At 43.5% G+C, this 284,337-nt stretch overlaps 7 protein-coding genes and 1 long non-coding RNA gene across 10 annotated transcripts; 3 read left to right on the top strand and 5 right to left on the bottom strand.

The window, feature by feature from the left end:
- Positions 1-47,669: 47,669 nt before the first annotated feature.
- LOC119776730 lies at positions 47,670-49,402 on the bottom strand. Its single transcript, XM_038275318.1, has 2 exons — positions 48,737-49,402; positions 47,670-48,655 (listed from the first exon to the last, which is right to left on the bottom strand). Exons 1-2 carry the CDS (start codon positions 49,113-49,115, stop codon positions 47,670-47,672), a joined length of 1,365 nt encoding a protein of 454 aa, XP_038131246.1. The 5' UTR covers positions 49,116-49,402.
- A 10,684-nt stretch (positions 49,403-60,086) lies between these two features.
- glcci1a (glucocorticoid induced 1a) lies at positions 60,087-76,897 on the bottom strand. Its single transcript, XM_038275315.1, has 7 exons — positions 76,749-76,897; positions 67,953-68,088; positions 65,695-65,802; positions 65,092-65,244; positions 64,808-65,018; positions 61,062-61,182; positions 60,087-60,983 (listed from the first exon to the last, which is right to left on the bottom strand). The coding sequence occupies exons 4-7, from the start codon at positions 65,233-65,235 to the stop codon at positions 60,707-60,709; spliced, it is 753 nt and encodes a 250-aa protein (XP_038131243.1). The 5' UTR covers positions 65,236-65,244; positions 65,695-65,802; positions 67,953-68,088; positions 76,749-76,897; the 3' UTR covers positions 60,087-60,706.
- Positions 76,898-86,519: 9,622 nt separating this feature from the next.
- umad1 (UBAP1-MVB12-associated (UMA) domain containing 1) lies at positions 86,520-95,334 on the bottom strand. 2 transcript variants are annotated; one of them, XM_038275316.1, is made up of 4 exons: positions 95,177-95,334; positions 95,002-95,089; positions 89,680-89,765; positions 86,520-87,156 (listed from the first exon to the last, which is right to left on the bottom strand). In XM_038275316.1, exons 2-4 carry the CDS (start codon positions 95,081-95,083, stop codon positions 86,890-86,892), a joined length of 435 nt encoding a protein of 144 aa, XP_038131244.1. In that variant the 5' UTR covers positions 95,084-95,089; positions 95,177-95,334; the 3' UTR covers positions 86,520-86,889. The 2 variants fall into 2 exon arrangements, with proteins under 2 accessions (XP_038131244.1, XP_038131245.1); XM_038275317.1 differs by having other exon boundaries at positions 95,226-95,306.
- Positions 95,335-95,698: 364 nt separating this feature from the next.
- LOC119776726 lies at positions 95,699-97,866 on the top strand. Its single transcript, XM_038275313.1, has 2 exons — positions 95,699-96,030; positions 96,225-97,866. Exons 1-2 carry the CDS (start codon positions 95,802-95,804, stop codon positions 97,592-97,594), a joined length of 1,599 nt encoding a protein of 532 aa, XP_038131241.1. The 5' UTR covers positions 95,699-95,801; the 3' UTR covers positions 97,595-97,866.
- Positions 97,867-102,970: 5,104 nt separating this feature from the next.
- On the top strand, positions 102,971-111,038 carry rpa3 (replication protein A3). Its single transcript, XM_038275321.1, has 4 exons — positions 102,971-103,135; positions 103,214-103,288; positions 110,693-110,804; positions 110,876-111,038. Exons 1-4 carry the CDS (start codon positions 103,037-103,039, stop codon positions 110,956-110,958), a joined length of 369 nt encoding a protein of 122 aa, XP_038131249.1. The 5' UTR covers positions 102,971-103,036; the 3' UTR covers positions 110,959-111,038.
- A 17,451-nt stretch (positions 111,039-128,489) lies between these two features.
- On the top strand, positions 128,490-217,822 carry col28a1a (collagen, type XXVIII, alpha 1a). 2 transcript variants are annotated; one of them, XM_038275319.1, is made up of 35 exons: positions 128,544-128,614; positions 134,668-134,805; positions 141,659-142,224; positions 142,315-142,335; positions 142,483-142,542; positions 156,924-156,977; positions 157,062-157,106; positions 158,030-158,056; positions 158,439-158,483; positions 158,582-158,626; positions 163,906-163,959; positions 164,041-164,109; positions 164,191-164,259; positions 164,402-164,470; positions 164,621-164,689; positions 164,773-164,841; positions 164,961-165,029; positions 168,282-168,350; positions 168,432-168,503; positions 173,416-173,484; positions 173,927-173,998; positions 177,414-177,482; positions 180,856-180,924; positions 184,437-184,505; positions 184,582-184,650; positions 189,320-189,388; positions 189,472-189,540; positions 189,701-189,769; positions 189,870-189,950; positions 196,589-196,624; positions 196,699-196,735; positions 198,298-198,849; positions 204,672-204,820; positions 211,946-212,123; positions 217,230-217,822. In XM_038275319.1, exons 2-35 carry the CDS (start codon positions 134,679-134,681, stop codon positions 217,400-217,402), a joined length of 3,429 nt encoding a protein of 1,142 aa, XP_038131247.1. In that variant the 5' UTR covers positions 128,544-128,614; positions 134,668-134,678; the 3' UTR covers positions 217,403-217,822. The 2 variants fall into 2 exon arrangements, with proteins under 2 accessions (XP_038131248.1, XP_038131247.1); XM_038275320.1 differs by lacking the exons at positions 158,439-158,483; positions 158,582-158,626; positions 163,906-163,959; ... (3 more) ...; positions 164,621-164,689; positions 164,773-164,841 and having other exon boundaries at positions 128,490-128,613; positions 134,666-134,805.
- On the bottom strand, positions 213,749-214,062 carry LOC119776733. The gene is made up of 2 exons (XR_005279812.1): positions 213,963-214,062; positions 213,749-213,876 (listed from the first exon to the last, which is right to left on the bottom strand). It is a non-coding gene; the product is annotated as an uncharacterized LOC119776733 (long non-coding RNA).
- Positions 217,823-259,412: 41,590 nt separating the features above from the next.
- On the bottom strand, positions 259,413-283,488 carry si:dkey-202e17.1 (uncharacterized protein LOC555344 homolog). The gene is made up of 3 exons (XM_038275314.1): positions 283,224-283,488; positions 272,140-272,810; positions 259,413-261,420 (listed from the first exon to the last, which is right to left on the bottom strand). The coding sequence occupies exons 1-3, from the start codon at positions 283,360-283,362 to the stop codon at positions 261,253-261,255; spliced, it is 978 nt and encodes a 325-aa protein (XP_038131242.1). The 5' UTR covers positions 283,363-283,488; the 3' UTR covers positions 259,413-261,252.
- Between the last annotated feature and the right edge of the window lie 849 nt (positions 283,489-284,337).

Raw genomic sequence — 284,337 nt, forward strand, 5'->3', positions numbered from 1 at the left:
AAAGCTGTAATAGGAAGGACAATCAGCAGCTTGTATCTGTGCAGCCTTGCAGAGTATTTACCTTTTTATGTGGGTGTAAATCTGACATGATGTGCCAAGGACGAGCCTCTTCGCAGATATCCTGCCTTTTTATTCTGGCTCAAAGGGCAATTTACTGCGAAAACCTCCATCTGAAACACAAAGAGCGGGGTCAGTCAGGGTCAGTCTGTAAGCTTTCAAGGCTTTGGAAAAGCGTTTTAGTCATCACAGCTCTAATTACAGGATATCATGTTTATTTTTAAATGATTTATGAACTGAACAGGATCTGTTGGCTAAACCAAGGCTGCGTTCACAGTGCAGGTCTGGATGCTCGGTTCCATCAGGCTTCAGTCTGATTCCGTCCCGATGACTCTACATCTGCAGGACAGTGTAGACGTCACAGTAAACACTGTCCAGTGACATCATGTCGGCATCTCTGTGGTAATTAGAGTTGAACAATGGAAGCCAAAATATTCAATTTAATTCGATTGATTGACTTTATTGATCTCACAGTGGAGAAATGTTTTCATTAGATCAGCTCAAATAGTCAAAAAGTTTCTCCACCAGAGGGCGTACGAGGTCTCCTGGAGCCGGAGCTGATTGTACCACCTGTCGCTCGTTTGCTCCTCAGGAGACCAGTATATAAGGAGGCAGAGGATGTCTCTCCAGTGCCAGAGTGTTTGCCAGTTATGGTTAGCAAGCCTGAGCCAACCAACATGTCTGAACCTCTGACTACCTGAAAACCTGAACCTGAACCTGATCCTGAGCTGATCCTCTCTGCTTCCTAGATTGAACCTGCCTGAAACCAGAAACCCAGAAGAGTTTCTCTGTCGGTAATCAGCCTGTCTGTTCTCTGAAGAACCCTGGAGAATAATCCCTGTCAAAGACCTGCCTGTCCGCTCTCTGAAGAAACTGGAAGGGAAACTCAAATCAGAACCTGCCAACACTCAAACCAAGCTCTGCCTCCACCAAGCCCTCTGCCTGCCAACAGCCTCTGGACCCTCCTGGTTCCCCCTCCTGCCGCTCAGCTCAAACTCCTGAACAGGTACAGACCTGCAGACTTTCACCCTGCAAATTACCAGTTCTGGATCTGATAACCCCTGGATCTGTTTATTGATTGTGCTCTAACTTCAATAAATCTTTGAACTTTTTCCCAGTCTCTGAGTGTTTCTGCATGTGGGTTAGGCACCTGAAGCCCAACATGACAATATGAAGGAAAAAGGTGCATGGGATATATACAGTATAGACAGTGCATCCACATATGACAGTTTTATTTGTGCAGGGTGCTTATATGGGTATTTACATAGATGGATATTTATATATAGTTATTGCACAGGATATTAAATACTAATAGCTTATTCTCCATTGCAGCAGTTATTGTGGTTGTAGTGTCTCATTTTAGAGTCTGGTTTCAGCAGGAATGAATGACCTGGAGTAGCGCTCCTTTTTCCAAACAGGGTGTAAAAGTCTTTGACTAAAGGAGCTGCTCAGCTCCTCTCCAGTCTGCTGCAGAGGGTGGAAGGTGTTCTCCATGATGGATGGAAGCTTGGACAGCTCCCTCCTCTCAGCCACTGACTCCAGAGTGCAGCCTAGGACAGAAACGGCCTTCCTCACCAGTTTGTTCAGTCTCTTTCTGTCCCGCTCTGCGCTGCCAGGGGCCCAGCAGATAACAGCGTAGAGGAGGGCTGAGGCCACCACAGAGTCAGAGCAGGTTTGAAGCAGGGACCTGCTCACTGCAAAGGATCTCATCCTCCTCAGGAGGTGGAGGGAGGCTCTGGCTCTGCTTATACGAGGCGTTGCAGTTTATCATTGACGTGAACAACCAGGGATTAGAAACTCTCCACAGTTTCTATGTCCTGCCCTGGTTGTTCATGGTAGAGTTAGGTGGGGGTCTTCTGAAGTCCATTACCATCTCCTTGGTCTTACTGGTGTTCAGACACAGGTGGTTCTTCTTACACCCGTCCACAAAGTTCATGATGATCGATCGATACTCCAGCTCCTTCCCCCCAGAAACAGCCTACAATGGCCGAGTCATCGGAGAACTTCTGGAGATGGCAGCTGTCCATGTTGGAGGTGAAGTCCGATGTGTAGAGGGGGAAGAGGAACAGAGACAGAACGGCGCTGGGGGGCCGTACTGCAGACCTCTGACTGACAGCCCTGCAGATGCATGTGCTTGTGCTGGTGGAGTATTTAAAAGACACAATAACTTGTCCTGTTGCCATGACACCGATCATAATAAAAGGAAGCTTTGAGATGGTGGTCCTGCATTTTAACCTGTTCGATGACCTAGACAAGGATCTGTGTGCTAATGAATTGAACACATCTTGAACAGGACTTCACAAGGACCCGACTGACATGGAACCACCTGACCCCTATGTGAGGATGCCATGTGGTACTTCACATCAGGGTTTGACCCAATTCCTACATATCAGGAACCGAGCTTGGTGACCTACTACCAGACACATCCCTCTGCTCAACAACAAACCTAAAAAATCAGGGTAGAAAAGCGGACATCATGGATACTGACTGTGCCACAAAGCTGAGTGCTTAGCTCGCTCCACTAATCCCTCCATCACAACAGTAAAGTTTGCCACAGGAGTGTATTTGTTAACCATTGGATCTACTACATGGGACAGGTTTAGGTCAGGTGATGGACATAGAGTGACTTAAAGCTAAATACGAACAAGAACAAGGAGATTTTGTGGACTTCAGGGGAGTCAACCCCTTCAACATAAATGCAGAGAAAATTGGGAGGGTGTAGCATGGCAATTATAGACCTAGAGGTCTCAGAACTTGCTAGAGCGCTTTGCTGGCATATTGGATGGGTCTCTCCTCATGCTAGACCAGTGGTTCCCAACCATGTGCCTCAAGGACTCCTGCTCTGCATGTTTTAGGCCCAATCCCAATTCGCCACATTAAGTGTCATATCAAACCCTGTAGTGGGTAGGGCGAGTGGACCGTTCAGCACTGCATAGGCCGTGCATCAGTACCCATAGTGGGTAGGGCGAGTGGACCGTTCAGCGCTGCATAGGCCGTGCATCAGTACCCATAGTGGGTAGGGCGAGTGGACCGTTCAGCACTGCATGGGCCGTGCATCAGTACCCATAGTGGGTAGGGCGAGTGGACCGTTCAGCACTGCATAGGCCGTGCATCAGTACCCATAGTGGGTAGGGCGAGTGGACCGTTCAGCACTGCATGGGCCGTGCATCAGTACCCATAGTGGGTAGGGCGAGTGGACCGTTCAGCACTGCATAGGCCGTGCATCAGTACCCATAGTGGGTAGGGCGAGTGGACCGTTCACCACTGCATGGGCCGTGCATCAGTACCCATAGTGGGTAGGGCGAGTGGACCGTTCAGCACTGCATAGGCCGTGCATCAGTACCCATAGTGGGTAGGGCGAGTGGACCGTTCAGCACTGCATAGGCCGTGCATCAGTACCCATAGTGGGTAGGGCGAGTGGACCGTTCAGCGCTGCATAGGCCGTGCATCAGTACCCATAGTGGGTAGGGCGAGTGGACCGTTCAGCACTGCATAGGCCGTGCATCAGTACCCATAGTGGGTAGGGCGAGTGGACCGTTCAGCACTGCATAGGCCGTGCATCAGTACCCATAGTGGGTAGGGCGAGTGGACCGTTCAGCACTGCATAGGCCGTGCATCAGTACCCATAGTGGGTAGGGCGAGTGGACCGTTCAGCACTGCATAGGCCGTGCATCAGTACCCATAGTGGGTAGGGCGAGTGGACCGTTCAGCGCTGCATAGGCCGTGCATCAGTACCCATAGTGGGTAGGGCGAGTGGACCGTTCAGCACTGCATAGGCCGTGCATCAGTACCCATAGTGGGTAGGGCGAGTGGACCGTTCAGCGCTGCATAGGCCGTGCATCAGTACCCATAGTGGGTAGGGCGAGTGGACCGTTCAGCACTGCATAGGCCGTGCATCAGTACCCATAGTGGGTAGGGCGAGTGGACCGTTCAGCGCTGCATAGGCCGTGCATCAGTACCCATAGTGGGTAGGGAGAGTGGACCGTTCACCACTGCATAGGCCGTGCATCAGTACCCATAGTGGGTAGGGCGAGTGGACCGTTCAGCGCTGCATAGGCCGTGCATCAGTACCCATAGTGGGTAGGGAGAGTGGACCGTTCAGCACTGCATAGGCCGAGTATCAGTACCCATAGTGGGTAGGGCGAGTGGACCGTTCAGCGCTGCATAGGCCGTGCATCAGTACCCATAGTGGGTAGGGCGAGTGGACCGTTCAGCGCTGCATGGGCCGTGCATCAGTACCCATAGTGGGTAGGGCGAGTGGACCGTTCAGCGCTGCATGGGCCGTGCATCAGTACCCATAGTGGGTAGGGCGAGTGGACCGTTCAGCGCTGCATAGGCCGTGCATCAGTACCCATAGTGGGTAGGGCGAGTGGACCGTTCAGCACTGCATAGGCCGTGCATCAGTACCCATAGTGGGTAGGGCGAGTGGACCGTTCAGCGCTGCATAGGCCGTGCATCAGTACCCATAGTGGGTAGGGCGAGTGGACCGTTCAGCACTGCATAGGCCGTGCATCAGTACCCATAGTGGGTAGGGCGAGTGGACCGTTCAGCGCTGCATAGGCCGTGCATCAGTACCCATAGTGGGTAGGGCGAGTGGACCGTTCAGCGCTGCATAGGCCGTGCATCAGTACCCATAGTGGGTAGGGCGAGTGGACCGTTCAGCACTGCATGGGCCGTGCATCAGTACCCATAGTGGGTAGGGCGAGTGGACCGTTCAGCGCTGCATAGGCCGTGCATCAGTACCCATAGTGGGTAGGGCGAGTGGACCGTTCAGCGCTGCATAGGCCGTGCATCAGTACCCATAGTGGGTAGGGCGAGTGGACCGTTCAGCGCTGCATAGGCCGTGCATCAGTACCCATAGTGGGTAGGGCGAGTGGACCGTTCAGCACTGCATAGGCCGTGCATCAGTACCCATAGTGGGTAGGGAGAGTGGACCGTTCAGCACTGCATAGGCCGTGCATCAGTACCCATAGTGGGTAGGGCGAGTGGACCGTTCAGCACTGCATAGGCCGTGCATCAGTACCCATAGTGGGTAGGGCGAGTGGACCGTTCAGCGCTGCATAGGCCGTGCATCAGTACCCATAGTGGGTAGGGCGAGTGGACCGTTCAGCACTGCATAGGCCGTGCATCAGTACCCATAGTGGGTAGGGCGAGTGGACCGTTCAGCGCTGCATAGGCCGTGCATCAGTACCCATAGTGGGTAGGGCGAGTGGACCGTTCAGCACTGCATAGGCCGTGCATCAGTACCCATAGTGGGTAGGGCGAGTGGACCGTTCAGCACTGCATAGGCCGTGCATCAGTACCCATAGTGGGTAGGGCGAGTGGACCGTTCAGCACTGCATAGGCCGTGCATCAGTACCCATAGTGGGTAGGGCGAGTGGACCGTTCAGCGCTGCATAGGCCGTGCATCAGTACCCATAGTGGGTAGGGCGAGTGGACCGTTCAGCACTGCATAGGCCGTGCATCAGTACCCATAGTGGGTAGGGCGAGTGGACCGTTCAGCGCTGCATAGGCCGTGCATCAGTACCCATAGTGGGTAGGGAGAGTGGACCGTTCAGCACTGCATAGGCCGTGCATCAGTACCCATAGTGGGTAGGGCGAGTGGACCGTTCAGCGCTGCATAGGCCGTGCATCAGTACCCATAGTGGGTAGGGCGAGTGGACCGTTCAGCACTGCATAGGCCGTGCATCAGTACCCATAGTGGGTAGGGCGAGTGGACCGTTCAGCGCTGCTTTGGGCCTTGGGTTTTAGTAAACCCTAAATGGGTTGGGCGGAAATTGGGGGCCCTTTTGCGCTGCCCCTGGGCCTGCGTCAATAAACCCATGGGGGGGTTTTGGGCGTGTGGAACCCTTAGCGCTGCATGGGGCCGGGGGGCGTCGTACCCATATTTGGGTAGGGGAAATGGACCGGGCAGCGCTGCATGGGCCGTGATTTAGTTTTCCCATAGTGGGTAGGGCGAGTGGCCCCTTCGCCTGCATGGGCCGTTGCATCAGGGACCCCTAGTGGGGTAGGCCTAGTGGCCGTTAGGCGCTCATGGGCCGTGCCCTCAGTACCCATATGGGGAAGCGGGGTGGGGCCGTTCGCGCTGCAAAGGGCCGTTTTCGTCAGTACCCATTGTGGGTAGGGGCGTGGGGGACCCTTCGGCTGCATGGGCCGTGCGTCAGTAAACCCCTAGTGGGGTTTGGGGGGAGTGGACCGTTTTAGCGCTGCATGGGCCCTTTGGGCAAAAATAACCCCTAGTGGGTAGGGGGGAGTGGACCGTTTCAGCCTGCATAGGCCAGGCCCTCAGTACCCCATAGGGGGGTTTTGGGCCCAGTGGACCGTTTAGCGCTGCATGGGCCCCTTTCATCAGTAAAAACCCCTAGTGGGTAGGGCAGTTTAACCCCTTCAGCGCGGGGTTTGGGGGTGCCATCCAAAAAAACCCCTAGTGGGTTTGGGCGAGTGGAACCCTTCAGCACTGCATAGGGGCCCCCTTTCTTCAGTACCCCTTGTGGGTAGGGCCCAGTGGACCCCCCTTTAGCGCTGCATGGGGGGCCCCCGGTCAGTCACCCTAGGGGGGTAGGGCGAGTGGACCTTCAAGGTGGGTAAAGGGCCGTGGTCCGTACCCATAGTGGGTAGGGCGAAATGGAACCCCTTCAGCGCTTTCATAGGGCCCGGGATCGTACCCATATGGGTAGGGGGGAGTGGACCGTTTAGCGCCCGGGATGGGCCGTAAACAGTTTCCCCTAGTGGGGGGAGGGCCCCCTGGGGGCCGTTCCGCGCTGCATGGGGTCATCCTACCCCTAGTGGGTAGGGGCGAAATGGAAGTTTTACGCTGCCCTGGGCCCTGCATCAGTACCCATAGTGGTTTGGGCAGTGGGCGTTCAGCGCTGCATGGGCCGTGCAAACATTTCCCCCTAGTGGGTAGGGCGAGTGGGACCGGTTTTAGCGCTGCCTGGGCCTTTCATCAGTACCCATAGTGGGTAGGGCGGGGTGGACCCCTTCGGCTGCGGGCCTTTTCATCAGTACCCCTAGTGGGGTTTTGGGGGATTTGGGCCCCTTTTAGCACTGCATAAGGCCCAGTATCAGTAAACCCCTTGGGGGGAAAAGGGGGATGGATCGTTCAGCCCCTGCCCTAGGCGAGTTTCCCGTACCCCTATGGGGAGGGCGGGGGTGGCCCGTTCCCGGCTGAAAGGGCCGGGGAAACATTCCCAAGTGGGTTTGGGCGAGTGGACCGTTTTAGGGGCTGCATGGGCCGTGCATCATACCCCTAGTGGGTGGGCGGGGTGGAAACCCCTTCAGCGCTGCTGGGCCGTTTACGTAAACCCCTAGTGGTTTGGGAGGGGTGGACCGTTCGCACTGCTTTGGCCGAGTAACAGTACCCCTATGGGTTTGGGCGAGTGGGTCGTTTCAGCGCTGGAATTTTGGCCCAGTTTTCAGTACCCCATAGTGGGTAGGGCGGGGTGGGGCCGTTCACGCTGCATAGGCTTTTGCATCGTACCCCATAGTGGGTTTGGGGAGTGGGGCCCCTTTAGCGCTGCATAGGCTGTGCATTTAGTACCCATAGTGGGTTGGGCGAAAGGGAAACCCTTCAAAACGCTGCTAGGCCCTGCATCAGTACCCATAGTGGGTTTGGGGAGTGGACTGTTTTTGAAATGAAAGGGCCGTGCATCAGTACCCATAGGGGGGGGTAGGGCGGGTGACCCCTTCACGCTCCCTTTGGGCCCTGCATCCGTAACCCCTAGTGGGTTAAAAGGGCGAGTGGGCCTTTTAGCGCTGCATAGGGGTGAACAGTAAACCCCTAGTGGGGGAGGGCGAGTGGGCCGGGTTTAGCGGCCCCGCATAGGCGTGCATCGTACCCATATTTTGGGTTTGGGCGAGTGGACCGTTTTAAACGCTGCATAGGCCGTGCATCAGTACCCTTTTGGGTTTGGAGAGTGGGAAACCCTTTTACCCCCTGCATAGGCCGGTCCCTCATTTCCCCCTAGGGGTGGGGGAGTGGACCCTTCACCAAAAACAAAAGGGCCCCAGTAACGGGACCCTTTGTGGGGGAGGGGGGTGGACCGTTCAGCCTGCATAGGCCCTCATCTTTTCCCATAGTGGGCCCCGGGCGGGGGTGGACCGTTCACGCTGCATTGGGTGCATCAGTACCCTAGTGGTTAGGGCGAGTTGGGAACCGTTCAGCCTGCATAGGCCCTGCAAACAAATACCCAATTTTTGGGGTAGGGGAGGTGGACCCTTTTAAACCCCTGCATAAGGGGGGGGGCATCAGTACCCATTTGTGGGTAAGGGGGGAAATGGGGCCGTTCACCACTGCATTTGGGCCCAGTATCAGAACCCCCAAAATGGGGGAGGGAGAAGTGGACCGTTCAGCCCCTGCATAGGCCCGGGGTTTTTTACCCATTGTGGGTAGGGGGGAGTGGACCGTTCAGCGCGCATAGGCCCCTGCATCAGTACCCTTTGTGGGTAGGGGCGAGTGGGCCGTTCAGCACCCCTAGGCCGTGGGGGATCCCGTACCCTTTTAAATGGGTTTTGGGCGAGTGGGGCCGTTAGCAAATGCATAGGGGGCCCAGTTTCAGTACCCATAGTGGGTAGGGGGAGGGACCGTTCAGGAAATGCAAAAGGGCCTGGGAACAGGGACCCATAGTGGGTAGGGCGGTGGGCCGGGTTTAGCGCTGCAAAAGGGCCCTGCATCAGTACCCATAGGGGTAGGGGGTGGAACCTTTTTCCACCGCATAGGCCGTGCATCATACCCATAGTTTTGGAAAGGGGGAGTGGGAAACCCTTCACCACTGCATAGGCCCCCATTAAACAGTCCCATAGTGGGGAGGGCGAGGGGGACCGTTCAAACACTGCATAGGCCTTTCATCTTTCCCATAGTGGGGAGGGGGGAAAAGGGAATTTTTTCACCACTGCATGGCCGAGTATCAGTACCCATAGTTGGGGGGGGGAGAGTTGGGCCGTTAGCGCTGCAAAGGCCCTTCATCAAATACCCCTAGGGGTAGGGCGAAATGGGGCCGTTCAGCGCTGCCTGGGCCGTGCGTCCGTTTCCCATAGTGGGGAGGGGGGTGGGCCCTTTACGCTTTCAATTTGGGCCGTGCGTCCCGTACCCCCTAGTGGGGTAGGGCGAGTGGACCGTTCAGCGTGCATTTGGCCATGCATCAGACCCTAGTTTGGGGAGGGGGGAGTGGAAACCCTTTAGCGCTGCATGGGCCCTTTTCTCAGTACCCCATAGTGGGTAGGGCGGGGTGGGCCGTTTTAGCGCTGCTTTGGGGGTGCATCATACCCATTGTGGGTTTGGGCGGGGTGGACCCTTTACACGCATAGGCCCCTGCATCCGTACCCATAGTGGGTTGGGCAATTGGCCGTTCCCGCGCTGCCCTGGGGCCCCTGCGTCAGTACCCATGTGGGTAGGGCCCTGTGGACCGTTTAGCGCTGCATGGGGCCCTGCGTCCCGTACCCATAGTGGGTTTTGGGCGAGGGGAACCGTTCAGCGCTGCATGGGCCGTGCGTTTATACCCCTATTGGGTAGGGCGAAATGGGGGCCGTTTACGTGCATGGGGCCCTGCGTCTTTTCCCAAGTGGGTTTTTGGGGGGAGTGGAAAACCCTTTTGCCTGCATGGGCCGTGCATCAGTAACCCATAGTGAGGGGTTTAGGGGGAGGGGGACCCGTTCAGCGCTGGGATGGGCCGTGCTCCCGTACCCATAGTGGGTAAAGGGGGATGGACCGTTTTAAAGCGGGATGGGCCTGCTTTAGTAAACCCCTAGTGGGGAGGGGCCCAAATGGGGGCCCTTTTAAACGCGCAGGGGGGGGGCAAAACAGTACCCATAGTGGGTTTTGGGCCCACGGGGGAAACCCTTTTTTCAGCCTGCTTGGGCCCCCTGCATCATTCCCATAGTGGGTTTTGGGGAGTGGAAACCTTCAGCGCTGCCCCTGGGCCGGGGCATCAGTCCCAAAGTGGGTAGGGAGGTGGAAAACCCTTCAGCACTGCATAGGCCGGGGGTATCAGTACCCATAGTGGGTAGGGCGGAAAAAGGGGTCGTTCAGCGCTGCATAAAAAAGTACAAAAGTAAACCCCTAAAGGGGGGGGGGTAGGGCGAGTGGGGGCCGTTCAGCACTGCATAGGCTGTGAAACAGTACCCCCAAATTTTGGGGAGGGAATTTGGGCCGTTCAGCGCTTTCATAGCCTGGGATCATACCCCCTTTGTGGGGTTGGGGGGTTGACCATTCAACGCTGAATAGGGTGTGCATAGGGAAAACCCCTAGTGGGTTGGGCGAATGGACCGTTCAGGCTGCATTTGGGTGCACAGTACCCATAGTGGGTTTGGGCGGGACTGTTCAGCACTCATGGGCCGGCATCCCGTACCCCTTGTGGGTAGGGCAGTGGGAAAAAACCCTTCAGCGCGCTAGGCCGTGCAACAGTACCCCTGTGGGGAGGGGGAGTGGACCCTTCAGCGCTGCATAGGCTTTGCATCATACCCATAGGGTTAGGGCGAGTGGACCTTTTAAACGCTCATAGGCCGTGCATCAGTACCCAAGTGGGTAGGGAGAGTGGACCCTTCACCACTTTATAGGCCCGGTTTATCAGTTTCCCATAGTGGGTTTGGGAGAGTGGAACCCCTTCACCCCAAATGCATAGGGGGAGTATCAGTACCCAAGTGGGTTGGGGGAGTGGACCGTTCCCCCACTGCATGGCCCAGTATCATAACCCCTAGGGTGGGAGGGCAGTGGAAACCCTTTAGCGCTGCATTTGGCCCCTGGGATCAGTACCCATTTGTGGGTAGGGCGAGTGGACCCTTCAGCACTGCATAGGCCGTGCATCGTACCCTAGTGGGTAGGGAAGGGACCCCTTCCCCCACTGCATAGGGGGGAGTATCAGTAAACCCCTAGTGGGTTTTGGGGGGAAATGGACCCTTCAGGCCCCTGCATAGGCCCAGTATCAGTACCCTTTGTGGGTACGGGGGTTTGGGCCGTTCAGCACTGCATAGGGCCGGGGCATCAGTACCATAGTGGGTTTGGGAGAAATTTGGAACCCTTTTCCCCCGGGATAGGGGGCCCGGGCATCATTTCCCATAGTGGGTAGGGAGGTGGCCGTTCACCCCCTGCCCTAGGCCGAAATAAAAGTACCCATTTTGTGGGTAGGGGGGTGGAACGTTCAGCACTGCCTAGGCCGGGGATCATACCCATAGTGGGGGTAGGGCGGAAGGGGAACCCCTTCAGCGCTGAAATTTGGCCGTGCATCCGTACCCATAGTGGGTAGGGGAGAGTGGACGTTTACCACTGCATAGGCCGTGCATCAGTAACCCCCCTATTGGTAGGGGAGTTGGGCTGTTCACCCCCCTGTTTGGCCCAGTATCAGTACCCATAGTGGGTAGGGCAGTTGGGAAAAAGGGGTTTAGCAATGCATAGGCCGTGCCAGTACCCATATTGGGGAGGGAGATGACTGTTCACCCCCTGCATAGGCCCATTTTCATACCCAAAAGTGGGTAGGGAGAGTGGAAACCTTCAGCCCCTGAAAAGGGGCCAGTATTCAAATACCCCCTATGGGGAGGGGAGTGGGGACCGGTTTAGGGGCTGCATAGGCCCCCGGATCATACCCATAGTGGGTTGGGCAATTTGGGCCGGGTTTAGCGCTGCATAAACCCGTGCATCAGTAAACCCCTAGTGGGTTTGGGGGATGGACTTTTTACCGGCATGGGCCCCTTTTCATTTAATTTCCCATATGGGGGGGGGGGCGGGGTGGCCCCTTCAGGGGCTGCAAGGCCGTGCATCCAGTACCCAAAATTTGGGGAGGGGGAGTGGGGCCGTTTTACCACTGCATAAGGGGTGGGATCAGTACCCCTAGTGGGTAGGGGGAGATTGGGGCTGTTCACCACTGCTTTGGCCGTGCATCATACCCAAAGTGGGTAGGGAGAGTGGAAATGTTTTCCCCACTGCATAGGCCGGTTATCCATATTACCCATAGTGGGTAGGGGGAAGTTACCGTTTTAACGCTGCATAGGCCCTTTCATCAGTAAAACCCTAGTGGGTAGGGGGGAGTGGACTTTTTTAGCCCGGCATTGGGGCCCTGCTTTAGTACCCAACTGGGTTTTGGGCGAGGTGGAAGTTCACCTGATTTTGGGCCCGGGATCCCGTACCATTTGTGGGTTGGGAAAGTGGAAACCCTTCACCCTGCAAAGGGCCCGGGATAGTAACCCCTAGTGGGGAGGGAGAGTGGATGTTCACCAATGCATAGGCCTTTCCCCCCCGTTTCCCAAAGTGGGGAGGGGGAGTGGACTGTTTACCCCTGCATAGGCCGATTTTCATACCCAAAATGGGTAGGGAGAGTGGGCCGTTCAGCACTGCATAGGCCCAGTATCAGTTTCCCAAAAGGGGTAGGGGGTGGACCCGTTCGCCCCTGCATTTGGCCGGCATCCCGTTAACCCCTAGGGGGGTAGGGCGGTGGACCCTTTAGCGCTGCAATGGCCATGCATCAGTACCCATAGGGGGGTAGGGGGGTGGATGTTTTTTTTCCTCCCCATAGGGCCCTGCATCAGTACCCTAGTGGGTAGGGGCGAGTGGACCGTTCAGGGCTCATAGGCCGTTCATCATACCCATAGTGGGTTTGGGGCGAGTGGCCGTTTTATTTTGGCTGCAAAAGGGCCCTGCAACTACCCATAGTGGGTTTGGCAAGTGGACCGTTCACCCTGCATAGGCCGGGGCATCAGTACCTATAGTTGGGGGAGGGAGGGGTGGACCGTTTTAACTCCCATAGGCCGTGCATCAGTACCCATAGTGGGTAGGGAGAGTGGACCGTTCACCACTGCATAGGCCGTGCATCAGTACCCATAGTGGGTAGGGCGAGTGGACCGTTCAGCGCTGCATAGGCCGTGCATCAGTACCCATAGTGGGTAGGGCGAGTGGACCGTTCAGCGCTGCATAGGCCGTGCATCAGTACCTATAGTGGGTAGGGCGAGTGGACCGTTCAGCACTGCATAGGCCGTGCATCAGTACCTATAGTGGGTAGGGCGAGTGGACCGTTCAGCGCTGCATAGGCCGTGCATCAGTACCCATAGTGGGTAGGGCGAGTGGACCGTTCAGCGCTGCATAGGCCGTGCATCAGTACCCATAGTGGGTAGGGCAAGTGGACCGTTCACCACTGCATAGGCCGTGCATCAGTACCTATAGTGGGTAGGGAGAGTGGACCGTTCACCACTGCATAGGCCGTGCATCAGTACCCATAGTGGGTAGGGAGAGTGGACCGTTCAGCGCTGCATAGGCCGTGGCCCTTGTACCCATAGTGGGGAGGGCAAGGGGGAAAACCCTTCCCACTGCATAGGCCGTGCACAAACCCCATAGTGGGGAGGGAGAGGTTTGGGCCGTTCCCCCAAGCATAGGCCCTGCATCAGTACCCATATTTGGGGAGGGAAGGGGGACCGTTCACCACTGCATAGGCCGTTTTTTCATACCCTAGTTTGGGTAGGGCGAGTTTGGGCCGTTCAGCGCTTGCATAGGGCCCCTGCCCTCAGTAAACCCTTAAATGGGTAGGGCGGTTTTGGGGGCCGTTCAAACACTGCATAGGCCCCCGCATCAGTACCCATAGTGGGTAGGGCGAGTGGGGCCCCTTCAGCGCTGCATAGGCCCCTGCATCCCGTTTCCCTTTTGGGTTTGGGGGAGTGGACCCCTTTACCCCCGCATAGGGCCCTGCATCAGTACCCCCAAAATGGGTTTGGGGGGGGGTGGGCCGTTCAGCACTGCATAGGCCCTGCAAGTACCTATAGGGGGTAGGGGGCGGAATGGACCGTTTAGCGCTTGCATAGGGGCCCTGCATCGTACCCATTTGGGGTAGGGGGGAGTGGACCGTTTTTTGCACTGCATAGGCCCCTTCATTTAGTAAATTTAGTGGGGAGGGAGAGTGGGGCCTTTTTACCACGCATAGGCCCGGATTAGTACCCATTGGGGTAGGGAGAAAGGGGCCGTTCACCACTTAAAAGGGGGACATCAGTAACCCCTTTGTGGGTAGGGGGGTCGGAAAAGGGGCCCTTTTAGCGCTGCATAGGCCGGGATCAGTACCCTAGTGGGTAGGCGAAATGGGCCGTTTTAGCGCTGCATAGGGCCCTTGCATCTTTCCCAAAGTGGGGGAGGGGAGTGGGGGCCGTTTAGCACTGCAAAAGGGCCTGCCCCAAAAAACAAAATTTTCCCCATTTGGGGTTTGGGCGATTTGGAAAGTTTAAGCGCTTTTCATAGGCCCTGCATCAGTAAACCCTAGTGGGTTGGGGGGGGTGGACCCCTTCAAACGCTGCATTGGCCGTTGATCAGTACCCCTAGGGGTTTTTCAAGTGGGCCGTTCCCACTGCATGGGCCGTGCAAACAGTACCCATAGGGGGTAGGGGGGTGGACCGTTTACCACTGCATAGGCCTTTCATCAGTACCCTTTGTGGGTTTGGGGAAAAAAATGGGGCCCTTCAGGCTTGGGATTTGGCCCCGGGATTTATTTCCCATAGTGGGTAGGGCAATTGGGCCCCTTTTACCACTGCATAGGCCCTGGGTCAGTACCCCCTAGTGGGTAGGGAGTTTGGGCCCTTCACCCCTGCCCTAGGGCCCGGCACAGTTTCCCATAATTTGGGGAGGGAGAGTGGACCGGGTTTACCACTGCAAGGCCCGGGATAAATACCCATAGTGGGTAAAGGGGGAGTGGACCCTTCGCGCTGCATAGGCCCGTGGGATCATTACCCATAGTGGGTAGGGCGAGGGGGGACCCTTCGCACTGCATAGGCGTCATCAGTACCTATAGTGGGTAGGGGGGGAGGGGGAAACCCTTCAGCGCTGCATAGGCCGTTTCATCATTTCCCATAGTGGGTGGCGGAGTTTGGGCCGTTTCCCCCTCCGATTGGGCCGGCATCGTACCCATGTGGGTAGGGCGAGTGGGGCCCTTTAGCACTGCAAAGGCCGTGCACAGTACCTATAAATGGGTGGTTGGGGGGAAATGGAAACCCTTCAGCGCTGCAAGGCCGTCATCATTTTCCCAAGTGGGTAGGGCGAAGTGGAAACCCTTTTAGCGCTGCATAGGCCCTGCCTTACCCATAGTGGGTAGGGCAAAACGGACCCGTTTTACCACTGCATACCCCCGGATCAGTAACCCCTAGTGGGAAAGGGGGGAGTGGAAACCCTTCAGCGCTGCCTAGGCCGGCATTTAGTAACCCCTAGTGGGTAAAGGGGGAGTGGGACCTTTTACGCTGCATTGGCCGTTTCATCGTACTTATGGGGGAGGGGGGAAATTGGGGCCGTTCAGCCCCTGCAAGGCCCGGGATCAAATTCCTATAGTGGGTGGGCGAGTGGGGGGCCCCTTCAGGGGCTGCATAAAGGGCCCGGCATCATTTTCCTTTAGGGGGGGTAGGGCGATTTGGGCCGTTCAGCGCCTTTCATAGGGGCCCTGCATCCGTACCCATATTTGGGGAGGGGAGTGGACCGTTTCACACTGCATTTGGGCCCCGGGATTTAGTACCTATAGTGGTTTGGGGGAGTGGAACCCCTTCAGCGCTTTCATAGGCCGTGCATCAGTACCCATAGGGGGTAGGGAAAATGTGGACCGGTTTAGCGCTGCATAGGGGCCCTGCTTTTGAAACCCCTAGTGGGTTTTGGGAGAGTGGGGCCGTTCACCACTGCATAGGGCCCTGCAACAGTACCCATTAAAGGGGGGAGGGAGAGTGGGGCCGTTTTACCACTGGGTTTGGGGCCCTGCATCCAAAAAACCCCCTAGTGGGTGGGGCGTGGGGGGGACCGTTTTACGCTGCATAGGCCGTTTCATCGTTTCCTATAAATGGGTAGGGCGAATGGGGCCCTTCACACTGCATAGGCCTGGGATCAGTACCTAAGTGGGGGGAGGGCGAGTGGACCGTTCAGCGCTGCATTTGGCCGTGCAACAGTACCATAGTGGGGGAGGGCGAGTTGGGCCGTTTAGGGAAAATGCATAGGCCTGCATCCAAACCCATATTGGGTAGGGCGAGTGGAAACCCTTCACGCGCAAAAGGGGTGTCAGTAACCCCTATGGGGTTTTGGGCCGGGGTGGACCGTTTTAGCAATGCAAAGGGCCCTGCATCATTACCTATAGTGGGTTTGGGGAGTGGCCGTTCAGGCCCCGCATAAAGGCCCCTGCATCATTTCCCATTTTGTGGGGGGGGGGTCAGTTTGGGGGCCCTTCAGCGCTGCATAAAGGCCCCCGGGTTTATACCCATAGTGGGTAGGGCAAGTGGACCGTTCACCACTGCATAGGCCGTGCATCAGTACCTATAGTGGGTAGGGAGAGTGGACCGTTCACCACTGCATAGGCCGTGCATCAGTACCCATAGTGGGTAGGGAGAGTGGACCGTTCACCACTGCATAGGCCGTGCATCAGTACCCATAGTGGGTAGGGCGAGTGGACCGTTCAGCGCTGCATAGGCCGTGCATCAGTACCCATAGTGGGTAGGGCGAGTGGACCGTTCACCACTGCATAGGCCGTGCATCAGTACCCATAGTGGGTAGGGAGAGTGGACCGTTCACCACTGCATAGGCCGTGCATCAGTACCCATAGTGGGTAGGGCGAGTGGACCGTTCAGCGCTGCATAGGCCGTGCATCAGTACCCATAGTGGGTAGGGCGAGTGGACCGTTCACCACTGCATAGGCCGTGCATCAGTACCCATAGTGGGTAGGGAGAGTGGACCGTTCACCACTGCATAGGCCGTGCATCAGTACCCATAGTGGGTAGGGCGAGTGGACCGTTCAGCGCTGCATAGGCCGTGCATCAGTACCTATAGTGGGTAGGGCGAGTGGACCGTTCACCACTGCATAGGCCGTGCATCAGTACCTATAGTGGGTAGGGCGAGTGGACCGTTCAGCACTGCATAGGCCGTGCATCAGTACCTATAGTGGGTAGGGCGAGTGGACCGTTCAGCGCTGCATAGGCCGTGCATCAGTACCCATAGTGGGTAGGGCGAGTGGACCGTTCAGCGCTGCATAGGCCGTGCATCAGTACCCATAGTGGGTAGGGCGAGTGGACCGTTCAGCACTGCATAGGCCGTGCATCAGTACCCATAGTGGGTAGGGAGAGTGGACCGTTCAGCACTGCATAGGCCGTGCATCAGTACCTATAGTGGGTAGGGCGAGTGGACCGTTCAGCACTGCATGGGCCGTGCATCAGTACAGGATCGCTGGAATTTAGCAGCGGGTGTAACAGCGGCCTAACGGTGGAGGAAACGTGCATTTAAATGTAAGTTCCACCGGTTTGCTGCATCTTCGTCTCACTGACAGTTAATCACAAGTTTGGCATAAGAAAAACAATGTATTAATTCCAAAATGGAAGGTCCTCTTTGAAATAGTTTTATTTAACCGTATATATTTGTTTTAAGAAAGGGCCAAATGTTTAATGTTATGTGAACCTGCGCCACAGAGCTACAGCCATCACTGTATTGTCTTAGCAACGACTGCTTTCTTTTATTGTTTGGCGGAAGAGGCCGTCCCATTGTCATTTATACCCCCCCCTTTTATAAAGGCTCCTCCCACAGCTGTGAATGAGACTTGATGGTTAAAGGAATAGTACACCCAAAACATGATTAGCCTTCATTTTCTACTCGCCCCCATGCTGAACAACACCCTGGAGTACTTTTTTGATATCTCAAATGCATCTGGAGATCTGGGAGGCTTCTTGCTGTCTGCTGACATTCAAATAATGGAGGTCTATGGCGCCCGAGACAGAAAGGTCCATAAAAGTCCACAAAAAACGTGTCAATATTCCTCCATACTGCTCGTCCAATGTATTCCAAGTGTCCTGAGTGGGTAGCATCCAGAATTTACTCGAAACGAAGTCATTTAGAATGTTTTTAGAGCATAAACAGTAGTGTATAGGATTTCCTGAAAGCGAGTTCACGAGCCTACGGAAGCCGGCAGACCAAACCAGCGCATTCAGCTCGGCAAAGAACTCATGCTCTTCCTCAACACTGAAGTCCTCAGACATTTTTCTTTCGTTGTTTCTTTCTTTGCACAGGTAAACAGCATATTTCTTCTTCTACGCTTGCATTATTGGGAGAGCAGACGCTGAATGCGCACTTTCATCTGGTTTGGTCTGCCGGCTTCCGTAGCGTCGTGATCGCGCATGTGCGCGCTTTCAGGAAATCCTATACACTACTGTTTATGCTCTAAAAACATTCTAAATGACTTCGTTTCGAGTAAATTCTGGATGCTACCCACTCAGGACACTTGGAATACATTGGACGAGCAGTATGGAGGAATATTGACACGTTTTTTGTGGACTTTTATGGACCTTTCTGTCTCGGACACCATAGACCTCCATTATTTGAATGTCAGCAGACAGCAAGAAGCCTCCCAGATCTCCAGATGCATTTGAGATATCAAAAAAGTACTCCAGGGTGTTGTTCAGCATGGGGGTGAGTAGAAAATGAAGGCTAATCATGTTTTGGGTGTACTATTCCTATAAGAGTTCGTTTTAGGGAGCAGTTTTGGATTTAGCCTTATGTCTCCGTTCAATCACACCTGATTCAAACGAGCAATCAGTGCTGCAGAAGCCTGTTAACCATCCGTTCTCTTCTGCTGAGATGCAACAAGGAAACACCTGAAACATGCAGGACTGGCTCCCCGAGGAACATGGCAGGGAAACACTGTTCTAGGCTAACATAAGAAAACTCCAAATAGACATATACCTAAAATCATATGTATACTAAGTTATCACACCAGTATTTTTATATGAATGCCAACAACAAAAAAACATTATAAAAGCAAAACATAATTTCCTGCACAGGTTTACATTTTGTACAGGCGTTGTGAAGGTAAATCTGTGTTTTGCATGGTTCAATATTGGGTCACAAACCTAAAAAAAAACTATTTATTTTCTGATTATCTGTTTATTTAACAACAACTATGCAAATTAACCAACATCTAGAAAAAGTAGACTATATTCTATTATTTTCCATTTGAATCCCAGTGCTTTAAATCAGTCCTAGCTGTCTGTATCCATGTTCACTCAGATCCTGAGTGAACATGGAGGCAGGGAAAGTAGGATAAAGCGTTAGCCTCGTTGCATGCAGTTAGCCGAGCCAATGTTAGGCCGATCAGGTCCAAACGATTTCAGCTCCAGCTTTTGCTTCCCTTCAGCGACCCCACCTGCCAATCAGCAGAACTAAAACTGTGAGTCTATGGCCAAAGATTCCTGCGCCCCGGGGCGGAAATACGTCCCCAATCCCACAAAAAAAAAAAACGAAACCTCTTTACTCGTCATTAGAGATAAAATATTTATCTTTCACATCTAAAAAATATATACTAATACATTTCAAAATGTTTTGATTTTATAATTTAATCAAGGATATTGGGTGGTTGGTGTTGGGCCCTAGCTTCCTCTATTGGCCAGCCGCCACTGTTTTGTTATTTGGTTTTAACTGTACATGCTAACAAAGTGTTGTGAATCATGGATTAAACAAAGATTTATGTCACACTCTGTTAAACTAGTTTTTTTCTTTCTGTTCGTTTTAGAATTAGTGATGCAATAAAACAAACTGTGAGGTGCTAAAACCTTATCAAGTTGTTTTTCATTCTTATGTGCCTTGCATCTAATTAAAAAGCTTATAAGAAAGCTAAAGAGAGAGCCTGACAGTGGAGCTTTCCCTGCAGTGAAATTAGTATTTGCTCTACATGCATACTCTGGACATAATAAAGTTCTTGTCTTTCTGTAACTTTTCAGACATGAACATAGTTTTTAGATATAGATAAATAAATGTAGCTGTACCATGAAAACATGATGGATCAGGGAGAGTTTCCTCACACCCCCAGGGTCCTAAAGCCCACAGTTAGCTGAGGGATTCTCTGCATTTCTCCTCCTACATCCACACACAATGCAAAGATGTGAGCTGTTATTTTTTAAGGGTTTTAGCTCCTTAGCCTCACTTGCAAGCAGGGAAGTGGAAGACATGAGGATGACCTTGAATTTTTAAAGATTACTTTCCCAGGCCTCTATAAAGCTGTGTGTTTGTGCACAAAAACACAGAAATATATAGAAATATTGTTTTTTGTGTGAACAGCAGGATTGCTTGTATGTGACTGAAATAAATTCATATGAATAATCAAACTGGTTTATTTATTTCTAAACAGACGGCATGAGGCTCCTACCGACCGGCTGAGGATCTGGGTCTGACTCTGGCTAAGAAACAACTTGGGTTCAATGTTTTAAAGACGATGAAGTGATGCAGAGACGGAGCAACGACGTCTCAGCTTTCCCAACCCGCCATGCAGGGAGAGCAGGTTGGGCTGGCTGGTTCATCCATAAAATCATTAATCAAATGTTCTGTTTAGAAACATTTACTTTTTTAGAATATCAGGATTTTTATACCACTGCAACAACGATTTAGAAATAAGTAAAAAAAAAAAAAAAAAAAAAAAAAACTCAAATGAAGTGTATTTACCCTTAATTTGAGTTTATACATGTTTCCAATGGAATGAGTATTTTTGCTCTTAAAATAAGATAATTAGATAATATGCACTTAAAATAAGACAATGCAGTTGTTTTACTTATTTTATTGTAAATTGTCTTATTCCATTGGCAAAGTGTCCTACTTACTAATTACAAGAAAAAAAACCTTATGGTAGCAAAATCAACGCTAACTAGTTTGAGCTGTTGTCTAAAAAATTAAGAAAAATTTTATTTCAATAAAGGTATAAACAGTAATTTGCATTAACCATTATATGTTATCCTGATATACTTATTATATTGGAATAAAATGGGACCAAATAGCCTTTTAACTGAGTCTCATCATGTCTGCCAGCTCCACTGTCTTTACAAACTATAAATAATCTATAAATAAATGTATAAATTTCTATCCTTAACTCGCTAAAGAATGCTAATTCACATCTTTAAAATATGTTTTATGACTTTTGTGAGACAATTTTGATGCTTTTTATATTTTTTCCGTTAAACTGCTTCCCTGACATCATCAGGGGACATGATCAAAGCATTCCCGCTAAATCTGATTAAACCATGTTTAGCTGCATTTTAGATGTTTCTTTCTTTGGATTATGCACTATATAGAATAATGTGAACAGGAAAGGAAAACATAAAACTCAAAAAGTTCCATCAGACGCTCCTCTGGCTGTGATTGGTTGTTTTGACTCGTCCCGAATTATTCTTTCCAGATTGAAATACAGGCAGTAGGCGGGACCAATTGAAGCAGTTTTTTTCAGGTTACATATCACATGTACTGCTGCTGGGCATAGGGACAGTTTTAGCCAATATGACAAAAAAGTGATTTTTAAAAACTTACAGACTTCAGCTTTAAATCCAAAACTAAAAGTAGCGTAGCATCCCATTTCCTGTGCAGATCGGGCACAGAGTGATAAAACAGAAAAGATTTTAATGCATTTATTTTCTCAGGAAAAATACATTATTAACCTTTAGTATGTTCACTATTTTTCAGGAGGGAAAAATGTCATTTAGGTCTTTTGATCAAAATAAAATTGAGGCGACCTGGATGAGGAAATGAGGTGACGGCGCAGGACGGATCGTGATCCGGGACGGATTGTTCTTCCAGGACTGATCGGGTAGTGACACAAACCAAACCTACCTAAAGAAGCTAAAAATGGTCTTAACCCTTAATTATTCTCCCAGGAAAAATATCAAGATGTGAAAAATCAATTTTCTAAACAGCTCAAATTTTTTTGATTCACAAAACATTCAATTTTAATCTTATTTTACCATATAATGTTTTATTAAAATTGATTAGAACCTAATTAAATTGTGCTTTATAACTTGATAAACCAATTTGACATCCTTCCAAACTCTTTAGGAAAAACTTTGTTTCTCAAACATAAATCAATCTTAAACTATGTTAACAGTTTTTAACCCTCTGGCTGAAGGGAGGAAACTAACAGAACAGATTTTATATCAATAATAAATGATTGAGCATTAAAAGAACCTAAGCGGCAACGCTAATAAATAAACAAGAAATGAAGGAAATGGAGACATAACATGAGACTCAAACCCACAAAGCTCAGAGATTATGACAATTCTATTCAGTTTATTTCTATAGCTCCAATTCACATCATGTCATCTCAGGTCACTTTCCAGTTCAACCAGATCATCCAGTCAGATTGATTCAAAGTTTTCTATCTAAGGAAAACCAGTTGATTGCATCGACTCATTGACTCTTCAGCAATCCCTCACACTAAGCATGCTTGTAGCGACAGTGGAGAGGAAAAACTCCCTTTGAACAGGAAGAAACCTCCAGCAACACGGACACAGCCTCAGTTTTAGGGAAGGTTAAGTAAACAAGGTGATGCTTTCATCCTTATCCATCAGCTGCTTAACGCCCCTGTTTATATTCAGTGTGCTGCAGCTGGTTGGTTCATCAATGTGCCAAACAAAGCACACCACATGGCATCAACAGGTTCAGTGAATACAGTCGCCATAAGCCAGAAAAACCAGGAAGCAAACTGAAGGAAAATCCCAGCTTTGGTTTGTGGTCACTGTGAAAACCGAGCTTTTCCCAAACAGACTCCTCCATCAGCTCTCAGGGAGGTTAACGGATGATTCCATGATCCCTCAGCCTCTTCCTCCTGGCTGCTCTTTTCTCGCACTGCGGCGGTTCCTGGCACTTTCAGCTCATCTTTTTCCTTGTAAAATCAAGGGCAGCTAAATCTGCGCTGCTGCATAAAAAGGCTCTCTAGAAAATGGTTACCAGGGAGACTGTAAACAGGTCGTGCGCTCATGGAGGACCTCGTTGGGCCTGGCTGATCAGTAACCACTGAAGAAGATCCTGCAGGTCTTAAAGCGGGTTTTTAGGTCGACATGAAGCAAACAGCTTTGCACAGCGCTAAAAGCTGCACTTTGTTTTGGTTGAGCGTGTTCTGTGAGCTGCAGCTGATGAGCCTCGGAGTATCTTCACAGCAAGTGTTTTAATAGCAGCAGCTGTCAGGCTGTTGATGTTTGGGAGCAGATATCATTTCAGCGGCTAACAGACGTTCGTTTTCTCCAAGCTTCCTTTGTTTCTGTCCTCTTTGGCGTAATAACATCAACATGCCAGTTTATATATCCTAATGAGGTCTGTAGGTTGGGGTGCTGACACAGAGCCGCCGTGTTCAAAGCTGGGCTGCAGTGCTGCCACCGACGGCTTACTGGAAATGCTTCTGAGGGGGGGGGGCATTTCCAGCTCTGCAGATAAAGCTGCTCATATAAAGCATGAGAGGAATCTATAATAATCTTGCAGAGCCAGAGCCCGTATCTCCGGCTCGGCACATATTTAAAGGTCACTGGTGGTTTTACAAGTGGAGGTAATGGTGTTCCTACATTTCCATGAATTGGCTGATCTGTCACTGAGGGCTTGTTTATGAGTGGTTTGTTCCTTTCTGCGCTTCTTTCCTGCCACGGCGCTCATTTCAGCTGCCATAAAATACACAATTGCCCCGATTCATCATTGAATTAGTGGGATGCTGACAGTGCCCTCCAAGCTGCTGCCTGAACACTGATCCAGGTGCAGCCATGAGTGATTATGGCGCCATCTGATGAGCAGAGACGCCTCCTTAACAGACTGTTCGCTTTAACCAGTTTAAACTTCACGGTGGGATCATCAACTGCTACTGCAGGCTCAGCTTTATGACTGAATAACCAGCAGAACTTCACTACAATTTACTCTGCTTCTAATTACATTTAAATTATTTCATTAAAGATTGGAATATAATTTAAAATGAGATATTTTCTGGAATATTTATTATTACAATATCAAGGAAAACATGAAATACCAGTGGAAAAACAATAGGCTTAATGTGCAGCTGGATCTCAGCTTGTAAATTAATTTGGGTAAATTTTCTAATCTTTAAGTCAACAAAAAGGGCAGAAACTGAATCAATTCTATTCAGTTTATTTCTATAGCTCCAATTCACATCATGTCATCTCAAGGCACTTTCCAGTTCACCAGATCATCCAGTCAGATTGATTCAAAGTTTTCTATCTAAGGAAAACCGGCTGATTGCATCGACTCATTGACTCTTCAGCAATCCCTTACACTAAGCATGCTGGTAGCGACAGTGGAGAGGAAAAACTCCCTTTGAACAGGAAGAAACCTCCAGCAGAACCAGGCTCAGTGTGAGCGGCCATCTGCTGAGGCCGACTGGGTTCAAGGAGACAGAAGCAGACATAGAAAAAGAAGCATAGATACAAAATGCAACTGTCAACCAGCTCCACAGGCGGCCCCGTCCAGGAAACACACAGCCAGGCAGACGAGCTCCGAGCCAGCTCCCATGTCAGAGGATGAAGAGAGCACATCCAGTTAGTCACAGTCAGAGAAACAGGACTACACTGGAAAACAGGCCAAGCTCCAACATCTAGAAACAAAGGTGTTGATGGCAGCAGCACAGCTGATATTTCTCTCCAGGATGGAGTCACAGCCAAACAGGAACAGACCAGATGAAGCTACTATGAGAAAAAGCAGAGAGAGCAGAACGTTAGAGATTGAACTAATAGATTCTGCAGAGTGGGAGAATAGAGATAGAATGAAGCAGAATGATGAAAAAGGGGTCCCTATGTCCTCCAAAAGTCTAAGCCTATAGCAGCAGAACTATAGATTGCAGTGAATAACCTAATTAAGAAAAACTAATTTGTTCTTTCATCTGATTCCCTTTAGACATGAGAGGTCAAACCTACACCAGGTTCATAGAACAGGAGAAAATTCAAACACCACATATTCTCCCATCTGAATAATGTTTAAATAACTGATGATTTTTTTTTTTCATAGTTCCTGGTTTTAAAGTGTTTTATTTGTTTGTTTGTTTTTTACATGCTTCCTTCACTGATGTTATTGTTTTGTGATAATTCTGCTTCCCTCAGGTTAAAAGTTTTTCTTTTAGATTAAGCTTTAGTTGTTAGTTCTTAATTTTTAGTGTTCAGTGTGTTTTTTGGTTCAATAATTCAAGTAGTAGTAGTATAGAAATGATGAACAACCAAACAATAAAACTGTTAAATAAAACCCTTTCATTTTCAGCAATAGATAGCTTATTGTCAAGGTTGGGTGGAGGTTTTTTGGGACCCTAATGCAGAGAGGTGAGACAGAGGTGAGTGTTGAAGATGTAATAAGGCAAAAAATACAAAGTACAAAAATACAAAGTACAAAAATACAAAGTACAAAAATACAAAGTACAAAAATACAAAGAACCAAAAAAAAAAAAAAACAGAAAACATCAGGGGGAAACCGGAGCCAGAGATGAGGAAGCAGGAAAACAACAACAAACCAGCACTGAGTGACTGCAGAGGTGGAGTATATAAGGGGAACAGAACAAAGGATGGACTAATGAGCTGAATAAGGAGCAGGTGTGAGTGGAACTGACTAGAAGGAAGCGACGAGGAAAGGAGACAAGCACCAGGGGGCAGCAGAGAGTAACTAAAGACTGCTGGAATATAATGGAAAATAAACCAAAGATCAACAAAATAGAATAACTGATAACTTAAAACACTCAAAAGGGGAGAACCATGACACTTATAAGTTGGTTTGATTTTATATTCATCCCTCTCTACTCTGACGCCAACAAAACACCCCAAAAATGTTGATAAATTAGTATAAAGTGCAAAACAACATACATCACATAAAGAAACAATAAAATATCAAACACATATTTCAAAAAAATGAAAAAAGAAACAAATTAAAATTCAATAATTAAGTTTTAAACTATCTGTAACTAGATGCCAAACCTCTGTAGGAAAAACAAAAGTACCTCTAAGCCTATTTCCTCTGTTCTTCCTCTGCTTCCTATTAATATTTCTGTAAAACTTGCCTTTGATCGACCATGAGGCTAAAGCCCCCCTACCTTCCAGCCCAGCTTTGATTTAATCTGAATCCATCATCTGAGCATGAAGAGAGGACGGAGCGACTGCAGACCTACCAGGACGCCCAGCTGGGGGGGTGGGGGTGGGGGGGTGGGGGGGGGGGGGGGGGGGGTTAGGTGGGGGTGGGGGGGGGTATCATAATTATAATCCTATGGGAGTAAGAGCCTATCTGCCTTAAATAAATCCCCATTATAACTACATTTTATTAAAATGAGATTTACTCCATAAAACTGGTATTCCTGAACACTAAGATGATATCTTCCTCTATATGAGGGTTTGTTTTTTTCTAACAACAAACTGCAGCTTATTTTGTTTCCTCTCTGAGCTGTCAGCGGGGAGAAACAGCCACTTAAGCAGAACGCGGTGCTGAGGACAGATAGCGGCGCTCAGCCTGCTGTCGGTGTATAATATTGTGAAAGGTCGTTCTTCTTCGCCCAGCCTTTCTAGTACAGTTCTATCTCTCACCCCCAGCTCTGCAGAGGGCCGATAGCACCAAGGTGCGCTGTAATTTTCCAGCATTTTTCTCATCTTTATCTCCTGGGCTGCCTCAGTTCTGTATGAGGGAGCATGTCCGACACACCTCACAGTGTAATCTGGCATTGTGTAGCGGCCTCATTTAAATAGGGCCTTTCTTATGAGGTCGTCACCCCGCTCTTTTGCTGGAGTATGCCTCTCAAAGAGGAACTCTGGGCTGTAACCTAGCAGACCCCTCACAGCTCCACTGGGGATAAGGCTGTCAATCTGTTCCCACACACACCGGAGAGAAAGACAATTAGATGGTTAAAAAACATCAACACGTTACAGGATGATCAGGTTAGTTTCCCTTTTTCTGTCGCCGCGCTTCATCTGAAATCACTTCTAAATGTTTATTAAAGGAAAACTCCGGTCAGAAAGGAATAATCGATGGATCATTATTTATAACTAAAACTAATACGTTTGCAGTGATTTCATAAATTTAGCATTAATCAGTAAAAGAATAAAAACAATCATTTTCGTTGCGATCACTGAGTCTGGGAGCGGCCATTTTTGCCCAAATATAGTAACCCCTCCCTCCTGCCATCTTCCAGCAGTGACGTCACGGTGCGGTAAGCCTAGCGCCATTCTCCCCGCTTTACAAGCTAAATCAATGGGAACTACTAGACACATCTGCAATCAACAACAATTATTGAAGATTTCCAGAGGACTTCACCATTGAAATTCACCAGAGCTATAGTGAAACTGACAATGCCCACGTGCATTTGTAAAAAAAATCATAATTGCAATTGTTTTCCTTTGCACTAAGTAACGTTTAGGTGTTTCGTCCCGGGGTTTCCTTTCTTTTTTTTGCTTTCCAGAGTTTATTCTTGCAGGACTTCTGTAACCTGTGTTTGGAAAGCTCTTACTTCTGCTTGCATACATAGACCTGCGTGCTAGCTGGAAGTTTACCTTTCTTTTTTTTTTTTTTGGCAGCTAACCCTGTTTAATCACATTACTACTACCTTAAGAGCGGGAAGGAGAAAACAAAATTTCCTTCCTGTGGCGTACACTGTACGAGTTGTATAGCTGTACAAGGCAGCTGCAGCTGGGAATCCCCAGCTGCAGCTGCCTCAGGCCCGCTCGCCTCTTCACGGTTTGCCACGGCGGCTGGAAGGCGGTTTTCATGTACGTAATCCACACTACAATCACTAGGATAATAAAAGCCAACATTCTGTCAGCAGGTTTCTACATTTGAAGTTAATTTAGGCGTTAATAAACTGTTTCAGAGGAGTGATCATAGCGCTCTGCATCAGCAGTGCTGTGTCTGACTCCCTGCCAGCTCCCAGATCAGCTTCTCTGATTGGTTGATGCGGCGCGTCCAGCAGCTATAATTTTTCCAACTCCAGCAGCTGTTGCTTCTGGAGCGCGACGCACTGCTTCAGCTGCTCAGACGCGCTGCGGGACCTTTTGCTGCACCTTGATGCGCGTTAACCGTTAGCTTTGCATGTAAACCAGCTGCTTCTGCTGCCTCTGCTTCCTGCGTTCTGAACGTAGCATAACAGCAAAGCACTGTATCGGTGCGTGTATTTTGTCAAGAAAGTCACGTGACCGATACAGGAGTTATTTCGAACTGACTGAAGCACTAAACGCATCTTCAAAAAGAATTATGATCTTTTGTGTCTTATCATCAAATTAATCAAGAAAATAAGATCAGCCTCAAGTAAAAGAAGAGGTTTAGCCGAGCGAGACAATTCTCATCTCATATTTGATTTCATTTCCTTCTAGTGCCATCCTGTTCCTCTCAGTTATAGCTCAATTTATCTGAATTCAAATTGACTCTTAGTTTGTTGTTGTTCTTGTATTTATTATCTTAAATAAATAAATGAACCCTAGTCCCACATGCTCACTTAAACATTCCCATTATCTGTTCAAATTTATGGATTGTCTAAAAATCTATCTGGAAATATTTTGAAATATTAAAAAATTTAAACGAAAATACAAATGCAATGAAATATTACATTAAAGCAAACAATTGTTTTAAATAATATTTATTTTTCTAGGTCATAAAATCTGTCAGAGTCTGCCTGTAGTGTCTTTAAATGTCCAGCGTATTCAGTGACGCAGTATAAGTACAGTCTGTCAATGGCTCCATGATGCCTCATGAACCCACCACCTGCACATGGAGTCTGTTGTTGTGTATGGGTTTTGTGTTTGCTCATTTAATGTTTCCCCTCCTCTGTTTAGTGATCACTTCTTTTTTCACAAAGAACCCCCCCCCCCTCACCCTTCAAACAATCTTTTCTCTCTGTCCAAAATCAGAACATTTTGGTCATCAAAGGTGTGTCCTTTGTTCTTGCGGTGGAAGTTGTATCTTGCTCAGACTTACAGGTGCTGGTCATAAAATTAGAATATCATGAAAAAGTAGATTGATTTCAGTAATTCCATTTAAAAAGTGAAACTTGTATATTATATTCATACATTACATACAAACTCATATATTTCAGATGTTTATTTTGTTTAATTTTGATGATTACAAATGACAACAAATGAAAATCTCAAATTCATCATATCAGAAAATTAGAATATTACTGAAGACCAATAAAAACAAAGGATTTATAGAAATGTTGGCCAACTGAAAAGTATGAACATGAAAAGTATGAGCATGTACAGCACTCAGTATTTAGTTGGGCCTCCTTTGGCCTGTATTACTGCAGCAATGCGGCGTGGCATGGAGTCGATCAGTCTGTGGCACTGCTCAGGTGTTATGATAGCCCAGGTTGCTCTAATAGTGGCTTTTAGCTCTTCTGAATTGTTGGGTCTGGTGTATTGCATCTTCTTCTTCACAATACCCCATAGATTTTCTATGGGGTTAAGGTCAGGAGAGTTTGCTGGCCAATTAAGAACAGGGATACCATGGTCCTTCAACCAGGTACTGGTAGCTTTGGCACTGTGTGCAGGTGCCAAGTCCTGTTGGAAAATGAAATCTGCATCTCCAAAAAGTTGGTCAGCTGCAGGAAGCATGAAGTTTAAAACTTCCTGGTATGTGGCTGCGTTGACCCTGGACCTCAGAAAACACAATGGACCAACACCAGCAGATGACATGGCACCCCAAACCATCACTGACTGTGGAAACTTTACACTGGACTTCAAGCAACGTGGATGAAGTGCCTCTCTTCTTTTCCTCCAGACTCTGGGACCTTGATTTCCAAAGGAAATGCAAAATTTACTTTCATCAGAGAACATGACTTTGGACCACTCACCAGCAGTCCAGTCCTGTTTCTCTTTAGCCCAGGCAAGACGCTTCTGACGCTGTCTGTGGTTCAAGAGTGGCTTGACACAAGGAATGCGACAGCAGAAACCCATGTCTTTCATACGTCTGTGTGTGGTGGTTCTTGAAGCACTCACTCCAGCTGCAGTCCACTCTTTGTGAATCTCCCCCACATTTTTGAATGGGTTTTGTTTCACAATCCTCTCCAGGGTGCGGTTATCTCTCTTGCTTGTACACTTTTTTCGACCACATCTTTTCCTTCCCTTCGCCTCTCTATTAATGTGCTTGGACACTGAGCTCTGTGAACAGCCAGCCTCTTTAGCGATGACCTTTTGTGTCTTGCCCTCCTTGTGCAAGGTGTCGATGGTCGTCTTTTGGACAACTGTCAAGTCAGCAGTCTTCCCCATGATTGTGTAGCCTATAGAACTAGACTGAAAGACAATTTAAAGGCTTTTGCAGGTGGTTTGAGTTAATTAGCTGATTAGAGTGTGGCACCAGGGGCCATCAATTTTGAACCTTTTCACAATATTCTAATTTTCTGATATGATGAATTTGAGATTTTCATTTGTTGTCATTTGTAATCATCAAAATTAAACAAAATAAACATCTGAAATATATGAGTTTGTATGTAATGTATGAATATAATATACAAGTTTCACTTTTTAAATGGAATTACTGAAATCAATCTACTTTTTCATGATATTCTAATTTTATGACCAGCACCTGTACTGGCTCTCCTGTGCAGCTGTTTAATTAGAGGAGTCCCAACCATGCTGCTCAGCTTTGGGTTGTTCCATCTTTGTAATGAGCCAGTCTGTCTGAGGGAGCTGTTTTTTATCTAGTCAACACTACACGTCTTTGTGTTTTTTCTTTATTCTGAAATTTTACAATAACTTTGACTAGAATCAAAGTACTTATGAATACAAGAATAAAAGCTGGTTTAAATGCTGACTTTCAATTCAGTTTATTTCTATAGCGCCATCTAGTTCTCAATGAACTTTACAGTTCAACCAGATCATCCAGTAAAAACTGCGACCAAACTGAGCTGTAAAACAAGTCAGCATGATGGAGGATGGATGGGTTCATGTGAACAACAGTCTAGCATCCATCCATTCATCATCCATCCACCATCCATTCATCATCCATTCATCCATTCATCCATCCATCCATTCATCATCCATCCATCCATCCATCCATCCATTCATCATCCATTCATCCATTCATCCATCCATCCATTCATCATCCATTCATCCATCCATCCATTCATCATCCATTCATCCATTCATCCATCCATCCATCCATCCATCCATCCATCCATTCATCATCCATTCATCCATCCATTCATCATCCATTCATCCATCCATCCATTCATCATCCATCCATCCATCCATTCATCATCCATTCATCCATTCATCCATCCATCCATCCATCATCCATTCATCCATCCATCCATCCATTCATCATCCATTCATCATCCATTCATCATCCATTCATCCATCCATCCATTAATCATCCATTCATCCATTCATCCATCCATCCATTCATCATCCATTCATCCATCCATCCATCCATTCATCATCCATTCATCCATCCATCCATCATCCATCCATCATCCATCCATCCATTCATCATCCATCCATCCATCCATCATCCATCCATCATCCATCCATCCATCCATCCATCATCCATCCATCCATTCATCCACCCATCATCCATCCATCCATCCATTCCATCATCCATCCATCCATCCATCCATCCATCCATCCATCCATTCCATCATCCATCCATCCATCCATTCCATCATCCATCCATCCATCCATCCATCCATCCATCCATCCATTCCATCATCCATCCATCCATCCATTCCATCATCCATCCATCCATCCATCCATCCATCCATCCATCCATCCATTCCATCATCCATCCATCCATCCATTCCATCATCCATCCATCCATCCATCCATCCATCATCCATCCATCCATCCATCCATCCATTCCATCATCCATCCATCATCCATCCATCCATCCATCCATCATCCATCCATCATCCATCTATCATCCATCCATCCATTCCATCATCCATCCACCATCCATCCATCCATCCATCCATCCATTCCATCATCCATCCATCATCCATCCATCCATCCATCCATTCCATCACCCATCCATCCATCCATCCATTCCACCATCCATCCATCATCCATCCATCCATCCATTCCATCACCCATCCATCCATCCATCCATCCATTCCATCATCCATCCATCCATCCATCCATCATCCATCCATCCATCCATCCATTCCATCACCCATCCATCCATCCATCCAACATCCATCCATCCATCCATCCTTCCATCATCCATCCATCCATCCATCCATCATCCATCCATCCATCCATCCATCCATCATCCATCCATCATCCATCCATCCATCCATCCATCCATTCCATCATCCATCCATCCATCCATCATCCATCATCCATCCATCATCCATCCATCCATCCATCCATCCATCATCCATCCATCCATCCATCCATTCCATCATCCATCCATCATCCATCCATCCATTCATTCCATCATCCATCCATCCATTCATTCCATCATCCATCCATCCATCCATCCATCATCCATCATCCATCCATCCTTCCATCCATCCATCCATCCATCATCCATCCATCCATCATCCATCCATCCATCCTTCCATCCATCCATTCCATCATCCATCCATCATCCATCCATCCATCCATCCATCCATCATCCATCCATCCATCATCCATCCATCCATCCTTCCATCCATCATCCATCCATCCATCCATCCATCCATCCATCCATCATCCATCCATCCATCCATCCATCCATCCATTCCATCATCCATCCATCCATCCATCCATCATCCATCCATCCATCCATCCATCCATCCATCCATCCATCATCCATCCATCCGTCTGCATTGAGCATTAAAAGGTGCTGGAGCTTTGTCAGCTGCCTTTGGCCCCTCGTTTGCTGCAGGGGCCCCCTGCTGGATGGCTGCACACTACTGCCATGAAAATTGCTCTCACCCTGCATCTGAAACACAAATGATAAGGATTCATTACCATAAGTTTATTTTCTCCTGTTGATCTGGTTGCTTAAACAAAAGGGCAGTTGATTATTTTTCCTTGATCAGTGTAGCATTCAGGAGGTCTGGTCTGTGAAGGGGGAGGGGGCAAGACAAAGAAATCCCTCCCAGGGAGAAGGGGGAAGTTGACATGCACACCAGGCAGGGAGGACGGCTGGATTCCCGAGGTGGGATCAGGCTGTCCAGCCTTCACAATGGACACACAAGACGAGATGGACACACAAAGGCGCGGAGTGTGACAGTCCGTCCAGCCGGCTTGCCATCGTCTCCAGAGATGGACGAGCTGGCTGCTGCCTCCTCCACTTTCACAAAGGCCTCCTTCAGCATTGCACTGAATGTTTGACAGATCTGACATATTAGATTAGTTCACAGAACCAAACCCTCCCTGGAAATCAACTCATTTAAATAAAAACCAGAAACCTTCCTGCTGCAAATCTTCTTGGTTGTTACAGTCGATTAACTCCTATATTTATGATTTTATATGAAGAATCATATTGTTTTGGTCTTTCTGTTTCTAGTCTGATAGGATAATTTATTCCCTTTTTTACAAGGTCTTCCATGATGATCAGGAAGCTTCATCTGTAAGAGCCAAAGCCACTAAAGGCAGCTCATTATAAAAAAGCTAATTATTGACCAAAATCAGTTTGAGATGTTGGAAAAAACTGAAACAAAGAAGGAACTAAAGTGATTTGTGGGAATCTGTCCTCATCGTATCTCCTCCTCACGGAGCAATGTTCTCTTTAGGAACATGTTCCCATCATCATCATCATCCTCCTCTAAAGATCAAGTTTTTTCTCTCCCCAGTGGCCCTGTGTTAATGATGAGATGTTTGGCCAAACACAATGGTTAAAAACATGCGAGTCATTTAGACTTATGTTTATCTGTCCATGTTTCTTGAGGACACCACATGTTTGTCTCTTGTCCATGCAAGCGTGTTTCCAGGCTAACCAAGATCTAAAATCTAAAATCACTCTATCAATGCTGTTCTATACTGCTTTCCCTCCGATCGGAATTACAATAAAAACAGTCATTATTTCACCTCTTCAATGTCTGATTTTTATGCTGGGGAAGATTCTCAGTCATCCAGGTCACAGTGGTTCACAGGCACAACTACAAGTTCACCAGAGAGGATGCCAAAAACAACATGCTTCTGAACAGTTTGGTGAGCATGGAATTTTACAAACTGGCCGTTTGTAAAATCAGCATGAAATCCAGTAAAACATAACGGTGAGAAGATTAAACACAAAAACATCTCCATCCCATATCTTGCTGGAGTATCTGAAAAACTCAAGAGGGTTTTCTCCAAACACAAAATCCCAGAACATTTTAAACCAAACAGACCCTTAAACAGAGACTAGTTCATCCTAAAGACCAAACCCCCCAGACCTAATCTGAGCAGAGTGGTGTCTGCATTTAAATGCAGTGAGGAATGCTCAGATCTTTATATTGGAGAAACCAAACAACCTCTCTACAGACGCATTGGCCCAACACAGAAGAGCACCCTCCTCTGGACAAGACTCTGCGGATGTTGTGGGATCAAATGAACACTATTTTAATGCAGCCCGTCCCATCCAGAGTTGGGTTTTTCAACCTGCCCTCTGGTCTCTCTGTAAAGGAGACACCCCAACATTCCAGCTGACCATAGAAGCTGTGGCGGAAACTCAGTCCACCTTGGCTGGAGAAGAGGCTGCATCCTCCACATTCATGCATTTGAGTTCACAGGCGGGACTCGAACCTTTTGAGGACCAAAGCCTCTGTACACCACCGCAGCGTTTGGACGGTATTTATGTATTACTAAAGTCAAAATGGCGGCAGAGACTGCAGGAGTGAATCTGAATTAAAGTATTGATCCAAAACTGACTTGGTTTATATGCTGTCGGTATTTACAAAGCAAACTCCTCAGAAAAAGATGTCCAGTTGGGATTCAAACCGATAACCTCGCTGACAGCTAACATCTGCCCTGAAGCCTCCTACTTTATGGCTATAATTCAGTGATGAACACTAAATATCCTCTGCTTATGGTCTCCTGTAATGTGCTCATTACAGCGTAGATAACCGCTGCCGACAGGTAACCTGCCAAATTTCATAAAACTAATCTGAAAGTGGGATTAGAACCATGATTCACGTAAATGCAATAAACTCATTTATTCACATTTAGATCGATATGTAATGGTTCAGGAACAGTAGGAAAGAAACTATTTATTATTGTCAAAAAACAAAAAGCGATCTAACGTTCAGCCCTAAATTTAATTCCAATGATCAAACTCTTCATGGTTCATCTGCTGGTTGGATTCCTGTTTTTATTTGGGTCTTCACATCTTGCCATCCTGTTACTTTTGCCATTTAGGGTTTGCCATACTAGTTCTGTTTGCTTGTTAAAATTTATATTTTAGTTTCATTACCTTTTAGTTGGTTTCACCGTTCTTCTGTCAGTCATTCTTTCTGCATATCTGGTTTCGTTTCTCCAGTTTTCCCTGCTTAGCTCGTTTTTCCTCTGGCCAGACTCACCAGTGAACAGACACCCCTAACCGATGCCTCACCAGTGAACAGACACCACTAACCGATGCCTCACCAGTGAACAGACACCACTAACCGATGCCTCACCAGTTGACAGACACCACTAACCGATGCCTCACCAGTGAACAGACACCACTAACCGATGCCCCACCAGTGAACAGACACCACTAACCGATGCCTCACCAGTGAACAGACACCACTTACCGATGCCCCACCAGTGAACAGACACCACTAACCAATGCCTCACCTGTGAACAGACACCACTAACCGATGCCTCACCAGTTGACAGACACCACTAACCGATGCCTCACCTGTGAACAGACACCACTAACCGATGCCTCACCATTAAATAGATACCACTAACCGATGCCTCACCATTAAACAAACACCACTAATCAATGCCTCACCTGTGAACAGACACCACTAACCGATGCCTCACCAGTGAACTGACACCACTAACCGATGCCTCACCTGTGAACAGACACCACTAACCGATGCCTCACCAGTTGACAGAGACCACTAACCGATGCCTCACCAGTGAACAGATACCACTAACCGATGCCTCACCAGTGGACAGACACCACTAACCGATGCCTCACCAGTGAACAGACACCACTAACCGATGCCTCACCAGTTGACAGACACCACTAACCGATGCCTCACCAGTTGACAGACATCACTAACCGATGCCTCACCAGTGAACTGACACCACTAACCGATGCCTCACCTGTGAACAGACACCACTAACCGATGCCTCACCATTAAACAGACACCACTATCCGATGCCTCACCAGTGGACACATACCACTAACCGATGCCTCACCAGTTGACAGACACCACTAACCGATGCCTCACCAGTTGACAGACACCACTAACCGATGCCTCACCAGTGAACTGACACCACTAACTGATGCCTCACCTGTGAACAGACACCACTAACCGATGCCTCACCAGTTGACAGACATCACTAACCGATGCCTCACGGGTGAACAGACACCACTAACCGATGCCTCACCAGTTGACAGACATCACTAACCGATGCCTCACCAGTGAACTGACACCACTAACCGATGCCTCACCTGTGAACAGACACCACTAACCGATGCCTCACCAGTTGACAGACACCACTAACCGATACCTCACCAGTGAACAGACACCACTAACCGATGCCTCACCAGTTGACAGACATCACTAACCGGTGCCTCACCAGTGAACTGACACCACTAGCCAATGCCTCACCTGTGAACAGACACCACTAACCGATGCCTCACCAGTTGACAGACACCACTAACCGATGCCTCACCAGTGAACTGACACCACTAACCGATGCCTCACCTGTGAACAGACACCACTAACCGATGCCTCACCAGTTGACAGACACCACTAACCGATGCCTCACCAGTGAACAGACAACACTAACCGATGCCTCACCAGTTGACAGACACCACTAACCGATGCCTCACCAGTGAACAGACACCACTAACCGATGCCTCACCAGTTGACAGACATCACTAACCGATGCCTCACCAGTGAACTGACACCACTAACCGATGCCTCACCTGTGAACAGACACCACTAACCGATGCCTCACCATTAAACAGATACCACTAACCGATGCCTCACCATTAAACAAACACCACTAATCAATGCCTCACCTGTGAACAGACACCACTAACCGGTGCCTCACTAGTGAACAGACACCACTAACCGATGCTCCACCAGTGAACAGACACCACTAACCGATGCCCCACCAGTGAACAGACACCACTAACCGATGCCCCACCAGTGAACAGACACCACTAACCGATGCCTCACCAGTGAACAGACACCACTAACTGATGCCCCACCAGTGAACAGACACCACTAACCGATGCCTCACCTGTGAACAGACACCACTAACCGATGCCTCACCAGTGAACTGACACCACTAACCGATGCCTCACCTGTGAACAGACACCACTAACCGATGCCTCACCAGTTGACAGACACCACTAACCGATGCCTCACCAGTGAACAGACACCACTAACCGATGCCTCACCAGTGGACAGACACCACTAACCGATGCCTCACCAGTAAACAGACACCACTAACCGATGCCTCACCAGTTGACAGACACCACTAACCGATGCCTCACCAGTTGACAGACATCACTAACCGATGCCTCACCAGTGAACTGACACCACTAACCGATGCCTCACCTGTGAACAGACACCACTAACCGATACCTCACCATTAAACAGACACCACTATCCGATGCCTCACCAGTGGACAGATACCACTAACCGATGCCTCACCAGTGAACAGACACCACTAACCGATGCCTCACCAGTTGACAGACACCACTAACCGATGCCTCACCAGTTGACAGACATCACTAACCGATGCCTCACCAGTGAACTGACACCACTAACCGATGCCTCACCTGTGAACAGACACCACTAACCGATACCTCACCATTAAACAGACACCACTATCCGATGCCTCACCAGTGGACAGATACCACTAACCGATGCCTCACCAGTGAACAGACACCACTAACCGATGCCTCACCAGTTGACAGACACCACTAACCGATGCCTCACCAGTTGACAGACACCACTAACCGATGCCTCACCAGTGAACTGACACCACTAACTGATGCCTCACCTGTGAACAGACACCACTAACCGATGCCTCACCAGTTGACAGACATCACTAACCGATGCCTCACCAGTGAACAGACACCACTAACCGATGCCTCACCAGTTGACAGACATCACTAACCGATGCCTCACCAGTGAACTGACACCACTAACCGATGCCTCACCTGTGAACAGACACCACTAACCGATGCCTCACCAGTTGACAGACACCACTAACCGATGCCTCACCAGTGAACAGACACCACTAACCGATGCCTCACCAGTTGACAGACATCACTGACCGATGCCTCACCAGTGAACTGACACCACTAACCGATGCCTCACCTGCGAACAGACACCACTAACCGATGCCTCACCAGTTGACAGACACCACTAACCGATGCCTCACCAGTGAACTGACACCACTAACCGATGCCTCACCTGTGAACAGACACCACTAACCGATGCCTCACCAGTTGACAGACACCACTAACCGATGCCTCACCAGTGAACAGACAACACTAACCGATGCCTCACCAGTTGACAGACACCACTAACCGATGCCTCACCAGTGAACAGACACCACTAACCGATGCCTCACCAGTTGACAGACATCACTAACCGATGCCTCACCAGTGAACTGACACCACTAACCGATGCCTCACCTGTGAACAGACACCACTAACCGATGCCTCACCATTAAACAGATACCACAAACCGATGCCTCACCATTAAACAAACACCACTAATCAATGCCTCACCTGTGAACAGACACCACTAACCGGTGCCTCACTAGTGAACAGACACCACTAACCGATGCTCCACCAGTGAACAGACACCACTAACCGATGCCCCACCAGTGAACAGACACCACTAACCGATGCCCCACCAGTGAACAGACACCACTAACCGATGCCTCACCAGTGAACAGACACCACTAACCGATGCCCCACCAGTGAACAGACACCACTAACCGATGCCTCACCTGTGAACAGACACCACTAACCGATGCCTCACCAGTGAACTGACACCACTAACCGATGCCTCACCTGTGAACAGACACCACTAACCGATGCCTCACCAGTTGACAGACACCACTAACCGATGCCTCACCAGTGAACAGACACCACTAACCGATGCCTCACCAGTGGACAGACACCACTAACCGATGCCTCACCAGTAAACAGACACCACTAACCGATGCCTCACCAGTTGACAGACACCACTAACCGATGCCTCACCAGTTGACAGACATCACTAACCGATGCCTCACCAGTGAACTGACACCACTAACCGATGCCTCACCTGTGAACAGACACCACTAACCGATACCTCACCATTAAACAGACACCACTATCCGATGCCTCACCAGTGGACAGATACCACTAACCGATGCCTCACCAGTGAACAGACACCACTAACCGATGCCTCACCAGTTGACAGACACCACTAACCGATGCCTCACCAGTTGACAGACATCACTAACCGATGCCTCACCAGTGAACTGACACCACTAACCGATGCCTCACCTGTGAACAGACACCACTAACCGATACCTCACCATTAAACAGACACCACTATCCGATGCCTCACCAGTGGACAGATACCACTAACCGATGCCTCACCAGTGAACAGACACCACTAACCGATGCCTCACCAGTTGACAGACACCACTAACCGATGCCTCACCAGTTGACAGACACCACTAACCGATGCCTCACCAGTGAACTGACACCACTAACTGATGCCTCACCTGTGAACAGACACCACTAACCGATGCCTCACCAGTTGACAGACATCACTAACCGATGCCTCACCAGTGAACAGACACCACTAACCGATGCCTCACCAGTTGACAGACATCACTAACCGATGCCTCACCAGTGAACTGACACCACTAACCGATGCCTCACCTGTGAACAGACACCACTAACCGATGCCTCACCAGTTGACAGACACCACTAACCGATGCCTCACCAGTGAACAGACACCACTAACCGATGCCTCACCAGTTGACAGACATCACTGACCGATGCCTCACCAGTGAACTGACACCACTAACCGATGCCTCACCTGTGAACAGACACCACTAACCGATGCCTCACCAGTTGACAGACACCACTAACCGATGCCTCACCAGTTGACAGACACCACTTGCGTTACCCTCTATTTAAAGCCATCAGTTTGTTGTCAGTTTCGTTAATTTCTTCTTCGCTGATGAAAGACAAAGGACTTTTTGATTGCTGTATTTATTATTAAGGATTATATAAAGTGATGTGTTATCTTTTTACACATTGTTTAGTGGTTCTTTAGGACAGGGGGAATATTTCATTCACTGCTGTGTTGCGCAAGTATTGCCTCTTTGGGGAAACTAATGATGTTTATTGGTTAACTGGTCTGGTTCTATGGTCAGCTCAGTGGAAAAGTCCACATTTCCTCATCTTAATGAAGAGGATTTGGCCAAAGATGTTTTGTTTAAATTTTGCCCAGATCGAATCAAACCAACCAACCGGCAGAGAGCAGCAAGTAGATGTTTGATGGAAACAGGAAAATCAGGACAAGAAAATGTAAACTGAATAGTTTATTGAAAAAAAAAATCTATTTTCCCATGAATCTTTTTTTGTTTTACTGTTTTGTTTTTATTTGCTTTCTCCAACAGCACTATGTCAGTGTTCAGCAACAGGTTGAGGAGGGGCAACTTTGCTTTATCCCTTCTAATTCTTCCAGAAACCCAGGAGGATTTGATGCTGTGTAAAGCAGAACCTTTTGAAACTTCTGCCTGGATGCAGGTAACTGGAGGCCAGGCCAGTCTCCATGTTTCCAGTAAAATCAGAGGAAATGATGGGGAAGGGAAGGAGGGCGTGACCTCTGAGCTGCGCCTGGATGTCAGCGGGACCTGGAGGGCTCTGATTGGGGACGACGCTCACTAACAAGCTGCTAATTCCACAGCTGATTGATCAGAGGGTGGATTCAGAGTGAAGGGCAAAGCAACCTGTGTGACTCTGTGTCCTTGTCACTCCCATGCATTTTAGTAATCAGCGCTCATCTGAGGTGTTCCATTATCTTCTTCTGTGATAAATTAGGATTAGCACTTAGCTCTGAACCGGCTCTGAATGGAGGAGCAGCAGCATTGCTAACAAGGCAGAGGATTACACAGGCTTTTTGTGCAGTAATTTCATTTAAAATAAAAGTCTTACCTTTGTTCTGCGTGCCCAGTTAGGGTGTGCTGGGAGGCTGAGATTAGCACAGAGAATAGAGTTCGTCACAAAGCCGATTAGCTGTTGAAACAGGGCCAATAATGCTTTTCTTGTTAGAAAATCTGCGTTTTTTTCCTGGCAAGCAGGAAACTGTTTTCATTTCTCACTCTAGTTTATGAGAGAATATGAAGAGCAGAGCAAAGTGACATCCTGCACTGCAAAGAAGGATCCAAAAGTCCCTGAAATAAGCATATTCAAATATTCTTATAATCTGAGCAGGAGATAAGAAAATCTCCCAATGGAACGAGGGTTTAATTAAAATTAAAAAAATTATTTTGAATTATTAGAGTTGTTTTTCTTATTTAAGGAATAAATTATCTTTTTGCATTTGCTAATTACCTTCAAACAGTGGAAATATTCTTACTTCCAGATAACCAGGTCTGATTTTTTGCAGCATGTTGGTCTGTGGAGCAGCTTCATCATCAGGAGGAAGGATTCATCTGACGGCTGTCTACTGCCACCTGCTGGACACTAATGACACTGCACTTCACAGCTCAGGTTTAATCATTTAATAACTCAAACTGCAGGGTTCCAGGTGGCCGCTTCTGGGACCAAACCTCATAGACGCCTCATTGGGCGCTGGCCGATGTGCCCAAATGAGCGGCCATCTTGGGTCAGACCACAGTCAGACAGCTGCTGTCAGAATGAACAGGAGGCGCCTTAGATCTCATTTTAATCCCATGAAAGAGTCAGAGATAATATTACAATTATCTCTGACATGTAACAATCCCTTCAAAGAACAAAAATAATTCTAAAATGACCTTAATGTTAGATTACACACATTTATTCAGATTAAAAACTATTTAAACTGAACTCTTGTTTTTTTTTTTTTTTTTTTTTTTATTGAAGAAACAGCAGAACAGGTTCTAATTAAAGCACTAAGCCGTTTAATCATTTGTGCTGTGGTTTCTTTTTATTTCTGTGTCCTTGTGGTAAAGCCAGTTGAATATAAAGAAAAATCAGTTTTTTACATTTAGACCATAATGTATGTACTCTCTAAGGCCGTTAATCTGACCTCTGAGCTTAACCCTTTAGTCTGTCTAAAAAACGCAGCGTCAGAATTCAACGTGCTAAACCTTTAGGATTTAACAAAGAAAGGCATTAAATCATTTAACAAGATGTATTAGTAAACTCTGGTTAAAAGGACTTTATTTCGTTCATTCATGTTGGTAAATTACAGGAGTCCCCCCCATGCTGTTGTTCACACTTTGCTTCATCTTCTGTCATATTCAGAATTCAAACTTCTGAAAGTTCTTTAAATCTGAAATGATTCCATCCTGTTCAATAAATTGTCAGTGTTTTTAATTCAGAGTAATTTTCATGTGAATGTGCTTTACTGGAGGCATCCATGTTTGTCAAAGAACACTACTGCCACCTACTGGTTAGTGACGTCACGGTGCGGTATCGGCTGTTGATCAAGTCCCAGTGCTGTATCTGGTGTTTGTCACAACGCGCTATTATCCAAGTCATCTTGAAAACATTCTTCTTCCAAATGTAACATTTGGAATTAGCCTACACAATATATTAGTGGTTAGAGCAGTGCGCTTGTGCTGTGAGAAGGTTGCAAGTACCCGGTTTGATCCCCACAGCCTGCATTCTGTGCTGTGCTACAAGTTTGGTGGCACTGCAATGATCTAAAGTGTAATAATTGGCTTTTTTTATGCTTATAATAACAATGAATAATCTAAAAAAAAAAAGTGCAGCTTTGAAAACAATAATACAAAAAAAAAATAGTAATATAAACATATGACTGTATATTTACAGTTCTAACATTCTTTTTTTTCTTACTTTGGAAAGAGAGGCCAAACTGTATTTATGGAGATTTATTCATTGTTATTATGAGCATATAATAACCAATAATTACACTATGGATCATTTTAGTTCCACTAAACTTGTAGCACACATAGATAACCTCATCTAGTTCACACTACAACTTTTACTTTTGGAAAATGTGCTAAACTCCATTTTTTGAGATTTCTTAATTGTTTTTATAAGTAAGTCAGGTGCACAATAATCTCTGCAACTGGAAGGACTCACCTTGGGTTTGTGAAAACTGCTAAATTGTAGCTTCATAAGTAGAGCTTTTCCTTGGGTGAAATAAATGTTACTCCAATACTGAAATCAGACTGTTTGTCATTCTCTAAGCTGAAATGTTGAATGTTGTGAAAAGGAGAGAAAAGACAAAATACAATTATTCTCTAAGTCGTTCTTTCTTTCACATAGTGAGCTTTGCAATATAAATGAGTCTGTTGGTGAATGGACAATATAAATAGGCTCTGCCTTGCCTTGTTGGAAAAGCTGGTTATGACCTGTTCTCAGCTCAGGAACTAGGACCCGTATGATATCTGGTTGTTCAATAGGTTTGCCTAAATAAAAGATTTAGATCTGACTTATCAAGATATTCCTGCAAAAAGGTCTGATGTTGCAGGAGCAGGTAATGAAAAGTGTTTGGAGCATGCTCTGGTTCTGATGCCAGTTTGTTTCAGCCTTTATCCAGTCTCCTGTAGAAGGGCTGGTTATATCACAGGTTATTAGCATTACAAGGACATTTAGGAAGGTAGAGTGAATACACAAACTTGTAGAGGGGAGGGGGGCTTGCAGGAAAACTGGAATTCTCCAGGATTTCTAGTGCTGATGCACTTTGCTCATGGCAGGAGAAACAGACAGTAAAAACCTGACGTTATTCTTCCCCATAACACGCTTTGCATGTGTAGTCAACCTGCTAGCGGCAGGGATGCGACAGCTGTAATATAAATGATTTTACTGCGATTGGATCTGCGCTCCATCCAGTTCAGCCAGGCCGGCGTATTATAGTGCAGACCCACTTTTGCGCCGCTGACAAGCTGCTCTAACTTGAGTGAGGCGGTGTGTGCAAGTTTGGAAAGCACAGAGGATGCTGATTGCTCTCTTAACTTGGTCAGTCTACTCTACTCATCTTGCAACAATACACCGTGCACAAACTAACACCGCCGCAGAATGTAGATACTGGACCAGATGTTTACTTTTTCTGGAAGTCAGTGTTTTTCTGAAGCAGCGCTTGGTTATTTGCAGAAGGGCACATCAGTGCAGTGAAGGCAGAGTGAGGGAGAGCACGTTAAGTTGATCATGTGACCAGCCACGGTTACCGTGGCACGGTAGATCTAAATCAGCGGTCACCAACCTTTTTACAGTTGAGGGCTAATTCAGGGGCACTGAGTCACAGGAAGGGCTACCAATACTGACCTATGAATGGCAAGGGTCAACGTTCACCTAAACTTCATACATCCTAAACATATCTTTATCGTTTCTTTAAATTCATCATTTTCTTTTAGACATTTTCATTTTGAAATCTCTATAAATGCTTAAAGCTACAGTGTGTAATTTTCAGCGACATCTAGCGGTCAGACTGCAGCAAAATGAACATCTCCCCCCCACCGCTTCTCCCCCCCAACAGTACGGCGAGCGTTACGGGACAAAATGTCTTCCACGACGTCCACATCACCTACCTTCTCAAGTGATGAGGTTTGTTTACATAGATAATTTTACAGATAGTATTTCATTAGTCTGTGTAGGGTATAGATTTCATGTAGACTTAAGATAATAAATATACCCGTTATTTTTTCTACATCGTTGTGACGTTTTGGTGAGCTGCTTTGCATGGTGATATAAACAGACGAAGTAATTGTAGTCATTAGTTTAACAGCGAGATTGTGTTCGCTGGAAGAATATATATTCCCCGTTTACAGAGTCCAAGTCTTGTTTGTGGCACGGGGGTTACAAGGCGAGGAAGAGGGAGAGGACGAGGAAGAGGGAGAGGAAGAGGGAGAGGAAGAGGGCGAGGAAGAGGGAGAGGGCGAGGGCAGAGAGGCCGGGGTGGGCGTGCAGCTAGGGCCAGGCGAGGGAGGGGAGCCAGCGGGGTGAGAGCAGAGGAGGAAAGGCTTGAAGATCTCCAAAGGAGCCGGAGAGAAGTAACCGAGGTATATATCCTGAAAATTATTTTACAGAAAATGACTGAATCATTACCTGTGAAACGTCAGGGACGTTGCTGAATAAGTATACTGGAGAGTAACAGCATCATCACGCAGCATGTTATTGTTTTAGACAGGTCTGAGCATCCTGTACTCCAAAAACTGCAGTGATATTAGACAATTGTGTGTGTAGGATTAATTACCTGTCCAAGAGAAAACTGGCAACTTGAGCGTCACTTTGAAAACCTTTTTCCTCCATCAGTGACTTCCATCGTGTAAATGCCGTGCCAATGTTGATCCGTGTTTTTTGCCGTTTCTTGTCACGCTTGCGTTTATTCTCGTCGTGTTTCCGCTTCTTAGATGACGGGGGTTCGTTGTCCGCCGCTTTTCGTTGTGATACAGAGTAGGCATGATCCTCCATTCGTCTGATGTTTGGCCAAACAGTGCCAAACAGTTTGCAAAGTCACTCACGCCTGCCGCCTTGTTCACCTTTCTTGTTACTGATGCGCAGTATACCTGCTTCTTCTTCTTCTTTGGTTTCAGGCAGACTAAACGCTTCTCAGGCATAATACTGCCATCTACTGTTCAGTACCGTCTCAGTTCATCTCTCTCAACTTGCCGTAGTTACTTTCGAGCGTAATGGGCGATCTCGCAATCGCTAGTTTGTTGGCTCTGCGCTTGCCGTAGCGCAAAGATGTCAGCCTCCATGGCTGCGAGACCCGCTCCTATGTAATTATAAATAACGAATTCTAAGGCAACGCAAATATTAAGGTTAAGAGGCTGAGCTCATAGGTGATGATAAATAACATAGTTAAGTATATAATATATTACATTTCTGACTTTATATCCCTGTAATTATTACACACTGTAGCTTTAAATGCCATATATGATTAAATGATGAAATGTTCTATAACCCAATTAAAAAAAGAAGAGCAACAGAATACATTGAAAGTTCAAACGTAGCTCACTGTTGAGTTGTTCTATTTTCAGAAGACTCTAAGGGCCCCCCTTGTGGTCCTTGAGGGCCCCTTGGTGCCCGCGGGCACCATGTTGGTGACCCCTGATCTAAATTATTATTATTTTGGACATGCACACTAGGGATGGAACGGTTTATGAAAACCGTCCAAATCGTTCGGTTCGACTGTCTCGGTTCGGTTCGCGTGTGTTGCGTTCGGTTCATGCGCTGCTCCTTTTTCTCATAGGCGAAGCGTTTACACTCCAGAGCAGAAGGTGGCGGTACTGCGACCAAAGCCAACCACCAGTAGTAAACAAGAAGAAGAAGAAGCGAAGCAGCGTATCCGGGTGTAGCAGAAAAAAATCAGTTGTGGAGAATTGTGTGGGTATGGCGAGTGGGAAAGAACAGGAGTTGGAAGACGCGCCAGCAGCACTTTATAGGTCTGCTGTATGGGACCACTTTGCATTTAGAGTGACCTACGATGACGGCGGGAAGAAAGTTGTGGATAAAAGTGCAACAGTGTGCAAGCATTGTGCAACACGTTTTGTTTATGCTAACAGCAACATGACCAACATGTCATGCTAACCCCGAAATCCCTCATACTCTGTCAGCGCTCCGCCCCGCTGCGCTCCAGACCGGCTGCTCAAAGCAAAGCCTGCAGCCTCCACTGTGGCTCCCGTCCGCTCCGCTCTGAGTTCCTTGGAGATGGTAGAGAGCATGCGCCAGATGATTAAATTCAAAGCAGCAAAACATGCGGAAATGATCCAGGGTTTCCGCGGATCATTAAAAATAATTACAATCGATTATTTTTTGGGGGATTTTTTTATTAATTTAATAAATTTTTATGGGATTTCGGTGTAACAATAAACATGTACCGAATCGAACCGAAAACCGTGACCAGGAAACCGTGAATCGAACCGAACCGTGGATTTTGTGAACCGTTCCACCTCTAATGCACACACACACAAACACACACATGCACATAGATACAAGCACACAATAAATAAAATAAAAAAAAGGCCAAAGGACACTTTGGGTATAAAGGAGCTTAGCGGCAGGTGCTCAAGCACCCTCAGCCCCCCCCTCTGCACGTCCCAGCCCCTGATCACACCGCTCCAGGTATTACTGTTATTTTCCACATGGGAATTAAGATTCCTGAGCGGAATGATAAAATCCCTAAAGGGGTGCTTTCCAAAACCTCCTCGCAGGGATACAAAGTAGGTCTGGTACTTCTTCCACCTCTTTGCCTCTGAAAACAGAAACCCCCACCCTATCTGAAGGTGCAGGGGGGCAATGTCTTCATTTATTGCTCCATGGTAAAAATCACTAGAAAAAACAGTTTGTCACACATTCACTATAAGCAAAGGGGAGCAGGAAGAAAATCAGACCATGTTTCTGCCCCAGTTGAAAAACTGAATAACCTTTGCAAAGCTGATTACAGTAGAAACAAAGCAATGAAATAACAAACATCTGTGTTCAATTAAAGTAATAAACATGTTTTTCTGAAACTATCAATTCTTAATAGAATTTGTTTACATATATATGAATTGACACAAGGAGGGGATCATTTTTTTTCTTTTTTTTTCTTTTTTAATGTTCATATTAAAAGCTGTTGCCTTTATTTAGGCCAGAAAACACTTTCAAGCTGGAGGCCTGTGTTTGTTTAATAGCCTCTGTAGGGAGGAAATCTTCTGTTTGCCTGCAGGCCTCTGGTTGGATGGTGGTTTCCATGTGTGGGGGGGCCTTGGTTCATGTACAGCCCTGCGTCTCGATGGCGGCTTGTATGCAGATGATGGCCAGCATTTATGTAGACGCTTGGGTTTGGGTTGAAGCCTCCGTTTGGATTCTGTCTCCTGTTTTCATGGTGGGGGCCTCTAACTGTGGAACCACATCTGTTTCTTTGGGGCCTGTTTTGCATGGGGGCCTCTTTTTGACTGGAAGCTTCAGTTTTCATGGACTCCTCTGTTTGTGAGGAAGCTTCATGATGTTCTTTTTTCAAAGGAAGTTTCAACTCTGCTGTCAATTGTGAGACTTGACTCTTCAGAGATTTGATCAGTTCCTCCTGTTCCTTGAGTCTGGAGTCATTTTCAGTTTTATTCTTCAGCTGTTCCTCATATTTGAGCCTCAGCTCTCGTTCTTCTACAAAAGCCTCTGCCAGCCTCCCTTCTCTACTGGCGTTTTTCTCAGCCTGCCTCTTCAGGAAGGCGAGCTCATGCACGACACTGACGCACACTGTAACTGTGGGAATGCGTGGTAACTTTGACGCACGTGTAGGCTGGGTTACAGTGAATGTTTCCTGCTTCTTCTCTTTCTCTTCACTTTTGAGTCTCATGCGACGTTCACTTTCTAAACTTTTCTCCAGTTCTGCGATTTGTTTCATCTGAGTTTTGCAGTCAACCTGAAACTGGATTCTTTGTTCTCTCTCCTCATGCAGATCACATGTTCTCTCGTGCAGCTCTTGTTTTAGAGCAGTAACCTGCTGAGTGAGATCGTTGATATGTTTGATAGCCTCTTCGATGCACATCGAGCGAGGGATCATGGTAACCGCTGACGCATGGCGTGGCATCCTGTTGCTTTGATAGAACTTGGGGCGGTCAACATCAGTTTTTCTGTTGGTCCCGGTGTGCCATGGCTTTCTCCTGTTTTTATCTGGTTTGGAAGACACATAAAGAACTGGGTTATCAAAATGTGGCCAATCTGCATGTTTGTATTGACCAACAAAACACTTACCATGATGGTGTGAGTACGGCGTCTCAGAAGAAAGACCTGCACTGGGGCGAGTCTTTGGTTCTTCTAACCTCAGAGATGGCTGACATGCTTGCTGGACCTCGTCTGAGTTTAGAGACGTAGAGTCAGCAGCGATGGATGATTTCAGCTGAACCTCCGCTAAGGGGGGAGCCTCAATGGAAGCAGAAGAAACCGCTTCCCCTCGGATCTCTGGACCATCTTCTGCTTTGCTGAGATGCAGCTCGCTGGTGACAGAGCTGTCATCTTCAGTTGGGAAAATAATGGCCTCATAGTCGACCTGGATGGGGAGGTCAATCATGTCTTCCCATGAAAGTTTAGCTGGAGAGGTTTCATTTCCACAAACAAACTGTTTTTGCTCCATGGCTAACTTTCTATCAATCAGAATATCGACCTAAAAGACGTGTGATATCTGAGAACGATGTCTGGCTGGTTTCGCTAAGGTTCGAACGTGCTTCTCCAAAGGGATCTGTCTCGATGAAGGTCGGGAACAGATAAGAACACTGGGTGGGTTTATGCTCAGATCCCTTCCAAAGTCTGTGATGTCATCAGCAGTCTCTTTGTGACATCACATGCCAGGTGTTATCCAACATTCTAATCCCAACTGCTGAACACGGAATGCATTTTTTAAAATAGATTAGCTGTTTTTTAAACAATAACTTTCTTCTTTGTTCAGTTTGGGTTATTTTTGGTTTTCTTTTACTGATCAGATAAAAAGTTATTCAAAGAAAAATATATGCTTTGAAATGTATTTGTCCTTGAATACTTTTTAAGATTTCTCATAGTTTTGTATTTCAGTTTTACAATCAAATGCAGACATTTATAAACAGTATTTAACTAAAGTATTACTGTCTTCAAAGACCTCATTACCTACCTTATACCACCCAACAAGATTCAACACTTGCTGGTAGCGATGTTGCTAGGCAACATAAGGTGGATCAGGTATAGTTTCCGTATTACATTTACTACAACAGTAGCTTGCTAAGCCCAAAAGCTGTGAGCTTTTTGAATTTGGGTGAGACTGAGGCCAGTTTGTAATGATTCCTGAAGCAACCTGCACCAGAGTCCAATAGGAAGCGGATCAGACCATTTCAGCAAGTTAGACTCCATCCAGTTATTTGGTCTGGACCAGATTTAGCTGGGCTTAAATCAGACCTGCACAAAAGAAACAAACAAACTCTGGTCGATTTAGCTTAATAGGGCTTATTAGTGCGTTTTATAAAGCTATGCGCCACAGAAAGTGCTTTAGAAGAAATCAGCTGATTATAACAGACTATTTCCCTTCCTACCCACCAATAAAGAACATAGTCAACAACAACAACAAAAAACAGAGCATACATAGATTTATGGAGGAAGAAGACAGAAGAGATCTTAAAACGGATTCAGAGGATAGCTATCATTTTTTCTATCTTGTTTGAGAAAATACTCAAGCATAATATCAAACATAGAGGATTTTTTTAAATGACAATGCCCATAACAGAACATTCTAGAATAAGTACGGAAACATCTTTTTAATATGTCGTCCCTCAGGTTATCCTAAAAGATTCAACAAATATAATAAAAATACATAGAATTGCAGGTTCTTTTCTTTTTAGAATTATAATTGAAAGTTTATTTATTTCAATAACTCAATTCAATAATGCTCACTTTAGTCCAGCTCAGTCCATAGATCTCTGATGGGAAACTTTTTCTTTCTATAGTTTCTTCTTGGTCAAATGCTGCAAAGCTGCCTCTCTGACAGTCAATCTCACACATCTGTGACTCAGCACCTGTGTCTTACCTTAATATCTTACCCTTGATAATGCCCCTCTAGAAGTAGTATAATCATTCTTCTATCTCCTATTAGGTGAGATCTCATTGTACGATGTATTTCTAAGATGAACTGCTTCACATGAAACACTTACTGTACATACTATTCTCACCAAACTGTGATAACTGTGATTAAATTCAGTGTAAACAAATGCCATATGCTGCCAACCCTCAAAAATTCCTGCCCCCCTCTCGCCACCCCATAAATATTTTTCTAGATCCGCCCCTCTTCAAGTTGGCGATCCAACGACCAACCCGTCCGTGGAGGATCAGGAATCAGAAAGGTGGAATAACTCTTTTTTTTCACTTTTACCCGATGTATTCCAGCATCCAGCTGCCATGCACGTGGGCATTGTCAGTTTCACTATAGCTCTGGTGAATTTCAATGGTGAAGTCCTCTGGAAATCTTCAATGATTGTTGTTGATTGCAGATGTGTCTAGTAGTTCCCATTGATTTAGCTTGTAAAGCGGGGAGAATGGCGCTAGGCTTACCGCACCGTGACGTCACTGCTGGAAGATGGCAGGAGGGAGGGGTCACTATATTTGGGCAAAGATGGCCGCTCCCAGACTCAGTGATCACAATGAAAATTAGTGGGGGTTTTTTCATTTTTTTTACTGATTAACGCTAAATTCATTAAAGTTTTCGGTATAAATAATGATCCATTGATTATTCCTTGATTTCCTTTAAAACTTTAAACTTCAGAGACACTGTTGATTAAAATAGAAGCAAACCCGAATGAGCAGATATTTGGTAACATCGTGGAGAGGTCCCAATGGGCCACGGCAGCGAGCCCATGGGCACTGACAGCAACCGGTCACGCCCAAGTTGGATCTGGATCAGAGCCCATGTGTCTGACGGTGCACCAACCCCTAGTGGTGACCCAACAGGGCCACGAGGGTCAGCTGGCAGCCACCAGGAATGGGACAGCGCCCACTGAAGCACCTAACCCAGAGAACCATCAGCGTGGCAGCAAACACAGGCACCTGCTACCGGTGGGGAGCATAAGAAGGGGAAGGAGGCAGGCCCTGCTTATATGGGGCCTCGGGGGGGCAAACACCCAAACTGACAGGTAGACAAATTCACATTCCTTAACATTCACACAATCCCACGCTTAAGGACATAAACACACACTCAACGGAGACGCACACAGGGACAGACACTAAACTACATACATTATCCTCTCAGGTCTAGGGACCAAACTTCTACGGGGGGAACAGGCCCACAGACCCAGGACGAGATCCTCAGACCCCCCAGTGTGAGAAGGGGGCAGGCACCTTGAGCTCTAGAAAAAAAAGGGGGGGGTCACCAAAGGAAGGAGAGCAGAGTGTACCAAGGTCCAGTCCCACATAACAACCAAGACCCACCCTCGGGAGGATCAACCTTGGACAAAGGAGGGTTGCTGCCCTCCTCCATGTCTCCTGGTAGCGCCTCCTTCCTCTGGACATTCCACTGACAGACACAGCACACCTTCCTGCCAAAGCTTGCAGTGATGAGCCATCCTGGATGAGCTGCACCACCTGAGGCACCTGTGGGGGAGCAGAGGGACCCAGGGCTGCTCTGTGGTTCCCACCTGCAGAACCACTGCTTGGTAATTGCCAATAATTTCCACCTGTTGTCTCGTCTTTTGCACAACAGCTCGTGCAAATTGATGGTCAATCAGTGTCGCTTCCTGAGAGGACAGTTTGATTTCACAGAAGTTTGATTTGATTGTAATTATATTGTGTTATTTATGTGTTCCCTTTATTTTTAAGCAGCCTAATAAAATGGAGAATTACTTCTAATTAACAACAAATGTGGTCATTAAGTGAAAAACTGAGTTTGGATAACAGCTGATTGATTGAACAAGACTCCTACGCCAGTCTGGAGCCCTGAGAGAAGATTAGAAATAGGAGAAAAATGATGAATGTGACATTTTCTCCCTAATTAGTCAGACAAACCATTTAATTAGGAACGGATGTGTGTTTGAATGGTTCTTGCATGAGGCCCATTTCATGGATTCAAACATATTAAAGCATCTCTTTCACAAAACCCTCTGGTTCCACTGAGCTATAATAGGAACAGGGTTAGCTTCCTACTAATGTGGACGTTTTCACTGCTGCGTTCAGACCGGGAGATTTCCAGCGGAGTATCCGAAAATGTAACCTTTACTGCTGGACGCCGGGGCGTCGGCCAATCAGAGAAGCTGATCCATTAGATTTTGGCGAGACAGACATTACCTGCAATCTGCCATCGCTTCTGCAGACATTCTGCTTATGAAAAATAAACAAATGTCAAGGATTTAAACTGTAGAGGTTCAAATAAAGCTGGTAGAATGAACTGTTATGTAGAAAGGAACAGAGAGCAGATCTGATCATTATTGCTTCACTAAAACATTTTTATGAACTATGGAGAAACAGTTTATAAATAACCAAATTAACCAGAAATGTTAAAACCTGCTGAAGAAAAATACTGTATTGTATTTTCTGGTTCTTGCAGTTTTTACCAAACCTTAAAAACTCTTTATATTCACTTCCAGCCGCTACGAGCGGCAGCAGGAAATCCCCCACAGGCTGGCCGCAGCAGAGAGCTTCCAGCTGGGATTCCCAGCACTGCCTCCCAGCGGTATGCTGGAGGTCTGGAGCTCCCAGTAAGAACTGCAGATTATAGTGGGATTATAACCCTGATGAACAGAGGATGTTTGGAGGTGGACTTTCTCACTTAAAAACATGTTAAAACTATTTTTCCAGCTCATAAAGTAAATAAAGCCGAGCTGATTGCGCTACCCGATCCGTCCTGATCATGCACAAACAGATATACATCCAGGTGTCCATAAATAATGTAATTATTGAACTAAAATTACTTATTTCCATCCTTAACTCACTAAATAATGCTAATGCACATCTTTAAAAAGTGTTTTATGACTTTTGTGAGACAAGTTTGAAGCTTTTTCCATTTTCTTTGTTAAACTGCTTCTCTGACATCATCATGGGACACGCTCAGAGCAGTAAATCTGATTAAACCACGTTTATCTGCATTTTAGATGGTTCTTTCTTGCACTATATAATATAATGTTAACATGAAAGGATAAACAAAACTCAAAAAGACTAGATTTATGTTTAAATCCAAAGCTGATAGAGTTAGCTCCAGGAAGTAGCGTAGCATCCCATTTCCTGTACAGATCAGGAACAGAGTGATAAAACAGGAAGGATTTTAAGGCATTTATTTTCTCATGCAAAAATACATTATTAACCTTAAACACATATTTTAGTGCGCTATGCTATTTTTAGGGAGGGAAAAACGTCATTTAGGTCTTTTTAACAAAATAAAATTGAGGGAGACCCGGGTGTATATCTGGATGCAGATGGCGCAGGACTGATCGGGTAGTGACAGCGCCCTCTAGCTGCCCTAAGATGGACAGGCGACCTGTCCAGGTTGGACCCCGACTCTCACCCATCGACAGCTGGAGATATGCACCAACACCCCTCATGACCCCTGCTGGGATAAGCGGGACAGAAAATGGATGGATGGATGATGCTTTCAAGTTTGAAGCTTCAGAACAGAGCAGAAAAACAACCAGGGCGTCTAAAGCATCAAAGCACTGACCACAGTCTGATCCAGCGTCCAGATTTCTGAGTTTTTGACGCCCCTAATGCCTTCAGTGTGAACGCAGCTTAATGCTTAATCACAAAAAACACATTTAAGCGTTTTGTCCAAAATACCTCTGCAGTTCTTTGGTCTAGTTATTGATCAAGGAACAGACCCTTTGAATTTCTCCTACTCTCCAAAATGTTTGTCTTAAACATGCGTTAAAGTTTCATGCTAACATTAGCGAAACTATGGTTGCTTCTACTACAGGCGAATTCGAGGCAATTTCAAAAGTTCATTTCAAACTTTGTCTTGTGAGAAAAAAGACAAGAATAGTTTAGAATTTGGTACATTTAATTAATGAAACAATCTTTTTTTATCTCATAATAACTCAAAGCATATTCATTACTTTTTCTACCATAAACTGTATATCAATGGTCTTTAAATGTTTCACTAGTTGGAGGAGTCTTTGCTGCACTTCCTTTTACATTTTGGCTAAAATGCTTTAATGCAGAAGTCTTCAACTAGCCTCGTGAGACCATCCTGATCTCGCGAGCTTTCAAGGTTTCACTCGCAGATCAGTCTGGAGACTCTCCGTTAAAGAAAATTTGGAGCCGTTCACCAAACGAACGTCCAATCAGCGTTGGCTTTGAGGCGGGTTGAGGTGTGACGCAACGAGAAGCGCGACAGTTTAGTCTAAAGAACATGGCGGCTTCAGCCGATGAAACTAGCGTTAGCGTGGCTATCGAGCAAGTTTTATCGGAATTACAGAGTATTTCTTCTCTAAAAGAAGAGCAAAACACTGCTCTGGAGGCTTTTCTCAGAGGAAAAGATGTTTTTGCTCTTCTCCCCACTGGTTTCAGCAAGAGTTTGATCTATCAATTGGCTCCTCTTCGTCGTCGTTCTGTTAGTGCGTCATATGCTTCGTTGATCTGATTGGTTTATTTGGCCCATCTATCACCAACATAGGCCAATCAGCTAACCAGTATTTTCGCCCCTTCCCAAAATTACTTCAACGGAAGGTTTCCAGATGGATATGTGGAGCAAATCCATCTGGCGGAGTCAGGTTAGTCTTCAACATGGGGGGGGTCTGCGCCCCCAAGGGGGGCCATAGAGGTACTACATTGGGGTCGTGAAAGTTTTGGTTGATTAGACTTTATTTTCTTGCTGCAGTTTATTCCATGAATTGAAATGTCTTTAAATCCACATTAACATGAATTCAACAGACTGTAGTAAACAGATAAATGGAGGCAGAAGATGTCGTTCAGTCATCCATGCACACATTCAGCGACACACAGGAGCTCTTTCAAGCTGGGCACCGTTTCATTCACAACACCTGTCCCATCAACCAGGAATCAGAATCAGAAATACTTTAATAATCCCAGGGAGGGATTACTTTAGTTACATTACTCCATCTGTAATAGAGTGACTAAACTGTGTTTATTCTTTATTCTTTCCAGTTCAGTTAACATAACCAATGGGGAACTAATGAGTCATTATTGGACTACTGACACTAAAGAATCAGTGAAATCGAATCCTGTGTATGAATGTTTGCTAATAGGCTAAGTATAAAGGCTAAATCTTAAGTTATCTTATTAGTTTTTTGCTTTTTTACTTTTTACAACAAATGCTAAACAATTCAGACCTTCTAGGAGGCTGTAGATTCTATAAAAACTCACCATGACACGAGACAGGCTTCTGTGGATGTTTGATTTTGGTAGATGTGATGGAAATTACATTTTTGAAACATATTCAATGGACCAAAGTAAGAATAAATGAATAAGATAAGTAATAATAAAATGAGAACATCCCTCTGGTTCCTCCTCTATCAATCCTGGATAACACATCCTCTCTGAATGCAGTTGGTCTTTTCTTTGGAGCTGATCTTTAGAAAAATAAAATGTAAAGATTCTTTTTCTTTTTGTGGACCTCTTTTGGTTTGTGAGGAATACCTGAAAGCTTTAAGAATTTAGTTTATTGTTGCTTTAATTAGTCCTAAAATCATTAAACTAAATTGAGAAATAATGATTTAACTTGTGAGCAAAACATGGACTAAAACTTGGGCCAAAATTAGGCGACTAAACTCATTATGACAGTTCAGCATGGAAACCAGCTGGACTAAAACCTGGAGGACAGCGCCCCCTAGGGCCAGCCTGGTTTAGAACTAGTTCCAGTTCTCAGCCCGTCCTTTGTTAGGATGTTTTAGGATCCAACTCTGCTTCAACTTTCTTAGGTTTCCTGGTTTCCTGGTATAAGTCAGCCTTCAGGCTACGTTCACACAGCAGGCCTTGATGCTCAATTCCGATTTTTGTTGTCAAATACGATTTTCTTTGTGTTGCAGTTTACATTTCCAAATATATGCGACCTGTATGTGATCTGCTGTGTGAACTGCATTCACACAGCTTCCTGTTCCTGCAGCTTCAGTGTCCCGCCTGCGCAGTAGAGGACGAGATGACGTCACTCGCCAGCGTGCTCTGTGTTTACGAAAGTAAACATGGATGGTAGCGCTGGAGCGCATCTAGCGATCTAAACCAACCTTACAAGCTCAAACTGTTCAAGCATCATTGTCCGCCATGGTTGTTTTTCTTGCCGCTTCTGCGTAGCGGGACACAGAATATTGACCTATGCCGACTACTAAAGGCGTTTAGGTCGGATGAATGCGACCTGGCCGTTCAGACGCAGATCGCATTGGAAAGATCGGATTTGTATCTGATTCAGGACCACAGAGCCAAGTGATCTGGGTCGCATTTGAAAAAAAATGGATCCGTGTCGTTCAGACTGTCATGAAGATCCGGGTCGCATATGGGCAAAAAAAAAAATCGGACTTAGGTCCCTTCAGAATGCTGTGGGAACGAAGCCTTAGAGCAATAATCTTCAAACCAAACTTCAAATGTCCAGTGTTTTTTTCTAACCCTCCTGTCCTCCATGTTTCAGGTATTTTTTTCAGCACTCCACATGACGCAGTGGGTGATCTGATGCTCCAGGTGCGAACAGCGGCTGCAGTCATTTAAGGCAGAGACATCTAAAACATGCAGGACTGAATTTGGAAACCACTATTATTGTCAGCTGCTAACTTTTCAGTCGATCCAAGACGACAATAAACGCCACAACTTTATCAGTGTTGTTTTATTATCAGGCTTGTTCACATTGATAAATATTTCAGTTCAAATATGGGAGCGTTTGTTTTCTGACCCTGGAGAAAGGAACCCTGTGATCTGGTCTCTTTAGCCGTCGACGTTCTCCACCCATGGAAACACTCCACAAAGCTGGGCGAAACAACCAAGATTTTATTGCCATTGTGCATGAACTTTGACACTGCAGGTTACACAGGGAAGTAACGTGTCGTGGGTGGAGGACCGCACCCCCGTGACCTGCTCTGGTTCTACTCGGTGCTGGTTCTGGAGATGCTCGCTGATCCAGCCTCTCGACTCAAAACCAAAGCAAAGCAACATGTCAAAGAACGGGCAACATCCTGGATGACAAAGCCGTCACTTTTCTGCTCCATCTTTTCTCCCCAAATTATTGCACGCACCTGTTTTCCCCATGTCAAGCATATGTGGGATACTGGGAAAGCTTAAGCTCTTGGTAAGGTGCTGAAATGTCCTCAGAAACCACAACATTGCATTGAGCCTCTTCGAAAGCCACATATTTACAAAATAGGAATGGAAGGTGGATGCAGGGATTCAACAAGCACACCAGATAGTAAAATAAACGTAGATTATGCGTCACTCTTGCACAGAATAAATAAGATGCTGAGAGGGTTGGGATGTTCGGTCGCCGCTGTGACGGATGGACGGTGAGAGGGAGGAGGCAGCCGGTCTTCTCTCATGTCTCTACGTTCCGGCGGAGAGTGGTCTGGTCAAACCTGGAGGAATGTCGTCAGTGGATCAGGTTAGTTTCTATCAGAGCAGGAGTGGCCGGTCCTGATCCACGGCTGCAGGAAACTCCACTGCAAACCTTTATTCAACAGGCCAAGATGGCTGCAGACAGGAAGGAGCACAACGGGTCCAACAACTGGAACTCTGAGCCACGCTGAGGAGCGAGCAATCTCTAACCATCCCCTCTCATTTCTAGGTCCGTCATCGGCTGCACATCCGGTTCTGTCCTGAACTGGTTTGGGTCTGAGGGTTTGGGACTGGGAGCCAATGGCTGATTAGGACATGAAACGGTTCAGATCCAGAGCAGGACAGGCTTTATGAAGGTGCTTTGAACCGGATCATCGGAATTTAGCGAACATTGTGTCGCATGCGGGACACAAGAGTGATCCAATCTGGAACCCTGGAAAGTAGTGTTGCACCGATGCCATTTTTTGGCCCAGATACCTGCCTGTGCAGTATCGGCCGATACCATCTGTCTGACATTGATGTGTGTGTATATATGAAGAACTGCAGACTACTTGGATGTAAAATAATCACCATCATGGCTTCATGTCAAGCTGCTTCCTTCCTTAGTGAAGCAGGAAAAAGACTAAAACAAAGTGAATCCAGTAGAACTTTTATTGCCTACCTGGAATGGGTGACAATAGTTGAAGAAACTTTTGGTTCTCAAGATGGTATCGGTGCCCTATTGGTTGGTACTCGCTGATACCAATACCACCATTTTAGTGCTGGATCGGGGCCCCGCCCAATACTGGTATCGGTGCAACACTACTGGAAAGCAGAAAAATCCTGTCCTAAGCACTGCTGCAGTCTGAAGCGTTCTCCTTTTGTCTGATTTAAAGCAACAGCGTGAAACTTTTAGCCAATAGGGGGCAGCAAACCTCTAACGTTCTCGTTACTGACCCATTCTTCCTCGGCGGTCCAGTTTGGACCAGCAGATTGAGAAGTCAGGGGTTCCTGGTTCAGACGTTAACCGGCTGGACTGAATCCTCCATCGGAGAACCAGAAACACCTCTGATCAAGTGAAGGGTCCGAGCTAACGGTGCGCTTTACTCTCCTTACATTTCGTCAGGAATCCGTGACGGCATTTCCCACTGTGGGCCGAAGCCTACGCCATGTCATCAAATCTGCTTGTTGGTTTCACCTCAACACGGCAGACCTGGTTTTGGTTCTTTAGCCATCCCTGGATCCAACAGATCCTACAGAGAGGCTCGCAGTGGAGGGTCTCCAGTTGCGGCTAAATCAAGGTTATTTTACGCGAAGTGAGGCGACGTTCTGAGAAGCCCGGAGCGGGATGAAGCTCTGAAGCTAACAGCGACAGAATGGACGAGCACAGCAGTAAGTGGTAGCTGGCGGCCGGGGAGAGCGAGGAAAGGTGGCAGCAGCTGTCGTTCGTCTGCGCTGGAGCCAGACAAAACCGACCCTACCTCACAATTATATCTAGGTCCTGTTTAATTACGCAGAAAAACACTAAATAAAGGATTTTTGCGTTTTCTGTGTTTTCCCTGTGGTTTCACTTTGCTGAACGAGGAATTACGTGTTCTCTATATTAGCTGTGATCAGTGGGTCACTGGGAATCCCCAGCAGCAGCTGCCTCAGGCCCGCTCGCCTCTCCAGGGTTTTCCCCTCCTGTTGGTGGCGGCTGGAAGTAGATGTTAGCGTTTTTCAGGTCTGTGCTACAAACTGCAGGCAGCAGGATAATAAAAGCCAACATATTCTGCCGGCAGGTTTCTACATTTGAAGTTAATTTAGGCGTTAATAAACTGTTTCAGAGGAGTGATCATAGCGCTCTGCATCAGCAGTGCTGCGTCTGACTCCCTGCCAGCTCCCAGATCAGCTTCTCTCATTGGTCGATGTGGCGCGTCCAGCAGCTAAAGGTACATTTTTCCAACTCCAGCAGCTGCTGCTGCTGTAGAAGCACTGCAGGACCTTTTGATGCATCAATTCTAGACTTTGGATGTAAGCCTGCTGCCCAAAGTGTCTGGTGTGAATGTAGCATCAGACAAGAGCCTCGATACGCAACAAGTGCTGAATACTGACTATAATGTCATTGAATTCGTTGCAGATTAAGCTAACGCTGGGGTCAAAGGTTACGTAGTGTTGCTTTAATCAGAACCTGCTCTGTGCACGAGAGGTACAGTAACTACTATTGGACCGATAATTTCCACTTCTACCAAAGGTCTGGGCTGGAACTGCAGATTAAAAACAGTATTTTTGTCGTAATCCGACCCGCTGGCAGCGGTACCAGATAGCGCCCGTTTGGAGGGGATGCTCCTTATTGGTCGAACCAAATGTCCGGGAATGAAGAGGAACACATGACGGCGGATCCCTCCTGCTTTGAGCTGCAGGTTCTTTGATGGACACACCTTTCCAGATTACCTGAGTTTAGAACCGTAATGGAGAAACGCCTGAAGCCCCGCCCACAAGCGGACTCTGAGCGATCGTAGTTGGATCTCTGAGCCGATGGCGTAAACATGGTCGTCATGGCGGATGGGGGCAGCCGATTGGCCTTCTGGGTGTTTCTGACTCAAACTGCCCCCCCCCCCCCGGCGCTCAGGTGGCCGACTGATGGTGGACATGAAGGGACACTGTTGCTACGTCATGCAGTGATAGAATGAGGGTGGGGGGGAGCACAGAGAGACAGAGGCTCCCCTGGTAAAGCAGGAGGTGTTGGTGGGACAGTAAGTGGGGGGTGGGGGGGGTCTAGCTGTCCGTCTGGGGTTCTGCAGTCTCTGAAGGGGAGCTGGGCTCCTCGGGGGGGTCGTCTGTGCTGGTGGAAACCTGAGCGGGGGGGGCGCCATAGAGCGAGGAAGCCCCCCGGGGCTCCCCCTGGCCCTCGTCTTCCTCGGGCTCGGAGGCGGGGCTGAGGTGCAGCGAGGCGGGGAGTTTGACCGGGCAGAAGGCGGAGCCTGTGGGGATGAAGTTGACCTTGTTCTTGTCGGGGCAGGAGAAGAGAGGCGCCGACGCCGACTGCCTGGAGCTGCGGGAGAAAGAAAGGACAGGTGAGACGGGGAGCGTCGGCGAGGCGGCGTACCGAGCCGTCAGCGACGCCTCTGACCTCATCTCCTCGAAAGCTTTGATCTTCTCACAGCCTTCCGGAGGCTCCCGCTTGAACATGTAGCTGTTGTTGGGTTTGGGGGACGAGGCGAACTTTGGGAGCGGAGAGCTGCTTCCACTGTCTGAAGACGGAGGACAGCGTCAGACAAACCGTGACCTTTGACCCACACCGAACTACACACACTGAGAGGATTAATCTGAGCGGGTTAGTAGAATCATCTGGAACAAATATTTAGGTCCTAAAACTTTAACATTATTTTACTCATCGATTCCAATCAAAGTCTATTAAATTTACTCTATGGCAGCAACTAACCATTATTTGTCAAATCAATTAATCTGTCGAAAAGGTTCATAAAGAAGAATTTTCACTAAATCAACCCAAGTTAACCTAAAACTTTTCCACTGTAGGAGTTCTAGATTATTACGACTGATTAACAGGGCCAGGTTAGAGATTTTTTTTATTTTGAGAAAAAAGTCGTAACATTACGAGAATAAAGTTGTAATATTATCATCAACCCGTTTCAGGAGCAAAGCTTGTAGCTCCGCCCAGCAGATGACGGCCGACCAGCTCCACCAATAAGCAACCAGAGTCCACTTTGACATCCTGCCCAGTTTGATGCTGCTGCTAAAAGATTTCCTGATTTGTCAAACTGATGCTAAAGTAGAACTTCACATGATGCTCCACATTCCTCACTTTAGGGAAGAAAGGGATTCTGGGAAGAGTTGTCATAAAATACAACTTGTTTCTTGTAATTTTATGACTTTATTCTCGTAATTTTACGACTTTATTCTTGTAATTTTATGACTTTATTCTCGTAATTTTACGACTTTATTCTTGTAATTTTATGACTTAATTCTCGTAATTTTTATGACTTTATTCTCGTAATTTTACTTAGATTTATTTTGTCATTTTCTATACAGGAGTGTATACAAAAAGAAATTTCGTTTAAGACAGCTCTAGACAATGTCATTTTTTTGAAGTGCAGCCTTGAAAACAGTAATATATTAAAACATATGATATGACAAATAATTTGTATTTTATTTTTTTTTAATGAATAAAATAACCCATTTTATCCAACATTCAGCAGTCTAATGGTGGGGGGGAAGAAGCTGCTGCAGAACCTGCTGGTCCTGCACTGAATGCTGTGCAGCCTCTTCCCAGAGGGCAGCAGGGATGTAGAAGGAGAATATTTACCTTTGTTCATGTGACCTGGAAGATCGTTTACAGCCACAGGCTCTTATTTAATAATAAAGCTGAAGCCGGGCGTTCACTGCACGAGTTTTTGCCCTTTTTGGGACGATTCTCCAGTCGTGCGAGAATTTTTCGCTTGAGCCGTCTTTCAGCCTGATGGTGCGTGGTGTACAGGGGCTAACGAGGGGAGATCAGCCTCTAACGACCGCCTCCCCTTCAGGAAAAAATCAAACATGCTTTAAATTCAGTCAGCCGTCCTGAGAGTGTGAGCAGGTAGATCACATCAGAGTCACGGTGTGAGAACAAACATGGTGAGAAGTGAACTTTTAAACCCTACGGCTTCATGGTGCAGGCTGAGCTGTAGCTGCGTGCAACAATTGAAAAAAAAACGCAGTGTATGACCGGCTTTAGACTTTAGCTGTACTATTTTTCCGCCTGCTTGAATACTGGTCACAGCTGAGGCAAGGGAAAAGTTTAAGCCTTCTGAGGCTAAAAAGAGAAAACATCAAAGGCATCGGGGAAAAATAAGAGTGGATCTTGGAAAGGAGTTTGTTTGTTGGCAGAAAGAAGCAGCCGGATGTAAAATCGATGCTCTTTTCTTAACTTTATTATTAGACTGGTAAGTTAACACTTTGCTCCTACTTTACAGTCAAACTAGATCTTTGTTAGAAGTCAAATAAAAGCAGTTACAGGTCTGGCTCCCCCTAGTGGCCAAAAGTTACACAGTGTGCCTTTAAATAATTGTTTCAGCCATAATTTAATCCCTGAAAATCTTTTAATTTAGTGACTTTAGTTCAGCTTTCTAACCAAACATCTTCATGGGGATGTTTTTACGATGGGAGGATGTTTGATGGAATGATGGACGCTCCATCCTTCCTCTGTCAGATGGTTTCAGAGCCGGCAGGTTCTGCTGAGATGGTGTCTTGGTTCTACGGGTCAGGCAGTAATCCGGTGTTCAGTCAGACCAGCATACCCCATCAGACCAGCATACCCCATCAGACCAGCATACCCCGTCAGACCAGCATACCCCGTCAGACCAGCATACCCATAGTCAATACGCATACGCAAGATGTCAGATTTGCGTTTTTCCCTTTTTTAGTTTTGTACGAAAAACAGAGTTTAAACTCCCTCAACGGGGTGTATCACTTTAGTCATGTACAAAAAAATAAAATTAAGGTCAGATAACCTCACGCTTCAAAAACCACTAAAAATGAAGTAATCAAATAGTTTTTTCTTTGTACAATTAAAGGGATATACGCCTGTTGAGGTAGTTTAAAGTCTATTTTTCATACAACACTAAAGAGATAAACTAAAGGGATAAACGGGTATCGACTATGGGTATGCTGGTCTGATAGAACACTGGTCTGGGTTTCTTAATCTTTCCTAATCCATCACTTTATAAATGTTGGGTTCCAGAGTAACCCAACCTTTCTAACATGAAATGCTGCCTTTATTTGAGCAGCTGAGTAAGATCTGCTGAAATAAGAGTTCTGATTTTCATTTTAAATATAAATCATCTTTTTCTAATTATATAATTTGCTCAAATCAAGAGGAAATAAACTAACAAATGTACTAAGTTCTATAATTTCTCATCTGGTTGCATCTTGTTCAATCATCTGATTCTCAGCGCAGCCTAGAAGGAGAACGGCTCGCTGCTCTGCATCCAGTCTAGTTTTTCAGGCCTAAACGTTCCTCTAAAGCAGAGATCCTGCTACACAGTAAAAAAATTTTATCTAAAGAAGACATTTATTTCTTAAAACTATTGGATATTTGTCTTGAATTGAGGAGGTAATTGAAACACTTTGCCAACTGAACAATACAGTTTATCTATCTATCTATCTATCTATCTAGATAGATAGATAGAAAACGTCCAGCAGATGGCAGAACAGCATCTATATCTAGTGTGAATGAGAGGTCGTGTTCTGCTCTTATTTCTAACTCGGTCAAAGGCGGTCAGTTATTGACGACGGTACATCAGCTGTTGCTGCGGCACGAACAACAGCAACAAATTTTCATTTAATAATTTTTTTTCTTCTTTTAACGCGTCTCTCCTTTGAATGCAGCCATAAACGGCGCATGGTGACTTTCAGTGTAAACTTCAGCACTGAACCACAATCTATCTGATAACCTGAGCATGAAACGAGAGGGGGGGGTACACACTTTCCTAAGACCCGCCCCCTTCTTCTTCTGATTGGATAATGCTGTTAGTTTCACAGCGCACCTTTACTACCATTGGCTGACAAACGCAACAGGGATTTAGATCTTTTTTTCATTTATTTACAGTCAACTTATTTTTGAGCGATTTTTTTTTACCTACAGGCATTTGCTAATAGCGGGAAAACCAGCCTGGTGCGGGATACTTTAATCCCTGCAGTTTACATTCAAAATAAGAGAAAAACTATTATTTTAGGTGCATATTATCTAATTATCTTATTTTAGAAGCACATTTCATTGGAAGAGCATTTTATTTACCCGCTCAAATTAAAGGTAAATATTTAATTGAAGACATTTTCAGGTATTTGTTGGATGTTTTTGCTAACGCTGCCCTCGCTGACCTTTATCGCGGTCATACTGCAGATCCTCGGTGGAGTACGGGCTGCCGTCATGCGATCCTGGGGGGCAGGCTGGCGAGGGACACGGCGACAGGCTGGAGCAGCTGCTGGAGCGCCCCGGGGCCGACGGAGTCTGGGTGTCCACGCCGCGAGAGCTGCTGCTGCGCTGCTGGGGAGGGAAGGGCGCCCGGCGGCCATCGGGAACCTCCAGAGACTGCAGAGGGACGGGAAGAGAATGAGAGGCGGGTCTGAGAGGCGGGAAGGCGGCGAGCAGACACAGGAAGCACCTTCAGCTCCTCCTTGTCTCCGTTGTCTTTGATGAAGACCTTCTCCAGCTCGTGGTTGATGCCCTCCATGCTGCTGGGCACCCTGGAGATGGAGGGCTTTGGCACCGTGATGTTGGTCAGCGGCATCTGGGCCGACTTCGACATGGAAAACCGCTGCAGCACAGAAAGACAGGGGAGGAGGTAAAACCCTGAACCCGGCCCCGATGGAGGCGGAGCCAGAACCGTTACTGTTCCTCACAGATCCAGGAGGAACAATCTGTCTACGGTCAGGTAAAGGCAGTATCATGCTGAGGGACGGGGAGGCTGCTCAGAGCAGATGGAATCCAGAACCATCCAGAATGACCTGAGACCGGCTGTAACAGAACCACCCTTGACCTCCAGGAGATCCGACAGGTGGCTCAGATCACAGCAGTCGCCTCTTAGAACGGTCTAGTCAAAGTAAGAGCTAAGCAAACATTTTCAGCAGGACAGAACTGAACCCAAAACTCTGGCCCAGTTAAAGAGAACCGAACAGAACCGCTTCTCGCTCTGCGCTTCCTGACAGCGACGGGCTCAACAGGAGCAGCGCCAAGGAGGCGGAGCTTCAGGGGCGGGTGCAGATACCTGAATGAGTCCGATGGTTCTGGACAGGACCGAGGGAGGAAGCTTCCGGTCTTCCTCTGCAGCTTCCTTCTCCTTCCCTGGATCCGAGCTGCTGATCTCTGCAGGCGGCTGGAAGCCAAAGAACAGAAGAGAAGAGTCCGGATGAGACGGCTGGAAGGTGAGTTCATGGCGGAACGCGCCAGACAGAGAGGACAAAAGCCCGGTTACTGAACCCCCATCCTTTCTCATCCATCGGGTCCAGTTTTTCATTGACTCGTGTTCCGGCCGGCCGGAGTTTTTGATAAATGCCCCAGAAAAGGGCGACTTAAAGTCATCATCCTCATCATCAAGAGTTCTGCTGGTCCAGAACACCCAGATGGACCTGCAGGTGTTCTGAGGCGACGCCTCAGACAGACATTAGGAGAATCACAGATGTCCAACGGTCCAGTTCGTCTTTAGGTCCAGTTCACAGACATCCAAACATCCCCTTTGGGAGCAGAGGCGCCGCACAATGGCAGCCCACTGCTCCCCAGGGGGATGGGTTAAATGCAGAGCTACATTTCTCCACCGTGAGATAATTCAATTATTGTTAGTAGGAATGTTTCACTCAGCAGGGGGTGTCATGCCAGTAAATGTCCACCGGGTGTCACTGTTTCCACAGCCTGCAGAATGAGTGGCTCTTTATGCAAACTAAGCGGCCTGGTGACCAGGGGGCCCCAAATAGGAGGCCCCCTGGTCAATCTTTCTTTTTTTTCCACAGTCAAACAACTTAAACAAGTGATATAAATTAATAAATATATAATTAATCAATCATTACCAGAGTGAAATCCAGGGAAATATTTCCCGTTATACTGTGTATTTTTAATTTTTCATTGCTGATATAAGAGGATGGAAACTGGCTGATAGCAGGACACACAAATTAAGACGTCCTGCGAAAATGAGTATCAACTTTCCGGTAAATCCTGTTCTAATGTAAAATATGACAGATTACTGGATTAAAGACATTTCCAGTATATGACATCACATATAAAAATATTTGAGAATTTGGAAACAGTTGCTTTTTATTTCCCAAAGATATGGGAGGGGCTGCTTGAAATAAACTGTTTCCCCTCCAGTGGCGTAACTATCCGTAAGCAGAGACTTCTTAGGGGCCCATGGCCTCTTAGGGGCCCCGTCACTAAATAATTTTTTTCTTTAAACAAATTTTTTTACCATTTTATTAATTTTACATAACATTTCCTGACAGAAACTCAAGTAGTAGACGTCACGACAAAATACCAAAAAGTATGAAAGCAGGCAGAGCAGGTGACATCTATAATCTGTAATCTGTGACCAAGCAGGAACTGTTTTGAAGTATAGGCGCTCACTCATCGGTGCTCCACTCGTTGTGTGGAACTTCATATGGATCCAAATTATTAATAACGCTGATTTTGTCAACATACCGGTCCCTGGCTTCTCTATTTAATGTGTCCCGGTAAATTCCAGATCCTTTTCGGGATTTTAAAATTTTTTTTCTCTCTACTTCTACGTCTCTTCTTTCAACAACAACGTTGTATCAGAGCTATGTTTACGTTAGCGTAGCCGTCAATATGGCCGCCACGTCCCACAATGCAACGCGGATCCCAGGCCCTATAGCTTCCAGGTCATGTGACCCACTGACTCAAATTCTTTGTGAAAATGTTTTACTACATTAGCCTGATGAGGCAGACTCATTTTTATTCCAATTTAGGCCTTTGTTCATTTTTTATTTAGTTTATTTCATTACTGATTAACGCTTTATCCATTTAATCCCTGCAAACGTATCAGTTTTAGGGATAAATAATGATCCATTCATTATTCCTTGCTGAGCAGAGTTTTTCTTTAAATGACCCTAAAAAACAGAAAGGTTGGATTATTTTGAAAATTATTCCAACCTAATTTCATTAATTAGATGTTTTCCTTACATTTTTAATGGAGGAATAATGAAAATTATTTTAATTAAAAAACAAATTGCCAAGCAACCCTTTATTCCATCATCATCATCATCATCTCTGACCTGCTGCATCCATTAAAAACAAAGTTCCCCTCGCCTGCAGCCAATAGAAACCTCTGATCATAAACATTTTCTCTCTATGATTAATTAATTCTAACTGATTTAATTCAGTAGTGGAAGCATCTTCTAGGCTGATCAAATAATCTGTGGCTGGTTCTGAGGGAACTGCTGGGATTACTGGTTCCACCTCCGGTCTCTACGTGATGAACGTCGCTGATGCCAGGAGGCTGATCTGGACTTTACTCACCTGCGTAATCCTTTCAGCCGACGGCTCTGATGGACATGGGTGGGATGAAGGCGGTGGCCCGGGAGGCGAGGCCCATGGATGGCGCTCTGAGGAACAGACCACCCGCTCCACACAGGCTGCTCTGTTGGTCCTTCACCTGCAAAGATCAGAATCAGCCAGACGTCCCAAATGTTCCTCGTTTCTTTATTTTTGGAAGCAAAATCTTCACAAATTTAACAAAAAGCATTAAAATAAAAACCAGAAAATGAAGATTCAGAATGGAGACCTGCTAATGATTTATTTCTGAGCGGACTAACATCTTTCTCTGGTGCTTTATCCACGTTTGTTTTGGTCAGGGTGCCCAAAACAGGGGGGCGAATCAGGCGGACAACAGAGGGAAGGTGAGATGGCATTCTGAGCTCAGACAGAAGCAGCAGGAGAGAGAGCATCATGGCTGCTAATGCTACGTTCAGACCGCAGGAAGCAGAGGCAGCAGGAGCAGCTGGTTTACGTACAAAGTCTATGGTTGACACGCATCAAGGTGCAGCAAAAGGCCCCGCAGCGCGTCTGAGAAAGCTGGGGCCTCATGAGCTTCTGAGGTGGAAAAGTTGAACTTTAGCTGCTGGACGCGCCGCATCGACCAATGAGAGAAGCTGATCTGGGAGCTGGCAGGGAGTCAGACGCAGCACTGCTGATGCAGAGCGCTATGATCACTCCTCTGAAACAGTTTATTAACGCCTAGATTAACTTCAAATGTAGAAACCTGCCGGCAGAATATGTTGGCTTTTATTATCCTGCTGCCTGCAGTTTGTAGCACAGACCTGAAAAACGCTAACATCTACTTCCAGCCGCCACCAACAGGAGGGGAAAACCCTGGAGAGGCGAGCGGGCCTGAGGCAGCTGCTGCTGGGGATTCCCAGTGACAGCGCAGCGCCGGTATGTGGGGGTCTGAGCGGCTCCCACAGAGAAATAATCTTTGAAGGCAGGATGGTAATCTGGATGAACTGACTGCACAGACCATGTTTTCAGGAGGACTTTCTCACTTCAACATAGATTCTAACTACTTTCTACCCGCTGATCACAGCTAATATAGCCGCCATCGTTCCAGGCAGAGAAAGGATAGGGTAGCTCCGCCCACCGCGCATCAGACCCACCTTTCAACCACGCAGCTAGAGCAGCAAAGATGCTTCAGCTGTGCGTCAGAACTAAACTGGTACAAGCATCAAAAATGAAGCAGCACGTAGTGAACGTAGCATAAGAGGCTGCCAGGGCGGTAGATCGGAGGAGACCGCGGGGAAAACGGAACGCTGAGGGTGGAGGAGAGGCTACTGCTGGGCGGGATTGCGACAGCTGTGCTTTAGAGAAGACCAGTAGGCAGAATGAGCAGGGAGAGGCTACAGCTAGCCACGGCTAACTGCTGGAAGAACGGCAGCGGAGCATCAGAGGAGCCTGCGGGCGAACAGAAGGAGCAGGGAGAGAAGGCGACTGCTGGTTGCTGTCTCTGCTGGAGGTAGGACCACAAAACAGTCCTTCTAGGGCTTAATGAATAAAGCTTTTTTCAAATCCACCTAAAAAATTCTAACTTTCTGTACTAATTATCTTTATACTTTGGTCAATTAGGAGTGAGTATTGGCATTAAGACAGCAAATAATGCAAATCGATTAATCAGAGATAGTCAAAGGTTCCTTAAAGATATATGGCTCATAGCAAGAAGGCTCCACGGCGCCATCTGCCAGCGAGGGGGTGGAGGGTAGTCCAGTTTTACTCATTGTTTTACATGAAAAATATTTTAAGCATAATTGGGAACTGAAAGATCAATATTATATTAGACAACTGAAAAACACGATACATCAGCAAATCGATTTTTTCCTAAATATTACAGTAGTACATTAGACAACAGTATCAAAGAAATGATGGATCGGATGCTGTGATCAGCGATAGATACTGATTTGGTGACCTTTAATCAGTGATTGGCTCCCAACATCCAAGCAGTGAATCTCTAAAAATCTTTTGGTCCCATAGAGAGGAAAATTAGAGAGGAGATAAAAACATATCTGTTGCTAATATCTCAGTGATTTATCACAGCACTTGTTACCACTTCTCATCCTAATTCTGCCTCAAAATGTTACTTTCCACATTTTAAGGTTTATTGCCATGATAGAACAGAGTCAGAGGGAGGAGGAGCAGAGCAGCAGGGAGAACGATGTAGGATCTGAACAGGAAAGGAGATTAAAACTTCTTGATAACATCTATTGCAGAGAGAAACCAGAAAAGGTTTCAGATATTTCACAGGGAAGCGGAAATTCAATGAAAGTGTCTCACTGTCTGGCAACCCTATGCGCTTTTAAAATTTAACTATTAAAAAGTTAGAAATCTTAAAAGTTTTTTTTTTTTTATAGCATAAATTTGAAGTTCAGCTTCAGTGAATGTGGCCAATTTTGCTCATGGCGACAGCTGACTGATCCTTTAGGTCAGAGGTCAGGGATTAGCGGACCACGGTCTGAATCCAGACCCACCTGCTGGCTAATCCAGACCCAACCCGATTTAAAACATTTATAAATTACCGCATGTTGTCCGACGACAGTGTCTAAATTCACTTGCTCCTCTTCTCCTGTTAATACGGTAAAGCCCTGGGGAGCGTCCGGCTCCAGGCTGCACGTGATCCAAATGAGCCAATGAGCTGTCAGTCTGGGTTGCTGCTGCTGCTACTTTTAGACACAGCAGGCAAACCTGTGGCAAGCCGGGCGATGGGAAAGAAGGAGAAGACCATGAGAAGCTGCAGAGATCCTCAGCTCAGGTGGATCACCTTTAGTCGGCCATTAGTCCGTCACTCAGAGAACATTTGATTAAAGGTAATAAGTTTGTTGGAAGAAAGCTTCAAGATGGCCGCATGTCGTATAGAAGCACATGAAGCTAAAGTGAGCTGGGATTAGCTGCTGGGTGTCTGTCTCACCTGGAACCAGGAGCACCGCTTTGCTTTTAACAGCTAGAACTGGTGCGGAAATTATTAGACGTCCCTCAGAGAGCAGAATGAGGACATCCAGACGCCGCAGCCAGAGGAGCTGCCAGGTCCACCGAGTGGACGAACCTCCAAGTCAACAACGGTAACAAACTGAAGTCAAACCCAAAACAGGTCTGAACATGAGAAATAAAATCTAACTAAACCTAACGCCATGTGGGGTTCGCCCTCTAGCCTAGCAGACGCTGGGTGCTGCACGCATAGACATCAATACATAGACGCCTCATTGGACGCTGTGGCAGTGAGGCCGACGTGCCTAGAGGGCGGCCATCTTGGATCAGACCACAGTTCAGACAGCTGCTGTCAGAATGAACAGGAGGCGCCTTAGATCTCATTTTAATCCCATGAAAGACGAGTCAGAGATTATATGACAATAATCTCTTCCATGTCACAACATGTCACAGAACAAAACTAATCATAAAATGACCTTTCAGTTAGATTACACAGATTCACACAGATTCGCTTTACGCAGGCGGTCTGGACCGCAGCGGAGCGGGGCGCAGTGGGGGATGTGGGATTTCAGGGTAAGGGTTGGGATCCAATTGAACCTGCAAAAATGTGCTGCTGTGCAACATCCTCTAGAATCAATGCGCTGCTGCAGAACATGGCAGCATGAAACTAGGGCTGGGCAATTAATTTCATTTGCAATAAAATCACAGTTTAGGAAAATGCTACTTTTAAACCGCAGAGATTATCAATTCTTCAATACAAGAGTCCCAAAAAAGAGTTAGACACTACATTTCTCCCTCCAGCCCTTTAGGTGGCGGTAATACCATTAGAGTGGGCATACAGAAGGGAACAGAGAGCTGCAGCTTGAGCACCTAGATCTATGCATTATAGTAGAAGTGAAAACTTTTTCATGCAGATGTTACATGTTCCTGCAGAGCTGGATTGTGGACTAGCAGACTTTCAAGGAAAACTGAAACCCTGGAATAAAACATCTACTTGTTTCTGCTTAGTGCAAAGAAAAATCACAATATTGGTGAAAAATTATCACTATTTTGATTTTTGAAAAAATGGTTCAGCCCTACATGAAACACAGAGAAACGTTAGTGATATAAACACCTTTTGTTTTTGGTTAAGGTTTTATCCCTTCATAGGGCAAGTTAGTGTTTTTGATCCCTTGCAAACCCTTTATAAATGGAGGCCCGTCCCTCAGTGACATCTAAAAGAACAAGATCTATATCCAGCCATTCAGCAAAGATCCTGTTACATGGCTGCACATCTGATTTTGGCTTTCTTTTTTGAGTTGGGAAAAAAAAAGTTAACAAGTCAAGAAAAAAAAAGGTAAAAAGCTGATTGGAAAGTTAAAAAGTTAATAAGCCTAGTTAACAATTAGATTTAGGTTTATAAAGTAAAACCTGTCAGTTCCAGTATCAGCATTAATGCCTCTAAGGTTATGGTGGACCAATAAAAACGTGTTTCTTTCACTCTCAGAGTGTTTTTCATGAATTTCTTATTGAAGCATTTTTTATATTTTCCTTAATATATTCAGGCAAGTTGGTGTTTCTTTTATTACATTGACATTTATTTTGACCAAAGTATCCATATTCTTTGAATGTTTCAGAGGTAATCAGGTCTGTCCTGGATTCCAGTAAATCTGCTGGCTGGAAAGTATTTGACAGAGCGGCCTATAAAGGGTTAATGCTGCTGATTCTTTCAATCAGGTCAGTTTTTTATAAAGATCCAACACGTCACTTTAATGAGAGGGATCAGAGCTCAGATCTGATGCTTCTCAGCTCCCCCCCTAAAAACGGCAACACTCTGGGAGCCTAAAATAAAACCAAGAAGCCAAAGATGCATGAAGCCACATTTCCCTCCTGATCCGAGACGTTTACAGTCAGACATGGACCTGATGCAGCTGGGACTGTCCTGGTTACTTTCTGCTGCAAATCATTTCAGAGGCCGTTATTCAGTCAGACCAGCATACCTATAGTCAATACGCAGCACCAGACACCATGTTTGTGTTTATCCCTTTAGTTTTGTAAGAAAAATGGACTTTAAACTACCTCAACGGGCGTGTATCCCTTTAGTCATGTACAAAAACGACTCTTTAAAGGTCAGATCGCCACACTTAAAAAACATCAAACAGTAAGTAATTAAATTGTTTTTTTTTTCTACACGACTAAAGGGATAAATGCCCGTTGAGGTAGTTTAAAGTTTATTTATCATACAAAACGAAAGGGATAAACTAAAGGGCAGGGGCGGATTGAGCAAATGTGGGGCCCTAGGCTAAGACAGGCAGGGGGCCCTCTGAATGGAGAAGACAACACATAAAACAGACTAGGGGTGGGTATTGCCAAAGAAGTCACGATGCGATTCTATCACGATGCATCACGATACTTGAATTATTGCGATGCATTGCAATATTTTCTCCTCCATGTTTTGTTTTTGAATGACTCGGCACAGTATCCCACAGCCGGAAATGCTTGTGACACAAGGCAGCGTGCATCAACACATTTGCAGCGACATCTACTGGACTGGAAGTTGTATTACACTTGTTTTTGGCTGATGTTCGCCAACCATTCATGCAATTTTATTTATTCTTTTTTTAAATTAATAATCGATTCTTGGCATCAAGAATCGATGCAGTAGATCACGAAAATTAGAATCACGATGCATCATCATCACGATTATTTTGCACACCCCTAAAACAGACCCATTCTACAGATAGAGAAATGTTAATAGAATAGACATACATAGATTTGGCGCTAGGAGCTTTTTAGAAATCAAAGTGCTAGAGGGGTCTGAAAAGTGGCTAAATATAGCGACTAAAGCGCTAAGTTGGCAACACTGCTCTTTGCATGGTTTGTTTTCAAATGGTTTGCTGCTGTCTGTTTGGACCTTTCTGAACATGTGCAGCAAATGGACTGATCCAATATGGTGGACACTGAAGGGGGGAGGATGAGACACACTGAATATTATCAGCGTTCTGATGGCATTTTAGAAAAAGTTTTTTATCAAAAACATAATTAATGTGCACAGATAAGGAATAGTTGTATAAACCATACATGGAAGCAGAGTTTTATGGGGCCCCCAGGAACTTCATACTAAGCAACTGCCTAGTATTTGGGGGGGGGGGGGGGGGGGGAATTGCTGGTCTGATGGGGTATGCTGGTCTGATGGGGTATGCTGGTCTGATGGGGTATGTTGGTCTGATGGGGTATGCTGGTCTGATGGGGTATAATGGTCTGATGGGGTATGTTGGTCTGATGGGGTATGCTGGTCTGATGGGGTATGTTGGTCTGATGGGGTATGTTGGTCTGATGGGGTATGCTGGTCTGATGGGGTATGTTGGTCTGATGGGGTATGCTGGTCTGATGGGGTATGTTGGTCTGATGGGGTATGCTGGTCTGATGGGGTATGCTGGTCTGATGGGGTATGTTGGTCTGATGGGGTATGCTGGTCTGATGGGGTATGTTGGTCTGATGGGGTATGTTGGTCTGATGGGGTATGCTGGTCTGATGGGGTATGTTGGTCTGATGGGGTATGCTGGTCTGATGGGGTATAATGGTCTGATGGGGTATGTTGGTCTGATGGGGTATGCTGGTCTGATGGGGTATGCTGGTCTGATGGGGTATGTTGGTCTGATGGGGTATGCTGGTCTGATGGGGTATGTTGGTCTGATGGGGTATGTTGGTCTGATGGGGTATGTTGGTCTGATGGGGTATGTTGGTCTGATGGGGTATAATGGTCTGATGGGGTATGCTGGTCTGATGGGGTATAATGGTCTGATGGGGTATAATGGTCTGATGGGGTATAATGGTCTGATGGGGTATAATGGTCTGATGAGGTATGCTGGTCTGATGGGGTATAATGGTCTGATGGGGTATAATGGTCTGATGGGGTATGCTGGTCTGATGAGGTATGCTGGTCTGATGGGGTATAATGGTCTGATGGGGTATGCTGGTCTGATGGGGTATGCTGGTCTGATGGGGTATAATGGTCTGATGGGGTATAATGGTCTGATGGGGTATGCTGGTCTGATGGGGTATAATGGTCTGATGGGGTATAATGGTCTGATGAGGTATGCTGGTCTGATGGGGTATAATGGTCTGATGGGGTATAATGGTCTGATGGGGTATGCTGGTCTGATGAGGTATGCTGGTCTGATGGGGTATAATGGTCTGATGGGGTATGTTGGTCTGATGAGGTATGCTGGTCTGATGGGGTATAATGGTCTGATGGGGTATGCTGGTCTGATGGGGTATGCTGGTCTGATGGGGTATGCTGGTCTGATGGGGTATGCTGGTCTGATGGGGTATAATGGTCTGATGGGGTATAATGGTCTGATGGGGTATAATGGTCTGATGGGGTATGCTGGTCTGATGAGGTATGCTGGTCTGATGGGGTATAATGGTCTGATGGGGTATGCTGGTCTGATGGGGTATGCTGGTCTGATGGGGTATGTTGGTCTGATGGGGTATGTTGGTCTGATGGGGTATAATGGTCTGATGGGGTATAATGGTCTGATGGGGTATAATGGTCTGATGGGGTATGCTGGTCTGATGGGGTATAATGGTCTGATGGGGTATAATGGTCTGATGGGGTATGTTGGTCTGATGGGGTATGCTGGTCTGATGGGGTATAATGGTCTGATGGGGTATGCTGGTCTGATGGGGTATGCTGGTCTGATGGGGTATAATGGTCTGATGGGGTATGCTGGTCTGATGGGGTATGCTGGTCTGATGGGGTATAATGGTCTGATGGGGTATGCTGGTCTGATGGGGTATGCTGGTCTGATGGGGTATAATGGTCTGATGGGGTATAATGGTCTGATGGGGTATAATGGTCTGATGGGGTATGCTGGTCTGATGGGGTATAATGGTCTGATGGGGTATGCTGGTCTGATGGGGTATGCTGCTCTGACAGAGCACCGGCCTGCCTGTGCAGGAGCCTCTGTTTATGTCTGAGGAGCTGCTAGCTGTCAGCTGGCGGCCTGCTCTGGAGCTCTGATGAAAACAACATTTAGCCCAGAATGCTTCACTGCTGCCTTCCTCGATGCGTGGATCAAGAGGTTTGCTTTGCATCATCAGAGGCCAAACACCGAGGCAGCGGCTGTTTTTCTACCCACTCTCAGAAACACATTCATTGGTTCATTCCGGGGGGGGAAACATCACATCCAATAAACTCATCAGAAATGATCCTGACCGCTGGAAATAAAACAGAAAAACAAGCGGAAGATCGGCCTCCATGTTTTTAGCATCTGATCCTGATGTGCTCTGACCTAATTAGACAGCTAGCCTAGCGCGTGCTTACAGCAGGCTCCACTCGGCCGGATCTAGCTTGGGAAAGTATACAACTGGAGGTTTTCTGTCTTATTAAGAGGAGATATTTGACATTTCAAACGATGATGTTGTCTTTATCTAATAAAATATAACTCTGTTTATTATTCGGCTTTGTTGTTAAACACATAACTGCAAACAGAAGCATGAAAATTAGACAGTTTTAGCTGCTTCGCAGTTCAGCTCCATTAGCCCGACGCACCAAAATACAACGTGGCGCTTGGAGGAGAATTATGAAAGAAATGACCAAAAGTTTTAATTTCTTCATAAACTAATGATAACACCGCAGTATACCCACGACGAATAATAGATTATAGTTCATTAAATATTTTCTGATGTAAAGTTTGTTTTAATAAAGTAGATTTAGCATCTATTTTCTGGTCACAGCCTCATTTTACTGAGTTGTGAAGCTAGACTGGTGCGAACAGATCCGCCTCAGCAAAACACTCAAGTATGTGGCGTTAAATGTCTGCTTGCAAAATAACACCTTAGAGAACTAGAGACCGAGGCTACCTCTGCAGGGAACAGCTGTCATCCAGCGGCGGGTCCAGCCTCCCGTCCGAACCGAACCGAACCGCTTCCACTCGGGTTGGCGGGATGTAGTCGGTCCAAGGAATCAGGAAGGAGGAGGAGGAGAAGGAGGTTGGGCTGTGATGAAGCTGACACCACACCGCGGAGGGTTCGGCTGTTCTCCACCTGCTGGGCTGATGATGCTGAGGAGCATCCATCACATGACCCAGCCTGCTGCTGAACTTTGACCTGGGATCCATGGACCTCAGATGCTGCAGGAAGTTTACATTCATTACATTTTCCCAGAAGATGCTGCTGTGATGATCCAGCTTTAATGGTTCAGACCCATTCCTTCCAGCAGGTCACAGTGATGCATCCACCTGCTCATGTCAAAGGAAAGCTGATCTCTGTCTGCATGTGTGATACCTGGCAGAGGCTTAGCCAATAACCAGGTACACTGAGGGGGGGCTGAAAGCAGATAGGCACCAGAACCTCAGGATCAATCTCCACTGTTCCAACAGGAACAAGCACCACATCCATATTTCTACATAAAGACAAACTATAGTTTCCTACAGCCTTTGCTGAACAAATAGACGCTTATATTTAAACATCCCTGCTGTCTAAATAAAAGGCATAGTGGATAAAATTATTTTAGGTTTGAGTTCTGGAGCGAACATCTTCTCCATCATCATTACTTTTATAAATAATTATTTTGCATGAAACTGATATTTACAAGTACTAATAATTATCTAATATGTTTTATTGAAATAGTTTTTTTTAATCTCTGATTTCACTGAAGACTCCTAGATGACTTGCAGAGACTCATAATTTTCTCTTTACCCCATAAAACACAAAATCTATTTCTGAAAAGAGCAGGAATTCTGTACTTATCATCTTTAATGTTAGTATATTGATGTGACTGATTAACTACAGTGTTTTTGTTGTTAAGTAACTGTTAACAGGGGCGTGCATACATAGACACTAGGTGGTGCTTAAGCACTAGTTTGCCCTTTATCAACGAAAATGCCCTTTTGAAACTTGTTTTTTTCTTTTTTTTATTAATATTATTAAGATTTTACTGAGGTCGGTTTTGAAATGATCTTTTGAAAACCTGAGCCATTAAAAACGACTGAAACAATGCCCCGAAATGAGCCACCTCTTTGCGCACACCCGACCAGCCTCTCTCTCTTCCTTTGTCACGTGACCTCGTGCGGTCGCCCGGAGGGCATGCCGGATGCGCAGCATCATAGCAGTTCAGTAGCGTCTTCAGATAGCAGGAACGGTCGCTGATAGGCTGATTCTCCCGTGCCCCATTAGCCAGGTAATATACAGATCAAGCAAATCATTTTGTTGTGCATTAAAATGTCTCATTCAGCAGCACCAAACAAGCATATTTGCTGACTGGTCACCTGATAAACTAGTTAGGCTAGATAAAGCTAGATAAAGTTTTACACTGTAGCCCAAGTCAATGACAGATAACGTGAGGACGACCACATAGGCTACAAATAATTTCGGTAGAGTTTGCAATTGCAAATCTATGTGTTAAGACAAACGTTTTCTGTTGTATAGGTTTTGTTAGGCAACATAAATTAACACATTTTGGTCTCTTTATTGTCTTAATTGTATATTGATTTAGTAATTGCAGTACAATGCCAAGAAACGAGAGGCTGAAAAGAGAGCGAATAAAGGAGCTACAGCAGGCAGTACAGGGAATCAGCTCTTTGCTCTCCTGGATGAGAGCAAAGCCAAACAATGACAGGTCAGAGTGAAGGTCAGAATCACTAACTGTTGTGAGCCTTAGTTATATGCTATTGATCTGCTCCTTTGGGTTAATTGTATTGAAAAATCTTAAAAGCTGTTCACATTTTATTTTTAAGTGGTTTGTACAAAATCAGCAGGTATTAAAATAGGTATTATTTTGTAGGCTACCATAAGTCATATCCACGTGACAAGAATTCCAGTCATGTTGCCCTAATAGCCCATTATGTAAATTAATGTGGCATGTTTGTTAAAGCTATTATTATTATTATCATTATTATTGTCATGATGGTTATTATTATTATATTGTAGCCAGTCACAGCAGGGAAGCTCTATACCATCAACATCTACCAGGACAGGAGATGAGGAAGAGTTCAGGGAAGACACAGAGACAGAGAAAGACCAGGATGAGGGAAAACAGCATGAGGGAGAACAGCAGGATGAGGGAGAGCAGATGGATGAGGGAAAACAGGATGAGGGAGAACAGCAGGATGAGGGAAAACAGGATGAGGGAGAACAGCAGGATGAGGGAGAGCAGATGGATGAGGGAAAACAGGATGAGGGAGAACAGCAGGATGAGGGAAAACAGGATGAGGGAGAACAGCAGGATGAGGGAGAGCAGATGGATGAGGGAAAACAGGATGAGGGAGAACAGCAGGATGAGGGAGAGCAGATGGATGAGGGAAAACAGGATGAGGGAGAACAGCAGGATGAGGGAAAACAGGATGAGGGAGAACAGCAGGATGAGGGAGAGCAGATGGATGAGGGAAAACAGGATGAGGGAGAACAGCAGGATGAGGGAGAGCAGATGGATGAGGGAAAACAGGATGAGGGAGAACAGCAGGATGAGGGAGAGCAGATGGATGAGGGAAAACAGGATGAGGGAGAACAGCAGGATGAGGGAGAGCAGATGGATGAGGGAAAACAGGATGAGGGAGAACAGCAGGATGAGGGAGAGCAGATGGATGAGGGAAAACAGGATGAGGGAGAACAGCAGGATGAGGGAGAGCAGATGGATGAGGGAAAACAGGATGAGGGAGAACAGCAGGATGAGGGAGAGCAGATGGATGAGGGAAAACAGGATGAGGGAGAACAGCAGGATGAGGGAGAGCAGATGGATGAGGGAAAACAGGATGAGGGAGAACAGCAGGATGAGGGAAAACAGGATGAGGGAGAACAGCAGGATGAGGGAGAGCAGATGGATGAGGGAAAACAGGATGAGGGAGAACAGCAGGATGAGGGAGAGCAGATGGATGAGGGAAAACAGGATGATGGAGAACAGCAGGATGAGGGAGAGCAGATGGATGAGGGAAAACAGGATGAGGGAGAACAGCAGGATGAGGGAGAGCAGATGGATGAGGGAAAACAGGATGAGGGAGAACAGCAGGATGAGGGAGAGCAGATGGATGAGGGAAAACAGGATGAGGGAGAACAGCAGGATGAGGGAGAGCAGATGGATGAGGGAAAACAGGATGAGGGAGAACAGCAGGATGAGGGAGAGCAGATGGATGAGGGAAAACAGGATGAGGGAGAACAGCAGGATGAGGGAGAGCAGATGGATGAGGGAAAACAGGATGAGGGAGAACAGCAGGATGAGGGAGAGCAGATGGATGAGGGAAAACAGGATGAGGGAGAACAGCAGGATGAGGGAGAGCAGATGGATGAGGGAAAACAGGATGAGGGAGAACAGCAGGATGAGGGAGAGCAGATGGATGAGGGAAAACAGGATGAGGGAGAACAGCAGGATGAGGGAGAGCAGATGGATGAGGAAAAACAGGATGAGGGAGAACAGCAGGATGAGGGAAAACAGGATGAGGGAGAACAGCAGGATGAGGGAGAGCAGATGGATGAGGGAAAACAGGATGAGGGAGAACAGCAGGATGAGGGAGAGCAGATGGATGAGGGAAAACAGGATGAGGGAGAACAGCAGGATGAGGGAAAACAGGATGAGGGAGAACAGCAGGATGAGGGAGAGCAGATGGATGAGGGAAAACAGGATGAGGGAGAACAGCAGGATGAGGGAGAGCAGATGGATGAGGGAAAACAGGATGAGGGAGAACAGCAGGATGAGGGAGAGCAGATGGATGAGGGAAAACAGGATGAGGGAGAACAGCAGGATGAGGGAGAGCAGATGGATGAGGGAAAACAGGATGAGGGAGAACAGCAGGATGAGGGAGAGCAGATGGATGAGGGAAAACAGGATGAGGGAGAACAGCAGGATGAGGGAGAGCAGATGGATGAGGGAAAACAGGATGAGGGAGAACAGCAGGATGAGGGAGAGCAGATGGATGAGGGAAAACAGGATGAGGGAGAACAGCAGGATGAGGGAGAGCAGATGGATGAGGGAAAACAGGATGAGGGAGAACAGCAGGATGAGGGAAAACAGGATGAGGGAGAACAGCAGGATGAGGGAGAGCAGATGGATGAGGGAAAACAGGATGAGGGAGAACAGCAGGATGAGGGAGAGCAGATGGATGAGGGAAAACAGGATGATGGAGAACAGCAGGATGAGGGAGAGCAGATGGATGAGGGAAAACAGGATGAGGGAGAACAGCAGGATGAGGGAGAGCAGATGGATGAGGGAAAACAGGATGAGGGAGAACAGCAGGATGAGGGAGAGCAGATGGATGAGGGAAAACAGGATGAGGGAGAACAGCAGGATGAGGGAGAGCAGATGGATGAGGGAAAACAGGATGAGGGAGAACAGCAGGATGAGGGAGAGCAGATGGATGAGGGAAAACAGGATGAGGGAGAACAGCAGGATGAGGGAGAGCAGATGGATGAGGGAAAACAGGATGAGGGAGAACAGCAGGATGAGGGAGAGCAGATGGATGAGGGAAAACAGGATGAGGGAGAACAGCAGGATGAGGGAGAGCAGATGGATGAGGGAAAACAGGATGAGGGAGAACAGCAGGATGAGGGAGAGCAGATGGATGAGGGAAAACAGGATGAGGGAGAACAGCAGGATGAGGGAGAGCAGATGGATGAGGGAAAACAGGATGAGGGAGAACAGCAGGATGAGGGAAAACAGGGAGAGCCAAATGAAAGAAGAAGAAAGATGAGCAAGCGTACTACTTTAAAGTAGTACGCTTTAGTCTGTTCTGTTGGTGGTGTGTCTTTTTTCCATTGAAAACTCACGTTTAGAGAATGTTACAAATTAAAGTCAAATTTCATTCAACATGCGTGTGGTTTTTATTTATTTATAATTAAGTGTTTCACGTGCGCTAAAAAGTGCCCCCCCCCCTCCTGAGCACCTGACCCCCAAAATGTCTGTGCACGCCTCTGACTGTTAATACATGAAAAATTTAAATGTTTCTTAAAATGCTGCCACCGTCTGTATTAGAGGGAATAAAAGGTAGGGGGGGCCACAGGGGGGCCAATGATTGGCTAAGAGTGGCCCTCCATCTAGCTCCGCCCCTGATACCTGGAGTTAAAAAAACACTTTGAAGAGCTTAACTTTTTTCTCAAGTAGAAGGATAAAATTATAAGTTTCAAAACAACTTAAAGTAAAATCTGGTTTGTGATATAAAATGTTAATATGGGGAAATATAATAGAGAACCAATAGGTGCACTATAGTGAGCAATAGTGTGTTTGATGAAGCACAAGATGACTAACAGCCTATGGTTTAAAAAGCTTAGCTGCACTAATTAGGGCTGCAACTAACCGTTATTTTACAAATCAATTAATCTGTTGTTAATTTTTTCGGTTAATCGATTAATAATCAGATAACCAAAGGATGGTTAAAGAAGATTGTTTACGAAATCAAACCTTTTTCACTTGAGGGGTTCTGGATAGAGCAGCTTGACAGGTGGAAAATATTTTTTATATTTTTTTACATTCTTGGTATATTTCCTGCTCTAAGTGGGTCGTTCTGTCAGATAAAGGCATGTTTTACAGTCTCTATACTCCAGTTAATTATTCATCAATTACTAAATTGGTTGAAGATTATTTTATTTAAATAATCCATTAATCTGAGTGATTCATCCCTCGCACTAACATTAAAGCAAAGCTAATAAAACAGGACAGGAACCCGTTAATCTAAGACAGACTGTAACATCATTGATGTCCGGTTATTCAGGTAAATACACAGTAGTGGAGGAAAAAAAGTTATTTCTCAAAGTAATTTATCAAAAATGGATTGAAGTAGCTGAAATGAGTTTCCTCTGTAGTGTGTCTGGTCCCTCCCTTAGAGACAGGGGGAGGAGCTCAATCATCAGGGAAGGACTCAGAGTAGAGCCGATGCTCCTCCACATCGAGAGGAGCCAGTTGAGGTGGCTCGGGCATCTGGTTGCCTCCTGGGCGTCTCCCTCCCGGTGTTCCAGGCACATCCCACCCGGAGGAGGCCCAGGGGGACCCAGGACACGCTGGAGGGACTATGTTTCTCTGCTGGCCTGGGAGCGCCTTGGGATTCCCCCGGAGGAGCTGGACCAAGTGGCTGGAGAGAGGGACGTCTGGGCCTCCCTACTGAAGCTGCTACCCCTGGATAAGAGGAAGAAGATGGATGGATGGATGGATGGGAGGGAGGGAGGGAGGGAGGAAGGAAGGGAGGAAGGAAGGAAGGAAGGAAGGAAGGAAGGAAGGAAGGAAGGAAGGAAGGAAGGAAGGAAGGAAGGAAGGAAGGAAGGAAGGAAGGAAGGAAGGAAGGAAGGAAGGAAGGAAGGAATGAATGAATGAATATATTAAAAACTATAAAAATATCCCGCTAATGCAGAATATTTGCATTTGGTAGAAGATGTAGGAAAGTTGTCTGGTCTTTGTGGAAGATTCAGCCTGACTTCTTTAGGATCTTTAGCATCTGCTGAAGTGTGACCTAAATGTGATGCATCTAAAGTCCTGCTCAGAGGAACCAATAGGGTATTATGATGGTAAATGCTTGCACTTCTCATCCAATGTCTACTTTTAAGGCTAGGCTTAAAACTTTCCTTTTTGATAAAGCTTCTAGTTAGAGTGGCTCAGGTTATCCTGAGCTATCTCTATAGTTCTGCTGCTATAGGCTTAGACTGCTGGAGGACATAGGGACCCCTTTTTCATCATTCTGCTTCATTCTATCTCTATTCTCCCACTCTGCAGAATCTGTTAGTTCAATCTCTAACGTTCTGCTCTCTCTGCTTTTTCTCATAGTAGCTTCATCTGGTCTGTTCCTGTTTGGCTGTGACTCCATCCTGGAGAGAAATATCAGCTGTGCTGCTGCCATCAACACCTTTGTTTCTAGATGTTGGAGCTTGGCCTGTTTTCCAGTGTAGTCCTGTTTCTCTGACTGTGACTAACTGGATGTGCTCTCTTCATCTCTGCCTGATTTAAACGTGGTGCTGCAGCGATAGACAAAGTTTATGGAGGACCATTTCTGACACAATTAAGAAAAACACAAAGAAATGTATTCAAATTAGAAATGTGCGGCCTATAGAGGTGATATTTATCTTCTTCTTGTTTCAGCCAATAGGAGAGAAGCTGTTCCAGAGACCCGCCTCCTCAGCTTCTGTCCTGCCGGCCATGAAAAAAAAAAAAGGTGGAAATAAAGTAATAAAGAAAAATCGTCCGAGCAAAAAAAAAAAAAAAAAACCATGGAAAAGATAGATAAAAAAGAAAGAACAAAAAATACAGCCTTCAAGTAAAAAAAATTACAAATTTTATTTTTTTATTAATAAAGTGCAGCGATAAATCACCACAGTTTATCGAATAATTCAATTATTAAACATCTTGATGAATTTAAAGACTGATTTAAAGGTTGGGCTTTTTGGGCCTTATTTAATGAGTCATATTTTCATTTTTTCCGGCATTTTCTCAACCGTCAGCAGCAGCAACCTTTATCTTAATAACTCACAACATAAACTGGTGCAAAGCGACATTTTATTGGAACCTGGTTTATGTTAAAGGCACGGATGGTAGAGCAGGTTTCCTGTAAACCAGGCTGCACAGAAAAGCAAACAATCATCAATAAAGAGTTTCCATCTACGATGAAAAGCAGAACATAAACTGAAAAAACAGACATAAAACCAACGAAACCGTAATAATTGGCTCATTTCATTCAGTCAGGGGGAGGAGCTCTGCGGCTGTTTACATCTGTCAAACCAAAGAAGAAGAGTTTTATATCAATCAATCAGTTTATTGATAAATCACTTTAGACCAGCAGGAAGACCAAAGCTATAGATGTCCAGCAGGGGCCCCCACTGGGGGCCCTCAGCGTGGCCCCCACCATGCATCCTGAACTACTGAGATGTCTTTTGCTACCTTCTCTTATATGAGGGTGATAAATCTAACCCATTAAGCACAAAAACAAATAAACTTAAAAGTTCCTTAATAACAGAAATAAAGGAAAAGTCAAAAAGATGAAATATAAAAAAGCCTTTTTTTCTTTTTACATATTTTACTGTAAAGATATTTTTCTTTTTGTTTCCATCTTTATTCCTAACAGCTTCTTATTTTTTCCACATATGATCATTTATAAAACATTTTCCCACCATGAGGCAGTAAAGGTTCATCTAGACCAGGGGTCTGAAAGCTGCGGCTCCAGGGCCACATGTGGCCCCTCCACAGCGGAAGATCTAAATAATCTATTATAATAAATATCATTATTAAAGCTTTACAGAATGAGATTAAAAGAACCAGAAATATTTTTAGAGCCATTTTTCTTTTAATTAGATTGAAAATGATGTTTTAATATTATTTTAAAAGCTAAAAATGCATAAATTATTGATTGCGATGGCGACTCATTTCCTTTACCAGATTTAAAAAGGCAGTTATTTGTGGAAAAAGTTATGTTCTATTTGCGGTTCTGAACAACTTTTACTTGGTCGGACCGGATCCCTGATCTAGACGAACCAGATTGATCTTTTTTTGGTAGAAATCATAGAACCGTATCACATAGAAGCCTAATAACGTGTGTTTAAAGTTTGCTGTTGTGGATCAGGGTTCCGCCTCCTGCTGCTCTGAGCATCACTCTGCATATTCAGCAGACAACTGTTGCTCCACTGCAGCAGAAAATGAATAAAAATGTCTCACACTAAGAGCATTTACTCTATTTGAGCAGGAAAATGAGATGATGTGCCAATGGAACTAGTATTTTTACCCTTAATGTAAGATAATTACATATTATGGACTTGATATAAAGACTGCAGCTGATTTTTTCTTAATTTAAATTTAAATCGTTTCATTGGCAAAGCCCCACTTTCCTTGGCTGGTCCTCTAAATTTCCTTTATAAACATCTAAAATATTCTTTCTGCCATGATTTATAGACATTAAGATCCTGGTCAGAACCTGTGATTCAGTGAAAGGACGGAGTTAGGAAGAAAATTCATCCTTTGACATGAAGACCAGGTCAGATTTGATCTGATTAACTTTTTCTTTCCCAGACAGAGCCGCCTGTGGAGCTAGTTTACCGTTAGCTTTAACAACATAGAAAGTATTTATAGATCAGTGCTCATGTGTTCTTTTTCTATGTCTGCTTCTGTCTCCTTGAACCCCAGTGGGCCTCAGCAGATGGCCGCTCACACTGAGCCTGGTTCTGCTGGAGGTTCCTACCTGTTCAAAGGGAGTTTTTCCTCTCCACTGTCGCTACAAGCATGCTTAGTGTGAGGGATTGCTGAAGAGTCAATGGGCCTCATGCAATCAGCCTTCATACCAGTTATTTAGGAGAATCTGCTGCGTTCATAATTTTTCTAATCTTTCAGTGTAACAGAGTGAGAGGGGGAGTCAGGGTAACCGTCTGCACGCCCAGCAGAAGGCCGCTGGCTGGAAGTTGGAGGGGATTCTGCTGCAGGGAAGTGGGCCGCCATTCAGCCACTGTTTTATTGGGAAGGGCCATTTTAATGGCTGCTACTGCAACTCCTCAATTTAAGAACAAATGCACTTATATAATAAAAAAATGACGAGGACTGAAATATTTTGCAGCATTTTCTGCTTTTCTTCCTGGTTTGATTCAGGAAACAACCTGCAGAGGGAATAAAAACCATCCCACTGTTATTCTGACCAGTAGCTCTGATATAACCTGTGAGGCCGTTCCACAGAGGAGCTCCACCTGATGGGCTCCAGCTGACGGGCGCCTGATCCGAGCCGTTTGATCTGTTCAGGGCTTTCCCAGGTCGGGGACATCTTTCTGCAGTTATTCTTGGCATTCTGGGAACTGAGTCTGATCACTTCTACGTCTCTCTGACTCCTGGGTGGAGCAGCAGCAGGACTGATGATCTGATAAACATGGAGATCAACTGGGGACAAGGAGCAGGAGCTAAACGTGGACACACTGGACAAATAACAGACAGTAGCAGAGCTTCTCGTCATGGAGACACCAGCAGAACCTGAATGTTTCTATTCTATATGTGAAGCTGCTCATCCAGATTCCGTCTCCTTCTACTCTCTGATTGGTTGAACAGTGAACCGTTCCAAACTCACTAGGTGCTGTGGAGCACGGAGTTTTCTAAGGTGAAGTCGTACTGGAAGCTAGCCAGGTTGTAGTTGATGTCTCTGGACAGCAGGACGTCGGGGACGGCGCTGGAGCGGGCCTGCACGGCCAGGACGTGAGGCGCCAGCGTGAAGGGGACGTCTCCCAGGAGATCTGGGAGCGCCGAAGAGGCTTCCACGGCCGGAGGGCCCGCAGGTGGCGCCGCCGCCGCTGGCGCGTGTTTGGTGGCGGGTCTGGATGGAGCCGCTCGGACTGGCTGCGGGGCAAAAGACACGCTGCTGTTAGAAACCAATCCAGCTTACAGATGAAAACCAGTATGGACGTTCCGGTCGACCAGTACGCCAGTTATTCTATGGTGAAAAGAGCAAAACCAGTTAAAAACCAGTTAACATGTAAAAACCAGACCCATTTCTGATCCTTCCACCCATGAGGGGAGGAGAAGAGATGTGATAACCTGGTGGAAGAAGTATTCACACCCTCACACTTCTACTTTAGAAAGAACATCTCTAAGCATGCTTGTAGCGACAGTGGAGAGGAAAAGCTCCCTTTTAACATCGCATGCCTGATGTCCCAGAATCTTCTAAAACGCCGGTATTAACCTAGCTGCTGTTTACCGCCAAAAAATAATAAAGAAAAAGAAAGAAATCAGGTTTTTAATGGCAGCAGATTGAGCATCATGTCTGCTAGGAAGTGTGTTGGTGGTGGGCGTGAACGCAGGGAGGATCCATCACTCACCTTCAGGCTCACCCTATGATGGGGATGAAGTCTGGAGGAGAACTGACGGTTTCCTCCTGTGAACCCCCTTTATACCAAAACGCTGCCAATACACCATTATACAGCAGCTGGAAGCTAGAAACACGTTCAGCGCTCGTCTGGAACACGTCAGATACGCTGATATGTTGGAGAGAAGTTCTGGATAAGTTACTCAGAGGTTTAGGATCAGCTAGACGCCACGACTGATGAGGAACTGACACTGAACGGATGTCAGCCATCAGATAACTGACCTGGAACTGACGGCCCACGCTGGCATTTTGAGCAAAACTTCTAGACGTACTCGCATGTTCGTCAATGTGTTTAAGCGTACTCATAACTTATCCAACATATGCCAGAGTCTTTGCCAGGTTTTTCGTACACCAGGATACGCTGGTCTAAATGGTGGAGGTGTGACAGGAGCTTTAAGAGCTTGGAGATGTGGTGTTGAGAATTGGTGCAATAGAAACAGGCTGATCATGGGGATGCTTTGGACGAGCAGCTCTCAGCCTTATCATTAAAGGTCATCATCAGAGGTCGTCATCAGAGGTCGTCATCCACTCACTGCTCAGGAAACTCTTCAGGCTGTTTCCCTGAACACGAAACGCTAATATTTTCCAGAACGTTTGTCGTAAAGACGGAGATGTAAAATAGATGTGAGCGTCCACACGAATGCATGAAAACGCTGCAAAATGTATGCCAGGCCTGTAAGTGGCGCTGTGGTGCCAAAGCCAAAATAAGCGACGAAATGTTGGGCGTGCGCACTAATATTTATACATGGTTGCCCTGCGGGTCCATTTTGGTGGTTCAGTCAAATTCAGGTGCTGAACTATGAGGTCGATATTGCTCTGTTCTTCCTGCAGATATTCCAGAAGAAGAAGATTCTGTTGTAAGCCCGACAGCAGGGTGAGTAGCATGAGCAGCAACCATTCAACACAGTACGGCGCCATTGTTGTTGTGATACTGTGTCGCGCATGCGTGTTTAGAGGCGACGCTATGACGCATGCGTGTAAGAAAAAAATGCGGTTAGAGCTTAAAGATGGAAACGCGAAAACGGCGTTTCAAAATCTTCCCACTCTGAAGGCTTAATAAAAAAAAGATTGTTTACAGACCCCCGAAACGCCGGCTTCGTATGGATGAGAGGCTGGTTTGGTGAAAAATTTGTGCGTTTAGGCCAGGGTTTGGCTTCGTGTGGACGGGGCCTTGGAATCCAGAAAGTTTATATAGCGTGCCTGAGAATAAAAAAAATGGCCTAAAAGCTATAAGCTTTGGAAAGCTTTAATTTTCTTTTTATAACTTATTCATTGGCTGCATGTTGTAATGATACAAAAGTTATTTTAAACTTAGATAACTTTTAAAACAATAAATTAAATCAGGCGTCTTCAATGTTTTCCAGGCCAAGGACCCCAAACTGATGGTTAGATGGAGCGGGGACCCCCTAATTCTATATATACTATGTTTGAAATAGTGTTCTATCAAACTGGTCCTATAGTCACTCTATTACAGATGGAGTAATGTAACTAAAGTAATCCCTCCCTGGGATTATTAAAGTATTCCTGATTCCTGGTTGATGGGACAGGTGTTGTGAATGAAACGGTGCCCAGCTTGAAAGAGCTCCTGTGTGTCGCTGAATGTGAGCATTAATGACTGAAAGACATCTTCTGCCTCCATTTATCTGTTTACTACAGTCTGTTGATTTCATCTTAATGTGGATTTAAAGACATTTCAATTAGTGGAAGAAAATGGAGGAGGGAATATAAAAAAAAAAAAATAATCAACCAAAACTTTTGCGACCCTCATGCAGTACCTCAGCGGCCCTCTAGGGGTCGCGGACCCCCTGTTGAAGACCTCTGAATTAAATGATATGACTGTATTTGTGTGTCTGATGTGTTTTAACCAGGTATCCTTTAAAGGTGTTTAAGGTCCAGCAGGTAGAGAGAGACACGGCATCACTACCAGAGCGACGGCAGCATCACAGCAGGCTAACTGGGAGCTAAAGCTAACGCGCTGTCCTGCAGAAGCGGCTCACCTTGGATGGCTGGACGATGACGTTTGTAGACGGCTGGGAGACGTTCACGGTCTGACTCCTCTGCTTTTGTTCGTTTACAGTCTCTCCTGCAGGGGAAGGAGAACAGAATCAGACACACAACAAGTGATAAACTCCAGGTTTCTGTTAGCTTCTGACTTCCAACCACTAAAATCTACCTCAACTTTCAACATTCGGACCCAGGATCTAAAATCCTCCTTTCTCACCACTAACACTGAGAACGCCGCTCATTATTAAAGGTCAGAGGTAAAAATGTCTGCGGCTTCATCGTTCTGCAGATTTGGCTTCAGCTGCTGATGTCCTGACCTGATGGCGCCTCCTCAGATCAATAACAGGAAGTTCAGCTTCAGCTGCAACCCTTTTAGGCTCCGCCCAGTTCAGCATCAGCAGGAGCATTAATCCCTGTTGACCCATCCGACCAGTCAGCTGTCACCAGAGCAACAGGCAGACCATCAGCAGGCGGCCGATTGTTCCTCCCTTATGTGTCCTGGGGGTGAACATCACAGACGCTGTGTGTCCCGAGCCCGTGACATCATCAATGACCCCCCACCCCCCCCACCATGGACTGTTCTCCCTGCTGCCCTCTGGGAAGAGGCTTCACAGCATTCAATGCAGGTCCAGCAGGTTCTGCAGCAGCTTCTTCCCCACTGCCATCACACTGATGGATGTTGAAATAACGCTGAATGATGTCACAGACTCTGCATCACACTGATGACACCAAACCAAAACTCTGCATCATATATATTAATGCTCTGAACTTCCAGATCAATGTGTTTTTGCTCCATTTTTCTCCCACACTGTTTACATTCGATCACTGCTGCACTTTAAGGAATAGAAATGTTTATTTACTTTCTGAAAGCTCTACATAAAGTTGTCTAAGTCTATTAACAGTTTGCTGCCTGAATCTGCTGCAGTCGCATATAAAACAGACATTTTTTGTTTCAGGTTTTAAGAAACGACTGAAACTAAAACATCTGAGTGAATCTATGAGTAATTAGTGCTGAAAGCATCAAGTATGAATGATTTCCATCACCTGCTGATTATCCTGTAGTTTAAATCAGATATTCTGATGATAATCGACTCTATTTATCTATTAAAGGAGCCAAATGCAGATATTAGACTACAGGTATTAATTAAACACATACAAATCTGGACGATGTTTCAATTCCCTGCTTTTAAATTCAGATAAAACTGATAAACAGCCTCTTCCCCGGGTTTAATGAGTCAAAATAAGTTTCAGTTACCATAAAAACATGTTTAGTAACACTATTAAAACGTAACTAGACTGTTTCCTTTAAATGAGTCACATGTATTTTTGCTTTTCTTGATGACATCATCAGATTGTGCAGTTAGCAAATGTGACCTCTGGATTAAATCCAGTCACATGTGGATTAAATCATATCCTGACCACTAAAAGCAGCGGATACCAGAGGAGTCGAGTAATGAAGTACAAAAGTACTTAAGTAGTAATATTGGCTATCAATACTTTACTGGATGGATTTTTTTTTTTTTTTTTTAGAATTTTTCTACTCCTTATTCCAAAAAAGTTAAAAATAAATCCACTGGACTTTGCTTCCAGGTTTTATACCTGGATTTCCACTTTGCATTTTTGCATTCTATTTGCATGTTTTCTAAACTAAAACCAGGCTTTTTTGAGCTGCTGGATAAAACCTGGAACTAAACGCTATTTCTGACATTTTGACTTGAAAAAGCTTCCTGGATGGAGGAGAAACGTCTTTAAACTTGGAAACAAAGTCCAGTGGATTGATTTTAACTTTTTTGGAATGACTCTGACCTGGATGACTGAGGATCTTCACCAGCGTACTTCTACTCCTTACATTTTGAAAATAGACTCATTAGTTTTGTTTCATTTAAGCAAATTTTCTTTATGGCCTGTTGATATTTAGAAATAATTAAAACCATCAAAATTATTAGTTTCATCCAAACAATTAATTTCTTTGTGGTTAGACTCGGTGCTGCCCCAACCTGTTGCTCACCACAAACCAAGATAAATAGTTTTTCAAGATGCAAAGTTAAATTTAACTCTGTTACCATTAGTTATAAAACTAAGAAAATAAAGTCTAAGGAAGTTATCATCCAGAATTGTAGAAAAATGTTCCTTTAATAAAGCTTCTGGCCTTTACAGTTTTTCCTGCATTATTTTTACTTTTATAATTTAAGTACTTTTATACTTTTACTGTAGTAAAAAGCTGAAGTTGATCCTCTAACTTCTACAGAAGTGTTTTAAACAGCAGGATTTACAGGTGCTGGTCATAAAATTAGAATATCATGAAAAAGTAGATTGATTTCAGTAATTCCATTTAAAAAGTGAAACTTGTATATTATATTCATACATTACATACAAACTCATATATTTCAGATGTTTATTTGGTTTAATTTTGATGATTACAAATGACAACAAATGAAAATCTCAAATTCATCATATCAGAAAATTAGAATATTGTGAAAAGGTTCAAAATTGATGGCCCCTGGTGCCACACTCTAATCAGCTAATTAACTCAAACCACCTGCAAAAGCCTTTAAATGGTCTTTCAGTCTAGTTATATAGGCTACACAATCATGGGGAAGACTGCTGACTTGACAGTTGTCCAAAAGACGACCATCGACACCTTGCACAAGGAGGGCAAGACACAAAAGGTCATCGCTAAAGAGGCTGGCTGTTCACAGAGCTCAGTGTCCAAGCACATTAATAGAGAGGCGAAGGGAAGGAAAAGATGTGGTCGAAAAAAGTGTACAAGCAAGAGAGATAACCGCACCCTGGAGAGGATTGTGAAACAAAACCCATTCAAAAATGTGGGGGAGATTCACAAAGAGTGGACTGCAGCTGGAGTGAGTGCTTCAAGAACCACCACACACAGACGTAAGAAAGACATGGGTTTCTGCTGTCGCATTCCTTGTGTCAAGCCACTCTTGAACCACAGACAGCGTCAGAAGCGTCTTGCCTGGGCTAAAGAGAAACAGGACTGGACTGCTGGTGAGTGGTCCAAAGTCATGTTCTCTGATGAAAGTAAATTTTGCATTTCCTTTGGAAATCAAGGTCCCAGAGTCTGGAGGAAAAGAAGAGAGGCACTTCATCCACGTTGCTTGAAGTCCAGTGTAAAGTTTCCACAGTCAGTGATGGTTTGGGGTGCCATGTCATCTGCTGGTGTTGGTCCATTGTGTTTTCTGAGGTCCAGGGTCAACGCAGCCACATACCAGGAAGTTTTAGAGCACTTCATGCTTCCTGCAGCTGACCAACTTTTTGGAGATGCAGATTTCATTTTCCAACAGGACTTGGCACCTGCACACAGTGCCAAAGCTACCAGTACCTGGTTGAAGGACCATGGTATCCCTGTTCTTAATTGGCCAGCAAACTCTCCTGACCTTAACCCCATAGAAAATCTATGGGGTATTGTGAAGAAGAAGATGCAATACACCAGACCCAACAATTCAGAAGAGCTAAAAGCCACTATTAGAGCAACCTGGGCTATCATAACACCTGAGCAGTGCCACAGACTGATCGACTCCATGCCACGCCGCATTGCTGCAGTAATACAGGCCAAAGGAGGCCCAACTAAATACTGAGTGCTGTACATGCTCATACTTTTCATGTTCATACTTTTCAGTTGGCCAACATTTCTATAAATCCTTTGTTTTTATTGGTCTTCAGTAATATTCTAATTTTCTGATATGATGAATTTGAGATTTTCATTTGTTGTCATTTGTAATCATCAAAATTAAACAAAATAAACATCTGAAATATATGAGTTTGTATGTAATGTATGAATATAATATACAAGTTTCACTTTTTAAATGGAATTACTGAAATCAATCTACTTTTTCATGATATTCTAATTTTATGACCAGCACCTGTATACTTCAACTGGTTGTTACTGATGAATGTTTTCAACCAAAGTAATTAAAAAGCAAATGTATTTTGTATATTTGGTTGATTTTCAGGCTGAAGTCTACAGATTTATCTGGATCCTATGATGTGAGCGTTTGAAGCAGCTGTTTTTATCTTAAACTCACTGATTTTATAGCTTTAATGTGATTTTAGCTGCTGCTGTAATTCAGCTTAACAAACTGAACCAGGCTGGTTCTGATCCTGCCTTTAACTGGACCAGAACCACTGATCTCTATTTATTCAATGGATTGCTGATTGCCCCAAAAAAGTGAAACCACCAGCCTCCATCTTGGTACTCCCCACTCCCACAGAGATGCTCAGTAAAATGCCTCCCTGTGCAGCTTTTAGCTGCAGAAACCAGCAGCTTTCTGTTTGCAGGAAGACAGTCCACTGGTAAATTCCCAGTCAGTGGATGAACTAAGCAATAAATCCATCTATAGCCGATGGATCCTATAGTTTAGTCTGCAGACTAACATTAGTCTGGCTATCTCAGACTGACTGGAAGACATTGACTGAGTTAGACGCTGACATTGGGTCTAACGTTAGAAAATAGAAAGTAGAGGAAATAGAAAGTAATTCACTGGGAAATGTTAATGTAGGAATTCTTTATTAAGTGGATGATGCTGTAGTTTTTGTAGCGTTTGGTTTATTTCTCATTTGAAAATGAGCTGAAGTATATTGCATGTTTTATTAATGATAATGATATAATTAGTGCTGCACCGTCATTACATTACATTATATATATATATATATATATATATATATATATATATATATATATATATATATATAAAAAACAACTCAAACATTTTTAAAGGCTAATTCACAGACACAGCTTTAAGTATACAGCATCATTCATTCATAATCTGCAAATAGGAAAATACTAAAACATTAACAGTCATGTGCTCCTAATTCAGTCTTTATGTAAAATCTTAAAATTATATGTAATTACTATAACAATGTAATTAATACACTTATATGTTTATCGATTTATCACTTTTGGCTCATCTGTATTATTCTGCTCCATTAACACATTCATTTTATTCTGATAGTTTGTATAATATGTTATATTACATGATTTATAGACTTCATAATGACTCTGCAATGTGATGGGCCTATTTATTTATTCTAAGTTAAAGTTAATCTGCTGATGCTATAAAACAGCCAGTCTGTGTCAAAGTGATGAATTTATCTTTATTTTAAAAGTCTTAATTCCTCCTGAAAATGAGAACATCATGGTTGTTTGAAGCTGTAGCGCACAGATTGTTTACATTGAGACCGGTCTGACTAGGGAGTACCAATATGGCGGCCGGTGGCTTCACTTTAACCCCGTGCTACCAGCGGGCAGGCAGTGATAAACAGAGATCAGAGGCTCTAAACCCAGACTGGCTTCTTACCAACGATGACAAAGCCTCCGTCCGCCTCTCTGTCCGATGGAGCCTTCTTAGAGTCCTTCCGCAGTCCGAAGAAACTCAGCATGATTCCCTTCATCAACAAACACATTCATCTGTTTAGTTCAGCTGACTGATCAACATAAACAAACTTCTGCCGTCCATCAGTCCAGCTTCTTACAGCTGAGGCGTCAGACCATCATGGATCCTCCTCCACTGATCGATCTCACCTCCTTCCTTTGCCTCCTCACCTTCTTTCTTGCTGTTTCGTTATTGTCACCAGATCTGTCCCATCCTGCGCATGCGCATCTAGAACAACATTCGGGTCGCCCTCGATTTTATTTTGTTAAAAAGACCTAAATGACGTTTCCCCTCCCCAAAAATAGTAAGCTAACTAAAATACACAGTGTTTAAGGTTAATAATGTATTTTCTTTCTAAATGCATTAAAATCCTTTTAGTTTTATCAGTCGTCTCTGCCTGATCTGCACCGGAAATGATATTCTATGCTACTTCCGGTGGCTAACTTTTTCGGCTTTGGATTTAAATGAAAAAAACCCTTTAATTTCGCAGTATCTGTGAAAGAATATAGCAAAGTTTTTGATGCAATTCCAGTTGGTTTTGTTAGAATGCTTCAAGACAGGATTGGACCGATAAAAAAGACATTTTCATAAACGGTATCGGTTTCCGCCAAGTGACGTCAATTGTTTACCTCGGGCGCGGTGCATCGTGGGAAAACCACCATATTAGGTGGAAAGTCGAGTTAACCCACACGCGGCTGTTCTTTCGGCACTAATATTTAGCAGAAATGACGCGATCGTGTTGTGTGAGAGGCTGCCAGTCCCGGCATGGCAGATCGGGGGACGAAGGAATCCGTTTTTTCCGTTTTCCAACCTGGAAACGATCGCATGGACCTCAGTTGGAGGAAATAACAAGGAGACGCCGCATGGCCTGGCTCTCAGCAGTGAGGAGAAAGGATCTCATCTTCAACAAAACATTCCCCCACATGTGTGTTTGTTCTCGGCATTTTCATAAAGGTAACAGAAACTTTTAATATTACTTAAAAAACGTTAGAACATGCATTATTTGTGTTTTATTGTTATTCATAATCACCATTATTTTCACTTATAATTTTTTATTATTTCAAAAATAAATTAATTTATTTGATATAAGACATAGCCTTATCCAGTATGAACTTGCTTTCTAAATCAAACCTAACATGTGGTTTCAGGTGAGCCAGCTTATGAGATGATGGAGAGTGACCCAGACTGGGCCCCATCCTTACATCTTGGACACGCGTTTATCAAACCAACAGACCCTGGTCGCTCTGCCAGACGAAGGGCACGGGAGCAGACACGGAAACGGACCCTTCGGTCAGCAGAGACAGGCATACACCAGGATGGAAACACTGACGGGCTACAGACTGAGGAGACATGTGATGCTGAAGAAGGAAATGGTCAGCTGGAGGTTGGACAGGATGGAGAAGAAAACCCTCAGCAGGAGATCAGAGAGGATGGAGAAGAAAAACAAGAACACCCTCAGCTGGAGATTGGAGAAGAAAACCCTCAGCTGATCACAAACAAGGAGGTGCAGAACCCCACTGAAACTGTGACTCAGCCTGAATGTGACCTGTGTGTGCTCAGGCGTGCAGAGGTCAACCGCCTGACAGAAGAGAATATAAAACTGCGACGCAAACTTAATGAGAACATGATATCCGATAGTTTCTTTGGAGCTGATGATGAAAAAGTAAAGTATTACACTGGTCTGCCAAACCTTGCAACCTTCCTGGCACTCTTTAATTTTTTATTGCCACTTATGCCATATCAAAAGAAATGTCCTACTCCTTTTCAGATGCTCCTATTGACACTCATGCGCTTAAGATTGGATTTGCCTCTGCAGCACCTTGCTTATCTGTTTCATATTTCTCCAAGGACTGCACAAACAACGTTTCATGATATGGTGTCATGCCTTTATGCAAATTTGAGGCGTGCTATTATATGGCCAGACAGAGACACTTTCCGTAAAGTAATGCCACATCAGTTCAAGGAGGCCTTTGGAAACAGAGTAGCAGTGATTATTGACTGCTTTGAGATATTTACAGAAAAACCATCAAACCTGAAAGCGCGTGCCCAAATGTTCTCCAGCTGCAAGCGCAGTCACACCATGAAATATTTAATAGGTGTGACACCCAGAGGAGCCATTTGTTTTGTGTCAAAAGGCTGGGGAGGTCGTACAAGCGACCAACGCATCACGCTGAACAGTGGCTTCCTTGACAATTTGTTGCCTGGGGACCTGGTCTTGGCTGACAGAGGTTTTGACATACAGGAGTGTGTGGGCATGCTGTGTGCTGAAGTTAAACCAGCATTCACCGAAGGCCACTGTCAGTTAGCAGCTAGAGACGTGGAGGAAACTAGGAAAATGGCACATTTGAGAATCCATGTTGAACGGGTGATTGGAAATGTATGTGAAAAGTACAAAATCTTAAATGGAACTGTTCCTATTACAATGGTTTTACCCTGTGCAGCAGAAGAGGTCACATTCTTGGATAAGGTCGTCACTGTGTGCTGTGCCCTGACAAATCATTGTCCAACTGTGGTGTAGATGCAGAAATCACCCCAGATGTAGGGGCATTTGGATTATTTTACTTGTGCATAGGGAAGGCTTGTACACACTGTAAACATTCTTTTTTAGCACAATAAAATTTTGTCAACAAAACTTAAACATCATAGAAATATCCCCACAACCTGCAAATATCAACCTGTAAACATTCTTTTTTAGCATCATAAAAAATGTCAAACACTGAAAACTTGTAAACATTCTTTTTAGAATAATAAAAGTCTTCTAAAACCTTCTAAAAATGTAAATAGTCCTTTTTTTTAGGATAACGAACATTTGTCAATGAGAAAAATATTGAACTGAACAGTTGAACTGTTTTTATGAGTGCATTCAAGTGATCAGTGCAAAAGGTAAACACAGGGAATAGCTTAACATACTGGTAACGTCTAAAGTGAAGAGGTAGTATAAGGTGCTCAGCTACATTTGTCTGGTGAACACAAACATCACTGCAACACACATTTAAATAATATAAATAAATATATAAATAAATTAATATCCGACAGTTTCGACAAGTAACTACGGAAAAGGATTAGGGCCACTGGAAAAAAAAGTAAACTGATTTTTAAATTTTATTTCAGTTTAACATGGAAAAAAAAGTAAGAATTCTGAGATTAAAGTCAGAATTCTGAGGAAAAAAAAGTCAGAATTCTGAGATTAAAGTCAGAATTCTGAGATTAAAGTCAGAATTCTGAGAAAAAAAGTCAGAATTCTGAAATTAAAGTCAGAATTCTGAGATTAAAGTCAGAATTCTGAGAAAAAAAGTCAGAATTCTGAAATTAAAGTCAGAATTCTGAGAAAAAAAAGTCAGAATTCTGAAATTAAAGTCAGAATTCTGAGAAAAAAAGTCAGAATTCTGAAATTAAAGTCAGAATTCTGAGATTAAAGTCAGAATTCTGAAATTAAAGTCAGAATTCTGAGATTAAAGTCAGAATTCTGAGATTAAAGTCAGAATTCTGATAAAAAAAGTCAGAATTCTGAAATTAAAGTCAGAATTCTGAGATTAAAGTCAGAATTCTGAGAAAAAAAAAGTCAGAATTCTGAAATTAAAGTCAGAATTCTGAGATTAAAGTCAGAATTCTGAGAAAAAAAGTCAGAATTCTGAGAAAAGTCAGAATTCTGAAATTAAAGTCAGAATTCTGAGAAAAAAAGTCAGAATTCTGAAATTAAAGTCAGAATTCTGAGATTAAAGTCAGAATTCTGAGAAAAAAAAGTCAGAATTCTGAGAAAAAAAGTCAGAATTCTGAGATTAAAGTCAGAATTCTGAGAAAAAAAAGTCAGAATTCTGAGATTAAAGTTAGAATTCTGAGAAAAAAAAGTCAGAATTCTGAGAAAAAAAGTCAGAATTCTGAGAAAAAAAGTCAGAATTCTGAGATTAAAGTCAGAATTCTGAGAAAAAAGTCAGAATTCTGAGATTAAAGTCAGAATTCTGAGAAAAAAAGTCAGAATTCTGAAATTAAAGTCAGAATTCCGAGAAAAAAGTCAGAATTCTGAGAAAAAAGTGGCCCTAATTCTCTTCCGTAAGTAACGGTCTCTGGCCTCGTTATTAAATTTTTGCCGGTACGGTAATTTCGCATTCTGCTTACATTTTTTCATATAGTCAGAGAAACAAACTCAATCCTTTAGTCCTGCGTTTAGCTATGCTGCGGTTGTTTACACTACGCCTTTTCCACCTAAAATGGCGTCTTAGCAACAAATGTCACGTGACTGGCGGAGACCGATTAACATTTTGGATTTTAAAAAATTTAACAAGTTTATCAGAAATATTTTTCATTGCCCTGTGCTTCCTCGCTGTCAGTCTTACTGGAAAAGCAACTTTACGAATATTAACTGGTTATTGGTGTGGACTCAGTAATAAATATCTAGTCACTAACAAGGTAAAAGAAGTTAACTTTAAAATAATTCATCAAATATATCCAACAAATTAATTTATCAAAAGATATAGGAATGACTTTGATGACTCTTGTACTTTCTGTAAAGCTGTCACAGAAACAATTTCACATTTGTTTTAGGACTGTATTTATGTTACATTTTTTTGGACAGAAATTGAACATTTATTTAAAAGATATTGTGACGGACAAATAACACTGCAGTGCAAAGACATCATTATCTTTAAAGATTCAAAATGTTTGACTAAAACGGAATCTTTTATTTTGGATTTTCTTATCTTATTTGGAAAGTTTTATGTTCATAAATGTAAATGGTTCAGTTTAAAACCAGAGATGGCAAAAGTACTCACTTTCCATACTTGAGTAAAATTACAGATACTTGTGTTACAAAATACTCTTGTAAAAGTGGAAGTACTGATTAAACTTCTTTACTCAAGTAAAAGTAACAAAGTACAGGCTAGATGTGAATTAGCATTCTTTAGTGAGCTAACATCGTCCAAGGTTCTGCTATAAACGCCTCTGTTTCCGACATTAAACGGAACTGTGTTTCTAGGGTGTTTTTTTATACAACTTTATTTGTTTCTGCAAAGAAACAATAAGGAAGAAAGACACACAAAAAAATAATAAATGAATACCGTTCATCTATTAAACAAAAGTTAACGCTAGGGGGAAACAGCGCTCTAAATAATATTAAAAAAGACAAAGGCTTCTCTAGTTTTGATTGCTTTCTTATTTTCTGATAACTGTATGGTGTCAATATATTGTTTAAATTCGTGCTTAAAAGCAGTAAAGTCGGTTTGGAGCCTCTATATTTACATTTATGTATAAAAAACTTAGCCATAATAATAATAAAGTCAATTATATATACCTTATCTGATCTCTTTGGTTGAACCTTGCATTTTCCCTTAATGTCGAATAGTATAGTCTTCCAAAATAAAAGAAAATCTTTGTCTATTTTTCTCTTAATTAAATAATAAATGTCGTACCAGAAGGACTGAATAAGTGGACAGTTCCAGAATAGATGAACAAGTGTTTCAGGATTATTACAGCAGAAGCTGCAGGTGACATCAATGGTTTTTTTAAGCATTTCTGGATAAAGACTTTGGTAGGATAAATGTTATGGATTATTTTAAATGAGATTTCTTTAGTTCTGTTATTTATCAAATATCGATTTGGAAGCAGCCAGAATTCTTTCCAGTTGATGTAATCCAGGAATCTTCCCCATGGTGAGATGGCATAAGGTACCGCTTTGACGTTCATTTGAAATAAGGCTCTGACTGATTTATTTTTTGAAACAACAAAACATATTTTACCTACAGAAGAATACACTGGTGATAACAAGGACAACTGAGAAAGGTTTAATTTAGGACGTGACCAGAAAAGCATGCAAATAGCCGAAGAGATGGATCAAAGACTTTCGTATATTAACCTGGAGGAATCGGAAGATTAAATTCAGTTAAAAACTCCTCATATGAGAAAAGGCGACCATCTTTGTTAAATAACTGAGCCATGTGTGTAATGTTATATTGGAACCAATACTCAATAAAAACAGATTTAATGTCCCTGTTATTCCATATAAGATACCTATGGGGGGAAAAGCTGTGTTTATAGATCAGAGTCCATGACAGGAAGGACTGGCGATGAAAAGCTGATAACTTAATGGGAACTTTATCAATATCATAATTGCACATTAAGAAGAAGGTTAATCCACCAAGTTTAGAAATCAGATGCAAAGGTGAAGCATTCCAAATACAGTTAGGATATTTGTATAGATTTTTTAGCCAATTAATTTTAAAAGTGTTGTTCAGAGTAGTAAACTCTAGGAAGTTAAGACCACCTTCATTGTATGGATTCATAAGAACAGTTTTTTTTAAAATAGTGAGTCTTATTTCTCCATATGAAGTTAAATAACATTTTGTCAGTGTCATTTAGAAGTTTTTTCTCTAAGTGGAGAGATAAAGCTGCAAAAGTCAAACGTGAAATCCCCTCTGCCTTGGTTATTAATACTCTCCCTTTAATAGAGAGATCTCTAAGAGCCATTGGTTTAGCTTTCTTTGAGTTTTCTGGATAATGGGTTCAAAATTTAAGGATGCTCTTCTTTGTTGATCTTTAGTAATTATTATACCCAAGTGCCTCACTTCATCTTTAACTGTTATATTACAAATAGAGCTGGTGGAGCATTCCTTTATAGCCATTTGTTGACATTTACATATAATCCAGAAGCTCTTGAAAACTCTTTTAATGATTCCAAAGCACTAGAGACCTGATTTTTATCTTCCAAAAAGAGAGTTGTATCATCTGCATTATAAGATTTCTATCTAAGAGAGGGATGCCTTGAATATCACTGGATGTAATATGGTCTGCTAAAAGTTGAGAAACCAGCAGGAAAAGGTATGGAGAAACTGGGCATCCCTGTCTAATTCCTCTTAAAAAATCAAATCTAGAACAGGTTCCACCAGTTTTGTGTTTCTAGGGGGTTGGAGTTGAGAACACACCGGATGTGGCTGGAGGCGCTTGTTTTTAACCTATCAGTCTGCTTCAGGAGTCTCTTTAAAGGAATAGTACACCCAAAACATGATTAGCCTTCATTTTCTACTCACCCCCATGCTGAACAAAACTCTGGAGTACTTTTTTGATATCTCAAATGCATCTGGAGATCTGGGAGGCTTCTTGCTGTCTGCTGACATTCAAATAATGGAGGTCTATGGCGCCCGAGGCAGAAAGGTCCATAAAAGTCCACAAAAACGTGTCAATATTCCTCCATACTGCTCGTCCAATGTATTCCAAGTGTCCTGAGTGGTTAGCGTCCAGAATTTACTCGAAACCAAGCCATTTAGAATGTTTTTAGAGCATAAACAGTAGTGTATAGGATTTCCTGAAAGCGCGCGCATGCGAGTTCACGACGCTACGGAAACCGCGGCAGACCAAACCATACGAAAGTGCGCATTCAGCTCGGCAAAGAACTCATGCTCTTCCTCAACACTGAAGTCCTCAGACATTTTTCTTTCGTTGTTTCTTTCTTTGCACAGGTAAACAGCACATTTCTTCTTCTACGCTTGCATTATCGGCAGAGCAGACGCTGAATGCGCACTTTCATCTGGTTTGGTCTACTGTTTATGCTCTAAAAACATTCTAAATGACTTCGTTTCGAGTAAATTATGGACGCTAACCACTCAGGACACTTGGAATACATTGGACGAGCAGTTTGGAGGAAGATTGACACGTTTTTTGTGGACTTTTATGGACCTTTCTGCCTCGGGCGCCATAGACCTCCATTATTTGAATGTCAGCAGACAGCAAGAAGCCTCCCAGATCTCCAGATGCATTTGAGATATCAAAAAAGTACTCCAGAGTGTTGTTCAGCATGGGGGTGAGTAGAAAATGAAGGCTAATCATGTTTTGGGTGTACTATTCCTTTAAGAGAACGGACACTGAATGCCCGCCCGCGCGGGCTGACGGTGCGTTAAACACAAACACTCCAGGGTTTCCCGCGCCTTGCAGTAAGAGGACCTGAACTCCTACCGAGCAGCAACCCGCGAACATGGCTGGCATCCTGGACGTCCCAAAGCCCAGAATAAACTGCTCCATGCTGTCCCGGTTCATCAACCGAGCCGTCTGCTTCGTCGGGCGGGTGGAAAAGGTCAGGAAGTGGCGGTCAGGAACCGAAAGTGTTTGTTTAATGGTCAGAGTTGGGCTGATGGAGTCTGCTCTGTTCTAGGTTCATCCTTCTGGGAAAATGTTCACCGTGGTGGACGGAGAGAGTAAGACCGCCACAGTGGAGCTGAACGAACCGGTGAGTTCTGGCGGACCCAGACCCACTGCTGGGAGGCCTGCAGGATGATGGGAGGGTTAGCAGGGTTAGCATAGTTAGCTGTGGGGCTAAAGCAGTGGAAAATGGTTTTCTTCACGCTGCAGCTTTAGTTCAAAGAGGAAAGTTTCCAGTGTTGTGGAGCTTTAACGTGACAACAAGCTGGCTTAAGGGGCGGGGCTAAACTAAAGGTGTCCTCAGGTCCAGCTCAGAACAGTCAGGTGATGAACAATATATAGATTCCACAGAACAACTAAATGAGTACAAAGTTATATTCACACTAGTTAATCAGGCAGACTCTTCTGCTGATCAGAATCCGGTTCAGTTAACAAATCAAATAAACTAGTCCTCAGTGCCAGGATCCTGTATGATGGAGACCTGTTATAAACTGCAGAGCCTCAGCAGTCAAAGCTAGAGGATTAATAAGATGGAGAGAAAAGAGTTCAGAGCAGCTGGGTGGAGAACAAAAAGATCAGCAGGGCAGTGATTGGAGGAGGTACTCTAAAAATAACTGATAGAGATTCTAGAAAACAGAAGTGGTGCAAAAGTAGAAGTGAAAAAGTTAAAAACAACAAGGAATGGAGAAAGGTGTGACAGCTTATCTGGCCAAAAATTTAGACGTATGGCAGCTGGATGAAAGGGAAAACGGTGATGTGGAAGGTCTGCTGGAGAGCAGGAGTACGGAAAATGTGGGAAGAAGTTAAAATCCAATGCTGTAACTGTGGTGCAGAACACTCTGCTGCTTATCGCGGCTGTGAAGGGAGGAAAAGATCGGAAGAAATTAGAAAAGTGAAATTAGAGCGCGGAATAACTTCTGCTGAAGCTGCAAAAAGGATCTAATCCCCGTCAGAAAAACCCAAACCAACAGTTCAGCACAAGTTCTACACCTCTGGAGGAGAGACGCAGCACTGCAGGAGATTCACTGACTGTTAAAAAAGATTTGTTCTTTTCATGGTAGAAGTGATCAATTGTAGTGCACAGACGACAAGAAAACTGAAAAAATCTAAATAATAGTGAAAGCTGCAGAAAAGTATCTTGAAGTGAGAGATTTAAACTGGGTGACGGTTGAAAGCATGATGGGAAAACCAGTAGGACCATCAGAAACGGGCAGAGTGACGATAACTTAAAGATAAATTAGAAATTATGAGGACAAATTTTGGTTAAATTAAACGGGTTGAAAAATTATTTATTGTCCATGTGGGTGAGTCCTGTTTCCTTGTTTTACTCCTTATCATTTGGTGGCGCTATTGCACTTCTACCTAGTTTGCCAACCGCCATAGAACATCACAAGAAGAAGAAGGTTACTTCAGGCCTTCAGCTTTTAGAGTGAGTGCGTTCGAATTCATGGGCTGGATCCTCCGAGGACGCGGTCTACCTGGACTGGATCCTCCGAGGACGCGGTCTACCTGGACTGGATCCTCCGAGGACGCGGTCTACCTGGACTGGATCCTCCGAGGACGCGGTCTACCTGGACTGGATCCTCCGAGGACGCGGTCTACCTGGACTGGATCCTCCGAGGACGCGGTCTACCTGGACTGGATCCTCCGAGGACGCGGTCTACCTGGACTGGATCCTCCGAGGACGCGGTCTACCTGGACTGGATCCTCCGAGGACGCGGTCTACCTGGACTGGATCCTCCGAGGACGCGGTCTACCTGGACTGGATCCTCCAGGACTCGGTCTACCTGGACTGGATCCTCCAGGACTCGGTCAACCTGGACTGGATCCTCCAGGACTCGGTCTACCTGGGCTGGATCCTCCAGGACTCGGTCTACCTGGGCTGGATCCTCCAGGACTCGGTCTACCTGGGCTGGATCCTCCAGGGCGCGGTCTACCTGGGCTGGATCCTCCAGGACGCGGTCTACCTGGGCTGGATCCTCCAGGACGCGGTCTACCTGGGCTGGATCCTTCCAAGGACGCGACTGGATCCTTCCAAGGACGCGGTCTACCTGGGCTGGATCCTTCCAAGGACGCGGTCTACCTGGGCTGGATCCTTCCAAGGACGCGGTCTACCTGGACTGGATCCTTCCAAGGACGCGGTCTACCTGGACTGGATCCTTCCAAGGACGCGGTCTACCTGGACTGGATCCTTCCAAGGACGCGACTGGATCCTTCCAAGGACGCGGTCTACCTGGACTGGATCCTTCCAAGGACGCGACTGGATCCTTCCAAGGACGCGGTCTACCTGGACTGGATCCTTCCAAGGATGCGACTGGATCCTTCCAAGGACGAGGTCTACCTGGACTGGATCCTCCAAGGACGCGGTCTACCTGGACTGGATCCTTCCAAGGACGCGGTCTACCTGGACTGGATCCTCTGAGGACGCGGTCTACCTGGACTGGATCCTTCCAAGGACGCGGTCTACCTGGACTGGATCCTTCCCAGGACGCGGTCTACCTGGACTGGATCCTCCGAGGACGCGGTCTACCTGGACTGGATCCTCCGAGGACGCGGTCTACCTGGACTGGATCCTTCCAAGGACGCGGTCTACCTGGACTGGATCCTTCCAAGGACGCGGTCTACCTGGGCTGGATCCTTCCAAGGACGCGGTCTACCTGGACTGGATCCTTCCAAGGACGCGACTGGATCCTTCCAAGGACGCGGTCTACCTGGACTGGATCCTTCCAAGGACGCGACTGGATCCTTCCAAGGACGCGGTCTACCTGGGCTGGATCCTTCCAAGGACGCGACTGGATCCTTCCAAGGACGCGGTCTACCTGGACTGGATCCTTCCAAGGACGCGACTGGATCCTTCCAAGGACGCGGTCTACCTGGACTGGATCCTTCCAAGGACGCGACTGGATCCTTCCAAGGACGCGGTCTACCTGGGCTGGATCCTTCCAAGGACGCGACTGGATCCTTCCAAGGACGCGGTCTACCTGGGCTGGATCCTTCCAAGGACGCGACTGGATCCTTCCAAGGACGCGGTCTACCTGGACTGGATCCTTCCAAGGACGTGGTCTACCTGGACTGGATCCTTCCAAGGACGCGACTGGATCCTTCCAAGGACGCGGTCTACCTGGACTGGATCCTTCCAAGGACGCGACTGGATCCTTCCAAGGACACGGTCTACCTGGGCTGGATCCTTCCAAGGACGCGACTGGATCCTTCCAAGGACGCGGTCTACCTGGACTGGATCCTTCCAAGGACGCGACTGGATCCTTCCAAGGACACGGTCTACCTGGACTGGATCCTTCCAAGGACGCGGTCTACCTGGACTGGATCCTCCGAGGACGCGGTCTACCTGGACTGGATCCTCCGAGGACGCGGTCTACCTGGACTGGATCCTCCGAGGACGCGGTCTACCTGGACTGGATCCTTCCAAGGACGCGGTCTACCTAGACTGGATCCTTCCAAGGACGCGGTCTACCTGGACTGGATCCTCCGAGGACGCGGTCTACCTGGACTGGATCCTCCGAGGACGCGGTCTACCTGGACTGGATCCTTCCAAGGACGCGGTCTACCTGGACTGGATCCTTCCAAGGACGCGGTCTACCTAGACTGGATCCTTCCAAGGACGCGGTCTACCTGGACTGGATCCTCCAGGACTCGGTCTACCTGGACTGGATCCTCCAGGACTCGGTCTACCTGGACTGGATCCTCCGAGGACGCGGTCTACCTGGACTGGATCCTCCAGGACTCGGTCTACCTGGGCTGGATCCTCCAGGACTCGGTCTACCTGGGCTGGATCCTCCAGGACTCGGTCTACCTGGGCTGGATCCTCCAGGACTCGGTCTACCTGGACTGGATCCTCCAGGGCGCGGTCTACCTGGACTGGATCCTCCAGGGCGCGGTCTACCTGGGCTGGATCCTCCAGGACGCGGTCTACCTGGGCTAGATCCTTCCAAGGACGCGACTGGATCCTTCCAAGGACGCGGTCTACCTGGACTGGATCCTCCGAGGACGCGGTCTACCTGGACTGGATCCTCCGAGGACGCGGTCTACCTGGGCTGGATCCTTCCAAGGACGCGGTCTACCTGGGCTGGATCCTTCCAAGGACGCGGTCTACCTGGGCTGGATCCTTCCAAGGACGCGGTCTACCTGGACTGGATCCTTCCAAGGACGCGACTGGATCCTTCCAAGGACGCGGTCTACCTGGACTGGATCCTTCCAAGGACGCGACTGGATCCTTCCAAGGACGAGGTCTACCTGGACTGGATCCTCCAAGGACGCGGTCTACCTGGACTGGATCCTTCCAAGGACGCGGTCTACCTGGACTGGATCCTTCCAAGGACGCGGTCTACCTGGACTGGATCCTCCGAGGACGCGGTCTACCTGGACTGGATCCTTCCCAGGACGCGGTCTACCTGGACTGGATCCTTCCCAGGACGCGGTCTACCTGGACTGGATCCTCCGAGGACGCGGTCTACCTGGACTGGATCCTTCCAAGGACGCGGTCTACCTGGACTGGATCCTTCCAAGGACGCGGTCTACCTGGACTGGATCCTCCAGGACGCGGTCTACCTGGGCTGGATCCTTCCAAGGAAGCGACTGGATCCTTCCAAGGACGCGGTCTACCTGGACCGGATCCTTCCAAGGACGCGACTGGATCCTTCCAAGGACGCGGTCTACCTGGACTGGATCCTTCCAAGGACGCGGTCTACCTGGACTGGATCCTCCGAGGACGCGGTCTACCTGGACTGGATCCTTCCAAGGACGCGGTCTACCTGGACTGGATCCTCCGAGGACGCGGTCTACCTGGACTGGATCCTTCCAAGGACGCGGTCTACCTGGGCCGGATCCTTCCAAGGACGCGACTGGATCCTTCCAAGGACGCGGTCTACCTGGACCGGATCCTTCCAAGGACGCGACTGGATCCTTCCAAGGACGCGGTCTACCTGGACTGGATCCTCCGAGGACGCGGTCTACCTGGACTGGATCCTTCCAAGGACGCGGTCTACCTGGACTGGATCCTCCGAGGACGCGGTCTACCTGGACTGGATCCTCCGAGGACGCGGTCTACCTGGACTGGATCCTTCCAAGGACGCGGTCTACCTGGACTGGATCCTCCGAGGACGCGGTCTACCTGGACTGGATCCTTCCAAGGACGCGGTCTACCTGGACTGGATCCTTCCAAGGACGCGGTCTACCTGGACTGGATCCTCCGAGGACGCGGTCTACCTGGACTGGATCCTTCCGAGGACGCGGTCTACCTGGACTGGATCTTCCGAGGACGCGGTCTACCTGGACTGGATCCTTCCAAGTACGCGGTCTACCTGGACTGGATCCTTCCAAGTACGCGGTCTACCTGGACTGGATCCTTCCAAGGACGCGGTCTACCTGGACTGGATCCTCCGAGGACGCGGTCTACCTGGACTGGATCCTTCCAAGTCTGTAAAAATAAGGAGACTGGAAGGGTTTTGGCTGTGGATTCAAACAGGTCCAGCCTTCAGTGCTGAATGCTCTGTTGCTTAGCAACCGTCGACACACAAAGCAGGAAAATAATGAATACCGAACTTTCCAAACTGTTTCTTTTTCATTTGTCCCCATTATGGGACAATAAAGGGATTTTCTATTCAATGAAAGTGATAGAAAGATATAAATAAATCTAAACAATGTATGTATACAAATATATATCTGCTAAATCTCTTATATTAGACCACAAAAAATACTTTGTGCAAAATAGCAATTAAAAAAAATAAAAATCCCATCAAATTTAGTCTCCTCACATCACATATATTAGAATCTGTCCTTAAATTCCAGCCAAACTCATTTACACAGTAACAGATAAAAACCTTTAGATAAACCAAACATTACCGCCACATATCTGACTCTATAACCATTAAAACAACTATTTTCATTAATCTCAGACGGAACTATTCACAGACTGGATTATATTAAACTGAACTTCCAATTTTCACCACTGTTCGGCGCCATTTCCTTCTTTCCTCTGATCACGGCTTGCTTGGTCTCGCAATGAATCCTGGGTAAACCAAGGATAGCGAGGATACATCGGACCCGTCCTTCAAATCGGGCAAAAAGAAGGACGCATTTTAAGGCCGCATAACGAGGACTCTTGGAATCCGACCAGACCTCGGCGCCGCGCTATGACGTAATCGTCCTTCAAAGGCCCTTCTAAGGACGCAGCCCATAAATTCGAACGCAGCCACTGACTTCTCCTCACATTTAGTTCCCAAAGGACGAACATGGACGTGCCTGCAGTGCAGCAGCCAGAGTCTCTCAATTCCTCGTTCCTCATATTTAGGGTTAATGCAAAAACGTAAATCCCTTTATTGTCCCAGAAACGGGAAATTCCCTCTCTGCATTTAACCCCTCCCCTTGGGGAGCAGCGGGCTGCCATTGTGCGGCGCCAAGGGAGCAGTGTAGGGTTAAGGGTCTTGCTCAGGGGCCCAGAGTGTCATAAAGTCCAATTCTGTCTCTAAAATATTAAATGCATCTTTATTAAACTTCTGGGTCTTCTGTTAAAGATGAGCTCATAATTCCTCCTGATATTTACGGTGAGACATCAAAGTAGGAGGTCAACTGGGGTTCAAGGAGACAGAAACAGACATAGAAAAAGAAGCATAGATACAAAAGGCAACCAGCTCCACAGGCGGCCCCGTCCAGGAAACACACAGCCAGGCAGACGAGCTCCGAGCCAGCTCCCATGTCAGAGGATGAAGAGAGCACATCCAGTTAGTCACAGTCAGAGAAACAGGACTACACTGGAAAACAGGCCGATCTCCAACATCTATAAACAAAGGTGTTGATGGCAGCAGCACAGCTGATATTTCTCTCCAGGATGGAGTCACAGCCAAACAGGAACAGACCAGATGAAGCTACTATGAGAAAAAGCAGAGAGAGCAGAACGTTAGAGATTGAACTAACAGATTCTGCAGAGTGGGAGAATAGAGATAGAATGAAGCAGAATGATGAAAAAGGGGTCCCTATGTCCTCCAGCAGTCTAAGCCTATAGCAGCAGAACTATAGAGATAGCTCAGGATAACCTGAGCCACTCTAACTAGAAGCGTTATCAAAAAGGAAAGTTTTAAGCCTAGCCTTAAAAGTAGACAGGGTGTCTGCCTCACGGACTAAAACTGGTAGTTGGTTCCACAGGAGAGGAGCCTGAGAACTAAAAGATCTGCCTCACATTCTACTTTTAGAAATTGATTTATTTTATTATAAACTAATAATGTTTAGAAATAAACCGAAGCCTCTACTCAGTTATGTTTGGAAGGTGTTAGTCACTCAGATTTCAAATTAAAGGAAATGTTTTATGCATTATTGATGATTAATCATTTATCCTTTTATACCAAACAACAGTTAGTTTGGTTAGAAGGACAATGTGGCTTCACCCAGTGAAATCTAGTTGGCCTAGATAACCCTGCTGGACTTTAAGATAGTGTGGAAATAGACAAACAGTCCTCTGCTTATCTATTTGTTTCTGCAGCTTGAAGAAGAGCTGAGTGGAATGGTGGAGGTTATTGGGATGGTGTCCAACAAAGGAGACATAATGGCCAGCACATACAACACCCTGAGGGAGGACAGGGGCGTCCCCTTCGGTACGTCTGCCTGCTGTACGTCTACGTGTTTCAGCTCTGCTTACCACTGATCCCATGTTTCTGTCTGACAGATTTAGAGCTGTACAACGAAGCGCTGAAGGTCATCCACGACTTCCCCCAGCACTACCCCTTCCAGGTGGCTGCCAGTGGATGAGCCAGGCTGGGAGAAGATGGTGTGTTTGTGTTTCATTGTACAAAGGTTTCTGCAATAAAATGTAAATGATGTTACAGAAAGTGGTTGAATGTTTGTTTATTGCTTTAAAAGATGTTCCCACAAAGCCCAGTAGGTGTAGGTGGGACTGCTGGAGGCGTTATCAGATCCTGGTGCCTGTCTCCAGCTGTGATCTGGTCAATAAACAAACTGAACTGGTTCCCAGTACAAATGGAAGACCTTTATATGAATTATTTTGAAACCAGTGGATTGCATCCAGTCATTGACTGACAGGATTCTCTGCTCTTTGATGAACAGCTAGAGACGGTAGACATCTGTTTGACTCTTCAGCAATCCCTTACACTAAGCATGCAACCAGCGATGGTGGAGAGGGAAAAACTTTGAACAGTAAGAAACCTCCAGCAGAAGCAGGCCATCTGCTGAGGCCCACTGGGGTTCATGGAGATAGAAGCAGACGTACAGGAGGAACATTAAAGCTCTGACGTTAGAAAAGTGTGAAAAGAAAAGAGGACAATTCTACTTAGGCACGGTAAGAGCTGAGCTCAGGTCCTGCAGGAGAGCATCAGGTTTCAGCTAAACGGAATCAGGCCACATGTAACCCTTATAACAGGAAAAAATGGTATTAAATGTTTAATGGTAGAAAAACCAAAGAAGAATGAAGAAAAGAGGAAAAAGTCCCTTTGTCCTCCAGCAGCCTAAGGTTATAGCAGCATAACTATTAATATCACGATGTTTTACAGAATTAATCAGATGTCTGGTAACAGGTTGGTTATTCAGGCCTTTTTATATGAGAAAATTGATTTTAAATTCTATTATTGATTCGACTGGAAACCAATGAATGGAAGTTACAAAGAAATATGTCGCCTATATGGATCAACGCCTGCTCTGTCGTCTCATCGTCCTCTTCATCACATTCTAAAGATTCCACACAAAAACAGAGCACTGCGTTCTCAAAGAGTGAAAATATAATCTGTTTAGTCTAAAGAGGAAGAGCAGCTCAGTCATGTCTGCTGACATCAGTAAATTAGCCTGTTACTGTCACAGTGAGTCAGTAATGGTGGATAACACAAGCGCATGACAAGCATGTTAAAAAGGGGAATAACACATTTACTGCTAAATCCAAAATATTAATTATTACCTAATTCGGTAAAGTTCTGTTAGATGCTGCTGTGTCGGCTGCAGCATTCCAAAACAAAAACCAATCTGGGATTAAATCTGTCCAATCCCAGAAAACAGGGCTGCAGTATAAACTTTAGCCAGCAGGTGTCACTGTTTCCTTAAACCGGTAATTTCCGGACCCTCTGCATCTCTAGGCAGAACTGCCACTGCAGACGTTTCCCATAAAAACCCTACAGTTTAAATCGAAATGTTGAATCTACACCTGAAACAGCCATTATATTAGATGGTCAGCCTGAGGAACTAAATAAAACCATCTGATAACGTCTGGTTCTGTATTTCTATGGTGGGGTGGAAGACGTTTCCCATCACAGCATCATCAACCTACAGCTGACATCCCTCAGTAGCAAACATCTTCCTCAAACTGCAGCCTGGAATAGTTAAACCCAAGACTTCTGGTTTCCCTCATAAATTGTTTTATATAAAAGATAAATATATATTTTATAACCAGTGTTGGGCACGTTACTTTGAAAAAGTAATTAGTTATAGTTACTAGTTACTTCTCCCAAAAAGTAATTGAGTTACTAACTGAGTTACTCCACAATAAAAGTAACTAGTTACTAGTAAAAGTAACTATTGCGTTACTTTTGCGTTTCTCGCCCCCGTAACCTTCCCACCCAGCCCCCACCTTCTCGCCGTGTGTTTCCAAAGCCAGCTGAATAGAGCGGACGACAAAGACAAGAACCTGCAGAGAGTTTAGCATTTATTGCAACTCAACGTAAATGACGTCTGGTGAAATTAATAACTGGGGATGTCTAATTCTGAAATCCTGTGTGTTTGGGTTGTTATAGATACTGCAACATCTGTCTATCATCTATCTATCTAGATCTATACTCTGCGTGTGACATAAAATATGGATCTCCATCCCTGCCACAAAGGCCATCAAATAATGTTTAAAATAAAAAATACAGTAGGTTGAGAAGGCAGAGTATCCATCCATCCATCCATCCATCCATCCATCCATCCATCCATCCATCCATCCATCCATCCATCCATCCATCCATCCATCCATCCATCCATCCATCCATCCATCCATCCAGATTTCTCCCTTTCATTTGATCGTTCACACTCTCCATAGTTCTCCTGTGGCGCGAGCACAGGGCGGCTGTTGCGCGCCTTTAACGAGCATGTGCGTTTCCTGTCGCCTGCGCGGTGACTCGTGCCGCCTCCGCTGTGCGGAGATGCAGAGGGAACCATATCTAATGGGAAAACGCAGCTCTACGTAACACCGGTATTTCCATGTGGAAAACGCTGTTTTGCTGCTGGAGTCCTCCTCACTCTCCATCTCTCTGTGTGTGCTGTACCTTAACACCCGCCAGCAGAAACACCCACCAACCCAACTGACAGACGGAATCTCACTATACATCAGCCATTCTCATTCTCCCCTCTCTCATGACAAGGCGCGCACCTCTGGATGACCTAAAAAATAATCTTTACTATCTCTTAAACAAAAGTAGCACAAACAATATTTTTTTCTGCACTAACGTTGCACTAACCATTCAGTCTATTTGCAGAGTTTTTTGACGTGGGTGGGGTGTCAGCTTCACGCAGCTGCGCATGAGTTCTATCATGAAAAAAGGTTCATTGTACGACCTGAGTAACGCGCAGTAACGGGGTGTCTGCAATGGTAACTGCGTTATAGTTACAGTCAAAGTAATTAGTTAGATTACTCGTTACTAAAACAAGGTAACAGCGTTAGTAACGCCGTTACTTTCAACGCCGTTAGTCCCATCACTGTTTATAACAGGTCTTCACATAAGCAATAAATGAAAAAATTCTTTAAATCATGAGCTTTAAAACATTTAAACTCCAATAAAAGGATGAAGGAGAAGAACTTAAGATGCATCATTTTTCTTAATGTCCTGTTTTGCCGAAATGGCTCTGGAATCAGTGTTGGATAACAGCCCAAAAGATTTATTTTCCCAAGAAGCCATTATGGTTGTTTCCATAAGGTTTTGCTTGGTTCTTATACATAAAACTTTACTGAAAATGATTTAGGAAGTAAAGTCATATACAACAGAAACAGAGAGGGAAAGGAAGAGGGGGAGATTGCAAAGAGTGCATGAAAAGAGAAAACAAAACAGAAGATCTACAGTAACTCCCAGAAATCTGCTTCCACACCTTGATGAGACAAGAGTGACAGAAAACAGCAAAAATAAAGACAAACAGAGTAAACATCAGGAAAAGCTTCCAGAGCAGCAGAAGCAACAGGTTTCCATGCAAAGTCTATGGTTGACGTAAAGCAATGCTAATGTCTACTTCCAGCCGCCACAAACAGTAGAGGAAAACCCCAAGAGGCAAGGGGACCTGGGACACCGGGAGGGCACCGCCCCTTAGTGGGGACCCTACATGTCCAGGAGGCCCAGGCAGGCCCAGCAGCCACCAGGAATGACACTGTGCCCACCAGTACCCGTTCTTGCACCTAGAGAACCAGCAGTGCACCAGTAGTCAAAGGAACCCCTCATAAGATGCATTTAATGTACTACCTTAGCCAATGGTGTTAATATTTAAATAATTGGGCCTGTTGGTCTCTGTTTGTCTGGAGGGCTGGTCCTAAAATGTCTCTTTTTGATACAGCTTTAGTTAGAGTGGCTCCGGTTATCTGGGGTTTCTATGGGTTAGTAAACATAACACTGGGATTGCTGTAGACAGACATACATATAAGAGTAGCCCCGCATTGACTGTCACAGCGCAGGAATTATGGGCGCCATCTTGGGGAGGTCGGCCTGCAACCCCAAAGTCGGGTATACACTATATGCTTCTTTTTGCCCTTTTCGGGCTGATTCTCCAGTCATGCAAGAATTCATGACTGGCCATTACCCCCTGTATACTACCAGACGATCAGGCCGACTTTCAGCCTGATCGTCTGGTAGTATACAGGGGGTAATGAGGGCCGATCAGCCTCTTACGACCCCCTCCCCGTCAGGAATCTTAAGGTTAGGAGAAAATCAAACATGCTTCAAAGCGTTGGGCCGTACAATGTAAGAACATGCATCGTAAGCTGTGAATTTTTAAACCTTATGGTTTTGTCGTCCAGCTGGAGCTGTAGCTGCGTTCGAAGATTGAAGATATTGCACAGTGTATGTCTGGCTTAACCTGCCGGTTTAAGCAGAACGGAAGAAGGACGCCTCAGCACTATTTTTGTTTGAATCGACGGATTGTTGACTTCAGGGCTCGAAGGATAATTTTGTGAAGGCATCAGAGCTTTGGAAGACATTACTGAATAAACTGTTTAAAAATATACACTGCACAAACACACACACATATAGAAATATATATATATTCAGCGAGTTAAAGTTGATTAAAATTTATTCTGTTGGCTGCCCCAAGATGGCGCCACCAAATAACGTCAGTGTCCATAGGCGAAAGCAGTCGATGCGGGTCTACTGTTATATGTACTGTATCTCTATAGTTATGCTGCTATAGGCTCTGACTGCTGGAGGACATAGGGACCCTTTTTTAATCATTCCTCTATATTCCATCTCTGTTTTCCAATTTGCATAATGTGTTGGTTCACAAGTTTTGGAGGGAACCTAAACGCAGAGCTGTCAAATTACTAAAAAATAAATACTTTACAAGAGTATTTGTTTTCTTTAAAGAGTTTTAAATTTCACTCGCTATATTTGAACTCAAATATCTTTACTTTCTACTCCATACTTTCTCCAAACACACTTATTATTTCTATATGTTTAAAATGAAATGACAGGGAGCTGGGAGTCATTGCAGATGATGAATGTGAATCCAAGACTCAAGACATTCCTCTCTTTATTAGACTTTAAATTTAAATATTGGTTATGTTTCAAGTTCCATTTCAATGATAATATTTGCTAATTTAACGGGAATACCAGATCTCTAAAAGTATTTGTCTTGGTTGTTATGGTAGATCAGCGCTTCTGTGCCGTTCTTAAGCCCGGCGCTCTCTAGCCATTGGTTGGATTGGGTCATATCACCCACCTCATGTCTCTGTTGGTGGTTCAAACTTTGGATGCCAGACCTTGCTCTTACCATTGAGCTGACTTTGCAGAACTTGCCTTACTCGCTGCAGGTTTTTGCTGCTTTTCTTGTAGCCTCTTGGTGGCTGCTCTTATCCCCGTGGTATTCCACAGGTACTGTAGCTTCTACATCTTCTATATCTGCTATTCTCCCTTCTGGGAGTAGCTCCTCTCTGTGTGGATTACCTTTCCTTTCCTCGTCACCATCCAGCCACATTTCTCCAGCCAGATGTCCTCCTGTCTGATGTCCTTGCTGTAGATCCTGGTGGTGTCTATCACCCAGTCATGTCTTGCTCTATCTTAGCATACAGCTTGATGTCATCAATGTACAGGAGGTGGCTGATAATGGACCCATTGCTGAATCTGTATCCACAGCCAGTCTTGGGGGGCAGAGCATCTCCTTGCTATATTCCACATTTGGTGGAGATTTTTTGCACTTGGCTTAAAGTTGGCTGGAAATTTCCGCAGCCCTATGGGGTTTACGGACGCCTTTCTGCACTCTGCCATGTGTTAATTCATGTGCCCACTTATTTAGCTGCTTTGATATCTAACCGGAGGTTCTGGAGATCAGGTTTTTGGCCGATAATTGGTGGGATTCATGGAGAGAAGTGGCTTATTCAGCCAGTAGGACTGGATCATGTCTGGGCCCGGCTGTCCACTTCTTCATACCTGAGTTTTTGTTGGATGTCTGCCATTGTGATGTTCACTGAACCTTGCTGAGGGAGGTTTATTTGTTCAGGTCTTAGGTCTTTTAGCCGCTGTGCATCCATGATATGCGATGCTTCCCTCTGCTATATACCTTTAAGATATTGTGCCGTCTCTAACGGTCGGATAGCTGCTGTGTTATTACTCTGCCACTTAGAGCTTCGCTGGTTCAGTGGATAATCTAGTGGCTGAAGCAGGAGAGAGTTTACCCCCCAAAGAACCAGATGTCATTCAGACGTTGGTTTTTAGGTTAACTCTGGTCCGTCTGGCATAGTCTTTATTTAATCCAGAAATAACTATTGAAAATTGGGCTGTTTGGTCGGTCTGATTTTACCCCACTTTATTCCAATAATAGTCGTTCAGAAAACCTTCCAGTTTTCACCTTTCATTTTTCAACCAGATGTAGACGTTGTTTGGATGTAAATCATGTCTTCTGTTAAACCAGTTATTGCTGAGGGCTGCCACAGATAACACACAGAAACATTAAGGCAGGACACAGGTGGGTCCTGCCTGACAGAGGTGGATAATGGAGGTCCAGAAGGTAAAATCCTTCCTAACTTCCCGTCCTCCTCTTCAATGGATGAGGTGATTAACCCTCAGTGACCTGAAGCTGGAAATGCAAATGTTGGAACTGATCTCTGCTCCGGCTTTTTACTCTCTGGTCCTGGATAATCCACACTGCTTAATGGACACAGACATTGTAGACAAGGGCAAACATAAATCCCAACCATGGAATGAAAAAAATGTGAGTCCCTCGTCAAAATGGAACTGAGGAATTTCATTCTGGTTTTGGAGGCAGGACACAACCCTGAAGTGGAAGGAAACAGATAAATTGAGGAGCATAAATCACAGAAGCTGCCAAGAGGCCCTGGGGTGGAGGTTCATCTTCCAACCGCCCCACTGTATAGTCTGAGCTGTTATGAAGGGGATTGGGTCAAATTTGGCTTATGTGTCAGGATGGCCCAGTTAAAGTACAACCCTGAATCCATGTGATCTCTCAAGGTACCCAGCCTGACAAAGACTGATTGATTACCCAAAGGAAGGAGCGTAATGTTTGCTGCTCAGTTGAGCAAAGCTGGCAGCAGGGGGGGGATTTTACCATTAGGCAATGCCAGGCACTTGCCTAGGGACTCATGTTCCTGGGGGCCCCATAAAACTCTGTTCACATGTATGGTTAATAAAACTATTCCTTATTTCTGCACATTAATTACGTTTTTGATAAAAATCCTTTTTCTAAAATGCCATCAGAACGCTGATAATATTAAGTGTGTCCCAGCCCCCCCCCTTCAGTGTCCACCATATTGGATCAGTCCATTTGCTGCACATGTTCAGAAAGGTCCAAACAGACAGCAGCAAACCATTTGAAAACAAACCATGCAAAGAGCAGTGTTGCCAACTTAGCGCTTTAGTCGCTATATTTAGCCACTTTTCAGACCCCTCTAGCACTTTGATTTCTAAAAAGCTCCTAGCGCCAAATCTAGAGACTTTTTTCTGCTACTGGAGACTTTGGAGACAACATCTAAAAGCAGCGAACTCTGCTCTCCAGAGCCAGTAGATTGGTAACCCCGCCTCCTGCTCTCCTCTATCTTGTCTGCTGTCATGATTCATGCAGCTATTATTTCATCCAAATGAAAAATGGAGAACAGATAAGCAGATCATGGCTTGTCTACAGTGAAAAGAAGGACTGGGTTATTTACTTTGGCCTTTTTGGAAACACAGGAAGGAGCAATCAGCTAAGTGAGCTTAGTGCTTGGAAAAAATCTTTCATTCCTTTAGAGACAGCATGAAAAGTCAGCTGAGTACAAAACATAGAGAGGAAAACAAGAAGAAAAGGGACAAGAAGAGAGGGACACAACCTAGAACAGATAATGGATGTCTATTCTATTAACATTTCTCTATCTGGAGAATGGGGCTGTTTTATTGGTTGGCTTCTCCATTCAGAGGGGCCCCAGCCTGTCTTTGCCAGGGCCCCCAAATTTCCTAAATCCGCCCCTGGCTGGCAGAGACATTGTACCCCACAGGTCCTGCACTTCTGATTCCTGTTTACAGAATAAATAAAGCTATGCTTTCCTTTCACTTCTTTGTGGATCATTGCTCTGCTCCATGTAACACACTGAGGGATGCAATGTTAAGAGAAACGGTTCAATGTGCACTAGTGACCATTAATGGACGATTCACAGAAATTTGTTTGCTTTTATTTCAATGACTGAATCTAAAATTCTGACAAGTATCCAAACTGAGGACCTTGTTATTGTTCCCTAAAGTATGGTAGTGTGTATAGCCTCGTGGAAAAGTCCTGGTGAGAACGTCCCTGCTGAGTGGCGAGCTGTAGCCTGGAGGAAGGCAGCTGCTGTGCTGCAGCAGGTTGAAACATTGCTGTTTATGTTGCTCCATCTGCTGCCATCCAGAGATACGTTCACCTCCGTCTGCTTCGCGCTTCCTCACTGTCTGAGCTGGCTTTAACATTGCCCATTTCCTCAGAAACTAAACCATTAGAAGAAAGACGTTCAGAAACAGGCTTCCAAACTGGAAACAATTAGCTGCGGATGCTAATCAGTGATGGATTTATATTTAGTTTGCTATGATTAAAGGAGAACTACAGGCTGAAATATGGATTTATATCTGCTGCTGCCATTGTTTCCCAGTCATTGCATGAAAAATTGTATTCATGTGCAATTTTAGTTGTATCTATTATTTAATGAAAATACTGAATTTACAAAAATTAACTTCTGACATCCTCATACCGAACTTATATACCAGCACCTCTCCAAACGTGGATCCTAATTGTAATTTGTCAGCAATCAGGATTAATGGCTACTTGCGGGGACCCAGACGGAGAGACAGACATGATTTCTTATTAAATTTAATAAAAAAGTAAAAATACAGAAGCCATAATCCAGAACTGATCGACAAGAAACTCAGAAACCAAACTCAGGACAGTGGGGGTGCGGTAGGGGTGACAAAAGGAACAAATTAAAGAAGAGAATCCAGCAACGAGGAACTGCACAGGGGGTGAATATATGGGAGAGGGAACAAAACTGGGTTAAGTAGCTGATAGGGAGCAGGTGTGGATAGAAGCATCTAGAAGGGAGCTAGGAGAGACCCATTGGGCAGAACCAGCTCAACATGGCGGTCGTCTGCCGGACCTGTTGAGATGAGACGAGGAATGCAGTAAGAGTCCAGGAGGGACAAGGTTGAAGAAGCACCATGGAAAAGCTAGATGAAGCTACGATGGTGGAGGAGAGGATGGAGGCGGGTTACGGACCTTTTAAGATGAACTCTGGATGTTGATTGGGCTTCATGGAGGTGCAAAGCTGGTTCAAAGCTGATTGGTTTGCATCAGAGGCACAGAGCTTCTGATGATGAGGGCAACTAATTAAGTTTCTTCAGTTGAACTTCTGCCTAGATTCATTAACAAAAAAATATTACTGCTTAAATATAACTGACACATGGAGAATCAATAGTAAAAGATGTTAGTTGCCTTTTAAGAAGCTCTACAGAACCGACAGACCTTGGACTAAAGAGGAGACCGTTCCAGTGTCCCAGGGCTTTTTTCATTCTGGCGTCTGGATGAGACAACCAGTATTCCCTGTTGGTTGAGCTCAGGGTTCAAGGATGCAAACATTCAGAGCTCCACAGTTGAAGTGTTTTATGGAGTAGATTAAAATATGAAGGAGCTGGAAGAGTCAGAATCAGCTTAATGGTTCTAGCTTTTATCAGTGTGCGTGAGCAGTAGGGGCAGTGAAAAACAATCTATTATTTATGATTATATACACAGAGTGCACAAAACGAAATTTCATTTAGTACAGCTTTACAGACAGTAAATGAACATTTACATTTCTTCTGGGCCCTTTGGACCAGTGAGGTGGTGTTTTCAGTCCAGGTGAGGGTGTCTGTGATGAATGTGGTGCTGCTGACCACCTCTACAGCTGAGCTGTTGATGAGCAGTGGAGCGTGGTTAGGACGCTTCTTCCTGAAGTAAAGGTGTCAACAGAGAATGAAGGTCAGGCAACTGCGCCCTCTTCTAAGTTGCATAGACCAGAGTGAGTGAGAGCAGCTGTGTAGAATGGAGCAACAACCTGCAGAGTATCTGCCTTTTCAGGACATTTAACAGAGAGAAGAAGTAAAAAAAAATAAAAACAATTATTTTTTTGGCGATCACAGAGTCTGGGAGCGGCCATTTTTGACCAAATATAGTAGCCCCTCCCTCCTGCCATCTTCCAGCAGTGACGTCACGGTGTGGTAAGCCTAGCGCCATTCTCCCCGCTTTCCAAGCTAAATCAATGGGAACTACTAGACACATCTGCAATCAACAACAATTATTGAAGATTTCCAGAGGACTTCACCATTGAAATTCACCAGAGCTATAGTGAAACTGACAATGCCCACGTGCATGGCAGCTGGATGCTGGAATACATCGGGTAAAAGTGAAAAAAAGAGTTACTCCACCTTTCTGATTCCTGATCCTCCACGGACGGGTTGGTCGTTGGATCGCCAACTTGAAGAGGGAGGATTTGCCATCGAACTTCTGGCCAGAGAAAAAACCTGTAATATGTAGCCAACATTTGGAAGAAGAATGTTTTCAAGATTACTTGGATAATAGCGCGTTGTGACAAACACCAGATACAGCACTGGGACTTGACCAACAGCCGATACCGCACCGTGACGTCACTAACCAGTAGGTGGCAGTAGTGTTCTTTGACAAACATGGATGCCTCCAGTAAAGCACATTCACATGAAAATTACTCTAAATAATAAAAACACTGATCATTTATTGAACAGGATGGAATCATTTCAGATTAAAGAACTTTCAGAAGTTTGAATTCTGGATATGAACAAACTTCTCCTTTAATGTTTGTGGTAAAAACTGCAAAAAACAGGAATAAACAATCCAGTATTTTTCATCAGCAGGTTTTAACATTTCTAGTTAATTTGGGTTTTTATAAACTGTTTCTCCATAGTTCATAAAAATGTTTTAGTGCAGCAATAATGATCAGAGCTGCTCTCTGTTCCTTCTACATCTCAATTCAATTCTACCTGCTTTATTTTAACCTTTGGAGTTTAACTCATTGATATTTATTTATTTTTCATCTGCAGAATGTCTGCAGCAGTGACGGCAGCTTGCAGGTAGAGTCTGTCTCCCCCAAAGAACCTCCTGGATCAGCTTTTCTGATTGGCTGACGGTCCGGGGTCCAGCGGCTGAAGTAAAACTTCTGGATGCTCGGCTGGATCTCTCAACACCGTCCCCCATAGACTTAGCATGTAAACCAGAAGCTTTGACGCCCAGAAGGTTTGAGGTTAAAAAGAAAGGTATGCTTAGAGTTTTTGTTGATTCTGACATCTTTAGCCAAAGTTTAGTTTATCTAAAAACTGCAGTGAAATTCTTTTGGGCAGATTGAGACATGTTTTATCTTGCCTTGTAAGAACTGACAGTCCTGAAAGTGTCAGAAAGATTTATCTTCCTGATGCTTTGATGGCCTCCAACCCACTGGACAAAATCCTGTTCAGAATTTGAAACCAATTATCTATCCAATCCATCACAATAACTCTGAGTTTATCGGCCCGCCTCTGTCAGGTGGTCCAACATGTCTCCTCTTTAATGCATTGAAGGGTTGAGCTGCAGTTCAGTTTCCTTGTAAACCTTCATCATGACCCCAATAACTGCCAGAATTCACAGAGGAGCTTATAAAGCCGTCTTTCTTTAAACCCATTACCCCTCCCTCGCAGGTTATTAGTTGGACGTTGATTTCTTTTCTCAAACAGAAGAGAGGAGTTATCCTGATGTAACGTAAAGCTGTGTACAGATGGGAGCTGATGTGAAGCTATTAGATGGTTTATTCTCATAATCTGACTTTACATCCACTGGCTCAGCTTCATCCTGGAACTGAAGCAGAAAAGAAAACAGCATGGCCAAAGCCAACACCTCCATGTTTGCTTCTCTCTGTTACTCTCCCTGCATCGCATAGACTTTCCAACCGGGACGCTCGGATTTAGTAACAAAAATAGGATCAACAGGGATTATCTTCATTTAGGAAATATAAGTTCTATGAGAAGAAATCTGTGTCTTCGATTTATGGCCGGACTCAGACAGTTGACCTCAAAGATTATTGATCACAAATAATCAGACATGATCTCAACAGAAGATCCTAATAAGTATGTAAGGTAGCTGAGTGGTGCAAACATGCTGCAAATACAAAAAGTCTTGCAAAGATAAAAACCTTTTCTAACAAACAAAAGTCACACTTTGGTCTCTCCTCCTGGATTCACTGCGAAAAATTAAAATCTAAAGAAGCCCTTTTTTCAGACAGTTTGCCAATGGAACAAGACAATTTACATTCAAAATAGGAAAAAAAAACAGTAGCATTGTCTAATTTCAAGTTTACATTATATATTTATCTTATTATAAGAGAAAATACTTATTGCATTTCATAAATACACTTAATTTAATAAATTTGTAATTATTTCTAGATCGTTTTTCCAGTGTGAGCACTTAGAGAGCGAAGATATTCACTTGCATTTTGTTATTGACTCAACAGCAATCCCTCACGCTAAGCATGCATGAGCTGCATGTTGCCAGAGCTGTAACAGTTAACCTCTTCATTAGCCTGAGTGTGAAAACTGAAATACAAATTACTGGTCAGCCATTATAAGGTGGAGATGCAATGATCACAATTTTATGATTTAATTCAGTTTATTTCCATATTCACAACACATTTCATCTCAACACACTTTACAGACATTACAGTTGGGTTGGTACCAAGGTTATATAAAGGGAAACCAGAAGACTGGAACTCATTTGGCCTCATGCAAGAACCATTCATACACACAAATTTGTTTCCAAATCGTTTATATGAGTAATTTAGCAGAAAATGTCTCAATCACCATTTTCTCCTATTTCTAATATCTCTCTGAAGATCTGACATAGGAGTCCTGCTCAATCAATCAGCTGTTATCCAAACAGTTTTTCACTTAATAACCACATTTGTTGTTAATTAGAAGCAACTTTCCTTTTTATTAGGCTTCATCATTTTACACTGCTCAATAAAAAAAGGGAGAAGGTAAACAGCATAATATAACTTTAATCAAATCAAACTTCTGTGGAGTCAAATTGTCCACTTAGGAAGCAACACTGACTGACAATCGATTTCTCCTGCTGTTGCTCAAATTGAAAAGACAACAGGTGGAACCACAGATCTCTCCTCAGTCCTTACGCTTTCTGGATGATGCTTTGGTCACTTTTGAATGTTGGTGGTGCTTTCACACTCGTGGTAGCATGAGGCGGACTCTATAACCCATGCAAGTGGCTCAGATAATGCATCTATTCCAGGATGGAACATCAATTCCTAGCTGTGGCAAGAAGGTTTGCTATGTCTGTCAGAGTGTCCAGAGGCAGGATGCGCTACCAGGAGACAGGACAGTACACCAGGAGACATGGAGGAGGCCGTAGGAGGGTAACAAACCAGCAGCAGGACCATTACCTCCGCCTGTGAGCAAGGAGGAACAGGAGGAGCACTGCCAGAGCCCTGCAAAATGACCTCCAGCAGGCCACTAATGTGTAGGTGTTTGCACAGACAGTTAGAAACCAACTCCATGAGGATGGTATGAGGGCCCGACATCCACGCATAGGGGTCCTGCTCACAGCCCAACACGTTGAACGATACTTGGCATTTACCAGAGAACACCAGGATTGGCTAACTCTGTGCTCTTCACAGATGAAAGCAGGTTCACACTGAGCACATGTGACAGCAGGTGAAGTTGAAGAATGAAAACTTTGTTCAAACAGGTAGGACCTGTGCATCATCTCATGGGTTCCTCCACAGTTTGATTCTGTCTTCTTTTACGCAGTAAATACTAAAGCCCCATATACACTGCCCTTTTGAAACCGTGCCGAGAACGGCGCTAACATGGTGCTAGTTCATCAGTAGCGCTCGTCGCGGTTCAGTTCTGGCTCGGTTCTCAGATAACAAAGAGCGCATGAGCAGACAGCGTCAACTCCTTACAGTCAGCCTTATTATCATGAAGTTTCAGAGATTCATAAAAATCCTAGCTTCCCTACCGTGCCACACGATTCCCAGTGATGATTCTGCTAAGCAGTGAGATGAACCTCAACATCTTTCATTGTTTCCTGTGTCTGAAAGCCCTGATTAGACTTCGTTCGGCTTCCTTCTTCACCCGACTCCCCGCAATCTTCCTGAATGTTACGGACGGCACCATGTTGGTTTGCTTGTTTCCCTCTAGAGAGCGATAGTACCTGTAGTTCGCCACTAGGAGGCGAGGCACTGTGCTAGTGTGATGTGAAAAACAGTCGTAAGGAACCGAGCTCTGCATGGTTAACTGATCCAAGCTCGGCACGGATCGGTTTTCAGAGGGTAGTGGAATTGGAGCTAAATGATAAATGATCGTTATTAGCGGTTATCAGTCCCATAAAACGGCTTCAGATTTTGCCAGTAGGCTCAGTAGGTTGTTATCATCGAGTGAATCCTAATCCTAAAGTAATTCCTTTTCCCCCGCAGAATTAATTAATCTATTTATGTGTAATCTGAAAATAATTTCAGTTGTTCTTCATTACTTTAAAATAACAAAATAAAAATAAAATGATGCACATGTTGCTCATTATAAACAATCAAAAACAAATAGATCTCATATCCTCTCAACTGAGCTGTAGAATCCTCTCCCTATAAACATTTAATTCTCTGTGAAAAAGTGCCGATCATTCTTTAACAAGATCCTCGACAAACGGACATGAGGCCATTTTTTTCCCGCAGCCATAGCAGATTGACAGCTTCATTTAAAAGGCAAGGTGTGCAGGTTTCAACCCTTTTTACTCCAATAACCCTTAAAGTTTGGATTGAATAACTACATTTTTCTCAGGGCTTTCAGAGACAGCTGCCAGAGACGGCACTGATTTATGTGAGGAGCTGGGCATGAGCCCTCACTGAGCCTGTCTCTTTGAATTATGACAGCAGTTAATAGATATTTTACATTCCGCCATGTACAGCTTCTAACAGTGATCTAAGATGCCTCCGCGAACACGACTCCATAAAGATTAGACCCAAAACATCTCAAGTAGAGTGTTTTTCTTCCCAGCCATGATTCAGTGGATCAGGGGGAGGATTAACCACCCACCTCAGACTGGATATGATTGTGTTCAGTTTAATTGATTCATTAAGGCTCATCTTTTAATTAGCTGAACAAATAACATGTGTCCATGTGTCCATGTAGGACTCTTTACACTGTATAACGTTACAATATAACTTACAAAATGGGTTCAGCTGAGTAGGATATGAACACTTCAGAGCTGCTCCACCACTGCTTCACCCTAGAAAATAAAAAACGATGGTCCACTGGGTCAGAAGCTGTTAAAATGTAGGACAGCAAGGGGGAAACAACATAAACAAGAGTATATTGCTTTAAATATGCTTTAAAAGGGTTTACAAAACCTAAAAATGACCTTTGAAATTATTGGAAACCAGCCAGTTAAACTTCTAAAATCTTAAGTTCTTTTAGAGATGTCAAACACACATTGGAGACTAACTTCCTTTGGAAAGAAAATTTGGAAAGAAATAGAGGTTCACAGTTTTACCTTTAAGTAGTAACTATCAATGTTTGAAAGCTGTCTTTTAATTAGGGTCTGAATGGTTCAAATAAGAACCATCAACAGCCGATACTGCACCGTATCGGAATCGGAAGGCAGACTGGTTTTTACAATAGAATGAGCTGAAAGACTAACAGGAGACTTTTCTCCTTGGCTCTACCTTTCTTATAACTCATCCTAAACGGTTACATTATCCAGAGTTCTCTCTACTGGTATGCTGCTAGAGGCTTCATCTGCTGGAGGACATAGGGGCTGTTGTGTAACTTTAATTAATGTATTGCCCACCCCAGTGGGAGTGGTAAATATGTTATTTAATCAGTTATTATTAAGACTGTCTTATATGATGTTTGTGAACACACACCCTACTAGCTGTGTGTTAAACTAGTGAAACTCAACTAAACTTTAAACTACTATGAACAAAGAAGAAGGAATAAAATTAGGGATGCACGATATTGGGATTTTGGCCGATATGCCGATATTTTAAAACTCATGTAGCCGATAACCGATATCGATACCGATGTTAAAGCTGGACAAAAATAAGTAGTCATTGAAAATAGCAGTTTTGTTATCCATTTCTGACACTTTGAAAAATAATATACTCAAATATATTTTCATATGCTGATATCAAATAGATTTTTAAAAACGCGGTATCGATCTATTTAACTTTCAAAATCTGGTGAAATTTCATCGTTCTGTTACAAACTCTCGTGATATTTTGCAAATTCTTGTGAGATTTTGTTAGTAAAATAGATCGATACCGCGTCAATATATCAACATATAAAAATATGGCTACATTTGGTGAATTTTCGGGGGATTTCGTAGCATAACGATGACATATAGCAATATTTCATTAGTAAAAGAGATTGATATGGTGTTTTTAAATGGCAATATATCAGCATATGAAGATATTGGGATATTTTAATGTATCAATATTTTTTCCCTCGTCTTTAAAAGTTTTTAAGTCTGTAAAAAAGAAGTTTTTGAGGAAGAATAAGTAGTATTTATTTTTTTTTTTAGACTTTAGAAACTCAGAAGCTGATCAAATATCGGGTTAAATATCGGTGGGGAGGCCGATGTCCGATATTCAGTTTTAAGGCCGATACCGATAGGGGGCCGATTATATCGTAATTCCCTAAATTAAATGGTTAAAAACTATAATAAATGAGATGATGCAATGATGTCACAGCTGGATTTATGTTTGAAAAGCAAAGTTCATTTTGAAGAGTTTGATCAAATTGGCTTTTAACTAATTTTGTATTCAAAGCAATTCACAATGAAAATCGCGGTGAATAAAACATGCTGTGATTGGCTAAAAGGTTGGCATGGTAGGCAGGAGCCGCAATCAGTTGATCACAGGAGGCTTTCCAGATGGATACTGCGTAGAAATCAAAGTGAACAGGTGGATCCATCTGGCTCATGCCAGGTTACCTTGAGATGACGTGTTTCTAATTGTCATTATATAAATAAACGGAATAGAATTAGAGGAACCCGACTTTAAAGGAAAAATCCGCTCATATTCAGAATTAAAACTTCTGAAAGTCCTTTAAGTATGAAATGATTCCATCCTGTTCAATAAATGATCAGTGTTTTTAATTCAGAGTAATTTTCATGTGAATGTGCTTTACTGGAGGCATCCAGCACTAGGACTTGATCAACAGCCAATACCGCACTGTGACGTCACCGTGTCTCAGCAGCTGCTGTTTCGATTTGCCCTCCGTCCTCCAATTATAATAAAACAGCTCAGAATGACAAAAGATACGTTAAAGGATTGGGCAGACCTTCCTGCCCTGCTACGTTCTGTTTACTTTGGAAGTCAGACTTTGGCATCCTGGAGGGATCCAGGTGTCACAATCACACCTGTTTAAGTCCTACTCAAGTTTGGAGCACACCCTGCAGGCCGAGCGTTCATCCTATCCTTTGGTACAAAAACACTGAGAAGATGTCATTCCTAAAAAATAAGGGCTAGGCAGAAAAGTTTACTGTAAAAGATAAGAATCCAGAAATGTGAGCTTTATTGTGAAGGTAAGAACAGGAAGTGGCTGTCAGCCCCCCCTCCCAGATGTTTCTCTCAGTGCTGCTCTGCTCTGTGTGCCTCTGCAGGAGCAAAAATTCAGGCTGCTTCATCATCTCACTCATGGATTAACTTTCTGCTTCTTTTCATGAACAAAAGGTAAAAACACATTTATTATCTATCACTGCTCTTGTTTTTTGTTTGTTTTTTTGCATGATTCTTATTATTGCAGTAAAACATTTAATGAACCTTGAAAAAAAAACACTTTTATTTTCAATTTAATTTGAAAAGAGAACAGAGAATACAGACATATCCTAAATAGAAGAAGTTAGAAATAGTTTCAGCTGCACTAGACTAACAACAAACATCAAACATCAAATAAAATAACAGCTGATATTTATTCATGATAAAAAAAACCCACATTATTAGGAATTCAGGTTGTGATGGAGGGAGAAGGTCTGGACAGTGTTAGGATCTACCTAGATCAACCTGTTAACCACCCAAACATGTTGCTGTAGATCCACAGTTCTAGAACTGCTCATGTTTCATCCATGGAGGTGGATGCAGGGAGAGAGGACTGATTTCCAGCTGGTAGACCTGTGAGCCGTCAGGAGACTCATGTTTCCCTCCTGTTTGGGAACCTTTTTAAAACTAAAATGATTCAGGCATCAACTTCTCCCTCCTTGTGTTTAGCTGGGTGGTTGCTGATCTAGTTTTCTATCTAAGGAAAACATTACTGATTGCATCGACTCATTGAGCTTTCAGCAATCCCTCACATTTTAGAATGTTAAAATGTCTCAGAAACATATCTGACACCATAAAACCAGAGAAAATAAAGATTTCTCCCTAATTGGCTCAAACTGTCACATATATATATATATATATATATATATATATATATATATATATATATATATATATATATATATATATATATATATATATATATATATATTCTGCTGTAGTCCATCTATGTCTTGTTCCAGTAGCCAATTTGTCTGTTTTTATATATATATATATATATATATATATATTAGTGCTGTCAAAATTATCGCGTTATTAACGCGTTAACGCGAGGCCATTTTAACGGCGATAATTTTTTTAACGTGAGATTAACGCTATGTGGTTTTATGGTACAATTTTTCCAAGTACATCCCGCTGCAGCCTGCGGGAAGGCGGGGCTATTTTCCCCCAGTCTATGCATTTCTCATAGGCTTCTAGAGCGGAGCTCCTCAAGGGAAAAAGACGCTCATACACTGGGTGACGCTAGTGCCTTTTCTTTAAGCCCCACCACCAACAAACAAGTTGAGTGTAGTAGCAACCTGAAATACGCTGAGAAAACTGATTACTGAGGTGAAATGGAATCTCGTAGCAGCACTCTTGCCGTCTGTGTACGCAACAGGTCGGTATCGCGTGTGTGTGTGTGTGTGTGTGGGTGGGTGTGTCTGTGTGTGGGTGAGTGGGTGTGTGTGTGTTCTCATTTTTGTTAAGAGGCTGAAAAGTAACTTTCTAGAGAGCATAGACTACCTTCATCTAGTGATGTCGGTCTATTGATTTTGATGTATTGATTGAAAATTGTTCATTATTACCTTGGTTAATTAACATCTAATGTTAACTCTACTAAATTTTATAGCAGTAGGGTAAAATGCTTGTCTTTGTTCAAAAGACTGTATTAACTGTAAAGACTGTCTTTTACATCAGCCTGTTTTCAGGGCCTTTTTTTTGCCTACATATTTGTTATTTTTTGCTACATGCCTCCCCATCTTCTTGCCATATGTTTCTATGGCATAAATCAGTATCTGTGACCTGTTTTCATTTTAAAAAAAGAACATTGGCACAAACCTAGCCTGTATGTATTTTTTTGTATGTCATCGAGAGTATTTAAATGATTTTCAATCAGGAAAAAAATGTGCGATTAAAATGCGATTAATCGCGAGTTAACTCAGGCATTTATGCGATTAATCGCGATTAAAAAATTTAATCGATTGACAGCACTAATATATATATATATATATATATATTCTGCTGTAGTCCATCTATGTCTTGTTCCAGTAGCCAATTTGTCTGTTTTTATATATATATATATATATATATATATATATATATATATATATATATATATATATATAAACAAAAAAAATGTTCTCTTTTCTCATGTGTCATCCTCAAGCTGGGGTCCTCTACCAGAGGCCTGGGAGTTTGAGGGTTCTGCGCAGTATCTTAGCTGTTCCTAGGACTGCGCTCTTCTGGACAGAGACCTCTGATGTTTTACCTGGAATCTGCTGTAGCCAGGGGCGTTGCTAGGCACAAAGCTTTACTGGGGCACTGGCCCCTACCGCATATGCCCCTCCTGCCATACATAAATACAGACAAGCACACTGCCCCACCCTGATAAATTCCTACCAAAATTACCAGTTGAGATAATAATGAGTGTAAGAGCATATTTGTTTTAACAAACATGAACATTTTCAACATTGCAGCTATAAAAAATAAGACATCACCAACTTTAGAAATAAAACGTTTCCTTATACACATTCTGGAGTAATCATTAATTTCTAGGTTTCAGAGTTTTAGTTCAGGGGAAAGTTTAACTCAACCTGAACTAAGCTTTTCTTTTATTTTATGAGCATTAAAGTGTACCTCCTATTTTTCATTTTTGCAAAGCGGTCAATCACTAGACTGTGACTCAGCTTAGAAAGTTCTTCCTTTTCAACTGATAAAATAGCAAGATGATGGAGCCTGTCTTGTCCCATTGTGCACCTCAGCCAAGTGTGGATCCTTCTCAACACACTGAATGACCTTTCACACCTCCAGCTGTAGACTGGGATGGTGAGGAGATCTGGATGACCTGCGTTAGTGTGGGGAACATGGTATTATCAAGCAAGTTGAAAACACACTGCATATCCTTGGTGACAAGGATTTCTTTTTCAACCAGGAAAAGCTTTCAAACCATTTTGAATTAAATGAACGTTTTTTTACTCCAAATTTGTCCTGGGCATAGTGGGACAACTTCACTTGTTTAGGACCATCATGTTTCCCCCTAAGTCACTAATGTCCCCTTCTTGTTTGTGGACGCTGGTTGTTGCTCCCTCATCACCTTCATGGTCCTGTCTCTCACCTGTCTCTCTCCTGTCTCTCTGCTGTCCTTCACCTGTCTCTTGCCTGTCAGTCTCGCCTCCTCCTCCCTTTCCTACTCCAGCACCTCTACAGCAAACATTAAAAAATTAAAATTTATAATTATGTAAATATCAATCATATTGCTTATAACGTTCCTAATGTAACTGCTTAGCTTAAATCACTAATTCATCACGGGACCTTACCTCCCTCTCTCTCATCTTGTTTTACTGCTTCCCTGTCTCTGCTTCGTGTGAGGAATTTCCTGATATCCATCTACAAACCGATGCAGTCATTTTCAGTTAGTAGCCTATAAATCATGTGGTTTCACTGGGAAAATAATAAAATTGACAGGTAAGAAAGGTTACCAGAACAACGTTTCTTACTTGTCAATAAAAAAAAAAAGAAATGCATCGCGGCCGCACAGTGTCCCATCCAACTCAGTTGAAAGCAGCGTGTTAATTTACCTGCAGTTCATGCAGTGACATGCGCTGACGTGGGGGCGCTAATACATCCTCAATTTGGAGTAGAAATATACGTCTCCTCCCGTTGGAATTATCTAAATTGATGCATTAAAAAAATGTATCACTGTTGCAAATATTCATGAGATTTATACTGGGGCACAGCTCATTTATACTGGGGCATGTGCCCCAGTAAATGGGGTCTGGCGACGCCGATGGCTGTAGCCACTCTCCCAGTTTGGGGGTCACAGCCCCCAGTGCTCCAATTACCACTGGCACCACTGCTGCTCTCACTTTCCACATCTTTTCTAGCTCCTCCTTCAGTCCTTGGTATTTCTCAAGCTTCTCGTGTTCTTTCTTCTTGATGTTGCTGTCGCTTGGGATTGCCACATCTATCACTACTGCCTTCTTCTGCTGTTTGTCGATCAACACGATGTCTGGTTGGTTAGCCATCACCTGTTGGTCAGTCTGGATCTTGAAGTCCAACAGGATCTTAGCTCGGTCATTCTCAACTACCTTAGGAGGTGTCTTCCATTTTGACCTTGGGACTTCCAGCCCACACTCATGGCAGATGTTCCTGTACACTATGACAGCTACCTGGTTGTGGCGTTCCATGTATGCACTTCCTGCCTGCATTTTACACCCTGCTGTTATGTGCTTTATTGTTTCAGAGGCATCTTTGCACAGTCTGCATCGGGGGTCCTGCCTGGTGTGATATATATATTAGGGTTGTCAAAAATATCGATACTCAAAAAAGTATCGATACTGAAACGTTGTATCCGGATACAATACTAATTTTCAAAAGTATGGATACAGTGCTACCACCAGTGGCACCTAAACAGTCATTCATCTAAAGTGCAGAATAGAGGACAATGCACTTTCTGAACACTGTGTGATGAATAATTCTGTGCTCTTTTCAGTTTCAGACTTTTTTTTGTAACAGGTGCAGCTGCTGAGAATTATTTTTGTTTCTTAACCGGTTTGGCTCGTGTCATTGTTATGTGTGCAAAGCATAGCCAAGGAAGGGACACTTAATTTTAGTTTTATAAATTTTTTATCAAGCTTGCTTAATATTGTGCACAGCATAAAACCTTTAGTGTATTTATTTATTGTATTTTATTTATTAATGAAAATATTTCTGTAGAATTTTGTAGTCTTTGTTTTTATCCTTGTGGTATCGAAAATGGCTATATATATATATATATATATATATATATATATATATATATATATATATATATATATATATATATATATATAATCTGTATATAGCTTCCATAGATATGTATTTTATAACCTCTTACAATAACTCTGTTTATAAAACCCATTTATAGTCCATGCAAACATAGTCTCTGTACACATGTAAATACATATTAATATCCTTTATAGCACTTCTGAATAGATGCAAACTACACTTTGTTACTTTGTACTTGTGACAGTGTAATGACAATAAAGTGGAATTCTATTCTATTCTATTCTAATCCTCATCTTCTTTTTAACCCCTTAACTCTTGGTTTGAAATGCTCGTCACTCTGCCAGTAGCGAGGCCTCTTTCAATATTTGTGATGCATTTCTACAGCATTTTGTTTAAAAGAAGGAGTGGATGAGTTCACTTATCATCTGAAAACCTCTAAACGTACCACAGCTTGAGAAAATGTTGACCTTCTTCATTCACAATCAGACCTCTGTGAGTTCGGTTCCTATCGGACTGATCGGTGTGTTTGGAAACCTGTTATCTACTTTCCTCCTCCATGTGGAGTTCCCCAGGGCTCAATCCTGGACCCACTCCTGATTTCCCTCTGTCTGCTTCCTTTAGGTTCTACTTTTAATAAACTTAGTCTTATTTTCTACATTGCTGCTGTTTTCCAGATGTGTCAAAGTTTCAGTTCATTTCCCTGCTCTGCTCTCCCCTTGCTGACAAACTCAGATGATATCAGAGTCTGGAGGCCTTCAAATGTTTTATGTTTGGCTGTAATTCTACAGCTAGCTCTCTTTGCTTCCTCCTTGATGCTCTTCAGTCTTATCTTAAAATATTTGTTTTAAATCTGGGGATGATTTTATACTCTGGTTTTAGACTCCAGCCCTGACTTGGAGAGACTAGTCCAAGCAACCAGTTTTAAATGTCGTAGTGACTCTATTTCGTGGTCAGTCAGGTCTCCTTTAATGACTCGAATGCTGCAGCTCCACTGTTAACCAGAGGCGGTAGATTTGAGTATTTCCCCTGGTTTATTCTTTCTCTGCCGAAGCCATGAAAATCTCCTGCTGATCTATGAATGCCTAAATAGACTTTAACACTCGGACCTGTGATCATCAGATCAGCTGTTCATGGTTGTTCCAAAGCCGATGTTTGAGCGTTAGAGCTGATCCGGCTTTTCCAGAACTCTGGACTGATTTCCCTGCAATTATTAGACAGACTTTTATTTTTTTTTATTGTCTGTTTTCCTGTTGGTGACTCGGAGTGACTTGTTGCTGATGTTTTTGTGGTTGATGTAAACCTCTGTTGTTTCTATATTAACCATTTGTTGTTTAACCTGCTTTAGACAAACATGAGAACTGACCTATCGCAGGTTTGACAGGAAACGACTGCAGCTTTGCCATCTTTCACTTTATCTCACATCTTTTTTTCTGTCTCTGCAGCCCACCCTACTATGAATGTGCCGGAGCTTGTAAAGATATTCGCTCTCAGTCTTGTGCTGTCATGCCCAATCAGATGCCAACACAGAAAGAGGAAAAGCCAGAGAGATGACAACCAGGTCATCCAATATAAACCCAAAGGTGAGTCTGAGTTCACATGCTTCAGGAGCAGGGATGTAACGATATTGACATTATCATCCTCTAGGCAGCATGAAACTAGGGCTGGGCAATTAATTTCATTTGCAATAAAATCGCAGTTTAGGAAAATGCAACTTTCAAACCGCAGAGATTCTCAATTCTTCAATAGGGATGTAACGATATTGACATTATCGTGCTATCGCGGTGGTAAACGTGTCTCGATATCGTCGTGGTTGGATTACAATAATAAAAGGACAGGTGTCCGTCAAAAAGCAAGAACATTAAACACAGTCCCGCGGAACAAATCATTGTTAACTACATAGACCATGATCCTTTGCGCTGCGTCGTCATACCAACCGTTCTTAAGCCAATAGGATTGCACACGGATTGAATGCTGTCCACACAAGCTCAAAGCAAGCTAGCATGGCCGACGGCGATAGTTGTAAGGATGAAAACAACAACCCTAAAGTTGAGATCGTGCCCGCCCCGCAGCTTTTAAGTCAGATGTCTGGAAACTTTTTGGTTTCGCCGTGTCAAAAAACGCAAAAGGAGAGAAGGTGGTGGAAAGACTGTGCAGGGCGGTATCCTATTCTGTCTTCATTAGCAAAGACCTACCTGTGTATACCCGCTACCTCGGTGCCCAGTGAAAGGGTATTTCCAACAGCAGGGGATATTGTAAATGCCCAGAGGTCTCTTCTTCTCCCTTGCAATGTAGATCTTTTGATCTTTCTAAAGAAAAACTAGAACATTAGCTAAAGGTGTCATGAAACGGGGACAGATGGACCCAGTATTCAAGGACACAATCACTGGGCAAGTTCAAAACAATTATTTAGTGAAAAACTAAACTAAAAGGGGAGCTGCTAGGATGTGTGGCACGTGGCAACTGTAGGCGGGGGGGGCAGGGCACCGCCCAATCTCAGACACTCTGTAGTGGGAGAAACACAGGTAAGTGACCACGATCATCTGACAGAAGATTATCTGAGTTGGTCACTTAGCTGGTTTAACAGTCCAGACCAACAATGTCCCCAAGTGCTGCAGTCCCAGAGGTCATGCTGGAAGCCGATCCTGGTCATGGATCCAGAACAGACAGGAACAGACAGAACAGGCAGGATCCAGATCAGGCAGGAACAGAACAGGTGGCAGAATCCAGACTTCCAGGCATCCACAGGCTCCCAGGAGGGTTCAGAGTCTGACTGGGACCAGAAGCATGACCAGGTGGTCACGCACAGGAGCAGACAGGATCAGGTGCTGATGAACAGGCTCAGTGGAAGAGGGTAGCCGAGACAGGACGTGGAACCAGAACTTGATGCAGGACTTTAAACTGGTCTCCTCCTTGGAGCCAGGCTTACTGGATAAAAACTGAACCTCCCCACATAATGAGCCAAAAACTCAGAGGACTCAGCGGGGGAGGAACAGTGGACGATCAGGAGACGAGACAAACACAAAAACCCTCTTTCCACTGGCTGCCAGGATCCAGGACATGAACCAAGGAACAAAACTAACAGACAGACTAACAGAAAGACAAGTAATGATCTGGCCCTGAATGCTCAGGCTGAACTGAATATAAACCAGAGGAAACAGGTGAGAGGAATAAATTATAATGAGGCAGGGAGGGGAAACGACAGGTGAAAGAGATCATCAATTAAGGAGGAGCAAACAGGCCAGATCACGACAAAAGGATAGTTCAGTGTTTTTCAGAAGGCTTTTTGCCAGACTGTTTCAGGATTTTTTTTCTTGAAATGCAGATCTTTTTATCTTTCTGATGAAAAAGTGAACGTAAGCTAACTGATAGGTCAGTGTTTTTTCAAAAGGCTTTTTGACTGACTATTTTATTTAAGTTTAAGTTATGTTCCTAAATACCAGTTTTAAAAGGCTGCTTTTACTTGCCTTGTGCATTTAAACCTGACTTAACTTAATATTTGTTTGCACTTAAAGGGAATTCCCTATTGTTTACAATTGTTCTGGTTGCTTCTTAAACATTGCACAGAAGAATCAACAGCATATTGATGTTGCTGACTACAGCTTGCACTTTAAAAGCACGATGTGATCAGCGTTTTATGTTGGAATGATCATAAACACAACAATAAATTGCCTGTTGAATGGCAAAAGCAGAAAAAATGTCAGTATTTTTTTGCTATTATCATCACAAACACTATCATGAGCTATTTAACCTCTTACACCCTAAGGGGGTATAAATAAATTTCTGCCTGACAAAAACACATAAAAGTAAATAACTTATAGCCTCACAGCTATTAGATTTAAGAAGAAACTTTTGGTACGTCTGTAAAGGTAAGATGTCATAGAATGGTTTTCTGGTGTCAGCACCATTGTAGCTTTGACCCTGCCTGAAATATTAGGGACAAAATACAAAATATTTTGCATTTTTTGAACCTCGCCAAAATTTTCTTTGAAATAAACATTGCAAAACACTACCAAAATATTATTTATAGCATAAAAAAGTAGTACAGACTTTCAAATCTAAATGTTGTGTAAAAATATACCAAATTTGGACTCAATCAGATGAATCATATTTATTTTAGAATGGTATTAGTGAGAAATTTCTTAGGCGGAGAGGCCATTTTGGCACATTTATCTATAAATGTCACCAAACTGTGCCAAATATGTTTTTTACATCAATACTGGGGGTTTGGTAACATTACGAGGTCATGTAGCAGCTGGACCCGCCGGTGGGTCCGTAGGGTTCAAGGGGTTAACAGTACCGTGAGCTTTTCCACAATATCGCAATAAATATCGTACCGTGAGGTCAATATCGAAATTGTACCGTGAGATTTTGATATCGTTACATCCTTTTCAGGAGTTGATGTGTATCTGGAGGAAGCTGTGTAGGATGTACTGCCTGTACCTGCAGCTAGGTGGGCTTAAAGGATTCGCACATCATGATTTGGTCCATCTTAAAGCGCTGTTTGAAATGCTCGTCACTCTGCCATACGTAGGTGATACGTTTCTACAGCATTTTGTTTAAAAGAGTGGATGAGTTCATCTAATCCTCCTTCTACAGTTAGACCTGCTGCATCTCTGGCTCCGCCTTCTTCCGTCAGTTTAGGCCAATATCTTTCAGTTTTTGAGGACTTTGTGAAATCTTAAGTATAATTCTATCAAAACATGCAGACAGATTGATTAAACGTTATCTAGCTGATTGTCACCGTCTTGGTTCTGTTTCTTTTGATTATTCAGTTTTACTTTGATCCGTGTTTTCTAGCTTTATTGGTTTAATTCCTATTTTGTTGTGTTTTCTGGATTTATTTGAGGTTTTCTTAGGTTTTTCTTGGTTACCCTCTCTTGCCCTCTTGCGTTGGTCTCCTTTTCCCTAGCTTCCTTCTAGAATCCTCTGCTCACAATCTGCTCCCTATCAGCTCATTGTATCATAAACGGGACAGATGGACCCAGTATTCACGGTGAGACAGCCAGTAGGAACGTTCAAAAAGTTTATTAACACAGACAAAAGAACACAGAAGCATGCTGCTGTGGATCTGCGGCCCGCAGCGGCTGCAGGACAATCTCAGATTCTCTGGTTGTGGGAGAAACACAGGTAAGAGAGAAACACAGCGCGCATCACCCAGAGCGTCCCCGGTGTTGCAGCCCCAGAGGTCTTGCAGGAAGCTGATCAGAGCAGCCAGACAGGGACAGTTCGTGAAACCTCGATGACCTCCGTACGCTCTGAGATTCCAATCCAAACAGGAACAGAGTGACCCGGGCTTCCAGGAATACTCAGAGCTCACAGGCCTGAAGCAGATGCAGTCTACAAGTGTGACCAGGCGGACACGCACACACAGACTGAGGGTAGCAGAGACGGGATGTTGAACCAGAACTTGATCCCGGAAACTTTAAACTGGTCTGCCCATTGGACCCAGGCTTACAGGAATAAAAACTGATCCTACCTGCGTTCCGAGGCAAAACCCTGAGGACACCGCAGGGGAGGAACAGTGGATGAGCAGGAGACGAGACACACTGGCCGCCAGGATCCAGGACATGAACCGTGGAGTTAACTGAAAACATTGAACAGACAGACTAACAGGAAACAAATAATGATCTGGCCCTGATCGCTCGGGCTGAACCGAATATAAGGAAAAGGAAACTGGTGAAAGAAATGAATGATAATTACAGCAGGGAGGGAAACGGCAGGTGAATGAAATAAACTATTAAGGTGGAGGAATCAGGCCAGATCATGACACATTAGTCCTGTCTTTGTTCAGTCTTCCCTGTGCAGTTCCTCAGGGCTGGTTACTCGTCTTTCCCTGACTCCTCGTGGTTTTACCAGATATCTCCATGGTTGTGGTTTGTTCTGTACTTTTATGTTGGATTTATGGATTCCTGCCTCAGTTGCCTCTGAGTAATTTAATCAAATGTACAAAAACTCACCTCTGCCTCTTCAGCGCTGCATTTGGGTCCTCAAAACCTCAACTCAACCTCACACGGATGCATCATCTCATTCACTCTGCGGGATTTGGTTGATCTGGATGAGCATGTACAGACAGTAGACGGTCACTTGCAATTTTCCTTTGCATATGTCATTGACTGTTCAGCAATTTCTCACACCAAGCAAGCATACAGCGACAGTGGAGAGGAAAAAATTCCCTCTTAATAGGAAGAAACCTCCAGCAGAACCAGGCTCAGTGTGAGCGGCCATCTGCTGAGGCCCACTGGGGTTCAAGGAGACAGAAGCAGACAGAAAAGGAACATAGAAGCTCGGATCTATAAACATCTATATTAGAAAAGCTATCGGTAATCCAGCTCCACAGATGGAAAGCAACAGTTTTCATTGTAAAGAGATGAAAGAGAGAACATCCAGAAATAAAACTCACTTGGCCCAGGTGTGTAAAGCAGAGACCCATCTAAAAGGCAGAGAATGTGTTCTCTCTATGAAAGGTTCCACCTACCAGCTCACCTCTCAGACGTCCTTCCTTCATGTCACGAGTTCTGCTTCTCCCTGAGCGTATCTGTAACTCCAGCCATCATCTCTCCAACCAGCCATCCCTGTTTCTGCTTTGGCCTTCACTTAAAACAGCTCTACTTGGCCAGACTTTTGCTGAGTTTCAAGTTTTAGAAGATCAATCTGCACGCCGTCTCCCACTTCTCGCTTCTCCCACAGCTGGGCATCACCGGTGCACTATCCTCCGATAGAATCACTCTGAGCTCAAGTTCCGCTTTCCAGCCGACAGAATGCTGCACTGAGCAACCCTGGTGTAAACATTTGCAGAGCTCCAGTGTCTACTTCTCAGTGGCTTTTTTAATTATCATTTTAACTGTTATTACACTTAATTATTATTTTAGCTTAATTTAGCAGGAAATCAAGCTTTCCATTTACAATGGACCTTCTTTGCTTGGATCCCTGGCCTAGCGTCTTTCTGCATCAGGATGGCATATTCTCCCTGTGCATGCGTGGACTCTAGGGACTCTGACTACTAGCTTAATTGGTGATTGTACGTTTCTGTGTTGACTTGCAACTGATAGACGACCTGTCAGAGAAAGGTACCATGGCCTTATGACCCTGACAGACACATTATAGAAGTTTCATGGTAGTTGATAGAAACATAAAGATTTTAACATAGATTTGTAAAAATGTTTGGGTGATTTTTTTATTTACTGACTTGGAAGAGAATGGCCTTGAACTCATCCAAATGGACACCAGTTCATGAACCAAAACACCAGTACTGGTAGAGGTTGTACCCTCTTGAAGTGCCTTATTTAGCAGTGTTTCAATAAAGGACACTCTCAGTGTTAGCCAGTAGTGTCTTAGGCCTGGCATACACTGTACGATTTATTTCAATCGTTGCATGGAGCTCACACCGACCGACAAAACCCTGTGGTTTTGTCGGTCGGTGTGAATTTTGTAGTCATAAAAATAATTTCCCATATTTACTTACTATAAAAGTTTTCAATCAGTCTGTTTTACTTTCAAGACCACACAATTTCCCTGTGTGAGAGTGTTTTTAGACAAGACGTACCTTCTTCCCAGGCAGGGCCCAGGCAGAACAGGGCTGATTACCGTGCAATAATGAACTGTATGATGAACTGTTCTCTCTTTGCAAAGATTAAAATAAAGGGCCGACTGAGTGAAATCCATCCATCTCTGTTTATTTAACTGGAGTAAATAGTTGAATACTTTTTTCCCACAACAGTTAACAGCTCACAATGTTTGTTCTCACGCTGTGCGACCCGACGCTCTGATGCGATCTACCTGCTCACTCTGTACGTCTAAAAACCAGGTGGGACTCAGCTCCGCAGTGAGATGGCGCTACTCGGACTCGTCTATCTGGAAGCCAAACGACTAAAAGAGCAACATGAAGCTCACTAGAGTGAAACGCGCTGCCTTGGATATTTGGGCAATTTTCTGCTGAAAGTCCTAAAAAGAAAAGGAGACGACGTATTTGGACAAAGACATGGCTGAGCAAACATGGCTACTACGGTCTGACAATGTTATAGAAAGAACTCCATTTCACTCATTGCACCCCCGCCATGCTGCTGGGTTTTCCTCTGAGAGGAAGAAGAAGAAGACGAATCCTTGTTTGTCCACTGAGCGATTTGCCTATGCCCACCTACGATGGCCTACTGAATTTCAGACATGTTTGATTTTCTCCTGACCTTACAATTCCTGATGGGGAGGTGGTCGTTAGAGGCTGATCGCCCCTCGTTACCTCCTGTACAGCTACACCACGCACCATCATGCTGAAAGTCGGCCCCATCGAAAAATTCTCACATGACTGGAGAATCGGCCCCGAAAAAGGGCCAAAAAGTCGTACATAGTACACCCCGCTTAAAAAGTTTTCCATCATGTTTAACCAGTAGAGCTGGTACTTTTCAAATGTAACAGAGCGCTTTTTTTCTCTCTGCCCAGGCCTGATCTGCCCGGTGGAAATCATGTTCCTGGTCGACAGTACAGAGAACACAAAATCTGTGCTGTTTGAGCAACAGAAGGAGTTCATCCGGAGCTTCAGCACCAAGCTAGTGCAGCTTCACGCTACAGGCTGGCGTATTCGCCTGCGCCTGGCTGCTTTGCAGTATAGTAGCAACGTCTCAGTAGAGCACAACTTCAGAGACTGGCAGGACCTGGATGTCTTCCAGAGTAGGGTTGGCTTGATGAGTTATATTGGCCATGGCTCCTACTCCGCCTATGCCATCACCAATGCCACCAATGTGTTTAAGCAAGAGACATCCTCCAACAGCCTCCGGGTGGCGCTGCTGATGACGGACGGAAGCGACCACCCACGCAGCCCCAGCGCCGTGGCGGCGGCTGCAGAGGCCAAACAGCACAACATCAGAGTGTTCACCATCCTGCTGTCTGGACCGCCCAAACCAAGCGCCATGGGAACAAGGCTGCGATCCATCGCCAGCGCCCCCCCACAGCAGCATATGTTCAGCCTCAGTGACAGCCAGCTCCACCAAAAGCTCCTGGGAGAAATAGTGAGTAATTATGCTGTGGGAGTGGAGAGGATTTTATTTTAACTTTTAAATGGTTTGAATGTTTTGTGACAAATTCTTTTCTTCGTGCAGAATACGATTGTGACCTCTGGGGTGAGTAACCTTAGCTCAAATTTTTTTTGTCGGTCTCTGCATCTGTTTTATTGCATAACCACCTTCATGAGAGAGATCAAAGAGTTCATGTTGGCCTATGTAACATATTCTCATTCAATATTATATTAACCCATTTCTTTATTTCAGTGCCCGCAGCCAAAGGATTGCATGTGTGAGAAAGGAGAGAAGGGTCGCCCTGGAAGTCCAGTAAGTAGTGGGCATTTTTAAAGGTGAAGAAATAATAAAATTAACATTAATAAATTCTACTTTTATTTAATACTTTTAATGGGTGTTGTTTCTATTACAACAACAAAAAAATAAAACAGCAAGTCAGTAAACAGGAAATGACATCAGTTAGTTTGAATAAGATGATGAACTGATGACTGAATGAGGAAAGCAAATCTATGTTCCTAATGTGACAGTGTGGGGTCCTCACTATGCCCCCGGCCAGTGTTGGGAAAGTTCTATTTCTACGTGAACTAGTTCAAAGTTCAGTTCACACATTTTAGAATGAACTAGTTCAGTTCATAGTTCATAATTCATAATTTTGAATTAAAGTTCACAGTTCCAAAAAATGAACTAGTTCATAGTTCTTTTTTTTTCTTCATATATTGCTCAATTACACCATAGCCTACTGTAGAACCACAGACAGCAATTATTTTATCAGTTGTAACACTGAAACTGTGCGTCAGATTTCATCTTCATATCCAGTTTTGAATCCTTATCCAACCAGGGTTTCCATTAGCATTGAGGGGACAGATTTCCCCATTGTTGCTTTAACGCTTTGTTGCTGTCCATTCACTTCACACTAGTAGCAGCTGCAGCTTTCACCCCTACAGTATATTCTCAAAAACATCAGGAAAAATGTGCTGCTTGAATGGTCTTTTTTATGAGGAATTATTAAAAGAAAAATAGGAAAGTAGTCTTTAAGGTGCAAATGTTTTTTTTTTTATTTTAATAATTTTTTCCATTTGAAATTCCATTTCAATACATACTAAAAAGGAATCCTGGAAAATTATACCAGGCAGGTTTAACAAACAAGTTACATGGATAGTAAAACCCTCAAGAACAGGGGTCTTCTATGTTTTCCAGACCAAGGACCCCCAAACTGATGGCGAGATGGAGCGGGGACCCCCTAACTATATATATTGTATGAAATTGTGTCCTATAGTCACTCTATTACAGATGGAGTAATGTAAAGAAATTAATTTCTCCCTGGGATTATTAAAGTTTTTCTGATTCTGATTCCTGGTTGATGGGACAGGTGTTGTGAAGGAAACGGTGCCCAGCTTGAAAGAGCTCCTGTGTGTCTCTGAATATGAGCATTGATGACTGAAAGACATCTTCTGCCTCCATTTATCTGTTTACTGCAGTCTGTTGATTTCATGTTAATGAGTATTTAAAGACATTTCAATTAGTGGGGAAAAAAATTGCAGGGGGGAATATAAAAATATCAACTAACCATGCAGACCCTCATGCAGTACCTCCGTGGACCCCCTAGGGGTCGCGGATCCCCTGTTGAAGATCTCCGCTCAAGAACATTTTACTAACACAAACTGAGGGACCAGGCTGAGGTAGGAATTTAAGGTTACTGAAGTGCGGATTTTTTTACTGAAAGCCGGCGGGCAAACTTGTTGCTATCATCCTCACCGACCACCTGGTCATAAACCTGTTTTAAGTGATCATACTGCTACTTTGTCGCCTCCACGGTCGCCTCCATGCTGCATTTTGTTTTGATGACGCACGCGGCTGTAGGCTACGACACTGGTAGCTGGTGTTGCCAGATTGGGTGTTTTCCCCGCTACATATTAAGGCCTGTTTACGGTGTGATTTAGCCGGGGTTTCGCCTGGAGGGCTCTATAGAAATCTGGCAACCTATTGAACGGAGCTGAACTGAGAGAGCGTGCCGTTCACAGACACCAGAATGAACGAGTTCACAATATCGTTCATCAGGCAGTAATACAGTACGTTCAGTTCACGTTCGCCCAAAATATGAACGAGTTCATGAACTTTCGTTCAATGAACGCGTTCAGGCACAACACTGCCCCCGGCTGATGATGCTTCTTAGCTAACTGGCTGACGGGTCACTGCCCAGTCATGTGCAGGAGTCTGGGGATCCAATCCCGCCTGGGCCCTCTGTTGTCTACCTTACCACTCTAATGTGTGCAGGAAGTGAAGAAGCCAATCAGGTTGATATCCAACGTGGAGAAGAGGAAGCATGGAAATAATAGGGCCCCTAATAAGAATCCGTGGGGCACACCTGCAGAGGCAGGAAACATCCATCCATTTCTGTCCCAGCCAGCGTGGTGAGGGGTGCTGGTGCCTATCTCCTGTCTACTGGCGAGAGACAGGGTCCACCCTGGACGGGTCCCCACAGAGGCAAACCAAGCAACCATTCACATTGATGTGCCATATGCCATGATCAGACTTTTTGGACACTGGGAACCAGTGTCCAGATTTCATCTTGACATGATGATGTGGAATCAGCTGTGGAATCTCTGCAGCCCCCTCGCTTTTCAGCCAAGGCCTTCACAGGACCTCCCACAGAGGTGTGACTTTGCCAGCCCCCCACCCCCTGTGCGGACAGATCAAAATCGCAGAGAAAACCAGATTCTCTCTTTGCCTCCTCTCCCTCACCCATGAAGCTGGGCTTCGGCCTGGACCTCCACTGTGGTGGAGAACCAAGGCCCAAGGGGACCCAAATCTCCAGAATCACCAAGGACGGGTCATTGTGGTAACCTTTCAGAACCAAAATACTACAAGACAGACCTTTTGCAACACAATTCTCTTGAGTTTAAGAACTTATAGAGCCAGACTGAAGAGAAGGACTGCCCTGTCTTTATGAATGACTGAGATAAAGAGGACCCCTGATGTGAGACTGAGACAAGGAACCCCTGGTTGTTGCTGCCCTGACTGCTGAGCTGCAGCTGGATGAAACTCAAGACCTCTAATGGACATGGAAAGAAAGGTTGATGATTAGGGACAATACTGATGAGTAAAGTCAAGCTAACAGGATGGACTGCATGCTACGCTATGCTACAGAAGTATGTGTTGAGCTGTTGCTGAAGCTTGAACAAGCTTTACTCACTAACAGTGTTAGTGCCAGAATTGACAAGATTGAAATATGTGTAGTACCACTAGTTGCCTCTAGGTGGCAATAGCGATCTTTGTTGTAGGTAATTTCTGAGTTGGAAGGTCTGGCACGTCAGGCACGTTCAGGAAGCAAGCCAGCGGGTGTTTGATGTGACGGAGCTTCACCTTTTCTGACCGCAGTTTTAGGTCTAAGGAATTAAGAACATGGATATCAGTTAAAAGAGTTAGTTTATAAGCATTTTTCATTTTTTGTACCGTTTTATTTTGCATTTTTTGGAGAAAATAAATCTTTTGAGTTTGAAACCAGAAACGCGAGTTGGAACGTGACTTCGTCAGACAACGTGGCTTCACAATAGTCAGAAAAGAGCTCCAAATGGATTAAGAAACCCAGTGGATTTCCTGAAGAGTGGATTCAGTCATCTACAAGCAAGTATTGACCTCAAGTTTGGATCTCCGTTCGAAGGAACAAGTAAGAAATGCGTCTGGATTTGCAAAAGGAGTTAGCCACACTCAGCTAAATTTGCATATTAGTGCTGTAAGCTAATGCTTGTTCTGAGGAATTTGGAAAGCTCTCGTAAGGAAAATTACCACATATGACGATTATTGGAATTGTGCTTGTGGAAAAGAGGGATATTTGAAGATTCAAAATGCATGAACAAAGTGATGCTGTTGTGCGTTCTAAGAGGACAGTAAGGCTGACTTCTAAAGGCATGGAACAAAAGCTTAGCATGACATTGGCTGAAAGGAAATCCAAGTTTGCACATCTCTGTCGAATAATGAAGGATATGGATGCTCTAATGGAAGATGTAAATAATGCTGGTACAGTTTCCCAGAAACTATCAACAGAGTTTACAGAGGTGTACGTGCAATTTTGCAGTCTGAATGATACAGCAAAAGAATGTATGTCGGAAGAGGATTTGATCAAAGACCAGAAAAGCTGGTATGAATCTAGAACCAAACATCTTAATGGTTTTGTGGAGGATGTTGAGGGATGGTTAAAAGCAGCTGCTGAGCAGGCTAAAGAAGAGAAGACAGTATGATGATGAAGTAAGCCCTGCAGATAGTGCTTCGATGGTCAGTTTTCCACACAAGTTGGGGGCATCTCTCCATAACAGAGCAGCTTCAGTTGTGTCTTCAACTGCTTCTGCCACAAGATATAAGTACGAGGCTGAAAGAGCAGCTTTGATTGCACAGGCTAGCGCATTGAAACAAAAACAAGAAATTGACAGAGAATTGGCTCTACTACAAGCAAAGAAAGAGAAACTGGAATTGCAGACAGCTATTAATGCAGCGAATGCTAAAATTCAAGTGCTTGGTTTGCATGAGTCTGATATGCAAGAGCAGGAACAAGTGAGGCCTCCTGAGGTGAGAAATCTGCGTGCTGAATTTGCATATCCTGAAGATGAAGGTGAGGAAGATGATGTCGCTTTTCCTATACAGCGACCAGAAAGGCAGCCTCCTCAGCCAAGGCAACAATACTATGTGAGTAGAAGGCAAAACACACACAGCAATGTTTCATCTTCCTCACACTCACGCGCCGACAGTGGTGCTCATGTTGGTGAACGACAACGTGACAACATGCAGATTAGAAACCTGCTTGAGGTTATGAAGCATCAGAACGATATCACTGAGCTGCTTGTGAAACAGCAAAGGTTGTCATGCTTACCATCAGTGGACATTCCTGTTTTTAGTGGTGACCCAACTGAATACAGATTTTTCACTAAAGCTTTTGAACATGGAATTGAGGACAGAACCTCCAGTAGTAAAGATCGTTTATACTTTCTGGAGCAGTACACAAGCGGTCAACCTAAAGTGCTTGTGCGAAGTTGCCAGCACATGCATCCTGAATTTGGGTACAAAGAGGCCAAAAGGCTATTGCAACAGCATTATGGCAACGAATACACCATTGCTATGGCGTATGTGGAGAAGGCTTTGAAATGGCCTGTCTTGAAATCAGAAGATGGAGCATCATTGACAGAATTGGCTGTTTTCCTCACAAGCTGCCTTAATACAGTGGAAGGAATTGAGTTTAAAGAAGAAATGGACAGTCCAACTAACATGCGTGCAATAATTGCAAAACTACCTTTCAGGTTCAGAGAACGATGGAGGGGATTCGCGTGTGACATCCAAGAGAAGACTGGTGTCAGAGCTAGGTTTGAAGATTTGGTGTATTTTGTGGAGAGACAGGCACGAATAGCTACTGATCCATTATTTGGCAACATTCAGGAGCCTGTGAGTTCAAAGGACAAATGCATCACAAAACCTAGCAACCCACAAAGGTACAAAGAAAAGAAAAGCACATTTGTAACCTGTGCTGAATCCATGACTGAAGCTAAACAGTCAACAAGCAAGGCAAAGGTCTTGAGCTCCTCCATTGATAAATGTAATTTCTGTCAGAAAGAACACAAGCTAGAATTTTGCAAGTCAATTGTGCAGAAACCTCACAAAGAGAGGCTGGACTTTCTGAGGTCCAAAGGTTTATGCTTTGGTTGCCTGTCATCTGGGCATCTGAGCAAAACTTGTGAGCAGAGACTAACATGCAAGAAGTGCTCATTGAAACATCCTACTATTCTGCACATAGCTAGGAAGCCTACTGGCCAAACCGAGTACAGGTGCTGGTCATAAAATTAGAATATCATGAAAAAGTAGATTGATTTCAGTAATTCCATTTAAAAAGTGAAACTTGTATATTATATTCATACATTACATACAAACTCATATATTTCAGATGTTTATTTTGTTTAATTTTGATGATTACAAATGACAACAAATGAAAATCTCAAATTCATCATATCAGAAAATTAGAATATTGTGAAAAGGTTCAAAATTGATGGCCCCTGGTGCCACACTCTAATCAGCTAATTAACTCAAACCACCTGCAAAAGCCTTTAAATTGTCTTTCAGTCTAGTTCTATAGGCTACACAATCATGGGGAAGACTGCTGACTTGACAGTTGTCCAAAAGACGACCATCGACACCTTGCACAAGGAGGGCAAGACACAAAAGGTCATCGCTAAAGAGGCTGGCTGTTCACAGAGCTCAGTGTCCAAGCACATTAATAGAGAGGCGAAGGGAAGGAAAAGATGTGGTCGAAAAAAGTGTACAAGCAAGAGAGATAACCGCACCCTGGAGAGGATTGTGAAACAAAACCCCTTCAAAAATGTGGGGGAGATTCACAAAGAGTGGACTGCAGCTGGAGTGAGTGCTTCAAGAACCACCACACACAGACGTATGAAAGACATGGGTTTCTGCTGTCGCATTCCTTGTGTCAAGCCACTCTTGAACCACAGACAGCGTCAGAAGCGTCTTGCCTGGGCTAAAGAGAAACAGGACTGGACTGCTGGTGAGTGGTCCAAAGTCATGTTCTCTGATGAAAGTAAATTTTGCATTTCCTTTGGAAATCAAGGTCCCAGAGTCTGGAGGAAAAGAAGAGAGGCACTTCATCCACGTTGCTTGAAGTCCAGTGTAAAGTTTCCACAGTCAGTGATGGTTTGGGGTGCCATGTCATCTGCTGGTGTTGGTCCATTGTGTTTTCTGAGGTCCAGGGTCAACGCAGCCACATACCAGGAAGTTTTAGAGCACTTCATGCTTCCTGCAGCTGACCAACTTTTTGGAGATGCAGATTTCATTTTCCAACAGGACTTGGCACCTGCACACAGTGCCAAAGCTACCAGTACCTGGTTGAAGGACCATGGTATCCCTGTTCTTAATTGGCCAGCAAACTCTCCTGACCTTAACCCCATAGAAAATCTATGGGGTATTGTGAAGAAGAAGATGCAATACACCAGACCCAACAATTCAGAAGAGCTAAAAGCCACTATTAGAGCAACCTGGGCTATCATAACACCGGAGCAGTGCCACAGACTGATCGACTCCATGCCACGCCGCATTGCTGCAGTAATACAGGCCAAAGGAGGCCCAACTAAATACTGAGTGCTGTACATGCTCATACTTTTCATGTTCATACTTTTCAGTTGGCCAACATTTCTATAAATCCTTTGTTTTTATTGGTCTTCAGTAATATTCTAATTTTCTGATATGATGAATTTGAGATTTTCATTTGTTGTCATTTGTAATCATCAAAATTAAACAAAATAAACATCTGAAATATATGAGTTTGTATGTAATGTATGAATATAATATACAAGTTTCACTTTTTAAATGGAATTACTGAAATCAATCTACTTTTTCATGATATTCTAATTTTATGACCAGCACCTGTATAACAAGACGGCGACTGACAGCAGTCCACCATCATTGGATGAGGAAACTTGTGTTTGCACTGGGGCCGGGGATGCAAAATGTGCTCTAGCTGTGGTTCCAGTGAAAGTTAAGTCTGAGAAAGGAACACATGTTGTGCAGACCTACGCATTTTTAGATTCAGGCAGTTCAGCTTGTTTCTGTTCTGAAGACTTGATGCGTCATCTCAATGTGACTGGAAGAAAGACCAACATCTTACTGCGCACAATGGGACAAGAAAGACCTGTTAGCACACAGGTTGTCACAGGATTGGAGATTTGTGGATTGGAAGGTGATTCTTATGTGTCACTTCCCCAGGTGTATTCACAAAGGGAGATTCCTGTCAAGGAAGACTGCATTCCGAGACAAGAAGATGTGGATAAATGGCCACACCTGAAGGAAATCCGTATCCAGGATATTGAGGCTGGTGTGAGATTATTAATAGGAACCAATGTGCCAAAGGCTTTGGAGCCCTGGAAGGTTGTTAATAGCACGGGTAATGGGCCTTATGCTACGAGAACCGTCCTGGGGTGGGTTTTAAATGGCCCTCTGCAGAAGGAAAACCATAGGCAGAAAGATGAGAAATGGCCACAAGTATCAGTGAACAGAGTTTCTGTGGCATGTCTCGATGATCTCATTCATCGCCAGATGAAGCTTGACTTTCCTGAAGCTCAGCAAGCAGAGAAAATCGAAATGTCTGTAGAAGACAGACGATTCATGGATTCGGTGTCTAAGTCAGCACAATTGATCGACGGACACTTCAGCATTGGTCTTCCCCTGAAAGCGGTGGATGCAAAGTTTCCTAACAATCGCATGATGGCTGTGCAAAGGGCAGAGCATCTGCGAAGGAAGTTAAAGAGGAATGAGCAGTTCTGTCAGGATTATGTCAAGTTCATGAGTGACATGCTTGAGAAGGGCTATGCAGAGAAAATTCCAGAAGACGAGGTGCACAAAAAGGAAAATGCAGCAAGGACGTGGTACATCCCACATCACGGGGTCTACCACCCTACCAAGCATAAGATAAGGGTAGTATTTGATTGTGCAGCCAAGTTCCAGGGAATTTCTCTGAACTCACAGCTACTTCAAGGGCCAGGCCTAACCAATTCATTGATTGGTGTTTTGATGAGGTTCAGGCAAGAACCAGTAGCCTTCATGTCAGATATAGAAGGCATGTTCCATCAGGTACGGGTCCCTGCCAAGGACGTGAATCTTCTGAGATTCCTGTGGTGGCCACAGGGGGACCACAGACAAGAATTGGAGGAACATAGGATGGTTGTGCACTTATTTGGGGCAACCTCATCCCCAAGTTGTGCCAACTATGCACTCAGGCAACGTGCTGAACACTTCCAAGATCAGTTCAGTGCAGAGGCATCCAAGACAGTGATGCGACACTTCTATGTCGATGACTGCCTGCGATCAGTTGCATCTGAAGATGAAGCAGTGGCACTGATACAGGAAGTAAGAGCTCTGTGTGCTTTGGGCGGATTTAGAGTAACCAAGTGGACCTCTAACAGTCGCAAAGTCCTGGCATCTGTTCCAGAAGAGGAAAGGGCCTCAGGTGTCAGAAATTTGGATTTGGACAAAGACTCTCTTCCTCTAGAAAGGGCCCTAGGAGTCCAGTGGTGCATTGAATCCGATGCTTTGAAGTTCAAAGTAACTATTCAGAGGAAAGTGCTCACAAGACGGGGTTTGTTGTCTATGGTTAGTTCCATCTACGATCCTCTAGGGATTCTCTCTCCCATAATCCTCCCAGTGAAAGGCATATTGCAGGAATTGTGTGAGAGGAAACATGGATGGGATGATGATATGCCAGAACCCCTAGTGAGGAAATGGGAACAATGGATAACTCACCTGCACAAGTTGTCAGAGCTGGAAGTGAAGAGATGTGTTAAGACACATGACTTTGGAGCAGCAACAGAAGCCAGACTGCATCATTTCAGCGATGCTAGTGAGCGAGGTTATGGCACTTGTACTTACCTGGTTTTGAAAAATGAGAAGCACGAAGAACAGTGTTCTTTCATAATGGGAAAGGCAAGAGTTGCGCCTTTAAAACCAGTCACGATACCCAGGCTAGAGCTCACAGCAGCGACTGTAGCTGCAAAGATGGATGTCATGATTCGAGCTGAGCTGGATATTGTGTTAGAGGAATCTGTGTTCTGGACAGATAGTACAACGGTCCTTAGGTACATCCAGAATGAATCAGCAAGATTTCGAACGTTTGTTGCAAATAGGATTATAACAATCAGAGAACGGTCCAAAGTAAGCCAATGGAGATATGTGGAATCCTGCAACAATCCAGCGGATCATGCCTCCAGAGGCTGCACAGTGGAAGCTTTCCTGAAGGCGAATTCCTGGTTATCGGGGCCGGAATTCTTGCTGCGGACTGAGGACACATGGCCTGCCTTTCCAGAAAGTTTCAATCAGTCTCTGGTGAAAGATCCTGAAGCGAAGGAAGCTGTGGTATTTACAGTGGTCACAGAGAACGCAGAGGACGTAGTCCTAAAGTTCATTGATCATTATTCAGATTGGCACCGTCTGAAGCGAGCGGTTGCATGGATGATCAAGCTTAAAAACTCCCTGAAGCTTCTAAGTCAAAAACGAAAGCAGTTTGCATCAGACTTGAAAGCAGGAAGTGATGGTCTTGGAAAGAATGAGACTGTGGAAAGAAGGATGGCTGAATTGAAGGCTTCTTTGAGTGTCAGTCCTCCGTCCTTGGATGACATCGTAGAGGCTGAGTCAGAGATTGTTAGAATCAGCCAGCAGCGTGCATTCTCTAGAGAAATAGCTGCATTGGAAAAAGAGAAAATGGTCTCAAAGAGCAGCCCCCTCTACAGGTTGTCACCTGTCTTGCAGGACAACATCATAAGAGTGGGTGGCAGACTGAATAGAGCCAGTATGCCTGAAGAGTCGAAGTACCCGGCTATCTTGTCAAAGGGTATGCACATTACATCGCTTATCCTTAGAGCTGTTCATAAGGAAGTTGGACACAGTGGTCGCAATTACGTGCTGTCGAAACTAAGGGAAAAGTATTGGCTTCCTAGGCCTCATGCCGTCATAAGAAGCATGCTGTCTCAGTGTGTGATCTGTAGACGCCAGCACGGAACTGCAAGCAGTCAGATTATGGCTGACCTTCCAAAAGACAGAGTCTTACCTGACGAGCCGCCATTTACCAATGTAGGTGTTGATTATTTTGGCCCATTCGAGATCATGAGAGGCCGCACCACATTGAAGAGATACGGAGTGCTGTTTACGTGTCTTGCAGTAAGAGCAGTTAATCTCGAGGTTGCAAGTTCGCTTGATACGGACTCCTGTATTCATGCCCTACGAAGATTTGTTGCTAGAAGAGGTCAAGTCAAAGTGATCAGATCGGACAACGGCACAAACTTCATCGGTGCAGAACGTGAGCTGCGACAGGCAGTTCAGGAGTTGAATAAGGAACAGATTGAAGCTGAAATGGCAAAAAGGAACATTAAGTGGATCTTTAATCCCCCAACAGCGTCCCATCATGGTGGAGTGTGGGAACGCCAGATAAGATCAGTGCGAAAGATTCTGAATTCTGTCGTGAAGCAGCAGACTTTGAATGAGGAGGGGTTGCAAACACTTATGTGTGAGGTTGAGGCTGTCATCAACAGTCGCCCTCTCACGAAAGTGTCGGATGATCCCAATGACTTGGAGACAATTACCCCAAACCATCTTCTTTTGATGAAGACTAAACCTATCATACCTCCAGGTATTTTCAATGCCAAGGATATCTACTCCAGACGCAGATGGCGCCAAGTCCAGTACATGGCAGAGCTATTTTGGAAACGCTGGACCAAGGAGTATTTGCCAGAACTACAGCAAAGGCAAAAGTGGCTGCACCCAAGGCGTAATGTTACAGTTGGTGACATTGTGCTGCTGATTGATGATTCAGCTCCCAGAAGTTCCTGGATCATGGGTCGGGTCGTCGAGACCATCTCGGACAGTAAGGGAAGAGTTCGTCAAGTTCGATTGAAGACCAGCACGAATCTTCTCCTGAGACCAGTCACCAAGCTGTGTCTCCTACTGGAAGCTGATATGTAGCAAATTGTTTGCTGCATGAGACAGTGGTAAAGACTGATCTCCATCGGCGAGTCATGTGCTGGTAACCTCTGACTCCATGTTGTTCCAGTTTACGAAGACATATTGGACATTAATAGAGACTGAACTTTGAACATGCACTTTTGAAACATGATCAAAAGAGTTCCAGACATGAAAACTTTGTAAAAAAAAAAAAAGACTAATAAGACTGTACAAATTTGTTTTCAGCTGATAAGTAAGAAATAGTTTACTGTTAGTATGTTTTAGGAATCACATAGTTTGTGTTTATGGTAATTGTTTGTTTAGTTACAAGACAATTAGGGGCCGGATATGTAAGTGCCAGAATTGACAAGATTGAAATATGTGTAGTACCACTAGTTGCCTCTAGGTGGCAATAGCGATCTTTGTTGTAGGTAATTTCTGAGTTGGAAGGTCTGGCACGTCAGGCACGTCCAGGAAGCAAGCCAGCGGGTGTTTGATGTGACGGAGCTTCACCTTTTCTGACCGCAGTTTTAGGTCTAAGGAATTAAGAACATGGATATCAGTTAAAAGAGTTAGTTTATAAGCATTTTTCATTTTTTGTACCGTTTTATTTTGCATTTTTTGGAGAAAATAAATCTTTTGAGTTTGAAACCAGAAACGCGAGTTGGAACGTGACTTCGTCAGACAACGTGGCTTCACAAACAGTTTAAACACTGATATAACATTAGTGTTCATGTGTTCCTCAGATGCTCATTACATTTCCATTAGCAAGTATGACCAAGAGTCATTTAGTGGAATCCTGATAATGAAATAATAATAAAACATTATTTGGCCTCATGGATTTGCATTGTGAATTGGTCTGAAAACATTCCAATTTCTTAAAATTAGTGAAAAGCTAATTTGATCATATCCCAAATTCTTCCAGATAAACTTTGGTTTTTAAACTCAAAATCCATCTTAAACTGTAATATGTTTTTCAACCATGTTTCCCTTCCTCTTTGTACATAGTAGTTAGTTTAGTTTAGTTCAGTTTTACTAGTCTTAGTTGAGAGTGTTAAACTGAAATATGTTTTACTTGGAGCTGAATGATTTTTGTTAATAAACTCTTATATTTTGAACAGAAATTGTGGTGAATTTATTCCATGTATGTGAAGAATTAACTGTTAGTGCTCGAATCACTCTTTCATTTATTATTCTAACACACAGTTAGTAGGACTGTGTGTCATAAACAGTATATAACAGCCGAAATAATATCTTATTAATTAAGATATTTACCCCCCCACCGGGGACAGTCATGGTTTAGGACTGTGGGAGGAAGCCGGAGTACCCGGAGAGAACCCATGTATGCTCAGGGAGAACATGCAAACTCTGTGCAGAAAGATCCGGGGCCGGGAATCAAATCCAGAACCTTCTTGCTGAAAGGCAGCAGAGCTACCCACTGCCTCACTGAGCAGCCTAGGCAGGAAACAGTCAGAAAATGTTTTTAACTAATTTAAATTGATAGAATCAAACACAACATAGATAAGGGTAATCTTATCGTATCTGACGGCCATCATAAATTGATATATACCCAATTCCTATATATATATATATATATATATATATATATACACTCACCGGCCACTTTATTAGGTACACCTGTCCAACTGCTCGTTAACACTTAATTTCTAAGCAGTCAATCACATGGCAGCAACTCAGTGCATTTAGGCATGTAGACATGGTCAAGACAATCTCCTGCAGTTCAAACCGAGCATCAGTATGGGGAAGAAAGGTGATTTGAGTGACTTTGAACGTGGCATGATTGTTGGCGCCAGAAGGGCTGGTCTGAGTATTTCAGAAACTGCTGATCTACTGGGATTTTCACGCACAACCATCTCTAGGGTTTACAGAGAATGGTCCGAAAAAGAAAAAAACATCCAGTGAGCGGCAGTTCTGTGGGCGGAAATGCCTTGTTGATGCCAGAGGTCAGAGGAGAATGGCCAGACTGGTTGGAGCTGATAGAAGGGCAACAGTGACTCAAATAACCACCCGTTACAACCAAGGTGGGCAGAAGAGCATCTCTGAACGCACAGTACGTGGAACTTTGAGGCAGATGGGCTACAGCAGCAGAAGACCACACCGGGTGCCACTCCTTTCAGCTAAGAACAGGAAACTGAGGCTACAATTTGCACAAGCTCATTGAAATTGGACAATAGAAGATTGGAAAAACGTTGCCTGGTCTGATGAGTCTCGATTTCTGCTGCGACATTCAGATGGTAGGGTCAGAATTTGGCGTCTACAACATGAAAGCATGGATCCATCCTGCCTTGTATCAACGGTTCAGGCTGGTGGTGGTGGTGTCATGGTGTGGGGAATATTTTCTTGGCACTCTTTGGGCCCCTTGGTACCAATTGAGCATCGTTGCAACGCCACAGCCTACCTGAGTATTGTTGCTGACCATGTCTATCTCTTTATGACCACAATGTACCCAACTTCTGATGGCTACTTTCAGCAGGATAATGCGCCATGTCATAAAGCTGGAATCATCTCAGACTGGTTTCTTGAACATGACAATGAGTTCACTGTACTCAAATGGCCTCCACAGTCACCAGATCTCAATCCAATAGAGCATCTTTGGGATGTGGTGGAACGGGAGATTCGCATCATGGATGTGCAGCCGACAAATCTGCGGCAACTGTGTGATGCCATCATGTCAATATGGACCAAACTCCCTGAGGAATGCTTCCAGCACCTTGTTGAATCTATGCCACCAAGAATTGAGGCAGTTCTGAAGGCAAAAGGGGGTCCAACCCGTTACTAGCATGGGGTACCTAATAAAGTGGCCGGTGAGTGTATATTGGAGTAGCTCAGTCTCTTTTTTTTCAGATTTTTGTTTTTTTATTTGTATGTTGAATTGTATGTTATTTGTATGTTTGTTGAAGTATTGTTTCAGCTTTTGTTAACTATCTGCCCCTGGGTGTAAGAAATCAACTGAGGATGGTTGTTATGGTAACTTATCAAAACAAGGTTCTGAAAAAGGAAATGCAAATTGTCTTCTTCTATTGTCAAATGTCTCACTGACCTCCTTGGTTCAAGAAAAAATGCACATATTAGAAAAAATGACTTATCTAGATTTACATTTTTTTCATTTCCAAAGCAATGCTCGAGTATCCGTAGCTCATATTGCTCTGGCATACCTCAATCTCTTAGGTTTGCCTCATTTTTCTGTGATTTAGGGTAAACCAGGGAAGCCTGGGACAGACGGCGCTCCAGGACCAAAAGGATCTCAGGTACAGTTTGATTTATCTCCATGTTCTCCAGTCTGTGAAAAGTGTTCAGTGATCAGCTGCTTTGTTTCTGTTCAATGACTTCAGGGAGAACCTGGAACCAACGGACGTCCAGGAATAGAAGGCCTTCAGGTACGTCGCCATATTGCCATGGGAACCGCTTTACTGCATTTACAAGCGTTTTATGGAAACAAGATTGAGAGCTTTAAAGCTCAGGTAGTTTAAGAGAAATGATGAGATGCAGGAGGCGGCTGCAGAAAACGTTTCATTTCTGAATATTTGATTTATGATGTACAGTTAAACACATTTACATGTTAGCAGATGAGGAGGCATCAATGGCTCCAGCCTTATCAAAATATTACACTTTCTCCTTAGCTGAAGGACGCCGCTCTCATTCCATTCCCAAATGTTTGCTATGTACAGAATGAAGAATATTACTATGTATCCTGACAGAGGAACAGTCTTAATTAGATAAACTACCCGGGAAAACATCAGCTCTGACAAACAATAGGCAGGAATTATTAGGGTTTAACAGATTAATACATCATCAATAACAAACATCCTAACAAACCTAATAATCCCTGTCGCAGTATTGTTATGGTTAATAAACCATGTAAACGCTACAAACTGCTGTAATAAACACAGAATAGATAAAAGAATCAGTAAACATAAAAACCATCTCTGATACCCCTACTGTGACGCATGGCGTCCCTAAAGGCTTAGTGCTCGGCCCACTGCACTTTTCTTTCTTCCTGCCATTTCTCTCTCTGCTCTTCGTTTTTTTTTATATAATCTTTCACTGTTAAGCTGAGGATCTGCAGCTATATGTACCTGTTAACATTGGAAACTGTACTGACATTTCAAAAACATCATATTTTCATTATTATTCATTATTATTGTAATGCCATAAGGAAAAACGAGGTCTCTAAATTATTCATAATGCAGCTGTTTGCTTGGAAATGTGAGCACATCACTCCAGTATCGTCATCTTATGACTGGTTCCAGGTTTGAGCAAATATAGTGAAGTTCTTATTATCATTATGATTATTTTACAGGGAAGGCCTGGTAGCAAAGGAGAAAAGGTATGAATCATAACTTATTTTGTAATTTGTTTTGTATATAACAATAAATGTTGCTGTCTAAGTATATAGCTGATTCTCAAAAAACAACACTGGAATTACATAAAATTCAAATGTTTGAAGATAATTTTTGTGCAGTAATTTCATGTTTTATGTTATTTTAAATCTAAACAAATGATTTAGCATGCATGATCATAGACAGTCACTGCAGCTGAAGAGCAGCCTCACTTCCAGACAGTTTGACTCGGCTCGCTGTGTTGGATAATTATGAACCCAGAGCAGCTGAGGCGTTTTTAATTGTTGGAAACAATGGCAGTAAATTCTAGCCTATGTTTGCTCCCACATCCACTTACCTGGTGCATGTGTTCACTGACTGCCCCCCCAGGGAGAACAAGGCAAGGTTGGAGCTTTCGGTGCAAAAGGACAAAAGGTAGGTTTAACTGTTCAGCTGCAAACAGTGAATCGTTCAGCTTAATGTTTGCTGTTGTGTCAGTTGAAGCTCAGACACTGATTAGATTTTTTCCACAGGGTGTTGCTGGACCGTCTGGCTCGGTGGGCCCTAAAGGAGAGCAGGTGAAGTCTGATTATCACTCAAACTTTGACTCACATTTTTCACCCATGACTGGAAAAAAATATATTTGACAAACCACCTGTTTACTGCCATGACTCTTTAATGTCTCACTCAGGTCAGCTTTGCTGAATAATTAGATGTTTGTAATGCAAAAAGTACTCAGCCTGCTCAAGATGTGATGTTTAGGAAAATGCTCTAGACAAAGACAGGCAGGGGCCCCTCTGAATGGAGAAGACATCAAACAGCCCCATTCTCCAGATAGAGAAATGTTAATAGAATAGACATCCATTATCTGTTCTAGGTTGTGTCCCTCTCTTCTTGTCCCTTTTCTTCTTGTTTTCCTCTCTATGTTTTGTACTCAGCTGACTTTTCATGCTGTCTCTAAAGGAATGAAAGATTTTTTCCAAGCACTAAGCTCACTTAGCTGATTGCTCCTTCCTGTGTTTCCAAAAAGGCCAAAGTAAATAACCCAGTCCTTCTTTTCACTGTAGACAAGCCATGATCTGCTTCTCTGTTCTCCATTTTTCATTTGGATGAAATAATAGCTGCATGAATCATGACAGCAGACAAGATAGAGGAGAGCAGGAGGCGGCGTTACCAATCTACTCGCTCTGGAGAGCAGAGTTCGCTGCTTTTAGACGTTGTCTCCAAAGTCTCCAGTAGCAGAAAAAAGTCTCTAGATTTGGCGCTAGGAGCTTTTTAGAAATCAAAGTGCTAGAGGGGTCTGAAAAGTGGCTAAATATAGCGACTAAAGCGCTAAGTTGGCAACACTGCTCTTTGCATGGTTTGTTTTCAAATGGTTTGCTGCTGTCTGTTTGGACCTTTCTGAACATGTGCAGCAAATGGACTGATCCAATATGGTGGACACTGAAGGGGGAGGGGGGGGGGACACACTTAATATTATCAGCGTTCTGATGGCATAAGTTTGAACTAACAGATTCTGCAGAGTGGGAGAATAGAGATAGAATGAAGCAGAATGATGAAAAAGGGGTCCCTATGTCCTCCAGCAGTCTAAGCCTATAGCAGCAGAACTATAGAGATAGCTCAGGATAACCTGAGCCACTCTAACTAGAAGCTTTATCAAAAAGGAAAGTTTTAAGCCTAGCCTTAAAAGTAGACAGGGTGTCTGCCTCACGGACTAAAACTGGTAGTTGGTTCCACAGGAGAGGAGCCTGAGAACTAAAAGATCTGCCTCCCATTCTACTTTTAGAAGTTCTAGGAACCACTAGTAAACCTGCAGATTGAGAGCGAAGTGCTCTGTTAGGAACATAAGGAACAATCAGATCTCTGATATCAGATGGAGCTTGGCCATTTAAGGCTTTATATGTGAGAAGGAGGATTTTAAATTCTATTCTGGATTTAACAGGAAGCCAATGAAGAGAAGCCAGGATAGGAGAGATATGATCTCTCTTTTTAATTTTCATCAGAACTCTGGCTGCAGCTGAATCTGTTGATGTTTACACTCAGTTGTATGATCTGGTTGAATGATCTCTGTAAAGCTCCTAAAGATGACATGTATTGTGAATTGGTGCTATAGAAATAAACTGAACTGAATTTTACACCCAGTGAAGACATTTTCCATGTCCACAGAAAGCCCAAAAATCATATTATTCAAATTCCTCATTCCGGATGTTAAATGTTTAAGAACATGAGATGAGCACCGGCGCCCTTTGCCATCAGTGAGACAACCACAGACCCACCTGTACACCCAAAGTATCCTGGAGCCGTTCCAAACATAACAAACGGAATGGTTTCCATCAATGTTCCTTGTTCTTAAATAAATGAGAAATGGATTGTTTCTCATAAAGTGTCTCTAGACCATCAGCTTTCAGCGTCCAATGGGTTAAACTCCTCTCTGCCATCAGGAAACAGACACATTTGGTCGTGTGGAGTAATTGAAAGATTCCTGTCCAGCATGTGGGTTACAGACTCTTAATTCATCTCCTGCTCTGCACTTGTGGAATGTGAGATGTGGATTAGGTATTGTCTTGTTCCTAATGTTGCCTTTCTAAAGCAGGGAATCCAAGCTTCCAATGTTTAGTTGGGCTCTTTGGGGTTGACTGTTGTTGATTTGGGCATATTATCCATTCCGCCTCTTTTTAAATGGCTGTTTCCTCTGTCTGTCTCCCTGAAACAACAGGATCTACCGTCAGAGTTCCTCTACATCCAAAGTCAATCTAGTCTGCCTCCAGTTCCCATGGAACTCACTTACATCTGGCGCCAAAGTTTTATTTAGGTTTTTGGTTTAATGTTGATCAGGTTTCAGCAGCCAGCAAGTCTAGCAGAGTCACAGAGGAGATGTAAAGGTTTGGCTTATCTCAGTGCCAACGAGACACAAATTGTTTCTGCTGGCCTGCCCTGATGGATGGAGGTGGGGTTGAAGGTCTGATGCGTTGGATGAAAATCCAAACCTCTATTACCAGGAATATAGTCATATAGTTTAGATATTTAGGCTTTAAAAGCTACTCAAAGAGTAGAGCCCTCCCTGAACACATTATGTCCAAGTCAAGAATTGGACAACTTGTCTTCTCATCCATCGCCTCCCTTCCCTGAACAGAGGTCTGAGTAAAATAAGTATTAACATGTAGGGAGACGGATTTAAAAGTTATCAACAAAGCAGCAGAAAAAAACTATATTTTCTAAAAATTGATTCTTTGAACACCTCCAGATGGTCAGTGGCTTTAAGAACATGTGTCTACAGTGAGGAAAATGAGTTCACCCACTTAGAAATCATAGAGGGTTGCTATGGTTGGAGCATGTCCACTATGGGAGACATTATATGAAAAGAAAATCCAGAAATCATAATATCTGATTTTTAAACTTTATTTATATTATTATTAAACTATCTTATTTATTTGTGTGATCCAGCTGCAAAGAACTATTTGAGCAGCTGTCTCTCAACTAGAATTTCGATCCTCAAAGACCTGTTAGTCAGCCTTTAAATGTGCACCTCCATTTAATCTCCTAAATTAGATGCACCTGTTTGAGGTGGTTAGCTGCATAAAGACACCTGTCCTCTCCACACAATCAGGAAGAATTCAACTACTAACATGTCAGAGTCCAAAGAGCTGTCCAAAGACAACAGAGACTAAATTGTCCACCTCCACAAGGCTGGAAAGGGCTACAGGGAAATACCCAAGCAGCTTGATGAACAAAGCGGCAGATGGCCGCTCACACTGAGCCTGGTTCTGCTGGAGGTTTCTTCCTGTTCAAAGGGAGTTTTTCCTCTCCACTGTCGCTACAAGCATGCTTAGTGTGAGGGATTGCTGAAGAGTCAATGAGTCGATGCAATCAGCTGGTTTTTCTTAGATAGAAAACTTTGAATCAATCTGACTGGATGATCTGGTGAACTGGAAAGTGACCTGAGATGACATGATGTGAATTGGAGCTATAGAAATAAACTGAATAGAGTTGAACAAAGGTCCACTGTTGGAGCAATCATTAGAAAATGGAAGAAGCTAAACATGACGGTCAGTCTCCCTCAGACTGGGGCTCCATGCAGGATCTCACCTGGTGGGGTCTCACTGATCCTAACAAAGGTGAGAAATCAGCCCAGAATTACACAGGAGCTATTCAATGACCCGAAAGGAGCAGGGACCACCGTTTCCATGGTTACTGGTAATACACTAAGACCTCATGGTTTGAAATCATGTTGACATGATTGTCAAGGCCCATTATCCAGTGCCACTGGCCATCTGGATGATCCAGAGGAGTCATGGGAGAAAGCCATGAGACCAAAATAGAACTTTTTGGTCTTAATTCCACTAGCCGGATTTGGAGGAAGAAGAATGATGAGTAACATCCTAAGAGCACCATCCCTACTGGGAAGCATGGGAGTGGTTGCATCATGCTTAGGGGGGGATTTTCTGCACATGGGACAGGGTGACTGCGCTGTATTAAGGAGAGGATGACCGGGGACATGTATTGCCAGATTTTGGGGAACAACCTTCTTCCCTCAGAGCATTGAAGATGGGTGGAGGCTGGGTCTTCCAGCATCACAATGAGCCGAAGCACACAGCCAGGATGACCAAGGTGCGCCTCTGGAAGAAGCAGATCTAGGTTCTGGCGTGGCCTAGCCAGTCTCTAGACCTAAACACAATAGAGCATCTCTGGAGGGAGCTCAAACTCTGTTTGACTGATCTAAAGAACATCTGTGGGGAGGAGTGGGCCAAAATCCCTCCTGCAGTGTGTGCAAACCTGGTGAAAAACTACAGGAAACGTTTAACCTCTGGAACTGCAAACAAAAGCTACTGCAGCAAATATTAACATTGATTTCTCAGGTGTTCAAATACTTTTTTACAGCTGTATCCTACAAAGAAAAAATCCTTTATTTTTTCGTATTATGTCTCCCCCAGTGGACATGCTCCATGCTACCATGACAACTCAGAACTTGCAAAATAGCAGGGTGTTGAAAATGCTAATTTTCCTCATTGTAGACACATTAAAACCAAAACATTAGAAAATGCAATATTTTTTCCACTGCTTTGTTGACAACTTTTAAATCTGTCTCCCTATTCATGCAAAAACAACCTTTTGAAGCCATCATGGCCTTGTCCGGCTACACCAAACATGGGCAATGTGGAGTCAACAAGTCATATCCATGTCATGTATTTGTTCTACCCAGCCACTGAAGTCCAATCTGCACAGGTTAATTCACGGTGAAGATTGGACTCACCTGCTTCAGTGGCTGGGTAGAACAAATACATGACATGGAGATGACTTGTTGACTCCACATTGCCCATGTCTGGGCTACACCACCTCAAACTCACCACTTTGACAGCAAAGAAACAAAGAAACCGAAGTTGGCGGCTTCCTTTAAGGATCTTCTAAGACTCCTTACATCCAGCTGATTTCAGATGCTCTAACCGTACCTTCTCCATTGCTGCCCCAGAGCTGAGGAGTAGCTTACCTACTGATCCATGTTTCCAAGTCCAAGGTGGAGTAGTACCCCTGAAATCCTGCAGATGGCAGTGATGGCTCACTGTATGAGAAAGAAGGAAAGGTGGACAAATCTTTTTTCTTCAAAGGGAATATTTTTAGGGAAGGTTTTGCTCAATCCAGTCTTCAAATCAAAGATCTCATGTTTATCACTGCAGAGGACATGATAAACTGGGACAAGGTTACAAACCAATTCAGAATCTAAAAATGGCTTAAGAAAAGTAAAATAGTCAGTTATTATAGAATCTAATCCTAAAAGGATCATTAGTTTTGTCAGGAAAAAGACAGCTTTCAACATGCAGTTGTGGTTTTCAGTCTTTGTTCCATAATTTTGTTTTTTCAGGGAGCCAGAGGAGCACCAGGAGACCCGGGTCCAGAAGGACCAGCTGGGCCTAAAGTAGGAAACAACTTGTTGATAATCTGAGTTGATCATTTAGTTTGAAGCTGGATTTAAGATTCTGATTTGGGATTTTTAAAGGGTGATCAGGGACTAGGAGGTGTACCTGGACCTCCAGGAGAACCAGGTTCTGGCTTCCCTGGTCCAAAGGTAAGCCCTGGATTCTCTCAGTTTCTGAATTGGGCAGGATGGGGAATATCTCCGACCTGTCATTCACAAGTTCTTTTTTAGGGTGACAAGGGGAACCAGGGGAGACCAGGTCCAGCTGGACCGATGGGTTCTGGTGAGACCGGAGCTCAGGTACACAAACAGCTCACTGAAAGACTGAAGTTATGGAACAAACACAGTTATACGTTTGTCTCTTGCTGAGCTGTTAGAAACTGTGCAAAGATCAAATTTAAACAGAAAAATAAAAAAAGTTTTTTATGTTCTACTACTTTAGGGTCCACCAGGGCCTCCAGGATTACAAGGTCCTCCTGGGTTTCCAGGCGAGGGTCTAATTGGACCCCAGGTAAGTTCTGAAACAATGGTCACAAAACATCTTTCACTCTGCTGTTGATCTAGTTTTACAAAGCAGACTAAGAAAAAGGCTGAAATGCTCCGAGTCTTCAATAAACAAGCTGTGGGTCCGTTTTGACTCGTGGTTTTCTGTGTGGAACAGGGTGAAAGGGGGTACGAGGGGCCCAAAGGCAGCCGTGGACCTCCTGGACTCGGACGAAAAGGCGATAAGGTTTGATTAGCTACAGCAAACAGGCTGCAGCATAAAGCTGGACAGCTGCAGAGTTTAACACCTCTTATGGTTCTGACCCACAGGGAAGCACAGGTGAACCTGGGCTGCCAGGTTTGGCCGGGGCTCCAGGTGAAGGGCTCCAAGGAGAAAAGGCAAGACTAATAAAACAAACATTAAGATCCGGCTAATTTACCCTTTTTTTTATAGTTTTTTTGGGTTCCTATATTTCTTTAAAATAATAATAATACTAATAATTTTCTTTGGCTTCTAGGGGGATCCTGGACCCATCGGCCCCACAGGTCCCAGAGGGCCTCCAGGACTGCTAATAGTTGGACCAAAGGTCGGTGAATGAACTTTATTCAGAGGTTTGTTAGCTAGCTTCTCTATGCTAATAGGAGCAGCTGTGACGCTGAGCGACATCACCTGACCTGCTGACATGTGGTTCACATTGACTTTGCTTATTTCATTGCTTGGTCACAGCAGTTTTCTACAGGTGCCTTCAGGCAGAGCGCGGTGTCGCTAGCCAGCTCATGGATTTATATAGTATCCCAAGCTCCAAAAACTCATTTCAGGGAGATGCTTATCCCCCAACCCCCCGCCCCCCCCGGGGACAACACGCCAGCATCGTGCCCCGTACAAACACACTTAAGGCCAGCAGCTTTTCAATTAACTAACAGTCATTTATTAAACACTAAACAGAACAGGATTGGTCTTTTATTTTCAATACTTTCAATCTTGTAGCCTTGAACTTCGGTTGTGCTTTCTGTTTTCAGCATACAGTGCACCTCGCCACGGTGTCATCATTCCTCACCATGGCCAGTTCTAGACAGGGACTAATAATTAAAAAACAACAAGGTGGTAGCTCCAGTGGTAATGAGATAGGATCCCAGTTTTCATCTGCTCAATGTTTTTTTCTTCACAAAAAAAAAATGCTCTAATTGTTACAGATTTTACAGAGTTTTTCTTGAGTTCTAGCTCAAATTTATAGAAAACAGTAGTTTTAACTTAAATTAAGTCAAAAAATATGTAAAATTCCTAAATTTTAAATGTATATTGACCTCATAAGAAATAGAATTTTAATTTAACCTCATTGAAAATAAATTTCCCTTCATGCAGCTCTCTTTATATATTTGAATCCCTTGCCCTATTTTTTTATTTCATGCTTTTCTGGGCCCCCATGAAAACACGCCGGCCCCCTCCTGGCCCCCTGGTCCATTTGGTCTAGATCCGCCACTGTTCCTCCCCTTCACTAGACGCGGATATACTTTAGTATATTCTGCTGTAAAATTAGTCCTTTATTGTTGTTTTTTACTGGAGGATTGAACCTCTGGCATTTCCCAGGATGCACAGCTTTGAGCGGTAACTAGGTGACTGCCAGAGAGGAACCAGAGAAACTTATGGGACTGATCCAATCAGCTCTCTGATCAACCAGTTGCCTGGAACGCTGGTTGATCAGAGCATCGCTTTGGACAGATACGCTGCACAGGTTTCACCAGCAACCTCCTCCTCACACTCCGCTCTATTGTTGATCCTGCACAATCGCAGTAGTTCTAATCCGCACATGATGCACAAATTATTTCCTGCTCGCTATCACTGGCATTAAGAAAACACCACCTCATATAGTCTAAAATCCGGGATAATTAATCCGACTCACAGGCATCAGTGAACAACTATCTATATCAGGGAGACACCTGGAACTTCCAGGAGACCTGGAATGTCTGGATTTATATAGTATCCCAAAGCAAACCCCGTGGGGAGGCGGCGAGCGGTGAACTTCACACAGTGAAAGCGTTCACTGCCCCGCCCCCACCTGCTGCTAGGTAGGTGGGGCGATTGCTGAAGATGAAACCAGCTGAACCTTTCTATGAAAAGGTTGCCATAGTAGTTAAAGGGTTAAAGGATACAGAGATGAATGTTAAAGGTAGAAATGAGGAATACTCTGCAGAGGTCTTTAGGTGGCTTTTCATTTAGTTCCAGAAGCAGGGGGGCCACCAGGAACTAGGGGCCCCATGAAAGAGTTTGATATTGGGCCCTCAACTCCCCAACCTTAACAGGGCGGCTGCTGGTGGTTCATCTGTTTATAGCATGGAGGAATAAAGGCAGTTATTTAATGTTGCCTGGTCTGGTTGATGAAGTGAAACTCTGGGAGATTTCTGGCTGTTTGGCCTCTGGGTTATTTCTGGGATCTATAAATGCTGGATTAATCCTGGTTTAGTTTTTCTTTAAAAAAAATCTGACCGTCATCCAGACATGGCTCTGGATCAACCAAAGTGGATCTTTTTCTCACAGCTTTGGGGTTTTTCCAAAGACTAGAATATCTCCCAAAAGTTCAAAAGTTGCTCAGAAGGCCTGGTGGGGCCAGCGTACGGCAGCCTCCCTTCTGTCAACGAGCCCCAGGTCAGCGGTGGCTACTATGTAGCTTACCACCATCACTGTGTGTGAATGACTGAATGTAGTCTAAACTGCTTCATAAATAAAGGCCATTTAAATAAGGTCACATGACCTCTGTTATAATCATTGCCGGCACAGGAATACCATGTTATGCATCGCTAACGTCTGCTGGGATGGTGACGTCATCGGCCGTAATTAAAAATGATTCTATCTTAAAAACCAAATCAGCACAAATGACAGTTTTACCTGCTGAAATAAAGCAGCTCTGAAAAAGTAGGAGCTTAATGGAGGATAGTTGATTTTAATTATTTAATTTTTGATCATTTTAAATGCACAAACCTGCACTAAAGAAGCAATAACCATTCAGTCTATTTTTTCCCCCTCAGTGGGGAAGTAGGAGGATCTGAAGCTCCTCCTACTTGATGATGCGGTCCAGGATGTAAACACTGCATCTGAAATGCAGAGCGGTGAAATCACGTTCGATCTGAACCCACCTTTAGTTTTTTTTTATTCAGGCCATTTTTAAACCAGTAATCAAACACAGCATAGTCATTGTCTTCTGCTTATCTGGGGCCGGCTTGTTGGGGCCCGGGTCTCCACCGGGTCTCTGTGGAGAAAACTCATTTCAGCAGCTTTTATCCAGGATCAGTCCTTCAGTTACGATTCAGAGAAGGAGGCTAAACAGACCTTTCAGCTCAGCTCTCTCTTCTCCACAATGGACCAATAGAGCATCCACATTACTAAGGGGTGGAGCTTTAGTCTGAGGTTTCTGCACCAAACTGAATCGGACTCTCTGGTCGTTCCTGCTGCTCCGATCGAGTTCCTAAAGCTGACGCTCAGATAATAAAGTATCTGAATTCTAAGGGAATTTTACATTAAAATAAAAAAGTCTCTAAGAAATGAGGATTTTTAGATGGGAACCAAATGTAATCCTTTTAATTTTGATCCAGAAAGATTCACTTTGCATTTAAGGTTAAAGCAGCAAACAGTCTTAATGAGGATAGAACTAAACCGATTAGATCCGCTGCAGCCTTTTGGATTCAGTATTGTTTTTATTTCTGTCACATTCATTAAATAAAAATATAAAAAGGAAGCAAACCTTAAATATTTTGTGTGCACCATTCACTTTTTTTAAGGCATTTTAGAGTAAGGAATGACCAGATTTAATGGTCTGTTACTGGTATTCTGGTTTCCTTTCCAGGGTGATCAAGGTTTTCCTGGAGAGCCAGGTCTTCAAGGAGAAAGGGGCTCAGGTGAAGCAGGTCCAAAGGTATGTTTAGATGAAACATGATCAGAGGCAAAGGATGGGGAACGCTTCTCCTGATGTTCAGATCTATTAATGAACTTCCAGGGTGAGAATGGACCTGATGGGGCTCCTGGAATACCTGGAATTCCTGGAGAAGATGGAGCAGTTGGACCCAAGGTGACCCTGTGTTTCTTTACGTTTACGTTCCAACCGACTGATATTCAGTTTCAGACAAGTAAAAAAAAAACACGCTGACCTTGTGCCTTATTACGATAAAGGTAAGAAATGTTTTATCACAAAGCAGCTTAATAGGTTTATTAAGAGAGCAACAGTGAGGAAAAGTTAGCCTGTTATAAAAAGATTCAAATGACAATATATACATACCTCTGCTTAGAAGCGGTCTGCGTGAGGCTGATGGATCCAGTCATGGGGATTTTCATCAGTCTTTGATCTTAAATGTTTCCTGCTGAGGTTGAAGGAGGATCAACCTGCAGAATGTAATAGAAGACAAAACAGAAGCTGTTTTAATGAGGAATTAAGATTAAAATGAGAAGAAGTTATTGATAACACAGTAAAAACCAGGCATGGAGACAGGAGGCAAACAGAAGAGTAAACAGTAGGAGAGGAACGAGGAGAAGATCAGGACAACAGGAGAGAGATCCAACATGGTGTCAAACAAGATGAACGAGGATCCAAAACCTGGTCGGCAATGGAGGAAATGATGGAAAACAAAGAATAAAACCATAAAGGAAACCTGAACCGAAGATAAAAACGACCCAAGGAGAAAATTAAGAAGATAATCTAGACACAAAAAACATTAAAAGGTTTAAACAACAAAAAAAAAAACAATAAATGTAAAGCGAAACTGAACTTCTCTGAGGGCTTCTCAGAATGACAGGTTTAGAGTCCAGAGACTGGAACAGGGCCATCTCTGCAGGGAACTGGATTTCATTTAGCATCTAAATTCTATTCAGTTTATTTCTATAGCTCCAATTCACATCATGTCATCTCAGGTCACTTTCCAGTTCACCAGATCATCCAGTTAGATTGATTCAAAGTTTTCTATCTAAGGAAAACCAGCTGATTGCATCGACTCATTGACTCTTCAGCAATCCCTCACACTAAGCATGCTTGTAGCGACAGTGGAGAGGAAAAACTCCCTTTGAACAGGAAGAAACCTCCAGCAGAACCAGGCTCAGTGTGAGCGGCCATCTGCTGAGGCCCACTGGGGTTCAAGGAGACAGAAGCAGACATAGAAAAAGAAGCATAGATACAAAAGGCAACTGTCAACCAGCTCCACAGGCGGCCCCGTCCAGGAAACACACAGCCAGGCAGACGAGCTCCGAGCCAGCTCCCATGTCAGAGGATGAAGAGAGCACAGCGGCGTAGGAAGCGGGGGGGACGGGGGGGACATGTCCCCCCCCAATATAAAAGCCAGGTGGATATGTCCCCCCCAAAAATTGTACCGCAAAATATTAGATTTTGACAATTTTTTAGCTATCGTGCTTTTATTTTGAAGGCGCAGCATAGCGTTACGTCACTGTACTCCCCCTCCCCTCTATGAACTGCTGAGTGTTTGAGCACTCAGAGGGAAACAGCGATACAGAAAGTTAGAAACTTGTTAATGAGGTAAAATGGTCTGTCGGGAATGCTGCTATGAATATTGCTTATTTATAACGTCTTGTTGTCAGTTCACTTTCATATATAGAAACTGAATCTTTTTGGTTTAGGCATCTTAGTCTTGTAGGAAGAGGATTAGAGCCACTGAAAAACGTTAACTGATTTTTAAATATTTTTTTAGTTTAACATTGGTTTAGTTTGACTTTTTTTCTGACTTTTTTTCCCAGATTTCTGACTTTAATCTCAGAATTCTGACTTTTTTCTCAGAAATCTGACAGATGATTAATATTTCTAATCAGTTTACAGTTTTTTTTGGTGGGGGGAGGGGGGACTATACAGATATATAAAAACAAGAAGGTCTACCTAAAAAATAACCAGAATATATGTTTAGAGTAAAGATTGACTACTTGTGTTTACACAAGCACACAATTTCAAATCTGCTGAGCTTGCTGTGCAAGAAAATGTAAAATATACGTATAAAGAAATATAACAGGAAGTACTGCTAAAACATAAACTAAATGTTAAATAATGTAGATATTGGTTTAAAAAATTCTTCAGATTTGGAAATTTGGAAGGAATACATAATTTTGAAATTAATCCACAAATCTGGCAAAAAATAAAAAATAAATAAATAAAAAAGTTGCACCTTTTTACTTGAGGAATTTGTTGAATAACTTCATAATTATGAGTTTAACTAGTTGGAGGTAATGCTACACTTCTCTGCTTCCTGTCCTGCTCATAAAAGGTAAACATTATAAACCCACCATTCATTTTCTACACTATTTGGAAAACACAACACAAATGTAATATAACAAAAGTATGTTTAACAACAAACATGTTAGCATCAAGCCATAGCCATGTCTATTTTAGAGACTAGCTCTCTTGTTTAATGACCCTCTGCTCCTCCATTAATGAGGGGACCCCTCGGGAACGTAAAAAGTTGCCTAATTCTGTCATTTTCCACCAATGTGTCACTGGCTCTCTCAAACAACTCACATCTTTGTCAGTGAAGCTGAGTGCTCCACATCTCTGCCTTCATGGTGCCCATCTACATTAAGATCCAAAATTCTGAGAAAAAAAGTCAGAATTCTGAGATTAAAGTCAGAATTCTGAGAAAAAAAGTCTTAATTCTGAAAATAAAAGTCAGAATTCTGACTTTTTTCCCATATTAAACTGAAATAAAATGTAAAAATCACTTAATTTTTTTTTCTCCAGTGGCCCTAATCCTCTTCCGTAGTCTTGGGCTGATCACTCATCCGATATTTAACTGCTAACTTTCTCTAGACGTTTGCCACGCTAGCCAAAATGTTTTTTTTTTTTTATATATCTCATTTCAGTACAATGCCACCACCAACTAAAAGGCTGAAACAGCAGTAGGACTTACTCAGATTTTTTTTTAAAGAGAAACCTCAGTGTGAGTAACAGTCACCTAACACAACTTGTGTTGAAATTAGCCCGGTCTGGGTGTGCATTTTACGAGGATTTTTTATTTTTTGCATGGTTTTGATTCCCCCGAAATGGACAGATGTTATACCTGCCGCGCTCCTGATCGTTAGTTAACCACAGGGAGAATTAATTCTAATTCTTAGCAGCGGCGGCCGCATTGGTTGTGCAACCACTAATTAACCAACTAATTAACTTCTGCACCTTTATTTCCTCAAACTGCTGGCTCCTCTTTTTAGACTATAAACAGATTAACACAACATTGACAACTCTGTAGTTTTCTCTGTTCTGTACTGCAAATTGGAATTAAAGACGCCATTTCTACCAAAGGTCTGGACAGACTGGCCACCTGTCTAGGGTGGACCCCGCACCAGCACCTCCCGACCCCACTAAGGGACAGAAAATGGAAGGATAGATGGATTTCTACCAAAGATTTAGAATGCGTTTTTGAACCAGATGCTTCAAAGCGCCCTGTCCATAATTCTTCACCACACTGTCAGCTCCCTCTGTCAGTCAACCTATATAAATTCATTTTTGACCATTATTGCAAGTTTGACAAAATAAAACACATCAAACTTTGCACTTGTGTGGCCTACTGAATTGTTTTGATTTTCTAGTGCGTATGCGGACACTAAATATGCCAAGGGCTGAAGCCCTTGAAAGACATCTCCCTTTGCTTAATAAAAGACTCCAGTCATTTTGTTTGGTGATATGCTCACATCTTATGAACAAATGCATTATGTACATTTTAAATGCATTATTTTTGCAAACACATTTATAAAGGAATAAAGTAAAAGATTAAATAGCCTTTTTTTTAAGTAGCGTACTTAAGATATGTTTCTGTTGAATATTTACGAATCTCAGCTTTCCGACATGTGTCCCCCCCAATTATAAACATATTCCTACGCCCTTGAGAGAGCACATCCAGTTAGTCACAGTCAGAGAAACAGGACTACACTGGAAAACAGGCCAAGCTCCAACATCTAGAAACAAAGGTGTTGATGGCAGCAGCACAGCTGATATTTCTCTCCAGGATGGAGTCACAGCCAAACAGGAACAGACCAGATGAAGCTACTTAGAGATGTCCCGATCCAGGTTTTTGCACTTCCGATCCGATACCGATATTGTTTTTGGACTTCCAATCCGATACCGATACTGGCCGATACCAGCCTATCCGAGCATGTATTTAAGTTTAAGTTAAAGTATTTAGCCTTGGTTGTAAGACTCATGTTGAAAAGGGTTTTAGTACTCTTGATAACATCTAGCCAGCTAAATTAGGTGAGATTGAATAAAACACAATGCTTGGTAACAACAAACTTATCTGTTTATTAAGAGATAAACACAAACTGGACAAAATCATGAATAGCAATCTGAAATTGCACAGTGAACAGTAAAACCGTAAACAGTTAAAGGTGCAAGTATTACTGCAAGTTTGAATAAAAATGCAAAACAGGGAAACACTGGCGCAAAATAGTGGAATGGATCGTTTCAATCGGCGAAACTGGAAAATACGGACCGGATTTTTTTTTAAAAAACTGGATCGGCATTTTACATGCTTTGCCGATACGCATTTTTTTGCCAATATCGGCGTCCCGATCCGATAAGTGGATCGGATCGGGACAAGCCTAAATCTACTAAATAAACTGGAATTGGATGTTTTTTTTGTTTTTTGTTTTTTTTAAAGAAACAAAGTCATAGAAAATATGCTGATATTTCCAACGGTAATGAGGGGAAAAAAACAAGTTCATGGAGCATTAAGGGGTTTGCAATTAGATGTACAATTCTATAAAAAAAACAGACATTCATCAGATTTTTCAAATGTCTCAAACACAGTCTAGATCCAAACCTTTACTTTAATCTAAGGTTAAACACGACACGGAATATTAATGGTCAGAAAACAAATATCAGCAAAACAAATGTTGAGAGTTAAGTTTTTAATACAGTTAGAACATTTATAACAACTATAATGAACGAATAACATCCCAGCATGCTCCTGCTTGTATAACTGGTTTTTAAATGACTCCAGGGGGAGAGGGGTTTACCGGGACCACGAGGGCCAGATGGAGATCCGGGCAGAGGCACACCTGGAGAAAAGGTAACTTTTTCATCATGGACGGTAACACTGATGAAAAACTGCTGCAGGAAGTTGGAAAAAGATGAATCATCATTTGTTTCGTTTCCACCGTAGAGCTTTAAAAGGCTGCTTGAATTTTTAACATGAACAAAGTGTTCTTCATTAGAAGACCACCCATAGCTGTCTTTGTCGCTTCTGATGGCGGGTTTGGAGCTACGACCTTTGATGTCTTAGTTGGGTGTTTCTTAGTAGTAGGACACCTGAGCTACACCCACATCCTGTCCGGGTTCTGGATCTCCTTTTAGCCTCTTGATGAATTTGTCCGGCCTCGCTGATAGAAAAGTTCTTTATCTGTTCTTTGTTTGGTGAGATGTTTTCCTTCCAAACAACGTCGGCATACATCCAGGTCACGTTTCCACAGGTTCTTCATTGATGATGTTTGTGTTTGTTGGCCTGTTAACAGGGAGATCGGGGTGAACGAGGCTCCAGGGGACTCTCAGGCCCTCCAGGACCAGTGGGACCTCCAGGAGCAAAGGTATGGGAAAAAAAAAAAGACCCATCTGCGCCGTTACCTTCCTCTGAAGGACCTGGGAATGGGCCTGTGCCAGTATTTATTTATATATATCAATATTTGATAATGCTTTCAAACCATATTTTCTTTTAATTTACAGTGTTTTTATGGTTTAAAGACCTTTTAAAAGGATCACAAAAAATGCCGGAACAACCAGTTAGAACAACAAAAAGTTAGACCTATAAAAAATCTACATTCTACTATTTATTAAATAATCTATGTAAGCTAGACTTACATCGGCTCCGACCGGGAACCAGCGGGTCATTATGAAGACTGATTTCAGGCATTGGTCTTTATGTTTTTGATGTATTTTTCTCTGAGCAACCTGTTCTCCTGCGTTTGGTCCATGTTTGTGGCCAGAATGGGACAAACCACCTGGACATTAGAGGTAAGGGGAGATGATCTGGGGTTCGACAGGAGCAGGAGGAAAACAGAACACTGGCTGAGAGGCCACCAGAACCGGGACGAAGCGGCCGGCTGTGCCCCCCTTCTGGAGCCACGAAATCACAACTTAGGAGGCGGTAGCTTGCCAATGCTAGCTCAGGAAGAGAGCGAAGGAGCACAGTGGTTGATCAGGGAAACCTGTTGGGCAGAGAGAGCGCTGAAGTCTGGGTAGAGGCTACGGCTGGCCAGGGCTAGCTATAGACTAACTGAGAATAACTGGTCTAATACTGATCCTCAGCTGTTCTCCTTCCAGTTTTCTCATAGAGACTCTCCTCGGCCTGCCACAGCCTCTTCCTGCTCCGTGTCCCTGCTGAACTTGTCCAAATGTTTCGCTTTCCACCGTCAGTCCTCCACTGACAGAGCAGCGGAGCAGAAAAGCAGAGGCAGCAGCTGGTCAATGTTTGGGTTGGAGGGAAGAAGAAACGGACGTTTCGGGGCTAAATGGGATGATGATGGCGCTGTGCATGGAGCAGCCTGTTACGTCGGCTCCATACTCTCCTTTACTGCTTTCTCCATCTTAGATTCTCTTTTTGGAATCCCAACTTCTGGGACTATAGTGTTGAGCTTTCTCTCCTACTTCGGCACTTTTTGATGCTGCAATGGGGGACCCCTTTGTCTGCGACTCCAAACCCATTGTTAAGACACGGGACCACCTCCTTTGATGCGCAGCAGCCCTGCTCCCCACCACACTGTGAGACCAGACATCCCTGCAGAAATGAGGAGAAAACGGAGCAGCTGGAGGGGTGGCAGGATAGAGCGGAGGAAAAGATATTTACCATCGGTTGTCATGGGAAACCTAAGAACTTTCCGCAACAGCTTTTAACCTGCTTTCAGAGGAAGTACAGGGACATGAGTATCATGTCCTTTAGCTGGACTTGTCCCGGACTCAGCGGTTTCCCTGGACAACTTTAGTGTCATCCGTGAAGACAGAACTTTGGCAGAGAGTGGATAAAAAAAGAGATGACACCCAAAATAATATTTACATGCTTACAAATCAATACAATTAAAAAAACCTAGGGTCAATCACAAAAACCCATCAAATTTAACACAACTTATCCAAACCTACCTTCCTGATCAATTTGGTGGCAGGAAGTGCTCAAGGTGCGTTTAAACAGCACCTGGAGCACTTCCTGCCACGCCCTGCCCAGGAGCCAAACCAGGAATAAGGTAAATACTTTAACTTAACATATACATAATCAGTGTATGTCTGCTCCCTGATGCTCTATCTCTCCGGTTCTTTTCCCTGAAAAGAGATCACTCAGACAAACTATTTAAATAATACTTCATAACTTCTATGTAATAAATAAACAGGAGACATGACAACAGATATTCTAATCATACTCAGATCAGAGAAATTGCTTGGAGTTACAGAGGGCAGCTGCTCACCTCTGGGCTCGACTCTCAGGAAGTGGCCCCGATTAACAGTTAAAAAGGCATTTTATACATCTCCAATCTGCCACATCATCATATTTTACATCATACATGTTAGCAGATGATTAGACATCCATGGCTCCAGCCTTATCAAAATAGGTCGCCGCTCTCATTCCATTTCCAAATCTTTGCCACGTACAAAATGAAGATTATAACTGTATATCCACACAGAGGAGTTTTCCTAATTAGACTAAAACGTCAGTTCTGATGTGCAACAGGCAGCCCTGTGATAAACTCACACATCTTCAATGATTATTATCAAATGATAATTATACTAACAACCAGCATGGCCGGTCGTTCTGCTTCACTAGAATGCATTTAAAAATGTCCAAACAAAACTATAATAAAGAACCCAAACGACCCAACTATCTGTTCCAACTTAATACCAAATAACACCAAATCAATAATCATATTTCATGGGGTAATGGGACTCCTGGTCCCCATTACAAAGGAGCATCAGACCACTGGGACTCTATGAAGAACGGCCGTCCCTCTGAACATTCATTCTGATCAGAGATGGAGCCCAGAGGCCCATGATCCCTCTGGAGGAACTGCAGAGATCTACAGCTGAGGATGGGACAACATGCTGCACACATCTGGCCTTCATGAAAGGAAGACATTTCTGAAAGATATCATAAAAAGTCTGGTTTAAGGTTTGCCACCTGGGAGAGACAGCAAACATCTGGAAGAAGGAGCTTTGGTCAGATGGAACCAACAATCACACTTTTTGGCAACAATTCAGAGCGTTATCTTTAGTGTAGAAGCAACACAGCTCATCACCCTGAACACACCATCCCCACTGTCAGACATGGTGGTGGCAGCATCATGGTTTGGATCTGCTTTTCTTCAGCAGGGACAGGGAAGATGGATGAAGTTGATGGGAAGATGGATGGAGCCAAACTCAGGAGCATTCTGGAAGAAAACCTGCTGGAGTCTGCAGGAGACCAGAGACTGGGACAGAGATTTATCTTCCAACAAGATGATGATCAGAAACAGAAAGCAGCAGCTAAGATGGAACGGTTAACAGAGAAACACATCCAGGTGTTAGAATGGCCTAGTCAAAGTCCAGACCTGAATCTAACCGAGAATCTGAGGAAAGACCTGAAAGCTGCTTTTCACAAACGCTCTCCATCCAACCTCACCGAGCTCCAGATGTTGAAAACTGATAGAGACAAACGGACCTGCTGCTGTGATCACTGCAGAAACATAGTTTTTCAGTTTTTTATCTGTTCAAGTTTAAAATATCCAATAAATTTCATTCCACTTCATGATTGTGTCCAAATTGTTGTTGATTCACAAACAGATACAATTTTATATCTATAGCTTGAAATCTGGCAAATGTTTGGAAAGTTTAAGGGTTTGAATACTTTCACAACATTCACTGATAGTCTCCAGTAAACTGGTTTGTACTCTTGATATGTGTTATTTTTTCATCTTTTGAATTTGGCATCAAATGGCTGTCTCTTAGTAAAAAACGATTTACTTTAATGTTTTATTGACTCAGGGTGAACCAGGAAGCCCAGGAAGTACCGGCCAACCGGGACCTCCTGGACAAAGCTCTGCTGGAACAAAGGTAAAACACCCAATAAACTATTTTCACATTATTAAAACACTAATTTATTATACATTTTTTTATTCATGTATTAATTTTTAGTAGAAAATTAATTAATAGAGCACATTCAGAACCCTCTTCATATTTCTTTCTCCTTTCCTCACAAGGCTATGCATGAGAATTTGACTTGTATGTTTATGTAGATGAGAATATCATTAGTGACTTTCACCAGAGCTGTTTCATCGTATGATGAGCTCTAAAGTTCAGTTCAGTTTATTTATATGGCGCCAAATTCACAACACATGTCATCTCAAGGCACTTTACAGTTCAACCAGATCATACAGTCAAGTTGATACAAAGTTTTCTATCTAAGGAAAACCAGTTGATTGCATTGACTCATTGACTCAAATACAATCCCCCACACTAAGCATGCTTGTAGCGACAGTGGAGAGGAAAAACTCCCTTTTAACAGGAAGAAACCTCCAGCAGAAACAGGCTCAGTGTGAGCGGCCATCTGCCGAGGCCGACTGGGGTTCAAGGAGACAGAAGCAGAGATACAAAAAGCAGCTGTAAAAGGCGGCCCCGTCCAGGAAACACACAGCCAGGCAGACGAGCTCCAAGGCAGCTCCCATGCCAGAGGACGAAGAGAGCACATCCACTCAGTCACGGCCAGAGAAACAGGACCACACTGGAAAACAGGCCGATCTCCAACATCTATAAACAAGGGTGTTGATAGAAGCAGCACAGCTGATGTTTCTTTCCAGGATGACGTCACAGCCAAACAGGAACAGACGAGGCAAAGCTACTCTGAGGAAAAGCAGAGAGAGCAGAAGGTTAGAGATTGAACTAACAGATTCTGCAGAATAGGAGAACAGAGAGAGAATGAAGCAGAAAGATGAAATGGGGGTCCCTATGTCCTCCAGCAGTCTAAGCCTATAGCAGCATAACTATAGAGATAGCTCAGGATAACCTGAGCCACTCTAACTAGAAGCTTTATCAAAAAGGAAAGTTTTAAGCCTAGCCTTAAAAGTAGACAGGGTGTCTGCCTCACGGACTAAAACTGGTAGTTGGTTCCACAGGAGAGGAGCCTGAGAACTAAAAGATCTGCCTCCCATTCTACTTTTAGAAATTCTAGGAACCACTAGTAAACCTGCAGATTGAGAGCGAAGTGCTCTGTTAGGAACATAAGGAACAATCAGATCTCTGATATAAGATGGAGCTTGGCCATTTAAGGCTTTATATGTGAGAAGGAGGATTTTAAATTCTATTCTTGATTTAACAGGAAGCCAATGAAGAGAAGCCAGGATAGGCGAGATATGATCTCTCTTTTTAATTTTCATCAGAACCCTGGCTGCAGCATTTTGGATCAGCTGAAGGCTTTTAACTACAGTTTGTGGACTTCCTGATAGTAAAGAATTACAATAGTCCAGCCTTGAAGTAACAAATGCATGGAATAGTTTCTCAGCATCACCCCTGGACAGGATATTTCTAATTTTTGCAATGTTCCTCAGATGAAAGAAGGAAATTCTAGAAACCTCCTTGATATGGGATTTAAATGACAGGTCCTGATCAAAAATAACACCAAGATTTTTTACTTTTTTTAAGGCCAGACTGAAACTCTTCAGAGAGTTCATTATTGTGGAAGTGATCGCTTAACCTGACTCCTCCAGATGGATTTGCTCCACATATCCATCTGGAAACCTTCAGTTGAAGTAATTTTAGGAAGGGGCGAAAATACTGGTGAGCTGATTGGCCTATGTTGGTGATAGACGGGCCAAATAAACCAATCAGATCAACGAAGCATATGACGTACTAACAGAGCGACGACGAAAACACAACCACAAGCCAATTGATAGATCAAACTCTTGCAAAAACATCTTTTCCTCTGAGAAAAGCCTCCAGAGCAGTGTTTTGCTCTTCTTTCAGAAATACTTTCAGAAATAATTCCGATAAAACTTGCTCGATAGCCACGCTAACGCTAGTTTCATCGGCTGAAGCCGCCATGTTCTTTAGACTGAACTGTCACGCTTCTCGTTGCGTCACACCTCAACCCGCCTCAAAGCCAACGCTGATTGGACGTTCGTTTGGTGAACGGCTCCAAATTTTCTTCAACGGAGAGTCTCCAGACTGATTAGCGAGTGAAATCTTGAAAGCTCGTGAGACATTCTGATCTCACGAGGCTAGTGATCGCACACTTGTTTGGCAACTACTTTCTCAAGAATTTTAGATGCCAGCAAGGTGGAGGTGGGGTAATGCTATGGGCTGCTATCATCAAAGATGAGCTTGTGGGACATTTTCATGTTGATGATGGAGTCAAGATCAACTCCCAGACCTACTGCCAGTTTCTGGAAGACACCTTCTTCAAACAGCGGTACAAGAAGAAGACGCCATCATTCCAGAAACACCTGATATTCCTGCAGGACGATGCTCCGTCACACGCATCAGAATACACCACAGCGTGGCGGCCAGAAAAAGGCTAAAAGGAGAAAATAATGACATGGCCCCCTTGGTCACCTGATCTGAACCCCATGGAGAACCTGTGGTCCTTCATGAAAGGTGAGATCTACAGGGAGGCTGTGGAGGCTGCTGCACGCCATGAGGATCACACACAGATCAAGACTCTGACAGAATCTATGGATGGAAGGATTTAGAGCGTCATGGTGGAGAAAGGAGGATAGATTGGTCACTGATTTGTTTATTTCTGTTTTTGAAAGTCGCAAATGTTTATTTCTAAATTTTGAGTTATATTGGTTTGCCTGGTAAAAATAAACAAGGGAGATGGGTATATATTTGTTTTTTATAACGTTGCCTAATAATTCATCAAAGTAATATTTATCTGCAGGCACGGAAATCCTCATAAAATGGCCAAATCTAAAATGAAACACATCAACATCCAAAAATATGAAACTTTGATATTAAGGAGTCTTTTGGGTTGATTGAGAACAAAATTGTGGCCCAATAATCAAAATAATCCTCAAAAATACAACTTGCCTAATAATTCTGGACACAGTGTATAGAGATAGGTCAGGATAACCTGAGCCACTCTATCTATAAGCTTTAACAAAAAGGAAAATCTTCTGTCAGCACAAGGTCCAAAGTATGAGGATGAGAATGTGGGGGACTAAGCACATTTTGAACAATGATTTAAAAATTGAGGGGCTGCACTTGTAGCTTCAGGTATTACTTTTTGGTTTACCCATTTTTTTTACACCTTGATCTGATTGGTTAATTTTTAAGTGCTGTTATAATTTTAGGATTTGCTAAATGCAATAGGTTTCCCAGGAACCACTCTAAAGGGGTGTTTTCTATCTTTGTTTGAACTAAACGTTTTTGTGTGATATGCAAGTAGATTTGTTTTTTATTATGTTTAAAATTGTTTTGTTGTTCCTAACAGGGAGATCCTGGCCCTGTCGGACCATCCGGACCAGTTGGAGAACCTGGACAGGGAATAACTGGACCTAAAGTAAAGCGACCACACATTAAAGTCATGTGAAAAACAAACAAAGTCATGTTACATACACTATATTGCCAAAAGTATTTGCTCACCCATCCAAATTATTGGAATCAGGTGTTCCAATCACTTCCATGGCCACAGGTGTATAAATTCAAGCACCTAGGCATGCAGACTGTTTTTACAAACATTTGTGAAAGAATGGGTCGCTCTCAGGAGCTCAGTGAATTCCAGCGTGGAACTGTGATAGGATGCCACCTGTGCAACAAATCCAGTCGTGAAATTTCCTCGCTCCTAAATATTCCACAGTCAACTGTCAGCTGTATTATAAGAAAATGGAAGTGTTTGGGAACGACAGCAACTCAGCCACGAAGTGGTAGGCCACGTAAACTGACGGAGCGGGGTCAGCGGATGCTGACGCGCATAGTGCGAAGAGGTCGCCAACTTTCTGCAGAGTCAATCACTACAGACCTCCAAACTTCATGTGGCCTTCAGATTAGCTCAAGAACAGTGCGCAGAGAGCTTCATGGAATGGGTTTCCATGGTCGAGCAGCTGCATCCAAGCCATACATCACCAAGTGCAATGCAAAGCGTCGGATGCGGTGGTGTAAAGCACGCCGCCACTGGACTCTAGAGCAGTGGAGACGCGTTCTCTGGAGTGACGAATCGCGCTTCTCCATCTGGCAATCTGATGGACGGGTCTGGGTTTGGCGGTTGCTAGGAGAACGGTACTTGTCTGACTGCATTGTGCCAAGTGTAAAGTTTGGTGGAGGGGGGATTATGGTGTGGGGTTGTTTTTCAGGAGCTGGGCTTGGCCCCTTAGTTCCAGTGAAAGGAACTCTGAATGCTTCAGCATCCCAAGACATTTTGGACAATTCCATGCTCCCAACTTTGTGGGAACAGTTTGGAGCTGGCCCCTTCCTCTTCCAACATGACTGTGCACCAGTGCACAAAGCAAGGTCCATAAAGACATGGATGACAGAGTCTGGTGTGGATGAACTTGACTGGCCTGCACAGAGTCCTGACCTCAACCCGATAGAACACATTTGGGATGAATTAGAGCGGAGACTGAGAGCCAGGCCTTCTCGTCCAACATCAGTGTGCAACCTCACAAATGCGCTTCTGGAAGAATGGTCAAAAATTCCCATAAACACACTCCTAAACCTTGTGGACAGCCTTCCCAGAAGAGTTGAAGCTGTTCTAGCTGCAAAGGGTGGACCGACGTCATATTGAACCCTATGGATTAGGAACGGGATGTCACTTAAGCTCATATGTGAGTCAAGGCAGGTGAGCAAATACTTTTGGCAATATAGTGTATGATGTTTATATGAAGGCTATATTTAGATAAAATTAATCTAGTTCCATTCTCAATAAATAAAATAAAATAAAAAGATGCATTTCATTACAGATGATTAAACGTAAAACATTTTCACTTCAAGCTCCAGTGTGTAATTATTACAGGGACGTACTTTCAGAAATGTGATATATTACCAATCCAGACATTATTTATTACAGGCCCCTCTCAAAATATTAGCATATTGTGATAAAATTCATTATTTTCCATGATGTAATGATAAAACTTGAACATTCATATATTTTAGATTCATTGCACACTAACTGAAATATTTCAGGTCTTTTTTTGTCTTAATATGGATGATTTTGGCATAAAGCTCATGGAAAACCCAAAATTCCTATCTCACAAAATTAGCAATCATGAAAAAGTTCTCTAAAAGAGCTATGCACCTAATCAGCTGAATCAACTAATTAACTCTGATCAAGTTTAATTTGGGTTTTCATGAGCTGTATGCCTAAATCATCCGTATTAAGACTTGGATAATGACATTTGATAATTAAGCTGATTAGCATAGAAAGTTAGTTTTTTTTTTTTATTACATAAGCAACACAAAGTATTGACACCTGTATTTACTGATCTCTGCAGTCATAACGAGGGGAACAGAAGAAGAGACCATGGAAGCAAAGTTTTCACACAGGAAGAACATTAATCATATCTTCTCACCAACAGCTAAAAGCTTCTTGCTTTTTCTAATAACAGGAATCAAATCACCAGAGTTGTGGATTTCTAAAACTCCAGAGCGCCTCAAAAAATTACCTTCAACCCTGTTTTTTTTTTTTCACTTCTCTGTTTTGCATCCATTTCTTTCCCATTTCAGATCAGGCCTCCTGTCACACCTTGCTGATTTCTCCAGCGTCTGCCTGACGTCCCAGAATCTCCTAAAAAGCTGGCAGACGTTGAACTTTCTATGGATTTTTTTTCTATTCTGGGCGTAAACATAGATCATTCATAACGAGTCCAGAACTTCAGTCCAACTGTCCTAACTTCTGTCCTAACTTCTGCACTGCATCCTCAGTTAAAGCTGCTCCCCTCAGGCGCCCGGCCTGCATAAAAAGATATCTTTGATGGCGGTATTAACGTAGCTGCTGTTTACCACCCGCCAAAAAAAAGATAAAGAATAAAGAGAAGGTTTTTGGTGGCAGCAGATTGGGCGTCATGTCTGCTAGGAAGTGTGTTGGTGGTGGGCGTGAACGCAGGGAGGATCCATCACTCCCCTTCTGGCTCACCCTATGATGGGGATGAAGTCTGGAGGAGAACTGACGGTTTCCTCCTGTGAACCCCCTTTATACCAAAACGCTGCCAATACGCCATTATACAGTAGCTGGAAGATAGAAACACGTTCAGCGCTCGTCTGGAACACGTCAGATACGCTGATATGCGTTGGAGAGAAGTTCTGGATAAGTTACTCAGAGGTTTAGGATCAGCTAGACGCCACGACTGATGAGGAACTGAGACTGAACGGATGTCAACCATCAGATAACTGACCTGGAACTGACAGACCACGGATGGCAGACGCTGGCATTTCAAGCTAAATTTCTCGACGTACTCGCTATATGTCGACGTGTTTCAGGGTGCTCATAACTTACACAACTTGTACCCATAACTTATCCAACGTATGCCAGCGTTGTGGCAAGATTTTTCGTAGGTCAGGCAGACGCTGGTCTAAATCGTCAAGGTGTGACAGGAGCTTTAGTAGAGAGAAACATTCCGCCCAATTCCATTGGAAAGGCCTCTGGATTATTCTCCGCCTGAGTGAGAACCCAAATACAGAATAAAGCTTTTAAAGAGAAAAATAATTTACTCAGATAAAAGAAACGGGGCATGAACGCAGCAGGCAACAAAGAGGAGGATTCCAGTAAATACTAGGAGGGAGAGAAAGGTGTGGCAATCAGAAGAGGGCAAAGCTGAGGACGATCAAGAACCAAGCTGAGGGAGAGAGAGAATAGTGAGCAAAGGGGGACTGGGGCGAAACAGGGAAGAAAACCAACCTGAACTGAAGCAAAACCTTAGAACTAGAAATGAAATATCTAACAATCAGAATGGAGAATATAGAAAAGGATGGTGAGAGGTAAAACTGCATCAATTAGTAATTGATTAGTATCAATTGCTAGAATACTCTTCATCTGCTGTTTATTCAGTCTGGTTCTCTGACCTCTTATTTCATGTTCAGGGAAGCAAAGGAAGCACTGGAGCTGTTGGGCCGCAGGGACCAAAGGGAGACTCCTTGATTGGGCCACAGGTAACAGTGGGAGGGGGGGGTGAGCAGAGAGCAGCTACAGCAGCAGAGGACACTACATTAACATCTTTATCATCAGGGTCTGCCAGGTTTGCCAGGACTGCAGGGAGAAACGGGACCTGAAGGAAAAGGACAACCAGGAGCAAAGGTAGCTTTGGTTTCTATAGTCTTTCCCATCATAGTCTTCCCTGTGCAGAGACGTCTGCTAAAGGTAACACTAGCACATATTTATCTACCTATTCAGAAGAAAAATAACACATTTCATGAGGCTCCTGAGGATGAGGATGGAACAAGGAGAAAATGAAAATAAAAACAGCTAAAGCGTTTCTATTCCTTTTAGGCTCCAAAATTCTGAATCACTCGCACTCGTCGTCTATCGCTTTATCCGGAACCAGGTCGCGGGGGCAGCAGACTAAGCAGAGACTCCCAGACTTCCCTCTCCGCAGACACCTCCTCCAGCTCTGCTGGGGGAAGCCCTAGGCGCTCCCAGGCCAGCCGAGAGACGTAGTCTCTCCAGCGTGTCCAGGGTCGTCCCCTGGGCCTCCTCCCAGTGGGACGTGCCTGGAACACCTCCCGAGGGAGGCGTCATGGGGGCATCCGAAGAAGATGTCCGAGCCACCTCAACTGACTCCTCTCGATGTGGAGGAGAACCGGCTCTACACTGAGCCTCTCCCGAATGACCGAGCTCCTCACCCTATCTCTAAGGGAGAGCCCAGCCACCCTGCGGAGGAAGCTCATTTCAGCCGCTTGTATCCGGGATCTCGTTCTTTCGGTCATGACCCAGAGTTCATGACCATAGATGAGGGTAGGAACGTAGATCGACCGGTAAATTGAGAGCTTTGCCTTTTCGCTCAGCTCTCTCTTCACCACGACAGACCGGTGCAGCATCCGCATTATTGCAGCAGCCGCACCGATCCGTCTATCGATCTCCCGCTCCATTCTTCCCTCACTCCTGAACAGGACCCCAAGATACTTGAACACCTCCACTTGAGGCAAGGACTCTCCTCCAACCTGAAGGGGACATGCCACCTTTTTCCGGTGGAGAACCATGGCCTCGGATTTGGAGGAGCTGATTCTCATCCCGGCCGCTTCACACTCGGCTGCGAACCGCCCTAGCGCACGCTGTAGGTCTTGGCAGGAGGGAGCCAGCAGAACTACGTCATCCGCAAAAAGCAGGGACGAGATCCGCTGTTCCCCAAACCAGACCCCCGCCGGTCCTTGGCTGCACCTAGAAATCCTGTCCATAAAAGTTATGAACAGGACCAGTGACAGAGGGCAGCCCTGTCGGAGTCCAACATGCACTGGGAACAGGTCCGACTTAATGCCGGCAATGCGAACCAGACTCCTGCTCCGCTTGTAAAGAGAACGGATGGCCCCTAATAAAGGGCCCCCGACTCCATACTCCTGAAGCACCCCCCACAGGGCAGCACGAGGGACACGGTCGAATGCTTTCTCCAAGTCCACAAAACACATGTGGACTGGTTGGGCAAACTCCCATGAACCCACAAGCACCCTGCAGAGGGTGTAGAGCTGGTCCACCATTCCACGGCCAGGACGAAAACCACACTGCTCCTCCTGCAGCCGAGGTTCGACAATCAGCCGGACTCTCCTCTCCAGCACCCTGGCATAGGCCTTTCCGGGGAGGCTGAGAAGTGTGATTCCCTGATAGTTGGAACACACCCTCCGGTCCCCCTTCTTGTGGAGTCTGCCAATCCAGGGGGACTGTCCCCGACCTCCACGCGATGTTGAAGAGACGTGTCAACTATGACAGCCCGACAACATCCAGAGCTCTGAGATACTCAGGACGGATCTCGTCCACCCCGGAAGCCTTGCCACCGTGGAGTTTTTTGACCACCTCGGTGACTTCAGCCCGGGTGATGGACGAACCCAGCCCCAAGCACCTCGTCTCTTCTTCCTCCACGGAAGGCATGTCTGTAGGGTTGAGGAGATCCTCAAAGTATTCCTTCCACCGCCCGACAATATCCTCCTTCAAGGTCAGCAGCTCCCCACTCCCACTGAAAACAGTGTTAGTGAAGCAATGCTTTCCCTTCCGGAGGCGCCAGACGGTTTGCCAGAATCGCTTTGAGGCCAACCGATTTTTCCATGGCCTCTCCGAACTCCTCCCAGGCCCGAGGTTTTGCCTCTGCAACCGCCCGGGCCGCGACACGCTTGGCCTCACGGTACCTGCTGGCTGCTTCAGGAGTCCCACAAGCCAGCCAGGCTCGATAGGACTCCTTCTTCAGCTTGACAGCATCCCTTACTATCGGTGTCCACCACCGAGTTCGGGGATTGCCACCACGACAGGCACCGCAAACCTTACGGCCACAGCTACGGGCAGCTGCATCAACAATAGAGGCAGAGAACACAGCCCATTCGGACTCCATGTCTCCAACCTCCCTCGGAACCTGAGAGAAGCTCTCCCGGAGGTGGGAGTTGAACACGTCCCTGACCGAGGGTTCCACCAGACGTTCCCAGCAGACCCTCACTACACGTTTGGGCCTGCCGAGTCTTTCAGGCTTCCTCCTCTTCCAGCGTATCCAGCTCACCACCAGGTGGTGGTCGGTGGACAGCTCCGCCCCTCTCTTCACCCGAGTGTCCAAGACATGCGGCCGAAGATCAGAAGATAAGACTACAAAGTCGATCATCGACCTTCGGCCTAGGGTCTCCTGGTGCCAAGTGCACCGATGGACATCCTTATGCCTGAACATGGTGTTCATTATGGACAATCCGTGACTTGCACAGAAGTCCAATAATGAGACACCACTCGGGTTCAGAGCTGGGGGCCCGTTCCTCCCGATCACGCCCCTCCAGGTGTCACTGTCGTTTCCCACGTGGGTGTTGAAGTCTCCCAGCAGAATGATGGAATCCCCGGGAGGGGCGCTTTCTAACACCCTCCCCAGGGATGCTAAGAAGGCCTGGTACTCCGTACTGCCGTTCGGCCCATAGGCCGAAACAACTGTCAGAGTCCTCCCTTCAACCCGAAGGCAAAGGGATGCGACCCTCTCGTCTACCGGGGTCTCCAACACAAGACGGCTGAGCTGGGGGGAGACAAGCAGCCCCACCCCCGCCCTCCGCCTCTCCCAGCGGGTCACTCCAGAGTAGAAGAGAGTCCAGCCTCTCTCAAGGAGCTGGGTTCCAGAGCCCTGGCTGTGTGTAGAGGCGAGCCCAATTATTTCTAGCTGGTATCGCTCCACCTCCCGCACAAGCTCGGGCTCCTTCCCCGCCAGTGAGGTGACATTCCACGTCCCCAGAGCCAGTTTAAAGGAATAGTACACCCAAAACATGATTAGCCTTCATTTTGTACTCACCCCCATGCTGAACAACACTCTGGAGTACTTTTTTGATATCTCAAATGCATCTGGAGATCTGGGAGGCTTCTTGCTGTCTGCTGACATTCAAATAATGGAGGTCTACGGTGCCCGAGACAGAAAGGTCCATAAAAGTCCACAAAAACGTGTCAATATTCCTCCATACTGCTCGTTGCGCTTTTAGGAAATCCTATACACTACTGTTTATGCTCTAAAAACATTCTAAATTACTTCGTTTCGAGTAAATTATGGACGCTACCCACTCAGGACACTTGGAATACATTGGACGAGCAGTATGGAGGAATATTGACACGTTTTTGTGGACTTTTATGGACCTTTCTGTCTCAGGCACAATAGACCTCCATTATTTGAATGTCAGCAGACAGCAAGAAGCCTCCCAGATCTCCAGATGCATTTGAGATATCAAAAAAGTACTCCAGAGTGTTGTTCAGCATGGGGGTGAGTAGAAAATGAAGGCTAATCATGTTTTGGATGTACTATTCCTTTAAGCGCCCGCGGATCAGGTCGCCGAGGTCTCCGCCTCTGGCTGCCGCCTAATCCCCTTTACACCGGTCCCTCATGGTTCCCCCTGCAGGTGGTGGGCCCACTGGGGGATGGCCTCGCGTCGCTCCTTCGGGCTGGGCCCGGCCGGGTCCCGCGAGGAAGAACCCGACCACCAGGCGCTCGCCGACGAACCCCAACCCCAGGCCTCGCTCCATCATAGCCTCTGGGATCACCCAGGCACTGAAACCCCTCCACCACGTTAAGGTGGCGGTTCAAAGAGGGGTGACGGTTCAAGGAGGGGAATTCTGGATCATTTTAATGATAAATCGCAAAAGATGAGACATTTTTTAGCGCATCATGTTGACAGATATGATTTTAAACCCAGTTAAGTGAATCAGAAAAAGCTCCTGGATCGAACACACGACTTTCTGGAAACGACACGCGCTCCATGCAGCTCTATGGGCCCCATGCAGCTCTATGGGCTCCATGCAGCTCTATGGGCCCCATGCAGCTCTATGGGCTCCATGCAGCTCTATGGGCCCCATGCAGCTCTATGGGCTCCATGCAGCTCTATGGGCCCCACGCAGCTCTATGGGCTCCATGCAGCTCTATGGGCCCCACGCAGCTCTATGGGCCCCATGCAGCTCTATGGGCCCCATGCAGCTCTATGGGCCCCATGCATCGCTGTTACTGAACCCATCACTAGAAAATGTCAAAGAATGTCTAGAAATATATTTACTGAGAGAAATGGTGGAGTTTAATACTTATTTTACCCTCTGTACTTCTGTATACTTAATATTTTTCAGTAAAGCAATACCTTTATTCTGCACCACTATAGATGTTCTGTTGATTTATTATTTTTGGAAAAAATAACAGTTTAAAAAAAAATTTGTATCAATAACCTTTAGGAAATACCTGTTAAAGGTAATTAAGAAACGAACTGAGCTGCATCTGGAAAGTGAGGAAATATAATCATCAGACATTTTGTTGGATTTTTTTTTCCAGGGTGAGAGAGGCTTGCCAGGTGTACCAGGACCATCAGGTCCTTCTGGGACTGGACTTCCTGGACCAAAGGTCAGTGTGAATGGAATTTGTTTGGTGTGTTTGGAAAGTGCTTAATTTCCTTTAGTAATTTGCTTAATGTCTTTAATTTCCAGGGCTCCACAGGAAAACCTGGCCCACCTGGCACGCCTGGGCCTCCAGGAGAAGGACAGCCAGGACCAAAGGTAGGGAGGAAAAAAAGGAACAACTCTAAGATCTGAATGAACCTTTTCGGTTTCATCTTGTTATATAAGGACAGGTCGATCACGCCGTCGGCGTGATCACTGAGCCGCTGTGTCGGCCTGCTAAGCACCAAATAAACAATCCATCAACCTGTGTCCTCAGGGAGAGCCTGGATTTCAAGGGCCAGTGGGGTTAAGGGGGTTTCCAGGGCAGAGTCTCCTAGGAGAGAAGGTACAGTAGCTCAGAGGTTCCATGCAGGACTCATTTCATATCAGTCTTATTGGCAGTGCTTGAAAATGTGATGATAAGGGAAGTTTTTATTCTGGTGCAGGGCAGTCAAGGATCTCCTGGGCACAAGGGAAGAAAAGGAGAAACAGGAGACTTTGGACCACCTGGTTCCCCTGGACCCATGGTAACATCATCTCCAGCTGGTTTAAGAAGCTTTTCTGTCACTTTACTTTCATATTTAGGCCGTTTCTGACTGAATTACGGCTGAAAGAATTAATCTGATTAATCGATTATTGAAATAATCTTCAGCTATTTTAGTAATCGTTTAACTGTTACCTGAACGACCTACTTAGAGCAGGTATTATACCAAGAGTTTATGAAATATATCAAAATGTTCCATTTAGGAGAGGACTTCCGGTAATGGCGGCAGGGTGATCACACGCCTGGAGTTTGCTCCCTGACCATTTGTAACTTTAATACCTCTAAATTCCGACTTTTTGAACTATTTTCTTGTCAGCGCAACACTTTTGATACTAAAATGAGTAAATCCCACGGGACCCGCCAAGGGAAAAACCAGCCTCAGCTGACTCAGCACTTCAGCCCGCATGATAAAGATGCTAGCAAGGCAGAAGCTAGCAATGTAGCAACAGGTGGAGCCCAACCGTTAACACTGGACATGCTTGTCGGTGAACTTCAGAAATTGCGCAAAGACGTAACAGGTGAACTCACCTCCTCCCTGAATACGGCCATGGCTCCTATCCAAGCTTCTCTGCAGAAGATCGCTGATACAGTAGCCTCACACACAGCTACCATCTCCGTAATGGAATCAGCCCTCACTTCCCATTCAGATGACCTGACGACTCTGCAGCGCGAAGTGGCCGAGCTGAAGTCCAAGGTGGAGACCAACACTCAGACGAATGAAAAGCTACAGCGGGTTGTTGAGGACCTGGTTTCACGATCCAAACGGCAGAATCTGCGTGTGATCGGCATCCCTGAGGGAGTGGAGGGGACCGATGCTCGTCTTTTCATGACCACGCTGTTTAAGGACGTGACCGGAGGCGCTTTACAGGATAAGACATTTGAACTGGACCGAGCTCACCGTAGCCTGGGTCTGAAACCGCCGCAGGGATCCCGACCCATTATTGTGCGCTTTCATAGTTACATCCAGAAAGAGAAAGTGCTGCTGTGGGCGAAGAAAACACGGAGCATTTCATACCAGGGCCATCCCATAAGGATCTTTGAGGATTTCAGCGCTGCGCTCGCCAAGAAGCGGGCATCGTTTAACAAAGTGAAGTCTCTCCTCTACAAGGATGGGATCCGCTTTGGGCTCCTCTATCCGGCGCGGCTGCGGATCACTGTTGACGGTCAGTCTCGCTTGTTTGACTCCGCGGAGGAGGCGGAGCGTTTCTACCGCGGTCTCAGCAGTAAGTGAAGACCTGACGTCTCGATGCACACATCTTCTAACTTTCACGGAGCGCCACTAGAACTGAACTGTAGACGCTATAGATATATGGTTGGAGCTGGAGGATTCAGCCCAGAGCTGAACTTAGTTACAGACTCATAAATAAGCTCCTAATATGTAAGCTCCAGTTATGATTATGACAAACGTTTGTGCGTTTAAATATTTGTTCAATATTTCTTATGAGAAGCACAATTCTGTTTGGGTTCTGTTGAGTACCTTTTTTTACGCTGTCAAATATTAAATATTAGAGGTGTACATATTTCCACGGTTAGGAAGGAAGCAAATTCCTATCAGTCAATCGGTTGTGTAAAGTGGTAATTCCTGCATGCTCATCTGTGTTTCAGATGAGGTTAGGACACATATATAAGAATGTTTTGAACCTGAAGGTGTCACTAAGGACACCTTCTGTTGTGTTTGGGACTTTTTTGTTTTTTCGATTTATTTTTAATGGAGGAGTATTTTCTTTTTTCATTGGTTTGCACAATGGCTTTGTAGATGTTGTTGCTACCTTGCCTCCCATTACTAAACTGACCTGGCTAGACCACCACTTCATCAGCATTTACAGGACTGACAGTTTAGCACTGATTTCATGATTGACATAAGGCAGAAGGACACAGGGCGAACCATCAGGTTCACAAACTGGAACGTAAGGGGGCTCGGTGGACCTATTAAAAGGACCAAAGTACTCTCACATCTTAAGTGTATGAAAACGGACATCGTGTTCCTCCAAGAAACCCATCTTCGCCCTTGCGACCACATCAGACTGCGAAAACCCTGGGTGGGACAGGTGTTCCACTCCAACTTTAACAGCCGCTCGAGAGGTACAGCTATTTTACTGCACAAACGAGTACAGTTCTCAGCGGAACAGGTCATATCTGATCCCAATGGCCGTTATATTATTGTCGTTGGTGTGCTGTTTCAAACCCCTGTTATTATGGTTTGTGTTTATGCCCCTAACTGGGACTGCCCTAACTTTATGTCCTCCCTTTTCTCATCCATTCCATGCCTAGACACACATCATCTCATCTTTGGAGGGGATCTTAACTTATCTATCAATCCCATGCTTGACAGATCTTGTTTGAGAAAAATAACTCAATCCAAAGCAGCTAAATGTTTGTCTGTGCTCACAGATCAAATTGGCAGTGTGGATGTGTGGCGTTTTTACCATCCAACAGCAAAAGAGTTTTCTTTTTACTCCCAGGTTCATCAGACATACTCTCGGATAGATTACTTTTTTCTGGATAAGCTTTTACTACCCTCAGTGAAACAATGTGAATACTCATCGATAGTCATTTCAGACCATGCCCCCCTATTGTTAGACCTGGAACTAGCTCCTAAATCCAAAGGCCAATCATGCTGGAGATTAAACACTGGACTCTTATCATCTGACAAATTTTGTGAGTTTATCTCTGATAAGATTTCCTGCTTTCTTGAAAACAACAAATCTGACTCTACTTCACCTTCTCTCCTGTGGGAAACCCTCAAAGCAGTAATCCGTGGAGAAATTATTTCATATAATGCCAGGACACGAAAGGATGAGAGGCAAAGACAACTTGAACTGATCGCAGCAATTCATCAGATTGATAGACAGCACTCCATCTCAGCCAATGCTACTCTCCAGATGGAGAGACTGAAATTACAAACTGAATTTGACCTTATTTCCACAAACAAAGCAGAGTTTCTTTTAAGGCGTACAAAGGGCACTTATTATGAATATGGAGACAAGGCTGGTCGGTTACTAGCAAGGCAATTAAAACATCAGTCCTCTTCCCAATTCATTACTCAAATTCGTAAGAACCCCCAAACTTTAATTACAGACCCAACTGAGATAAACAATACTTTTGCTTCATATTACTTTGATTTATACAAATCAGAAGCCTCATCAGACAATACTCCTATGAACCAATTCCTAGATAATTTAATTTTCCCCTCTGTGGACACTTATTCCAAAAACATTCTAGATGCCCCTCTCAATCTGGAAGAGGTGAAAGCCAGCCTTAAATTAATGCAGAGTAACAAGGCACCAGGCCCGGATGGCTTTCCCTCTGACTTTTACAATAAATTTTCTGACCAGCTTGCTCCTTTATTATTGGACATGTTTAATGACTCCCTTAAACGTGGCACCCTTCCGTTGACTTTAACTCAAGCATCAATATCACTCATCCCAAAGAAAAATAAAGACCTTGAGAACTGCGGCAGCTGGCGACCTATCAGTTTGCTCAATAGTGATGTTAAGATACTGGCTAAAACCCTCGCCGGCCGCCTCGACCCCTGCCTACCAAAAATAATCTCAAAGGACCAGACTTGGTTTATAAAAGGCAGACAACTATCCTCAAATGTACGCCGTCTGCTCAACATAATACTGTCCAAGCCTGAATCACAAAATCCTGAGATGGTAGTCTCTATGGATGCTGAAAAAGCTTTTGATAGAGTGGAATGGAATTATTTGTTCTCAGTCTTAAATAGGTTTGGCTTTGGCCAAAGCTTTGTTTCGTGGATTAAATTATTATACAGCGCCCCAGTTGCCAGTGTAAAAACAAACTTGACACAATCCAGCTTCTTTCCTTTAACACGCGGCTGCCGCCAAGGATGCCCACTATCACCATTGCTGTTCGCTATTGCAATAGAACCGCTTTCCATTGCCCTTAAGAGCTCACCGCTTTTTAACGGTGTACATAGGAACGGGAATGAGCACAGAGTATCACTTTATGCTGATGACCTTTTACTCTATGTCTCAAATCCCACCGTTTGCATGGACAAAATTCTGGACATTTTACACACTTTTGGTTCCTTTTCTGGCTATAAATTGAACATTAAAAAAAGCGAATGCTTTCCTCTTAATGATGCAGCAAAACAGATCCCGGCTCAATCACTACCGTTCTGCTTAGCCTCCTCTAGGTTTCAATATTTAGGAATTAATATTTTGAATAGTCTCCCTTTATTGCATAAACATAACACTGTGGAGCTGGTCAGAAAGGTGAAGTCAGACCTATTACGCTGGAATAATCTCCCACTGTAACTTCTAGGTAGGATAAACTCTATTAAAATGAATGTTCTACCAAAATTTTTATTTCTTTTTCAGTGTTTAACTATATACCTGCCCAAAAGGTTTTTTTATGAATTGGATAAGATGATTTCACATTTCATTTGGGCAGGAAAGACTCCAAGGGCAAAATACTCAATATTGCAAAGACCCAAGGACAAGGGAGGCCTTGCATTGCCGGATTTTAGAGCATATTATTGGGCAGCCAATATTCAAAAGGTCTATACCTGGTACAACTCTCCCAACACAGACTGGTGTCGGATGGAGGCCTACTCATGTACCCCTGCCTCGTTGTCAGTTTTGATATGTTCCCCTCTAAATGCTCATCCCACTAAAGTCACCTCCAACCCAATTGTATTATCCACTATTAATATTCTCAGACAATTTAAACGGCACTTTAAAATCACCTGTCTCTCCCCACTGATGCCCCTTTGTGAAAATTACTTATTCCCACCTGCTTCACTTGATCCGACTTTTTCTCTGTGGAAAGAGAAGGGGCTGGTAAACTTTGATCAATTCTATGACAAGAACATTTTAACTTCCTTTGATAACCTCAAAACTAAGTTCGCCCTCCCACAATCCCATTTATTTAGATATTTTCAGGCCAGAGATTTTGTTCGTTGTAACTTTCCCAATTTTCCCCATAAACCTCCTCGTACTCTTATTGATGTCATTCTATCTCTCCCGGCTGCTCCTGGATTCATTTCAGTCGTGACAAAATTAATCTTGTCATCAATACCATCCTCGCTGGTGACTAGAAATTCATGGGAAAAGGAGCTGGGTTGCACCGTGTCGGATGAGGGGTGGAAGAGGGCCCTTGACAGGGTCAACTCCACCTCATCTTGTGCCAGTCTGACTCTAATTCAGTTTAAGGTCCTACACAGGATACATTACTCCAAAGCTAAACTTAAAAAATTATTTAATACAAGTGATACATGTGACAGATGCTCTCTGTCACCAGCCAGTCATACACACATGTTCTTTTCCTGTCCCAGATTAAGCTCATTCTGGTCCTCTTTCTACAATATTTTTACAAAAGCTCTAAACAAGCCAGTGCCTCAGAGTCCTCTGACCTCTATCTTTGGTGTGCTTGAGGATCTCACACACTTCACGAACAGGGAAAGTAACGCTATTGCTTTCGCATCTCTGGTAGCCCGGAGATGCATATTACTTCAATGGAAGGATAAGAATCCTCCCTCCCCTGACTCTTGGCTCAAGGATCTAATGTCACTCCTACACTTAGAAAAAATCAAGTACAGCATCAGGGGATGCGTCGACAAATTTTATAAAACTTGGAATCCCATTCTTTCCTTAGTTGATTCAACTCCCTCCTAAGATGATTAAAAAGTATGGCTTTAATTAAGACACACTGACATAACCCCTCTCTAATTGAATCTCTACAAATTTTCCTGTGGTTTGATCTGTTGGAACACCAGCCAGGATTTTAAGAGAGGCCAGTGGTTGGGTTAGGGATTTGGTGGTCGAACCTTAAGCACAACATTTAACTGTCATAGTTATATTTTTGATTTTGTTTTCTAAGCATTTCTGATCCCTCCTCTTTTTTTTTTTTTTTTTTTTTTTCTTTTCTTTTTCTTTCTTTTTTTTTTTTTTTTTTTTTTTTTTGTAATTTGCTTGTTGGTTCTGTAAATGTTCTCCCCTCCTGTTTGCTCGTTACGAGGGAGAGAATCATGTTGGCTTATTGTTAATATTTTTCATTGTTTTCCTGGGAATGTAGGGAGATGGAGGATAAGTGAAATGTATTCCCATGTAAATTAAAGTTTTGTACCCATCTAACCCAATAAAAAAAAATATATGGAAAAAAAAATGTTCCATTTAGGAGAAAAGAAAAGTTTGTGTTTCAATATGTTTCATCCAGAACAGTTTTAGTTTCACCTTATTTAATAAAAAGTCTTCTATATGGAACATTTGGCGATCCGATTATAATCGAAAAAAACAATCAACAGATTAATCGATTTGCAAAATAATCATTTGCTGCAGCCCTAAACTGAATACTTTATTATGTTAGAGCAGAGTATTTGTAAAATGTAAAGTTTTTTTTTACTATAATAGTTTAAATCTTTGTTTTTATAATCAGATATTTCTGTCATTAAACAATAAATACTTCAATATCAAGGCTCAAATGATATCAATTTTTTTCTCCCATACTGTTTACATTTGATCACTGCTGCACTTGATGGAATAGAAATGTCATCAAAGTTGTACAAATTGAATTTTTTTTTTCATATACACACTGTGTATATGAAATGAGAATAGAAGCTGAACAAGTCTAATTAATGACCATATTCTAATCCTATAGGGGAGACCCGGTGAAAAAGGAGAGCCAGGACTTACGGTTAGTTCCTGACTGCTATCAGATGCATTATGACGAAGTTCTAGGTCTCTTACTTTGTTCTGTTTCTCATACAGAGAGACGAGGTCGTCCAGATCATAAAGGAAATACTGGGTAAGGTCCTTCAGAGCAGAGCAGCCAGGAATATTTCATGTGGTTCACACCTTGGTCTCGATGGCAGTCACAGACCCCCCCTACAGGCGGGAAGCATGGTACTGTAGGCAGGTCCAAACTGGTTCAAAGTTTTCTATCTAAGGAAACCAGCTGATTGCATCGACTCATTGACTCTTCAGCAATCCCTCACACTAAGCATGCTTGTAGTGACAGTGGAGAGGAAAAACTCCCTCTGAACAGGAAGAAACCTCCAGCAGAACCAGGCTCAGTGTGAGCGGCCATCTGCTGAGGCCCACTGGGGTTCAAGGAGACAGAAGCAGACATAGAAAAAGAAGCATAGATACAAAAGGCAACTGTCAACCAGCTCCACAGGCGGCCCCGTCCAGGAAACACACAGCCAGGCAGACGAGCTCCGAGCCAGCTCCCATGTCAGAGGATGAAGAGAGCACATCCAGTTAGTCACAGTCAGAGAAACAGGACTACACTGGAAAACAGACCAAGCTCCAACATCTAGAAACAAAGGTGTTGATGGCAGCAGCACAGCTGATATTTCTCTCCAGGATGGAGTCACAGCCAAACAGGAACAGACCAGATGAAGCTACTATGAGAAAAAGCAGAGAGAGCAGAACGTTAGAGATTGAACTAACAGATTCTGCAGAGTGGGAGAATAGAGATAGAATGAAGCAGAGTGATGAAAAAGGGGTCCCTATGTCCTCAAGCAGTCTAAGCCTGTAGCAGCATAACCATAGAGATAGCTCAGGATAACCTGAGCCACCCTAACTATAAGCTTTATCAAAAAGGAAAGTTTTAAGCCTAGCCTTAAAAGTAGACAGGGTGTCTGCTGAGGCCGACTGGGATTCAAGGAGACGGAAGCGGACATAGAAAGAATCAAACATATTTTTTCACAGGTATAAATGAACAAAATGCGGGTATCATAGAATTACAGCATGAATTAATCTTATTTATATTTTCTTATTTATTAACTTTAAATATAAATTGATTCAAAAATATCCAAATAACAGTAATTTCTCAAACAATGAGGAAAACCTTCTTAGTTCGGTCAGTTTGCAGTTGTCAGTGTTTGAGCGCAGCGCATACTGGATATGTGAGGCAGTGTTATTTTCTGCCTCTGTTATGATAAATGGCCGTGTGTGCACTTTAATGATCAGAGGTCGGGTCGCAGTTTATTATGGGTCTGTTCGGTCCCAGCCGGGTTTTAAATGGGTATAATTGCAGGTAACGGGTCAGGACTTAGTACCGAACTCCACAGGCACAGCAGATACAGTTTTGAAAAATGAGACCCATGCAGGATTGTGATATACGACCGTACACATTGCTAGCTGAAAGCCTGCCTCAGAGGTACAACTTTAATTAGTGGTTGATAAGATAGCAGAGAATATTTTTATACATAAATTTGGTCTTCATAATAAACACTATAGAGAAGGTAGAATCACATTTTCAGATGGTTTGATGTGAAATAGTTTTCATAAATCAGGATATAGTGGTACAATCTGCAAATATCTGATATTCTCTGCCTTTTTACACCTTTTTTTATGTCCTAGGATGTGGAGTCATGTGCAGAGGGAGTCCACTAGAACTTGTATTTGTCATTGAAAGCTCGGAGAGTGTTGGACCAGAACATTTTGAACTGGTGAAGGACTTTGTGATTGCCATTATTGACCAGCTACCAGTCAGCCAGGGAGCCAGCCGTGTTGGGGTCGTGCTCTACAGCCATTTGAACAAAGTGGTTGTAAGTCTGCAGCAGCAGCCCAGCAAAGATGAGATTAAGGAAGCTGTCAGAACCATGCCCTACCTGGGTGAGGGCACCTTCACCGGTAGCGCTGTCCATCGAGCCAAGCAGCTGTTGCAAGCCTCTCGGCCTCATGTGGGGAAGGTGGCCGTGGTTTTAATGGCCGCTCAGGCAGATCGCCGGGATTTCATGGAGTTTAAAAAAGCCGTCTCTGATTCCCATGAAGAAGGCATTGAGCTGTTTGTTATAGCTGTGGGAAACAAGACTGATCTTTATGGAGAATTCCTGACTCAGATAAGAACGTTTGCCTCAGACCCTGATGAAGACCATGTCTACCTCCTGGATGACTTTCAGATGTTATCTGGTAAGAATATACACTTATGTTTCTTTCTTAAAACTCACCATCCCAGTGTCACACACTGTAACCTGCCGTCATTTAGAAGATTTTGTGTATAGTGAATGAACCATGGAGATGGTACTTATACATGCAGTAATTCCCCTTTAGTTCATTCCTTATGTATCAGGTATCTTGTTCATGTTTGTGTTCTCTGTATATTCAGACAATCACTATTAAGCTTCTGTCCTCGTCAGCATCAGAAATGGTTTTCACGTCTGCTACTTTACAGGTTTTACCATCTATAGGGCCAGCCAGGTCTGCATACAAAAGCTCTCGAATGCACTTTGCCTTGCTTCTCTATTTCTGCTCTGAGCAAATTTGCCTTTGATGCACACTTCACATGTCACATTGGAGTTCGCACTTTTTGTTTTAATTTTCATCCCTTCTGTTACATTTTCCAACTTTTCCATCCATCCATCCATCCATCCATCTTCCTCCGCTTATCCGGGGTCGGGTCGCGGGGGCAGCAGCTTAAGAAGGGAGGCCCAGACTTCCCTCTCCCCAGCCACTTCTTCTAGCCCCTCAGGAAGAACCCCAAGGCGTTCCCAGGCCAGCCGAGAAACATAGTCTCTCCAGCGTGTCCTGGGTCTTCCCCGGGGCCTCCCCCCGGTGGGACGTACCCGGAACACCTCACCAAGGAGGCGTCCAGGAGGCATCCTAACCAGATGCCCGAGCCACCTCAACTGGCTCCTCTCGACGTGGAGGAGCAGCGGCTCTACTCCGAGTCCCTCCCGGATGGCCGAGCTCCTCACCCTATCTCTAAGGGAGAGCCCAGCCACCCTATGGAGGAAACCCATTTCGGCCGCTTGTATCCGCGATCTCGTTCTTTCGGTGATGACCCAGAGTTCATGACCATAGATGAGGGTAGGAACGTAGATCGACCGGTAAATCGAGAGCTTCACTTTTTGACTCAGCTCCCTCTTCACCACGACGGACCGGTACAGCGCCCGCTTCACGGCAGACGCTGCGCCAATCCGTCTGTCGATCTCCCGCTCCCTTCTTCCCTCATTCAACTTTTACATGTAATCATAATTACAGTGTCGCAAAATGTCATGCCATGTCTGGATACCATAACACACATTGCATTTGATCAGCTTCATCAGCAGTACTGAGATAGGTCATGAGTATGAAAATCAAAATTCGTTCTGTTCATATGGATGAGACGATTCTGTCCCGCTTTAAAGATGGCAGTCTCTCCCTGCATTTTAGCCGCTTTAACTGAAAAGATGTCCTGGGAGAGTGATGGCACATAGAGCGCCTCCATCAGCGATACATCATCAATGTGACCTTTACTGTCTGTTAGATGTACTTTGGCTTTGCCTTTCCTTTGCGCAACACCAGTGGTTTTTCTCCATCAGCCAACTCCAATCTGTGGCTCTGAGGCTTGAAAGTTGGATCAAACTGTTCAAACCTGTTGATGTCAGTGATTCAGACTCTTCAATTCAGACCAGGACATCCTCCAGCTGGAGCTTGGAAGTGAACGTGTGGTCCTCCTCATCCACCGCTTGCTTCACTTTGTCCCGCTTTCTGTGCCGATAGTGTGCGTCCTTGTGCGTGGCGCTCTTACATATGTTGCACCATTGCCTGGACTCTGCACTTGACAGTAGCTGACGAATAGTCCACAGCTCTGGCGCTTCTGACCACAAGCGAAACAGGGATTGGTAGCCTAGTGGTTAGGGTAGAGAGTGAATTTCCTTGCGCTGAACTTGTAACAGTGTAATGAAAATAAAACGCTGGGAAAAAACCAAACAAATGGTTCCCCCTTCCCTGCGTAATGGTCACAGAGGATCTGCAGCGTTTCATGACAAGAGGCAAACTTTTGTCATTCAGCACTTGAACTAGAACTGCATACAATTCTACTCTTCATTCTTACTGGTGTCTTCCTTGGCACCTTCATGAGGGACCTCACTTAGGATAGAGCTTTTGAGGTCAAGCAAGTGCGCCAAAAACTTGGTTTCCTACATAATTTATTTTCACCTCCGTCAAAACATAAGCGATTCTATCAGCTCCCAAACTCTTTACTAGGACCATGGCCTGTTGACGCAGCCATCGCCTCTACAGCGGACAGAGGCAAGATAAGACAAAAAGACATGGATTTCCATTTGGCCTGCATGCTATCATTTTTGTGACTGGGCTGCCGCCATTTATTGATGATTACCCACCAGTATGTAGCCATGCCAACATCCAAAAGTGGATACCAGGGTCAATTAGGGACACAGATGTCAACAGAACTTATCCATCTTTTAGCGCCTTGGCCCATGCCTCCCATGTCGAGCTTTTAGCCGATCATTACAACATTCTTGATTTGTTTCACAACTAGCAAAGTTGACTAATAAATCAAACTCTTACCAAATCCAGTCAGGAGGAACACACATACATCTTTCCGATCCTTAAAGACAGAAATCGTGTTATTTTGCTTGTTTTTCAATAATAAACAGTAGTCCAGCTAAAACCTGTAGTTTATGCTTTAACGTCATACATGTCACTGCATTTCATTGGTCCGAAACAATACTGTTTTGAGGCTAATGCATCGTTTTGCTTCCAGCTAGATATATTTTTGGGAGTTCGTGCACAAATCTTGTGACAATTCATCTGGCTTGCAAGGTAACCTCTGCCCTCGACCTTCCTGCTTTGATGTGTTGTTTTTTTTTCTCAACCAAATAAGAAGATAGTGCTGCTCCACTTCGACTTGTTTGTCTCTAGAAATCAAGTGAACTTCAGAGACTGAATTGTAGTCAGTCACCAGGTCCTGATGGTGTCAGACCTCCTGAAACGTTGAACACCTGAGACAGCATCATCCAAAGACCCTCTGCTACCTCACCATATACCTTTTCTTTACTCAACAACATTCAAACCTGCTTCTTTCTAGTGTACAGGTGCTGGTCATAAAATTAGAATATCATGAAAAAGTAGATTGATTTCAGTAATTCCATTTAAAAAGTGAAACTTGTATATTATATTCATACATTACATACAAACTCATATATTTCAGATGTTTATTTTGTTTAATTTTGATGATTACAAATGACAACAAATGAAAATCTCAAATTCATCATATCAGAAAATTAGAATATTGTGAAAAGGTTCAAAATTGATGGCCCCTGGTGCCACACTCTAATCAGCTAATTAACTCAAACCACCTGCAAAAGCCTTTAAATGGTCTTTCAGTCTAGTTCTATAGGCTACACAATCATGGGGAAGACTGCTGACTTGACAGTTGTCCAAAAGACGACCATCGACACCTTGCACAAGGAGGGCAAGACACAAAAGGTCATCGCTAAAGAGGCTGGCTGTTCACAGAGCTCAGTGTCCAAGCACATTAATAGAGAGGCGAAGGGAAGGAAAAGATGTGGTCGAAAAAAGTGTACAAGCAAGAGAGATAACCGCACCCTGGAGAGGATTGTGAAACAAAACCCATTCAAAAATGTGGGGGAGATTCACAAAGAGTGGACTGCAGCTGGAGTGAGTGCTTCAAGAACCACCACACACAGACGTATGAAAGACATGGGTTTCTGCTGTCGCATTCCTTGTGTCAAGCCACTCTTGAACCACAGACAGCGTCAGAAGCGTCTTGCCTGGGCTAAAGAGAAACAGGACTGGACTGCTGGTGAGTGGTCCAAAGTCATGTTCTCTGATGAAAGTAAATTTTGCATTTCCTTTGGAAATCAAGGTCCCAGAGTCTGGAGGAAAAGAAGAGAGGCACTTCATCCACGTTGCTTGAAGTCCAGTGTAAAGTTTCCACAGTCAGTGATGGTTTGGGGTGCCATGTCATCTGCTGGTGTTGGTCCATTGTGTTTTCTGAGGTCCAGGGTCAACGCAGCCACATACCAGGAAGTTTTAGAGCACTTCATGCTTCCTGCAGCTGACCAACTTTTTGGAGATGCAGATTTCATTTTCCAACAGGACTTGGCACCTGCACACAGTGCCAAAGCTACCAGTACCTGGTTGAAGGACCATGGTATCCCTGTTCTTAATTGGCCAGCAAACTCTCCTGACCTTAACCCCATAGAAAATCTATGGGGTATTGTGAAGAAGAAGATGCAATACACCAGACCCAACAATTCAGAAGAGCTAAAAGCCACTATTAGAGCAACCTGGGCTATCATAACACCTGAGCAGTGCCACAGACTGATCGACTCCATGCCACGCCGCATTGCTGCAGTAATACAGGCCAAAGGAGGCCCAACTAAATACTGAGTGCTGTACATGCTGATACTTTTCATGTTCATACTTTTCAGTTGGCCATCATTTCTATAAATCCTTTGTTTTTATTGGTCTTCAGTAATATTCTAATTTTCTGATATGATGAATTTGAGATTTTCATTTGTTGTCATTTGTAATCATCAAAATTAAACCAAATAAACATCTGAAATATATGAGTTTGTATGTAATGTATGAATATAATATACAAGTTTCACTTTTTAAATGGAATTACTGAAATCAATCTACTTTTTCATGATATTCTAATTTTATGACCAGCACCTGTATATAACAGTAACAGGCTTTGACCATGTATTTGCCTGATATAACTGTCCGGAATGTCCTAGTGCAGTGGTTTTCAAAGTATGAAAGCGTGAGCCCCCCTCCAGGGAGCACTATGCCTGCTGCGCCCCCCCCCCAAAAATAATCAACCCACACACAAAAAAATGCCACTGCAAAACACCTTGTAATTGCTTTTATTTTAGAACCATCTCATCTTTTAAAATGACACTATCTGAATGAAATTTAACACATGAACATTTTAAAACATTTCCTCCCATTTTAATCCTTTGTATGGCAAAATACGCCCTTTTTTCATTTTTCTAACGATAAGAACAACCCAAACTCACTTTTCAACTGTTTTCTCAAACAAACGTTACATCTGAGATTCTGAGTTTAATGTTTGAGATACCAACAGTGTTTTCACATTTTAACAACAACATTTTGATCAGATCTTCATTTAGAGCTGTGGAAATTCAGTCCCTACTGACAGCCAAAAGTGCGCAAGTGACACATCACTCATCCTCTGTTTCAAGTCCTTGTCACAGCTCAGCTCAGCCAGAGCCTCTTCCTCTCCTGCTGAAAGTCCATCTTTGAGTGTCACGGGGAAGGAAAATGGGTTTCTCACCCACTGGTTTGCCATTGTCTCCTCTCCAAAATACTCGCGCATCCCCTCCAAATGCGCGCAGACAGCCAGCTGTAAAAACTCCACCTTCAGCCCCGCTCTGGCCAAAACATCCTCTAAGGTGGGAAACATTTCCACTGATCCCCGCTCCACACGCACACCCAGCAGTTCCAACTTGGTCCTAAATGCATATTTATTTTTTCCCTCTCACCGCGCCTCCCCTAAGGTGCTCTGGTGCCCCCCAGGGGAGGCGCGCCTCACACTTTGAAAACCGCCGTTCTAGTGCTTTATAACACATAATTCACTTAGCAGATTAACTTCAATTGAAGAAACTAATGACAAGAGCTGCTCTGCCTAGTGAAGTTTTACATTGGACAACAATTTTCTAAGTCACATCAATCGATCGGTAAATCCAGAGCTTTGCCCCCCCCCCCGACTCAGCTCCCTCTTCACCATGACAGCCCTATACAGCGACCGCATCACTGCTGACGCCGCGCCAATCAATCTATTGATTTCACGCTCCATCCATCCCTCACTAATAAACAACACCCCGAGATATTTGAACTCCTCCACATGATACAAGGACTCTCCTTCTTTAATATTTAATATCCTTCTTTAATATTAACTAATGTCAGAACCACAAAATGTTTTAAATTAACAAGATTTTTTTTCATTTCTAATGTAGGTCTGGAGAATAATCTACTGAAGCAGATTTGTGATCAAGATGCATCAACAGCGTTTCTACCAAAATGGTTTTTCTCCTCTGTGGAAACTCATCTGGATTATCCGGAAGACAGGGACTCGACATTCATCCCAAAAGATGAAAACATAAAGGTAATGTCTTTGTAATATTAGCACTTTTGTGGTAAACATTATTTATGCTCATTGTTTATTTTATTCATGCCTTGTGGGACTGGTTGAAGTCATTGCCATCTAGTTTATTTGCTTTCCGAGGACAGTGAACTTAAACTTCTTGTTGTTGATAACGAGTCGAAATATGGCTGGGTCCTAGGAAGGTCTCTTAGGGGGTTTTAAAATTGTAGAGAAACGGCTGTTCCAACCATTGCATTGGTGAATTCTCCCGAATTGTGCCCAACAACGAGTGAATAAAGTAAATGTAATTGATTGATTATCAAGGTGGGCAGGATTGTTGTGGTGGAAGGTTCGCTAGCAAGTTTGATTGTGGCCGGTTTGTTAAAAGAATCCTGTTAACCAGTTAGCAACTTAGTGCTAGCAGGTTCCCAATGGGAAATTCCATTGGGACCAAGTAGCACTAAATTGGTGACTTAGAAACGACGCTGTCAAGGAACGCTATGGACTTCGGAAACATGCAAGAGGAGGAGAGTTTAGTGTCGGAGGTCATGGATGAGTCTCCTCCGTCATCCATTTTTTATTTAGAGGAGGAAAGCGGGGACGAAGATGTTGTGGAAGAGGACGCCAGGGCGGCAGAAGCTTGGTTTGGTGTAGAAGGCTTCCAGCCGTACATGTTTGAGCCCTTGCCTCGCAACGCTGCCAGTTCTGTTAGCTCTACGCCTGCCGAAGACACAGACGTCCATCCCTGTGAACACTGGGACGCAACTCAATGGGAAAGGAAAGGATTCTGATTTCAACCGTTGCGTATATTAGCTGCGACACATGAATCAAGATGCTATGACCGAAAACATTTGATTGACAGATGACCGTGTCCGAATTTAGGTGTTCAGGCTGACGTAGAACTAACTGGCCTGCAGAAGATAACAAAAACCCCCACAGATTTTAGGACAGGATTTTTTTTTATAGAAATATTCTGAAATTTGGGTCAATATTGTCTGATAAAGATTACATTTATATACATGTTTAAGCCAGAATGATTTGACATTTAATTATCCCTTCCCTATGACTTTAATGTTGAGAAAAAGAAGGACCGAGCAAGGACCTGAGCCAGCATTACCCCTCCTGGATGCGCATAAAAAGGGTAGTGGAAGCTGAAGGTAAAGCATGCATTGCTGTTGTCAGCAAAAGAAAGAAAGATCATGTTTCAAAGAAAGAGTTCCGAATACGACCACTTGACAAATTCAAGACAAGACACAAAATGAGTCCTGGCAAAATAAATCTCACAGTTGAAGAACTCAAGGTTGAGCTTGAAATTATCAAGCACTACCAGAGAAGAACATTTGGTAAAGAAATCAGTTCTTTAAAAGATGGTAAGGCTTCCAGCCGCATATACAAACTCCACCCGGTCCTTCAAGATGGCATTCTTTTGGTTTGGGGCAGGGTAAGCAGAACAGCCATGCAGGAGGAGGTAAAACACCATGCCATTGTGGACAAAGACCCTGCTGGTGTCAGAGCTAATTCTTTATGCCATTCATGAAGAAGTTGGTCATGGTGGGTGCAACCATATTCTGTCAAAACTGCCCCAGAAATACTGGAGCCAGTAAAGGCGCTGTGTGAAGACGGCTCCATGATCTTACAGGACAACAAAAGAGGGCAGACCTGCTGAAGAGCAGAGTTATACCTGATCAACCACCCTTCACCAGAACTGGGGTCCAATTTTTTGCTCCTTTTTATGTCTAAAGTCAAAAGCAGCATTATCTTTGGACAAAGACTCTTTCATTAATGCTCTGTATGCATAGTAACAGGTGCAATATATATATATATACCTCTTCTGGAAGCTCTGGATCAGGGAGTGTTTGACTGATCTTCATCAATGTCTGCACCTTCAACTACACCTTTGTTTCTAGATGTTGGAGCTTGGCCTGTTTTCCAGTGTAGTCCTGTTTCTCTGACTGTGACTAACTGGATGTGCTCTCTTCATCCTCTGACATGGGAGCTGGCTCGGAGCTCGTCTGCCTGGCTGTGTGTTTCCTGGACGGGGCCGCCTGTTGAGCTGGTTGACAGTTGCCTTTTGTATCTATGCTTCTTTTTCTATGTTTGCTTCGGCCTGGTTCTGCTGGTTCTTTCTTCCTGTTCAAAGCATGTTCTATGTCTAATAAAGTCCAAGAGATGCATTATTTTTGGATTATCAATGAATAAAACTTTTTGCTTGTTGCAATTTTTAGGGGGAAAATACTGTCTACTAAAGGTCATACAAAATTTGAAATGAGGATCTCCTGCACAGCCTTTTATTTCCGTGATTATAAAAAAAATAAAAAATCCCTAGGGCCTCATGCACACAGATTTGCATGAATTAACTTCCTAAACAAACAGCTATCTGAGGACAATGCAAATGAGTAAACGGATCTAGAGGTAGGAAGCTGTGAATATGCCTTTATCCAAGATCATTTCTGTTATACACACCAACCAAAATGAAATTAATACGCAAAAAGTATACCAGACCTTTGACTTGACAGATGGATATAGATGGACAGGATGTGCAGGATGTTTATCCCTGCCTGTTAAAACAGGCACCTCTGCCAAGCAACACATTTTGCCCAATATTGTGACTTCTACCTATAGCTAAAACTCTCACATGATCTGGATCACTACTGAATCTTCTATGGATCGTTCCTTGGCATTAAATGCACCTCTGGTAAAAATGCCATTAAAATCCATCCATACCTTTCCAAGTTATCCTGTAAACAGACAACCTTGGCAGAGGCATCAATGTTCAGGTGTAACAGTTGGAAATGCTCCTAGACCAGGAGGGTGGAAACATAGACTTAACTCAGATAGAATTAGATTTTATGTGAAGCAACATCTGAGTCCTATTTTCATGAACTGCTATTGATTCAAACCAGCGGCGTAGGAAGCGGGGGGGACGGGGGGGACATGTCCCCCCCCAATATAAAAGCCAGGTGGATATGTCCCCCCCAAAAATTGTACCGCAAAATATTAGATTTTGACAATTTTTTAGCTATCGTGCTTTTATTTTGAAGGCGCAGCATAGCGTTACGTCACTGTACTCCCCCTCCCCTCTGTGAACTGCTGAGTGTTTGAGCACTCAGAGGGAAACAGCGATACAGAAAGTTAGAAACTTGTTAATGAGGTAAAATGGTCTGTCGGGAATGCTGCTATGAATATTGCTTATTTATAACGTCTTGTTGTCAGTTCACTTTCATATATAGAAACTGAATCTTTTTGGTTTAGGCATCTTAGTCTTGTAGGAAGAGGATTAGAGCCACTGAAAAAAGTTAACTGATTTTTAATTTTTTGTTTAGTTTAACATGGGGGGAAAAGTCAGAAAAGTCAGAATTCTGACTTTTCTCAGAATTCTGACTTTTTTCTTCTGACTTTTTTCTCAGATTTCTGACTTTAATCTCAGAATTCTGACTTTTTTCTCAGAAATCTGACAGATGATTAATATTTCTAATCAGTTTACAGTTTTTTTTGGTGGGGGGAGGGGGGACTATACAGATATATAAAAACAAGAAGGTCTACCTAAAAAATAACCAGAATATATGTTTAGAGTAAAGATTGACTACTTGTGTTTACACAAGCACACAATTTCAAATCTGCTGAGCTTGCTGTGCAAGAAAATGTAAAATATACGTATAAAGAAATATAACAGGAAGTACTGCTAAAACATAAACTAAATGTTAAATAATGTAGATATTGGTTTAAAAAATTCTTCAGATTTGGAAATTTGGAAGGAATACATAATTTTGAAATTAATCCACAAATCTGGTAAAAAAAAATAAAATAAATAAATAAATAAAAAAGTTGCACCTTTTTACTTGAGGAATTTGTTGAATAACTTCATAATTATGAGTTTAACTAGTTGGAGGTAATGCTACACTTCTCTGCTTCCTGTCCTGCTCATAAAAGGTAAACATTATAAACCCACCATTCATTTTCTACACTATTTGGAAAACACAACACAAATGTAATATAACAAAAGTATGTTTAACAACAAACATGTTAGCATCAAGCCATAGGCATGTCTATTTTAGAGACTAGCTCTCTTGTTTTAATGACCCTCTGCTCCTCCATTAATGAGGGGACCCCTCGGGCACGTAAAAAGTTGCCTAATTCTGTCATTTTCCACCAATGTGTCACTGGCCACCTCAAACAACTCACATCTTTGTCAGTGAAGCTGAGTGCTCCACATCTCTGCCTTCATGGTGCCCATCTACATTAAGATCCAAAATTCTGAGAAAAAAAGTCAGAATTCTGAGATTAAAGTCAGAATTCTGAGGAAAAAAAAGTCTTAATTCTGAAAATAAAAGTCAGAATTCTGAGATTAAAGTCAGAATTCTGAGGAAAAAAAAGTCTTAATTCTGAAAATAAAAGTCAGAATTCTGACTTTTTTCCCATATTAAACTGAAATAAAATGTAAAAATCACTTAATTTTTTTTTCTCCAGTGGCCCTAATCCTCTTCCGTAGTCTTGGGCTGATCACTCATCCGATATTTAACTGCTAACTTTCTCTAGACGTTTGCCACGCTAGCCAAAATGTTTTTTTTATATATATTTTTTTATATCTCATTTCAGTACAATGCCACCACCAACTAAAAGGCTGAAACAGCAGTAGGACTTACTCAGATTTTTTTTTAAAGAGAAACGTCAGTGTGAGTAACAGTCACCTAACACAACTTGTGTTGAAATTAGCCCGGTCTGGGCGTGCATTTTACGAGGATTTTTTATTTTTTGCATGGTTTTGATTCCCCCGAAATGGACAGATGTTATACCTGCCGCGCTCCTGATCGTTAGTTAACCACAGGGAGAATTAATTCTAATTCTTAGCAGCGGCGGCCGCATTGGTTGTGCAACCACTAATTAACCAACTAATTAACTTCTGCACCTTTATTTCCTCAAACTGCTGGCTCCTCTTTTTAGACTATAAACAGATTAACACAACATTGACAACTCTGTAGTTTTCTCTGTTCTGTACTGCAAATTGGAATTAAAGACGCCATTTCTACCAAAGGTCTGGACAGACTGGCCACCTGTCTAGAGTGTACCCCGCACCAGCACCTCCCGACCCCACTAAGGGACAGGGTGTACAGAAAATGGAAGGATAGATGGATTTCTACCAAAGGTTCAGAATGCGTTTTTGAACCAGATGCTTCAAAGCGCCCTGTCCATAATTCTTCACCACACTGTCAGCTCCCTCTGTCAGTCAACCTATATAAATTCATTTTTGACCATTATTGCAAGTTTGACAAAATAAAACACATCAAACTTTGCACTTGTGTGGCCTACTGAATTGTTTTGATTTTCTAGTGCATATGCGGACACTAAATATGCCAAGGGCTGAAGCCCTTGAAAGACATCTCCCTTTGCTTAATAAAAGACTCCAGTCATTTTGTTTGGTGATATGCTCACATCTTATGAACAAATGCATTATGTACATTTTAAATGCATTATTTTTGCAAACACATTTATAAAGGAATAAAGTAAAAGATTAAATAGCCTTTTTTTTAAGTAGCGTACTTAAGATATGTTTCTGTTGAATATTTACGAATCTCAGCTTTCCGACATGTGTCCCCCCCAATTGTAAACATATTCCTACGCCCTTGATTCAAACATACTATTATTGTTAAATGAATGGAGAAGTACGCTGAAGAAAAGCTGGAGTGAGACGTTTAAAGTTCTTTGGGGGGGGGGGGGGGTATTGGGGGAATATTCAGACACTAGAGCAGTTGTCGAGACACTCCCATCACTTTTCTACTTTGTGAATTTTCAGTTTTTCCCTCTGCCTGGATCCAGTGTTGTTCATTTACACTTTGTTTGAATAAGTTTGAATAAGTGTTAAACTGGGGATATGATGGACAGTCAATCTGTAGTAGAATGGGAGGCAGATCTTTTAGTTATCAGGCTCCTCTCCTGTGGAACCAACTACCAGTTTTAGTCGGTGAGGCAGACACCCTGTCTACTTTTAAGGCTAGGCTTAAAACTTTCCTTTTTGATAAAGCTTCTAGTTAGAGTGGCTCAGGTTATCCTGAGCTATCTCTATAGTTCTGCTGCTATAGGCTTAGACTGCTTGAGGACATAGGGACCCCTTTTTCATCATTCTGCTTCATTCTATCTCTATTCTCCCACTCTGCAGAATCTGTTAGTTCAATCTCTAACGTTCTGCTCTCTCTGCTTTTCCTCATAGTAGCTTCATCTGGTCTGTTCCTGTTTAGCTGTGACTCCATCCTGGAGAGAAATATCAGCTGTGCTGCTGCCATCAACACCTTTGTTTCTAGATGTTGGAGCTTGGCCTGTTTTCCAGTGTAGTCCTGTTTCTCTGACTGTGACTAACTGGATGTGCTCTCTTCATCCTCTGACATGGGAGCTGGCTCGGAGCTCGTCTGCCTGGCTGTGTGTTTCCTGGACGGGGCCGCCTGTGGAGCTGGTTGACAGTTGCCTTTTGCATCTATGCTTCTTTTTCTATGTCTGCTTCTGTCTCCTTGAACCCCAGTGGGCCTCAGCAGATGGCCGCTCACACTGAGCCTGGTTCTGCTGGAGGTTTCTTCCTGTTAAAAGCATGCTTAGTGTGACGGATTTCTTAAGAGTCACTGAATCAATGCAATCAACAGATTTTCTTTTGATATAAAACCAGCTGAACCAATCAGAACCAGTCTGACCGGATGATCTTGTTGAACTGTCTTTGTAAAGTACCTTTAGATGACATGATGTGAATTTGCGTTATAGAAATAATCTGAACAGAGTTTTCTTGCTGTTTTCTTTACCTCCCACTCCCAGCCAGATAACTGCCTGCCTTTTATGTGTTAGTTATGTGATTAGTCGTGTCAGTCTGCAGGCTGAGCCGGTCCAAAAGGTGTGTCACTATGAGAGGCGGTTAAAACTGCAAGCGTTCATGTCTTGAGCTGAATCGAAACGCAGCCTGGTCAAACTGATGAAAAAAACAAGGGTAGAAACCCTATTTTTTAGAGGATTGTTTCTGTCTGTTACCCTCAGAACAGGCTGACATTGAAGCCGACTCTTAGTTTATTACAAAATGTTTTGACACCTTTCCGTGTGTCGGCGGGCTAAATGCTGGAGCAGTTGTGAATCTGACCCTGAATGTTTTCTTTGTTCTTTGTTTCACTGTAGCTTTGGCTTCCAGATGGAACAGAATCCCCACAAGTTCCACAGCCAACTGAGTTACAGAGGCCTCTGGAGAAGAAGATCGATTCTGAGCTGATGCTGGAGCCCTCAATCAGGCAGACAGGCGAACAGGGGAAGCAAACACCTTTCAGTTCTCCTCCGCCTACACTGACACCTGTATCAGGTAAATGGCTTCATAATCAATGGGATCATAACCAGTTACATGCTGCCAGAGGTTAATGAAGATTAACAGAAGTGTATTGCATCATAGGAAGTGCACCCATGACACTTCCATGGCAGGATAAACCTGACAGGTAATGGTAGGTGGTAATGCACAAGCCCATTTCTCCTCGTGCACACTGTGTTTAAAAGTTGCTGCTTGCATCGCTCATACAAGCTTACTTTCTAAAAGAAGATTCTAAATTTTTCCACTATGTCAGACTGAAAATGCAAGCATGTAGGACAGCCTTACATAAACATATCACCAGAATGCTCTGATCTTTATGTTGGAGAAACTAGTCAACCTCTCCACAGACGCATTGCCCAACACAGAAGAACGACCTCCTCTGGACAAGACTCTGCACTACATCTTCACTAGGTATTCCCATAGTCGGTCCTCGAGGTCCACTGTCTTGCAGGTTTTAAAGGTTTCCCTGCTTCTGTACAGCTGATTTTCTTTAATTGCTGATTAACAGGCTTTTGCTGAACTGCAATCCTCAGAATCAGCTGTGCTAAAGCAGGGAAACCTCTAAAACCTGCAGGACAGCCGCCCTCAAGGACCGACTTTGGAGATGCCTGATCTACACCTTATGGACAATCGACATTCTTTTAAGGAGCAGGATGTTCACATTTTGGACAAAGAAGACAGGTGGTTTGAGAGGGGCGTGAAGGAAGCCATCTATGTTAAAGGGGAACGCTGTTTTTCTTTTTACATTGGGTCCTTGATTTTACATTATTCCATCATGTTCTACTCACCCAAATGAGTTTAGTGTCATTTGGAGCCGTTCTGAAGATATTCCGTTAGGTTATATCCAAGTAACGTCTTCCTATGGGCAACGACTTGAAGGCACAAACTAAATTTATTCTTTATGACAGATATACAACTATTCATACAAATTTAGATAGGATGATTAAAAGGTGAAGCCACTCAGAGGTTAAGATTGTTCATGATTGTTGCTGCATTGAAATGAACACTTCATGAAGGTCTTGAAGTAAAACATGTTCAGTTTGGATATAATTTGGTGAGTCAACCATTGGCCACGCCACACTCGCTGAACCATTGTTGTTGGAAGTAGTGATGGGTTGATGAGGCGTCATGAAACGTTTCGACACATTACCAAACTGTATTGATACTGTGTCGATACTGTGTCACTGAATACTGACACCTGCTGGACATAAAAAATCCCTACAGGCAACCTAGCTGACAGAGTTAACTGACACTGATTTGATGACCTATTATATACACTAACATGATGCAATTCATTGTATGATGCATTGTATTATTATTAAAACATATTTGATATTTTAGACACAGTCAATGAATAATGAGAACCTGCATCATAATGTAATAATCTCTAAGTAAACATGTAAATGAAGATGCTTGTTCACTGGTATTTTTTTTTACAAATTTTTATAAAAAAAAATAAGTTGTTGCAACGTTTTGAAATTCAGTCTGTTGCGCTTTTTTTATATTAGTTCTCCAGCTGTGGAAAACACCCGCTCACATGGCACAGATAAAGCTGGAGAGCACAAAAATTTTAAGGCCAGGCGGAAGAGGTTTGGATAAACCGTCCTTTGGTTTTTCCAATATACAAGAGGATCCTGGGACCTCGCAATATTGCCCTCTGCCATGTATCTCTGCACCTCAAGGATGGCATCAGCTGTGGCACTTTTGGTCTGCCTCCCCACTTCGAGATCAAAATGTTCCCAAAGGTCATCTTAAAAAAAAAATAGTATTTTAGTACATGAATCAAGTGGAAACTCTGAGAGGAACAGGATGAAACAAGGAAATTAAAACAAATACCTTATTTTCCGAAATGACATCAAAGTGGTCCCACACGGCAGAAATCTCTCTTTTTGCTTGAGGAAGCTCCATAATTTTTGATGAATTTTATATTCGCAGAAAAAAAGCAAGATTGTTTTGGCAGATGCGCTTCCTTATAAATTCCTTGTCAATCAGTTCGAAACATCGGTCACGTGACCGATACAGGAACTGTTTCGGTCACGTGACTTTTCCGTAGCGATAAACACGTCGACACAGGTTTCGCTCTATGAGACCGACACATGCGCCGACGCATCGGTTTTGCCCGACCCATCACTAGTTGGAAGCGTGTCTGTGACAAAGTCACACCTTTACAAACCTGATATCCAGCTCTACATCTGCAAACTGAAGAGCTGGAAAGTTAATCACCTGTAGAAAAAATAAGCTCCCTTTTCAAAATGACAGACCGCTAAACGGAACGGTTGTCAACAACGGTTCCGGGTTTCATGAAAAAGACCAAGAATCGACAAAGGCCATTTATCAATACGTGTACCTGTGCGTTCTCGTGTATTCATGAAACGCCATGAGCCTCAGCCCTAGTACTGTTCCAATTCAGAAGAACAAGAAGACCGAGAACGGACAAAGTCCCCGGATGTTGTTCTGGGTCCTCCCTCTTTACCCAGCATGCATCAGAGCAGACTTCAGCAGCTTCCAGGTTAGCGCTCACAGAGCTCAGAGGATTAAGTTAAAGATTCTCTTTTCTGTTGCTGCTTTTGTTCAATAAATGTCACAAGCTCAGAACATGGAACCCAGAATCCAGGTGAAACAGAACAGCAGGAGCAGGCTGTGGATCCGCGGCTACAGTGGCTAGGGCGTCTTTGACTAAGCTCTGTAGGACAGAGACATAGATTAGTGACTGCGATAATCAGACGGAGGATGATTATGTACGGGCAAGTCAGTCACCTGGTTTAGCATTTCGGTCCATTGTCTAAAGAACGGGGATGGTTCCAGCCGGTCGACTGCAGGAGACTCGAGACAGACAGCCAAACCTAAAAAGACTGGGGGTAGGCAGGCTCACAGCTCCAAAGGCAAAAATCAGGTCAGGATGTCCAGATTTGGTTTTAAGGTTTTTGTTTGGACCCAAAAGCAGAAGCTGAGAGGCAGGGGTGAGATCTTGGCAGGTTTAATGAAAAATCAGGCAGCAAAAACAAGAATCCAAAAATCCAACTTAAAAATGTAAAACAAAACAGAAATCCAGAAAACCAACATAAGAATTGAACACCAACCAGGACCAAGGAAACATCAGGGGAAAAAGTCATGAGGAGCCAGGGTAGGATGAAATAAGGCGAGGAACCAGCAAAGAGGGACTGCAGAGGGAGTGTATTTATGGCTGACTGAACAAAGGTAGGACTAATGAGCTGATAGGGAGCAGGTGTGACTAGAGCTGATGAGGAAGCCAAGGGAAAAGAACACAAGGGGGCAACAGAGGACAGACAGAAAAACCTAAGCAACTTAAATGAATCCAGACACCAATAAAGCTAGAAAACAAGGAAAGACCTGGATGAACTTTAAACTGAAAACTTAAAGAAAAACAACAGAACCAAGATCGTTACACAGGATCAGATAATCAGAACACTATGTACGCAAGACAACTTTACCAAAGGCTCACGATTAATCTGGTGCCATTGGCTGGGAAACAGGGAGCTTAAGTGGTAACCGGAACAGGTGGATCTGATGAGGAAGAGGGCAGAGCTAGACAGGTGAAGGAAAAGAGCAATCAAGCCAGTGATCAGAGCCAAAATCATGACAATAAAAGTATGTTTTCAGATCAATTAGGCGAGAGCATTATACTTTAAGCTTCACCATGTGGACCATTTACTGATTTAAGGCGTAATTTAAAATAAGAGCTCCAGTGTTGGAGGAGGCAACCAGCAGAGCTCCGAGGCTAACCACAGCCAGGGCTAACGTTAGCCCGTCTGCAACGGCCAGGGCTAACGTTAGCCCATCGTGTGTGAAGTACTGCTGGCTGTCATGGAGGTTTGATTGTTTTCATCCATCCATCCATTCTCTGACACGATTATCCCAAGTGGGGTCGCGAGGGGTGCTGGTGCCTATCTCCAGCAGTCAATGGGTGAGAGGCGGGATCCACCCTGGACAGGTCGCCAGTCCATCGCAGGGCACCACAGAGACAAACAGGACAAACAACCATTCACACTCACACCTTAGGTGTATTTAGAGAAGCCAGTTAGCCTAACCGTCATTTTTTTGGACTGTGGGAGGAAGCCTGGAGAGAACCCACACATGCTCAGGGAGAACATGCAAACTCCATGCAGAACGACTCCGGGCCGGGAATCGAACCCAGAACCTTCTTGCTGCAAGGCAGCAGTGCTACCCACTGCCCGGTTGATTGTTTTATTTGGCAAAATGTTAATTTGATTTGTTTTTATCTGACTGTTAATCATTATTTTCATCATTCCCAAAAATGAATTAAGTCAGAATTTAGTGATTAAAGTGAATAAACTTTAATAAACGTGTTGAAATTGATAAGATGAATGATCCAGACCATATTTTATGAAACTGAACGGTCGTCCAGCAGAGCAGAAGCATCCTGTCCCGTTGGAACACCAAACATTTCTCCAGAAGTTCCTGATTTCTCCTCCTACAGTCTTAATACACGTGGTACCTGATCTTTAAGATTCCAAAGAACCAGCTCTCAATGGTTAACTGGTGCCAGACCAGTTTGGACTGCCCTATTGGAATTAGGAAGCTTTGTGTGCTATTGGCTAATTGTGGCTAATTGTGGGAACAGGATGGCTGTAAAGAACATGAAGGTCCCAGCAATACGGTTAAAGAAAATATAGTTGAAGTAATATTAATATTAATGAACATTATTTACAGTTCAATTAGTAGTTTGTCAGCGCTTCACACAAAAGTACAAAGATAAAGATGCAAATAATAAATGTTAAAGTTAAAGATTAAATATTGGTTATAAAATCTGGAGATGCTAACTTTGTGACTCTTGGTTCAATATTAAAGTTTTCTCAATATTAACTATTTTTGCTTAGTTTAATTTAATTATAGATGTTTTTGATTGGCTGCAAATTTACAAACATCCACTGTGAAATATGTGATGAATGCTACTGTACGAGCTAACTGTATGTAGCAACATAATCAGACTCCTGCTCTGATTGTAAGTGAAATGATAAACTAACATCCTTAGAGGAATCTTACAGAAATCAACCTTTTCTTGGTGACCTGCCACATCGATGCATGGAATGATGGTGATGATCCTTCTTCTTCATCTTCCAGGTCAGGGCTGCAGCCAGCCTCTTGAACCCGGTCCATGTCGACAGTACACAGTCAGGTGGTACTACGACCCAGAGGCCAACGCCTGCGCCCAGTTTTGGTTCGGAGGTTGCCACGGCAATGCAAACAACTTTGAGAATGAAGTGAACTGTAGGAATGCCTGCGTCTACACGTAGCCGATCGGCTGCAGGGAGGCTGGGCCTGCTGCCAATCAGATTCCTTCAGGGCTGATAAGAGGACAACACCTGCAGCATTTAATCTGTTTTAATCACTTGATTTACAGTTTAAAATGTGGAATGACAGGTTCCACACTTGATACGCCCCCATAGATCATAACCAGATCATTTAATGCTCTTCAGTTTGGTCCTAAAGTTAAACCAGTAACGGCACCGAGTTAAACCGCCTCAGTTGGTCATGAGGAATTATACGGAATCCAGATTTAATTTCATTTCACAAATGCAGGACTAGTTTTCTCAGGAATATATTATATAAAAAGATCAATCTAAGTCTAGTTTGAGTGTAACTAATGTAAGTATAAATATATCTGGTTTGTTTTTATATCAAAGCAACATTAAAATAAACATAAAAATCTTAAACATATATGATCCATAAGAGTTCTTTAAAGTTATTGTTTACTGTTAAGTATTTGTCAAAAAATGATACCTGTAGCACAGATACTAACATTTCTGATCTAATTCACGGCAAACATCAAACGGTGTCAGAGATTCCCTGGGGAAGACGCACAGTGTGACATCTGCTTTACTTTTCACCACTCCACTCTGATCAGAAGCCTAATAACAAGCTTTAACTGCGTTCAATCCATTAATGGCGGGGATGTTTATGACAAACGAGTTGAACTCTGATAATCAGGTGCCGCTATCCTGCAACTTTTAGATATATGTCTGAATCAAACGGCTGATTTACCCTCTCATCATGCATCATGTTCAACTAATAGCCCGATTATTTGCACTGTCCACGGCGCAGTGGGACATGAGTTTATCCCATATCCAGCTTTATGGCATGTTTAGGTTTTGTAGGAATGTGCCAGGAAAAATATTACGCATTAGCTTAAACCAATTACCGTCAATGGTGGTGGCAGCATCATGCTGGGGTTGACTGGAAGAACATGGAGATGAATCCAGGAAAATCTTGAAAATAAACCTTGCAGAAACTGCAGAGCACTTGGAACTAGGATGGAGATGAACTCTCCAGCAGGATCACCACCCTAAACATCCATCTACAGCAGGACCGGCAAACCAAGCTGCTCTGCTTTGAGGGGAAAATGGCCGAAAGTTCCCATCCCTGCATCAAAGCGCTACCTGTTGGATCTATGAACGGTTTTCTATGCTTCAACCAAACTAGCAGCAGTAGTTTGGAGATGCAGTCTACTTCCTAAATCCATCTTTGCTCTCCTCTAATTTATCCAGAAGTTCTTCAGTCGCTCTTTTTCTCTCCCTCCCAGCTTGGTGGTGGGCTGCAGATTTAGCCTTCCCTGGAAATGCCTTTCCTAATGACACCATTAAGATGTTTAACAATATAGATGTTAGACATCGTTGGAAAGCTTATTTTCTCCACAATTCAACCACTACATTCATTGTATGGACACGGTGAACACCAAAGCACAATCAACACAGATATAGCAGCATGTCAAAAATAAATCCAATCTTCAATTGTTTATACTCCCTGCCTGTCAGCCAGTAGATCGCACAGAGTAGAGCGATATTACGCCTCATAGAGTCCTGCTGTTATTGGTTGAGACCATGTGGGCTGTTTGGCTTGTAGCCAATAAAATAAGGTTTCCAACAAGGCTAAACATGGCTGGGTTATATAAAGCAGAGCCATTTTACTGGATGCTGTAAGAGTGAAACACACAGCTGAGAGTGCATCAAAGTGAGCTGCTCCAAGCCCAATAATAACAACGGTCCCATTTTTTTTAAGTTCGGATGCTTATTTTGTTTTATTACAATTACTAAGGTCAAAAAAACTAAATACAGCTCAGAAAAGGCACTGAGGCTTATTCTAACTTGAAAAGCAGCAGCTTCACTTTTTTATTCATAGATTTTTATGTTAGTTAGGTTGATAAATGTTACATTTTGTTATATACACTGATTCTGTAAAAAGTGGAAATACTTAATAAATGTTTTGCTGTCATCAAAATGCTTCAGTGTTATTTTATGGCTCAAATAGGGAAGCAAAGTGTAGTAAAAGCATTTGCCACAATTTGGCACAATTGGAGAGATTTGGAGACGCTGGTGACATCAAAAGTTCAAAGCCCCACATCTCTGGAACTGTTCTAGCTAGAGGTCTGGACTTTTCTCCCATTTTATCCCTGAATGTGTACATTTCTATTATACATCAACAGCAATGGCAATAATATTACCCTTTCAACATCTGGCAGGCTGTTGGTTACGGATAGTCTGACCAAATTACGGTGGCCTAGAGGGCACAAGCCATTTCATTTTCCACCTCAGTGGCGCAGCCAGCAGAGCAGGTGACGGTGATCTGAACAACATCACGGCCAAACGGCAAAGACAGCACAATCTGAGGGAACGTGAAAAAAAGGAGGGGGGGGGAATCATTGGCAGGTTCTAAGTTGCAGAGATCTCCCTCCCCTGCTTAGTTTGAGAAATAATGACTTTACAATTATGCAAGTTTCTCCACATAATCATACCTGTTCTCCATGATTGTGGTATGAATTTCATAAGTCTGGGACAATAAATGTGAAAATAAGGAGGAGAGGGAATCATTGGCAGGTTCCAGGTTCTAAGTTTAACAAATAAAATGTCAGAAATGACCAAGAATGGAGCTGAGAGCAAAATGGGGAATCAGCATCAGCTGAGCAGAGAATTTATTCATCCACACTGACTGAAGCACATCGACAGAAATGTGTCTCCATATAAGAAAAATCCTATTAAATCAAATTTATCTGTCCACCAAAACTATCAGTTTTAAGGCATCCATGTATAAGAAATATGAAAACATTAAGAATGTTTAAATAATTCAATCCGTTTTGTCATCAGTGGGCGTGAGTTTAGGGCGATGCGCGCTCCCGCCACAGGGGAGGTCATTCTGGACACGACGGATTAAACCTGGGGCAGAGAATCGAATCTGGGGCCCTAGGCAAAGACAGGCAAGGGCCCCTCTGAATTGAGACGACAACTCATAAAACAGACCCATTAAAGCGATACAGACATTTTATTAGAATAGACAAACATTATTTACTGAATTTTGACTGCCCTTAATGATGCTTCATATTTTTATATTATGTCTACAGAAAAATAACAATTTAAGATATCTAATATCACATTTTGGAGAGCCATCTGATTTGTCATTTAACGTGTCACACATACGGAATTACAATCAAGATATTTCAGTTAATTTGAACTAGTCAAAACTATAGATTTTTTATATCTGAATTATAAAATATCCTCCTAGCGTGTCACTGAGCTGTCCTAACAGCTGCCTGGAGAATTTTGCGTGGCTGCAATGGTGCTGGCTCTTCTGGACAAAGTTGTTTCAAAATGCAACAATATAGAAAGACCTGAGCAGTATGGGATGTGTGGAGGACAGGAACTTTAACTCTACGTCTGCTTCAGAAATCTGTCATAAATAGTTGCAGGGAAGTTAGTTTGATGTTGGATATTCAAGCTCTGCTGAGTTAGCGGCACCTCTCACCGTCGATCTCATTCAGTAGCTCAGACTATGGGCCGGATCTATCAAAGGTTTGCGTGTATAAAAACGTGAGCTATTTCACTGCGCACGCTAAAAAATGTACAAACTGATCTATCAACAGCGTGCTAAAAGGATTTGGTTTTTAAAACGTGCTAAATAGCGCCTCTTATCCATTTAGTACAATCATCAAAACATGTCGTTTATCCAGCATTGCCATTTTGTAGCTGTTGGGGGAACTCTGAATGGATTTGGAGCCAGCCACAAGGAGGATCCACGCAATACCAGATATCACAAAACTCCTTGCAACGTTGGACTTTTTTGCATCTGGGTCATTCCAGCGTACGGTTGCAGCGAGAGCTGGGATCTCCCAATCTCGTTTTTCAGAAGTGCTGTCCGAAGTGCTGTCCGACGGGGTCGGGGTTCTCCCCCTGCCCCTGTGGAGCAACATGCCAATGCTGCGGGGATCTCATCCACAGTCACTTCTTGTGAGCCATTTGGTATGTGCATTTTTCTACAGGCCAATACAAAACACCTGTTTTTTTTGTTTTGTTTTTTTTGTTTTTTTTTTTACTGCAGTGAAGTAGAAATTCAGCCACATACCACCTTAGGGAATAAAGTTTTTTCTTTATATATATATATATATATATATATATATATATATATATATATATATATATATATATATATATATATATATATATATATATATATATATATATATATATATATATATATACCGGCCACTTTATTAGGTACACCTGTCCAACTGCTCGTTAACACTTAATTTCTAAGCAGTCAATCACATGGCAGCAACTCAGTGCATTTAGGCATGTAGACATGGTCAAGAGAATCTCTTGCAGTTCAAACCGAGCATCAGTATGGGGAAGAAAGGTGATTTGAGTGACTTTGAAGGTGGCATGATTGTTGGTGCCAGAAGGGCTGGTCTGAGTATTTCAGAAACTGCTGATCTACTGGGATTTTCACGCACAACCATCTCTAGGGTTTACAGAGAATGGTCCGAAAAAGAAAAAACATCCAGTGAGCGGCAGTTCTGTGGGCGGAAATGCCTTGTTGATGCCAGAGGTCAGAGGAGAATGGCCAGACTGGTTTGAGCTGCAGAAGGGCAACAGTGACTCAAATAACCACCCGTTACAACCAAGGTGGGCAGAAGAGCATCTCTGAACGCACAGTACGTGGAACTTTGAGGCAGATGGGCTACAGCAGCAGAAGACCACACCGGGTGCCACTCCTTTCAGCTAAGAACAGGAAACTGAGGCTACAATTTGCACAAGCTCATTGAAATTGGACAATAGAAGATTGGAAAAACGTTGCCTGGTCTGATGAGTCTCGATTTCTGCTGCGACATTCGGATGGTAGGGTCAGAATTTGGCGTCTACAACATGAAAGCATGGATCCATCCTGCCTTGTATCAACGGTTCAGGCTGGTGGTGGTGGTGTCATGGTGTGGGGAATATTTTCTTGGCACTCTTTGGGCCCCTTGGTACCAATTGAGCATCGTTGCAACGCCACAGCCTACCTGAGTATTGTTGCTGACCATGTCCATCCCTTTATGACCACAATGTACCCAACTTCTGATGGCTACTTTCAGCAGGATAATGCGCCATGTCATAAAGCTGGAATCATCTCAGACTGGTTTCTTGAACATGACAATGAGTTCACTGTACTCAAATGGCCTCCACAGTCACCAGATCTCAATCCAATAGAGCATCTTTGGGATGTGGTGGAACGGGAGATTCGCATCATGGATGTGCAGCCGACAAATCTGCGGCAACTGTGTGATGCCATCATGTCAATATGGACCAAACTCCCTGAGGAATGCTTCCAGCACCTTGTTGAATCTATGCCACCAAGAATTGAGGCAGTTCTGAAGGCAAAAGGGGGTCCAACCTGTTACTAGCATGGGGTACCTAATAAAGTGGCCAGTGAGTATATATATATATATATATATATATATATATATATATATATATATATATATATATATATATATATATATATATATTTTTTTTTTTTTTTGTTGGGGGTCACTGTAAGATTAAAATTTCTTAATGCACTAGTTTGTAGAAACTACAAACTACTTTGCCGCAAACCACAAAACGCGCAAAACCATCATTTAAATAGGGCGTCTCCAACAGTTTTGCACCTGCCACCAGTTACGCAATCACTCTTGTTAAATCACCCGCAAACCATGGTCCAGCCCCTCGCGCAAAATTCCAGTTTGCGAGCGCAAATTACTGCACGCAAAATTGGATCTTGATAAATCCGGCCCTATGTATACTTCCAAAAAAAAAATAATAATATCCACCATGTCCCTTTTTTTTTTACAACTCGACTACTGGAAGTAATCATTAGTTTATATTTTTTCCTCCCCTTCAGAATGATGCCTTACTTTGTTTTGGACATTCCCCTAAATCCTAATGAAACATTAATGCTCCTTGTTTGATCAAATGTAAAAACTTCCTGCAGGCATAAGGTATTGGTGCCTTTAACTGCTGAAAAGCTGTTGAGCCTAAAAAAACGGTCTCTATCTTTAGAAGCAGAAACCGTTAAATAAATGAGAAATGTTTGTCATAACTAATGTAATTACTTAAAAGTGGGAAAGTCAGAATAAAATCAGGTTTAGTTACTTTTACTTGATCAGTGCAGACATTTTATTCATGTGTATAAAACCTTTTTTCAGTAATTCCTTTTAGTGAATATCTTGCTGTGTTTGTAGCTGTTTGGATAAAATGAATGAGCAGTAGTGTTTGAAACTTTGCACTAACTGTTTCAGCCGTTCCTGAGCTGAAGTTTTTCTATTTGACGTCACCCGCCATGTTGAATATTACATAAAAAAACAAAGCTCTGCAAATAAAATAAAAAAAACAATAATTAATTAAATAATAAAACATAAATTTTTGAACTGGACTCCCATATTTGGGATCATGTTGTTTGTTTACAGTTTGTTGGTCTTAATTACTTCTTAGAAGAGCTCGAATAAATCACAGATTTTAGCAGCGTTTCCGTGGTTTTGCTGTTTTTCTGCTCTGAGTGAGCTTCCTGTCACAGAGAGGATCTTTGCTGGTGGCAGGACGACCGTGTTGCAGCAAACCTGAGAACATTTCTCCATCAAGACAATGTATTTAAGGAGGCGAAGGATCATCTCTCTTTGCTGGATGATTCCACCTAAACCAGGAATATTTCTCCAATATCAGATCAATAAAGTTCAATTATTATATCTTTCTTGTTAAATTCTGTCTTCTTGAGAATCTCTTATAATGTGTCATTGTCCATCCAGTAAACCTCAGTTTGTCTCTGAGCTTCATGGAAAAAGGTCTTACCTGAGTTATGCAACTTTATTTATAACCCACACCAGCGGGGGTGGTCAATATGTTATTTAATTAGATAATATTCAGTCACATTGATTTATGAACACATGCCCTACAAGCTGTGTGGTAGAACAACAGATAAAAGTATGGATAGAGCTCAAATCATGGTCTAACAGATAAATCTGCACATATATTGAATAAATTCGCCACAACTTCTATTAAAATATATGAGTTTATTAACAAAAATGACCCATCTCAAAGTCAAACATATTTCAGTTAAAACTCTTGATTAAAACTATTGAAACTAATCTAAAGTGAACGAAGAGGAAGAGGAACATGGTTGGAAACCATAATAAATGAGATGATTCAGTGATGTCACAGTTTAGCCTGAATTTAGGTTTGACAACTGTGATTTGTGGTTTTTCCTTGGATGTTAGTAAGGTTAAATATTAAAGTGTGCCAGAGTTTTCTTTTTGAATAGGGGTGATTAGTTAGAGGCTTTGTTCAATTCTTTATGCTTAGATGTAGGGAAAGGAAGGAGGTTTGAAAAGGAGTTTCCTCCCTAGGTTAAATAAGGGGAAACATAGATAAACAGGTCCTTATTGTGTTTAAGATTCTCACGTCCTGTCTCTGGTGTGAACGGAAGACAGTTGTCTGAAATGTTTATCTGAAGGTATATTTATGTCTTTTCATGCAGTGTTTCTCTTGGAAAGACTGAATGTCCGTGTGTGAGGAGTCTTTATAATGCAAAGGTGGGGCAGGACCTCGTCAGAATCACACAGGGAACTGTCTTTGGCTGTTCTGTGTCATTCTCCTCTGCAGAGAGAAATAAATCATTTTCTTAATTACTCTCAGTGCTTTTTTTACTCCACTCAACCAAAGTTTATCTTGAAGAATTTGGGATGTGATTAAATTAGTGCTGTCAATCGATAAAAAATTTTTAATCGCGATTAATCGCATCAATGCCTGAGTTAACTCGCGATTAATCGCATTTTAATCGCAAACATTTTTTCTGATTGAAAATCATTTAAATACTCTCGATGACATACAAAAAATACATACAGGCTAGGTTTGTGCCAATGTTCTTTTTTTTTTATGAAAAAAAGGTCACAGACACTAATTTATGCCATAGAAACATATGGCAAGAAGATGGGGAGGCATGTAGCAAAAAATAACAAATATGTAGCCAAAAAAAAAGGCCCTGAAAACAGGCTGATGTAAAAGACAGTCTTTACAGTTAATACAGTCTTTTGAACAAAGACAAGCATTTTACCCTACTGCTATAAAATGTAGTACAGTTAACATTAGATGTTAATTAACCAAGATAATAATGAACAATTTTCAATCAATACATCAAAATCAATAGACCGACATCACTAGATGGAGGTAGTCTATGCTCTAGAAAGTTACTTTTCAGCCTCTTAACAAAAATGAGAACACACACACACACACCCACCCACACACACACAAACACACACGATACCGACCTGTGGCGTACACAGACAGCAAGAGTGCCGTAGCAGATTCCATTTCACCTCAGTAATCTGTTTTCTCAGCGTATTTCAGGTTGCTACTAGTTACCAGACACTCAACTTGTTTGTTGGTGGTGGGGCTTAAAGAAAAGGCACTAGCGTCACCCAGTGTATGAGCGTCTTTTTCCCTTGAGGAGCTCCGCTCTCGAAGCCTATGAGAAATGCATAGACTGGGGGAAAATAGCCCCGCCTTTCCGCAGGCTGCAGCGGGATGTACTTGGAAAATTGTACCATAAAACCACATAGCGTTAATCTCACGTTAAAAAAATTATCGCCGTTAAAATGGCCTCGCGTTAACGCGATAATAACGCGATAATTTTGACAGCACTAGATTAAATTAGTTTTTTTATTCATTTAGATTGATTGGAATGTTTTCAAACCAATTCAATGAAAATCCAAGACATTATTTAGCCAAATAATGTTTTATTAAATGATTTGCTTAGTGTCAGGGAGCAAGCAGTAATGCAAAGGGTCACAGGAGGTCATTTTAAAAATCTGGGCTTTGTTGACCCCAAAAAAGGATGAACAAAATCCGTAACATGGCAATCTTCAGTGTGCTGCGCACCGCTGTGATGGCCCCTTCTCCCGTGCAATTCTGATGATCCTCTCGACTGCCAAGAACAGGGAATTCCATCGTGTTGCATTAGGCCTCAATAACTCCAGTTTGCAGTTCTTTTCAATGACCTCTGCTGATGTGGTAGATCTTGCGCTTTTGTTCCAAAGTCCCCTACCCTTTCAAAAAGCTGAACGTGAAACCCACTTGTAGGCGCTATTGACATTAGCCTCCTCAACATCAACAGTTGACATCAAATTAAGAAGGTGGCGAGCACAGCAATGGTGTCTGGCTAGTTGGTATTCCAGGCAGTCATCAAGAATCGCTCCAGCTTAAACAAACTCCATGCCTTCCTTCTCCTGTTCTTCATCACTCCCATCATCATGGTCATCTTCGGCTTTATCTCTCTCGACAGGACCTGGGTTGTTATTTTCATCAGTTTGTCCATACAGTTTAAAAACCTTTATGAAATTGGTGTAATCGTGTAATTTTGTTTCGTGTAATTTTCGTTTAATGCCCTGGCAAGGGCAGAAAAGGTGTGTGGCCCAGTCATGTGTTTACAGGCTGGGGCTGTCTTTTCATACTCTGAGCGTCTATCCAATGTCCCGCCAAGAAATCCAGGCCTGTATGCTGTCCAGCAATCTGTTGATGTACCATTGAAGTTGCTCATTGCTGCTTTGAGATTGTTTCTCATTTCAAGGGAGGATTTTTGAATTCTGCATTCATGATGACATTCACATTAGGCTGGAGATGCTGTATGAGATCAATAAACTCCTGTTGTTCCACGGTGTTAGTTGCATGCAGACCTTACTGTCATGATTGGTTTTATATCAAACCCACATGCAGAACACAACGGAGGCTGGGTAAAAGTTTTAACAGAGTTTATTTAAGATGTTGACACAAAAACATGAACTGGATCTGGAACAGGTCCGGGTTGGGTTCACTGAAGTCTGCAGAGATGATAGTTTGATTAGCTGGGCAGGCAGATGATTAATGAGTCCTTTTAGATAATTCTGATTCTACCTTGACGAGGTCCAGGCTTCTCTTGTGAGAGAGGGAATCGTTGGGTCCAGAGACTGTTGGTTCAGCAGAGTACACAAACAGCTGCAGCGTCTAGCTTCTGACTTTGAATAGCAGACCTTGATCAGAGTTTCCAGCTCTTCACAGAGAGCAGCAGGGGAAATCCAAGTAGGAATCTTCAGGTTTGGCTCACCAGGGCTGGAAGGCAGGTTAAGCTCACCCAGAGCTTCAGGCTTGAGACAGGTTTCCTGTGAGCAAAGACAGAGGAGAGTTAGAACCAGTTTTCTCACTTAGAGACAACTTAGATTCTTTCAGGTAACAGAGGCTCAGGTTGCTAACCAAACTAAGGTCAACACTGCGGCGTTGAAGGAAGGTCTGGCAGCTGCTTATGAAGGGAAGTTCTCGTGATGAGTAGATGCGTCTCAGGTGTGCTGGAGGGCTCCAGCCCAGGAGACCCACGGCGCACTCTGCTGGTGGAAGGTGGTACATCCCCAGATCCCAACACTTACACAATATAGTTCAGGATTGTTTTATCGACACTGGCCTGCTGCTCCATAATCTGGCTTGTTTGGGTGCTGGGCCTTGCTATGGTGCTATGTCTGCTTTTCTTTTGGGGGCCATTGAAGTGAGGGCTTTGTATCTCTCTAGATGATTCACATGTTTTCTCTGCAAAATATACAACAAAACATTTAACAATTTGTTAATTACAAGGGCATTGTCAACATTATTACACTTTTGTTCACCCACATTTCCTCTAAATAAACTAAGTGGCCACCCAGGGTAAAAACCTGATGAAAATATTTGGATATTGAATTCAAGCAATTCTGGAGAGATGACATGAAGGAAGGCCATGAAATTGTTAATTCAGTTCTGTCACTTAAAGGCAAAGTACAGTAACTATGCCAACATTGCAACTGAGTAAAGGGCATTTTAAAGCCTTAGTATTAGATTGTATTACTGCAAAGTTAACACAGCACTATCTCTAAAATGGGACACATTCGGAACATAAGGCTTTTTTTAAAGATTAAGGAGGTGTAACGAGGGCCGTTTTCAGTTTAAACTAAAATTTTCCAAAAGACGTATGCTAGTTGCTGCAATTTGCTTTTGTAGGGCAGAATTGCTGAAGTTGGCTTCTGATTCAAGCTTCCGATTCAGCAAATTAACTTTTTGTGTCACACTAGATGTGGTCTACCTCTAAAACTACAACACTTAGACACGTCAAACCTGGACTAGATTATCTAAACTACTTGTAGAATATTTAATAAGCATTGGGGCCAGACTTTTCGCGACTCTATGGAATGCTTTGCATTTGAACTGCCTGGCCCTACTCCAATATTTATTTCCATAGTCTACCGTCCCCCCAAACCACATAGTGACTTTTTAAATGAATTATCCATACTACTTACCCACCTGACTACTCTCTCTCCTAATGTCATTCTCCTCAGTGATTTTGTCGTCCTATAATTCTCTTCTTGACGACTTAAAATTGAAGCTAAGTTTTATAAAAATTCAAAGTTCTTAAAAAGCAGAAAAAGTCTCAGACAAAGATAAAAAAATTCAGACAGATGCCGCTGAGTCCAGGTCCAGTGAATTTATTGCTACACACTACATATTTACACAGAGCTGGTGAGCCGAAGCTGAACAACTGATGAAGCCAGCTCCTTTTATACATTTCTTATCGGTGAAAAAACACCCTTCAGAACATATTTCAGTCATTGGTAAAGGTCACATTGATATTTATCTGCAAAACACGGTGACATTCATATACACATCTCATTCTTGTGAGAGCACTCTCTCAGGCCATGAAAACATCTCGTGCATTCAAATCAGAAACTTATGACGGTTTAGTCAAAAACATTACAGCTCTTGCTTCAGGTCACGTCAGACGACCATACTGCTCCCCCTTCGTCTTCTCACCCTTTGTGGGATCATTACTGCTCCATGTGCTCTGAAAATAACACCTCCTTTGTATGGTCAGATTTTTGCTGATCTGGACTACCTTGGGATGTCAAATATTTCATTTTTATTGCGGGCGCTTTTCTTATCACTAAGAGGCCTCTACCCTCCGTTGTCCTGTAGATCTTACTACCATTGGCGCCAGCTGCAACAGCTACACATACTCACTCCTCTGCTTTTCTCCCCTCTGGCCCCGAATGGCTCCATTCATTGCTTCTGCTTTTCTCCTTTTTGGCCTTGAAAGGCTCTTATAACAGTATTTGTGAAAACAACTTTAAACCTACAAAACATTAACTTTATTCCATCTTATGATTAGTGCAGATTAATACACAACAATTTCCCCCTTTGATCCTAAAAGGATCAATTTACGTGATTATGCAGGTGATAACTAATCTAAAACACCTTAAATGTGAACTCACCCAAGTGACAAAGGTTATATATATATATATTGTGCACACTAAACTAAACGTGAGATTAAATACACACCATATAGTAGAAGTGAGTAATATAAGATGTGGTGGTGTCTGAGTAAATATTAAACTAATAAAATGCAGAAAACAGAATATATAAAAACAAAGAGGGATCCCCCTCTTGGCTCCCTTAAGAGGACCCGTCCTCGTTGCTTACTTTTTTTGTAGCAAGATTTTCTAATTCTGTTTTCTCAGCAGAGGCAAATACCAATGCCCAAGCAGCATCTTGTGTTACAAGGTCACTGTTTTTAAATCCCCTACAGTGGTGGTATTTAAACCCCCTTACATAAAAAAATTTACAAAAAAAAAAGCTTTCATCAGGGGGGGGACAAATTGCCAGGAAAAAAATTCTTCTAATGGTAAAAAAGGGCCCGTCTTTACTACCAAAATAGGAGAAAACCCATATGGCACCCTCCGGGCACATAATTGTACTTTTCACATAAAGTATAAAATCCTACCAAAAATGTGAACAAAGGTATCATAATCATCAATAATCACATTGCCCCTTATATCCTTTTTAGGGCTTTTGAAGTTATATATTAAAAATAATAAAAAGCCTCCATAATTCTGCCAAAATTCTGCCCTCCTTCAGGCCCCCCGGGGGTGTAGGGACCCAAATATGCTGCAAAATCGGGCGGTAAAGTGCATCACTTGCTCTTTTTGGGGGTCGATAATGGTCTGCTGTGCATCTAAAAACTTTGGAACCCCCACCTCCCGGGGGTAAGTTGAAAAGGGCCCTTCTGTAAAATTCCCGAATTTGCTGCCCCTCATTTTCCAATTGTCTCGGGTCAGCTGCCGATTCCCAGCCTTTACTTTGCGTTTGTACTTTGGTGCGGGGGCATCCGTTAAAAAAGGCCCGCCGTGGCTCGGGGTGCCCAAAGTCCTTTTCATGTTTTTTGGGCAAAAAACTAAATTGTGGTCATAGAGGTAAATTTTCGGGCCCTTTAAGGTCAGGTTGGTTTTCATGGGAAACTCCAGCGGATGGGCCAAAAAAAACTTTGCAACATGATGAGTTTGGGCCCAGACCCAAGCTTTATTTCATTTTGCTTTGACCACGGACAAAAGCCAGTACGCCGGAATGGGTGGGGGTGGATAATTATATTGTTGGGGTGTGGGGTGGTCTTCGATCCCCCAAATTTCCGGGACTGGCAGGGGTTGTGGGGTTGGGCCCCAAAAATTCGATATTTTGGGGGTTTCCCCGGTGGACGAATGGACAGGGGCTTCCCAGTAGGTAATGGTGGTTTGATCATCGGGGTTTCCCTGGGGGTTTTTCATCTTTGGTTGACCTCAGGTTCCCTGCGGGGTGTCCATCATAGGTTTGCCCCAAAACCCAAAAAGGTGAAGGGTTTGGGCCCCCTCTGCAGGTTTCTGGGAAGGTGCCTGGGGGGAAAGATTTGGGGCACCCCCTACCCCTAGTGATGGGCCAAACCCAAAGCCAGTCCCAGCTCTTTTAAAATTCTTTTGGGTTTTTTCTTAAAATTTCCCATCATAACTAGCCCCCTCCCCTTGTTCAAAAATCTACCTGTGGGGACAAAAGTATGGCAAAATTTGGGTAAATCTAAAGGGGCTTTAAAAATTATCTCTTATATCTATGGTTTTATTCACCTTTCAATTTATAAATCTTTTTAAAAAGTCATTTTTTAATGCAAAATTTTTAATATTTTATAAAACGGGTTTATTATTTAAAGAAATGCACGTACCTGGTGAGGGGGGAAGGTGTTTGGTTATTTTTTTATATCCCCTTGGCCCAAATTTGGTTTTTCCTTTCTACAACGGGGAACTGACCATTTTACACTTACAACAAGTCTTTGGGGCCCAAGCCCCCCGAACAAGGGGTATGATGCAAAAAAAAATATCAATATAACCCCAGAATTACGGGCCCCTAAAAAACATTCCTGCTGCCTCAAGATATTTTCCCCCTTCCAACTTGTAAAAACCAATCCCAAAACCCCTTAAACCCTGAGTTTTCGGGGGCAGTCGTTTTTTTTTTACTTCCGGGAAAATAATCTGAAGGGCTGGTAATTTTTTAGCATTATGGGCAGGCTATACAATCTCTTTAGGGCGCTTTTTGGCTTTTAAATTGCCTGGACAGAGTACTGAATCCTTTTTGGGGAAAATATTTTTTTTCCCCATTGTGCAGTTTTTTAAAAATTTGTCTAAAATTCTTTTTCTCCCTTTTTGGGTTTAACCTTTTTAAACCATTCTATAACGTTTTCCCCCTACCGTCTTTAAAACCCTCCCTCTTTTAATGTATTTTGGCAAAATTTTTCATTTTTGAAATCTTCCCTCAATTATCCCCCACCCATCCTCCCCGGCGTCCATGCTTGTGGAACTCCAACCCCCAAGGGTTTCCCCATTGATTACCTAAAATTTTTTCAGCCCTTTTAAAAAAAATCTTACCCTTTTGGGACGCACATGCTTTAGTGAAAAAATTTTCCCCACCCATTATTATTGATTACCCCTTGGGTTTAGTAGTTTGTGTTACCTTTTCTATTTGCACATGTTTGTGTGTGAGCATTAAATGTGGGTGGCACTGTTAGAAATTAAATTTTTCCCAAAAGATCCCCCCTTTTTAAACCCCAAAAAAAGGGGTTTTAAACAAAAAAAAAGAAAGTTAATCAAAAAGTCGGGAGAAGGCGCATAGGGGAGAAGCCCAGCCCCCCGGCGATGGGTGGGCGGGACCGAGGGATCGGGGGGGCCATTTGCTTCGGAGGAGGAAGGGGAAAGGGGGGGGATGGGGAAAAAAAGGTGAAAGGTGGGATTTGGGGGGGACAGGACTCCACCAGCATCTGATGGGCCAGAAGAAAAAAAGTTCGCCCCCAGTGCCTGATACGACGGATGGATCTGGGTGAGACCCAGAAGAAGTCTCAGGGGGCGGGAAGGATCATCATCATTCCCAACCAGAATCAGAAGGTGGAGGGGAAAAATAAGAATAAACATTTGTCATTCAAAAAAGTCCCCCTGACCCTGGCGTTGGGAGCTCCCAAAAGGGGGCCCCCCGAACGCCTTTGGCGCCTAAAGTTGGGGGAAAGTGGGGAATGCATCATTTGCCCGACCCCGGGTGCAAATCAAAAAGTTTTTGAGCTAGTAGAGGGGGTGCTGGGGAAAGGGAGACTTGTCGCTGCCCTGTCTGATGCCCCCGGGGAGCCCGTCGGCTAGGGATCGAGTCCGGGTTTGGTTTGGGGGAGGCCGAGGGCCTGGTGCAGGGGTTTTTTTATAAAACCAAAGGGTTTTCCCTTTTCGACTTTCCCAAGGGGCAGTGGGAGTGGAAAAAGCAAAAACCTTTAAAAGGGCCCTTTCCCCTTTAAGGGGCCCATTTTTCCACTGCGTCAAAAGGACTCGTATGAACAAAACGGGTCCCCAAAACTTAAAAACTTTCCCAAAGTCCACGGAATTTTGTGTTGTCTGGCTGGGGGAGCTGCTTTCACCTGTTAAAAATAAAAACCCTGTAAATTTGGGGGTTTTAAGGCCCCTTGGGGTACCCCCCCTTTTCACGCTAAAACCCTGTGCGGGGGAAAATTCTCTCCCAGGGGGGGGTCTCTGTGGGGGAAAAGGGCCCATTGGGTCCCCCTGAAAGGGCATTTCTGGGAGAAAGGGATGGGTTATCCCGGTTAGTTTGAGAACGCTTTTGCCATTAATAAACAGGCAAGGCGTCCCCCCAAAGCCCAAAACGGTTTTTTGCTGTCACTATTATCTTAGCAATCTTCGTTTTTTCGGGAATCCCGTTACTGGGTTCCCAACGGATCCCTGTGACTGGGAAATAAAACCCACAAAAACCAAACTTTTTTTATGAAAAAACCAACAGTTTAAAATTTGCTGGTTTCCATGTAAAAAACAAAATGTGGCCCCTTTTATCAAATGAATTGTGTCAGGCATGCCAAATCGGGAAAAATCTTTTTTCCCACAAAAACCGTGCTGCTGCTTTGTGGTCATTATGAGCAGTGGGACATGCTTCTACCAATCTCAAAACCCTAAAACAACCACCAACATGTACCTTTTTCCCCTAAACCCCCGGGGTTTATAGGGTCTCAAAAATCCATCATCAGAGGGGCGGAACGGCCCGGTTTGGCATGGGGATTTTGTGCTAAGGGTTGAGTAAAAAATTTTACGCACATTGTACTTGGGGCAATTTTTGGTCAAAAGGGCCAGTTCTCTTTTCTACCAAGGGTCATTTTAAGGGTGCCCAAACCAAACTCCCTGTAACTTTTGAAAAAAATTGGGTCGTGAACAATAAATCAGGTCCATGCTTATTTTTAATGGCTGCCCGGTAATAAGGACAAAGGTAGTACAAAAAAATGTCCCCGAGAACAACCCCCAAAATTTCCATGGGTGGGGGTGTTTTAAAACCGAGCTGCCCCCCTTTTTTTAAACCCATGGGCGTTTCTCTGTTCAGATACGTTATTTTGGGCTTCTATTAAGGGGGCCAAATTATTAATTTTTTCCCAAAACTCAGCTACTTTTGGGAATTAAACCTTGGTTCCCTTTTTGCTCCCCCCCCCTTTGGGCTTTGAAACCCTGTGCCTTTTTCCCCCTTAAAAACCCCCCTGCCTAAAAAATAATTGAAAAAAGTTTATTTCCAATTTTTGGCAATAGGTGTTTTTGCGTTGATGAGCAGCCCCTTTTTAAACGATAGCTAACGAAATTGGAATTTGCATAGTTTTTTTAAAACTCAAATACTGCTTCCCCAAATGTGTCACTGGGGTGCCATCTGTTCTAAAAACCCCCTCTTTTTTTCCCAGATGCTAGCGTTTTTTATGGCATCCCCCTTCCCCTTAAGGGCACTGCCCGAAATTAGATTGTCATTTTTTTTTCCGGGTTACCCAATTTACATGAAGCTTTTTAATTTTTTTATCTCTCCCAATTGGGCAGGCAAGGTTGATTAAAATAATTGATTGTCCCTTTGGGAAAAGGGTTTCCCATGGGGTTAATTTGGGGACTATTCCTTTACCCAAAGCTCAAATTCCCTGTGTCACCTCTGACGCATGACCTTTCAAACAACAACGTCAGATCAGGGGGGATTGGATGATTAAATAAGTCCTCCCTTACCCTTCATGAAGGTGTCCTTTCCCCCTGGGGGACAATCATGGGGCTCACCTTCTGTGGGCAATACCGTTCTTTGCGGGGTTTAAAATGGTGGTACAACGTTTATTGTTAAATAAGGCCCCTTAAAGCAAAAAACTTAAATAACCTTTTCCCAAACGATTTTTTGGGTTATCACAAAGCGGGGTTTGGTGGGCATGCAGGGAAAATTGAAGGGAAAGTGTACAAAAAAAATTAAAAGGTTTGGCCCATAAAAATAACTGAGGTTTTTTGGTAGGCGAAGGCTGCTGCTCCCAAAACCCCCTGGTAGCAGGGGGGCAGACCTTCTTCGGGCACCATCTAATTTTTTTGCTGTAATAAGAAATTGGGTGTGTACCTGTTGGGGGGTCTTTTCCCTCAATATGGGACATGCCCTTTCCCTTTTTTCCGCCCGCCCATAAGATGAAATGGTTTGCCAAAAATTGGGTTGGGGCCCGAAACAAAGGGCAGTTTGGGAGATCTTGTTTCCCGCTCTGGAACGCCAAATCCCTATGCCCCATCTGGCCAAATTTTAATTGAAACCGACTGGTGCCCCGGGCCTGCGGGGGTTTAAAAATTGTCCCCAGTGGGCCCTTTTTTATGGCTAAATCAAAACACCCACGGTTCCCGCTTTAACCCCGCCATGCCAAGGGAAAACAACATTTGGGCCCAAAAGTCTGAGGTTTGGGCATTTGGGTTTTTGGCTTCCAGTTTTGGGGCGGGGCAATACACCTCCCTTTTCCCCACCCAAGTTGCCTGCCGGTTTTCCCCCAAAATGTTTTTCTGGCAGAATTTCAAATTTTTTTTTACTTACTTTGTGTCCTCCTTTTTTCCCAAAGCAGTCCCCAAAACTGTAATTTGGGGTCCTTTTCTCACACTGTTCTTTTGAAAAAAAAAACCCAAAACAAACAAAATCATCAAAAATTTTTCATCAACATTTAGGTATGTCAAGGTGATTTTTTGTCTTTGCCAGTACACGGGTTAAAAAATTTAAAGGGAGTGTCGAAATCCTGGGTATCGCGAAATTTTTTTAATTTTTTGGGGCCCTTTTGTAGTAAAAAGCAAAAAAATAATGGGAAATCTGGAGGGGCCGGTACACTGAAGATTGCCCGAACAAGATCAATTTACCCGTAAAAACCCTTTTGGGACCCGGAGGTTATTTTCTCAGGTGTGTGTGGGGGGTCGGGTAAATACTGGTATTTTTTTTCTGCTACCCAAAAGCTTTTAAACAACTTAGATCATGGACAAAACTAATTTGTCATTTTTCGGGTTTGGGGTTTCTGAGGGAAAAAAATTTGGGGGTTTACAGGGGCTTACTGTTGGTTTAAGAACCCCCTGCTGTTTCTAACCCGTAATGATAGGCTTTTAAAATTTCCTTTTTACTGCCTCTCGTTTAAGTGGGTTTTCTGTCTTTTTGGGAAAGGGGAATTTTTGCATTTTGGGTTTTAAAGGTGAATTTTATGGGGGCTGCTGATTTTACTAAAACCTACATCTGTCTTACTTTTAGACCATACCCGCCTGGGGACCTTTTTCCCAAAAAAGGGAATTTTTTTGGGTTTGCCGCCCCTGGGCCCTTTGTCTTTTCCCCCCGGAACTTTTAAAGTGTTCTGCAAATTTTTTTAAAAGCTTTTTTTGGGTTTAAAGAATTTGAAAAAACAGTCCATCTTTTGACATGGGGAATGCCAAATCCCAAAGGGTGTAGGGAATCCCTTCTTTACTTGCTAGGCCCTTTTTGAACCATGGGGCCTAGAAACAGGGGACTAAAACTTGGTTTTTGCAAAAACATTAAAGTGAAAAAGTGGGGCTGGTTTGGTTTTCCTGGAACCATTCCCGCTACCCTCTTTATCAGGAAATGTGGGCAACAGCTGCCACCCCTTTTGGTCCAAAAACCCCTTGTCACAAAACTTGGGTGACAGTTTTTTTGTTATTTATGTCTTCCCTCCCCGCCCTTTTTTCGTAAATCTTTTAAGTGTTTTGCCTTTTTTCAAAAAAAATGGGACAATGGGGGGAAAAAAAGGTTTTTTTTAGGTTTTTTCCCCTAATTTATTCATTATCAGGGGTCTCCTTTTTCCCACTCTAGTTGGAGGGAAAGGGGGTTTTGGGGATGTGAGTTTTTAGCCAAAATACTTGGTCCCTTTTGGCCCCATGGCCTTTTTTATTTTGGGGGGTCATTTGCAGGCCCCAAATTGGGGTTTTTGTAGGCTTCATTCTTGTCTGTTGCTTCAAAATAAAATTTCCCTTAGGGGTACATTTAAAAATTTTTTCCCTTGAGCTGGCAAAGCACATCTCTAAACCCCGAATTTTTGGGGTATCTTTTGATAAAGTAGGGGGTGCATAGAAAAGTTTTTTTTTCCCCCTTTTGGGTCATGGGAACTGGGTTAAAACATGGGTATTAAATTTTGGGGCTTTCTTCCCCGAGAAAACCCACTTTTCGAAATTTGATGCTGAGAGGGGGCAGGCCAATTCCAAATTTTTCCAAATACAGGATTAAGGGCCCCTCCCTTTTCCAAATTTATAAAGCGATGATGGTTGCTTAAAATTTTGACATCAATGGGGGGTTTTTGTTTTTTGGACCCCTTTGGGGAATTCGGTAGAAAGGCCTCTCCATCGGTTTCTCTGGGCACCCCCATATCCAGTACGTTTTCTTTTCCCCCCTTCCCTTTGGGGGCTGGTTTCCAGCAGAAAGGGGCTGGGGTCCCATCCAAGGATTAAATTTGGGGGAAATTTTTTTTTTTGATGTGTCCAAAATTGTCCCCCAACCCCAAAAAAAATTTCTTTTTCACTCGCCTTTTTGTTCCCATGTCGGGGCGGCCTGTTGGCATCTGCTTTGGATTGGGGCCTTTTGGGGGGGCCTTTTTTGGGGCTCCCTTTTGGGCCCCTCCCTCTTCCCCCGGGGTGGGTGGGGCCCCCCCCGTTTCCCCCTTTCCCAACGTTGCTTTGTTGGGGGGGCCTCCCCCCTTGGGGTTTTGGGGCCAAAATAAAAAGGAGGGACTGGTTAGGTTGGGGGCTCTGTGGGAGGGCACCCCCCCAAAAGGTGGGGGCTGCTGGATTTCTTTCAATTTTGGTTTTTGGGTGGAAAGGAAAAACGGAGGGCACTAATGGGGCTTTTTAACCCCTTTCCACCCCGTTGGTTTCTCCCCCCCGGTTGGGGGTGTGGGCCCCACAGCGGGCAGCTTTTATGCTTGGGCTTCTCCCTTTTCTTTTTTTGCTTTTGGGCAATTTTCCCCCAATTTTCAGCTGGGTTAGCTTTGGTTGGGCCAAACATCTTGCTTTGGGGCCTCAAAGGCCCCTTTTTTGGCCCGATGCAAAGTTTTTTCATAGTGAATAACTGCTCAGAAACAGAGGCCAGTTCCCCTTTATGAGCCCCCAAAATCCGTTCCCGTTTGGGGTTGGTTTCTTCCCTTTGGGGGATGGCCTCTCTGATGGGAGGTTCTGAATAAGGGGAAAATGTTTTTAGTTTTATTCCCATCAAATTCCAAATCTCTGTTTTCCTTTTTTTGTTGGAACCCGTGCCCGAAACTGGGCGGGGGCTTTTTCATCCCTTTTAGGCATTCCCTTTTCTCAGCTTAGTTTTGGAACCACTGCAGGTGGGGGATTTGTTCCTTAAGGCTGCCCACACCTTGGTTTTATTTGGTTTTAATGGTATCTTGTACACTGGTGTGAGGTCATGAACCCCTTTGGAAAAATGGGCTTCGTCAAAAACCCCTCTCTGGCTGTGAGTGTCCCGGGTGTTTTAAATTTTGGGAGGCCTTGATGTCTCCAAATGCCGGGTTTATGCCCCCAGTGAAAATTTTTTCCACTTTTTTCTTTCCCTCTGGTCAGCACCATCAAGCCCAATGGGGGTCAGCCCTTTCCCCGCCAGGTTTAAACATTCCCCTAAAAACCATGGGGGACGTATCTGTCGAAAGAGGTCCTTTAGGGCCCGCAAGGGAGCCCATATAGGCCCCCCCCTTGAATTTTTTTTTCCTGTCTTTTTTGCCCGTCGGGTTTTTTTGGACCCGGGGCCCCATTTGGGCTAGGGCCGCTTTTTTTTATTTGCAGCCCACGTTTAACCCCTCAGCTTTTGAGTGGCTTTCCCTTTCTTTTGGGTGCTTTGCCCGCTTTCCTCCTTGAACCCCTCAAGGAAAAGGGGTTTTTTTAGTTGGCAGTTGTCTGGGGCCTTCACTGTCCTCCCATTTTGGGGAAAAAACCCTCACCTCCCTCTTCCCCCTTTTTCCATGTCTTTTCCCCCCTCTTCCTTTTCCCGCCTCTTTTCTAAGACAAAGTCCGTGGGGTTGGCAGGTCTGGGTAATCATTTTGGCCTCTATTTTAAGCTGCCCGCTTCCCCTTCTTTTTCAAATTTTTTTTAAATTTTTCATCCGTCCCTTTTTTTTCTTTTTGTTTTTTTTATTGTCTCTTTTAAATTTTTTTTAAACGTTAATTTTTTGCTTTCTCTTCCCCAAAAACTGTCCTTTTATTTGTACAAATGTTTTTTTCCTTTTGTTGCCCCCAAGTCCCCGGTTTATCTCTTTTGCCAGTGAAATTTAGTTTTATCCCCAAAAATTAAATCTATCTTGGGGTCTGTGTTGGGCCCTTTTTATGTACTTGGTCCGGGCTCTGAGGGAGCATGTGGGGCCTCTTGGGATGATAAATGGCTGCGGGCCGTAATGGGGGGAGGGAAAGGCTAAGGGTGGATTTTTCTCCTTACTTCTGGGGGTTTTTTCCCATTAAACAATTCACCCGCTGTAAATCTTTCTTTCTGGGTTTTTCAAATTTTTTTTTTCTGTTTCTTCCTATTTTCTTCTAAAAAATAAAAAAAGGGTTTTTTTCCCCGTTTAAACTTTCCCCTTCCTGACCTTAAAAAAAACTGGGGGACTGCCCTGGGTGCGCTAGGGTGTTAAAAGGGGGTGGCTTTTGATTAAAGTACTCAGGGGTTTGGGCCCTTTGGGGGTTTTTATTTGAAATATTGCCCAAATTCCCCCCTCTGTTCACATGCCCCCTGTTTTTTAAAAAGCAACAATTGGGGGGGGGGGGGGGGGGGGGGGGGGGGGGGGGGGGGCCCGTCCCGTTTTTTATTTTTATTTCTTTAAAACTTTTTCAAATTCTTTACAGATTTAAAAGATCCTAAAACTGCCTTTTTAGGCCAACGGGTTTTTCCCGTGGGCATCTTATGGGCCCTTTTTGGGCCCTACCTTTTTGAATTTTGCGTTTTTTGGATGGGTGTGTTTAAATTACCCAATTTGGCTGGCGTCAGCCCGGCCAGACGTTGTTTGCTCATAAATTAATTTTCCCTTGGGGTACAGCAGTCACTCAACCGTCAAAGGGCCCGTTTCTCATTTTTTACCAGTCTTTGTAATCCTCAGTTTAAATTTTAATTTTTTCTTAAATGGTTTCTGCCCCTTCAAAACCCGAAAGTGTTTATTTTCTTTTTAAATTTTCCTTTTTAATTAATTTTACTTCCTTAAAATTTTGATCTTTTTAATTTTTAGGGTAAAATCTTTAATAAAAAAAATTTTTTAATGGTTTTTTTTGCACTTTCACTAATTCTAAAACTTTATTTTTATTTTTTTTCTTTATTTTGACTTTTAGTTTTTTTAATTAAAAAATAATTATAATATCTTTTTCTTATAAAGCTTAAAAATTTCTTTCCAAAACCTTTTTAGGAATTTTGTTTTAAATTTTTTTCAAAATTTCATAAAATCTTGTGTTTTTTTTTAGTTATTCCCAATTTTTTTTTCCCAAACCTTAAAATTTTCAGGTTTTTTCCTTTAACTATATTCTGTATAATTACTTTTTATTTTTTTAAATTTTTAAATTTTTTTAAGCCTTTTTCTATATTATAATCTTTATTTATTAATTTCACTTTAACCCTTTTTCTATATTATTAAAACTTTATTTATTAATAAACACTTAAAACCCCCTTTCTTCCCCTCAGTTACCAGCTCTTTTCCCCTTTCACCAAAATAACAAAGACAACAAGACAAAAAATTTTTATATACATAATTTTTGTGCACTTCTTCTTTCTACGTTTTTTCCCCGCGGGGCCCCCCGGGTGCCCCCAGATTTAAGGAAATGCATTTGACGTCCCCGGATGGTCAGCGGTTTTATTTGGCTATCCCTTTCCTCTCAAAACCTTTTTCCCCTTTTTTACCCCGTTTCCCTACCCAGTGGCACAAAACCTTTTCCCCCACTGTTTTCCCTTACAGGCACAATACCTTTTTCCCCACTGTTTCCCTTTCAGGGAACCCAAAATTTTTACCTTAAGACCCACTTAAGCCTTTCCCCGTTGGGCACCCCGACTACCCTTAGTCACTGTTTCCCTCAGTTTAAAACCAAAACTATTGGTTCCGGATTTATTTGGGTTCCCCAGACCCATAATCAATCTTTTCCCTTTTTTCCAATCATCCCCCCTTCCCGAACAACCCGGGGTTTTTCTTAAAATTATTTAAAAAAAAAAAATTCAAAAACAGAAAAAGTTTAAAACAACCATTTTAAAAACACTTAAAACATAATTCAAAATATAAAAAATATAAAACCTGGACCCTTTTCCCCAGCTTAGTCTGTCTTTTTTAAAACTCTTAAAAAAAATTTTATCCCAAAATTTTGGGAAAAAACTTTATTAAATTTGGAAAACTAGGGGTTTTTTTTGGAGAGCTTTTTGACCCTCTACCCTCACAACAAACAGTCGGAGGTTTATTCCCCACAAATTTTTTGAAAATTATAACCCAATTTTACTCAAATTCAAATTTTTCAAAAAAAAAAAAAAAAAGGGAAAATTGGGGCCCCCTTGGGGGTTTCCCCCAAGCTCCCGCTGGTGCCTGCAGAAATAGGGCCACACGTTTTCCCCTTTTTTTTCTTTCCTCCCTTGGGTGGCTCGCCAATTTGCCCTTTCCCATAATCCTTCTCTTTAACCCACCTTAAAAAATTGGGAAACTAAGTTTTTTTAAAAAAAAATTTAAAAATTCTTAAAAACAGAAAAAAATTCAGACAAGATAAAAAAAATTTTTAGGGCAGATGCCCCTGAGGGCCAAAAGGGCCCGTGAATTATTGCTTCCCCCACTACAAAATTTCACGAGTGGTGAGCCGAAGCTGAACAACTGATGAAGCCAGCTCCTTTTATACATTTCTTATCGGTGAAAAAACACCCTTCAGAACATATTTCAGTCACATTGATATTTATCTGCAAAACACGGTGACATTCATATACACATCTCATTCTTGTGAGAGCACTCTCTCAGGCCATGAAAACATCTGGTGCATTCAAATCAGAAACTTATGACGGTTTAGTCAAAAACATTACAGCTCTTGCTTCAGGTCACGTCAGACGACCATACTGCTCCCCCTTCGTCTTCTCACCCTTTGTGGGATCATTACTGCTCCATGTGCTCTGAAAATAACACCTCCTTTGTATGGTCAGATTTTTGCTGATCTGGACTACCTTGGGATGTCAAATATTTCATTTTTATTGCGGGCGCTTTTCTTATCACTAAGAGGCCTCTACCCTCCGTTGTCCTGTAGATCTTACTACCATTGGTGCCAGCTGCAACAGCTACACATACTCACTCCTCTGCTTTTCTCCCCTCTGGCCCCGAATGGCTCCATTCATTGCTTCTGCTTTTCTCCTTTTTGGCCTTGAAAGGCTCTTATAACAGTATTTGTGAAAACAACTTTAAACCTACAAAACATTAACTTTATTCCATCTTATGATTAGTGCAGATTAATACACAACAATTTCAATATCCATATGGACAATGTAAACCTTTCACTCACCAGAGACTTTTCCTCCTGCCTGGACAGTTCTGGATTTCATCAGTATGTTGACTTTCCCACCCATATAAAAGGACATTCGCTGGACTTGATTTGCTGCTCTGGTTTAATCCCATCTAACTGTTCTGCTGATGATGTCCATATTTCAGATCACTTTCTTTTATCCTTCAACGTTTCCCTGTCTCTCTCCATAATAAAGCCTGTCCGTCAGATTTCCTTCCGCAATATTAAGGACATAAACACAGACATTTTATCCTCCCACATTGACAATATCCCAATCCCTGCTCTTTCCTCTCCGGACCACCTTGTCACCCACTACAACTCTGGGCTTTCCAATATTCTCAATTCCCTTGCCCCTCTCAAAACCCGGTCTGTATCCTTTTCCCGCTCTGCCCCTTGGTTTACTCCTGAGCTCCGCCTCATGAAAGCCAAAGGTCGGCAACTGGAACGCCTCCACAAAAAAACTGGTCTCTCCATACACAAAGAAATGCATAAAACTCATCTACTTCAATATTCAAATTCAATAGCCATTACTAAATCAAATTACTATTCTGAGCTTATCTGTTCCAATGATGGAAATTCCAAGTCTCTCTTTTCCATAATGCATAAGATCTTTGACCCCCCTGACACCCTGCCTTCTTACATGTATTCTACCCAGACCTGTAATTCTTTGTCAACCTTCTTTAATGAAAAAATCTGCTCCATTCACCAGCAATTACATATGACCGCCTTGCCTCCCACTTCCCCTCCGCCCCTCCCCCGTAGCCAGTCATTTTCCTCCTTCCTACTGCCCACTTCTTCTGAAATTTCTGACCTCATTCAAAAATCCAAGTCCTCTACCTGTTCTCTTGACCCCCTCCCAACAGCTCTGGTCAAAACCTGTCTTACCTCCCTCCTCCCCTTCATTACTTCCATTATTCATTCCTCACTCTCTTCTGGTATTGTTCCTTCACTTTTCAAAACTGCATCTGTCTCCCCGATTCTGAAAAAACCTGGTTTCGATCCCACTAACTTTAATAATCTTCGTCCCATTTCTAATCTTCCCTTTATCTCTAAAATACTTGAAAAAACTGTGTCTGCTCAACTCCACACCTTTCTTACCCTCAACAATCTTTACGAGCCTTTCCAGTCTGGTTTTCGCCCCTCTCATAGTACTGAAACTGCCCTAATAAAAATCACAAACGATCTCCTTATAGCTGCTGACTCCGGACTCCTCTCCATCCTCATCCTTCTTGATCTCAGTGCAGCCTTTGATACCATTTCTCATCCCATTCTCCTCAATAGATTATCCTCTCTTGGCATCTCTCACATCCCTCTTGACTGGTTCCGCTCATATCTCTCCGACCGCACTCACTTTATTCAGCTCAAATCTTTCACTTCGCACCCTTCCCCTGTCACTTCTGGTGTTCCTCAAGGCTCAGTTCTTGGCCCCCTCCTCTTCATCACCTACCTTCTTCCCCTTGGCAGTATTTTCCGGAAATTCAACATTCACTTTCACTGTTATGCGGATGACACCCAGCTTTATTTATCCAGTAAACCCACTTCCTCACTCCCCCCCTTGTCCCTTATTAACTGCCTACTTGAAATTAAAGACTGGTTCACCTCAAACTTCCTTAAACTAAACAGTGATAAAACAGAACTCCTCCTCGTTGCCACTAAATCCACCCTATCTAAAATCAAAAGTTTCTCACTACCCATTGACAACTCCTTAGTCTCCCCCTCCCCTCAGGTCAAAAGTCTGGGCGTCATCCTCGACTCCTCCCTCTCCTTTCAGTCTCACATAAATAAAATTACCAGGTCTGCATCCTTCCACCTTCGCAACATTAACCATCTCCGTTCCTCCCTCACCACTCATACTGCCTCTGTCCTTATCCACAGCCTCATCACCTCCCGTATTGATTATTGCAATTCTCTTCTTTTTGGCCTCCCTCCTAAATCTCTCCATAAACTTCAACTTCTTCAGAACTCTGCTGCTCGTGTCATCACCAGAACCCCCTCCTTCCATCATATTTCCCCTGTTCTTCACCAACTCCATTGGCTCCCAGTTCAATTCAGAATTCAATTTAAAATCCTTCTCTATACTTTCAAAGCCATCCATAACCTTGCTCCTCCATATCTGTCAGACCTCCTTCACATTGCCACCTCCTCCCGCTCCCTTAGATCCTCCTCCTCCATCCACCTCACTGTACCCCCAGCTCGACTTGTCACCATGGGGAGCAGAGCCTTCAGCCGCTCTGCTCCCCAGCTCTGGAACTCACTTCCTCCCGACCTCCGCAGTATTGACTCTCTCCCCTTATTCAAAGCCAGACTCAAAACCCATCTGTTCCAGCTCGCTTATGTGTGAATATACTGCTCTTTTCCCTATCCATGATTGTTTTTTTGTTTTTTTTATGTTCCTGTATCTGTATTTTGTATTTTCATCTCTCTTTATTTATTTATTTTTTGTATTATTTGTAAAGTGACCTTGAGTGTCAAGAAAGGCGCGGTTAAATAAAATGTATTATTATTATTATTATTATTATAAGGCGCATATAAACGTCTTTTTTTCCCCTCAAAATGTGTGGCGTGCCCTATAGTGCGGTGCGCCCTATGTGTGTTGTTACTGCGGACGTTGTTGAGACCGCAATGAGAACGTTAAAGGGGGAAGTGTGGGCGTGGATTGGCTGCAACGCAAATGGTCAGAAACTGCCTCCTATGGTGACTTTTAATAGAAAGACTTTGCCTAAAGAGACTTTTCCAGCTGGAGTCGTTATTAAGGCAAATGAAAAGGGCTGGATGGATGAGGAGACCATGAAAGCGTGGCTGAGGCAGGTGTATGTAAGGAGACCAGGTGGTTTTTTCCACTCATCACCATCGCTGTTAATCTGTGACTCCATGCGTGCCCATCTCACAGCCGATGTGAAAAACATGGTGAAACAAATGAACGCTGTGCTTGCTGTTATTCCGGGAGGTCTGACAAAGGAACTTCAACCGCTCGACATCGGTGTGAACCGGTCGTTCAAAGTAAGGCTGCGAGCGGCGTGGGAGCGATGGATGACAGACGGAGACCACAGTTTCAGGAAAAGTGGAAGGCAGCGCCGGGCAAGTTACGCCGCCGTTTGCGGATGGATTGTAAATGCTTGGACTAACGTGTCTGCTGGCTCTGTTGTTCGAGCTTTCGCAAAAGCCGGCATCATTTTCGAGGAGCCGCCCGGCACGGAAAGTGACTCTGACAGCGAAGAAGGGGAAATTGGCATGTCTGATTTAGCGCAGCTGTTTAATTCAGAAACAGAGGATGATGACTTTGATGGGTTTGATTAATACTTTGTAATAAATACATGAATAAAGCACAAACAGACTCACTTTTGCCCCCGTTCTGTTTTTAAATACGCAGTAGAGGTATTTAAACGTAGTAGAGGACATGTACCTGTATATAAAACCCGTGCCCTATAGTCCGCTCAGCTTATGTGTGTGTTAAATACAGTAATGGCGCACATAACTGAGACTGCGCCTTTTAGTACGGTGCGCCTTATGGTCGTGAAAATACAGTAGCTCAGATATCACCAGTCAAACATGTATATAAATGTACTCTTTATCAGACCATATTGTCCGAAAATGTAGAGAATTTCTATAAAAAAAATAATAAATCCTGTCTTGGACTTCCGGTTTGCCATGCGGACAGGGTAGACGTAGCAACTGCTCCAGAAAACTTTTACCTTTTAACTAAATTCACCCCACAGAAAGCTACTTTTACGTCACGCATCGATACCCAAAGCTCAATGCTGGAGGCTATCACCGCACTGCTTCAGCAGCACGGGGAGGATCTGAAATCTGAGTTCAAATCTTCTGCCAACATGCTTAGCTCCAAGCTAGACCAGATGCGGCAGACCCTGGAGGAACAAGCAGAGCGAATCTCCTCCTTAGAGCTCGCTACAGAGGATCTGAGCCAGCGAGTTGCTAACCTCTAAGACTTGTGTGCTGCTCTCCGTGAAGACAACGGCAAGTTAAAAGACAAAGTCACTGACCTGGAGAGCTGCAGTAAATGGCAGAACATCCTCGGTCTCCCCAAAGAGACTGAAAGTGGGCCTTTCTTTTCCAACCTTCTATGTGAACTTCTCGGGAAAGATGTGCTCCCGACCCCACCGGAGCTCGATAGAGCGCACCGTTCCCTGGCAGCTAAGCGACCCACAGGATGTACACCTCGCCCGGTGATCCTTCACCTGCATTGAAACCAGATACTTCATCATCCGGGAAGCCAGGAGGAAAGGAACGCTCGACTACAAAGGTGCGTCTGTTCGTATTGTGGAGGACTACAGCACAGACGTCCTGGCCCCCGTCTTCGTATTACGCAATCCAGCGGTGCAAAAAAAGTTCCTAGGTTCGGTGGAGGAGGCTCAGCAGCTCATCAAGAGGCTCCCGAAACCACCAGAATACCAATGCAATGCGCTCCTGAGGGCTTACTCTAGAAAAACAGGCGGGCTGGTTTTCTTCAGGGCGCAGTAGGTACTGTAAATAATAATAATATATTAGTATATTATTATCTTACTGATTGACCTATACTGGCCATCCCTTTGGTTGGTATTGGACTTTATGAATGGAGGAACAGCTCTACTAATACCTGTTAGTTCTGTCTCAATAGATTCTGGAGCCTCTTTTTATTTTCCCTTGGTGTGCTTGAGGCCAGTAAAGTACGTCTACAAGGTTAATATAAAGGGGGGGAGGGGGTGTTACCTATTCCATGACCACTAGGAGCAGTGGTTAGTTTGCTATTGATAGCTTGGTTTTTTAATTTGAGGGTGTTGGTTCCTGGAAGATTCGATCTCTCAGAATGTTAATTTTAAATAGCTTGCTGCCACATTGCTGTTGGGTTTTTTTTTTTTGGTAGCTGTTTATGTTTGGGGGGGATTTAGGGGGGGGGGGGGGTCTAAGGTTACAGCCAGGGGTCTCGCATAGTACTGTAATTGTTCTTTACCTCTTTTTTCTCAATCTCTGCCTGCCATACCGCTATCATACCTATCAAAGTAAAATATTACCCAAACTATGAAAACATGAGTCAGGATTTAACTTTTTTTTTAAGGTAAAGGTTTAAACCACCCAGTGAAGAGAAGGAAGGTTTTTTTTCCCATATGAAACAATTTAATATAGATGTGGCGTTTCTGTAAGAAACTCACATCAGAAGTTCAGATGGGGGTCCTCTTATGACATGCTGGAGGGGGGGCAATGTTTTCATTCCCATTTTCAGGTTAAGGCACGAGGGTCTTATCAGCCAGAATACTCCGTTTGAGGCCAATAATGTGGCGGCTGATAAACATGGCCGATTTATAATGGTGAGTGTTAATCTGCACGACACTCTGGTCGCTCTGGTCAATGTTTACGCTCCCAACATAGATGTTAAGCAACTATTCTCTTCATTACCTGAACTCAATAAATACTCACTGGTCCTAGGGGGTGATTTCAGTTGTTGCAACCATGCTCAAGGGTTCTAGGGCAAGGCAAGCTATTCTCAGAATAAGAAAACAAGATGGCAGTGTAGTCACAGACCATTGTCAAATTAATGATGCATTCAGGGACTTTCATGAGGAGCTCTAAAGCTCACAATCATAAACCAATTCTAACATGACTGATGATTTTCTAGCTAAGCCTCACATTCCTGTAATCTCACCAGAATTTAAGAATAAATTGGATGAACCTATTTCCCATGCAGAAGTCTCCCTGGCATTAGCCTCAATGCAACCTGGCAAATGCCCAGGACCGGATGGTCTACCTGCAGAATTTTTCAGACAATTCTCAGACTTACTCTGTGCAGCTCAGCTCCACTTTTACTGACTGTTTTAAACACGGATCCCTTCCTCACTCTTTATCACTTATCACACTTATTCAAAAAAAAGGCAAAGATCCAGTGGAATGCACCTCTTTCAGACCTATCTCTCTCCTAAATACCGATGTGAAAATTCTGGCCAAAATTCTTTCCCGTAGACTTAAAACGGTTTTACCTTCAATTATTTCAAAAGACCAAACAGGCTTCATTAAAGGTCGGCACTCATATTTTAATATTAGAAGACTACTCAATATCGTTTATTCTAGGGCCACGGATTCGGCTGAGTGTGTGGTCTCTCTGGATGCCGAAAAAGCCTTTGACCGGGTTGAGTTTGACTATCTATTTGCGGTCCTTAGCAGATTTGGCTTTGGAGGAAACTTCATTTCATGGATTAAATTATTACACCAGCAACCATCTGCCACAGTTTGTCCCAACTTTCAGATCTCAAAACCATTTAAATTACAAAGAGGCACCCGTCAGGGTTGCCCTCTTAGCCCCCTGCTTTTGGATCTGGCCATAGAGCCCCTTGCCATTGCACTTAAAACCAGTAAACAGATATCCGGCATTTGGAGGAATGACATGGAACACAAAGTGTCGCTTTACGCAGATGACCTTCTACTTTTTATCCCCAAACCAATTAACTGTCTTCTGTTCTCAATATATTTAGCCAATTCTGTCAGACTTACGGGTATAAGTGAACCTTACCATATGTAATGAAGTTAGCATGTCAGACTTTGCTAACCTGCCGTTTAGAATTGAAAGACAAAAATTTACATACCTTGGTATCACAGTGACAAAAAAAACATAAAAGTTTGTTTAATGAGAATTTAATTAAGCTGTTGAACCAAGTGAAGGAATCCCTCACAAAGTGGACACCCCTTTCCAGTTCCCTTGTGGGACGTATCAACTCAATTAAAATGAATATACTGCCCCAATTTCTATACCTTTTTCAGGCATTACCTATTTTTATTCCTTATATTTTTTAAAGAGCTAGACTCAACTTTTCCATCTTTCATCTGGCAGGGTAAATGCCCAAGGCTTAATAAATTACAACTCTAAAAACCTAAACAGCAAGGGGGGGTTACCTTCCCCAATTTTCAGTTCTATTACTGGGCTGCCAATCTTAGATGCCTAGCGTTCTGGTATTTCTATTATAATCAGGGGGGCTGTCCCGACTGGGGGGCTATGGAGCTACGCAGTGCTAACAATTTGTCCATCCCGGCCGTGCTGTGTTCCCCACTCTCACTCTCCTCATCTAACCCTACTTTAAACCCAGTAGTGAAACACCCGCTGAAAATATGGGGCCAGTTTTGTCAGGGTCCTGGTCTGATTGTTCCTGTTTTTCTTAGTTATCCATTTGTTATCCTCTGCTGCCCTCTTGTGTCCTCCCTTGCTCTGTTTCTCTGTCCTGCCAAGCACCTGTTGCCAATTTCCTCGTCAGCTCTCTCTCTGTCTCTGTCCCCTTTAAAAGCCCTCCCTGTTCAGTTCCTGTTTGCTGGATCCTTGTCAAACATCCTGTCTAACTTCTGTCTGTGTACCTCGTCTCTCCCTGGCTCCTAGTTTGGATTTACCACTGATGTCTCCTTGGTTGAGGTCTCTGCGTTTGGGTCCTCCATACAAACACCGATTCATGACAAGTTTAGGAAATACTTTAAACGCCACGATTTCTCCTTCTTAAGTAAACAATTTTTTTTTAAACCATCTGTTCAGGATGGGGTGTTTCTAGAGTGGCAACCGGGGGGACTTACTTACTTTAAGGACTGTTTCATTTGGAAAAATTTGGCATCCTTTGAGGAACTTAGCAACAAATATGGTTTACCTAAACCCCATTTTTTTACATATTTACAAACCAGAAACTTCATTCAGTCTCACTTGTCAAGCTCAATCTCTCTGCCAGGAAATACACTGTTGGAAACCATCCTATCATTGAACCCAACTTGTAAAGGGCCGGTTTCATGGCTTTAAAATAAACTGTTTTCTATGAAAGAGAACTCCACACTTAAAGCCTTATGGGGAGAGGACTTGAATACGTCCATACCGGATCAGACATGGGACTCTATACTTTAACTGGTGAATATGTCATCTCTGTGTGCGCGCCATTGCCTCGTTCAGTTTAAAGGAATAGTACACCCAAAACATGATTAGCCTTCATTTTCTACTCACCCCCATGCTGAACAACACTCTGGAGTACTTTTTTGATATCTCAGATGCATCTGGAGATCTGGGAGGCTTCTTGCTGTCTGCTGACATTCAAATAATGGAGGTCTATGGCGCCCAAGGCAGAAAGGTCCATAAAAGTCCACAAAAAACGTGTCAATATTCCTCCATACTGCTCGTCCAATGTATTCCAAGTGTCCTGAGTGGGTAGCATCCAGAATTTACTCGAAACGAAGTCATTTAGAATGTTTTAGAGCATAAACAGTAGTGTATAGGATTTCCTAAAAGCTCGCGCCTGCGAGTTCACGACACTACTGAAACCGCGGCAGACCAAACCAGATGAAAGTGCGCAATATTGGCTCTGTTTGGTTTTAGTGGTGAGGGGTCGCCTTTACCAGCCTCTAAACGACAGGCTCTGGTATTCTGCTCACTGTTAGCGAGGCGCGCAGTTCTGACCGGGTGGAAGGGTGCGGCTCCTCCAACACACAAGCAGGGGTTATGTGACATCATGCCGTGTCTGAAACTGGAAAAAATTTGGTGTTCTATTTGACATTCAACTGGTAAATTTGAACAAATATGGGGGCCCTTTCTTGACTCATTCCAAAACTTACAATAAAGCTCCGGATTAAAAAGGTTTATTAGATTTAATAAAATGGGTTCCGTCTCAGTCAGGGACAGGAAAGTAGTGCGTTGACCTCTTGGTAGTGACCTGGGTGGGCTAAATGGGATTTTATTTTTTGCAGGGATTGTTTTTTCTGTATATTATTTTATATCTATATTTGCGGGATAAATATATTTTTTGTATTTAGAATCTGTATGTATAAAAGGAAAACTCAATAAAAAGACAGTGATTAAAAAAATCCTGTCTTAAAATCTTTGGTTTTTTTTCGTTATTATCTTACGCAGGCCTGTTAGTTCTACGTCAGCCTGAACACCTAAATTCAGCCAATCCTATATCAACGGTCATCTGTCAATCAGATTTTTTCGGTCATAGCACCCTAATTAATATTTCGCATTGAGTTCCGTCCCAGTGTTCATTGTGTTCATTCAGCCGCTTGTATTTGCGATTTCGTCCTTTGGGTCATTACCCAGATCTCATGACCATAGGTGAGGGTGGGAATATAGATCGATCGAACATCATCTGCAAACAGCAAAGATGATATCTGAGTTACCCAAACTGGACACCCTCCGGTCCCTGGCTGCACCTAGAAATCCTGACCATAAATGTAATAAACAGAACTGGTGACTAAGGGCAGCCCTGGTGGAGACCAACATGCACAGGGAACAGGTCTGACTTACTGCCGGCAATGCAAACAAAGCTCCTGCTGCTGCCCCGTACCCCATACTCCTGGAGCACCCCACACAGAGCACTACGAGGAATACGGTCAAACGCTTTCTCCAGATAAACAAAACACTTGTGGACTGGTTGGACGAATTCGCATCAACCCTCCAGCACCCGATGACGAGTATAGAGCTGATCCGGTATGCCGCAACAGGATGAAAACCACATTGTTCCCCCTGGATCCGAGGTGCGACTATCGACCAGATCCTCCTCTCCAGCACCCTGGAGAACACCATACCGGGGAGGCTGAGGAGTGTAATTGGAGCACACCACAGCTGTCTGCCAATCCAGGGGTACTGTCCCCGCCCATCATGTAATGCTGCAGACGTGTCAGCCATGACAGTGCTACAACATCCTGAGACTTAAGGTGCTCAGGACATGACAGATAAATGAAAAAAATATATATATATTTAACAGTTTCTGTTCCCCTTTAACAACCAACCCTTCAGAATCATAGACAGGTTTCAGATATTACAGGCTAACAATGGAACCAAACGACTCGCTCGTCAGTTTCAATTGGCATGTTTCCAAGAAATACAAGGCCTGGTCTATATAAAGACTCAAACTCACTGCAAATCCAGACATTTGAATTGAGAAAGCTTCCTGGACGGGAAGCGAAACGTCTTCAGACCTTAGAAACCAAGTCCAGTGGATTGTTTTTTTAACTTTTACCGAATATAGTATATTTAACACTTTCCTTTATATATTTTCACATTTCCATCCTCCTTCCTCAATGCTAATTTTTCCCAAATAACACAGTTAACTTTTAATATCACCAATACCAGTTTCCTTTGCAGTTTTAGCATCTTCCCAGTTTAGATCAGATTAAAACAAACAATGAATACAAGCAAGCATTTTCAAGGGTAAACAAATATGAAATTATTACCTGAACAGAGGGAACACAATGCTTTCATTCAGGTAAACACAGCAGGCTGACAGCTCCACCATTAGTTATAAGCAGGCATGGCTAATCAATCCCAGACATCACCTACCAGTAAGATTTAGCAGGTGGATAACAGATCAAAGAACTCAAGCTAAAAAAACTTTTAACCCTTTTTAATAAAAGTGTTTGATGAAACACTTTTCTTACCTTCACTTTTAATACTGCATTCATTTTAACAATTTTTTTTAGTGGTCACAGTGGTAACAGTGGTCAGAGGAACTGGAGATAAACTGGTGGTGGGCTCCTTGGAGTGACCACTGTTTCCATGCAATCAGAGGAAACACAAGCAGAGGGAATGTAGAGGCAGCAGCTCATGGCATCCACCCTCCATACAGAATACGCTGCTGCAGAGATCCAAACAGAACCGGTTCTGCTGCTCCTGTGCGATGCTGCACTGCCAATAAAATAACAAATGTGAAATGTTTGCCTTGGCTTCGGCAACAAAGAGTCTAATGTTCACATTTTGTACAAAGGAAATAGGTGGTTTAAGAGGGCTGTGAAGGAAGCCATCCATGTTAAGAAAGAAAAACCAACCTTAAACCGGGGGGGGGGGGGGGGGGGGGGACTCAGATTTCAGCTTTCAAAAACCTTTCAGAGACATAGACAGGTATGGGGGATTGCTATGGGAGAATTATCCTGCCATAATGCAAGAGCACATAATTTCAATTTGAGAAAAGAATTTCATCTTCTTGCACTCAAAACTTATAATGCAGTCCAAACATGCGCTCTCTCTCAAATATTTTCTCTTCTCTCTCAAATCTTTGTTTCTTCTCTCAGATTTAATGCTTCTTGCACAAATATTTTCTCCTCTCGCTTGCCTCCTTCTCTTCGCACACAAACCGCGCTCTGCTCGAGTCTCAGTTACGCTCGCAAACCCGTAGGCTCTGCTTGCGGATTTTTTTTGCTCTTTCTCAGATTGCAGTTGGATCGTCGCCTAGCAACCTTTCCAGCCAATAGAACGACAGCCTCGGAAAGGGTGCGCTTGTCTAACTCTACTGAGTGTGCCTGTGCTACTACGCCACTTATAAGATCGTCAGCTGAAACTGCTATTTACAGTAGTTTTGTGGCTCGGTTCAGCAAAGTTTAGTACTTATGTCTTGGGAAAAGTAGGCTACTTACTTTAGAGTCTTGCAGTCGATCCATTTTCAGACGTGACGTGATGTGAACAGAAAACTCCCGCCTCAGAGTTGCTCGTCAGAAAAAAAAAGTTTGCTAGTCAGGGCAGATGCTAATTCTGCCTCCAGCAGAAATGAAGTGACTCTTCATTGGTGATTCTTGAATCGCCCTTTATTATTTCCTTTTTTTATTTTCCTGATTGTTGTTGTTTTTCAGCTTCTTATTTTAATAGCTTTTAAATTAAAAAGCCATTTTATTGTCGATAAGGTTTATCACAGGCACACTCAGTAGAGTTAGACAAGCGCACCCTTTCCGAGGCTGTCGTTCTATTGGCTGGAAAGGTTGCTAGGCGATGATCCGATCCAATCTGAGAAAGAGCAAAAAAAATCCGCAAGCAGAGCCTACGGGTTTGCGAGCGTAACTGAGACTCGAGCAGAGCGCGGATTGTGCGCGAAGAGAAGGAGGCAAGCGAGAGGAAAAAATATCTGTGCAAGAAGCATTAAATCTGAGAGAAGAAACAAAGATTTGAGAGAGAAGAGAAAATATTTGAGAGAGAGCCCATGTTTTGAGTGTGAGCATTATAAGTTTTGAGTGCAAGAAGATGAAATTCTTTTCTCAAATTGAAATTATGTGCTCTTGCATTATGGCAGGATAAATCTCCCATACAAGACTTTGTTTTGCTCCGCTCTATAAAACCTGGAACTCAACGCAATTTCTGACATTTTCAATTGAAAAAGCTTCCTGGATGGGAAGAGAAACTTTTACAATCATTAAGTCCATCATAGCTAATACTGAAGGCGCTATTGCATAGAGTTCACCTCGCTACAGTGTCATCCTTCTTAACCTTCACCAGACATGGATATACCTCAGTAAATTCTGCTGTAAAATGAGTTTTATATTCTCTTTTTTTATTCAAGGATTCAACCTCTGCCATTTCACAGGATGCACAGCTTTGAATGATAAAAATGTGACTGTTGGAGAGTAAACCGAAAATTATTGGCTTATTGTTCTGACTAAACCAATCAGCGAGCTCTCTAACAACCATTCGCCTGGAACGCTCTTTGCACAGAGCATCGCTTTGGACAGACGGGTTTCACACACCTCCTCCCCACACCCTGCTCTCTCTTGTGGTGTCTGCGCAGTAGAAGTAGTTCTAATCGCACATGATGCACGAATTATTGTACTGCCTGCTCGTTCTCACTCCCATTAAAGATCACCGCCTCACATAGTCCATAATCCGGGATAATTTATCCGACTTGCGAGCATCCGTAAACAACTATCGTTATCAGGGAGTCTCCCGGAACTTCCGGGACTCCCGGGAGAACTTCCGGGAGACTTGGGATGTCTGTATTAAATCAGCAAAAACTCATCACTGCATCTGGATCCTAAACTAACTTCCACCAAACCTGACAGATGCTTCCTATCAATGCTTCATTTAGCAAAGCAGCCTCCTCAAATCCCCATCTGTAAGTTAGGAACTATATGGTTTCCCACAATCCTTTGCATGCAAGGTCCTATAGGCACTATCGCTACCTGATCCGTCCTGTGCAAACAGAATAACTGTTATTATTGTATATTTTATATACAATGTAGGTTATATACTTTAAACTTTGTTTAAAGTATTTACATAAGTATTTTTAGTACTGTTATTACATAGTTTTTCAGCAATCCGGATCTTATTATGCTGTTTGCACCTACGCAGGACGGGCCGCGCTTCCGGGACATATCGGGTAGTGACGGTACATCCATCCATCCATTTTCCATCACACTTATTCCAAGTGTGACATTTCAATACAGCTTCAGTTGTTATGGCTAAAATCTGGGTTTGGTGATGGACTCAGTCCTGAATATTCAGAGGCTCATAAAGACAGGAGCTAAATCAGCTAAAGAAGAGAGTTAAAAGGTTCATTTCTATGCAGGGTCTTGTTAAAGTAAGTCTTGCATTCATCTTTTGTAGAAACAATAACTGAAAAGTTGTCTCCTTAAAAAGTCGATCAGACAGCTGCAGTCCATACAGGATTCTTTTCCCCCCTCCTCACTAAAACTAAGAGACTACATCACCTGTCAACAGAGAGGAAAGCTTGGAGAGTTTTGGTGAAAATCAGAAAACAGATGAAGAAATGTCTGGTACATTACTAGAGAGGTAAATATCTGAGAGGATGTACCCATGTGCTCATGGGCTAAAATGAGCATGTAAGGGCGCATGATTTGGAGGACAAGGAATGATGCCCGGGAATAACAATGGACCCCCCTGTCTTTGTGTCAATGGTCTAATTTTCATTGGTTTGCCACCATTTCTTGGTTGCCAATCCTCAACTGCTACTGAAAACACCCAATGACTGAGGACTGGAGATTGCCTGGTGTTTCCAGTGATGTTACTCCAGTCTTCAGGTTCAGAGCTGATGCTGATCCATCCCACTGATCTAAAGTGGTGGTCCTGGACTTGAGTTGCCAAGCATGGACCTGTTGTCGGAAAATTTAGATTTCTCTTCTATTATATATTATTTTATCCTATTTACTCACTATATAAGTTTTCACGCAGTCTGTTTCACCTTGAAGGCCACACCATTCTCTGCGGGATGGTGTCTGTAGACCAGACATAGCTTCTTCCCATAACAAACCAGATTCTTTCTCCAGGTTTATTCATAACATGTTACTGTTTGACCAAAGTGTCTGTAATTTGTTTTGACTCTGACTACTTCTCCATTGTAAGGAGGAACGAACGCTGCTCATGCAGCCAAGACCACAGACCAGGCGGCTCGCTCTTCCTCCAGACCCCAGACTGCGGGCGGCAGCCAGAGAATAGGGGTGTGAGAAAGACCCCGATCCTCCCTGCGCCCGCTCCAATGTGGTGTTGTTGCATGTTGCTCAACATGATGTAATTAAAACTGGGACTACCAAAAGGGGGTGTCCAGCACAGTCCACCCCTCCTCCGGGAGATAGGCGGTGCCAGCACACACCCCCCAATCGACAACCCAGAACCCTCAATGTATAAATGCGATAGGGGGTGGGGGAGCCAAGAAATAAGCCCCCCCCCAGGTGCCCTTCGCCCCCACCCCCCAAGACAATGCCCTACATAGATGTGTGTCGGGAAAATGTTGTAGATGGAAGTGTCTAAAATTCAAAATTAAATTGAGGTGGGGGACGTCATCAGAAGGTGGGGCCCCCAAGTAACGGCCCCCTCCCCAAAAACCTACAGGTGTGGCAGTGTGATGGATCAGGCAGGCAGAGGATTCCGGGGATGGGGAGCAAAGGACTGGGGGGCTTACTGCACTCCCAGGGAGCCAGCTCCCCCGCTGACTCAAATAGGCACCCCTGTTCCACGAGAGCCCCACCGAAGACGGGGCCCCACCAGTCGCACCTCAATAGCCCAGGGACTAGGGACCGGGGCCAGGACCCAGCAGCCAGCCAGCCACAGGGCCGACACCTCCCACCCTCCAGGCCGAAATCATTCCCACTCCCCCCTTCCTTCCCTTCCCCCACTAGCAGAGTGCAAGCATCTGCCATAAAGTGTCCATGCCCCATTATACATCTCTAAATGTATTATGTTTTATCCATTTAGACATGTATTGTAATCTATTTGCTAAGTAGTAGTTTTGAAAGTTAGGTAAATCTAGTCCCCCTCTTTCTTTAGTTTTCTGTAATGTCTTTAAGCTGATACGAGAAATGGGATGGATAGCATCTTGTTAGGTTTCTGTTTCTGTTATGTTTTTCTTTTGCTCCTTGATTTCTAGTGTTTAGTTTTCTTTTCACCGTGTTTCTTTATCCTAGTTATTTGATTATTATTTTGTTGTTGTTTTCTTATTAGTTCCTGTCTTCCAGGTTTTCCATTTATTGTCCTCTGCTGCCCTCTTGTGTCCTCTTTCTCTTGCTCTGTTTTCTGCTCTGCCCTCACCTGTTTTCAATTCCCTTGTTAGCTCTCTCTTTGTCTCTGTCCCCTTTAAAAGCCCTCCCTCTTCAGTTCGTGTTTCTGGATCCTTGTCTAAATTCTGCCTGCCTTCCTCATCTCTCCCTAGCTCCTAGAGTTTTGGTTTACCCCTGATGTCTCCTTGGTTCTGGTTCGTTGTTGTTTTGTTCGATTTTTTGATTTCCTGCCTCAGTTCCTGTAAACCTAATTAAACCCACTTAAATTCACCTCTGCCAACTTGCCTCTGCATTTTGGTCCTCCAAACAAACACCGCTTCACGACACATCTTCACGACACACATGAGACGTCAGACAGCAGCGAGCTGCTGATTAAGAAATAGTCCAAACAAGAGTAGGAATGATGGACATTAGAAAAGAAAGTGTATTCCTTACTGTTAGGATGAAGAGATCGCCATGCATCGCAAAGACCGAAATCACTCATGTATTGTTTGACTATATTTAATAATTGCCAACTGCGCTGAGTCCCTGTTGTATTCAACCTGTCCATTTCTCCATTTAGACCAAAGTTGAGGTCACCCCCAAATATTAGAGGCTTTTAAGGTTGGTGGAATTAAACCTCTGCTTAAGAAACCGTCTCTTGACCCAGATGACTTGGTCAATTATAGACCTATATCCAATCTTCCTTTCTGATCCAAAATTCTTGAGAAAGTAGTTGCCAAACAAGTGTGCGATCACTTCCACCATAATGAACTTTTTGAAGAGTTTCAGTCTGGCTTTAGAGCTCATCATAGCACTGAAACAGCTCTGGTGAAAGTCACTAATGATATTCTCATGCTTGGATTGAGGAATTGCTTTTGCGTCAATGAGTCGATGCAATTAACTGTTTTTCCTTAGGTTAAAACATGAATCGGTTTGACTGGATGATCTGGTTTAACTGTTTCTAGAAATAAACTGAATTAAACTGAACAGGGGTGTGTGTTCTGTCATGTTATGTTGTGTCTGATGGAGCTGGATTATGTTATGGATCAAGTTTCGATTTCACTGTGGGAGACATCCTATCTCTGAGATCATATCCTCAAGTAGCAGAACCTTTAAAACCCACAGTTTTGTCCTCATCTACTGGACCTCTGTGTGAAACTAAGTACTAAGCTGTACTGCCCTGTCCCTGGCAGTTTGGGAAAGCTGGGCGGCTGTAAGAGAAAGACATGATAATGAAAATAGGCATGATAATTGATCAAAAAAATACTATAAACAAATAAATTAACAATTATAGTGAATATTATTTACAGTCACTTTACAAAAGTACAAGTATGCCAAAAAAAAGTTAATTTAAAGTAAAAAGTAGAAAAAAAGCTGAAAGATTAAATATCAGTTACAAACCTAGAAAAACAGACGCAGTGACTTTTGCTCATTTTAAGTGTTTTTATTTAGTTTTATTTGTGCTACTAGATGCAAGATCAATTCATTAAGGATCTACTGGGAACTCTGTGACTGCTGGGGTGGGCCGCTCTCTAATGTGGCTACGATAAGCATGCTACCCTACTGGTTTGTCTGTCAGGAACTTTTACACAGGTTTATTTAGATCAACAATATTTTTTAGCATGCAAAACCTAACAGACTTCTGAAATGAGTGAAATGATAAACTAATATCCTTACAGGAATCTTTAAAATCAACCTTTTCTCAGTGACCTGCCACATTGATGCATGAAATGATGGTGATGATCCTTCTTCTTCCAGGTCAGGGCTGCAACCAGCCTCTTGAACCCGGTCCATGTCGACAGCACAGGTGGTACTACTGGCCTGCGCCCAGTTTTGGTTCGGAGGTTGCCACGGCAATGTAAACAACTTTGAGAATGAGGTGAACTGTAGGAATGCCTGCATCTACACGTAGCCGATGGGTTGCAGGGAGGCTGGGCCTGCTGCCAATCACATTCCTTCAGGGCTGATAAGAGGACAACACCTGCAGCATTTAAACCATGTTGGTTCTTGTGTCGTGCCTATTTACTATTTATGATGTTGAAAGACTGGTTTCTGTGGTTTAGATGCTTCTCAGCCCAACAAAGGCTTCAGTTTGATCTTAGAATTAAACCAGTAAGGGTATAGTTTAGTTTCATTAATATAAAGACATTTCCTGTTTTTTTTTTCTTTTTAAGGGAATTGCTTTTTTGCAATATCTTACTGTGTTTGTAGGTGTTCTGATAAATTGACCATATAGGACCACCGATATTTGAATATTGAATAAAACACAAAGCACCGTAAAAACCAAAATAAACCCTTTTTATTTATAAATATAACGTCCTTGTTTAGACTTCTCCTTTTAGCTGTTGCATTTGACATTTGGTTTTGACATTATTCTCAGATCAAACATCACAGACTTTAGCAGCGTATCCACGCTATTATATGGAATAAAAACAGAGATGTTTAACTTTAATAAGTTTAAGATAAGGAAAGTAGAAAAACAACTTTGGCCTGTAACAGGCAGTGGAAGACTAGCTGAAGCTGGTCAGAGAACCCAACTCTGGGCTCCAGAAATATCGTTAAACCAGGAACCTTAAACCACTCCCCATTCCAAAGACGCGGACCCGTTCTTCTAGTTCCATTTGCATGTTTGAGCCAAAACTAATGTTTGGGCTACTAAATAAATCTTCAAACTCAACGCTATTTCTGGGATTTTGAATTGAAAAAGCTTCCTGGATGGGAAGAAAAACGTCTTCAAACTTGGAAACAAAGTCCAACATTTTGAAATTAAACCAGGAAAGATATCTATTGCTTAGAGGCAGAAATCATTTAGGGTCCTTTTGCATTGTGGATAGACAGCACCCCCCAGGAGTGTTGACTGGGAATAACCCCCCACAGGCGCACAGACACCATCAACCAGCCAACGTGCATTTCATTCCAGGCAGACGCCTTTCTAGTTGATCTTGTTTCTCCCACGTTAGCTCGATTGCTGAAATCCAGATGAGAAAGGAAGGCGGAGACAGGAAGAGTAAAATGAATCTGCAAAGTTTTTCAGCAGTGACCTTCATACTGATATCTAATATTATCCATTCTCTGATCAGAAAATAAAAAAGTAAAAGAAAGCTATTAAAAAAGAAAGTATTAATTGAGGTAAAAAAGTGTCTGAGCCTCTGACTCTGAATGTTGAAAATGACAAAGCTAATTATTAGTATTGCTCCAGACCTCACCAAAGAACATGTATGGATGCTCCACCAAATGAAGTAAAGCCCCCCCCACCTCCAGTCACCCATTTATTCAGTTAATAATCAGCAAACTCTGCTGGCTGCTCTTCTTTTAGTCACTTTCATCCATTCTTTAGCTTCTCAAACCTCCCAACTCTTCCTCTGTTTTCCCAGATTCCACAAGAATCAGCAATATTGCTTCAGTATTGCTTTGATTGTCCAAACCCCGTCTCATCCCGCTTCTTATCTTCACTCCTTCTCTGGATCCTTTTCCGTTCCCCTGTGCTGCTCACCCACTGCTGTTATCTGTGGTGTTTGTGTACCTGCTTTCATCGGGTCTATATCTATAAAAGTATCCATATGGTCGTAGATGATAGGTGAAGTACTCCAACACATACTGCTGGACAGGATAGATGTAGTGAAAGGACACAGCAAAATCTGAGCAACAGTTTGGACCCTGGAGAGAGATAAAAACAGAAAAGGATTTATTTAGCAGCCTCTTATAAGGAATCTGTTCAGCATTTATGTTGAATAAAAACATCATCTAGAAGTTTGGGATCAGAAAACATCACATAGAGAATAAGCGAAGCGGCCTGGAAGCAGAGTCTCATTTAGCAGCATTTTTTTAGAAGAGTGGTGCAACTTTGAAATAAAACTGTGTTTATAGCTTTGGTGATTTCAGTTACTGCTAAAACTTTAAGTTAGGTTGTGAACATGAAATTCACACTGCATGTTTTCTTATACTCCAGCTTTCAAATAAAAAGAAAAAAAATCATATATCAGGACATATGTAATAACCTGGAAGCATAAAATGTGAAAAAAGGTGCTTAAATGCCTAGAATATAAACCAAGCGGATAACATTGATGGGTTTTATCGTGGGGTTTAGTTCTAACTGGTGGCCCATAAAAGTTTCCTGACCATCTCAACTATTAAAGGTTCAGAATAAGTAAATACAAAGAGCTCGATCAAGATAGTATGTCTATGACATCGGAGGTCTTTTTACTTCCCTCCCCCCCACAGAAGCAGTCTACACAGTAAAGATGCGTTTACTTCAAGACCAACCTGACCACTGTGTTCTGCCTTGGACTTGTGCCAAACCACCAACTTCCAATTCCACCAATATTTCTACAGGCAGAGGCATGGATGTGCGAAGGAATCTCCTGTGTCTGCCGTAGTGGTGAACTTATTCATGGAAGAGGTAGAAAGCAGAGCTTTATACGTGGGAACAAAGCCCAGTGATTGGTTCAGATACGTGGATGACACATGGGTCAAAATATAGACCAAGGATATTAACATGTTTACAGACCACATCAACGCAGCGGACAGAAAAAAACAGTTCTCCCGAGAAGATTTAAAAGATGTCAGCCTTGCCTTCCTGGACTATGTGGTTCAGATCATGGAAGACAGAAAACTCGACATAGAAGTCTACAGGAAACCCACACACACCCACCAGTACCTCCGTTTGACTCACATCACCCACTGGAACACAAACTAGACCTCATTGAAACCCTGCAGACACGAGCAGAAACCATTCCCACCACTAACAGAGGGAGGATTAGAGAACAGGGGGATATCAGGACCTCCCAGATGGACTTTTCTATAAACCAATAAGGAGAGGTCTGCTGAGAGGGACGAGAACAAAAGAAGGAACATCGTCATTCCAGATGTTGCTGAAAACCTTCCACCAGGTTTCTGTGCATTTTAAACCCGGTACCCCGCACCGTGAGACAAAAGCTGGTTCACCCCAAAGTCAATGCACCCAGAAACCAGCATGGATTTTATCCTGACCCACATTCTGCTGTAAGAGGGTCCAGCTGCTCTTCAACAGCATTACTGGCCTTGCAGATTAGTTTGTTAAGTCTATTGGTGTCCTTCACCTTCAGTGTGCTGCCTCAATACCCAACAGCATAAAGGATGGCACTGGTCATCAAAGACTCATAAAACATCCGCAGCATTGTCCGGTAGATGTTAAAGGACCTCAGCCGCCTAAGAAAATAGTATATATATATAATAAAGTTTCAAGATCATGACACCCCTAAGTATTTTATTCCTCCACAGTGTCATGTTGACCCCACAGATAGAAATATGGGTCACTGGGGCCTTACTACTTCTCAGACCCACCACTGGTTCCTTGGTCTTTAGCCCCTTATGTTACATTATAAAAGAACCACTAGCATGTTGAAATGGTGCTAAGAATGTTGACCAAATAACTTTCATTGTTCTGTAGTTATTTTAAATGTTGGTACTGGAAAAATATTTTCAATTGTTTTCCAAAACAAGATTTAGATAACATGAGGAAGAATGAGGAAATATTTTTTTTATATTTTTATTATCTTTTTCTTAGCAGATTTCCCTGTCCTTTCTTAGTTGCAATCAGACAAAGGTTTTACAAATGCTTTAGATATTTGGTTTTTTTGAAAGGTCAGTTATTTTTCTCTTATACTATTTGCAGAGTTTAAAATTCTATTAATGAGGTACGACAAAATCAAGCAGACTGCCTAAGTTTTTTTCAGCTTTTCAGAGGTAAGAGTAACGCACAAAAGTAGGCCAGTTGTTGGGCTAAATCAAGAGCCAGAACACAGAAGACTCCTTTTATTGTCTGGTTTAATGAAAAATTGAATGGTACAAGGTTGTGATACTTGTACCCCGTTGAAAATGAGAGGAGAGACAAGGTGTCAAGGTAAGACAAATCCACTTAGGGGAAATTTCAAAGTAAAATCTCTGAATCCTAAGGTAAACAAGCCACCTTATCCCTGTTTGGAAATAGACTGTGCATATCAAGTGGTGCAGACTCCGATATACACAATCATAAAGCATTGCATTAAACAGAAAAGTGTACTTTTCTCATTTCAGGAGCTCAGGAGAACAGATAAAGTGAGATACTGGTCTTTTTTTGCATCAATAAAACAGTGGTGCAGCGGGTAACGCTGTTTCCCCGCAGAAAGAAGGTTCTGGTTTCGATTCCTGACCCGAGGTCTTTCTGCATGGAGTTTGCATATTCTACCTGTGCATGCGTGTGTTTTCTCCAGGTACTCCGGCTTCCTCCCATAGTCCAAAAACATGACTTATTTACTCTATATTGTCCATAGGTGTGAGTGTGTGTGGGCATGGTCTTTGTGTGTCTCTGTGTTGCCCTGTGACAGACTGGCGACCTGTCCAGTGTGTGCCCCGCCTCATGCCCATAGACTAACCCTAGCCGGAGATTGGCACCGGCCCCACAGCGACCCTGACAAGGACTTAGCGGGAGAAAGTGGATGGAAAATGGATTTTCATGCTGAGTTTAAAAAGTAAACCATATTATAACAGTTTATTGTGCCGGCTGTCATAAATACTGACTGAATAAACAAAAAAGTTTGTTTTCTTACTCAGTATTAAACTGCGTTATAAGATAATACAAAACAGGAACCTATTTGGTGACTAAAAAGATGAATAAAATGTGTGGAATACTTAAGGAATGAACACACCAGTTGTGTATGACTTCAATCTCCGATCCGATTTTTTTCCATGTTAAACTGACTGCGTATAGAGAGGCTCTGACTAGGCAGGGTCATTAGATCTGTGCAGATTTTTTCTTTTTTCTCTTCTGTCTGGGACACACAAATGACAATTTCCTACATCTGACTCAGACAGATTATGAAAATGTATTAAAAAAAAAAACTTGCTTGCTTTAAATGGTATGTGCGACTCCAAAACTGACAGTTTCCCTGTGCAGATTTATTTGTGTTTTCCCCTAAAGTGGATGTGTTTTACTTTGTAACCACGTTTCTCTTCCTGTCAGAATCATGAAATAGCTGCTGAATTGCTGCGGAGTCCAACGTTGGACACAATTTGTTGTCGGATCGGATGCAAAATAGGATCCGGTGTGTTCCGGCCTTTAAGATTTCTTTTGTAAAGAGATGTAAAACTATCCTTATTATAAGCACTCTGAATTGTCCTTGCAACGAATTCTGCTATACAAATAAACTTGCCCTGTCTTACCATCAAAAGGGTTTATCATTCCGCCACTTTACTTCAGTTAAGTGGATGCAGACTGTGATATAGCTCTCCTTTTTTAGTGCAATTAAACATTCTGGTAGGAAATGCTTTGAGTTGTTACTAGTGCTTTTTGAACAAGCTGTTCCGGTTGCTCTAAGAGGAATGTCAGAACTCAACTCCATGCAGCGCTTTAAATCAAAAAATCTATCCACAGTGCCTGTTTCCACCATGTTTCTTCTGTCATGTTACAATGTTGTTGTGCAACACCCTCCACTTTTTTATAATCACATCCTGACTTTTTGAGCACAGCAGAGAAATCGATGCTGCCATGTCGGTGGCAGGACCAAGTTATACTGGGCAATATTTTGGTGATAACTTAAGATTATCTAGTGTTTATATTTACAAAACAAAACACATGAAATTGTATTCTGAATCCTTGTTGCCATTAAACAGTGTAAATACTCCCAGACCAAACTCCTCACCGTCATTTCAGAGAGAAGTAGTGCTGCTCAGACATTCTTTTTACTCTATTCTGAAAGACTATGCCTGGTTTGTTAGGGGCTCAATTTACAGTCTGCAGTTGTCCCACACAGTGTTAATGAGAAAATTCAAGGGGTCCTCCATGCCCCCCCTTCAAAAAAGTCCCTATATGACTGTTCAAAAGCACAACAAATGCCCAATTTCTTGCTCTGTAGCTACAATTTAAAATGTCCTACAGGACCCGGTGGAAACCGTAAAGCCTTCTATACAATCAATATTTACTGGATGTATTTGGCAGCGATCTCTGTTTGTCATGTTGGTTTCTGTTGTCTGTTAACATCTAACTGGATGGGTGAGTTCCATGTTTTTTCGGGTAAATGAAAAGCTAACCTTACTTCCAAATCTTGGATTTATGCCAAAGGTTAAGAGGACATGTTCTTTACCTACAAACGGCTGCGTGATATTTAACTGTCGTACCTCCCATAGCATTCATAGCTAAAGAAAGAGATATTTTGCCTGGAATGTTCAGCAAAAAATTTGCATATTGGACTGAAGGAGGCTGTCAATCAATGAACATGCCCTATAATTTGCCTAAGCAAGTACAGTTATACTATATAGTTGACATGGCTTCCAGCTACTTCTAGGTGTGGAGAGGAGTTAAGAGTTAAAATTTCCCCTTTATCATCCCTCTGTGTAGAGTCTGTGTGTAATTTTTTTATATCTAATATAAATTTTGAAATTTTGAAACATTTCTCAATTTTAAACTTTCCTGTAAAATAAAAAAAAAGAGTTACCCTTTTGCTGATGGATGTAATGGAATCTTCTCAAATATTAGGACAATCAACCATCTACATTTTTTGCTGATTCTAACTCCAAGTTTATTTTTAAACTCAGAAATTGTTTTAAAGTTAATCTTCTTGATTATTAGTAACATCTTCAAAATAAATGTATATATATATATATGATAAACATTTGATCAATATATGATAAATAGGCTCCATTTTTCATAAACCTTTTCTGTTGTACCAATGTCTTTCCAACTTTTGATTCAATGTATAAAGACACTGTCTTCATTTATTAAATAAGAGATTTTACAACAATCTGTTATTCATCACTGGACATATAAACTAATATTGATGTCTTTATTTTAATGCCTAAATGCTTTCGTTGGAGGAAACACTTTAACTCATCAGGTTTAAAATAATAAAATAGATCCTGGACCTTTTGTTGACCATTGTTTATCCTGTTATAAGTATCAATATTTCAGTTATTAGGAACGGTTTACAGTAAGTGGTACAAAGGTTTTACTTAGAGTAAAACTGTATTCTTGTTTAATAAGTTTAGTTTATATAATACTGCATATTACACATTCAGAAAACTAAGAGTTTACTAATCAATGGAACATTTATGATTGATTGTTATTATTTATTTATTTTTCATCCTGCACCTTTAAGAAACCTAAAGCCGTTTATTTAGAGTTAGCACACAGAATTTGGAGAAAAAAGAACAAAACTAAGTTTTGCACTTGTCTTACTTGTCTTACAACTATGTCCTACGGTTACCAGTATATCTGCTAGTTGTATAACTGGGCTGGTAACAGCAATCAGGGGCGGATTTAGGAAATTTGGGGCCCTAGGCAAAGACAGGCATGGGGCCTTCTGAATTGAGAAGACAACATATAGAACAGACCCATTATACAGATACAGAAATTTTAATAGAATAGAAATTTGAGGATGTCATGTCTCTTTAAGTTTGCCTATGTCACTGTAACTCGGAGGAAAGAATCTCTCTCTCATATATATATATATATATATATATATATATATATATATATATATATATATATATATATATACATATATATATATATGTGTGTGTGTGTGTGTGTGTTATATAAATAAATAAAAGGTGCATGTCACAGGAAAGAGTAGTGATGTTACAAATATGACAATTGCTTAAACTACAGAACAGTAAATTATTTAATCTATAATTAACATGGCCCTTAACATCCCCAGCTGTACACAATAACACACATTAAAGCAATGTTAATACAAAGCTGTAAAGTAGAGTGAGACGTTGATAATAACTTCCTTATGTTTTTTGAATGTATAAATTTAATTATAAAGGACTAAAACACCTAAAACTATTGGTGATTTTACAACATTTAAAAGCCTGAGATTTTACTGAAATTGGGGCTACTGGGGCTCACTGGCCTTAGATGTAATGAGCGAACTGGAAGTGCTGAATACATCGCTCCAAAAAAGCACCCAGACATTGGAGGGCATGGTCTCTGCAGTCTCAGTTGTCCAAGAGAGATTACGGGACAAAAGAAAGCCAGCCCACTTTGAGGCAGTCTTTAAGGAAGCAGTGGATATGGCTGAGAAGCTGTCTCTAACACATAGGCCCCCAAAGAGATATTCTGGGCCAGCACCTGCACACAGGCCAGAATCTGCTGTGGAGTACCACAGAGTGGAGTTCTACAGAGTCCTTGACAAAGTAGACACACAACTTTCTTCATTTGAGGCCATTTATTGAAAAGCCATGTAAAGTACTTATTTACAAATTTGTTTTTGTATATATGTAGGCTTTGCTGTTCGTGTTTCTGTGTGTTTACAGCCTGCACTTAAAGTCAGTCCATGTTTAAATAAAACCTTTTTTTTTTCACACGTCATGTGGCATGTTTGGTGAGTACTTGGTACCAATACATGTTATTTTCTTGCAATGATGGGCAATTAAGATTGATGGGTTGTCATAGCTGAGTAATAGCCAGTAATAGGGCTCGGGATCCACGTTGCATTGTGGGACGTCGCAGCCACACTGACTGCTACGCAAACGTAAGCATAGCTCTGACACAACGTTGTTGTTGAAAGAAGAGACAGAAGTAGAGAGAAAAAAGATGTTAAAATCCCGAAAAGGATCTGGAATTTACCGGGACACATTAAATAGAGAAGCCAGGGACCGGTATGGTGACAAAATCAGCTTTATTAATCATTTGGATCCATATGAAGTTCCAAACAATGAGTGGAGCACCGATGAGTGAGCGCCTATACTTCAAAACAGTTCCCAAGCTACAAGTCCTTGGAGTCTCATGTGCAGTTCATGAATGGATGGGTTCAGGAGCTGCAGATCATAAAGCCAGCAAACAGTGGGAACACAGTAATCCGTACGAAGGTAAGCTGTGACCAGACGGGCTCTGGAACCTGCTAGTTTATCAACTGCTAACCGCTAATGCTAACAACCACTCACGCATGTAATGTACTTTTAACTAGCTGCTATGTGTTTCAAAGGTGTAGTTAGTAACGTTAACTGCCAACCCTCCGGGTTTCTCACGTATTTGAGCCTTTTCCCGCTGCCGTTTTTATTATTTTCCCGTAAAAGATCCCAACTTTGAAGGAAAGAAACAAAGTAGGCTATAAAATAAAACCGTGCATCTTTAACTTACCAGAATGAAAATGCAGGGAACACGCTCTCATTGACATCGGGATACTGTGGAAAGTTATGTTCGGTCGTCGTACAGCCGCGATCCAAGCTAGCCGACGACTCTTTATCTCTGACGCTTGGTCTCCATGGTTATGCCTCCAGTCAGGAAAGCGGTGGAAAGTTAACCCATTTTCTATGTTTCCATGGCGATCATGTGTTGAGCTGTTACAGCCCACAATACAGCAACGGTTTACCATGGTTGAAATCAAGTTAAGGTGAAATTAAATAAATTAAAACACGGCTGAGAGGGAGTACAGTACGCGGTAGTCATAGGCAGTAGTCTGAGCTGCGGTAAAAGACACATTCAACATGGCGGCGACGCAAAGTGCTTACGTCACGATGACCAAGCCCTATAGTAACTGTCCCCCACAGTTTCAAAAACCTATCTGCGCCCCTGCCTTGAGCTGCAGATGGTTCTGCTCACACCAGGTGACAAACTTGTCCACCACACCGCTACAGCTGAAGACTAAAGGAAACTATTTTGAGAACAACAACGTCTATTTTCTGGCCAAGTAAGACAGATACTTGAGAAGAGGGGTTAAGGGGGCCATGTTTGTTACCCTGGACACACCACCTCTCAGCAGAGGAGGTGGTCTGAGACCTTTTACCTACTTACAAAGCATTGTGAAGAATGATACCAAGAACATTCACCTCTCACCCGCCCTCACCTGACTCCATCTTCAAAGAGGCATATGACCGGAACCGCGCTAATGAGGGAGTTAACGACCCATCAGAACTCCCTATGACCATTAACACCCCCCAAGTGACCTCCATGGCCAATACACAGATCATAGCCACCTCCAGATCCTCCTAATTCTTTGTTTCACCTACAGTATATTAATCCCGGTGCTTATCACCACTAGTTAGACCTGAAGAAGCCTCTTGGATGAAACGTCTTCTAGAAACTTTACATCCAGCTGCCTAGACTGAAGCTTTCGACTCTTTCAAGCTAGACCATGACGTGGATGACAGCTGATGTTAAAACAACTGTTGATATCATAGCTTGATAATTGTCCTAGATTGCTACGATGACCTGAGATGTTCTCTGACATTAAAATCATGGTCAGACTGGACAAAGAAAATCCCTTTAGAACTTTCCAGATCTGAAGACCCTAATGAAAAGTGGCTTACAGTTTGCTGCTAACCCCTAGTTTCACTTCAGATAAATCCCACTATTTACAGCAGTTACCATTCAAAATTTCTTTCCTTGAAAACTTTCCCTTGAAGTGCCCTTGCCTGGTCCCCTGAGATTCTTTTTTAAACACCTAAAATATTCTTTTTGTCTTGATTTGTGGATATTAAGATCTAAAGAGAATGATCATCTCCTGGTCAGACCCTGTATCTCAGTGAAAGAGTGAAAAAAATATGCACGCCCAGGAGAAGGCCAGTGGCTGGAAGTTGGAGGGGATATTGCTGCCATTCAGCTGGCTTTTGACTGGAAAGGGCCATTTTTAATGGCTGCTTCTGTAAGATCAGAATCTTAGGACAATAAAAACACTTTCTCCTAAATCTGATCTTTGGGAACAATTTTGTTTAAAAATAATCTTAAACAAGCTTCATCAGCACATACACACCAGGGTCACCGCCTTTTACTTTCATACAGAGATGGCAAAAGTACTCACTTTCTGTACTTGAGTAAAAGTACAGATACTTGTGTTAAAAAATACTCTGGTAAAAGTGGAAGTACTGATTAAACTTCTTTACTCAAGTAAAAGTAACAAAGTACAGGCTTGTAAATTTACTTAAAGTATAAAAGTAAAAGTAGAAACCACTTTTTTCATGCCGTTGCCTACATTTTAAATGGATGTCTGCCAATAGGACTAGATCTCCGTTGTGTTCATTTTCAATCATCTCGTCGTCCATGCTACTATGCTAACGCCACCGCCACCAAGCTGCAATGATTTGCCGCCAATGAATACCGCCGAATCTGTCGATTCATCTTGTAGTGGTGCGTCAAATGCAACGTAGATTCCCATCCAATTAGATTGAATTTGGTATTGATGACGTGAAAAATAATAACGGTAACTCCATTGAAATGATTCAAAACTAAAGTAACGAGACAATTTTTAAAAATGTAAGGAGTAGAAAGTACAGATATTTGTGTAAAAATGTAAGGAGTAGAAGTAAAAAGTCGCCATAAAAATAAGTAGTAAAGTAAAGTAAAAATATCAGAAAAATCTACTTGAGTACAGTAATGAAGTATTTGTACTTCGTTACTTCCCATCTCTGCTTTCATATTAATTGAGAACTTAATATGGGCTCCAACAATATTGTTAAACCAAATCTATATAAGATGTGTCAAAAGTATTAATATTTATTGCTGTAGTAGAGGAATAAATACTGCTGTTTAAAAACACCTTTATAGAAGTTAATGGATAAATATGAAGCTTTTTACTCCAGTAAAAGTGTAAAAGTACCATTTTAAAAATACTTAAAGTGTAACAGTAAAAAAGTAATGCAGGAAAAACTGTAAAGGCCAGAAGCTTTACTGCTCTACCCTATTAAAGGAGCATTTTTCTACCATTCTGGATGATAACTTCCTTAGACTTCATTTTATTAGTTTTATAACTAATGGTAACAGAGTCACATTTAATTTTGCATCATCTTGAAAAATTATTTTGTTTTGTGGTGAGCAACAGGTTGGGGCAGCACCGAGTCCAACCACAAAGAAATTAACTGTCTGGATTAAACTAATTATTTAGATGTTTTTTTGTTGTTGTTTTTTTAAATCCCAACAGGCCATAATGAAATTGAGCTTAAAAGAAACTAACAAGTCTATTTCTTAAGGTGTAGAAGTAAAACGTTGTCTAAAAAAATAATTACTCCTGTAAAATATAGATAGCCAATATTTGTACTTCAGTAAGGTAAGGAAGGACTTGACACCTCTGTTTGAATATAGTCAATAAAAACTCTGGTCAATACCTTTAGGTCTTTAAATGATGTGTATTTTGCTTTTATTAGGGTATAAAACATTAAAACAAGTGAAAGAAAATCCAATAAAGATATTGTTTGAGCATTTTAAAATAACCTCTGGTCAGAAACAAGAATTAAAGTTATAAGAGTCAAGACGGTGTTTATCACTTCAGAACTCAACAGATGGACAGTTCGGAGGTGGGAAAATCCAACTGGTACTTAGGTTCACTTTTTATAGACTCATTTTTGTTTATGACTTTATATGTTTGGTTTACTATGGTTACCGTGTTGAAATGTATATAATCCTTATCTAGTTTCATTGCTTACCTCATTTGGAGGGTAGTAGTCATAAAGTAAATGCCAAGGCCGAGCTCTTGGTAGCTGTCGGATCACATAATGGTCCAAAGGAAACGGGTGGAAGGTTTGCCTCCCCTTCACGTCTCGAGTGTCGACTGGCTCCACCTTCATTTTCTCCATACAGCTCCCCAGAGCCATGTCCTCTATGTCAGAGAAGTGAGTACACTCTCCTGTGTGAAAACCGTTTACAAATCTTCTCAGTGCCTCTTTACTCAGGACATAACCTGCTCCTCCGCTCATGTAGCCTTGACTGATGAACGGGCGAAACCTTCGACCTAAGTACAATGGCTTTCCTGGGTCCAGTTTGGATACGATGTACTGCAGGTTCTCTATGACCACATAAGTATCATCATCCGCCTTGAGGAACCAGTCAGCTTCATCCATGTGGTGCTGGTGGATGTACTGGAATGCCCTGATGGTTTTCCAGTACAGGTTTTCCCTCCCTTCGCTCACGTTCAGCCCAACGGTGGGAAAATCTGTCTTTACTGAGCTCATGTACAGCACTTTGTGGCAGTGTTTAGTCCAGGTTTGTTTCAGATGCTTTGTCCGGGATTCCAGGTACTTGGGTCCAGTCAGAATCCAACATAAGATCCGTGTAGAGTTAGGGAAACCTCCTGCAGAGTTGTCCTTTTTACTTGGTTCTAAAAATTCGGAACAAAATACATGTTTAGCATAATAAAATCACTGGAGCAGTGAAGACTCACATCAACTAATTTTGGTTTGGGTTTGATGCATTTTTGTTCCATGCAGAACTTTGCAGACATATTTTTGGCAGTATTTCATACTGGGTACTGCTTTCCCCTGACAGAGATGGGAAGTAACGAAGTACAAATACTTGGTTACTGTACTCAAGTAGATTTTTCTGATATTTTTACTTTACTTTACTACTTATTTTTATGGCAACTTTTCACTTCTACTCCTTACATTTTTACACAAATATCTGTACTTTCTCCTCCATATTTAAAAAAATTGGCTCGTTACTTTAGTTTTGAATCATTTCAATGGAGTTACCGTTATTATTTTTCACGTCATCAATACCAAATTCAATCTAATTGGATGGGAATCTACGTTGCATTTGACGCACCACTACAAGATGAATCGACAGATTCGGCGGTATTCATTGGCGGCAAATCATTGCAGCTTGGTGGCGGTGGCGTTAGCATAGTAGCATGGACGACGAGATGATTGAAAATGAACACAACGGAGATCTAGTCCTATTGGCAGACATCCATTTAAAATGTAGGCAACGGCATGAAAAAAGTGGTTTCCACTTTTACTTTTATACTTTAAGTAAATTTACAAGCCTGTACTTTGTTACTTTTACTTGAGTAAAGAAGTTTAATCAGTACTTCCACTTTTACCAGAATATTTTTTAACACAAGTACCATATCTGTACTTTTACTCAAGTACAGAAAGTGAGTACTTTTGCCATCTCTGTCCCCTGATTTGCCCAATATTCTAACAGACTCTAGGGATCAATGTAGGCCACAGACTGGGTGCCTACAACAACAGACTACATGGAGAAGAACAAAACACAGTTGTTTCCAATATTTTCATGCCTCTTCGTATCATCAAAGGTAGGATATGAGATCTTTTTTCTTATCTAAAATCCTCCTTCTCACATATAAAGCCTTAAATGGCCAAGCTCCATCTGATATCAGAGATCTGATTGTTCCTGATGTTCCTAACAGAGCACTTCGCTCTCAATCTGCAGGTTTACTAGTGGTTCCTAGAATTTCTAAAAGTAGAATGGGAGGCAGATCTTTTAGTTCTCAGGCTCCTCTCCTGTGGAACCAACTACCAGTTTTAGTCCGTGAGGCAGACACCCTGTCTACTTTTAAGGCTAGGCTTAAAACTTTCCTTTTTGATAAAGCTTCTAGTTAGAGTGGCTCAGGTTATCCTGATCTATCTCTATAGTTCTGCTGCTATAGGCTTAGACTGCTGGAGGACATAGGGACCCCTTTTTCATCATTCTGCTTCATTCTATCTCTATTCTCCCACTCTGCAGAATCTGTTAGTTCAATCTCTAACGTTCTGCTCTCTCTGCTTTTCCTCATAGTAGCTTCATCTGGTCTGTTCCTGTTTGGCTGTGACTGTCACGCAGACAGTTACCTGATCTCCATGTTTGGGGGATAAAGCATCATATTTGCTTAACATGAAGTCAGAACATTCCTTTAAATACAGTTTAGATTTCTGATCTCAGGTTAAAATTTAGTTAGCTTTTATTTTTACAACTTCTCTGCCAAACTTGTCAAATATACAATATTCTTATCTATTCAGCAGGCCGGCTGTTTTTATGAAGGCAGTTTATTTTATGGTGGCTCTTAAAGAACATCATAACCTTTGGATCAGATAAAGGCTTTTAAATAAAGGAAAGATAATACATTGGTCCAGCCGGAAAGCAGCAAATGCAGGATATCAGGGAATCTCAAATGTATACAGTATCCTGGAAATAAAGGAAGTGCATTTTATAAACCTGCTTTATTTGGGTTTTAAATGGCAATTCCTCACTAAAAATATAAAACTATTTTTTTTGGTTTGTTTTGTTTTCTATCCTGTTTTGCTAATATGGCTCTGGAGGTAGATGATACCCCAACAGCTTTGCTTTTACAGGCTCAGCATTATGACTATAATGTTCTGCCTTATACTTGTATATGACACTTTATTCAAAATTATTTAGGGAGTACAATTGCAAACAAAGGATGTGGAAAGGGGGGTTAGAATGAAAGAAGGGATAAGAACTAACAGAAAATAAAAACTTCGCAGTCATGGCGCCGGGCTCAGATACCGGTGTACGGTTTATTGCAGGAGCTGGGCAAAAACAACCCCTGGATGTATGGAGTCATTTTGTTTATAACGGGAAGGAAAAACAAGCAACCTGCATGATAATGATTGATCATGCCGCCGATGCCGGGTAACTAGCTTGTGTGTGTGCCTTCCTGTGCCTGTATCTGTCTCTCTGTCATTGAAAAAAGATGTTCCACTGATACTCTGGATATCAATCATTTGAATTTCTTCCTCCCAACTAGATTCCTGACACAGTGACACCACAGCCACATCAGAGGTTGGGGAAGGACAGGAAGTCTGTTGCAGAGATGTTGGGAGCCCCCCCCCCACCGTACAAACTTGATGCCAAAGAGCAGAAAGCCCTGGAGAACTCAATGGCAAAGTGGATTGGGTGTTCTGGCCTGCCTAAATTTTACCACTGAAGGAGCAACAGCAGGGCCCAATTGCTTTTTACCGAAGAAGCTGCTAGAAGCTGCAGATGGAGAAGGGGCCGCAGAGGAGCTGCAACATGAAGGCACAGGTTAGCTACCAGCTATATGCCGTAGCTGAAGGACGTCCCAGGCTAACATGAGTTATAAAATTAACCCCCCTGCAAAGCTGCCTCTTATTATTGCATCAGATTAATCCAAATCTCTTTGAGAGCTGCTGAAGGACAAACGGACAGGACTGAAGACCGGAACCTGCAGAACACCGAACCGAGGCGAAGGCCTTCACTCCACCGAACCATAATAGTAACATTATCTTTCCCTCAGCCAGAGGCTTAATACGGGCTCTGCTTGGGTGAACTAGGTAGAATAGATAGTTGTGTTTGCGTTTTATTTTAAATAAGCCTTCTGAATCAACTGCTGATGGTTTTAAGAATTGAAGCAGCTGTCTAGCTCAAATGGTAAGCCGCACAATGGCAGCCCACTGCTCTCCCAGGGGATGGGTTAATTGCAGAGGGAATTTTGTTGCTCTGTACTTCTGACAGTGGAATGACAATAAATAAATAAAAAAGCTGGAAGCCTTTCTTTCAGAATTAAAACTTCTAAAAGTTCTTTAAATACACATCACATTTCTGACTGTATATCCCTGTAAATATTACACACTGTAGCTTTAAACACCTGCCCTGCACCTCTGTTGTACAACGCAAACTGCCCTGGATCTGATTGTGTGTTAGCTTTGCATTAGCATATTCCCCCAACTAACAACATCATTATTCCTCCTATTGTTAGGTCTTATTAATGTTCCCTCTTCAGGTCGGAGGCCTCATCTTTGTGTTCCTTCACTGTAAAGTTATATCCTGGGCTAACAGCAGCTCAGCTGGTCTATCGTGGCACAAAAACACATTATAATGTCACAGCCATAACAGAACCTGTCCTAACAGGGTCACATGCATGATGACTCTAGCTCGCCATGCCTGTGATCTTTTTAAGACACTTGGCTGAACAGAGTGACTCTAGATATGCTTTTAGCTGAGAAAGCAGGAGTTTCTTTGATGTTTTGCTGCCTTTATTGTTCCTTAATCCCTCCTGATGGTCGCGGTAACTAAGGCTTTGATTGGACTGCGTATTGTTGGGACTTGCCTGGAGCGTTTAGTGCTGTTTTTAGTCAATGGACATTTTTTATTGTTGCTTCAATTGCTGTGGCTGTTGTGAAATTCCCATCTTTGTTCTTTGTTGTCAAATGTTTGTATTTCCTTTAATGATTCATTGGCTTAATTATTATTTACCCCTCAAATGATGGTGTATTTGTTCTCATTTTAAAAAAATTGGTGAAAGTTAAAACAAACACCGAAACTGACGTACCTTTGAAAATTCGTTTGACAAGTTAAACTACATAAATCCTGCAATGCTCTTTCATGCTATGATTTTATGATGATTTTGTAATTTATTTACAAAGTTATGCTTAAGAAGAGTTTTAACCAATGAATAACAATGAAAAAAAATGTATTGACTGTTTGGCTGTAAAAAAAAAAAAAGTTATTGGTTCCTTTCAATATTAATGAGCATTTCAACAGACTTCATAGCAAGAGTGTAGTTTGTTTGCGGAATGACTGATGGTACTGCACCGTAAGATTTTAGTTTTCCTTCTTGTTCTTTAATATGTTCTAATCTCAGATATATTGATGGAGGAAAGGTTCCTTTTTTGATCAAACGGGTTGAAATATCAATTCCGCATTATTTTAACAGTATGTATTGATTTTATTTGTCTCCTACACACCAATGTCCACTCAGGCTGTCCCACACCGGCAAGGCAACTCGCTGCCTGGATTTGATTCATGGCTCTTTGCAAAAGAGGTTAAGATAGGTGGAAAACTCTTTCTAGATGAGAATAGGACTGGGTGTGTGAGTGTGAGGAGGATTGTCTCACTCTCACCTTTACAAAGATAAATAAATTGCTGATTAACTGCCATTGATGTAACTTTATTGAATTAAAAATGAAGAATTGAATTTTTTTTTTTAGGTTGCTCAGTGGAGCAGTGTTTAGCGCTACTGCTCTGCAGCAAATAGGTTCCAGGTTTGATTCCCGGCCCGGGGTCTTTCTGCATGGAGCTTGCATGTTCTCCCTGAGCATGCGTGGGTTCTCTCCGGGTACTCCAGCTTCCTCCCACAGTCCAAAAACATGACTGTTAGGTTAAATGGCTCCTCTAAATGCTCCTTAGGTGTGAGTGTGTGTGAATGGTTGTTTGTCTCTGAGCTGCCCTGATATGGACTGGAGACCTGTCCAGGGTGGACCCCGCCTCTCACCTGTAGACAGCTGGAGGTGGGCACCTGCACCCCTCAGCAGGGATAAAGCATGAAGGAAATGGATTAGTTTTTTTTTTTTTTTTGTTATAACAGATTTGAGCAACAAGTCCGGCTGTGATTTCAAACCTAGCTGGGTAGGTTATTCTCCGGAAATTGGTTTCAGGTTCCTGAGAAAAACCTACTGCTGGAGGTTTCTTCCTGTTCAAAGGAGTTTTTCCTCTCCACTGTCGCTACAAGCATGCTTAGTGTGAGGGATTGCTGAAGAGTCAATGAGTCGATGCAATCAGCTGGTTTTCCTTAGATAGAAAACTTTGAATCAATCTGACTGGATGATCTGGTGAACTGGAAAGTGACCTGAGATTAAATGATGTGAATTGGAGCTAAAGAAGTGAACTAAACTAAAATTGAATTAAATTGAGAAGTCAGTAGGAAGCCGAATATGAAACAAACCCACACAGACTTAGTGCTACAAAACTTTTATTGTCAGAAAAGTAGATAAGGACAGAGAAAGAAAGCAGAGTAAGGGTGACTCTGTTAATCAGCAAAAGGTTTGACCTCCCCCTCCCAGAAGCTAGGCCATAAACTCTAACATACTTTAATCCATTTTACCCTTTCTTTCATTTTACAACTTGGGAAACAATTAAGGTTGAACAACAGCAGTATGAAGGAGTTAAGAAATTTTTATTTGGAACGTAGATATTTGTGTATCAGAGTCAGATTTTCCTTCCAGACCTGCCTAAACTAGATGGAAAACCTCTGTGGAAAATCAACCTTTTTATGGGTAGTTTATGGTCAGATCTGCCTCACATCTTACAAGGACAACCACTAAAGAAAAGATGAACTCTAAATGAACCTTAAATGAACTCTAAATGAACGGATCCATTTCTGTTCTAGATCCCATGGCTTATGGACTTGGCTGTAGACAGGCTCAGACTGGGAACGATTTTCAGCCCTGGCATTTTTCCAGCTACACCAGCCAATTTATAGACCCTAAATAATAGAAGCACAGTCAAACGTGTGCGTATCAAATGTCAAACACAATACGAATACACATTGTGGATTAACCGATCTATCTTCAAGCATCACACGAAAACCATCACCAAGACTTCTATTATGCGGTTTTACTGCCTTTGGTTATATAACGGACACGACTTCTGTGACATCTGCTGCGTAACATCCACACTCGCACGAAGCCAGCCAGACTCCCACTCACACATAGATCTACAACGTAAAACCTGACTGTTATAAAAACACCAACATAAAACAATAGAATTTAGTGGCAGACAGGCAGTTCTTTAAGAATGGATCCATGAAAGCTCAGCGGTGTGTTAGCGTTCACTGCAGGTCTAGGCGGCATTTGGGCAAAGAAACGGAATAATTTAAATAGATGCTAAACCCCATCATTCACCGCAACATATATCTGCAAAATATTGTAACATAAATTGGCCAAATATATAATATATCGTAGTTTGGTTTAAAGAAAGCATTTTAGTTTTATTCTAATTTAGTTTGTTGCAAGAATTTTACAGTTCTAAGAAATAGAAAATGACACCATATGCCGACCGTCACAAAGATGAGAATGACAAGGAAGGGCTTTTTATACTGCATGCATCATTTAGGGAGTTAACATTGGATTACTGCTTCAGCTCCGTGAGTTATTTACTGTCACAGGTAGGAGCTTCAGCCGCAGAGGAAGAGTTGACCGGCCGGCATGAACCACGATAATAATTTTGGAAATATTCATGCTGATATTAATGTTTTGGTACTTGAGATAGTCTTGGTATTGACAACATTTTTACACTGTCTTTTTACACAGGGTGGCACCATCACTGCTCTTCTCCAGACCTTACAGATAAAATTACAAAAAAAAATGAATACATTTCAAAATATTTTTTTTTTTTTAAAAAGGACCCACTCCAAAAACAGTTAATAAAAACCAAATTATTGGAAGTGTTGAAGACGTTTCACGAGTACACGAGCACATGAGAACACACAAGTACACATATTGAGAAACGACCAGTGTCAGAAGGCACGCCTACAGGCATGCAGCCCAAATGACCAAGCTGGGACCGCCATCGCCTGTTGGAGCTACAGTCACGGTAGACTTAAAATGTCTTAGAATCCACAGTAAGACTAGAGGTTGTCAGGACTCCGGTCTGTGTGTTTGTGTTTCTGTGTTTGTCTTCCTTCCTCCACCAGGAGGCGCCTGGTTCTGGTTCTCCTCCTCACACACCTGCGGATGGTTACCTCGTTAACGGAGCGTTCTTAAGCTGCTGACTGCCACTACCTCGACGCCAGAGTGTTTGCCAGTTTTGGGTACTCTAGCCAAGCTGAGTTTTGCTGAGTCAAACTGAGTTCTTGTCAACCTTAGTTTTAATCTTGTTTTTTTGTCTTTGCCTCTCGGCAGGAAGTCATCCTGCAAACTGGATGTTTCGGACCTTCTCTCCCTGGAAGGATCATCTGAGCTTCAAACTGAGCTAAGGATTTAAACAGGAGGTTTGAATCTACTTTTCCCCAAGAGATCGTTTGAGCTTCACACTGAGCAATGGATTCATTTCCACTATGACCCGTTCAAGTACCGCAGGAAATCTGAGTGGCAGTCAGCTTCTCCGTTCACCTACAAACAACCACATTCTGGGTAAACCCTGTTCCGCCCTCAACCAAATCAGACAAACACTGGAACCACGGCACACAGACTGGAGTCAAAGAGTCAACAACTTCTCTGGAAACGTGAGTCAGCAACCAAATCCTCCTCTTCAAGTTGACGAATCTAATCTCCCACTGAGCCTAAACTAACCGCTATGTCTTCCCTTCACTTTTTAGTTCCGGTTGAACAGTGTTAAGAGCAACACTTCCATCTGCATTATCTCTTCAATAAACCTGATAAACCTTTCCCCTGGTCTCTCTGAATTGGTGTCTCTGCATGTGGGTCCGAGCTCTTGATAAAAACATGACAGAGGTGGGGGGGGCTCTGTGTTTACATCAACAACAGCTGGTGTAAAAATGCTAGATCGGTTTTCAGCTTCAGCTCTCCAGACATCTAAGTTTCTGACTGTTAACTGCAGGCCGTTCTTTCTGCCCAGAGAGTTCAGTATGGTTAGCATCACTGCTGTTTATGTGCCCCTCAGCGCTAACACTAAAGAGGCCATGAAGACTCTATATCAGGCTATCTCTGAGCTCCAATCTGCACACAGAGGTTGTTTTCATCATCGCTGGGGATTTTAACCAGGCTAACATGAAGACTGTTCTCCCTCATTTCTACCAACATGTGGACTTTGCAACTCGAGGTGAAAACACTTTAGACCTGGTTTACTCTGACATCAAATTCAGAGCAGCCCCAGCCCCCACCTTGGGTTATCAGATCACCTATCTGTCATGCTTATCCTGGCATACAGGCTCCAGCTAATGAGGGGGATACCAACAGTGAAGCAGGTCAGAGTGTGGTCTGAGGGCGCCATGAAAACACCCCAAGACTGTTTTAAATGCTCTGACTGGAACATCTTCAAGGCTGCAGCAACATCTGACAACTTATTAAATATTGATGAGTATGCCATGACTGTGTCAGCCTACATCAACCAATGCATTGAGGACGTCAGCATCAAAAAGAACATCACCACCCGGGCCAACCAACCACCCTGGAGGTTCGGAAATCGCTAAAAGCACAGAACTCAGCTTTCAAGTCTGGTGATAAAGAGGCACTGAGAACAGCGCGTGGAAACTTAGACCATCAGATCAGCGAAGCAGAACCACAGCCAGAAGATCCAGGATCTTTTTCACAACAAAAGCAACACCAGGAGGATGTGGAAAGGCATTCGGATTATCACAGACTACAACACACCCTCCCCCCCGTAGATGCAGCTGAATGATCTAAACAGGCACTAAGCAGCCCTCCAGCAGGGGAAGCCGTCCACACCATGGGGAGGAGGCAGTCAATGTGCTACAAAATGACAATAAAAGGACCACTGAAATGATTCTGTAATATTTCTGACAATAGTACAGCAAAAAGTCCTGTTCAAGCTGAACACGCTGCTGTTTGTTTTGGGTTCCATTTTCAAACGGCAGAAGTAAGGAAAACACTGGGTGTTATTTCAGTACACACCCAACAATCATCTGAGTTAGAAATAAAACTGTGTCGATCTCAGCTTTCACCTGCAACTTCCTTTAAAGAAGTGTTTCCTTTCCAGTGCAAACAGATCATGTTTATCATCACTAATGGCTGTGCTTTCAGGCAGTTGTTCGGCACAAGGAAACAAACAGAAAATACAGAAGGAATTAGAGGAGGATTTTATACTAATTATAGAAATGTTGTTTTTTTATAACCCAAATTCACGTTTTAAATCATCTTTTTGTCAAAACTTTAAAATAAAGGAATTTAAATCAGTTAAAGTTGACAGACCGGATCCTCTGGGTTATAATTATCACTTCTCCTTATCACTGGCAGAGGAGCTGACTGAGGTGGCTGGATCCCTTTGACCTGCTGTTGATCGAAGGCCAGCACATTGCAATGAACAGATGACGTTAGGCTATTATGGTTCAATTATTTTCATCTATGGCTAAATGATGGAGTAAGAACATGATGTACAGGTTGGGTGGATGGGACGACATTCCAGTTACTTTTTTATTGCTTTGTTTAACTGTAACTCTAAAAGAAGAATGACTCAGGTAGCAAAAATCATAAATGGCTCAAAAACCAAAAAAGCACAAGAAAGGACAATAGCAGCAAGGACATTTTTTTTATTTGTTAATGAAACAGGATGGGAAGGTAGGCTGTGACAGAAAGGAAGGTTGTCTGCCTGCCGTGTCTATCAGAGAAGATGTCTCTGTGTGACGGATTCCTGTGCTGGCCTTCCGTGCTCGGAAGGTTAAAGCAGCCTCTGCTCTGGATGTGTGAGCTCACCTTTCAGCACCTTTTTTATTTGAAATACTCCTCTTAAAAATCAAAAAATAAAATCTGCTCGACCAAATGTTCTATGATAAATACATGTAGGTCTAATTATTATATCTTAATGCCAAACTGCCCTTTCTACTGTTTTAACTAAATAGTAACAGCTGGAGTATATAATGACGACATCAGTTTACCTTCATTTTAAACCAGCTGTGGAGTTTTTATATCAGATCATCATCACAGAGGGCAGCATGTAGCTTTACAAATGAAAACTTCATTTATAAGAACTGGTATTGCAACTTTACTGGCATTACTTTAGGCTTTCAGCCACTAGGTACACGTACACGGCTTGTATCCCTCAAGTCATTTACAAAAAATACTATTTAAGATCAGATCACCACACGCCTCAAAAAACACCAAAAAGGGAGTAATTAAATATTTTTTTTGGTTTGCAGCTTAAAGTTTATTTTTCCTACAAAACTAAAGGGATAAATGGGTTTTGACTATAGGTGTACTGGTCTGAGCGGGTATGCTCATCTGACAGAACACCGGATGAATCGCTGCGGTGCAAAAGATTCAGCCTGACAGTCCTGACTTTGATTTTTCTGCTTCCCTTTATCTCACATCTTACACACATAAAGATAAACGCTTACCTGTGTGCACTGCGAGGGCATGAAGCGCTCCCTTCCTCACTGAGACCTTCTCTACTGAAACCATGGAGTTAAGCAGAGAGTGAAGACACAAAAATCCAGTCATCATCCCCATGGTGAACATCAGACTTTTAGGGTTCATTTTTCTAAAATAACCTGTCAAAAACACACATATGTATGGAGGGCTGACCAAAAACAATTAATTTTTCAGCCAAAGATCAGGAAAATCTGTTTTAATTTCAAATAAAACTGAAGAAAATTCTTTCCTAAATAGATAAAATCTTTTTGATTAATAAGGACCTGAAAAACAGAACTGAACATGAACAGGTGTTTAACTCCGTTCAGATCATTAGGCGGAGCGAAGACCAACATCAGCCTGATGTCACTGCGCCCATGGCATGCAATCATAGGGAAGAGGAGGGCAATGCTGCTGCAGAGGATCCAACCGAAACAGGTTGAGCTGCTGCTGGCTCACCATGTGCCGCCTCCATGTCAAACATCAGACGTGGTTTCAGCTAAGGAAGGTCTAATTAGGTTTAATTAGACCTTTAGGTTAGAAAAACAAAATGTTAAAATGACTTGAACGATGTTTAAAACATGATACCATGACACGGCAAACTGAATGCAATGTGAACATGCAGCATCATGTTGAGTAGTTAGAATTTAAAGCATTTAAACTGCTGAACAGGAAGGAAGAAGGAAATATAATAGGAAAATTCATTACAGCACCATAAAAATAGTCCAATAGTTAATGATTAAAATGAATAAAAAGGAATAACAATAATGATAAGATTATTATCAACAAGTCACAGCATATAAATACTCGGGCATCTGGTTGGAAACGTTACGTCACTTTTCTTCTCCATCCACATTTCAAAGCTGCAATCTAAAGTCAAGGCTAAGCTTGGCTTCCTTTACAGAAAGCGCTCTTCCTTCATCCCTTCTGCGAAACAAACTCTTATCCAAAATTCTACCCATTTTAGACTATGGAGACACTATACACTCACTGGCCACTTTATTAGGTACACCTGTCCAACTGCTCGTTAACACTTAATTTCTAAGCAGCCAATCACATGGCAGCAACTCAGTGCATTTAGGCATGTAGACATGGTCAAGA

The sequence above is a fragment of the Cyprinodon tularosa genome, unplaced genomic scaffold, assembly GCF_016077235.1.
Source record: "Cyprinodon tularosa strain WSP-4 unplaced genomic scaffold, ASM1607723v1 ctg952, whole genome shotgun sequence".
In the NCBI taxonomy this organism is placed as follows: Eukaryota; Metazoa; Chordata; class Actinopteri; order Cyprinodontiformes; family Cyprinodontidae; genus Cyprinodon; species Cyprinodon tularosa.

Coding starts and splice junctions, on each gene's coding strand:
- LOC119776730 (XM_038275318.1), bottom strand. CDS start 49,115: ATGGAGCAAAAACAGTTTGTTTGTGGAAATGAAACCTCTCCAGCTAAA. Junction 48,656..48,736: donor GCCGTACTCACACCATCATG/GTAAGTGTTTTG, acceptor CTTCCAAACCAG/ATAAAAACAGGAGAAAGCCA.
- glcci1a (XM_038275315.1), bottom strand. CDS start 65,235: ATGTCGAAGTCGGCCCAGATGCCGCTGACCAACATCACGGTGCCAAAG. Junction 61,183..64,807: donor GCAGTATGACCGCGATAAAG/GTCAGCGAGGGC, acceptor CTCCGTCTTCAG/ACAGTGGAAGCAGCTCTCCG. Junction 60,984..61,061: donor AAAGCTTTCGAGGAGATGAG/GTCAGAGGCGTC, acceptor TTTCTCCCGCAG/CTCCAGGCAGTCGGCGTCGG.
- umad1 (XM_038275316.1), bottom strand. CDS start 95,083: ATGCTGAGTTTCTTCGGACTGCGGAAGGACTCTAAGAAGGCTCCATCG. Junction 89,766..95,001: donor CGGAGGCTTTGTCATCGTTG/GTAAGAAGCCAG, acceptor CTTCCCCTGCAG/GAGAGACTGTAAACGAACAA. Junction 87,157..89,679: donor TCATCGTCCAGCCATCCAAG/GTGAGCCGCTTC, acceptor TTTGCCCCGCAG/CCAGTCCGAGCGGCTCCATC.
- LOC119776726 (XM_038275313.1), top strand. CDS start 95,802: ATGACGCGATCGTGTTGTGTGAGAGGCTGCCAGTCCCGGCATGGCAGA. Junction 96,031..96,224: donor TTCTCGGCATTTTCATAAAG/GTAACAGAAACT, acceptor ATGTGGTTTCAG/GTGAGCCAGCTTATGAGATG.
- rpa3 (XM_038275321.1), top strand. CDS start 103,037: ATGGCTGGCATCCTGGACGTCCCAAAGCCCAGAATAAACTGCTCCATG. Junction 103,289..110,692: donor CAGTGGAGCTGAACGAACCG/GTGAGTTCTGGC, acceptor TTGTTTCTGCAG/CTTGAAGAAGAGCTGAGTGG. Junction 110,805..110,875: donor GGACAGGGGCGTCCCCTTCG/GTACGTCTGCCT, acceptor TCTGTCTGACAG/ATTTAGAGCTGTACAACGAA.
- col28a1a (XM_038275319.1), top strand. CDS start 134,679: ATGAATGTGCCGGAGCTTGTAAAGATATTCGCTCTCAGTCTTGTGCTG. Junction 165,030..168,281: donor TGCTAATAGTTGGACCAAAG/GTCGGTGAATGA, acceptor TTTCCTTTCCAG/GGTGATCAAGGTTTTCCTGG. Junction 184,506..184,581: donor ACTCCTTGATTGGGCCACAG/GTAACAGTGGGA, acceptor CTTTATCATCAG/GGTCTGCCAGGTTTGCCAGG.
- si:dkey-202e17.1 (XM_038275314.1), bottom strand. CDS start 283,362: ATGAACCCTAAAAGTCTGATGTTCACCATGGGGATGATGACTGGATTT. Junction 272,811..283,223: donor TGCCCTCGCAGTGCACACAG/GTAAGCGTTTAT, acceptor CCGAATTTTTAG/AACCAAGTAAAAAGGACAAC. Junction 261,421..272,139: donor ACTACTACCCTCCAAATGAG/GTAAGCAATGAA, acceptor ATCTCTCTCCAG/GGTCCAAACTGTTGCTCAGA.